Genomic DNA, 274230 nt, shown 5'->3' on the forward strand with positions numbered 1-274230 from the left:
CTGGAGCTATTGACCAGGACACTTTGGCTGTCCTCTGTATGATAGCTAGAGAGGACAGCCTGGGGTCCTTACATGGCCAAGGCAGTGTTCTAAGAAAGCAAGCCCCAGTATATAAGCCCCAATCCATGGCTCCATGGGTGCTGTTATGGTAATAATTTCTCCCAATATCCAGGACAGGATTCATAGCATCTACTACCCCCACCCCGATCTGCACCAATGGCGGTCTTTGCCATCTCGGTAAATAGCCATCCTATCCTTTCGGTTGCTCAGGCCAAAAACCTTAGAGGCGCTCCGGAACTCCTTTCTTGTCACACTCCGCCTTGAATCCATCATCACATTCTGTCCGCAATTCCTTAAAAAACATATCCTGAGCCCAGCCACTTCTCACCTCCCCCTTTTCTACCACAATCTCTCACCTGGATTATTGCAATGGCCCCTAACTGGTTTCCCTACTGCTGCTCTTGACCCCTACCGTCTGTTTTCAACACATCAGCCTGAGCTACTATGTTAAAACCTTAATCGGATTATATCACTCCTCTCCTTAAAAGTCTCCCAAGTTTTTACAATGGCCAACAAGTTCCCACATGATTGCTCTCCCTGCTACCACCCTCGCCTCCTGCACACATGCACCATTACCTCTCTGACCTCATTTCCAGCTACTCTCCCTCCCTCCCTCAGCTCCCGCCTCCCCTGCCTCCTCCATGATTCTCACTTGTCCCTGGTGCACTGCTGGCCCAGGGCCTTTGCACTCGCAGTTCCCTCTGCCCAGAATGTTCTTCCCCTGCACATCTGCGTGCTGGGCTCCTTCACCTCCTCTGGGTCTTCATTCAAACATTCTGACTGCTCTGTTTAAGACTGAAATCCCTCGGGGCACCTGGGTGGCGCAGTCAGTTAAGCGTCCGACTTCAGCCAGGTCACGATCTCGCGGTCCGGGAGTTCGAGCCCTGCATCGGGCTCTGGGCTGATGGCTCAGAGCCTGGAGCCTGTTTCCGATTCTGTGTCTCCCTCTCTCTCTGCCCCTCCCCCGTTCATGCTCTGTCTCTCTCTGTCCCAAGAATAAATAAACGTTGAAAAAAAAAATTAAAAAAAGACTGAAATCCCTCTTTCTGTGTCACAGCTTTCCCCCCACTTCCAGGATTTTTCTCTCAGCACTTTCCCTTACCTGACGTTCTCTTGTCCTTTAATTATTTCCTTGTTTGTTGCCTGTCTCCCCCTCCTGGAAGGTTAACTCCCTGTGAGCAGGATTTCCTTTTTATTTGTTTTGTTCATCCAGCACCTGGAACAGAGCCTGGCATTTAGTGGATGTTTAATTATATTTGTGAAGTGGCTGAATTCATGGAGCACTTACTACGTGCTGCAGATTTCATCCAGTTTATTGCCCCTGTATTCCCCCACACCAACCCAATGCAAAAAAGCACTACGATATCTCCTCATATGGAGCAGGTGCTATTATCTCCACTTTGCAGATGAGGAAACTGAGGCTGGTTGGTTAAATAAATTATTCAGAGTCACGTAGCCAGTGACAGGGGAAGTGTGGTTTGAAAGGAAGAGAAGGAGGAGAAACAGGAAGGCGAGGAAGAGAAGACAGTGAGGGGCGGGCAAGAGATGGAGGTGGTGGGTGTGGGGGGTGGGGTCTGGAACCATCCAGCGCCCCCCCTGGGGCCACAGTTGACTGCGGGACCACCCAGAAAGCACCCCTGGGATGAGATCTAAGGTGTCTTCCCCGCCGTGTCCCCCCAGCTTGTGATGATCTTTTCAAACCCTGCTAGTAGTCCTGTCTTCTTTTTCCCATGTGCCGACAACTGGATACCCACACGGAAAACAAGCCTTTGAATTAAGCAGCAGTGGCTGGACTGTTGAGACCAATCTAACTGCATCCGGTCTCCACTCCCAGGCAGCTTTGCTCATTCCCTTCCCCCCGGGGCCTCAGGCGAATCGGCCTCACTCATATCTGTGGCGGGGCTCAGAAATGGCCATGACCCCCACCACTACACAGGCTGAAATGACTGCGGTGGGTGAGGGTAAAAGGGAGCCACCGTCTGATGTCTGGTGACCGGCAGTGGGCTGGGAGAACCAGGCCGGAAACTCCACAGGTCGGTCATTGTTGCAACGGAGGCTACTTTGGTCTTGTGACTGGTAGATACATGCATGTATTTTTTTTTTAAAGAACAGTCTAGGACCAAGACAGACAACTGTGGTTGATAGTGTCTGGAGAAAAAGAACAACTATTGTGTTCGGGTTATCATATGATAGCTGGCAAAGAAAAAGGGCTTTGTTCTATGATTGGTTTCTCTAGTCAATTAAACCTTTAATATCTGCCATGAGGTCCCTGCTGCTTAAGTTAGAAAGACTTCATATCTGTTTCTGAGCCACATGCCTGCTTACTTAATTTAAGGTTCTGTCTCTTTTCCTTCCTTCCTTCCTTCCTTCCTTCCTTCCTTCCTTCCTTCCTTCCCCCTCTTTCTTCTTTTCTTTTTTCTTTTCTTTTCTTTCCTTCCCTTTCCTCTTTCTTTCTCTCTCCTCTCTCTTCCTTTTTCTTTCTTTCTTTCTTTCTTTTCCTTTCTCTCTCTTCCCTCCCTCTCCCTTCTTTCTTTTTTCTTTTCTTTTCCATCTGCTCCTTCCTTCATTCCTTTCCTTTCCCAAGTATCCTTCTTAGCTCATCCTCTCTTTCCCTGACTCTTTTCTTCCCTTTCTGCTCCTCTTCCATGGATAGGAAATTATAAGTGAGGAAAAGGAGGAGAAGATGAGGGGGTCACGGAAATGTTGTAGAAATAATAAGCGAAAGAAGCCTGTTGACATCCATGTATTATATTCTGTGCTGTGAACTTAAGGCATACGCGTGGCCTCTGACACACTGTCAGCTTCATCCAAAGCCTCAGGGGAGATGCTTTCCCTGATTAGGTCCCCAGGGCTCTAAGGTCAGTGCTGGGGTGGGACTCAGGGATCCCAGGGAGATGGGCGGTGGTGTTGAGGGCAGATGTCCCTTGCCAGGGCCTTTGTGGATGGAACTAGAGGGTGATCATTAACAAAGGCTCTCGGGTACAAGCGGAAATAAAAAACCTGCCCTCCTACTTGTTTGTATGAACCATCTATCCACATGCAGCTTGGTGTCTGCTACACCGGGGACTAAATCGCCCAGAGGAAACTCTTGAAATGCCCCCATCCCCTGGTTGCAGGAGCTTCCTGAAGTCTAGGGCCTCGGGGTCCACTCTGTGGGCTTGAAGCTATAAGACCGGGTATTCACTTAGCCTCGCCTTCATTCATTCCATAAAGTTTTAGTTCAATGCCTGCTGGCCACCAGGCATAGTGCGGGGAGCGGTGGATGCTGTTATGTGGGGCAGTCTCTGGCCTCAAGAAACTCCCTAGGTGAACATACACGTAAACAAATAACCTAAATCAGTGAAAAAGCACTACCTTGGAGGACTATCCTAAGCACAGAGCTTTCGTGGATGATTCACTCAATGCTGGGAGGAGGCAGGCAGGGGGAGGTGAGGAGGGGCACTTCGAAGAGAAGCTGGTGCTTCAGTTGCTCTCACAAGAAGGCTGGGAGTTTGCCAAGTTGATGGGTCGAGGAAAAAGACCAAGTGCACCTGGCTGAATAGCAGCGTATATATAAAGGCATGTCCAGAAAACCATGGGTAAAACCAGATTGTGGTGGGAAGGATCAAGAGCCTAGAAAAGCTGGAAGAAGGTCAAGGGCAGTTGGAGGCATGATTATAACCTATTCTAGGAGTTTGAATCTTTCATAAGCAATTGGCAGCCCCCGAAGGGTCACATCTATACCTTAGGGAGATATGCACTTTAGAATAATGGATGGGCAGTGGATGAGAGTATCACCTGGGACAGCAGGTGGGCAATGAGGACAATAGTCTAGAAGGAGGTGCTGAAGCCTGAGCTAGGGCAGAGGCCATGAACGCAGAAAGGAACAGACAACTTCAAAAGATGTTAAGGAGATAGATTTGGCAGCTCCTGTTACCAATTGGCCGTGGAAAGTGAGAAGTCTAAAATTAACCCAAAGGCTCTGGCTTCTGTGATTGAGTGAAAAGTGGTGTCATTAACCGACATAGGAAATCGAGGAGGAAAAAATAGATTCGAGGGAAACATAATGAACGGAGGTTGGGGCATGTTCAGGCTAAGGTTTGGTGACATCAGGTAGAACATTTCAAAAAAAGCCGTTGGTGCTCTAGGTGGAAAGCAAGGAAGAACTGGGCTGAAAGTACCAGTAAGAATTGTCTGCTGAGATGGGGCGCCTGGGTGGCGCAGTCGGTTAAGCGTCCGACTTCAGCCAGGTCACGATCTCGCGGTCTGTGAGTTCGAGCCCCGCGTCAGGCTCTGGGCTGATGGCTCGGAGCCTGGAGCCTGTTTCCGATTCTGTGTCTCCCTCTCTCTCTGCCCCTCCCCCGTTCATGCTCTGTCTCTCTCTGTCCCAAAAATAAATAAAAACGTTGAAAAAAAAAATTAAAAAAAAAAAAAAAGAATTGTCTGCTGAGAGAGAAAGAGAGACCACGTGGGTGTCTGGGGGAGAATGGGGTCAGGTGAAGAGTATATTGAGGTGAGGAGCTATTCTGGTTTGTCTTATACCCTACATCCAATCCAACAGGAAGAGCGGTCAGCGCTCCCTTCAACATACATCCTGAACCCACTTCTAACGACCTCCATCACCATCTACCCAGGCAAAGCCTCCATCATCTCTCACCTGAGCTATGCCATAATCTACTAATTGGTGTCCTTGCATCTATTTTTGCTTCCCTATCGACTATTTCCTATACACCAGCCAGACTGGCCTTTTAAAAATGTAAACAGAGTCGGGGCACCTGGGTGGCTCAGTCGGTTAAGCGTCTGATTTCGGCTCAGGTCATGATCTCGCCGTCTGTGAGTTCGAGCCCCGCATCAGGCTCTGGGTTGACACCTCAGAGCCTGGAGACTGCCTCAGATTCTGTGTCTCCCCGTCTCTGCCCCTCTCTCGCTCATGCTCTGTCTCTGTCTGTCTCTCAATAATAAATGGACATTAAAAAATTATTAAAAAAAATGTAAATAGTCATGCCACCTTAATCCTCTAGACTACCCCCAATGGTTTCCCTTGATGCGTGAAATAAAATCCAAATTCCCACAAGACTCCAGATCTGGCCTTTGCCGTCTTTTCTGAACTCACCTTTCACCCCGCTCTCCCTTGCTCAGTCTGTTCCTGCCACAGTGACTTTCTAGCTTTCAAACAGGCCAAGCTTGTTCCTGCCTCAGGGTCTTGGCACTTTCCTGGAATGCTCTTGTCCCGGATCTTTCTGCAGTTTTGATTTCTCTGACAAAATTTTCAAGTTTGCCTTTAAAAATTTTTTTTTAATGTTTATTTATTTATGAGAGAGAGAGAGAGAGAGACAGAGGAAGGGAGAGGGAGACAGAATGCAAGTGAGGGAGGGGCAGAGAGAGGGAGACACAGAATCCGAAGCAGGCTTCAGGCTCTGAGCGCTCAGCACAGAGCCCAACATAGACCTCGAACTCATGAACCACAAGCTCCTTACCCAAGCGGAAGCCGGCCACTTAGCTGACTGAGCCACCCAGGCGCCCCATCGAGTTTGCATTCAAGTTTGTATTTCTTTGAACAGAGCAAGCACAGGTGCTCCATTGTCTGTGTCAGGCAACTCTAATATCTCAAGATTTTGTGGGCCTGTTTCAGCGTTCTGTGGTTTTTGCTGGCTCGGGCTCCTATTGTCTTATTTCCTAGTTACCTCCCGCTGTATGCCGGAAATTTCATTTTGGAATAATCTGAGGCCTAGGGGGGTCGGAGTTTTCTCCTGAGAGGATTTCCATTTACTTCTGGAAGCCACCCAGTGCTACTCCCAGTCTGGATCCACTTTAAGCTAAGTTCTAGACAAGGGCTATAGATAGATAGATAGCGTCCAGGGGACCTGAAGCCAGGTTGCCTGTCTAAGACCTGATTCCAGTTCCCGGTTACCCTAAGAACACGGCTCTTAGAGGATCCCAGCTTCAGGTTCAGAAGCCCCACCTTCTTCCTGGGCTCTGATGTGTGTCTCCTCACCATGGGAGGCCACCAGAAGCTGGGCCCAGTTTTACAGATATTTATTACATATCCATAGATGTCCGCGGGGCAACAGTGGCTCTGAGGGATGGTGTTAGCTTCTGCGCAGTAACTCCTCACCGCTTTAGTAATGACTTTGGGCATTATTTACATTTTGTCCGGGTATGGTAGTCGCCAGCGGGAACATTGGTCCAAATCTCCTGGTCCGATGTTACCAAAATGAAGCATGTCCTGCTTGTGTCATTTCTTCCATGATTCGATTCCTCATGCAGATCTGTGTGCCAATATCATTTCTTCAGAGAAGCCTTTTTTGCCTGTTCCATCGAAAAGAGCCACCCCTATCCTTGCATTCTCTGCTTTATTTTTCTCCATGACATTTAATCACCATCTGCTATTTGGTCGTATGTTTATTTGCTTACTTGTTTACTGCCTGTCTCCCCAGCTAGAATTTATTTACTCATTCGTGCATCGAATATTTACCGCGCGCATCCCATGTGCTAGGCATTATTCTAGGCATTGGGCGAACCCTAGAGAACAGGGCCGATCTGATACCAGCCCACAAGGAGCTTACGTTCCCATGAGGAAGACAGACAATATAACAGGAAAATAAATATAGAATATAAACTCCATGAGGAAAGGAAGCGTGCCTGCTCTCTTCAACACCGCGGGGTGTAGATCATTGCTTTAGGTTGACTGAATATTTGTGATAAAAAAAAAAAGGAAAACAATCCTTGTTCCAGCGTTATTTTTCTGTATTATTTAATCCCTCGTGTATTGCTGGTTTACTGCTTGTTTTCTCTTCACTATGTATCATTTTAAGCATGTGAAGGGTTAAAAAGACTTGTGTGTCAGCCCGGAAATAGAATCATCATTTACTATATTACTGTTATGGGGAAATATGTTCTGAGTTCCAAATAATTAACTTCCAAGTGAACTTTGGGAAACTGTCAGCTGGGCTCATATATATTTGGGTGAGATTTGCCAATGTCTTTGCACTCTTTTATAGAAGGAGGCAATCCGCCAGCCAGATCAGGATAGACAGCCCTGGCGATGAGTAGGGTAACAGATGTCTCAGAAAGAGTGCCCTCACATCCAGAAGGCTCTCTTCTGCTCTCGGCTCATGGTTGTTTGGATTCTTAGAAATCTCAGATCTGCGGTGACACACCTTCCCCTGTGCAAGGACAGAAGCTCTGTGATCAAACTAACATTTTTTTTTTTTTTCCCCACCAGAGGGCCCAGGCTAAATTCTTAAGAGTCCTCCACTGGGGCAACAGCATGGCTGGTAGCCAATCCTGGCAGCCAGCCCCACCGCCCTGGGACACTGAGAGCGAGCGAGTGATGGGGGGGTCAGCCCATCTAGCTCAGAGAAGTCACTCCAACATGACAGCATCATGGCATTCAGCCTGGGCTCAAAATCTTTGCCTACACACATGCTCAGGGTTGTTCCGTTCTTTAGTCACGGGAGAGAGCCCGTGGAGGCAAAGCACAGGTGGTGAGCCAGGGCTGAGTAGAGGAAGAATCAACTCTAAGGCTGTCATCAAAAAACAAAACAAAACAAAACAAAACAGGATTTGTTGGGATTTTGGAAGAGAAAATGGAGAGCAACAAAATGCTCAAGGTTTGGTCTGGGAAGGATGGGGAGCCTCTGGAGCATGGTCAGGATTAAGTTCAGAAGGGCATATTGGTGGGAAAGGGGGGGCTCTTCTCATGCTTTTAAAGGGGGTGACAGACTGTGCCGTTGAGGGACCTATCAGGCAAGAGCAGAAATGGACTCAGACATAAGAGATGGGATCATGAATGTGTGAAAATCCATCCCACGATTTTGAACTGGAAGAGCCCTGAAAAGTCATCTAACAGGGGAGGTGAGGCAGCAGCCTGCACCCACGTTGTCGTGAGTCTCTGTGTCTCAACCCAGGGGTTCCAAGGAGGAGCAGGATTCCAAGGAAGAGCGGGAGGGAGAACCAGGAGGATGGGGAGAAATTTTTTTGATCAAGCCATCTAGTCCAGTCTCACACCAATGTTCAGAAACCAAATCTTCCAGATAGGGTGTGGGAATCTGTACTTTGAATACTTCTGGAGTAATTTGTGCTTAGCCACTTTGGGACCTTCTGATTAGTCTAACCAACCTCACTTTGTACAATAAGAAACTTGGGTCCAGAGGAGTCAGAAGACACCATGAGCAGCAGAGCCAAGAGTGAAACCTAGAATTTCTGGCTCCTAGTTCCTTGCTTCTTCTTCTTCTTTTTTTAATGTTTATTTATTTTTGAGAGAGAGAGAGAGAGAGACAGAGTGCAAGTGGGGGAGGGGCATAGAGAGGGAGACACAGAATCCGAAGCAGGCTCCAGGCTCTGAGCTGTCAGCACAGAGCCCGATGCGGGGCTCGAACCCACGGATCTTGAGATCATGACCTGAGCCGAAGTCGGCCGCTTAACTGATTGAGCCACCCAGGCGCCCCGGTTCCTTTCTTCTTATACTATGTGAAGTTCATATTCATCCAAAATAATAGCCAGTGAGCATGCAGAACTAGCACCAGGCATTTTGCTAAGTTCTTACAGGAAGAACTGATACAGGCAAAGTGCCTACATCAGCTCATTTAATCCTTGCAAGCTCCCTCCGAGGGCACATGCTATTGTTTTCCCCTTTCATAAACAAGGAACCGAGGCGAGCGGTGGAGTAACTTGACCAGAGTTAAGTGTCGTGTCAGTAGCTCAGATCTGGCATCCTTCTCCAGTGTCGCCATTCTGTCAGCCCCGAGAATCAGCGAGCACAACTCTGGGACTTTGTGGAGGAGGGAGAGCGTTAGCTCAGTAGACTCTTCCCTCCCCTCCAGGGATACGCCAGTGTTCAGAGTTCCATGGGGGCAAATCCAGACCCTTCACTGACACCATATGGCACACCTAGGTTCTGAGCACCACGTGTGGGGAAAGCCTTAGGGGTCTATTCTTCTCCCTTGCTACCTTGATCTCAAGATACAATAATCAACTCTCTCTCTCTTTATATATATATATATATATATATATATATATATATACGTATAGATATTTAAGACAGATGGTATCCTGTGTAAGCTCTTTTCCTAGTCTTCAGCTCTGGGGATCCTCGCCCGTGTAGGAGGGTAATCACCAAGAAGAAAGCTTGCTATCAAGAGAATTGTTTAGCGGCACTTTTAGCTCTGACTTTGCTGTTTTGTTGGGTAAGGCGGCTTTGCTCTTTCCATTTGGCATTTTGAGTGCATTAAGAGCAATTAACACCAGTACTTGTGAGCATGAAGTGTCAGGCTATCTTTAGGCAAAATGCCTTGCCCTCAACTTTTTTTCAGTTGACAAAAGAGAAGTCGGCTAATGCCTTTTTTTCCCACTAATTTAAAAAAAAAAAAACACATAACTTGATGCCACTTGTGGTTTTATATTAGCCTTTTGATGACAGCTATAGTGGGTCCAGAGCCCTCAAACTGATAGAAGCACTTGACCGTATCTTCTCTGCAAATTCTGTGTTGTTGTTTCCCCCTCCAGTGTTTATTTTTAAACACTAGCTTCCAGTGGATACAATTAGGAGAAATTCCATGAAAACCTGGGTCTCCTTCTGGATCTCCTGCTTTTCTTGAAGAGTCAGAAAATCAGGCAACGCTGGACCTTTGGTCCTGGCTTCTGCAGGCTTCTGCACTGAACTCCCTGGGGGAGAAGATTAAGGAGTCATGCAAAATGTCCGAAATATCCACTTGATTCCGGGCCAATTCAGGAGAGGTTTCAACATTCCAATGTAAGTTGTTTTGAAGCAAGCTGCTAATGTTCAGCCTGGGCACCAGCCCCATTTGCTGACTGGGGACTTCTCTCCCTCACTCTCCTTTGATGCTTTTCCTTCCCTTCGGGCTCTTTCTCTGTCTGCGGCATTTGGGTGGCTCAGCTAGTTGAGGGTCTCTTGATTTCAGCTCAGGGCGTGATCTCATGGTTCCTGAGATAGAGCCCCGAGTGAGGCTCTGTGCTGATAACGGAGATCCTGCTTGAGATTCTCTCTCTCTGCCCCTCCCCTGCGTGCACTCTTTCTCTCTCAAAATAAGTAAACCTAAGAAAAAAAAAAAAAAGAAAGAAAGAAAAAAAAGACTCTTTCTTTGTCTGTAGATGGTTTCCTGATCAGCACTTCTTTTAATGGTTTCTACGTCTGGAGGGCAGAGACATTTTTTCACTGCACAGGTGTGCCTCGGAGATATTACACGTTAGGTTCCAGACCACTGTGCCAAAAAGTGACTCAAACGGAATGTTTTGGTTTCCCCGTGCGTATAAAAGTTATATTTGCACTCTACTGTTGTCTATTAAGCATGCAATTGCATGATGTCTAAAAAATAATGGACTTGCCTTAATTAAAAATACTTTACTGCTGAAAAATGCTAACCGTCATCCGAGCTTTGAAAGCCAATCATCAGCACTAATCACAGCTCGCTATAACCAATAGAATAAAAATGAAAAAGTTTGAAATATCGTGAGAATTACCAGGATGTGACACAGAGACACCAAGTAAATAAATGCTGTTGGTGAAATGGCACCGATAGATTTGCTCCAAGCAGGGTTACCACAGACCTTCATTTTGTAAAAAAATGCAGTGTCTGTGGAACGCAATGAAGTAAAACGCAATAAAATGAGGTACGCCTCTACTCTACTCTCCCTGCCCTGTAGTTAGCACAGCCCTTTGAATATCTTAGATGGCCCATCGGTGTGGAAATTAGATACTATGCATGGAACCAGCCATAACATACCTGGTGTGGTGATGGAAGTCAAGGATTGACAGACCATCCAAAAAAGACGCAAGGGGTCTAGGTGGTAGGAGGTGGGGGTAGATGGAGGAGGAAAGAACAAGAAGGGATAATTGAGTACAGGGTTCAAGGACAGAGGAAGTGGCTCAGGGGACTGAATGCTCAGGAAGTGTGGTTTTGGAGAAGGGGTAGGGCACTTTGGTGGGGTCAGAGACCAGCACAGGCTGAGGTAGATCGTGCAGATTCCTTGACACTCCTCTTTCTTTCCCCCTTCGTATCCAAGTCTCCAGAACATCCCACTGAATGTATTTTCAAAATGCTTCCAGACTCCACCCCTATCTCACCACCCATATCATTACCACCCTAGTCCTGGCCACGGTCTTCTCTCACCTGCACAACTACAAGAGCCTCCTTTCCAGTGGAGGCTCTTGTAAACAGAGGGACCCAAACTGCCCGCTGGCCCGTAAGGTCCTACAGGATTTGGCTCAGAGCTCTCTTCTTCCAGAAATTTCCAAAGCTCACTCACTCCTTCTAATCAAGTATCTGGCCTTCCCTGGTCACCCACCTAGAACAGAATCCTCCTCCCCACACACACACACACACACACACACACACACACACACACACGTGATTACCTTCTCCAGCTTTTTTTTTTTTTTAATTTTTTTTTTCAACATTTATTTATTTTTGGGACAGAGAGAGACAGAGCATGAACGGGGGAGGGGCAGCCTTCTCCAGCTTTTCTTAAGAACACATGTCATGTTCTCTTATATATTTATTTGTTTCATTGTTTGTGTTTCCCACCAAAGTGTGAGTGCCACGAGAGCAGAGACTTTCTTGGCACATAGTATATGCTCAATTAATAAATGAAAGAGTCTAGCAGATAAGGAGAAGCGAGAGTTGCCAGAGTCAGGGTTGTCTTGAGGGAAAGAGGTAATATTGAACACACAAGAGGAGATCTTCCATATAACACTTGGCACATGTGATTAATATTCAATTCAATTCTATTCTATTCAATCCAAGTATTTATAGTGCAATTACTACATGCAGACCACAATGCCAAGAGTTGTTTGGGATAAAGGATAATTAAAGTGCAGTCCTGCCTGCAAGAAGTTTATAGTCTAGGAAGAGAGTTGAGGGCAAATAAGACCCCTTAGTTACTTTTTCACCCCCCAATAGCATGTTCTTCATTGCCTTACACAGTGGGGGGAGGGGGTAACTAACTTTTTTTTTTTAATCAGTGGGTTACAGTGTATTCCTTCACAAAACCCCTTCATTATCATACAGTCCAATAGGGTGAAAAACATCTTCCAAACCTCTTCTGAGTTCTGAACTCCACTCTCCACGCCCCCAGTTGGTTTTTGGACATCTTCACTTCTTGCATGACTCTTTGGCATTTCAAACTCAGTACATCCAGTCTTATGTATCTTGATCTCTGTTCTTGAGGCCGAGCTGGTTATTCTGCCCCATTCCTCCTGGCATTCAGCCTGGCATTCCATAGGGCCTACCTCCTGACATCAAGGGGACCTGCTCATTCCTCTGCCTCCCTGTTGCTACTTCTGGGGTCCTGGTCACCATCATCTCTTGTCTGGATTTTCATCAATACCCACTAACCTCATGTAGAAGTCCTCTCCCATCCACCCTTCATGTCTGGGCCAGAGTGGTTTTTCTAAATTTTTAAAAAATGTTCATTTTTGAGAGAGAGAGAGACAGAGAGACAGAGAGAGAGGGAGACACAGAATCCAAAGCAGGCTCTAGGCTCCAAGCTGTCAGCACAGAACCTGATGTGGGACTCGAACTCACCAGCCGTGAGATCATGACCTGAGCAGAAGTCGGATGCTTAATAGACTGAACCACCCGGGTGCCCCAGAGTGGTCTTTCTAAAATGTACATCTAACAACGGTACTGTCTTGCTCCGAACCTTCAGGGGCTCACCATGGCCCTGGGCTAAAGTTCAAATCTTTTAACGCATCATACACAGCCCTCCAGGTTCTGGCCCCAGATTTCATCTCTGCAGTTCCTTGCCACTTTCTAACAGCCTAGTTTGTGCCTAACAGAGATTTCTGGTCCTCTAACTGAACTACTCTGTCTTCCCTCTAGTCTTAGAGGATACTGATTCAGGGTCTGGACTCAGTGACTCCTCCCCTGCCCCCTTCCTTTGTGCCTCCTTTGCTCTTTTGGGTTCTACCTCCATTTTCACTTCCTCCGAGAAGCCTTCCTGACACCTGACCTGGTCTGACCAAATTCCCTCCTCTTGATGTCCCAACCCCCCAACACAGGGTCAGGTCCTGGCTCATGCTTCTTCAACACTCTGTTCTTCTCTTGCCATACCTGTTTTATTGTCTCCCCACCAGATCAAGCTCCAGGAGGACAGGACTGTCTTATTTGACCTCGGTTGCCTTTTGACCGTTTTTACCCAGCATGCGTGTGTGTTCATTAAGTATTGAATGGATGAAAATGCACTCGTTTGATAGGGCTGTGCCTCATAAAATAATTATATCTTGCATTTACTGAGTGCTTAAGACGGGGCAGGCTCCACTCTAAGTGTTCTTACAAGTGTACCGTGGACGTCTCACAGAACCCTATTCAGTAGGGAAGGGCTATTTCCCCATTGTAACAGCAGACGGAGAAACTAAGGCACGGAGAAGTTAAGTAACTCGACCAAAGTCAGCAGCGAGGATGTGGGAGAACCGGGGTTAGAACCCGGGCTGTGCCGAGTTCAGTTCGGCCACAACTTCCAGGAAGTTCTGCCATTGAATAAAGCACAATATGGGCCTCCACCGCAAGCACAGATTCAAGACTCCTGACAAGGGCTTTGTTTTTGTTTCCCGGAGAGAGGACGTGCTCGCTAGACGCCCGCTTCAAGGCTCGCGGGTCCTTTGCGGGGCTTTGGGAAGGGCCTGTGCTTCCCGCCGGCGGCCCGGCAGCCTGCGTGTGAACCGCCGATTAACTTTGGGAGCTGCCCGGCTCACACACGCCCCCTGTGCCCAGTCCTGGGGTGCCCCCAGTCCTGGGGTGCCCCCCGCCCCCCTCCCCGGGCAGGTGCGCCTGGGCGGGAGCACCAGCCCACGAGCGCCCCGCCAGGCCCCTGGCCAGCCCCTCCTCCGCGGGCGGGGGAAGGGGCGGGCCCGGGGGCGGCGCCTCTTGCCCAAGCCCCCGCCCCCGCCCCGCGCGCGGCTCGCCCGGGTGCTGCGGGCCGGGCCGGGGGGCGGGGATTCGGGAGGGGCCGGAGCGCGGCTGCCGGTGCGGCTGCGGGGGGAGAGTGAGGAGGCGGCGCGTCCCCAGAGGCGTGCGCCCGGACAGCCGGCCGCCGGACGGACGCGCGGAGGGAGAGGGCCGGGGGCGAGGTCAGTATCCGGTGGGGGCGCGGGCTGCGCGCGAAGGGGCGGCGGCGCGGGCAGCCGGGAGCCCGGGGCAGGGGGCGGGGAGGGCGGTGGCGGGCGCGGGGCCGGCTCCGCTCCGGGGTCGGGCCCCAGACCCTCCCCTGGCCTGGCCACGAGCGCGCCCCGGCAGCGGAAAGCGCAGCCCCCCGCTCGCTTCGCCCTCCGTCTCTTTTCTTTCCAACCAGCGAAAAATAAACAGCCGGGAAGGTAAAACAATAGCGGGGCCACCTGGGACGCGGCGCGCGCGGAGCTCCCACGTTTGGGGCGGGGGCCGGAGGTGGAAGCGGGAGTGGCGGCCCCACGTCGAGCCCCCTCCCGAGGTGCCCCGCGGAGGGTGGGGCTCCCGGCGGCGCCGGGCTCGGCGGGAGGCTAAGGGAGTGCCCTGGAGTGAGCCGTGTGGGCAAAGTATTGCAGGAACCAGCAGGCTTCCCGCAATTGCCCGGCTCCGGGCGGGGAAACTGAGGCGGGGGCCAGTGGAGCGACTTGCCCAAGGTCAGAATGCACGGGTGGACGGTCCTGGTCCAGGAACGGGACCCGGGCGTCCGGAGCAGCCCGGCGCTCGGCCCTTCTCGGTTTTGCTGCGCTTGTGTGCGCCTTGGCTACATCTGTCTTGTGTTTCTTTCAGAAATCGGCTGGCATTGTGGGACCGGCTTCGCTTCGGCGCCGCCGAACGCCAACTTGCTTCGTTTGTTCTGGGAAGGTCTGGGGCAGGTGGCGGCCCCGTGACCTACCGTCATGGATGGAGACGGACTTTTGGATGAAGAAACCCAAACAGTCCGTGCTGTTCCCGGGCGATTTAGCTGTCAAAGGTTTTGACAAGACCTACCGTCTTCCCTTTGGGGAATCCGAATGAGGGAGCTTACAGACACCTTCACTGGGAAGCCAAGGACATTCCTGTATAATCAGCGGATGAAAGGATTTTCTCAGACTCTTTTTTCCCTTTTCCTCGAGGATTAGTTCACTGCAATCTACAATTCCAGTGGAAACCGCTAAGGCACAGGATGTGACAGAAGCCTAGAGGGCCTTCAGAATTGTTCTGGACCCTTCCTTTAGCATAGGGTAGTTTAACACAAGCCACTGGCCGCCCTTCCCCCCTGCCCCCCATCTTGCCGATGATCTCTTCTCTTTAACCTCTTCTCATTTTTTGAGTTAAGTTCTGTTTCCAAAACTGCCCTCTGGAGCTATAAGTGGATTGCCAGAAATGAGAGATTAAGTGCAGAGAGAAGAGGAAGCGTCCTGTGTGGTGTCTCTTCTCCGCTGCCGACATGAAGTGCTTTTTTCCAGTGCTCAGTTGTCTGGCTGTGCTGGGTAAGTGTCTCCGCTTATCAGTGCGATCGATGTGAAAGTTTAACCTGCCGTTGGTTCCTGTAATTCCTTGTGGTTCTTTCCCATCAACACTTGGCTTTGGGGGACACCACGATGCAGCCGGTGTGTGTCACAGGTCGAAAGAGGAACCAGGAGGAACGATGGGATGTTGCCGGTTGTCTTTAAGAAGGAACATCTGCTGTCCTTGAAATGTCTGTCCCGGGCCCTGTGATGAGATTGCCCCCATCTGCCAGTTGGTGGTTTAGGGACTCCGTGTGGCTCATGGGTTGGCTTCTTGTAGTGTCATAAACTTCACTGTCTTCCCTTCTGTGTTGGTCCACATCAGTTCCTAATTTGGAGTGGGCACGTTATTCTTACGGTGGGGAAAGTTGGTTTGGTGGTAAAGATGGTGTTTTTGTTTGTGTGTTTGTTTGTTTTTTGGGGTTTTTTTTGGAGGAGGAAGTAGGCATGAGTGGAGTAGGGTGGTGAAGGGATGCGTTGCCCTGCCCAAGCGGTCTGGAGACTAAATGTGTGGGGGTACCTGTCTTATGTCCCCTCAGCAAGGAGCCTCAGACCATAGTTCTGGCAGGAAGAGAGACCCGAGGAGTGGAAAGCTGCTTGGGAGGGGGTGTGTTCGGATTGGTGGGGGGGCCCGCTGCAGAAGGCCACAACGCCTAGAGCAGGACGACGAACTGTGGCCCTGAGAGGCGAACCCTTGTCACCTCTCTTGGGGATTCCCTCCTCATTGCAGAGGTCCCCCCTCCTTTGCCCACGCTCTCCATGCCGATGAGCACCATCTTAAGTGTGGCATTAGAGGACACATCTCGGGTCTAGGATAAACTCCCACGCCGGGATCTCACGCACCCTCCGTCTGTCTCCTCAGACCTCGCACACGAGCACACCCTCTGATCTCTCTGTATGGTTCTGTCCCTTGTGTTTGGAAGAGGGCATCACACCTGCCTCTGGTGTTTGCATCTCCAAATCTAGATATTTTGCATTTACGGAGTTTATGTCTGAGCTGCCGGCAGTGGAGATAGCTCTCACGCATTGTCTCTACCCATGCAAGAGTTCACAGTTGGGTGGAAAGAACGGATTTTGGAGTTAGAGAACTTGATTAGAATCTCAGTCTCATCACGATTGCCATGCGAATCTCTAAAATGGGATGATACCTCCAAGGCCTGTCTTGCCAGTTCAAGGCTATAAGGTGTCCTAAATATCTCGACTGCTTTGAAACACGTCTGGAACACCTAACAAATGTTCAGTTGGTGGTTCTCAAACTTAGGCGCATGTTGGAATCACTGGGGGAGCTTTTTGAAAATTTCGATGTCCAGCTCTCTGCTCCCCTAGGCAATTCCAAGTGAAAGAAGCAGCGTGTGAGTTCATTAGAGCCAGCCCTCCCCGCCCTAGCACACACACAGACGCCGGTCTGGCGGCAATTTAGTCAGTGTTCTGCCCCGGTGGGGGTTAGGATCCAGTGTCCCGTGTCTCCTGTCTGTTCAGGCAGAGTTAAGGCAGGTAGCTCTGGGTTCGCCAGTCCTAAATAGCCTAGTGGTATTTGTTATACTGTATTTGTCATTCACTTAGTGTCTGGGTTTAAATCAGTAATTAGTGATTCATGTGGATTCACGAGGACAAACAAGGAAAGCCCTGCGGGGTTGGATGGCTAAGGTGGGAAAGAAGGTTGGGTGGAAGGGTGGGACCGGGGCTGGAGGAGGAACCGCCAAAGGCAAAACAGGGAACTGTGACTTTTGTGCCTTTTGTTTCTCCTGGCTGCTCTAGAAATGTATGGCCTCCTGTGGGTCCCCCCCCCCCCCCACCTGCTGTTTGCCCTCTGGGCGACTCTGGAGTGGAGCTTGGGCACACTGTTATCTTCCCTCCACTCCCAGCTTCGTGTATAAACAGGTGTCGTGGGCCAGGAAATGAATGTCAGGGTGGCCTTGAAGGGGAGCAATGGCAGATGACCAGACGTGGGTGAGGGTGGGAAGGTTTCGTGCCTGGTGTTTTTGCACACACCCCTCCGGGGGAGTCTCATCTTCTCCCCTTCCCCTGCGACTCTCAGCATGGCCAGGAGGGGGTCTTGCTACTCCGCTGCTGTTAACCTTGGAGAGCAGGAGGTGTTGGGAGGGAACAGAACCCAGGTTGGGGGTCGTACTTCCCGCTTGCGGTCTGGTGTGGGCTGATTCATGCGTCAGCATTCTTGCTGTGTAACGTAAATTAATGTGTAATTTCAAAGAGCACAGAATCCTGAGGTTTTATGCTCCTGTGGGTCACACACACCTGGAATAGAATTTTGTTTGTAAAAAGTAGGATAAGGCTTGAGTCCTCTGGCACTGACATGGGTGCCGCCAGCCTCCAGAAACGGCACTTCGAGGCAGAACACCCTATGACAGTACGTGAGGGTGCGGACAGGACCATCTCTCACCTGCCTGCAACTCCCTCCACATCGTTAGGCCTGTGCTTTCTGCGCCCTTCCTTTGCCAGTGTCTGGGATTTGGATCAGCTTCCTCCTCTTCTGCCTGTCTGGGTGCTGAGTCCTGCCCTTGTCTTTGTCCTGCTGAAGCCACATGCGTACTGCTTCCTGCCTCCTTGACCACTGTGTCTTATTTCTTTCTCTGGTAGCTCGGGGTGCCCCACCCAACTTGGGAGCCATTGACTGCCACGGCCACCCTCGTTCCAATTCCAAAGCCATCTTATGCCGGGGCCTGGTTGAGCCATGAGGATAGTAAAGTCACCAGTGCTGATGGGTGGAGACAGGGGCAGAAGATGAGGGGAGAGAGTAGGAGCATGCATGTGGAAAGGAGAGAATGAGGCTGTGGCTGTGCCTGGCAGCAGCCTGCATGAGTGACAGTGACATGGAAAGATGACAGCCACGTGGGAGAGACCGAAAAGGATTTGTGTTTGCAATAACAGGAAGGGGACAATCAGGAAAGATGAATATAAGCTTCAGGCACATGAAGCAGATTTCGGCTTTGCATAACCATGAGTAGTGATGCCCTCCTAGACCAATGCTGATGTTGCAGACAAGATGAAAGAGCTTTAAAAGTGTTAGCAAGGAGAAATGTAGGAGCTTGGAACATCTCTGGATCAACACAGGAGAGTCCGTGGCTGGCTAGTGGCCGTATGGGTTCTCCTTCAGTGGGAGAGAATTTCATTGTAGAGTTTGGGCAGCCTCTCCCTTGAATAGGATGGGACTGAGGCAGTGATCACCTACCTCCCAGTCAGTTAGGGAAGGCTTCTTTGGGTAGAGGCCAGAGGGTTCTTCCGAAAGAGATCGAAAGGTACTTTGATGTTCTGATGAGTGTGAGCTCTGGGGCAGGACTCGTGATCAAAGGCAGAAGGGAGAAGCGAGGCAGTGTGGGGCAGTAGGGGGAAGAGCTCTGACGATGGTGATTTATGGATGAACAAACAGCATCCCCACCAGCTGTCCCAGGGGTGGTGCACTTCCCTTTCCTGGGGACCATTTAACAAGGGTGCTGGGGAGGGGAATTCTTTTTTGGGGGGCGGGGAGGGGCAGAGAGAGAGGGGGACAGAGGATCTGAAGCGGGCTGTGAGCTGACAGATGACAGCAGCCAGCTGGATGCAGGGCTCGAACTCACGAACTGTGAGATCGTGACCTGAGCTGAGGTCAGACGCTCAACCGACTGAGTCACCCAGGCGCCCCACCGGAGAAGGGAATTGTTGTCAGGAGGACTAGACGGGCCAGGATGCCTTTCAGCTGTGTGAATTATCAAGCCACCTCTGTTCACCCAGGGCTGTGAAGACGCCCCGGTCTCCTGCATTTTGCATAGCAGCAGAACAGTACCGCCTCTCCTGGCTCTGGCCTTTGCTGTGAAGCAAGCCCTATCTTGTTAAGTCCTCAGAATAGCCTCGCTGGGTAGATGTCTCACATGGTCACCTTTTTGTAGGTGGAGATACTGAGGTCCAGGGAGCTTAAGGAACTTGCTTCAGTAGACTACTGTCCCCCAGTTCCATACGGTGCTCCGCAGTGGTGTGGAGGCCCCTTCTGTCTTGTTCCATGTGCATGCCTCCATTCCCAAGGTCATGGCATGGTCCAAGAAGGCTGTGCTGGCCCTAGCCATCGGGGAGGAGGAGAAGGAATGGTGAAGGGCAAGACCTCCCAATTTAAGAACACTTCCTGAAAGTTGCACACATCTCTTTTTCTGCTTCTATCCCCATCGGCTAGAACTCGAGTACGTGACCGTATGTGACTGCCAGGTAGGCTGGGAAATACCATCCTTCATTCCGAGCGTACAGCTAAAAACAGGGTTGTGTTACTGCCGGGGAAGGAGAGAGCCAATTTTGGAGGGACGGCTATGGGCTGCCGGCAGAGTGGCAGCGCTAGTAAGCGGCAGCACGGGGTTTTGAAGCCAAGACCATTTGGTTCAAACCCTGTGCCCTTCCACGTCACCCGCTGCCCCTCTGTGAGTACCCAGGCCCAGCCCCTGGCCTCTAAGAAGCCTTATCGGGAGGGCCTGAGCCAGATGAGCCAAGAGTTGTTACTCGGGAAGCAACATAAATCAGCATATGATTACGCAGGCAGTGTTGTGGTTTTAGCAATAGTCCTTTTCGGCAGCGTTTATAGAATGCTCATGTGCCAGTCACCGTTCAACCCTTCACAGAGCAAGCCCTTCTGTATTAAGGACCATCTCTGGAGTGTTCACTGCTGTAGCCCCAGAACTCGGCCTTCTGCGCGTACCAGCACAAAGTAGGCATTGAGTTGATTTTTTGGTTGAATAAATGGTTTCTGTGTCGGCTCCTTTGATCATGATGAGGAAACTCAAGGTTCAGGGAATTAAAATCATTTTGCTCAAAGGACAAGAGCTAGAGATTGGCTACAGGGCCTGTGCTTTTATACCACCCAACAGGGGTTCTTAACCTTTTTTGTGTCCCTGGGTCCTTTGAGCGGTCTGGAAAAGCCTGTGGACCCTTTCTTTGGGTAACACTTTGAAATTCATAAATAAAAATACATCAACTAACAGAGGAAATGAGTTCTATTGAAATACAGTCATCAAAACATTAAACAAATTTAGGATCATAGCAATACGCTTCTTAGGAGCACATTAAATAACTAGCTCAAACAGCAGTTCTAACAATTACCGTAATTATGGCACAGTGAAGAATGAAAACGGTGTGTTGAGGCATCTGTGTCAACTGTGAGGTGATCTGAAGGCATGTGTGACTTGCGTTGTGACAGAATCACAGGTCCTGGAGACATCGCCATGGTGGTTGCCTACATTCATAATCAAACAGTTCGCATTCACTTAGAGGTTAGCTGCAAATAAAGCTGTCATTTTTTTTTTTTTCTTCAAGTTCACATACCTCCTGACTTCCGTTCACGGACCCCTGTGAAGTTCAAAGTAAAGTTCAGGGTAGGCAGCGGTTGCTGGGAAGATGCCGTGTGAGAGGACTTTATTGGCTTTCAGAAACGGACAGGGTTTCCACGCGGGGAGCGTTCTATTCCCAGTAGAGTCCTGATGGTGCTGAGGAGTCTGTGGTCATAATGGTGGTAGAGTGGCCCTTTAGGGTTCAGAGAAATGACTGTCAGGGGTCTTCAGGGTCCAGTTCATCTGGGATGGTGAGGACACAGAGAACTGGCTTCGACTGTAATGCGTTTGGGATTTGGGCTTAGACTGAGCCCCTAGGGCCCAGGCAGACCATTTCGGTGGAGCCCCGACCTAGAAACTGAATGAAGTGGCTTCACTGCTGGCCTCCCGTGGTCCCCAGCTTTGTGCCTCCTCTGTTATGGCTCCTTGATTAATATTTTGAGGTTCCTTTGGGAGCTCCTCATTTGCTATGATTGGACACCTGTTTCTTTGCGGCTTGGAAGTGAGCACAGCTAACTCTTCGTGAAGGGTTGGTTTTTAATTTAAGGAAATTTAGGACACCTGTGTGTGAATGCCCCTTGATTTTCAAAGAAATGAGTGGTTGCGTCAAAATCAAGCTTACATTTGTAGAAAATCACATGTTGCCAAATTCCTTCATCAGGAATGCTCTATTAAGTGGCTAATTGTGGGCCACAGTGGTGGGGACTTAACAAAGACCGTGGCGATGGACCTCCCTTAACTGGAACCTCCAATTAAGTGGGATTTTGTTTCTATTATTTTGAACTCCACTTTCCCAAAGGCCGAGTTCACAAGATGCGGTAGCGAGGATTTATTCTCGAAATCGGCTTCCAGGGCACCGTCAGTCCAGTCTCTACATCTTCCGCATCTATAATTATAGTAGCAGAAGAGAATGATGAGCCTCAGGGCACTGTAAGATCCTAAATCACAGATTAAATTATATTAACTCTACTCAGGCTGGAAAGTGGTCAGATGTATTTCAAAAGCCTTTATAACAGGCTTTATAATAACGAGAGTTGAAGCAAAGTTTCTGTCTAATCCTCTGTTAACCCTTTAATTAAATTCATCCAAATACCCTATTCCCTGTCATCCCAGTGACCCAGGCTTTGCTGAACTCCACCCTGTCCCTGTGTTCTAGGGGATGATCATCTAAGGCCAGCCGTAAAACAAATGGTAAATCACTTTGCAAATGGAGAGGAAGACGTTGATAGTCTGTGCTCTCTGAGGATGGAAGACAGGTGTCCTTTGGGGAGGGAGGGGCCAGGCAAGTTTGTTCTTGTTTTCAGCTCAGCAGGAATAGTGAGGAAACTCTGTCCAGGAGGGAGATTGAGGCTGGAGTAGCTTATGAGTGGTCAGTCTGGAAAGGCTTTCTGGAAAAGCTGGAATGTTAGACATTTCTTAAGTAATGGGAGAGCGAGGTCCTGGCAGAATTGTGGGGTGAAGGACACCCTGGGCACATCGGGCTGCTTTGAGAAGGCTTCTCAAGGGGTGGAGGAGCCTGAATGTCAGTGCGCTGGCTGGTAAGAATTGGAGCGGTCGGCATGAAGTGTGGATATTTGGGCCTGAGACAGAAGGAAGATACCAGAGAGCTGTAAGTGGGTACCTGGAGGACCACTGGCGAGAGAAGGCCGGAGGTGGGGGTCCAGGGGACCTGTTCCTGCACCAAAGGACGAGCTGTCATGTACCCATCAAAAACCAGGGCAACGACATTCTGACAAAACTGTGAACTCAAAGAAACTGCTGTCCCGACTTCTAGTGGTGGCGTCTTCCCCTTGACTTTCAGGTCCCTAGGTCTTCCTTTCTTTAAAATGGGGCAAAAGATCCAATACCAGTTGTGTGTTCTTTCCCATTATGATGCCTTGATGTCTGGGAGCATGTTCAGCATTGCCTTAAGTTGGCGTCATTTTTGTGTATTTGCTACTGTTTTTGTTTGTAATACCCATTTTCCCATTCTCTGGAGCACAGTCCATACCTCCTTTCTCATGGAGTCTTCAGAGAACGCCGTCTCTGCCCGCAGGGCACCGGATCCTGCCTGTGGTGTGTTGGTGACAGAGATGTGTCATGAGGCAGGCTGCTGACCTCCTTCTCACGGACCCCTTTTATGAACTTCCCTTCCCTCGGGAGCCCCATACATTTGAAATCCTCCGTCTGTCAGCATTAAGTAGTAATTAATCTGTTTTTCCTATGTGGTAACCAGTATGGCTGCTCACCCTTGATAGAGTGATGTAGTTCAGCTCTGCAGCAGAATTAATCTGGCACTCTGCTTAGTCCATGACCAAAGGACCCACGTGGCCTGGCCTGTTCGGTCTTAGCCCTGTGTCTCCATGATAGGGGAAGTGTTGTCATTGTTAGGTGTTTTGAAATGTCCAAGGTGGCCGGCTTTCTGACAACCCCACGGGTTACTTTGAGAACCCCAGGGGACATGGATATCCTCGATGGTGTTTGCCATTAATTGGTTGCTTTGGTGACCTCGATTGACTTTGCTAGGGCGACTTTCCGTAGAAAGAGGAGCGGGAGACTGGAGTTGAGTATCCATTGCTACAGGTCAAACCACACCTGTCCTGTCCAGGGACATCCTACTCCTCTTTTTTTTTTTTTAAAGACTTGCAGAGAAACTTCACAACGTCTTAGATGTAACAATGCCATCAATCTTAAATGTCACTGAAGACTTAATTTGAATGAAGTCGTAATTTAAAACAGCAAATACGGTGCTTTAGGGTAACGTGTTGAATAAAAGTAAGGTCCTGAGAGATTGGTTTCAATTTCAGAAGGTAGATTATATTTGTTTGCTTTGTTTTTTTGGATTGTAACACGGGAATATAGTTCTGTTGTAAAAAGTCTAAACGGTACAGACAGAGAGTAAAATGTGAAAGTTCCCCTCTCCACCCCATGCCCCTTATTGAGGTCTGATATATGTTCTTGACAGTTTGATATATATTCTTCCAGGTCTTTTTCTATAATTTCTATGCATGCATACTCACGCAAATATAGATTTTTTTTTTCTGACATAAATGGAATCATGTAGAACGTATTGTTCAACCACTTGATTTTAAAGGGGTGATTTGCCTCACTGTTTTTTCAGGCTTAATTTTATGGCCATATCAGAACTGATTTGGTTATTTTATAGCTAGTTGGAACTGTAATTTGTGAAATCAGTGGGGGAGTAGTAAGCCTCATTCAATAGCTATATCATGGAATAATTTTGTCCTGGTGTATTAAGGCAAGAGTCATAATAAAAACACTACCCTTAAATTTTAATGTATTTAATGAAAATAATTGACTTGTTTATTCGGACTCTTTTTTCCCCAAGCACATAAATTTAACAAATTGAGTATACACATATTTTGTTGACTGTTTTCATTATAATTCTGAAATTATGTTGAATGAAAATGAAGCCTATTTAAAACTTGTTAAGAGGACAAGCATAAATATTGGGTTTGGGGTCTAATTCAGTCAAGTTCTTTATTTGTTCATAGACTAACTAGGGGGAAAACTGGACAAATTTTTCTGCATTTTCTTAAAAAAATTTTTTTTAACGTTTATTTATTTTTGAGAGAGAGAGAGAGAGAGACAGAGACAGAGTGTGAGCAGGGGAGGGGCAGAGAGAGAGGGAGACACAAAATGGGAAGCAGGCTCCGGGCTCCGAGCTGTCAGCACAGAGCCTGACATGGGGCTTGAACTTGCGAACCGTGAGATCATGACCTGAGCTGAAGTCGGATGCTTAACTGACTGAGCCCCCCAGGTGCCCCAGTTTTCCTACATTTTCATTTCCCAAGTGATTCTTCCGTGTAGAATGAATTGGACTAATGTTGCCACTGAGGTTGCTGGCTACCAGACATTTAAGACCTTAACCTAAAAGAGCACTTTTTCCTCTAGCCCTGCAGAAGCGGCTGTTTCTGTAAAAAGATTATCATTTCAAAGTATTGGGTTACTTCTCAGGTTCGCTGGTTATGACTGTCTTTAAATCCCTGGGAGCACATGCAGGTTTCTTGGATCGTTCACCTTTACACCAGATTTTTAAAATAGTTACCATTTTGGAGGGATGGTCATTGGGTTCACATGTCCTAGTCTGCTTTTCTTCAACAGCAGGGTTTGATGTTCCTACTGCCCATCCCAAGACCACTGTTCCATTAGAAACTACTTGCAACACTTTCCTAAAAAGACTATTTATCTGGGGTGCCTGGGTGGCTCAGTCGGTTGAGCGTCTGACTTCGGCTCAGGTCATGATCTCATGATTCGTGAGTTCGAGCCCCACGTTGGTCTCTGTGCTGACATCTCAGAGCCTGGAGCCTGTTTTGGATTCTGGGTCTCCCTCTCTCTCTGCCCCTCCCCTGCTCATGCGCCATCTCTTTCTCTCAAAAATAAATAAACATTAAAAAAAAAAAAAAGACTTTATCTGTTCATTCAGCAAATATTTGAGTGCTGGCTACATACAAGCAGCTCATTGTTCCGTTTTCTCACGTACCAGGAATTAAAAGGTATAATCATGACACATGTTCTAAGAAGTCACCTGATCTGTATTTTTTAATCTTAATAAATAGATTAATTAAAAACACTCTGACATTTGGGAACTCTTTTCTGTCCCTGAGGTGCAAAATCTTTTCCTGTTACTTAACGTCTTTTCCTCCTGGTTTGTTGTCACCTCTTTAGCAGTGGTGATTACACATACCCCATTGGCTGTGACAAAGGGCCCTTGATGACTAAAAGAGGAGTACCAGTGATTGGGGGAGATTGGGGTGGGTGGCCCAGCGAAGGCAGATTCTTTCTTTTGAAAATACACAAATATCCCAAGTCCTGGAGATGTAGAATGCCCTTATTAACTGCGGGGGATATTGTCTGTCTGTGGGAACTGGGAATCTCACTCTTAGCTCTGAATTTCTAGGAAGCCGGAACAGAAGAGAACTAGAGCAGTCACATACTTGCCGTCAGACAGGAGACACATCCACACTGGGCTTTCTCCTGAGCACCCTTATGTTGGGGGTGTGGTGGCGAGAAGGTTGCTACGTCCCTGACCTAGGACTCCGCCTCCCTGCTTCCCAGTAGAGCCTTGGGAGGAGAGGCTGTGGGGACAGCTCAGGGCCCTCTCCATGTCGGCCCCATTTTCCAGAAACTGTTGGGTTGTCTCAGTGGGATCCAGGCTCTTGCCAGGTGCCGTCATCTGACCTGGGGCTGACCCTCCCCACGCATCCATCCACTTCTCTCCAGCTTCACCAGCGCTTCTCCTGTCTCCACCAGTTCCCTGAGACTCGGGGTTGGAAACTGTGCCTGGTGGGAGTCCCCTCCACCCCAAAGCTGGTGGCCGCTGCTCCGCAGAGCGTCTGGGACAGGGCGCCATCCTTCTCGGAGGCCTTTCTGGCGTTCGTCATCGGTTTTGTTTCGCGGTGGTTTTGTGTTGGTTTGGGGATGGCTGGTCTTTTGGGAATTCTGCTTCCCAGATGGACACGTCTCCAATAAACTATAGGGAGTGACTGTGCAGGTAGAGTCATTCTGTCTAGGCTCGTTCCGAAACCAGGCAACCCTCTTTATGATGCTGTTTAGAAATGATGTGCTGAACAGTTTCTTAATGTCTTCTGATGTTTTAGTACAGAAGATGGCATGGTGGACCGTTTTGCCGTCTGCCTTCTATTATTTCGTTACAGAAACACAAGATCACATCTGAGCGCCTTGCCTGGTTCTTTCTCCGTCCCTCTGTTGGAACGGGGGCTGTGGCCCCTAGCCGGGTGTCCTGGCACCTTTCTGGCTGGAGGAACAGCATCTGTAACTCCTGTCTCACGCTTGTACGAATCCAACTCTTCTGAATAGCTGTCCCCTCACACACCCTCAGCGGACTTCTCGAAGGGAGGAAGGACACAGAGACCTCAAGTGCCTCTAGGCTTGAATGTATTTTGAAAGGATCCTCGTGGATCTCACATGTAATCCTTTTATCCTAAAGGGGAATTATTCTGGGGGTGAGGAAAAGACTGCCGTGGCCTGGGTTGGGGGAGAGTGGTAGAAGGACTGGAAAACGCCCCGAACAGAAGAGAGAGTCTCTGGCATACACAGTCTTTGTTTTAAAATTAAAACATTACGTAATACAAACATTTGCCTTCCCACTTTTACCCCTGCCACAGAAGAGCTGTCATTTCCCATATTTGGAATTTGGGGAGAGACAGGCCTCATTCGAGGACAAGGCCGGATCCAGTCTATGCTTTGGGGGAAAGTAAGTAAATATGAGAGCCTTGAGGGCTGCGGTATTTATGGTGAATCTATGATTACTGCATGTGCCTCCTTGTCATGATTTATTCAGCAGCCCCTGACGTCCTGGTGCTGATGCCGTGCCCATCAGTAATCTGACTCCTGTTTTCTTCTCCATATTTTGCCTTTTGCAAATGTATAGGCATTCGGCTTTAATCAAGTAGGCTTTTACTCTGTCATCTGTAACGGGGATGACTGAAGTCATGTGGAGGATTTTAAGTAACTAATCTCTTAAGACATTCAGAGCATAATCTCCCCCACGCCTTGCTCATCCTGCCTGCATCGGGGAGATTTGCAGGGTTCTGCAAAGGAGGCAGGATGGGGACTTTGGCATCCTTCGGAGAGACCGGGTGTCCTCCTTGCCGGCGACGGGCTTTTGTTTGCTTTTGCCGTGGGGACAGGGCCTGCTGATGATTTGCCATGTCGAGAGAGTTCAAGACGCCCCGTGAATGTGACTAGTGTGTTAGCAAATCTCGGAGCCGGTGCAGAGAACGAGAGGCCAGATGCGCACGGAGATACCGTCCAAGCTCATTGGTGTCTGTGCAGTGCGGCCGGGGCTGGCTCTCAAGGAGAGGCTGCGAGGTAGATAAGAGGCCTGCTGGTCCACGGTGTTCACTGACATTTGTCATTACATTACATTATATCAGATCCGTGACAGGTTCGGGGGTGCAGGACCTAAAACTTTCACGTGCTCTGCTTATCATTGGAATGTGACTTCATGTGCGTCGTTTATTAGACTAAACTGGATTACAGTTTCTTTTCACATCGTCCTTTCTTGATTTTCTGGTTTCAACCCCTTTCTGATGTTGGCTCAGTTTCTTGCTGTCAGAAGTGTCCTGCAGAGGAATTTGGCGAACTGCAGGTTCAGACTTCGGTACTTTGTCTTAATGTGACGGTAAAATCCCTAGCAACATAGACTAACAAGGAGGATTGGTTTAAATCAGTGAAATGTTAGAATTACCAAATATTTTTCAAGAACTTCGCTGTTATTACTTTTAAGTAAATACTGTAACTCAAACTAGGCTAATCGAGTGCCTAATAAAGATCCTTAGGGGATCCTGCTTTAGGAGAGAAATAAGAATGATTTGCAATTAGCGCACCAATTGTTTATGTAAATGGAGTTTCTGAAAAACTGGATTGTGCTTGAAAACAGTTTGTTCTCTTAAGTATTTTAAATAGTCCCTATGAAACCCCGTGTAATACACTGCTGGTCAATTATATGTGGTATAAATACCTGTTTCACGAAGACCTAATTTGACATTATTAGCAATATTGGAATTTCCAAGCTAGTGGAGTCCCTGATCCTTACCCCCCAATTCTTCCACAGCACCTGCACTTGTGTATTTTAACATGAATTAGTAAATTTAACAACTATCTAATGTGTTCTGCTGTGTGCTTGGCAGTGTGTTCTATAGAAAAGACAGCAGCCAGCACCCTTATGTAGCTTACAGGCTAGCAAAGAAATGAAGCAAGTCCACAAATAAGTACACGTATAATTAATTATAGTAGTGAAGCTGAACGGTGTATTACTTTTTAATTAGCGGTCTAACGCACCAGACTGTAAGTTCCATCGGGACAGGGATTGTATCTGTGTGTTGTTTGTTGATCATGGCATCCCAAGCCCCTCCTTCACCTCTTGCCTGGCGTGGAGTAGATATTAGGTTGAATTGTGTGACAGTGCCACGTTAGTAGGTCAGAAACCATTGAGTATCAACAGCGTCATATGGTTCAACGTACTAGTTGTTGAGTCAATATGTATCGAATGTTGACTGTGCGTTGTAATCAATGAACTCTGGGAGCATGCTGCGTTTCACACAGTTTTCTTCAGCCAAGGACATGCTTGCTACCCTACTGGAAAAGGAATTTTAAAATTTCAAAGAGCTGAAACTCAGGGACCTGTGATGTAGATAGGGTGCCTCGATGGGACTTCGGAGCCTTGTGTTTGGTATGGTTTCTGTGCAGTTCCTGGCACGTTTCCCAGGCTCAGGTGCTGTCAGCAGCCCAGAGAATCTGGGAGAGGTTGTGGGAAAAGCTGACATGAAGGAGGAGATCTGAGCGGGATGGCCCCGGAGAAAGGAGGGAGGAGAGACCTATCAGCAATGGAAAGACCTGTCCCTTTAGTCCAGAGTCAGAGGGAGCCCTCGCTTTTACGGCCCAGACCTCATGTGTTCTCATATTCAACGCATTTGTGTGTGCCCACGAAGTGCCCAGTTACTTGCTAGGCACCGACTGTCCTCATTGTGAGCCTCCTTTGTGCCTGATGGGTTGTGGGCTGGCTGTAGATCGCTGGCCCATTGGAGGCAAGGGTTGAACTGAGGAGAAGGCCCAGCTGGGCCCTGCTGGGAGAAGCCTGGTGCTCTGGCCTGTGGCCTACTCCGTATCTGTGGAACTGGGAGTCGGGTCCAGCCTAGGGCTTGGACCGAAGCTTCCCCAAACCTCCTCTGCTAAGTACTTTTTTTGCATCTGTTTGGATTTGTTGGCCTTCTCTCCAGTTTCTCTGCACAAATGTCCAATTGTGTCCACTCTATTATCATGCTATTTTCTCACACCCACAGGATAATTTCTAGTTCAGCTCAATTCCACAGCTCTTTGTTGAGCACCCTTATGTGCCAGCACAGGAGGGGGGTGGCAAGTTAGGAAAACACAAATATGTGACATCGGTCCCTGCCTCTGGCAGATGCCGTTGGTTGCCTACGTGGCAGCCGTTCTTTTCTTGATGGCGGAGCCCTGACTTGATTTGAAGGTCATGCCTCTCTCTCTGTGCTACTCAAGGAAAAGTGACCCTGCTTCCAGCTCCAGAATAAAAGTCGACTGATCTAAGCCAGTCATAAAGGCCCATAGTTTAGACATGGGCGTTTGGCAGAGTTTTGGCCAGTGAGATATGAGGAGAAGTCTGCTGTGGGGATTCTGGGAAAAATGTCTTCTCTTAAAAAGAAACACAGAAGGGGCGCCTGAGTGGCTCAGTCGGTTAAGCGTCAACTCTTGGTTTTGGCTCAGGTCATGATCTCGAGGTTCGTGAGTTCGAGCCCTGTGTCAGGCTCTGTACTGACAGCGTGGAACCTGCTTGGGATTCTGTCTCTCCCTCTTTCTGCCCCTCCCCCACTGGTGATGTCTCTGTCTCTCTCTCAAAACACACACACACACACACACACACACACACACACACACACACACAGGAGGAGGACAGCTCCTTCCACTAGATTCTTGGAAATGAGGCAGCCATCTTATCACCATGAGGAAAGGAAGTCTGTTGAGCCCTCAGAGGTGAGGAACCAGGGTCCTTGATCACAGAACCACTAAAGACTGACAGCCTGGCCTCCATACTTTCTGTCTTCACTGTTGCAGCCAGTCGAGTTGGTGTTTTTGGCTACTTATAGTTGACGGCAACCTGTATTAGACTCTCCCTCAAAGGAGCAGGAAATAAGGATTTATTCTCATAAAACAGTATGATTCAGCTTATCATCCACAGGCACACTATTCAGAGCCAGCGTTCAGCCCCATGGTGAGCCAGAAGGGAGAGAGGGAAGTCCCTTGGCCGGCAAAGCCGGAGCAAGGAGATTGTATTTGGAATGGATCCTGAGGTGGGATTAGGATTTGTGTGGGAAGAGCAGGAGGACATTCCGAGCAGCGGATGGCATGAGCAGACCTGCAGAGACAGGAGTGGCCAAGGCGCTGTCGGAGAACGGCGAGATTACGTCCTAATTCCACAGGCAGATTCTAGAGCACGGCGAGCTGCAGGCTTAGAAGGTGACCCTTGATGGATGCAGTGAGAGGCGTTGTGAGCAGGGGAGAAGCTAGGAATGGGGACCTTGAGGGGGAGGGGGAGGCCACCATGTGCCGGGTCGGTTAGAAGGGAAGACAGCAAAAGCTGAGTGGAATAATTCGGTTATAGGTGGTGAGGTTTGAGGTGACAGCAGTAGGAAATGGAGCAAGATATCGGAGGAAAATTGTAAAGGAGTGAAGGAACTGCTGAGAGACAGGTTGATTGAATGCGGAGAAAGGGGGACATCTAGAAGCTGCCTCTGAGTGTTTGAGCGTGATGACATAAAATGGACATTTGAAAGAGGGGATCGATTTTAGGACGATGCTGTCTGGTCTTTGCCACTGAGGCTTTGAGGTAATGATGGAAGACCTAAGTAATGGGACCTTGAATTCATCTGAAAATATGGGTCAGGCCTTGGGAACGAGAGGCCAGGGCTTATGATGATGTGTCAGGGACAGCACAGATACACGCATAGCCCTCCAGATCTGCACAGTTTTGTGGGGTCACGTGCCTGTTCTTAGACAGTAAAATGGGTGAGGAAGTGGCAGGTGTCATCTCCTGGCGGAGGCAGCTAAGAACCAGTATTCTTGCATTTCTTCCCCCCCTTCCCCTCCCCCCAGGCCCAAGCATCCTGGGGGCCAAGGGCCACGGGCCTCGGATTCGGTCACAGGGGGAGGAGGGCCTCCTTCCAGCATAAGACTTTGATTGTTCTGCCCTTGGCCGGGAAGTCGTGGTGGTGGAAGCCAGACCTGAAGCTGTAACAGAGTGGCGCCGCTCCCTGCTGCTTGTGCAGGGTCCAGGTGATACGTGGTCTTCAGGTTACGCTTCAGCACCTGCTTCTGACACGGTTTGCTCAGAGGTCTGCGTGGAAGGGGTTAGAGCTTGCCGGCTGCCTCTCGTTCTACCTCCAGGGCTTAGTGGTCTTGGAGGGTGAGTTTACTTCTTGCCTCTAATACCAAAGCCTTTTAGCTTTCCAGGGTAGGGGCTCCCTGCCCACGAGCTGTGGTAGGGAGACGGCCGCTCTCTCCAGGGGTACCAGCGTGTCCAGTGGCTTGTGTAGGGGAATGTTTCGGTGGCCAGTATCCACTGGTGACCAGCTTGAGCGTCTCAATCATCGGTGGATCTAGACAGGGAGCTTCAGGAAAAAGTTCCAGAGCTCCACGGTAAGCTAAGAACGAGGTGCAAAGCCCAGTTTTTTTAACCGTCCTCTTCTCAGAAGATTGGAAATGTGCCTTTTCTTAAAGGCTCTGGAGTGTGTGGAGCAAGGCAGGCCCTGGGCCCAGACCACTCTTTGCTACAGCCGGGTTCATTTTGCCGGGTTGACTCACACTATTTTCCTAAGGGCAGGGGCCCTGATGAAGCGCTGGGAGGCATTTGACATCTGGTTTTCGTCAGGCAGCGAGTAAAAGTGCAGATGCCGAATCTGATCTTGCCTTAAACAAAGCAGAGCTGGATGCAGGGGAAGGGCCTTTGTGAGGCGCCTCTCCTGCTCCGGGTGTGATCTCTGGTGCGCTCTGTTTCTCGTCCAACTGGAAACTTGGAGGCCCACAGAGACCCAGCAGAAAAGCCTTCAGACGGAGGGATAGCCAGGCATTGGCCCCTCGGGCTTGTCTTTATGAATTTGAAAACTGAACGACATGGAGGGACCGTTCCTCTGTCTAACGTTTTTTTAAATTTGTCTTCCACTTTCAACAAAACCGAGGTGTCCTGAGTATTTGTGGGTACTGGTCTGTTCATGGGTAGCCGCCCTTATTTTACCCACTGCTCTCCCTGTTTCCTCTGACAGGCCTAGAAGGTCCACATGTCGTCCCAGGAGGAGATGACACCAAAGCCATCTGTCAGCCTGGCCTTTTCCTTTGTCCATCTGTCCTTCCAGTCATCCTTCCATCTGTCTAGCCAGGCCACATTCAATAAGCATTTGTTAGGGAGCCGGCAGTAGGATTTGGGGCAAGCTACTTAACTCTTCTAAGCTCCCATTTATTTCCTCATCTGTAAAACAATAGGAGCCACTCATGTGGGTTAGTGGGAGAATTGAATGGGGCCACCCTAGGGAGAGAGCCCTTGGCACGTGCCTGGTGCCTGGTAAATGCTCAGCGGAAGTTGTCCTTTAGGACCAGGGGGCCTCCCTGGTCAGCTGACTGGTGGCAGGTTGCCTTGGCCATTTGGAGATTGGATTTAAGCCACAGTACATAGTTGCTGAGCCATTAATGCAAGACCTTTGGACCACATTGTCGTCACATTCCTTAGGATATCTTGCCGTTCTTGTTTCAGTCTGGGCGAGGCCACCGTAGCAGGGCTCCAAGAATCTCTGAGCCGTTGAACATATCCACTGGCCGCGGAGTGTCCACCAGCCTTGGCCTCATTTGACGTTGAGAGCCGCGACAGCTCTGAGGGGGTTTCCTCACCCCATTGATTGGGCCCTACCCCCTGGGGCTCGCCTGCCTGTCTGCCCCACCTCTTTTGCCACCCGCCAGCCCTCTGCCTCTACGCCTTGGCTTATGCGGTGTGTCAGCCGGCCTCGCTTCCAGCCTCCTCTATCTGCTCAAGCTCCTGTTTCTGTCGGAGCTCCTGTTCTCTTGCCTGTTCTTCAGGATTTCCCCCATTTTGCGTTCTTTTCCAGTGCTCTCAGGGAGCGGTGTTGATGTCATTTCACGCACCGTGCTGGGGTTTATGGAAAGAATGTGCGTTGGCATTTGAGCGTAAGGAATCCTAGAGTATCTGTTTAGAGTGTCCTGCGGAAGTGAGTTGTTTATTGCTGGCTGGCGTGCTGGGGTGTGGGGGGGCGGGGCTTGGGGAAATGGATACCCGTGTTACCTGGGATAGCATCCCCTGAAGCACAGGGACCCCACAGGCAAGAGTAGGCTGGCCAGTGCCGGACTTTCCTGCTGGTGGCAGTGGCTCCTGACCCGAGGGAACCCCAGTGTTTGCTCCCCTCCCTTCCCTTGCTGTCCAGACTTCGCCGTCTCCCTCCTCTAGATTTCTCCACTGACAACTCACTTGCTTTTGCCTCTGGTGACGTTGGTATCCTGTGAATACTCTTCAGTGGCCGCTTTCTGCCTCCTTCCTACTCTCCTCCAGTGACTTGAGGAAATTCTCGCCTGCGCTCTTTATGAGCCAGAAACTACCCGTGTCGCGGCTGGTCAGCGTATTGTGCTAAGAGGAACTTGTGAAGTAAAACGAGACACACTAACGAACTGGCACCTTTCGCTTCCGAGCCTTTGAAAGTTCCTAGGAGTCTTGCGGGTCCATGCTTTCTGACCTCAGCCCCTAGAAGTCTCCGGCTCCCCCTGAAGGCACTGATAATGGCATTTACCCAGGAGCCAGGCACGGGAATGTGCTGTCCTGGCGCCTGTGGGAAGTGACGGGGAGTGGCCGAAGCTGGTGTTCCGTGTCACAGAGCCCAAGGGTTCAAACGGCAGTGGGAACAAGCCACAGTGTTTTATAAAGGAGACTTTGTCCTGCTCTAGCTCCACTCTGTGTTTAAGCTGGCGACAGGAGGAGATGATGCAGTTGTGGGCAGGCACTTGCACGACCTCTCATTAAGGCAGGCGAAATGAGAGGCCTGGAGGCCCCAGCCAGGCTGGCCTTGAGCAAAACGGTCCACAGCTGTCCGGCCCTTGCCACCCCCTCTGTGCTGTTCTCGGTCTCCCCATTCCACCCCCCCCCCCCAACCCAGCCCCCGAGCAGCCATATCCACGGCTTCCCTCTACCCTGTGTCCCACTCAGGCTACAGCCTGCTCTCCTTGTCTTCACCGAGCCCTCTGGTGCATCCCTGACCCCTGACCCGGAAGGTTTATGGATCGGTAGGGTGGCTCCTTTGCACTGAAGAGGGAAGCAGAAGCTGACATTTATTTAACCCCCAAGTCAGTCCAGTCTGTGTGTTCACACACATTCTCTGACTTCATCCCTGCAGTTTCGGGTCAGAGGACTGTCATGCAACCCCTTGTCCAGATGGGGCAGTCGGGGCACAGCGAGGTTGTGTGATTTCTCCAGGTCACGGCCAGCACAAACCACTTCCTGCTAAGGAAAAGGAGCCCAGTATTGGTCTAATCTGCTTTATTGTGGGGTAATTAACATGCAACAGAAATTCACCAGTCTTAAGTGTATGGTTCTGTGAGCGCTGAGGGATGTTGGTGTGAACCGCCATCACAATCAATAGAGAGTGGTACTTTTGCCCCCGGAAGTTCCCTCCTCACACCCTCAGAGGCAGCAGGTACAGATCTGGTGTTTGTTACCACAGTGCTGTCCTGGCCAGAGTGTCGGCCACATGCAGTCCTGCAGTATGAAGCCTTTTGAATTGGACTTCTCTCACTCAGCATAATGCTTTTGCGATTCATCCATGTGCTTGCATGTACGGATAGATCGCATTCTGTGATGGACAGAATGTCCCGTTGATGGACATTTGGGTTGTTTCCAGTTTGGGGCTAGTATAAATCTGCTGTTTCGTGTACGAGACTTTGTGTGGATATAGGCTTTCGTTTCTCTTGGGTAAATAAATACCAGGAGTGGGTATTGCTGGGTCATACGGCGAGTTTACATGTAACTTTATAGGAAACTGCCAGACTGTCTTCCCCAGTGGCTCTGCCATCCTCCTTTCCCACCAGCAGAGTATGAAGGGGGACTAGCACAGTTGACTTCTAACCTGGGGCCTTTCCGGTCATCCCATAGGGTCACTAGCTGCTGTGGTGTTACTGGCTGATAATCACTTTAATGTGTACTGAGCTTGCACTTTTCCTTTCCTCTTCTTTTTCTTTTTAAAGAGTTGTTTGCCTTTATATTTATTCAGATTAGAGAATTCTAGAAACCCCAGAGCCATTTGGGAAAACACATATTTGAGATTCTGTTCCTCTAGAACCATCCTGGTACAAAAACCAGTATCAGATAGGGTTCTCCTGAGAAAGAGAACATAAACGTTTATAACATGAACATATATGCACGTATGCATGTGCGCATATATATGTATGTATACATATACGTACAGACATGCATATGTATACACACAGGCACACATACAGAGATTTAACTTTTGGAATAATTCTTGTGGTTCTGTGGTTGGCAAGTTTGAAGTCTCTAGGGAAGGCCAGCATACTGGAAACTCAACAGGATTTTACCCTGTAGTCTGAGCCTTGATTTCTTCTTCACTAGGGAAACTTCCATTTTTCCTCTTGAAGATTTCAGCAGAGTAGCTGAGACCCACCCATGTTTTCAAGGGTAATATCCCCTCAAGTCAACTGATTGTAGATATGTTTGGTTCCATAGCTGGCTCGTGTAGTGGCTAGGTTATAGTAACCAGTAACAGAGCCTGCCCTTTTAATGTGGGGTTTCTGGAAAAGTCTTAACATTTGGAGCCAGCTGATATTAGAGAGGTTTTCTCCAGGTGGCCCTTGGCAGCCCAGAGCAGCCTCCTTCGCTGGCTTTCTTCTCTGCCATCACCTCGGTTCGTAATTTGGAGTCACTGCTTGGGGCTCTCCTTAACAGGTGCCCAGTGACTGCGGTTTTCCTGCCTTACTTTCCAGTTAAGGTCCCTGATGTTTTGGCAGTCCCAAATGGACAGGGACGCTGTCAAATCATCATTGGCCTTGGTGTGGCTCCTGGGGAAATAGAGAAAAGGAGTTTGAGGAGCATGTGGCTGGGTTTACCTTTTTCTTTATTTGTGGTGGCATTTCCTGTGTGGGGACCGCTGACAGGTGTTCTTTGGTAGGGGTCCAGATGAAGGAAGCACGGGTCCTCTGGTCTGAAACATTGGTGTCACGGAGTAGAACGCTGAGCACGGGTTTGGGGAGGGCAGGATCAGCTGGGGAACCTGACTGCTAGGCTCTTCACTGTCCTGCCCTTGAAATGGAAAGTGTTGGTTTCCTGCCCTCCCCCTGACTCCTGCTAACTCCTGACCTTGGGTGAATCATCAGACCTTTCAGGACCTCAGCTTCCTCACTGAGGAGTAGGGACAATGGTCCGTATTGCACGGGGGGTTCAAGGGTCAGCTGCACTGTCCATGGGATAGTGTCTTGTGTACACACGTAATGTCATGAGACTTGGCCTTGGCCACTGCCCTGACACTCAAAAGCCACCTCCTCCAGCCCTCCTCTGGGATCGCTGTGACTGGGGTAGGCTGGCCCAGGGCGCTGTCAGCTGAGAACGCCCGCCTCCGAGAGCTTGGGGCATGGAAACTTCCTGCTTGCTCTCACAGACTGACAGTAATAAATGCACAAAAGAGGACTGAGCCGCTGCTGAGCGGCCAGGAGTCAAGGACACAAAGGATGGTCAGGGGAGTGAGTCAAGGACACAAAGGATGGTCAGGGGAGTGAGTCAAGGCCCCTGAAGGCCACACGATGAGTGTCCATTGCAAGTGGGATTTCTTGGTCACCCAGGGTTGTGAGTACCAAAGTCGCTGGATTGCCGAGGAAGATGGGCCTTGGGGAGCCTTGTGGGAGGAACAGGAGCTCTAATCTGGGAATCCGGAGACCTGAGTTCTCTAAGCCCCTTTGTCAGGAGCTAACCATGTGACAGGTGACATGGCCACGTGATACTGACAGGTGTTCTTTGATGAAGGAAGCACAGGTCCTCTGGTCTGAAACATTGGTGTCACGGAGTAGAACGCTGAGCGCGGGTTTGGGGAGGGCAGGATCAGCTGGGGAACCTGACTGCTAGGCTCTTCACTGTCCTGTCCTTGCACAGGTTGAGCTCAGTTTCCTTTTCTGTGAACAAGGGAGTGGGACAGGATGATCTGACTCTGGAGCTTTCGCGTAGCATTTGGCGAATGAGGCTCTACAACTCCAGTACCTCTCACTGTGCTTTTTGGACCAAAAAGAGAGTTTGCAGCCTCTGTTGTTACTGGGAGGTAAATCCCTGTGGCTAATGAATAACTGCTTTAGGGGCAGAGGTGGGGGGAGTGGAGGCTGCAGGGGAAGGTGGTGGTGGGGTGGGGAAGGTTCCAGATGGGGGATGATTTAAGGCAACACCATGCAAAGGAGCCTGAAAATGCCTTTGCTGAGCGGTGTTTGCCATGGGCTCCCTGGCAGGTGGCCTGGTGGCCCCCGCTGACGTCTGCCACCCTGAGCTCTCAGGGCCCAGCACACAGCAGTGAATGATGATGGTGCAGTGGGCCTGCTGCCCCGAGGGGTTCTGCCTGCTGCCACCACGCCCTGCAGCTCAGGACACTTCTTCCCCGACAGCCCTGGAGCTCCTGGCTCTAAACCATGGGCTCTAATTCTGGCGGAGGCTTTTCCTTTTCCACATTTTCTTATCCACTTGAGCAAAATGCTCTTCCTTCCTCCCCGTGCAACAGGAGTTTTTAGCTTTCTCCCTGGTCAAATTTTGCTCTGCCCTGAATCCCACTCTGTTGTTTCTTTAGGTTTATCTTTCATATCCTGGGCCTGGACCCCTGCCCCTTAAGCATAGGGACTCAGGTCCTCCTGGCTCTAGCTGCTTGGAGGCATCTAGAATTCTAATATTACTCATCAAGGGTAAAGCTGCCCTCAGAAATGTGCAATATGAACTCTTACCTTACGGAAGTCATTCCAGACGTCAGAACCAGAAGCCTGAGGACCAATTTCTTTTCATTCTGAAGTTTTCTTTAAAAAGATAATTCTTGCACCTGTTAAAAGACAAATTTGGAAGAATGAAAACACACGAAATGTTCTGTATTTCGAAGTAAAATTCTATGGAACAGCCTCTTGGGTGGTTTTTAATGGTGACCATCCTACCAATAGTACTTAAAAGTCTGGTAACATTTTAGGAACACTAATTGGATGAATACCGTTCCTAACTTTTTTGACTTAAATCATAATAACACAATTCAAAAGCCCTTCTCCAAGCTTCCTTTTGTCCTCTGCTGCCCTTTTAGCTCTGCCCTCTGCCCTCTCAGAAGGCTGCCCTCTGCCGTGATCACTGCTCTTGTTTCTTTGAGGTTCATCTTTGCTCTGGATGCTGCTACTGCTTTTTCATTTTCTTAATTTCCTACCGTGGAAAACTTCAAATGTATACTCAAGTGGAGAGAGTAGGATAATGACCCCCACGCACCCATCACCCAGTTCCAGCTGTTATCAGCTCACAGCCAGTCTTGTTTTATCTGTACCCTCATTCCCTTTCCTACCCTTCCTGTATTATTTTCCAGAAAACCCAAGGAACACTTATTATCTGCCCATGTGTCGTGGAAAATTCTTGTCCATTAGGCTGCATTTTTCAGTAATTTGTGTTTGCATTTAAAATCCCTCTTCAGAATAACAAGGAGGTAACATTTTGTCCCCATCAGATTGGTGAAAAATGTAGAAGCCAAACAATACCAGGGAGTTGACAAAGACTTGGAACAGAAGGAACACTTAAACCCTGACCTTGGGAATGTAAATTGGTGTGCCAGTGTTGCAGAGCGATTTGGGCAGCGCGTAGCGTGACTGAAGATACCCTTAGATGAACAATTACAAGAATATTCATTGCAGTGAAGGGTCGGAAACCATTTAAGCATTCATCAACAGGAAAATGAATAGATAAATTGTAATAGATACAGTGAATATTCATACAAGGGACTATGATATGCAACAATCAAAAGGAATGCACTTGGAGTGACAGATGTCAACAGAGATTACTCTCAAAAATGTTTTGTCAAGTAAAAAAAAAGATGCAAAGTGCATTCAGCGATGACATTTTAAACAATTTTGAAATGTGCAGAAACTCTATATTGTTTTACATCTATAGTAAAAGCATAAAAACGGACGGGAGTGATAAATGCCAAGTGCAGGATGTTGTTGTTTCTGCAGTGGGGGCGGGGGTGGAATGGCACTGAGGAGGGGGAAATACAGACACGGGCAGCATCTCTAGGGCTTACTTCCTTGGAAAAAAAAATTAAGCAAGTGTGGCAAAATATTAGGATTTGACAGTCCTGGAATAGACACAGGTGTTTATGCTTCTTCATTCAAAAATTAAAGAAACGTGCAATTATTTTCAGTCTTCTGAACTTGAGGTGGCTCCTGTTGTCGCATGATGTCATTAGCATCTAGACTGAAGCTAAGAAACGTGTCCGTTCCTGAGAAAATTCATATTTTGTCATTCGATGACAGTGGGTTGTGGATCTCCTTAAATTTAATAGGTTCCTAGAGGCCCACGATTCCACGTATTTTCCAGACACTTATATTGACAGTTAGAAAAAGCCAAGTAATGAAGCCTTAATGATTTGACTTAACAAGTTATAGAAGAAGCAATTACATTGTGCTTCCTTTCTTCTTTTGGAGAAGGTGGGAGCAGCGTGGGGGAGGGGGAAAGGGGGACCCTTCCTTCCCTGTATGTAGTCTGGTCCTAGATGCGGACTCCTTCCCCTCATCTGCAGTCATTGAACACCCATCTCCACGCCTGAGGCTTGCACCGGAGTAGGACAGATGGTCCCGGAGGAGGTTGGATTTGGAGAATGAGGCCTGGGTGACCAGATGTACGCAGGATGGAGTTCCCATCTTTACCAACACCTACATCTTGGAGGCCTGGTCCCTGCCTGTCCATCTGCAGCTGTGCTCCGTGTACCTGTGCTCATCCTGGCCTTTTAGCCAGAGCCCACACTAGTCCTCTTGGTGAACTCACCCTTTGTCCTCTGGTTTTGCGTGTGCCCTGCCCTCACGTGTGGATGAGTGCCTCCCTATACCTGTCCCTGGGCTGCGTGTCCTTAACTCCTGTTTACTTCCTGAGATTCAGAGGAAGGTGACTTCCGTGAGATGCCCTCCCTGCCTCTCCCCAGGCTGACCCCACCCTCCCATGGTCCCTGTGCAGTTAGCTCCTTATCTGGTTGGTGCCTCAGCCCATGCCCATCCCCCTACCTGTTACTTTTTCCTGGGCAGTGATGCAGGTAGAACGGTTCAGAGTACGGACCCTGGACAGATTACTTACCCTGTGGGCGCCACATTCATCTGCAGACAGGGTGAGAAAGGCACCGACCTCACGTTGTCATGAGGGCTAATTGTGCCCCACGTGAGGCCTTTAGAGCAGGGCCTGGCAGGACTCAGTGCTGAGACTAGCTGGTGCCGCTATTGTTATTTTCCTGCTTCCTCCCCCTTCCTCGTTCTCCTTTCTTCCATCCCTCCTTCCTCCTCCTTTGTCCTTATTGTTGTTCAGTCACCAACACAGGCGGATGGAAACCATTGTAAGCAAAGCCTATTGGCAAATTTTGGAAGGACCAGGGGGAGACCGGATGGATGGGGGTGCGGGCCTGGGATTTGGACACCTTGAAGACCAAGGTGGAGGTATTTAGACGAGAAGGGACTGGCAGAGTGGAGCCCCTGGGAATAACACATTTTCTTAAAATTCAGTTGTATTTTTAATATGTGCGGAATGGCTTAGGACTTGGCATCAAACTGCATTTCCTGAGAATGCCTACTGTGTGTGCCAGCAAGAGGCATGGTGATGCAGTGCACCTGTGGGCGGGACAGGCAAGCGGAGGTCTTGTGCCCAAGCATCCTGTTCATAGTTCTCTGGCTGGATTAGGGTATTGTAGGGTTCTGTCTTTGACCATTCTGCACTTTTTCTGGTGAGTTTTGATGAAGGTGAAGGTCATAACTCATTTAAAGTCATTTAAAGAACTTAAAAACAAGAAGAGACAGCAAATATGTTGGATGGTAAGGAAGACAAAAAACTAGGTAGGCTGACGTTCTGCATTCTGTTACGATAGAACTGGGCTAAAGGCGAGGTTTGGAATCTTAGCTGCACAAGTGTGAGAGGGGGAGGCTGTGGGAAGGACGGCAGGTTTTAGTTGGCAGGTACCAACCATGTGGTGTGGCCACCAAACAAAGCTGTCTTGTCTGCACAGAAAGAAATTTGGTGTCTAGAACCAGCGTGGTGGTCTGCTTGCTCTATGCTGGTCAGACCACAGGTGGGGGACGGCATGAGGTTCTGGGTAACACGTTTGGAGGGACAGAGGCAAACCGGAGCCTGTTTAGAAGAAACAGGGGAAGATCTTGGGCTGTCCAGCCTGGAGAGGAGAAGCTTCAGAGCTTCTAGATGGCAAACTCCTTGAGCACCAAGATGGTTCCTGTGCATCTCTCGTAGCCTTAGTACCTGTTTCAGTGTCTCGTGCCTAGAATGTGCTCAGTTATTACCCACTGAATGGGTAGACAAGTGGCTGGGCTCGTCCTGTGTCCAGGACCCCTGAGCTTAATTTCAGTTCAGAGTAAAGAAGAACTTTCTAACAGAGCTTCTCCATCTGGGCTGCCATCAGTGGAGATGAGCCACAGGTGTGGGGAGTCAGGCTTAGGGGGCAGTGAGACCAGGGGGCCCCAAGAATCATTCTTTACATCCCTGAGTCAGGGCTTTGTGTGGACGGAAGTAAAGGGAGTGGGTAGAAAAATCTGTGATTGCCAAGGGTGGCCAGGAACAAGTAGATTTGTAAATGAATCTGCTGGAAACTTATCAACGCACCCCTCCCCCCCGCCAAACAATGCTTTTTGTAATTTCTGGTTAAAATGCCCTAATTTGAAATAACATCGAGTAGGATTTAAGTTAATAGTGTGAATCGCAGTCCCATTTGCTCAGCCTCATGGCCCAGATCGGCAGAGCCATTTGTCACAGTTGGTTTTAAAGCCAGGAAGAAAAATACTCCTGGATGCTGGCCAGGACTTCTTGTGGAGATGCTGTCTTTGGAACATGGAAGGGGTGGGTGGTGAGAAAGCTGAGGTTGGGCAGAAGGAGGGCCATGTGCCGGGAGGCAGGAGATGGGGTGCCAGTTTCCGTCCCTGGCTTGCTGGTTGACCTTGGCCGAATCCTGCAACCTCTCAGGCCTCGGTGCCTGATGGAGAGGGGGCCCGGCAGAGCATGCCTTCTCCAGGCTAGGCCAGGGACCTTCTCGTTCTTTTATTCAGTCAACTAATATTTGGAGTTCCTCTTAGGTACCAGGCACCATTCTAGAAGCTGAGAATCCAGCGGTGCCAATACTTCTTCTAGTTTTAAGACCTGGGATGCTAAGAGTGGCCTCATCCATCCTGGAGATCAGCATTTCTTCCAGGCAGAAGTACATGCAGACTGTTGGGAGCTCAGGAAGAGTTGTCAGCAGCCTTCCTCCTGATGCTCTTGAGGCCTGAGAGGGAGGAACCAGGGCCAACTCAGAAGTGCATGAAAATCAAGCTGTGGAGATTTGGATCGCTGAACACATGTTCCCCAGAGCACCTCTGAGAATGGAAGGAACCGTAAAACTGGTGTAGGGAAGGTGGTCGTGGAGTGGGGCTGTCTGCAGGGCAGGGCCCCCCCTTTGCTGGAGGAGGCTGTGGGAGGCCTCAGGTGGGCTGGTGGGTGGGGGGAGGGTGGTGAGGCACCTGTGGGGAGGCTTGTTCTTTGGAGTGGAGGTGCACTAGGAAGGGGGTTCTGGGAGAATGAGCGATTGATTCCTCCTGCAAGCATGTACCGGGTACCTGCTGCTGAAGTGCAGAGGGGCCCATAGAGATGGGTTACAGGGGGGCTGTGACTTCAGCTGCCCGGAGGCTAGCAGGGCAGAAGAGTGTGGGGCGAGCTGCCCCAGGGGGCAAGGACAGCCTCGCAGCAGAGATGACAAATGGGCTGGGCCTTCAGGAGGGACTAGGAGTTGGCTGGGTGTGGGGCAGAGAAAGAGCCATTCCCGGGAAGGGCTTTGGAGTCTTCTGAGTTTGCATTTGTGTTGTGGGTGGAGGCAGAGGCCCCGTCAACAGGCTCTGGTCATTTGATTCTTGGAACGATGGGGGATATACTTCAGTGCCCAAAAAAGAGGTGGCCATCACAGTGTTCGAGGCTGAGAATTCTTTGTGCTTAAGCTGCCATAAGTCTTTTCTGGAACACTGTGGGTGTAAAACAAAAAATAGTCCTTCCTGCTCTGTGTGTGGGGAGTTGGAGGGATGAGGGCTGGGAGGTGGCTGGCGGGCCAGGTGCAGAGGGTAGCAGGTGGACGGAGGTATGGCTGCCCGAGGGGGCCACAGGAAGGGCTGAGAGTGACAGAGTCAACAGGATTTAGAGACGGTCCACATTGAGGTAGCAGAGAGGAACAGGGATCCCCCCCCTCTGCCAGGAAGAGAGCTGAGGAAGGCAGACATCAGTGGGGATTGTTTGGGAGGAAGTCAAGTATGGGCAGACACAATGAATTTATTTAAACACATTTCTGGAATTGGCGGCTCGACTCCAGGGCTTGGCCAGGCTCCGTGCCTCAAAACCAATGAGAAGTGGGGGCAGGGAGGAGGGGGCGCCTGGGTGGTTCAGTCGGTTGAGTGTCCAACTCTTGATCCCAGCTCGGGTCATGATCTCGTGGTTCATGGGTTCAAGCCCCGCATCAGGCTCCACGTTGGCAGTGTAGAGCCTGCTTGGGATTCTCTCTGTCCCTTTCTCTCTCTCTCTCTCTCTCTCTCCCCCCCCCTCCCCTTGCCCACTTGTGTGCACATGCACTCTCTCTCTCCCTCAAATAAATAAACTTAAAAAAAAAAACAAAACAGTAAGCAGTTGGAACCTGAGGTGAGTTTGAGATGGGGTCTAGACCTTGGGGATTCCATTGTTTAGAGGCAGGTTATCAGTTACATAGAGCTTTTCAACCAACCACCCCTAATCTTGGTGGCTTAAAATAAGAATCCTTTTATTCTCTCTCAGGAATCCTGTAGGCCAGGACTTCAGGAAGGGTTTGGCTGGTAGTGATTCTGGCTTAGTGTCTTTGGTGAGGCTGCAGGCAGCTGTCGGCTGGGACTCCAGGAGGTGGAGCTATGGGGACCAGCCTCTCTTTCTCTTTCTGTGGACATTCTTGAGGGCTGGCATGGCTTCCTCCCAGTATGGCGGGCGCAGGGCAGTCAGGCTGCTTCCATGGGCCCCAGGGTTCCAAATGGGTGTCCTGAGAGAGCCAGGTAGAAGCCTCTTGTGACCCAGCCTTGAGGTCACGAGTGTCTCTACTGCCGTAGTCATAAGCCTACCCAGATTCAAGGGGAGGAGACTCAGATCTCATCTCTCCGTGGGAGCCATGTCAGAGTCAGGTGAGCAGAGCACATGGAACGAAGGTACCATTGTGGTCAACTTTGGGAAACACTTGCTCAAGTGGGGAAATGGCAGGAACACTTGAACTCCCCAATACATTACAGGCAGAGAGTTGGGGGCGCCACCTGTGGTTGGTGGGCAGCCCAAGATACTGGGCACACAGGAGAGGATGCGGCAAATGATGATGAGCCTGACGAAAGAGATGTTCTGGGCCTGAGGACTCGGAGGGAGGGAGGTGCAGTTTGGCCAGAACCACGTGCTTTTGGTGATTAGTTGTTTTCTTCACGTGCTTGAGCCCATCCCCCCCCCCACCTTCCCCTTAGGGCTCTAAACGACACTTCATTAGGGGAAATTGTAAGTTATCTTAGTCTTTTTTATTGTCTCTGGATTTTACTTTGGCATAGCATGCATTTTTATTCATTTACTTTTGAATGAGTGAATGGATGCACGTGTTTAATTTAAAAAGATGCACAAGGATGTAGATGGTGAAGATTAAGTCTGCTCCTCACCCGGTCCCCGAGAGACTACTGCCGTTGCAGTGCACGAATGAAATATTCTCCCTGCTCGTCTGGTCTGGCCCTGAGGTTCTTCCCTCACCACTGCCTCCTCTCCAGACCCGACGACCCAGCCACCTTCGCAAGAAGGCAGGGCCTGCAGACTCCAGGTCAAGCCCAGCCTGGGGCTCTGTTCAGGTTTTTCTGAACCTGTCATTTTAGATGTTGCTTCTAATTCAAGTTGGATTCATTCCACGTTGGTTCTTTATTTCTGCTTTGTGTGGTTTCTAAGTGTTCTTTTACTCCCAAGATCCTGATTTCTGATATTTTTTGTTCTGCCAGTTCCACGTACGTTTCCCTGGTAAAGGGACGTCTGTATAGTTGGGGGAATCCACGGGCTTTGAATTTTGGTAGTACAGAATCACATAAACTTGGAGCTAAAATGGGACTGTAAGGAATGTCTTGTTGTTTTCCCTTTTTGTTTGTTTGTTTTGGTTTTATTTATTTATTGCACGTAGGGAATTCAGCCCTAGAGAGGAAACTGAGAGATTGTCTAATGTAAAAAACGAAACAAAATGAAACCAAAAAAACAAAACACCTCCCACAAAAACCCCAGACCAGCTCTGCTCTACTTCCTTGGGATGGATGTCAACCTGCAGAGACCCCCGAGTCCCTGGAGCAGGTGGTGGGAAGTTCCTGATCCAGCCCTGGACAGGAACGCCTGAACCCAGGATGTTCCAAATGGCTCGAGTGTGGGGACCCTGGCGCCGTGCCCGGGCCTGGGTCGACTTCTTAGCTGGCCTTCAAAAGGACAGATTGCAGCTGGGCTCTGCGCGGTACCTGAGCGCAGCTCATAGACACCAAAGTCTGTGTCTCTGCACTGCGCAGCATCGATCCGTAGCATTCGAAGCTATTTTTTTCTCTCTGAGTGTCCACGAAATTCATTACTTTACAATGAGCCTGTCAGGGATCAACGCAGCGAAGAAGCTTTCCACTCAGGTCCCAGTGCCTCATTCTTAGCGAATTTTGCCTTAGCAAGTAAATCAAATATGCTGTAAACGCACTAATGTCACTATCCCCACCAGTGGGGATCTACAACTTTGTCAGAGCCCCTTTCTGTCTATTGCCTAGCCTGTTCCTGGTTGCGGCCCTTTACTTTTCCGGATTTGGCTGGAGGTTCTGCAGAAAGGTTTTTAACCACAGCTCCTTTGCCCGTAAAAAGCACCCCATGCAGTGGGGCCTGTGCTTGGCTCTACGGGTATGGTGAGTTAATCCCACCAGACAAGGGGAACTCTAAGTTAATGAGTACAGTCTCTCTTTTCCCTCCTAGAGCATGGATTTCCTGTACAGTCCGTGCTGAGTTCCGGGAGACAGAAGCATATGGCTGAAAAAGGATCGCTGAGCAGGATTAAAAATTAATCCTTCAGCGTCCACGTCCTCATTTGTTGCCTTCCAGGTTCGGTTTTCTTTCTGCCTCTGAGGACCCCTCATTCGGAGTGTTGTGTGGTCAGTTACTCCACGGTTCTCTTGAAAGCGGTTTCGGAGACTCTGTTTAAATCCTGGTGGGTATGTCGCCTTTCAATGGCAGTCTTCTGTGCCGAGGGATGCTGGCAGCCCCTGCACCCCCAACCCCGCACCTGTCCCCCCGCACCCACCCCCCTGCCACACACCCACCCATAGCTCATCTGGCCCTACACAAAAGGCAACTGATAACTCCCCTTATCAGCACTAGATGCGTTGGAGACCTTCGGGGATGGTCAGCGTTTTCTGGTTTTGATTACCACGTAACTATTTTAAGTGTGCAGCCCTAGCAAAGTGATAACCTTCACAACCATATAATCAGAGCCCTCATTAATGGGATCATTTTCTGGGTGGAACATTGGTTGTCTTTCCTCCCTTTTCTCAACCCAGCGTTCGTTGATTGAGTCGTGTGAGTCGAATCCTTAACTGCCTTCTGGGAAGGGGCTCTGCCCTTGGTGACTTCTGCTGTGTCTGGACCTTTGTGGTTAACAATGCCCATTTGGGAGCTGTGGGGTCTACAGCTGATGGAGGTTTTGAGGAGGACCGAATGCCAGGTATTTGGGAACAGTCTTGAATTAACCGTCTTCTGGCAACTTTCTCAAATGGCTCAGTGGCTTATCATGGCCTATGAGGCACCTCCCGTCTGAGTGCCTGCCATCCATCAGCTGTGTGACCGTCCTCTGCTCCCTCTGTCCTGCAGAGGGTTGTTGGAGGAGGTGATTTCGAGCTGCAGGTGGTGGGGTGGTCTGGACAGTGGGGCTCTCAGTCCAATGATGACCTCATCAGCTTCCCCACAAACCCGCTTCCTCTGTCTTCTGCACACCTACCCAGTGGCCCAGATCTGGGAGTTGCTCTGGACAGCTCCCTGGACACCCTTTCAGGCTCTTGACCACATTTCTGTGCATCTTTTCTGCCAGACTGCCTCCCTCCACCTCCTGTGATCTGCTCTACTTGGGGCCTCAGTGGCACTCTTATGGATCACCGCGAGGATCCCCTGCTGGGACCCCTTTCCAGTCATTCCTGCCAGAAACGTCTTCCCAAGACATGATTCAGAATATATATTCTCTTTTTAACACCCCCTCAGTGACTCTTCATTGCTCTTGGACCAAAGCCTCTTTACCATGGCAATAAGCCCCTGCTTCATCTTGGTCTGAGCCCTCTGTGGGCCCTCCAGCTCCCTCACGCAGCTCTGTGTGGACTCAGCCTGCTCTGTGCCGAGGTCCGGGTCATGTTGTTCCAGCCTCACCGAGCAGGAATGCCCGCTCATCCTGCTTCAAACTGGCGCAGGGAAGCGCTGTTCTCTGAAGCTCTCCTGACTCCCCATGGTTGGCAGGGACGGCTTGCCCTGTGTCCTCCATACGCCCTTCACAGCGCTGCTGGCTCTTTGCAGCCTTCGTTTACACATCTGTCTCCACCTCCCGGACTGTGAGGGGATTTGGGTCTTGTAGTTCATCAGCCTAAAGAACACAGCGGCTGGCAAAGGAGAGGCACCATCCGTATTTGTGGAATGGATGAACAAGGAGCCCATGGTACTGGCTTGCCATCCACTGTGGCTCTTAATTTCTCCGAGCCTCCGTTTGCTCACCTCATCTCTAAAATGGGGACGGTACACTTCTCTTAGAAGACGGCTATGAAGTTAAAATGAGAACGCACTTGTGGAAAACACTAGTATGGTGCGGGTTTGGCTAATGCCAGGGATTTAGCAGGTACTCAGTCCTTATGGCCCTTTTCAGGTGACAGCCAGGGATAAAGCCTCAGTTTCAGGATAACGCATCCCATTACTGCCTTGAATCTTTTGTCTCCTTTCCGAGAGGTCTTCTGTCTTGCCCCTAATTAGGAGGGCGTGTCTGGGGAACACCTTTAGCGTCTGGGCTGGGTTTGCCACCATGGGGGCAGAGGCCTTTGAATCTTTCCTTCTTTGTGGGACCGTCGGCAAATGTTCAGAATCCCAATCCTGAAATCTCTGTTCCTCAAGGCTTCTCCAGGGCCTTTGATGGTGCGGCCGCCTTCGCTCTCAGGCTCGCAGTAGGGAACTACAAACAGCCTGTAACGCATGTCATGTCCTTGGCCCCCGGTATGTCAGAGGCAGCCTGCATGTTAATGCCGGAACTTCCGCTTTCTCGGGGACTCCTCCAGCTGGCTGTCACTCAGGTGCCTTCTTTGTACCCTGGAAGGACGCTTGTCATCAGGGCTCATGGTTTCCATTCATGCTGTGCAGGGGCATCCAGTTGGAAGAAGCAAGAGAAGAGATACGTAAGGGGGCTCGGAACAGATCAACATGGAATTGTAAGTTTAATAGCTTGGAAAATTAGGAGTTTTAGCAAAGTGACTAAATAGCTTAAAAAAAAAAAAAAAAGGAGATGAGGTCAGACCTGTTCTGCCAGACCCTTGAGCAAGTACGAAGCTCAAATAGAGGGCAACTGATTAACCATGCGACATGTTGCACCTGCCAGGTCACCTGGCCAGCCTGGCCCTGGCTGATTTTGCCATCATATTCGCTCTCAGCCCTTCCCTGTTTCACATCACCCCGCCACCCCTGCCCTGCACAGGCTGCCTGGCCACCCCCTCCCTCCCCCCCTCACACAACCTCAGACTCATCTGCACAAAAGCATTCACTCCTCTCCGACTCCTTTTTTGGGGGGTGAGGGGGAAAGCGGTCTGAGAATGCCTTTCCAAGTGTAATCCATGCAGAGTGTAGAATGCTTAGGGAGCACGACATGCAAAGAAAAACTGTCGCTTGTGACCCTACTGTCCTTTAGCGTTTTCCTGAAGATGAGCCCGGTTCTTTCCCCACACATACATAGAGGGATACGGGGCGTGGGGGGGTTCCTTACAAAAACATTTTCAAACCCTTTAGAGCCTTTTCCTCCTTTACTTTGTAATAGGCTTTCAACATTTTATTTTATTTATTTATTTATGTAATGTTTATTTTTAAGAGAGAGAGGGACAGAGTGTCAGTGGGGGAGGGGCAGAGAGAGAGAGGGAGACACAGAATCTGAAGCAGGCTCCAGGCTCGGAGCCGTCAGCACAGAGCTCGATGTGGGGCTCAAACTCATGAACCGTGAGATCATGACCTGAGCCAAAGTTGGACCCTCAGCCGACTGAGCCACCCAGGCGCCCTCAGCATTTTAGGTGTTCATAATATTTCCCTATGATTTTTGATGGCTTCGTAGTATTTCGCCACAGGGGAAGGGCCGTCATTTATGTAATAGAGCCTCGCTCAGTGGACCTCTCCCTGCTTCTGCAAGCGCCCCACTCCACCCCACCCCTGCTCCATGTTCTGTCCCCCTTTGGAATCCCCTCTGCTCTCTCCCAGCACAGCCCCACATACCTTCCAGGGCTATGTTCAGAAATCCCCGGGGCTGCTGCTGTCTTGTCCCTGGGCTGCTGCAGAATTAACCTTCACCTCCACGGTTCTCCTTTGTGTGTCTGTGCTCCCCAGTAAGAACAAGCAGGGGACCCGCTGCTGGCTACCTGGTGATAGTCATGCTCAAAGCATGTTCCTTGAATTAAACTGGAAAAATATGCAACCCAAGGGCTGCCCACAGAGAAGGGCAAAGTGCAAGACACGGAACCACCAACAATGAAAGTCAAAGCTGAGAGAGGAGGAATGGCCAGGAATTATTATGATAAGGTAACAGGTGCTTGGGAAAATCCCCAGAGGCAGTGTCCATGCACTTGACTATTAATTTTTAGTTGAGTGTGGATGTTGGTGCTTTATTGGTGTGCTAGACATATTTCAGGATCCCTGGCCATTCATGCTTGAAACAGAGGGTTGCCCCCTCCCCCATGGTTCCTGCTGCCTTGTATACAACAAGGACCAAGGGGGCAGTGGTATTATGCCAAGTAATGGAATACAGAAACCTATCTGGTCAAGTCTGGCTTGTCAATCTGGTTAAGTGTGTATCATAAATGGTCCCCAAATCCACAACTAAGCCTTTGAGGTTAGTGTCTGGGGATTTTGTACCAAGAGCCATAGTGGGATGTTGTGAGTATACAGTAATAATAGGCATATGTGAACTGAATTGTTGGAGCACAGAAACTTTGGCCAAGTAAAGGAAGCCCATCCTTGAATAGAGGAGGGCCTAGGTCACATGAGTCTCCAGTTCCGGGCTTTCTAAGATCCACGACCCATACTCTTGGGTTGTTTTGAACTTCCACAATATGGCTTGTCAACCCCCCTTCTTCACTCCCCCCCCCCAACCCCGCCACTGCCACTTGAGTTAGTTGAATGGGCCCCTGTGCTCAGCTTCTTGTGATTATCTGGCTAACATCCAAGAGGTGGCCCATGTGTGTGGGGATGGTCATGGTCAGGAGGATGGTCATCTCTGCTGCCAACCCATCTGCTTCTCTCACTGTCCCTCCCTCGCTGTCCTGCAAAGCCAGCCCTGGCTCCCAGAGAGAGCTGCCGGGAACCTCCAGAACTGAAGGTGGGTGTTCCGGGCTTTTCCTAACTTTAGAGAAGTGGAGCCTTGGAGCCTGCTGGACTCGTTGGCTCATAGGCTCATCCATCAGTAACATTTACTGAAGCGTCTACCAAGCCCCAAGCACTGAGCTCAGGGTGTGCACAGATAGCAGCTCAGATTCCTGCTAAGCGTCACAGCATGACCTCCAGAAGGCCAAGAGAATGTGGGGAGAAGACTGCGGCAGAGTTGGGAGAATAGCACTAGGAGAATAGCACTAGTGGTTCGTACAAGGAGCGCACACTGAGGGGGAGCTAGAGGGGCTGCACCCAGAGTAGGAAACTGGGGAAACAGTAGGAAGCCTGAGGGCCCTCTGAAGACCACCCACTGGAAACCTGTGTGTTCTTGGCAACTGGATATCCCCCATTTCTCACCTCTGTGTCTCCATGGCCTTGGCGTCGGGAGAGAACAGGGTGGGGGGACATTGTGTCGAGGGACACGGCACAGCCTCCTGAAGCCATAGCCATGGGTACCGGTTCACATCCAGGACTTGGTCTTATTCCTGATGCACTGGACAAGCCCCTCAAGGCTTCTGCATCAGAGAGGTAACATCCTAATGCTGCCTGAAGGAACCCTTGTGGTGTTTTTTCAGGAAATATGTGGGCTTAGCTTCCTCCTCCTCCTGGGGCCACGAGAGCATCAAGGGGGACATAGAAGCCTGCCAGCTCCTAGGAGGAAGAGCCAGGTGACAGGGCGTGATGGGAACCAAGGAGGCGTCTTTCTGTTCCTCGTGTGGGACGGTGGTAGTGGCCAGTAAAGAGACTGTTTGGAGATCAGCACATACCTCTCAATCAGCCTGAGAACTTGGAGAAACTGGGACATCTCAGGTCCAGAAAGGCCCCCTAAAATAGTGTCAGCAGCAACAGTTATGAAATGCATGCTTGTGAGAAGGAGCAGGCCTTTGCTGGCCCCAAGTGAGGGTTCTTTTGCTGGAACGCACGTGAAGGTTGTGGTTCCAAGGCCACCAGACTTGACCGGGGAGCTGTGCCGTGAGGTGGCCTCTTACTAAAAAGAAATCAGCCTGACGCTGATGACCACACTCTACCCGTTTCTGTTATCTTTGAAACCGGATGGAAGGAAACAGTGGTCAGTAGGTACTAGGGTAATTACAGGGAAAGCATTTACAGGCAAGTAATCTGATTCCATCTTTTAATTTTTTTTTTCCTCCTCCAGAAAACAGAAGGCAAATACTGGTATTTACGTTCAGTTATAAGCATTTTCCGTTGGATATGCCGCCTTGAGTCCTGGTGGAGGTGGGAAAAGGGTCTGTTACCTGCGCCGTGGGCATGATTGGGTCAGGGCAGGCTGCATAGCTCCCCTGTCTCCTTTCCAGACGCCGTTTCCATGCTGTGCCATCCTTAGGATGGGGGCGAGGGGGCCACAGGTGAGGAGTATGAGAGGGTGGGTGGACTCGGGGGCATCAGCCCTACCTTTTCTGGGAGTGGAGGGTCGTGGCGAGGGCTGAGTGACAGGAGAGGGGGGCTGAGGAAGAAGAGGGAGGTCTGGTCCTTGGGACTGGTCCTGGTGCCAAGCTTGTCATGGAGCGAAAGAGTCATGGACGTCTTGGTCCATGACTTGGACCACAAATTGCTCTGGTCTTCCCTGTGGGTTAAATGGTTAATGAGAGAGAAGCTGGAGGGGTGTACAAATTTGGGCAAGGAAAAGGCAAAGAGATAGTGTTCCTAGACAGAGAACAGGTTTTGAATTCAAGTTCAGCTGCTTCATGCTCGAAAATCAATACTTGAGAGGCAAGTGAGGGCGGGAGAGGAAAGCTTGCTTTATTCAGGAAGCTGGAAACCTGCGAGGGTGGTGGACTCACGTCTCAAAGACCATCTTCCACAGCCAGGCAAAGCTGGAGTGGTTTAAAGGGGAAGTCAGAGGAAAAGGGGGGGGGGGGGTGTTCCGTCCAGGAGAAACAGGTGCCCTGGCAGGTAGTCCTAGGTGGACATGACCCTGGACAGATGTGCTGGCATCAGCCACAGCTGTTTTCCATTGTAGTCAGACCTTATCTTCTGGAAAGTCGGGTCCTTCACTCGTCAAGGCCAGTGATCTGCAAAATCTCAAGAGAAGTAAGTTAGTTCAGCTCCAAACCAAGGGACTTAGGTCAGTGAGCAAGGAGCACATATCCCTTAGGACCGGTTGGAGTGCTATTATAGTAGGAGGCATGTGGAAAGAGAAGGGCATGTTGGTTATAGCAAGAAAGAAAGAGAGAGAGAGAGAGAGAGAGAGAGAGAGAGAGAAAGAAAGAAAGAAAGAAAGAAAGAAATTAAGCTAATATCCATCAATAAGGGAATAAATAAAATGTGGTGTAATTCCAGGAGGGGGTACTATACACCTATATAAACGGAAGGAGCTAGAATTATGTTTAATGTCAAAAACATTGAGGAGCAAAACCAAGGAATGTGTCTGTATGGAACCAAAGTGTTTATATGAAAAAGTGGTGACTGATACTGTATATTTTCAATGATTATATATACATAGATATATATCTGTATGTGAATGGATTTTATAAAAGAGTCTGGAGTGATATATCATCCCTAAATCATGCCAATCTCTGGGGAAATGGTGGGGGGAAGCAGGATGACAGCTGGTAGTTGGAAGAGATTGAAGGCTTACAGTATTTTCATTAAAATGGCTTAAATATTCTAACTTAAGTAAATATTCAGATGTTTCAAGCATTTTTGAAGTCACAGTTCAGTCTTCTAAGGTGGCATCTTCAAGTTCAGTAATGAGAAAGGAGGCAGCAGCTTGGGAGCAAGGACCCAGCCCCGGGGCTCGCTCACCCAAGCCCTAACGCAGACAGCAAAGCAGCCTTGTCATGACTCAGCAGTGCACGTATCATGGAGGTCAAGGTCGGTTTGGGGTGAAGGGAATCGTCGTGTTTGCCGTCTTTGCTGGTCCTGTAGCTGGTAGTCACACCTTCTTAGAAGTGGCATCAATAATTTAACATTAATTAATCATCATCTTTGGACGAGCTCTATTTTAGGTACCACTGGGGATTTAAACCAAAAAAAAAGGAGAAGAAGGAAAGAGGGAAAAAATACCCTGAGTGGTATTTTTGTCCTTGAACTTAAAACCAGGCCAGGCCCTCATCTTGTCTCACTTGACTGAATTTGGTCTCCCTGCTTCTAGTCCTGCCCTCTGCTCTGTCCTCTACCTGTCACCAGAGTAATGACTCAAAAACACAACTCTGATCCGTGACCTTCCCTTTCTTCCGCTAGCCTCTTTTTCCACTTCCCCTGTCCCAGAGGACAGGTTTGACTTTATTAACATGCCTTTCAGTGCCCTTTCCCACCTGGCACTCATGGACCCTTCAGCCATGTGACAAGAGCCCTTGGCAAACTTCTTGCTGGTCCTAGAATACACTAGAGTGTTTTTAGTGTGGCGTGAACTTTCCCTTCCATCCTTCAGGACCCAACTCAAATACCCCTACTTCCACGAAGTCTTTTTGGACCTACTCTCTCCTTCTGAGGGCTCTTAACCTTGCACTTTGCCCCTCACTGACGTCACATCCTGTTGTATAACAACGATCAGTTATGCGTATTTCCTCTGGGATTGTCAACTTAGCATAAAGCTGTATCTGATTAATCTCTCTCTGTTTCTGGCCCGGTACCCTTCATCTAATAGGTACTCAAAAAATGGTTGAAAGTGTAGTGTATGTCCCAGTTGTCTTTGCCATGTACCTGATTACTCCAAAGCTCAGTTGCTGAAAACAACTATTTATTCTCGCGGAGTCTGTGGGTCAGGAATTTGGGCGGGCATGGCAGGAATGGCTTCTCTGTGTTCCCCAGTGTCTGAGGTCTCAGCTGGGAAGATTCCAAGGCCAGGAGGCTGCTTGCAGCTGAGGAATCATAGGAGGGCTTGGCAGTGGTGCTGGCTGTGGATGGCAAGGTCTTTCGGGCTCTGGACAGGAGCACCCTCCCCATGTGCCTTGGGCTTCCTCACAGCATGGCAGCCGAAATTCTTACACAGTGGCACGGACACTAGGTAGCAGAGCAGAAGCTGCATCACTGTTTATGACCTTACTCTGACATTCACAGGGTCACAAGCCCGTCCAGGTTCAAAGGGCAGGGAATTAAGCTCCATCTCCGATGGCATGGTCACATTGAAGAAGAGCTCATGGGACAGGAGATTTTTTTTTTTTAATGTTTACTTCTTTATTTTTGAGAGAGAGAGAGAGAGAGAGAGCAAGTGCGAGCGCGAGTGAGCAGGGGAGGGGCAGGGAAAGAGGGAGACATAGAATCCGAAGCAGGCTCCAGGCTCTGAGCTGTCAACACAGAGCCCAATGTGGGGCTTGAACCCGTGAGATCATGACCTGAACTGAAGTCAGACGTTCAACCAACTGAGCCACCCAGGCGCACCCCCCTTTGTTTTTAATGTTTATTTATTTTTGAGAGAGTGACAGAGCATGAACAGGGGAGGGGCAGAGAGAGAGGGAGACACAGAATCTGAAGCAGGCTCCAGGCTCCGAGCTGTCAACACAGAGCCCAATGTGGGGCTTGAACTCATGAACTGTGAGATCATGACCTGAGCCAAAGTTGGATGCTTAACCGACTGAGCCACCCTGGTGCCCAAAGTTCTTACTTTTTTTTTTTTTTAAGTTTATTTATTTTGAGCGGCGGAGGGCCAAAGAGCAAGGGAGAGAGAGAGAAACCTAAGCAGGCTCCGTGCTGTCAACGCAGAGCCCAATGCAGGGCTCAGTCTCACAAACCATGAAATCATGACCTGAGCCAAAATCAAGAGCTCATGACCTGAGCTGAAGTCGGACGCTCAACCAACTGAGCCACCCAGGCGCCCGGGACAGGAGATATTGTTAAGTGGTGTTTGGAAAACACACCTTTCTGCCCTGGGAGAAATTAGTTCCATAGCTAGAGCTAATATCATTTATCACTGGGGCTACTCCTGCACTGTTGGCTTCATGCCTATTGAGCACTTATTATGGGCCATGTATTAAGAGTTTTAAAGGGGGAACTCACTTAATCCTTCAACAATGTGGTGAAGATTGTATCTTTTTACAAATGAGGATACTGAGGCACAGAGAGGTTAAGTAACCAGCTAATGCTGTGAGAGGTCAAGGAGGGAGAAAATTCTGAATTAGATACTTCAGGTCTGTTCTGGGTTGTGGCACCACACATAGCACATAGGAGTCCATGGCTGTCTCAGGGAACATTTTTGATGGTACTAAGGTGTTTGTGCCTATGGTCTTGGGAAGCTAAGCACACGGCCGTCCTGGTTCTGTGGCTTCCCTGTGGGTATGGGGGTCTGTGTGTGTGCGCCCACACCGTGGTTAGGGCGCCTGGAGTGGGTGGTGACATTGACCTAGTAGGACCTTCTTTGTGAAGGTGCTTTTTGTGATGCACCTTTCATGGGTGTCTCCAGCCTGACTTCATTGACCGGCTTCCCCCACCGCTTGCCTGGGGCTCTGTGTCTGTAAAGTGAAGTCACTAGTAAGAGTATAGACTTCATAGAGTTGCTGTGAACATTGACATTAGTTAATACACATAAGGCACTTGAACAGACTTTGTACCTCATCCAGCAAGTGCTGGCTCTTGTTGGCAAGGGCCAAGCTTTGTGTCTGTCCCCTCATCCAGAAGGAGATCACATGGAGGTTCTTTAAGCTCACGCCACTTGTTGTCCTCCCTAGGCTGAAGGCTAAAAAGTGGGGATGCCCAGACCTTGTCCATTCCTGGAGTGGCCTTCCTGACTGCTCTCTCCCAGGCACTTGTGTTCCGTGAAGCTTTTATGCAGCCCAGTCTCTGCTCCGCGGAGGGTCTGTTTGGCACTTTAAACTTGAGGGCCGTACAGATTCCCCATCATAGTCTTTAGGGCCAGGTTGGCAAGAAAACCCAGTGGTTTATCCTCACTTATCACTGATGTTTACCTGGCACATTCAGCATGAGCCACAGACTGAGAAAAGTATTAGTCATGTTCGTGGTCTTGGAGAAGGTGACTGAACCTTGAAGGGCATCTCCTCATCTGGTAAATGTGGCTCTAATGACTTTGACCTTTCGTAGCGTGAGGATTAAATGAGATGATGGATGCAGAACAGTTAGGGTAGTGTCTGGCACACTAAAGTGCTGATCACTATCATCATTTATCTTCATTTTAAAGCAAAACATACTTGCTTATTTAAAATAATGAGAGAGGCGCTTGGGTGGCTCAGGCGGCTAGGCGTCCAACTTCAGCTCAGGTCATGATCTCGCAATTCACAAGTTTGAGCCCCGTGTCGGGCTCTGTGCTGACAGCTCGGAGCCTGGAGCTTACTTTGAATTCTGTGTCTTCCTCTCTTTCTGCCCTCCCCCACTCATGCTCCATTTCCCTCTCAAAAATAAACATTTAAAAAAATTAAAAAATAATAAAATAATGGGAAAATAAAAGAAGAGAAAGGGAAAGTCACCCGTATTCTCACCACTCAAAGATTCAGCCTAGCATCATTATGCTTTCTTCGGTCGTTTTTCTAGGTAGATTTTTTTTTTTAAACATAATTTTACTACATATGCAACTTCGCATTTTTAACCAAAAGTTGAACATCATTACTCCTTTTATGTGCTCATACTTCCAAAGATTTTTCCTCTGTTTAGATGATCTCATGTGGGTAGAAAGAAAGGGGACTCTTGAAATATTTGTTTGGTGGCTTTCGCAATATTATTTGATCTCTGGGGTTGCCTGTGAGATCACTGGATGGTACATTACATGATTCCCATTTTATGGATACGGAAACATACTAGCATGGCGGAATTTGTCCCAGCTGGGTGCTGAGTGAGCTCTGATGACTGGAGAGGCCACACTGGAAGAGCAGGTGTGGAATGGTGAGCTAGATCCTTTGTCACCTTGACATGCTCAGTCATGCTTCTTAAACATAGCCGTTGGGTCCCGTGCCTAGCGATGTGGCTTCACTGAACCCCGGCATATTCTAAAAAATGCGTGAGAAGCTAGTTTTCGCGGGCACAGTGACCCCTCCTTGTCACTAACTCCTGAGTCATACTGCCCCTAGCTAGGTTCATCTAGGACTTAGTACAGAGGAAGAAGTGAGAGCATCCTTGGACATATAGTATCTTGAAAAGCTAGCTAAGCAATGCCATGCATTTGTTTATGTGACTGGAGACTGTCACAACTAAATCTAAAAGGACATGGCCTGTCCTAATGACCATGGACTGTCTAAAGCAATATTCTTAATCTTTTTTTCTGGGTGTTGAATCGCTTTCAGAATCTTAAAATTTATGGACCCTTTTTCCAGAAAACACATACACAGGCACAGGACACAATTTTTCATTAAATGTAGGACTCACAGGTGTCAATATTAGTCATATACTGGTACAAAACAAATTACCCCAGAACTTAAGGCTTAAAACAACAGTAAGTTCTTCTCAATTTTATTGTAAACCTAAAATTGTTCTTAAAAAAAATGTAGTCTTCCAAAAAAGGATTTTGATCGGAGAAGCTATGTGCGCTCTGTGAAAGCAGTAATTATGGCAGTTGTCGATAAAATTCTTAAAATGATACAAAAAGTCAACAAACAACACACACACACACACAAACAGTAAACGTTATCTCATACAGTTTCAGAGCATCTTAACTGGGTGGCTCTCACTCTGTGCCCCCCCCCCCGGGGGGGGTTGGGGTTGCAGTCATCTTGGCTGGCCTTGAAGACCCACTTCCCGGGTGGCTCAGTTAAATGCTGGTTGTTGGAAGGAGGCCTCAGGTAGATCTGCCCAGAAGGCTGCTTTGATGTCCTCATGACATGGTGTATGTGATCCCAGAGAGCAAGGCAGAAACCCTGTTGACTATGGCCTAGCCCTGGAAGTCAAACTCCATTATTTCTGCATTTCCTATTGGTCGCACAGGTCAGCTCTAATGAGTGCATAGGGTAAGGTATGGAGGGTGACCTCTGGTCCTCTCCATGTGCGTCACCGTCCCTGCACATTGACCTGGAGGTTTTCCTAACCCTGTCATTTAGGGTTTCTATATGGGGATTTCATTGCATGGGCATGGTTGATTAAATCATTGGTCATTGGTGTTTGAGCTCACTCTAGTACCTATCTCTTCCTGGAGTTTGGGGGGTGGGGTTGAAATTTTCAACCCTTTAAGGAAGGCCAGCTCCACTCTTGAAAGTGTCTACAGGCCCATCTTGAATCATTAGCATAACCCCTTAGGGGAAAAAGGGGCTCTTTATGAATGACAAAACACGTTTCTATCACTCAAGAAATTCCAAGTGTTTTCAAAGCTCTGAGCCACATACCAGGGACAAAGACCAAATACATATTTTCTATTATACCGTGTTAGTCAATAAAGAAGAAATTTTATACAGCAATCATACCTTATTTTTATTTTTGGTTAAAAATTTTTTTCCTACGTCTATAACTAGAACATACTCTTTGCAGAGGATGGAGGTTGGGAGGGAGTAAAATGTAAAGAAGAAAATAAAAATCACTTGCCATCCTATTACCCAGTATTTTCTCTTAAACTTTTTTAGGTTTACAACAAAATTGAAAGGAAGATGCAGAAGTTTCCCATATGCCCCTGCCTCCGCACACAATGGCATCATGCATTATCAACATCACTCGTCAGAGTGGTACATTTGTTACCAGGGATGTACCTGTACTAACACATCATCATCACCTGAAGCCCATAGTTTACCCTGTGGTTCATTCTTCTTGTGGTACATTCTGTGGGTTTGGATAAATGTATAATAAAATGTGCCCATCATTACAATATCATACAAAGTATTTTCACTGCCCTAAAATTCTCTGTGCTCTGCCTGTTCATCTCCCCACCCTCTGCAACCACTGGTCTTTTTATCACCTCCATGGTTTTGCCTTTTCTAGAATGCCATATAGTTGGATTCTTATAAAGCCTTCTTTTAATTGGTTTCTGTCATTTAATACTATGTATTGAAATTTCCTTCATGTCTTTTCATGGTTTGAAAGCTCATTTCTTTTTAATGCTGAATAGTATTCTGTTGTCTGGGTGTACCACAGTTTATCTGTTTGCCTACTGAAGGACATCTTGACTGCTTCCAACTTTTGACAATTAGGAATAAAGCCGATATAAACATTCATGAGCCGGTGTTTGTATAAACGAACGTTTTCAGCACCTTTGGGTAATGCCATGGAGCACAAGTGCTGGATCATAGGGTAAGGGTATACTTAGTTTTGTTAGAAACCCCCACTGTCTTCCAGTATGGCTATATTACTTTGCATTCCTACTAGCTATGAGAGTTCCTCCAGCCCTACATCCTTGCCAGCGTTTGGTGTTGTCATTGTTCCAGATTTTGGCCACTCTTACAGGTGTGTGATGGTATCTTTTTGTTGTTTTCATTTATATTTCCCTGCGGATATGAGATGTGGAGCATCTTTTTATATGCTTACTTGCCATCTGATATCTTCTTTGGTGAGGTGTCTGTTAAGGTCTCTAGCCCCTTTTTTAATCTGTTGTTTTGTTTGTTTGTTTTTTTCTTTTTGAGTTTTAAGAGTTCATTGTATATTTTGGGTAACAGTCTTTTATCAGATGTGTCTTTTGCAAATATTTTTTTCCCAGCCAGAAACTTGTCTTCTAATTCTCTTGATTTTGTCTTTCACAGAACAGAAGTTTAATTTTGATGGAGCTTAGCTTATCAATTATTTCTTTCATGGATCATACCCTTGGTATTGTATCTAAAAAGGCGTCACCGTACCCAAGTTAATCTAGGCTTCCTCCTATGTTATATTCTAGGAGTTTTATAGTTTTGCAGTTTACATTTTGATCTGTGATTTGTTTTTAGTTAGTTTCTGTGAAGGGATAAGGCCTGTGTCTAGATTATTATTTTTTTGCATGTGATGTTACAGTTGTGTGAGCACCATTTGCTCAAGACACTGCCTTTGCTCTATTGGATCGCCTTTGCCCCTTTGTAAGATCACTTCACTGTATTTATGGGAGTCTCTTTCTGTAGTCTCTGTTTTGATCCATTGATCTATTTGTCCATTCTTTCTCCATTACCGTGCTGTTTCATTACTGTGGCTTTACAGTAAGTCATTTTTTTTTAAGTTTTTTTAATGGTTACTTATTTTTGAGAGAGAGAGAGAGAGAGAGAGAGAGACAGAGCACAAGTGGGGGAGGAGCAGAGAGAGAGGGAGACACAGAATCTGAAGCAGGCTCCAGGCTCTGAGCTGTCAGCACAGAGCCCAACGTGGGGCTCGAACTCACAAACCGTGAGATCAAACCGTGAGATCATGACTCACAAACCCTGAGATCATGAGCCGAAGCCGGACACTCAACTGACTGAGCCACCCAGGCGCCCCTATAGTAAGTCTTAAGGTTGGGTAGTTTCAGTCCTTCAACTCTGTTCTTCTCTTTCAATACAGTGTTGGCTGTTCTGGATCTCTTGCTTCTCTGTATAAAATTTAGAATCAGGTTGTTGGTATATACAAAATGACTTGCTGCGATTTTGATTGGGATTGCATTGGACCTATAGATAAAAGTTGGGAAGAAATGATACCTTGACAATATTGAGTCTTTTTATCCAAGAACATTGAGTTTTTTTCCATTTATTTAGTTCTTTGATTTAGTTCTTTGATTTTATTTAGTTCTTTACCATTTTGTTAGATTTCTACCTATTTCATTTTGGGGCAGTACTAATGTATATGATATTATTTTCAATTTCAAATTCCTCTGTTCATTGTTGGTATATGGAAGGCAATTGACCTTTGTATATTAACCTTATATCCTGCAGTATTGTTGTCATCATTTATTTGTTCTAGGGTTTTGTTTTGTTTGTTTTTTTGTTAATTCCCTTAGATTTTTTTTTTATATAGACAATCGTGTCATCTGCAAACAAAGACAGTTTTTTTCTCTTCCTTCCTAATTTGTATATCTTGTATTTCCTTTACTTGCCGTATTGCATTAGCAAGGACTTGATAATATTGAAGAGAAGTATGATATTGAAAAGAAGTTGTAAGAAGGAAGATCCTTGCATTGTACTTGATCTTAGTGGGGAAGCTTTGAGTCTCTCACCATTAGGTCTGATGTTAGCTATAGGATTTTTGTAGATATTCTTTATCAAGTTGGAAAAACTCCCCCGTATTCCTAGTTTACTGAGTTTTTATAATGAATGGTGTTTGGATTTTGTCAAATGCTTTTCCTCCTTCTATTGATACGATCATGTGATTTTTCTTTTTAGCCCATTGATGTGCTAGATTACATTAATTGGTTTTCAAGTATTGAATCAGCCTTGCATATCTGGGATAAGTCCCACATGGTCTTGGTGTATATAATTCTTTCTGTAAATCATTGAGTTTGATTTGCTAATATTTTGGAGGATTTTTGCATCTGTGTTCATAAGAGGTATTGACCTGTAGTTTTCTTAAAATGCCTGTGTCTAGTGAGTATTAGGGTAGTGCTGGCCTCATAGAATGAGTTAGGAAGTATTCCATCTGTCTATTTTCTGGAAGAGATTATAGAGAGTTGTTATACTTTTTCCCTTAAATGTTCAATAGAATTTACCAGTGAATAAATTTACCATTTATTTTTATTTATCTAGGCCTGGTGCTTTCTGCTTTGGAAGGTTATTAATTATTGATTCAATTTCTTTAAGTATAGGTGTATTGAAATCATCTATTCCTTGTTTGAGTTTTCACAGATGGTGTCTTTCAAGGAATTGATCCATTTCATCTAGGTTATCAAATTTGTAGGCACAGAATTGTTCATAGGATGCCTTTATTATCCTTTGAATTTTCACAGACTCTGTAATGATGTCTTTTCTTTCACTTTTGATATTAGTAATTGGTGTCCTTTCTCTTTTTTCTTAGTTAGTCTGGCTAGGGGCTTATTGATTTTATTGATCTATTCAAAGAACCAGCTTTTGATTTTGTCGATTTTTCTCTATTGATTTCTTGTTTTCAATATCATTGATTTCTCCTCTGATTCTTGTGATTTCTTCTGCTTACTTTGGACTTCATTTGCTTTTCATTTTCTATTTTCCTAAGGAGGAAATTTACATTACTGATTTGAGATCTCTCTTCTTTTTGGGGCACCTGGGTGGCTCAGTTGGTTGAGCATCCGACTTCGGTTCAGGTCATGATCTCACGGTTCGTGGGTTTGAACCCCACGTCGGGCTCTGTGCTGACCGCTTGCTCAGAGCCTGGAGCCTGGAGCTTTGAATTCTGTGTCTCCTCTCTCTGCCCCTCCCCTGCTCCCACTCTGTCTCACTCTGTCTCTCAAAAATAAATAAATGTGTAAAAAAAAAAAATTAAACCTAAGATCTTTCTTCTTTTCTAATACATGCATTCAATACTATAAAATTTCCCTTGAAGCACTGTTTTCCCTGAATATCACACATTTTGATAAGCTGTGCTTTCATCTTCATTTGATTCAAAATACTGTACTTTTAAATATCTCTTGAGATTTCTCCTGTGACCCAGGTATTCTCTAGAAGTGTGTTGTTTGATATCCACAGTTCGGGATTTTCCAATTATTTTTCTGTTATTGATTTCTAGCTTAATACCATTGTGGTCTGCTAGCAGACAGTATATGATTTCTAATCTTTTCAATTTGTTAAGGTGTGTTTTATGGCCCAGAATGTGGTCTGTTTTGGTGAATGTTCCATGTGAGCTTGAGAAGAATGTGTATTCTGCTGTCGTTGGATGAAGCGGTCAATAGTCGTCCATTATATTCAGTTGATTGATGGTGTTGAGTTCAGCTATGTCTTTACTGATTCTCGGCTTGTTAGGTCTATTTCTGACGGAGGTGTACTGAAGTCACCAGTTATGATAGCAAATTCATCTGTTTCTCCTTACAGTTCTGTTCAGTTTTTGCCTCATCTAGTATGTTGTTGTTATGTGCATCCATGTTAAGAATTGGTATGTCTTCGTGGAGAACTATGTAATGTCCTTCATCAGCAGTGATAACTTTCTTTACTTTGAAATCTGCTCTGTCTGAAATTAATGTCGCGACTCCCGCTTTCCTTTGGTTAGTGTTCACATGGTGTGTCTTCCTCCATCCGTTTACTTTTAATCTACACGCATCTGTATATCTAGAGTGGGTTTCTTGTAGATAAGATGTAGCTGGGTTGTTTTTAGATCTACCCTAACAATCCCTGTCTTTTGGTTGGCACATTTAGACCAGCGATCGACATTCGAAGTGATTACTGATATGGTTGGATTAGTATATACCACATGCGTCACTGTTTTGCATTTGTTGTCCTTGCTCTTTGTTTTTGTTTTTGGCTTCTACGCTTTTTCTGCTTTTGGTACAGTTCTATATAGTACTGTTCAGTTCTACATAATACTGTGAATACTTGTTCTTTTGTTTTAAATTACATAAGTGATATTTGCTTGTTGCAGAGGAATTCAAAAAGTATAGGAATGTCTAAAGGAAAAAAAAATTAATTAAAAAAAAAAAAAAAAAGGTGATCCCTGCCCAGGAGGAGTCTTCTGTTGTAGGCTTAGAGGGAAGATAGGAGGGGCCATGAGGTTAGGGGATGCCTGAGCCCCAGGTAGGGGACCTGGTTCTCTTTGAGGTCTCAGAAAGTGAGGGGCAGTGCTGGAGAAGGAACTATGCACAAAGGGAATAAGACTGAGGAAAATAAGGTAATTTTTACTTCTATGTTAGGGTCCATTCCCTAAGAACGGCATTATTTTCAGGGGTCAAAAGCCCTTTGTGGGGCAGGAAGGAAATTAAGGAGATAACGAAAACATGGGTGCAGCTGAATATGTGTGACTCAAGTACAACCCAGCGTTTACTTATTTGTTTGTTTGGCAGTGTTGCTTATAACCTGCTTCTGGCTTGGACAAGTTGTTCTGACCCCGCTGCCCTGGCTCCTTAATGCCACTTAACACTGTTTGCTTTTCAGGGGGTGGTGTGTAAGGACCAAGCACTTTGGGAAGGTCTGTGGGTTGGATGCGGGCTGGGGGCTGAGTAAGCTCAGCACTGCCTCACAATAGCCAGTATCTGATGGGCCTCCCGTCCACCCAGTCACTAGGGAAGAGTGAAACTTTCTTGACCCAAATCGATGTGGAGTGTTTGCAGAAGGAAGGAGCTGAAAGCCAGAGAGCTTGAACATTAGGACATGTTTTCTCATTTGGACACCTGGTTGCCACTATGTGGAGACACCCGGGAGGAGCAGTTCCTGACCCTGCCATGCACTGGGCATTTTAGAAATGCGAATGCCCAGTTCCCTCAGGTGGGGTCCAGGCCCTGCTATTTTGTAAAGCTGCCTGGTGACAGTACCGTAGAGCAAGGTTGAGAAGTAGCGTCTTCAAGGAAGAAGCTGGCTCCCGACCTGCCTCCAGCCTTCTTTGCAGCGGGCGGCGACGAGTGGCGGTGGCTGTTGGTTAACAGAACGCTGAAGTGCAAAGAGACCTAAATGTTATGACTATAGTTACATTGTTTTCGGAGTTCTGCGTTTCTAGAGAACTGCAAACATTTGATTTAAATGTCACCATATAGATATTTTAAGTTGTCATAAAAAGAGTACACATAGTCACAATGTTATACACCACATTTTAACAGACTGAAAATAACTAATGAGCTGTCTTCTCAATGACTTTCGATATCGTAATCAATGCTGTCAAGCAGAATGGATCGGGTAAATTCACACACCACCATGATCTGTTGATTCGGTTCCCACCCTTCATTTTTTCAGTTCCCACTTTCTGGTGCTGAAGCCAAGATGAGGTTCTGGGCAAGATTTCGTTTTGGGGAAAAGGTTCTCCGTGAATTACGGTTCATAAGCCACGGGTCTTGCCTTGCAGGGTCTGTTTTAAAGTCTGTCATCTTGTCGATTAGATCAGCTTGCTTTGAGGCACAAGCCCTGCCCCCCCTCCCCCTGCAAGCTGCGCCCCCGGACTGGGCTTAGAGCTGCGTCCTGCTAGTACTTGAGCTGTACCGGCTGTTCACCAGCTGGACCCCCATCAGATAGGTTTACGCTGGGGGCAGCTGCGATTCCTTTCTAGAGGGGGAGAGGGAAGGTTTCACGGAGTGGAAGTGCACTGCAGCTGTGGGTGGCCCAGAGATGCTGTCATTGTCAAGGGGCCATTAGAATGTCCTTGGGTGATCCCTGGCCAAACCCTGCGGATCCAGAGCTACAGAACGTTCCAGCCAGAAAGGGTTAGCTAGCGGCTCTTTATGGAGGAGTATTTGTGGGCTGGACTGTGTATCAGGGGCTTTGCACATGTTCTCTTACTGAGTCCTTTCAATAGCTCTGGGAGGCACACATTATTATGCCCTTCTTCCAGATGAGGAAACTGAAGCTTGGGGAGGTTAAGTTACTTATCCAGAGTCACAGCTAGGAAGTGACAAAGTCAGCATTGGCACATGTGCTAGTCTACTCCCAAGCCTTCTTAGAAATCATTTTAGGGGCACCTGGGTGGCTCAGTCGGTTAAGTGTCCGACATCAGCTCAGGTCATGATCTCACGGTCTGGGGTGCCTAAGTGGCTCACATCAGGCTCTGTGCTGACAGCTCAGAGCCTGGAGCCTGCTTCATGGATTCTGTGTCTCTCTCTCTCTCTCTGCCCCTCCCTCATTCACACTCTGTCTGTTTGTCCGTCTCTCTCAAAAGTAAATAAACATTAAAAAAATAATATTGTGGTTGAAGAGATTCAGGTCTAGAAAGGAAAAGCAACTTGTCCAAGATGACACATCCCGCTCCAATTCCTGGCAGAGCTGTGGCTAGAACTCACCTGCCTCGCTGCTGTGCCCGGCTGCTGCTGCTTCAGGGAAGGAAGCCCAAAGGCATGTGCCCCCTCCCACCTGCTCAGTGGCTCAGGCAGGATCAGTGTTAGGCTGGCATGGAATGAGAAGTGAAACTCACCATATTTCCTCACCCCTGAGTCTAAAGGGGAGACCGTGTTAAGAAAAACATGGAGGAGGCAGAGGGGACCCCAGAGAAGTATATCCCAGGTGGAAGGCAGGGGGACTGGTGGGGAATCAGAGCCACCATACTAAGGGCAGGCTTGCTTCCTTGTTACGGGTCTGCACTGTCAGCCCCCCATCACCTGCCATTGGCAACGTGTGGGCATCTGGGCAGCAGGGATCCGCTTCAGCCCTGCACATTCGCACTCAGGGGCACTCACTCGACTTAAAGCTGCTGCAGCCTGCAGGAGCTCAGCTCTGCCCCCATTCAAGGAGGGTAGAGGAGGTAAGTCACACTCCTCCACGTGGTGTCCCGGGAGTAGCCACATTTGCAAACATAGGCTGCAGCTCCAAAGAAAGGGCACCGGGACTCCTCCCTGCCTGCAGGCCTAGATTGCAAGACGGTTGCTTTTATTTGTTTTCATCTGACTGTGTGCCAGGGATTCAACTTTTCCTGCTCGTTTTATTAAAAACTTTATAAACAGCGTTAATAAATAGATATAAAACCGCCACACAGATGACAAACAGAGGGACTAAATGAAACTCCCAGGGGTCAGCCGTTGAATAAGTAACAGAACCACGACTTTGCGCGATCCGATTTCCATATATGCAAATTAGGGACAGAGCTTTACCACCGAGTGTTTTAATTAATATTTATAAATCACAGAGCGCCTCCGAAAGGGCCAGTAAGCTATTTATATTATCATGTCATACAAACAACAAAGCCTTTGGAGATTGCTGCCTGCGCTGCATCTTGGTCTGAGGAGTAAGCGAGCCTGTGTGTGTGTGTCCCCCACAGGTATAGTGCTGGCACAGCGGCATGTTGCCGTCCAGGAAGGACCCCTGTACCGCACGGAGGGCTCCCACATCACCATCTGGTGCAACGTGAGTGGCTACCAGGGGCCTTCTGAGCAGAATTTCCAGTGGTCCATTTACCTGCCGTCCGCCCCAGAGCGCGAGGTCCAGATCGTCAGCACCGTGGACTCTTCCTTCCCTTATGCCATCTATACCCAGCGCGTCCGTGGGGGGAAGATCTACGTGGAGAGGGTCCAGGGAAACTCGGCCTTGTTGCACATCACCGATCTCCAGGCCCGGGATGCCGGGGAGTACGAGTGCCACACGCCCAACACGGATGAGCGGTACTTTGGGAGTTACAGTGCCAAGATGAACCTAGTAGGTAAGGAGGTGATGTTTCCCGTGGCCGGTGTCCCACCCGAGCAGGTCCACTCGGGCCGCTGTAACAAAATACCGCAGACTGGGTGGCTTCAGCAACAGGCATTTACTTCTCACGGTTCTGGAAGTTGCGAGTCCAAGATCCAAGTGCCGGCACAGTCGGTTCTGGGCGGGGGAGGCCCTCTTCTGGGTTGCCGACTTCTGACTTCTCATTGTCTGCTCCCGTGGCAGAAAGGGAATGAGAGAGCTCACTGAGGTCCCTTTCCAAGGGCACTAATCCCATTCATGAGGGTTCCACCTTCCTGACTTAATCACCCCCCTGCAGAGGCCTCACCTCCAGACACCACTGTGTGTGGGACCCACTGGGATTTACCATGTGGATTTGGGGGGGGGGGGAGGAAATAAACGTGGAGTCCATAACACCGAGTCGCTTCTTTAATAGTGCAACTTTATTTCACTTGAAAAAAACCCCAAAAGACCAAAGTTCCCCACACATTTGAGTGGTTAACACCTAGCACGAGTGAACAAAGGTTGTGGGTTCGCTTGTGAATACATAGCAGGTTGAGGCTAAAACTTATGAAAACTGTAGTGCAGGTGTTAAGAATTCAGAGAAGGAAGGGGCGCCTAAGTGGCTCAGTGGGTTAAGTGTCCCGACTTCAGCTCAGGTCACGGTCTCACAGTTCGTGAGTTTGAGCCCCGCATCAGGCTCTCTGCTGTCAGTGCAGAGCCTGCTTGGGATTTTCTGTCCCTCCCTTTCTGCCCCTCTCCCGCTCTCTCTCTGTCTCTCTCTCAAAAATAAACATTTAAAAAAAAAAAAAAGAATTCAGAGAAGGCTGACGGACGCTGTAGCTGGTGAAAGGGGATAGGGGATACAAGGCAAGGACATCTGTGGTTGCCTGAAGAAATGACGAGAAAGATGGAGCATAGGACATCAGCTGGAAGAGAAGTGAAAGGGCTTGCAGATGGCAGGCCCTTGGACAGGCTCAGTGACACCGGGGGCGCTGCTCAGTCAGGAAGCAGATACGGCTGTAGGTCCTTGCTTAGACGGGAGCTGGCGGTAGGGGAGGGGACACATTTAGGTGTGGACGGCACTGGGCCCCCATGCTTGCTGACATGAAGGGTCACCAGTATCGAGGCTGGTCTTCTTTTTCTGCCCGAGTCATGATCTCCATGCATAGTTGTGATAATAAAAACTGGGAAGTTAAGACTTGGGGCAGAAGGACAGAACAGCCTTGGTATTGTTGACCATCCTCACGGGTGAACATTGCAGCCCCACACTGTCCACCCAGAAATCCCCCCGCCCTCCACGCCAAGCTCGCCATTCCTGCCACGTCCTATCAGGAGGCCTGTGAGAGCCAGGCCCGAGGTGGGTGTGCTGAGGAAACACACACTGGTTGTCATTGGGGTGTCCCCATCAGGCCGAGAGGGGCCGTGTTTAGTCTCCAGAGTACGGTTCTGACCAAGTGGCCACGAGGCAGCGTCCTCGCTTGCCCAAACTATGGCTTCTTCCAGCCCAGACCACTTTGACACATGAGTCATATGAAAATCCAGCCTATCAGACAACCAAGGATGCTCTTGCTTTCCTCTACCAAAAAGATTTTCTGAAACCTAGCCTTCCTAGAGCAATGCATTGCTGACGTGAGTGAGTCAGGGGGGAGGTGGGGGTGGGATGGCGAGCAGGGAGGAGGTGAGCCGGGCACACAGAAATGTAAACTTCTAGGAACTGTTTCCTTTGGAAGATCGGTCAGAAGCCAAGTGAAAGTATCCTGAAGCGGTACCAAAGCAAACCATCTGAGCTTAAAAAGAGAATTCGTTTCACGCGGTATTTTCAGGGAGTTCGTTTAGTATGTGAAACGAAATACATCCCGCCTGTTATCTAAAAGTTATTAAAATACCGAACAGGTAAGTGTCAAAAAACTGCAGTCCAAACCCAAAGAGAAAATCCCTTCTGTTTCTGTGCCACCTGGGGTCACCTGCGGCCTCACGGTGATTGCCGAAGGCTGGGCGGGGTGGGCGGCTGGCCCCCGTGAGTGTGAGACTGATTCTGCGGCTTTGTGACCATGTGCTCGGGATGCTTCTGTGTTGCAGTGATCCCTGACACTCTGCAGACCACGGCCATACCGCAGACTCTGCACAAAGTGGAGCAGGACCCTCTGGAGCTGACCTGTGAGGTGGCCACAGAGACGTTCCAGCACAGCCACCTGTCTGTGGCCTGGCTCCGGCAGAGAGGGGGCGAGAAGCCCGTGGAGGTGATTTCCCTGAGCCGAGATTTCGTGCTTCACTCCAGCAGCGAATATGCGCAGAGGCAGAGTCTGGGGGAGGTACGGCTGGACAAGCTGGGGAGCACCACCTTCCGCCTCACCGTCTTCCACCTGCGGCCCTCCGACCAGGGCGAGTTCTACTGTGAGGCTGCCGAGTGGATCCAGGATCCGGATGGCTCGTGGTATGCCATGACCCGAAAGCGTTCCGAGGGAACCGTGGTCAACGTCCAGCCCACGGGTCAGTCTCTCTCGTGCCCATTCTCTGCCTGATGGTGCGGGTTGTCAGACGCTGGGAGGGTGTGCCAACTCCTTCTCTGGTGACCTCTGAAAGTCCTAGGAGTGTATAGATACCTACGTACCATCTGACCGTCTAGTGAGTCTTGGAGAGGGCAGCCCGGACCGAGTCCGGCTTACAGACCTGGTTTCTTGGACCTACCTGGAATTTTATATTTCCTTGAATTACAAATTCATTTTAAAAACTGGGAGATGTCACATAAACTGTTTGTGTCTGATGACTGGGTTCCCCCATTAGCCACACTGGTCTGCCCCCTTTGATGATGTTGCCTGTTTTGGGGACCAGTCCTGTTTCGTTTGTGAAAGACATTTGAGATTGTGAGCCTTCCACCAGGGGTATGAAATTATGATCTAGAGAAATTTTGGCTTAAGTTATTATTTCTTTATATTAATGATACGTCTTTGGTGGTGGTTTACCATTTCCGAAATGCTTAATCGCCTATTCCTTCAGAGTCCCTCAGAAGTTCTGTGAGGTCAGGCAGTGGTGGGACAGATGCCAGGGGCAGATTGCTGTGTGGGGGTTCCCGAGAGAGGTCATGGGAGGGGTTGGCAAGGCCAGCCTGGCAAGTGCCAGATTCTTCCATAAATCTGGTGAAAGAGGAGGTCAAGTGACATGTTTATAGCTGGGGCAAGAAGATGGCAACACCATGAGCTGATTCCTTTCCTGCCTGCTCGTATTATTCTCCCGCAGTCTCACACTGTGCTCCCCATGCCCCCGAGTCTAGCCGTGCTCCAGGTCAGAGCCGACCACTGTCACTGGCTGCCTCTGCGGGGCTGGGGGAGGTCTCTCCATGAGCCTTCAGTCCCCCGGCTTTGGTTGCAGGGTGGTGATTGTGCCATCATCAGGCACAGCAAGTGGCCCGCGGACCTTCCTTGTGTTGCCGCTCACCTCTGGTGAGGGGCTGGCGTTGGAGATGTGTAGGTGCGGCAGGTGAGCTGTGGTGCCGGTGGGGTCTCCTCTTCGGGACCTGTCCTTAACGTCACACTCCCATTTGCTACATACAGTCAGTGGCCTTGGTCTTCTGCCACTCATTCATAGGTCCCTGTAGAGCAGTGCTTCCGACTTGCCCAACAGTCTGCTTTCCTGAACCAGGCTCCTGGGCTGGGATCTGGGAAGCTGGATTTCCAGTACACTGTCCAGGCGATTCCACCACCACTCGTGTCGTCAAGCACAGCTCCACGGGTGATAGGGCAGGAGTGATTCTCTGGACATCTGATGGGCTTTGATGAGAAGCGTTGGCTCCCGGAAAGGGAGTGTTTTATCTGCTCTGCAGGACCCAGAGCGTTTAGCAGCTTCTGGATCTTCCAGGACTAAGACATCTGTGGAAGCCACTTGATTTCATATTTATCCTTTCCCTTCCTGGATGGTTTTAAGATCGGCTTCAAAAGTCTGGACCAAATTTTGAATCTTAATGCTTTTAAATTAGGTTGCATCAGTTAATCTTTATTTTAATCTTACCAATTTGGGATTAGGACTTTTTGCATTTGCCCAGCAAATGTATTCAGATGAAGCCAGCAAAGGGAAAACTAGATTGGAAAAAAAAAAAAAAGTTGATGGTGTTACTCTGTGCCTCTGGGCTCTTCGGGTTCAATGGTTGCAGCCCCAGCTTTGTCCTTCTCTTAGTTCATTTCAGTAAACATGTAAGGTCTCTGCTGCATTCAAGGTGTGGCACCGGGGTTTCAAAGATGAACGCCTCTTGGAGGCTGCACTGAGGGAAGGTGTGGATGTGAAGGCCGGTGGCTAAGTAGAGTGTATTGAATGCTGCGATGCTATTGTGCGTCCAGCGCTCAGGGACACGGTGACTGGGGAGTGGTCTCGCAACATTAAGTTTTCCCTGGATGGGAGCATTAAGGCAAATCCAAGAAAGCCAACAAGTTTGGTGAGTTGAGCCAAATCTGAAGCCTGCAGAGGCGTCAGAGGGACAAGCATAAAGGCTCAAAATTGTGTGCTGTGTTTGGCAAGCAGAGAGGAGTCCAGCGTGGGGCGAGCTTGTGTCCTGGGAATGAGTGAGAAGAGGAAGGAAAGGCGGCCAGAAGCCCCACATATTGTGATCTGGAGCTTGGCCTTGACTCCACCGACCAGGTGTTTGCAAGCTGTCCTTGGGATCTTAGGAAGCCCTTAGAGCTGGCTGAGAGGTTGCACGTGGAGGTGTGTATGTGTCCATGTGTCTGTGCGCGCCAGGAGGTGCTGGAGGAAGGCGTGTGAGGGCCACAGCGTTCCCTCGCCTGCTTCAACCAAATGCTGTCTATATTGGGCGACACAAGGTTTTGTAGGAACAAAGTCCCTTGCCTCTGCACCACCCCCGCCCCCCACCAAGGAATGCTTAAAAATCACTGCTGCAGACACTTAGAGGGGGGAAATAGAGATTTTAAAGGAAGGAATGACAGTTAGATCTGGGTTCTAGAAGCAAAAAGCCATGGAGGCCAGATGGAGGTTGATTAAGCAGGTTGGGTCTGATGTGGAGAGACCAGGTAAGAGAGAGCCGTAAGGCCAAGGTCAGGTCGGTAGCAGTGCCTGGAAGACACGAAGTGAGTGCTAGAGACAGAGTAGGGAGCATCACTGTGCAAGGCAATCCGTGGGATTGCCTGGGAACTCTGAGGCCAGGGCTCTGGGTGATTCCTTGAATGGGGATAGGGAGGGAGGGGGAAGGAGAGGTATCGAGAGTGTGCAATGTCCTGCTTAAAAGCCTCTGCTTCCCCATTGGTGGCAGCGCTGGTTGTCTTTTCTTCTGTTTCTGTCGATTTTAGTCAGGGAGTCTATCCTGCATGCAGACTCTTAGAGAGAGAGATGCTAGCAGGCGAAGCACCATCCATGCGTCATCTTAGAGGCTGAGAGCTTAGAGCTCTTAGAGCATCTTAGAGCTTAGAGGCTGAACCTGGGAGGCATGAGAGCCTCCCACTGTCTCACTGTGCGTGGGATGCTGTTAGTGGTGATGAGCCCTTCTTTGAGCACCGCCCCCCCCATTCCTGATCAGACACCCAGCTTTCTGAAGGGTGCTTGGATTCATTGTCCATTTCAGAGGTCATTAGCTTTCGGTGGAAGTGGGTAAAAATTTTCCCTCTCCATCTTTCTTGAGATTTTATCTGACAGGTGGTAACTCATGGAGAGACTTTGGTTTTCCCTTTGCCCTTGGAATTGTGTGAAGGGTTGTCTTACCTGTGTCTGATTTCCAGTACCCATGTGGCAGTGGAGAACATATTTCAGTGTATGTATTTTTTTTGAGCGTTTATGAGGATTGGGGTCAGCACTGTGTAATTTTGTCTCACGTGTCAGTGGGGGTGAGTCCTACAACATCTGCAGAAAATGTTTGCAATCCTGCTGCTTACATGGGGTTCTGGGAGTATATAGATCAAGGGTAGGCCTGGGTAAGCGATGTCAGGGATGATAGACCTTGTTGACCTCTGCGTCATAGGCTGCAGACGGAGCCCCACGCGTCTTAACTGAGGTAACAAGCCCCTTAGACTGTCTGGGTCTAGCTGCCTTTGAGTTCTGTCTGCGACCCTCAGGAATTTCTCTGAAGACTCTGGGTTTTTCTCTGAAGACAAGGGGAAGTGCTGTGGTTGGCAGTGTAAAGAGGGCATGGGGGGTGGGAATTTGCTGGTGCACTTGGGTTAGCCGGGGGCCCTCATTCACCCAGAAGGCATCCATCGTTTTGTTAATTCGTTTTCTTAGACAAAGAGTTCACCGTGCGGCTGGAAACGGAGAAGCGGCTGTACACGGTGGGTGAACCAGTGGAGTTCAGATGCATCCTGGAGGCTCAGAACGTTCCCGACCGTTACTTTGCCGTCTCCTGGGCCTTCAACAGCTCGCTCATTGCCAGCATGGGGCCCAATGCAGTGCCGGTCCTCAACAGTGAATTTGCCCATCGGGAAGCCAGGGGCCAGCTGAAAGTGGCCAAAGAGAGCGACAGTGTCTTTGTGCTGAAGATCTATCACCTCCGCCAGGATGACAGCGGGAAATACAACTGTCGTGTGACAGAGAGAGAGAAAACAGTCACCGGGGAATTCATCGACAAGGAGAGCAAGCGGCCCAAGAACATCCCCATCATCGTCCTCCCCATCAGTAAGTAGAGAAGATGTACTGTCTCCTTCTGCTCCCCGTGGTCTGGTCTGTAGCTGGCATCATTTAAGAGGAGTCAGGGGACCGATGAGCTGCGGGGGAGGGGGAGGGAGGGGAGGGCGGGGCTTTTGGAACTCAAGGGTTCAAGTCAGCTCTGGCAGGCAAAACCAGTTCACCTGTCTCCCTTCTCCACTCGCCTGCCCACACTTAGCAACCCCCAGTTAGGCAGAGCGCAGGGGTATGTCTGCAGGCTGGAGGGGGCATCCCAGATCTGAGCACTGGCTGCCCTCTGTCAACACCAGCACTGCCAGCTCAGCTTGGAGGAAAATCAGGAATCCAGGACGCCTGTTGGCTCCCATGTGGAATTAAGTCCCAGATGGAGTGGGTAGAGGCCTACCTTGAAATCTCACTTATGAGGGTTGGTCTTTTGTGGGAGGATTTTAAATCTGAGAGCACATTATTAAAAAGGATTTGCTGTCTGGGTTTTGGGGGTATAAGGGTTGGCATTTCCCTAAATGTCTCTTCCCTATTGAAATTGTGTCTTCAAAAGTCAGTGGGTGGGACCTCTTACGTCTTCCTGGAGCATAGCCTTCCTTTTAAAGTTTAGCCAGTTTCCAAGGATGCTTGGTGGGCCCCCACCTCCATGTAAGCTGGGCTCGTCTGGGTCTGGGTGGGTGACGGTTGTGGCTGGGGACTCGGGCACGACCTGTGTTTGTTCCTGTTGTGTTTAATCATCCATAGTATCAGGATGTTTTCATTAACATCTCAATTCTCTCCTAGTTCTGTTTTTAGTAAAAAGAGAATTAAACTTTTAATGCCATGATTTTAAACGAGACAGGGAAGTTTTAAAACTAACCTTTAACCTTTTCTCAACTACTCAAACTGTTCTCTCCCCTAGCCTTGTGATGATTCCCTTTACATATTTATTTACACCTGTACGTTTTTGATGTAGTTCTCTTCAAGCGAGAAGGAAAGAGTAGACACAGGGTCTTGCCTACTTCTTTCTTTTCTCACCAACAGGGTTCCTTTCTTTCGTACTTCTGTTTTTGTTTTTTTTTTAAATCTCTCTCACACACCTAATTATCTTGACATTGTTTTGTTTCTTAGACTTTTTTTTTTTTTTCTTCGCAATGCCTAGCATGGTGCTTTGCATAGGGTCGGTGCTTGCTGAATATTTGTAGAGTTGAAATTGTTGAACTGAATGCCCATTCTCCTGACTGTTTTCCTGTCGGTTTGTGCTTGCCTTAACCACGGACTCTCTATTTTTAAATCTGCAACTAATTCCTCATTGTTAAGGATCCAGTGAAGGGCAGCTACGCTGTTTACTTCCTATATCTTTTGTACTAAGAGATTTCCCCCGACCCCTTCCAAGAACTTGTTTGATGATCTGTGGCCTGCTATATTGCTTTTCCAGCAGATAACTGGGTAGTTAAAGTCCCTCAGCACCACCAGATCCTGCCCCAAGGCCACTTGGGTAAGTCTACCAAAGAACAACGGTCACGTCGGTAATGGTGATAATGCCTTGGATTTTAATGGCGCTTTTCCTCTCAAGAGCCCATAGTGCTTCTGCATATATCACTTCCTTCCCCACTCCCACTCCTCAAATCCCCGTAGAGGCCAGTGTTCTCTCCATCCCGTGAGCAAAGAAGCCAGAGCACCGTGCAGAGACGCGGCTGGGCCGGTTCCGTTCGTGGTTGAGTGTGCGTTGCATTAGAAATATTTGCTTCTAACTCCAGACCCACCGCTCTGCGCTTAAGCCTGTGCTACATCATCCGGCTCCTGATTTGAAATTTCATTTGGCGAACATGCAGTCAGAGTCTCATTAGTTCTGTCCTAGTTTTCGCTTCATCCAGAGAGTTTTAACTGGTCAGCTCGCCTTTTCTCAGGCCCGTCCCACGTCCTAAGGGGCAGCGCCCGCACCGCACCTGTGTTTGCCTCTGCCTGGGATGCCGCACGGTTTTTCTTCTCATAGGACCACCTGTAACCGTGCGATTCTTCTGGGCTTTTGCTGGAGCCACAGAGCACCAAACAGCAGCCCTCATCGTTCATAAGCCAGGGCTCACGGAAGAGTCCACCGGGGGGGGGGGCAGTAGGGAATGGCAGTGACACCCTGCAAGTCATATTTCTGCTGGAGGCCAGCAAAGGGGTTTCCCGCCCCTGACACCGGAGTTGTCCTTTTGATGCCCCACATGGAATGATAATGCTGGGGAGGAGTCCTTAACCTACAGAGGAAGTATGATTACTGATGATGACAAGTAAATTACCTCCTCTGGTATTGTCGGTGCTGTGGCCCCAAGAAGTAGGAACTCTTAGTGTCTCCGTTTTGCACGTGAGAAAAGGAAGTGGGGGTAGGTTAAGGAAGAACCCCAAGATTCCAGAGTTAGGAAGCAGTAAACCTGGCTTCAAGCCCTGGTCTGCCTGCCTCCAACTCCATGCTTTGAGCCACAGAAGCCTGGTCATCTCCATAAGTCATCCTGGTATGGCTCCTGGGGAGGTTGCCCTCCTGGGGAACCTGAACCCTGCCCAGACCTATTTTTCACACGAAATAAGCCAACCCGCAATGGGTAGCAGGCATCCTCACCATAACAGAAACTACCTGCTGGGGCTTGGGGCTCATCTCTGTCTGTTTCTGCCTGTGGGGGAAAATATGGGGGAGCAAAGATTGATTCAAATGCATGGTTATGGGTATGTATGTGTGATCCCTCTCGATAATCAGGTATGCCTCTGAATCGGGGAATTTAACTTAATTGATTAATTTTAAATTGTGTTTCATATCAGTGGTACCCGGAAAATTGAAGCCAAATTAGTTATGGTGCTTTGTATTCTTTAACACTTGTTTTTTTTCTTTTAACTCGACGTAGATAGTCATACAAAATAGCATATGTGTAGTGAAGGCAGATTAGAATGTCCGTGGTGTTTATGAAAACAAAAGTTGTTCGGAATAGGAAAGTTAACGTGATCACCAGTGACCAGTTTTTGAAAACCTGCTGTGTGTCAGGTGGTTGACATACATTGTCTTGTTAACTTTTCAATCTTTAAAACAAGTGCACGGTAGGAACCACACCATCCCTGTGCTGCAGAAGGAGGCGTATAAAGTGTAATTAGTTCGACTGAGTGACCTCAGAGCTAAGTGAAGAGCAAAGGAGCAAAGAGAGTGGGGTCCTTATCCCCAACTCTGATTGGCAGGATGTGTTAGGGTCAGAGCAGCGGAACCAGGGCTGAATGTGGACGGCAGGGTAGAGAGCCAGGGGCCTTGGTCGGTTCCTCTGCGTTCGTGGAAAAAGTATGAGGGCTCACTGCCACACGCACTATGAAAGCAGACATCTGTCCCAGTATCCCCCACACCCAAGCAAGCACACGTTATCTTCCTGGTACCTCCCGTCACTTTTGTTCTGCTTGCTGATATTGCCCGGAGGGGCTCAAATGGCCCATGATAGATGTTCCGCTCTTATTTGACTGCCGTAGCACCGAACAGCGGGAAGATGGAGGTGATGTAGAAATTTCCGAGTTGTTCCACTTCCTGAAATTCCGAGTTGAAAAACCCTTGAGCCCCAGCTGAACAGATTACCGATAGAACGTCGGAACGTCACCGTGCTGTATTTCTTAGGTTCCGGTTCAGTCTCAGGTCTTAGACCCTCAGTATCCCACACGGCATCTTGGTCCCCAGCAAAGGGCCTCCTAGGTGATGGATCTAAAGTCGTGGGGAGCAGTGCCCAGAAGCAGCCAGGGCTTGCCGCAGCAAGTGTCAGAGGGCGTTCCTCCTGCCAGGTGAAGTGCGTAGCGTGACACCCGCACCCAGCCTCCTGCCCTGTCTGTGGGGGAGCGGGTAGTAGAGGCCGGAAAGCCCCAGCGTGGCACTCTCTCCCTCTTCCCAGAGAGCAGTATCTCCGTGGAGGTGGCCAGCAACGCCAGCGTCATCCTTGAGGGTGAGCACCTGCACTTCTCCTGCAGCGTCCGCACGGCGGGCAGGCCGCAGGGCCGCTTCTCGGTCATCTGGCAGCTCGTGGACCGGCAGAACCGCCGCAGCAACATCATGTGGCTGGACCGGGACGGCACCGTGCAGCCAGGCGCGTCCTACTGGGAGCGTAGCAGCTTCGGGGGCGTCCAGATGGAGCAGGTGCAGCCCAACTCGTTCAGCCTGGGCATCTTCAACAGCAGGAAGGAGGACGAGGGCCAGTACGAGTGCCACGTGACCGAATGGGTGCGGGCAGTGGACGGCGAGTGGCAGATCGTGGGGGAGCGCCGGGCCAGCACCCCCATCTCCATCACGGCTCTCGGTAAGGAAGCACCCGGCGGTCCTTTCTGTGGGATCGCTGGGAGATTGCTCCCACATCAGGTCCCTTACCCTGACTTTTATCAGAGTCCTGGCAGGAAACGGATGGCCCCTTCCAGAGGGTTTAATTGAAGGGACCGTGTACGAAAGTGCAGGTAGGGTTGACGGGGCCAGTGGTGCACGGTGGGGTCCCTGGGGGCCTGGTGACGGCTGGGGGCAGTCACTGTTCCTGGGTCTGCATGGTAGGAGTGAAGTTCGAAGTTCTGGCCAGGGGAGCGAAGCCACCCAGTAAGAGTGGTGGCCCCAGGTGGGGGGACCATGGTCCCTGCCAAGACCAGCAGAACAGAGCAGAACCTCCCTCGCCTGTCCCCCAGGCTCTCCTGCCCTGCAGCCCAGGGGCCCAGCCCTCCTCAAAAGGCCAGAGCAAGGCAGAGAAGGGTAGGAGACCCCTTTCTGCCATTTACTTAGCATTTACTATGTTCCTGGTGGAGTCTAAGCACTTGTCCCTTTGAATTCTCACCTAACCAAGAGCTCAACCCTTTGATTTTACAAGGAGACTGAGGGAGACAGGTTAACTAATTTGCTCACGGCTACAGCTTTTAAGCGACAGACCCACAGTCTGAACCTGGGAAGCTGGGGATCTCTCTTCATTTTTCCCCCCCGCCAAAGTCTGTGCTTTTATCTCTTCCTCTATAAGGCACCATCCTTAGGAAAGCCACTTCCGCATCAGCATGAAATTCAAAGATACCTTGAGATTTGCTAAAACCAGAGAATTAGATTTGCTTCTCACGGGGTAGTTAAAGCGGCTTCTATCAACATTTATCCGCCTAATATAATCAGTAGATTAAATTTTAAGAGGCCAGTCTGCTACTTGTTATCATGTTCGGGCTTCCTGTTTATCAGGACAGCCGTGACATCACTTGTCCTCGGTGACCGTGTATCCCACTCCCTGGGACCATGTTGCCCATCGACTTCCTAGCTAGAGCTGACACCCCAGGAAAGATGGCAGCCCCCGCTGGTTTTGCCCTCAACAGAGTACTGTATTCTCACCCAAGATTAGAATTACACTTCTTGCTCTAAAAGCTTAATCCCAAAGATTGGCCTGCTTCGTGTAGTAATTGCATTGCTCAGCTTTCTCGCTTTAGAAACTTTGTCCAGTGGCTGAGTTTGCTGATGAGCTCAGTCCCCGGGCCAGTGCTCAGCACCAGTGTGGACCTGTGGAAATGTCCGGATGTCCAGTAACAGTCCTTTTCCCCACCCTGCGAGGTTAGGAATGTCCAAGGAGTGGTCAGGATAGCTTCTCTTAGGTTATCCCCCTGACGTCTGTCATACTCATCATATGTCTGTGGTTTCCATAGTCAGGGTCACCACGGGCTCTGACCTGGGATCCTGGGCTTGGTTCTGCTTACCTGTTCTCTACCTCTGGGGTGCCTCTGGCCAAAGGTGTAATCAGGGAGACCCAAGCAGTTGTGGCAGGGAAGAGTGGGGGGCACTGTGGGGTCAGATTGCCTTTCAGTCTAAATAGTGACACACACACGTGTTTTCATATTGACGGGGTCAGGTATGGTTCACTCTCAGGTACCCAGCTGAGTACACATCCTCCAGCCACACGTGGGCCATTATGAGCGTTCAGTTACAGTAAATTCGGTGCTCTGTGCACCACGATCATGGCGTGTGCTCTGTCAGCCCTGGACAGAGTCATTTGCTTGGAGAAGCTCTCTCTTCTTGGGATGACATCTTTGGATGCTGGGGCCAGGAACACTGGGAATGTCCTATCCCTAAGGTCCTGTGTCCTGCCACTCTCATGGCAACATATTCTGCACACAGGGGCACAAGTGACTATCACAACCACTTAATGTTTAAGGATGGGTTTCTGGGTCTTAAATTTTTTTTTTTAAGGAGACATAAAGAAGCTTATGAAATCCAAATTGAAGATCGGGAGTTTTCAGCAAATTATTTCCACTTATTTGCTGACTTAACCTCCTCACCTGAAGCCCAAAGATTCATTCTGTGCGTAGTCTTTTCCCTACAGAATTGAAAGTACTTTTCTTTGTGTCTACTTTGTCCCTTTACATATTTAGTGAAATATGGCGTGTGCCAGGTACTATGCCATTCCTCATATGTTGCAAATATTAATTCAGTCTTCCAAATACGTTGCAAATATTAACTCACTTAATCTTCACGAGGACCCGTTTTACAGATGGGGAAATCAAGGCAGAGAGAAGTGAAGTAACTTGCTGTCACACAGCTTAGAAAGATCAAAGTCGGGCCTCTGGCTCTAGGGTCTGTGCCTTTAACCACTTCCCATGGGTAAAACCGCCAGATAAGACCCCTGACTCTGCCATTTCCTGGCTGCTTGATCGCGGGCAGTTTATTTAACCTCTCTGTGCCTCTTCCTTGTCTGTAAGAAATGGATGAGATACCTTCTTGTCCTACAAGGTCATTTTGAGGACACAGTGACGTGTGGTGGAAACACAGCAGTTGGCCCCACGCCTGGCACACCGCACTCAGTAAACACTGGCTGTTCGCAGTCTTATGATCATAACCAGTGTGTTAATATTAAGTAGTGTTTCAAGGTGAAGGAACTCGCATAGCGCCCACTGAGGAGTCGGTATCCGGGATCAGCCTGCTGCCGTCAGTAGGGGGCAGCCTGCGTAACTGCAGAAGCTCACCTCACCCAGTTCCCCACCTGCTCAAGGTCAGCCCACCTGCTGTGGGTCCCTCACTGCCCATCTTCCCTGCATTTCACAAAGAAAGTGGAAAAGGAACTGGTGAGCAAGCCTGTACTGCTTGGCCCGGGGAACAGGGACACATCCTCTGCCTCCTCGTCTAGCTCCAGTGCCTTGCGGGCCAAGCAGAGGAGGCGTCGGGGGGGTGGGGTGGGGGGGGGGAAGTGTCCACCTTGCAGGCAGTGAATGACGTTGGCTTGAGGGCTTTTTTCTCCTGTTTCAGCATGGGATCCCCAAATCTGTAGGAATGGCTCTGCCTACGTATCCTCAATCCTGGCAAGGGCTGATGGGAGGCAGATCGACATGAAGGTTTCATCAGGAAGGGTTTGCTAAGTGCTGCTTGAGGAGCTTTGCCTCTGGCCTCTGTGTATGGGGTCTTTTGGGCTCGTGCTAAATGCGAGCTAAAGTGATCTGGCCTGGGCATCAGGAGAGAGCCGGAGCCTCGGTTCTGTGCCGCTAGCTTGGCCCACAGCCCCACCCCTGCCGCACACCGCCCTGAGAAATCCTCGTGTCTCCCCTAGCTGGAGTCTCTCTGCTCTCTCTCCAGAAATGGGCTTCGCGGTCACAGCCATCTCGCGCACGCCAGGCGTGACCTACAGCGACTCCTTTGACCTGCAGTGCATCATCAAACCCCATTACCCGGCCCGGGTCCCCGTGTCCGTGACCTGGCGGTTCCAGCCAGTTGGCACCATCGAGTTTCACGACCTGGTGACCTTCACCCGGGACGGGGGGGTCCAGTGGGGGGACAGGTCCTCCAGCTTCCGGACCCGAACGGCCATCGAGAAGGCCGAGTCCAGCAACAACGTGCGCCTGAGCATCAGCCGGGCCAGCGACACAGAGGCGGGCAAGTACCAGTGCGTGGCTGAGCTGTGGCGGAAGAACTACAACAACTCCTGGACGCGGCTGGCGGAGCGGACCTCCAACCTGCTGGAGATCAGGGTGCTGCAGCCAGGTCAGGGGGCCCGGCGGGGAGGGGGGGTGCCCGGCACGCGGCCGGGGGGAGGGCGGCGCACACGTGGGGCCCCCGGCGGGACCACTTCCATTTCCCAACTTTGTGGCTCGAGAAATTTCCAGCCCGTAGGTAGCCGCAAGAATCCCGTTCCCTTGTCTCAACGGCCAGCGGTTAAGGTCTTGCTGTGCTCCCTCTGGTTTTCATGCTGTTGTCTCTGAACCATTTGAGGGGGGGTTGCAGGGCTTGGGACTGTTCCTCCTCAGTACTTCTGTGTGTGTCTCATAAGAATGAGGACACACTCCTGTGCAACCATGACACCACTGTCATCCCCCAGAGTTCCACACGATGATGGCATGTTACCAGCATTTCCCCCGTTGTCCCAATAATGTCCTTGGTAGCTTTTTTTTTTCCCCTTCCAAACCAGGATCCAGTCAGGGATTACAGACCACTTTAACTTGTCATGTCTTTTTAGACTCTGGTCTCTTGACATCACGCCGTCTCCTAAAACCCTTTCCACAGCAGCCTGGAGGAGGTACACTGTTCCCTGTTGGCAGACAAGGAACGTGGAACGGGAGAGGGAACATGTGAGGCACTTAACGGAGTAACTGCCTCGTGGCAGGTGCTTAGGGTCGATGGTTTTATGAGAATTTCACAACAACCCCAGGAAAGAGGAAGTGGCTACCCTAGGGTCACGTAGCTGGTAAATGGCGGAGCCGGGGTTTGAACCCGTGTCTGTCTGTCTCCCATGCTGATTCCCTGAGCCAGGCTCTGGCCTCCTCCTTGAGCTCCCTTTCCCCACGGAGGTGAGTCTCTCACGGCCGTTGGTAAAGCCGCACTAATTTGGGAAGCCTGGGTCAGGGGGTGTCCTGCAACCACTCCGTCATTGGGCGCTTTTCCTAGTGCGGGGGAGGGGTCAGGTGTATGTGCTTTGATGGGCCCCCCGGTGTCCGTCCCCTCTCCTGCTTGGTTGGAAGCGGCTGTGGTGTGGAGCCCAGGCTGCTCAGCGTCTCTGCCATTGCCAGGCCCCTGCACAGTGGGGCACACGCACCTACGCGGCGAAGGGTGGGTTGGATGAGAGGTGACTTTGCAAAGACGTTTTTCTGACTCTGTTACCCACCCACTTTGCAAAGGTGGTTTGAACCCCTTGCAAAGAGGATTCTTCTGCCCACTCACAGCCATGGTTCGTACCTGACCTGGTCTGCTCCGCCATGTGAGATGGTCACGGTGTTGTTTTCAGCAACGTGAGGTTACGTGGGGGTATTGTCTGAGTTTACCCTTGGCCTCTTCTGACCCCGTGAAAAGCCCTCTTTCGGAGGTGCCGGGGTGGCTCAGTCGGTAGAGTATCTGACTCTTGATTTCGGCTCAGGTCATGATCGCAGAGTCCTGGGATAGAGCCCCACGTCGGGCTCCACACTGAGCGTGGAGTCTGCTTAAGATTCTCTCTCTCTTTCTCTCTCTGCCCCTCTCCCCCACTTGCAGACTCTCTTTCTCTAAAATAAAATTTAAAAAATTTGGGGTGCCTGGGTGGCTCAGTCAGTTAAGCAGACAACTTCGGCTCAGGTCATGATCTTGCACTCTGTGAGTTCAAGCCCCGTGTCGGGCTCTGTGCTGACAGCTCAGAGCCTGGAGCCTGTTTCAGATTCTGTGTCTCCCTCTCTCTCTGACCCTCCCCCGTTCATGCTCTCTCTCTGTCTCAAAAATAAATAAACGTTAAAAAAAAATTAAAAAAAATAAAATAAAATAAAATAAAAAAATTTTAAATTAAAAAAAAAAATCCTGTTCTGTACCAAAGTTTGGAACAAGCAACTTGTAAAAATGATGGGACCGTTCCTTGGCCAATCAGAGCCTGAGCCTGGGCAAGCGGAAGCTTAGGGAAGAGGCTGTGCTGCTTAAGTGGATATTTGGGTTAATGGAGGGTTAAGCAGAGACCCCATTTTGTGTGACCCCTTGTTGTGGAAATGCCTAGGGACACACGTGCCCGCCTTACTGACTAGGACATTCCGGTTGTAATTGCGCATTTGTGGTCTCCTCTGGCCCTCAGGGTCGGTGTTGTGAGCCATGGAGCCCGTCAACATGGTTCCACGGCTGTAGAAAGGTAGGGTTCGCGCTGACCCCAGGACCTTGCCTGACATTGCCTTTTTGAACCGATTCCTAACTCCTGCTTGTTTCCATTCCTATTTGGACTCTAAGGCTGGAGCACGTAAGGGAAGGCTGAGGACAGCTCATCAAAGGTTTGAGTTCTTTGGATTCTGGTTCTTTTATGGTGTTACTAAAGAGAATAAGGGAAAACTATGTGTGAAGTTAGCTCTCGGGTGCCCGACTGTGGGCTTAGCACTTACATTCTTCTTAACCATTCATCACCAACAGTGAAATGATGTGGATGTTTGTATCCCCATTTTGGTTTCTCCGTGGAGAAACCAAGGCCTCCCGGTGCGTCAGAGGCGTGGTAGCAGCCAACCGGCTTGGGAAAACTGAGGTGCAGCTGCTGGTGGTCTCGGTCTCCCCGACTTCCAGATGCCAGCCATTTCATTCCTCCCGGTGGGGGGAGGATGTCGCCAGAGAGCCAGGCGGTGGAGGGCTGTCTCCGGGTCTCTGTGCCTTGCTCTGAATTGGTTTGTGTTTTTCACTGTCAAGCGGGAAGGAGCAGCACTGGCGTGGGAGGCCTGGGAGCAGCTGTTTGTTGTGTGGCCTCTGCTCAGAGGTGAGCAGTGGTGCACTTTCGAGGCCCCCTGGAGGCTGCCTCGAGAGCCCTGTGGGTGCTGTAGCTGCTGCCACCGCCCAGGGAGTGGCTGAGGCTCAGAGGAGAGTTCATGCCTCTAAGTGTTACATTCTGTCCTTTATTAAATATTTATGCAGTTAGCACTTCCTGCTTTCCAAAGAGCCTCATGTTCGTGTTTACTCCCCCCCCCCCCCACACACACATACTCGGGTGGGTACTGCGCTTCCGTGTGGGGTAAGTGGAGGTGGAAGATACCAGAGGGCTGACGGTGTCCAACACGTGGCGTATGCGGCCGCCTTTGTCTGCACCACCACCCTGGGAGGAAGCTGTTGCTTCCTTATAAATGGAGTAACTGAGGGGGCGCCTGGATGGCTCAGTCGGTTGAGCGTCCGACTTCGGCTCAGGTCATGATCTCGCGGTTTGTGAATTCGAGTCCCGCATCGGGCTCTGTGCTGACAGCTCAGAGTCTGGAGCCTGCTTCAGATTCTGTCTCCCTCTCTCTGCTCACACCCTGTCTCTCTCTGTCTCAAAAATAAATATTTTAAAAAATTTTAATAAATGGAGTAACTGAGGCTCAGAGAGGTTCTGACTCACCAAGTCAAGTGCGTGGCGAGTGTGAAGTCGGGATTTGAACCCAGGTGTGCCTTGTTAAAAAGCCGTGGGGCTGGATGAAAGGGAGACTTTTTCGAAGGCCATGTAGTCAGAGATTATGTTTTTGCATTCAGCTAACAGCCTCCTTCATAGAAGGAGTTTCTCCGTAGATTGCTGGCATGGAGGTCTCAGCACAGGTGGCTGTAGCAGTAACAGTAACACCGATGTAGCAGTAACAGTAACACCGATGTAGCAGCTGATACTTATTGAGCATTTCTTGTGTGTCCGTCCCCATCCTGAGTGCTTTATATGTAATAGCTTGCTTGGTTCTTAGCCCATGCAACACCGAGAGGGGGTCCTGTTTCATCCACTTTATAGATGAGCACACTGACACAGCGGTTAAATAAATTACCCAGTGATCCCTAATAAGTGGCAGAAGCAAGATTCAAATCCAGACAGGCAGTCTGGTTCCAGAATCCAAGCTCTTAATTTTATTATATTACGTATTTTTCTGGACAGTTAACTATTTTGTGTTTCTTCTCAGGAATCCTCTGTGGTACCAAGTACTTTTATTTGCTGTCTCCTCTCTCTGGTTTACCATCCTCGAATTGCTGATGCCCTTTAGCAGATACTTAAATTTGTTTGTTTGACGTTGGGGTCATGAGAAACCCATACGGGTTCCAGTTTGCTGATGGTGTAGGGGTGTAATTTATGCTTCCCCTAACTCCCCTGTTTCTTCAGATTTCTGCCACAAGATGGCCCCTAAGACTTGGGGATACCAGAGCTCAAACCCAGTGCCGGCCTTTCTTCTTTCTCCCCTCCTGCATTCCTTGTCCCTCAAAACACGGCTTCTTATTCCTGCTCTTACTCCCCACCCCCCTTTAAGAATATTTTGTCAAACATTCTTATTCCAGCAGAATCAGAGAGAAACCTAGAGAGTGCTGGCTCTGTCACGCTGGTCCATTTATCAGCCTTTAACTGCTGATGTCATCTGCTCCCAGAGGGCTCTGTGTGGTCTGTGCCCCAGACCGGTCCTTGCCAGGGCCACCTGCTGACCTGACCACATCACAGGTATTTGATTCATTAAAATCTCTGGCTGGATGGCACGGTCGATTGTGGATCCATCACTGACCATTCTTTTTACCTGCTTCCTGTTCCGTCTGCACATCCCCAAGGAAATCTTCAAGGAATGCCATCACTCTGATTTTGTTGATTTCGCTTAGCCTGACTCTCATTGATCACAGAGTGTGACCCCCATGGGGCATTTAGGCAAGACTTTAAGCCAGCTCAACATATTCGATTCTTTGCTCTTAATCCATTCTTTTCTCTTTTAATTTCGAAGCATTGCTTTGCTTCCTTCTGATTTTCTTTAGCACCAAAAACACCCTCCAATTACACATCCCTAAATACGGAAGCAATAAGGGAAATGTCAGCACTCATTTTCCAAACGTTTACGACCCTCTCCTGGTCTGGCTATTAAATATTGCACATTCAGATTGACAAAGCAATAAACAAGCTTCCAGGAGGACAGCCTCCAGTGCAGAAAGCCGACTTGTCAGTGGGTGTATTCTGCTGGGATTTACTGATGGGTAGTCAGGATGAATATTTAATACCCTCCCTCTGGATGCTGCCAAATCCGTTTTCTCCAATTTCTTATTGCTGACCTGGCAGATTGGGCGAGCTGAGGGCTTTTTCTTTGACTTGCATGGGTCCGGGGCATGCGAACTGTGGCTGTCCTTGTCACAGTCTGATAAGTGACAGGCTGCCTCATCCCAAGTGGGATTGGCCCCTACTTTCTTTCAGGAGAACCTGGGGTTCCCCTCCCAGGCCACGAGCCTGTGGCTTCTGCCTGCTAAGTGCTCAGAGACAGTGAGCATGAGTGCAAGGACGCCTAGAGGAGTCCCCAGCACCCACCCTCAAGCCTCCAGGCCTCGTTGTCATGGTGACGCCAGGTGTACCAATTGGCAGGCCCTGCATAAAGGGTCACCGCTGTGTCTGCAGACAGGTGAGACAGGGCATGTCTGGGTTACCCCGAATTAGCTGTTTCTGCTTCTAAACCTTTGCTACTTTTCTCCTTGCTCCTTCCTCCCACTGCCGCCCACAAGCACATTTGAGCACCTACTGTGTGCCCATTTCCATGCTGCAGCTGCAGACTCCAGTCCCTGCCTGGAAGGCTGTCCTGAGGGCCTGGGAGGAAGGAAGCACAGGGAAGAGTCACAGGGGTGCAAGAGAGCCGGCCTGGGGTATGACCGATGGGCCCAGGGAGGGAATCGGCATGTGTGGGGGCGGGCAGTGCGACGTTTCCAGCTCAAAACAGAGTGTGTGCAGAGAACATCACGGACAGAGGAAGCATCATGCTTGTTTTGATACGAGTGAAGCATGGGGTCAGGGAGGGGTTTGTCCCCAGGTATGTTGGCGAGAGCCAGGGGAGCCCCTTTTATATATTTTTTTTAAATGTTCATTCATTTTTGACAGAGAGAGACAAAGCATGAGGGGGGAAGGGCAGAGAGAGAGAGGGAGACACAGAATCTGAAGCAGCTCCAGGCTCCGAGCTGTCAGCACAGAGCCTGACGCAGGGCTGGAACCCACGGAGCGCAAGATCATGACCTGAGCCGAAGTCGGACGCTTAACCGACTGAGCCACCCAGGCGCCCCTAGGGGAGCCCCTTTTATACACAGAAGTATGGAGGGTCACCATATGTGATGGTTAAAAGCACAGACACACCAGGCAGCCTGACTTTGAATCCTGGCTCTACCACTGGTCAGCAGTGTGCCCTTGGGCAAGTGTCTGTAACATTGGGACTAATAATACTTATTTCATAGGTCTGGTAGGGAGCAAGTAGTTAGCATTTCTGAAGTGCTTAGAGTAGTGCTCAGCATGTAGAGAGGATTATATACATTTGTTAAATAAGAACGTTCTAAACTGAGCAATTAGGAGTTCCCATCATGCTCCGATCATATACTTCTTTTTATAACCATCTAGAACAGTCCCTTTACTACATGAAATTCCTAGACCATCTCACATTCCTACTCAACATAATCTTTAAAAATTGTCACAGTGCCCCAAATTGTGGAAAAAAGGATGAATTTTTTAGAGGGTGGTTCATAATAAAATGATGCGCTGTAACATGCTATAACATGTAACGTGCTCAGGGTCAGCTACCCCGGGCAGAGGCACTGCGGCTCTGTCCCTGTGCACACCGGCCGGTGCGAGGGGCGTTGCTGTCCTGGACAGGGCGTCCGAAATCCTGAGCAACTCTTACAGCAGCACTGAACAGAGCAAAGGAAAACCCTTCCTTCATTTACCTGGTGTATAGTAAAACCATGCCAAGAAAAAAAAAAGTATTGTGGAGATAATAAAATGAAACGTATGTAGGTTCTAGGCTCAGGGACAGAGTTTTCACCCGTATGAACGTCCTTTGAAAGTCACACGGGACACGAGGTAGAGTTTTGTTGCATAGAACCATCCCAGACGTGGCTTTACATCTGTCACAGGCGCTCGTCCATTAAATGTGACTAGAGCCCTTACCCAATCAATGTGACCAGGAAAGACCTGCCCACAGGTTTCCACGGCGTCCCTGGGGGCCTTGCTGCCCTGTTGAAAACTGCTGTCGTGGGGCTATTGCTTGGCTGGGAGCAACACGCTCCCATTTGCAGCTTAGGAAGCTCTCCCTGGCGGGGGCTGAGGCTGCAGGCAAGAAGGCTGGAATGCAGGCCAAGTGTAAGGTTGGACACAGATTCTAGGGGCTCAAATGGGGCCTGGCCACAGGGAGAATAGGAGCAGGGGCTTAGGATGTAACTGCTTGACCGGCAGGTGCCTTTGCCGTCTCCTTCTCTGAAAAAGGGTGGCACACGCACCCCCATAGTTTTCTCTTCTTGGCTGACTTGGTTCTCGCAAGTTGACAAACGTCTGCTGTCCAGCCGCTGACCCCCTAATGCCTAACATTAATGATCATTGTCACATGTTCTTAATAAAGCACAGCCTCTTCTCTCTCTCTCTCTCTCTCTCCCTCCTCCCTCACGGCTTGTGTCTCCTTTCCTGCTACCACTGGCCTCTGCTCACCCCCTGCACAGAAGCTGCTGTCCCCTGGGTTTCCCGTGGCCACCTCACCACCACACCTGTGGCTTCTCTTGTGAGACTGCAGGTTGCTGGGCCTCCCCTGCGGCGTTTGTGATTCAGTGGTCTCAGCAGGTGCCCAGGTGATGCTCCTGTGGGAAGGCCACGGATGCCCACTGGGAGCCCCAGCGGGGGGTTGGGGGGGTGGCATCGTCTGACACGCACTCCAGGCCCCTCACTTCATCTGCCTGCCGTATTGACTGCTTGCCCTTCCCTGAAAGTGGTGCACAGAGAAGTTCTCACCTTCGCTCACCTGGGTGCCCTTTCTCCCCCCGTCCTGTGCCTGGGGAGCACCTACCTAGTCACTTGTTTTTCAGGGCTGAGCTCAGAGGTCACACGCTTTTTGAAATGTGCTGTCCCTCCCATCACAGTCAGGATTAAATACCTTTCCTTTATATTCCATACCTCCAAGACAAGATCCATCACATATTTATTTGGTCATTCTTTTATTAGTTTGTTTAGCAAATGCTTGGGCCACAGATCATTCAGTGCCCTTTAAATAATTCAGTAGGAAAGAAAAGGCCTTTAAAAAGTTAACCTCAGGGTGCCTGAGTGGCTTATTTGGTTGAGCATCTGACTCTTGATTTCGGCTCAGGTCATGATCTCATGATTGTGAGACTGAGTCCCGTGTCGGCCTCTGTGCTGAACATGGCACCTGCTTAAGATTCTCTCTCTCCCTCTTCCCCTCTCCCCTGCTCGTCTGCTCTCTCTGTCTCCCGCCGAAATAAAAACAAAAATTTTTTTGTAATTAACAGCTCTAGCTGGATGTAAGGGAATCCTTTACCAATGGAAGTTGTGTGTGCGGAGCACAGGTACAAAGCAGAATCCGCAGAATGGGTAGGTCGGCTGGTGGAGCGGGCCCCCTTCTGAGCTGGCTTCCTCCTTCCTCCTGATGCCTCCCACCTGTTACCACCCCGTCCTTGCTGTAACGCAGCGTCCTCTTCTCAAACCCACAGCACACGATTCCATTTGAGGAGAGGCCTAGGAAGGAAAGCCTCCAGATGCAGAAAGATAGAGCCCCTCCCTCAAACAGGGCACAGCTGTCCCAGCTCTGGGAGCCTGAGGTGTCCCCGGAGGCGGCGTGTGTGATAGGGTGGGACTGGAGCCTGTGCCGGCAGGTGGGGAGGCAGGTGGGGACCTTGCCCCGAATCCTCTCTTCCTGCCGCTTCCTCCTGCTGACTCCCTGTTGGGGATTAACCCGGCCTTGGCCCCCAGCATCTTTCCTTTTTCACCTCTCCGTTGTTGCCTCTCGAAATCCACTCACTCACAGGGCCACGTCCAGGATTTCTCAGGCTTTAAGGTGCACGCGAATCACCCAGGGATCTCGTTAAAGGCAGATTCTGAGCCAGTGGGCTGGGGGGCGCCGGGGGGTGTGCGGGGTGGGGGGGTCCCAGAGTCTGCATTTCTAACAAGTTCCCAGGTGACCCTGCTGCTTGCTGGTCCAGGGGAGCACTTCAGTAGCAAATGTGCCAGTCTGACCCGTTGTCCTGTTGAGCTTTGAACGTGGGACTGAACCCAGAGACCAAAAAGAAATGGGAAGAGTGAAAATGGATTGCGTGTTTGTGATCTAGCAGGCTCTGCGCTAAAGTCTGTCTATAGACCATTGCGTTTAACCTGTACAGCACTCCTGTGAGGTGCTGTCATCATGCAGATGAAAATTCCTGCGGGCCTTGAGGGCCCCCGGACCCCCCCTGCCTCTGTGGAGGAGGGTGGTGTAGACAGACACACTGCCCAGGGCAGTACTGGACAGGACTCGGCGGATCTTCCTAATTAGTCGTGGGGGCTGTGGTCTCTGGGCTTCAGGGAAGGTCCTCCCTGCCCTTGAGATGCGGGAGGGAATTCAGAGCATAGAATAGGAACTGACCCCTCGCCCACCTGTCAGGCATGCCTCACATTTCAAAAATGCCTCTCTTTCCAGCTTTTCAACACTTCACAATATTTTGACATGGGAAGGAAAGAAAAAAAAATGGCAATCCTTTGAAACATTTCTCTTCCTTGGATCCTTGCTCTGGGACCATGTGACCGAACTGAAGCTTAGTCATAGGATTCCAGTTTAACATATGCAGTTACTATAGCAATTGAGGTTTCCTTAGTAACACTTGCAAAAATAATCTGGCCCCAATTAATAATACATTTTAAAGCTCTTTCTACTCTGCACTGAACAGCCCAGTTTTCTTGGACAAGAACCAGATAATTCAGGTGGTATCATTTGTGCTGATGTAGATATCATTTGCATGCGGTGAATTGGGTTGGAAAGGAATGAAAAGGGAGCTGGGTGTTCTAAGTATTGCCGGAATCCGATCTGAAAAGTCGACTGGCAAGCTCGTGTGCATCCAGTTTGCTGAGCTTGGAAGCTAACTGGTAAACCCTGCCCAGGATTCCCGGCGTGCCCTGGAGGACTCTGTGTGTTTGAAGAAGGGAGAACGCGGGAGACTGGGCTCCAACAAAAGACGAAACCAGAAGGGTGGGCCGTGGGACCTGGGAGTCCTCTCATGTTGGTGTGTTCTTGATGGCTTGAGAAGGTCTGTGAGGACGTGAGTTCAGCCAGCAGTCCTTTGTGAAGAGTGTCACCCGATTCACCACTGAGTTTCTTGTCCCTAGAGTGGCTTTTGTCGTAATGGTGTTGGGTATCAGATCCCGCCATCCGCAACGTTTGTCTGTGCGGGACCAGGGCATCCAAGTGACTGTCTGCGGCTTTTAGAAATTTGAGTTGGGGTGTGAAAAGGTGCTTGCACTGATAGCTCCCCAGGAGGAATTCGGAGTTACATCTTCTTCCTTTTTTAAAACTTTTTCAGTACGGAGAGGATGGTCGGTAGCGGGAAAGCAGAGCCAAGTGTAATAAAGATGGAGTGGGTATGATCGCAGGTTACCTACGTAAGATATATGTCATTCGACCTTGGCTTCCTGCCACCTCAAAGGCGAGCATAGCCATTAATTAGCAGGTAGGGTGGCACTCCGGAGTCTGCCCTCCCTTCCGGTTTTGGAGCAGGGTGGAGAGGGGAAGGACACTGGAGGTGGCTCCGTTCTGTCCCATTGCTCGGCATTTCCTTCTCTGCCCTCTCCCTCTCTCTGCCCCCAGGAAGATCACCCCGGCAATCCCCGAACCACCTGCTACCATATTTCTCTCACATGCTCTCCCCCCACATATCCCAGCAGACACTGATTGAGTGCTTTTCCATAGCCCAGGCGCTGTGCCAGGCTCTGGGGGTGCAGTGATGAGAACATCCCCTAGGCAGGACAGTGTTCTTCAGGGCATTCCTAGCACTTATTAGATTCAGGAGGGGCACACTCAAAATACTTGCAGACTGCAAGGGAAAAGCTTGATCTCTACCCACAGGGCGCTCAGAGGCTAGGGTGGAAGAGAGACTAAGGAAAAACTTCCGGAAGATATGTAGAAGACGTCGTGCCAGGGCAGAGAGGGGCTGCTGGCCCAGTAGGATGGGAGGGAAAGAGGGGGCATGGAAGGACGAGGGCACAGAAGGATCGGGGGTGTGGAGGGAGATGGTGGAAGGACATAGGCAGAGAGGACAGCTGAGCAGAGACCAGAGCTCAAGGAGGAGGTGCAGGGGGCTGGGGAGGGGTGGGGGCGCTGGAGGGGTGAGTCACTGAGATGAGTGAGGACAGTTGGGTAAGAGCCAAATCCTGGAGGGACTTTGTACTGTGAAAAGGAATTTTTTTTTCCTTTATGAGCTCAAGCATTTGGGAGCCATTGAACTTCCTAGGCAGGCAAATGATTGAAGTTTCAGCTGGGTCCCCTGGAGGCTGCGTGCAGGTGAGGGGAGCAGGGAGGAGACAGGTGGAGGGATGTTGGGGTAAAACCGGCTCCGTGCAGCCTCCCTCATACCGAGCCATGCTTCTAAGGAAGCCCGCCCGCGGCCGGCCCTCCCGGAACCGTGCGGGGCAAAACCAGGCTGGAGGCCGCACGTGAGGCTGGGGACGTTCCTGGGCAGGTGTGTGCAGTGATTGTGCTGAATCGCCCCCTTTCCTTTGCAGTGACAAAGCTGCAGGTGAGCAAGTCGAAGAGGACCCTCACTCTGGTGGAAAACAGGCCCATCCAGCTGAACTGCTCGGTTAAGTCTCAGACCAGCTCGAACTCCCACTTTGCGGTGCTCTGGTACGTGCATAAGCCCTCGGATGCCGACGGGAAGCTCATCCTGAAAACCACCCACAGCTCCGCCTTCGAGTACGGCACCTATGCCGAGGAGGAGGGCCTGAGGCCCCGGCTGCAGTTCGAGAGGCACGTTTCCGGGGGCTTGTTCAGCCTCACCGTGCAGAGGGCCGAGGTCAGTGACAGTGGCAGCTACTACTGCCACGTGGAGGAGTGGCTGCTGAGCCCCAACTATGCCTGGTACAAGCTGGCCGAGGAGGTTTCGGGGCGCACAGAAGTCACTGTGAAGCGGCCAGGTAAGACAAGGGCGTGGCCGGCATGGGGTTAGTACAGAGAGGCTTCCTGGGGGTGACAGGGCTCTGTGGGGTCCACACGGGGTGTGGGTGCAGGTGCAGAGACCTGCCTGGGGGTGACGGGGTGCCGCAGGGTCCACACGGGGTGTGGGTGCAGGTGCAGAGACCTGCCTGGGGGTGACGGAGTGCCGCAGGGTCCATGCGGGGTGTGGGTGCAGGTGCAGAGACCTGCCTGGGGGTGACGGAGTGCCGCAGGGTCCACACGGGGTGTGGGTGCAGGTGCAGGGGCCGTCACTCTGGTGCACTGTGGGCTGCCCACTTTGTCTGCAGTGAGAGCGTCCTGGTGCTGAGGGCAACCCCAGGAAAGCGTCCGTGACTCTGCTCTTACGGACAGCGTCTTCCTTACCAGGGAGAGGCCCAAGGGGGGGCTGTGCTGAGCAAGAGGTGGCAAGGGAGGGTCCCTGGCAGCTCCTGGGTCTCCTTTTGGGTTTGCAGGTCACGCCCCGGAGCTCAGTCTGGCGCCAGCTCCATAGCCAGCATTCTGACCCAGAGGGCACTTTCTAGTCTCTGTCCTCTGCTTCCCCTTTCTTTCTTACTACCCATTTCAGGAACCCTCCCTGTCTGCAAAGCGATCTGCCCCTCTGCCTCCTCTCAGACTGTGGGTGCGGCCCTCATTCTGCTGCCTGACAAACTGGGCTGGCACCTGACGTCTGCTGGAATGCTTCCTGGGCTGGGGGGAGCTTTCTACATCTGCAGGCCTCATGGGTGGAAAACCCCCCTCCATGTAATTTCCCTCCAGGTTTAGGTCTGCCCCTGGAACAGCCCAGGATAACTTTGGGTCATATCTTTTCACATGTGAAGGGTGCCCCGTCAGTCTCCCTTTCCCCTTGTTAAAGAGCTCTAAGCCCCAACTGATGTAGCCTTAAGCTCCCTGTCCATCCCTCATATCTGCGTGGCCTGTGATTTGTTGTGGCTGCCTGTCCTTCCTGATGGGCGGGGGTGCTACCCTAAGTCCCATCTCCATGCATTCGTTTATATGCTGTCCTCTCTGCCTGGAACGCCCCTCTCCCACTGCCTCTCCCCTGTCTCTACCCCATCCCCAAGACTTCACTCGACATCACCTCCAGGAAGCCTTCCATGCTTTCTCCCATATCGCCAGAGGTTCCTTTTTCGTTATAAAATACCTAATGTAACAATTATTTGTTTGCAATTCTTTTCTACTCTAAGCACTTTGAGGACAGGGCTGTGTCTTTGTATTTTCAGCCACTGGCATGGTGCCGTTAATAAATATTGATTGAATAAGGAACAGATGGCTGCTTTCCTTGGACACCCCAGGGCCTTTGTAGTTACTGTTCTCTTAGCCTGGAACAGGTTGACCATAGATCTTCATTTATCTCATTCTTCCTCAGAGAGGTGTTTCTAGCTCATTTTAACTAAAATAGCATCCTAGTCACTTTGTACCCCTTTCTCTGTCCCCTGCCTAGCACACACCCCCACCTGGCATTCTGTTTCTTTACTTATTCATATGTAAGGAATTATAAACTGCTTATTCGTATTTATACATATGGAAATTCACTCATCATGAAATATGTGTTATATATAGAAGTGTGCGTGTGCGTGTGTGTGTGTGTGTATTTTTTACCTTTCTGTTCCCATGGTTTGTCTCCCAGGAAGCCTCAATAAACACTTGTTCAGACAGCACATAGGACCAGATGCAGAGGCCTGGACGTGGCCTGACCCCCTCTTTTCCCTCCAGATGTTGTATTGCTAAGACTGCCCCAGTGCAAATTGTCACCCCCCTCAGTGGCACTTTCAGGAACCCTTCTGCTGATGTATTGCAGAGGAAGCTCTGGTCTGCCTGGTCCCTCTTGGTATTTCCAGAGACCTCAGGCCAGTCCTTGGGACTTTTGAAAACTGGCATTTGTCATTTGGCCTACACGGGTTCTCTTAGGTTTCTGTTCTTCCTGTCTGTTTTCAGTTCTGGTCACTTTGTCTGGTGGGAGGACATGATCCCCCCGCCCACCAGATGTGTCATCCTTTCCCTTCACTTGTTTGTGCAGAAACTAAGAGAATCTTGGTGGATCCTAAATTTATTGAGGGACTCCCCCCATCTGAGACTACAGACCCACAGTGAGCTCACTGGGGCAGGAAGGATGTTTGTCAAAATCCATGTAGGGAGAGCCATCTCTGGGGAATATTAACACCATAAACAGAAAACGCACAAGACCCTGATTAAAACAACATGTTCCTCCTTTTCAGTTGAGAGTTTTCGTTTCTTTTTTTTTTTTTTCCTTCCTCTGCTTCTCCTTTCTCTACACACCAGCCCTCTTCTTTTTTTTTTTTTTTTTTTTTTCTGATGAGAAAGAGTATGCTTCTAGAGCTTTTGGAAAACACAAAGAAGAAAATAATCTTTCAACCCAGGACAACTAGAGTTAACATCTTCACACACACACACACACACACACACACACACACACACACGTATATGTATATTCTGGGGAGACCAGTTATTTAAAACAGTTTTTCTGTTATTTTTAATTTTTGACCTTTTAATACCAAAGGGTATTGCCTTCCATTGTGAAATACTCGGGAAGTTTTGAAATGTAAAAAGTAAAACGTGACGGTGCGCGGCCCTCTCCCTCTTCAAATGTCACTCCAAAGGTCTCCTTCCCCAGGTGTTCCTGCAGTTCTGTAGCTGTTTGATCTCTCTGGTCCAGATAGACTCATTAGGACCTTTTATGAAATTACACGCCTGTCATCTGGGTGTACCATCATTAACGACACTTTTCTCTCTAGAGGAGGATCTGATGGGCTGAGCTGTCAAGTCACTGGTTCCATCCATATCGGCCTTTTCTTCACTAATGTCAGATCAGTTCTGTTCCCACCTCGAGAGGGAACCCGAGAAAGCAAGGACTGCGGTTCCTAAGGCCAACTCGGGGACATATTTAAACTGCTTCCTCTGTAGTTCTTTGGTGGTGGACAGTCCGGTGTATTCTAGCCATCCTGTGGTCAGTTTTTAAAATTTGCTCTGGGCTTGAAAGGGGGTCTCAGCACGCCCTTTCCTGCCTGTCCCTTCGCAGCCACCCCTCTGGTCAGCTGTATGCTTATGGTCTGCTGTCACTGGGTGTGGAGGCATCCATAGCTCATGCTTGTCCTCCTCTGTGCATCTGAATCAACGAGATATAAATTGGGGGACAGCTGTTACCATGAACGCTGATAGTCCGGGCATTCAGACACGCGATCCAGGAACGCATTATGTGTAGGGCGCTCCACCCGGAAGTGTTTCTGCTGATGGAGTGTGCCGCTGCCCTTTAGCACGGGGAGGGCAGCCGTCGGCCTGCGTTTGCAAAACGTGCATGCGAGCACCTGTTGTGCCTCGCTGCTAGTGTGTCTTTCCTCCCCTTTCCAGACAGCCGCCTGAAGCTCAGCCAAGCACAGGGGAATCTGTCGGTCCTGGAGACGCAGCAGGTGCAGCTGGAGTGTGTGGTGCTGAACCGCACCAGCGCTGCGTCCCAGCTCGTGGTCGAGTGGTTTGTGTGGAAGCCCAACCACCCGGAGCGGGAGACTGTGGCCCGCCTGAGCCGTGAGGCCACCTTCCACTATGGAGAGCAGGCGGCCAAAAACAACCTGAAGGGGCGGCTGCATCTGGAGAGTCCTTCGTCCGGCGTGTATCGGCTGTTCATCCAGAACGTGGCGGTGCAGGACAGCGGGACCTACAGCTGCCGCGTGGAGGAGTGGCTCCCCAGCCCCAGCGGCGTGTGGTATAAGCGGGCAGAGGACACTGCCGGGCAGATGGCTGTTACTGTCATGCGGCCAGGTGAGGCTTCACATCCCCAGGCCCTCACTGCTTTGGGCGTTTCCCCTCGTAAGTGTCCTACTTTGTGCGCCGCGCAAAATACATTGTTTGCGGTTAAACATAGGAGCATTTACATTTTGCGTTTACAATTGTCTCAGATTTTTTTCCCCCTAAGCAAATGGGAAATTGCACATCTGGCTTTGGCCTAAGGTGACCCTGTCTCTTCGCTGGAGTAACATTTTTCACTTGTTGCAGAACACAGAATATTTTCTCTTTAAAGAATACATTCAGATTCAGGAGGTGGTAGATATGCAAAAACTTTTGAAACAGTAGTCGTGCGGTTCAAAAAATTGGGTTTGTAGGTTTTCAGTGGAAAACAATGGATTCATGTGCTTTAAATAGAAAATGATGAAATTTAGTCTTTCACTTCCTAATAATTTTATTGGTGCCGACGACTGTTCTGACTGCGCTGTGTGGCTTTTCTTGTCCTTACCATTGTTCCTAAAGTGGCTAAATGCACATAATTACTCGGTATAATGATCGTTACACATTTAAACCCATAATTAAAGCAGAGGTGAGCAGGATTCCTGTGTCCTCTGCAATAACACCTCCTCATTCAAGTCAGAGCGAAAAGTCAGTGCCTCCCCCTGCAGCGGACGTGGGGCAGGAATGAGCTTTGTGACTGGGCCAGTGCGAACGCTCCGTCTTGCCCATTTTCTGAGCATCCCAGGGCCTCTGTTGGTGGTCTGGTGGGAGCATTCGTTATGTTTCCACACCTGCGTGGAGCGGCTGTCTGCCTTGGTGGGACATGGGGGCCTCGCAGCTGTGCTCACCCCATGCGTCACGGAACACACACTTTGATAGTGAACGTGCCCTTTGTTACAGGAAAGGGCATTATCTCTCTGCTCTGTGTCTTGCTGAAGCTGGACAGGAAATCACCTCTGCCTGGGGTTACTCCTATTTGCCATGAGCTTATGTGTTTTCTCTTTTTGCCTTGCTTAGAAACTGCCGCGTGTCTTCTTCCAAAGGTAAATTGGCAGAGACGTGGCATCTGAGTGTGCTCTTCTCCCCGGAGGCTCACCGGCTTGCACGTTGCCAAACCAGGGCTCCAGGTGGCCCAGGGGCAGACAGACATTTCTGGACTGCCCACTGCATTGCAGCTTAACCTACAGGGGAGGGGGAGAAGCACCCTTCTTTCTTGTGGCTTACACCTGAAGCAGGAAAGAGTGCTAAACTGCACAGGGAGATGGTTTGGCCTCTGGCAGAAGGGGACGGACACGGGCCACCACATTAGTGAGAGACATGCTACAGGGAGTGGGGGGAGGACACGGGAAAGTGGGCCTGTTTCATTCAAAACACTTGTATTGAGTCATCACTAAGCACGCGAAAGAGCCAGGAAATTTACATGAACAGTTAAGCGCCGGGGCACCTGCGTGGCTCAGTCAGGTGCCTGACTCTTGGTTTCTGCTCAGGTCATGGTCTCATCGTTCTTGAGTTCAAACCCCTGTTTGTTGTGGAGACTGCTTGGGATTCTCTCCCTCCCTCTGTCTCTCTCTGCTCCTCCCCAACTCAGGCTTGCTCTCTCTCTTTCAAAATAAATATATAAACTTAAAAAAAAAAGTGAGTGCTTACATTGTAAGCATTCAGACGAGAAGAAAGCAAAGGGAGAGTAGGTGGGGAAGAGGCCCTTCCGGGGTCTCTGCCATCTTGCCATTGCGTGGCATCACATTGGCCAGCCGCTGGGAGCTTTGGGACACCAGCTTGGTAGGCTCTGCAGGGCGAAGGTGCCCTAGGATGTGCCTTAATCTGTAGGATTCCTCTCTGATGGCTCAGGACACAGTCAGCCATGATCTCTGGAAGGATAAACCGATGTGCAAGGGAGCAGGAGTCTCTATGATAGGGTATTCTCCACCCTGCCACGTTGCCTTCCAGCGTGTTCTCCCCCACCGGTGCTGGGCCGAGGCACACTTCCCACCACCTGTACCCAGGTCCTGAGCTTTCAGGTGCCCGTGACGCACACCAAGATTCTGGATGGGGGTGTACGGGGGCTTGGCAGAGCCCCACAAAGGTGGGGGTGCCCAGCCTTGTGTTCACCTGTGAGCGACATGAAGCCAATTCATTGAAAGCCCAGGACAGTACCTGGGAAGTGGTCCTGTTTGGTCTTTATCCAAGCAGAATCCGATTTGGTATCTCTGCTTTTGTGGCTGTTATGTTGGCATGTTTTGCGAGCATTTCATCAACAGGGCCAAACAGGCCATTTAGGAGGGAGGGAACGGATTATTTGTTGAGTACCTACCCCAGTGAGCCAAACAAAGGCAGGGGGGAGGCAGCAAAATGAAGATAGAGATTATAGCTGCCTGGTGGTGTCTGTGAGGTCTGACTCACCTGCTTGGGTAACCTCTCCACGGCTGTTTTGTGTCTCCAATCTCTGTCGGGAAGATGCTGTCCGGGACATCCTTCTGGGGTCTGTGCTCAAGGTGAGGGGCACTTTCGGGTCTGTTGTCTATGGCTGGGCTTCAGTCCTTGGAGAATACTTACCTCCTCGGTTCCCTGGGGCATAGGTAACCATCTACATGCACACAGTTTAAACTCCAGAACTGCTGAAGGGTGAATTCCTTGTCCAGGGTTGCCATAACAAATTAGTGCAAGCTTCGTAGCCTAAAACAACAAAAATTTATTGTCTGATGGTTCTGGAGGCTAGTGGTCTAGAAGCAAATTATCAGCAGGGCCAGGCTTCCCCCGCTGAAGTTTCTAGGGAAGAATCCTTCCTTGCCTCTTCCAGCTTCTCTGTGGTCTCAAGTATTCCCTGGCTTGTGGCTGCATTGCCCCAGTTCACACGGCCTTCTCTCTGTGTGGCCCCTTCTCTTCTCATCAGGACACCAGTCGTTGCATGTAGTGCCCACCCTAAATCCAGTAGGAGTTCATCACACCTGCAAAGACTTTATTTCCAAATAAGGTCACATTCTGAAGTTCCAGATAGGCATGAATCTTGGGGGTGGGGGGACCCTTCAGCCACTGCAAGAGGTTACAGTGAAAGTAAGTGTCCCTTCCTCCCCGGATTCCCATGAGCAGCCGTGTTACCCACCTCTTGTGAGTTCTTCCACAGATATTTTGTGCAAATGTAACCAAATCCACGTGTCCGAACAAAACACATTTTCTTCTGCATACAGTGGCACACAGGGTGCACAGCTCTCCTGTAGTCTAGCCATCTTCCTTGGGCCCTTCCTCATCTCTGCCATGTACTACTGCCTTACTCCTTCCAGTAGTAGTTGTGTATTGTATGTTACTGTGTTACTAGAGTGTATTTGGTGATGGACACACGGGTTGTTTTGAGCAGAGAAACTAAAACAGCCTCTTCCTCCTTTTTTTGCCCCTCACCTCCCCCAGATGCCGCCCTGCAGGTGGACACGGTGGTCCCCAATGCCACGGTGTCCGAGAAGGCAGCTTTCCAGCTGGACTGTAGCATCGTTTCTCGATCAAGTCAGGACTCCCGCTTTGCCGTGGCCTGGTACTCTCTGAGGACTAAAGCTGGAGGGGAAAAGGGAGGCCCTGGCCTGGGAGAACAGGAGGAGGAGGAGGGGGACGAGGAGGAAGAAGAGGACCTCACAGAGCGGACGGCCCTGCTGAGCGTGGGCCCAGATGCTGTCTTTGGCCCAGAAGGCAGCCCGTGGGAGGGCCGGCTTCGCTTCCAGAGGCTCTCCCCCTTGCTCTACCGGCTCACCGTGCTGCAGGCCAGCCCCCGGGACACGGGGAACTACTCGTGCCGCGTGGAGGAGTGGTTGCCCGGCCCCCAGAAGGAATGGTACCGGCTGACGGAGGAGGAGTCGGCCCCCATCGGCATCCGTGTTCTGGACACAAGTGAGTTTTCCCAGGTTACAGGGGAAGGAGGTCCCTGCTGGTTCCAACTGTTGATTCCAGCGGTCTGGAAGAATGAAATCAGAGCTCGATTATGGCTCAGTAAGTGGTTTTCCCACCTGTCCCAGGCATATCGGCTTTGAAACACCAGTTTGTGGAATTGACCCTTGACTGCCCCACGTGGGTAGGAATTAAAGTGATCACAAGCCTGATGTCCCACCAGATTCTATTTTAGTGAGAGCTCATCGTCCAAGTATATTGGTAGGTGTTACTGGTGGCTCCATAGCCAGCCTGGCCCCTCCTTAGCCAGTTACCGTGTTTCAGACTCATAAGAAGGGAGAAAAAAAACCCAAAACAATGAAGCCTGAGTACGGTCTGTGTTCTTGGCTAATGTGTATTTTGGAGGGTGATTTCGAGGTTTAGGGGGATGTCGCATGGTTGGGAGAACCAGCTAGTAGAAGGGCAGTGGGTGATGCCACAGGGCATCTGGGAAGGGCTTAGCGGCGGCCCTGCTCCCTTGGTCCAGGACTCGGACTTCTCACCCAATCAAGGAACTCCATGGACAGAGACCAGAGGAAATAATGGCTGTGCTGAATAATTTGTTCTAACAGGGCACTCTTACAGTTGCCTTTTGTCAGAGCGTGGGACATGGCAGACTGAAGGCGGTGTTTGTTACAGTAGAATTAGCCTGGAACGCAGAAAGACAGAATCTGCTAGAAACTGTAACTTCGTTTCCGTTTCAGCCAATGCATTTTACTAGGTAATTCTGACTTGAATGTTTGAGCTTTGTCAGCTTTTTCTTTTCTTTGACTACCTCCTGTTGATTAGATGGAACCATATGAAATTGAGGTTTTGTAAGTGAAAAGTGGGTGGAGCGGGGAACTATCAGCGATTTCATGTACTGTGGAAATCTAATAAACATGTGCTGAGTTTTCTTCATAATACTGATGACAACAGCTGTGCAGTAGAAAAGAACGCAGAGAAAAGCCTAAATGAGACTCAGACCCCTGACAAACTAGTGCATGACCCAAAAGGACAAGGGAAGGTGTTTAGACCCGTCTGCCCACTGCGGATGCCCCTGTTTATTACGTTTCGTAGAACGTGGTGATCAGCCAGCAGCCTTATTTTCCAGCGAAAAGGGCAGGTTACCAGGGGCTGGGCCCCTGCTGAGGCCTTGTGGGTCTGGGAAGTGGGGGGCCGGTTTCATCCTCTTCCATATCCAGAATGAATTCTGTGCAGCCACAGACACACTTTTGGACACTTGTAAATGGTCCGTAATGGCATTTCAGTTGATAATGTTAACCGCTGCTAAAGTTACTCAAGTAAGCATCGTCTCTGGTAAAACTGCTCTGAGAAGCTGGCGGGGAGAGAATGTGTCACTTCCCAGAGAAACCCACTTGGAGCAGAGCTCGGCGCCAAGGGACATGGGAAACACCACCGGGCAGGAGGTGCGGACTCGGTGCAGTCAGCATCTTCTTGTAGGGGCAGCTGGGTTCACGGTCAATAAACTACACTTTCTTATATGACTTTCCAAGCCGCAGTCCTGGCTCCCGGTGGGAAATGGGGGGGGGGGGGGCGGGAAATGGCTCCCGCTTTGAATGACCTTCCAGCTGTGAGTGGAAGGAGGCGCCGCTGTGAGAACCCGGCCAGGAGGGTGGTCCCCCCACCCCTGGCAGCGGCAAGGGAAGGACAGGGTGGGCGCGGGGGTTGCGGGTGGGCTGGGCCAGGTCTTGAGGCGCAGAGGCGGGCGGTCCAGGCTCTCAGCCCTCACTGTCCTGCCTCTGTTTCAGGTTCCACCCTGCAGTCCATCATCTGCTCCAACGACGCACTCTTCTACTTTGTCTTCTTCTACCCCTTCCCCATCTTCGGCATCCTCATCATCACCATCCTGCTGGTGCGCTTCAAGAGCCGTAACTCCAGCAAGAGCTCCGATGGGAAGAATGGGGTGCCCCTGTTGTGGATCAAAGAACCACACCTCAACTACTCCCCCACATGCCTGGAGCCCCCTGTGCTCAGTATCCACCCAGGAGCCATAGACTAAGGGGACCGCAGCGGCCCTCAGCCGCGGAGGAGCTGACAGTCTCCCTTCCTGCCTCTTGCTCTGTGATCGGACGGCGGGCAGACGGCGCTGCAACTCTTGGAGTGCTCTTCTGGCAGCCAACAGTCAGACTTGAGCAAAGTTCCAAGTCCCGGATCCGGCACAGAGACAGACCGCCTCTAGGTGGCAGTCGTGGTCGGTTAGCTGTTGGAGCAGATGTCCTTATCCTGCAGAATTAGGCTTCTTGTTTTTGTTTTTGGTAATGTAGTGAGTAGCTCCAGATGCCACATCTACTCACTGATTTATATCGTATTCTCAGATAGATGTTACAGGGGTTCTTATTCTTTGTAAGGGACTCTTTTTAAATCCCTCCGGTTTACCCTTCTTGGGTTCCGTAATGTTGCGGACGAATTTCTCGTAACATACCACCGATGGCCAAAGGGAGGACGGACTTTTTGGTGCAAAGGAATCTCTTCCGGGACTCTTTGTTTCTGCATACTTGAAAATACTACTCACGGATCAGAAACATGCCCAAACGTTTTTTACTTTCTTAACGAGACTTGAAAATTATGTGTCACGCGGGCCCAATTTGTATCTTATCTTTTCCCTCAGCTGGAGTTGTTGGAACCACTTTGTAGTCAAGATGAAAGCATTGAATTTTGCTTCAAAGAACTGTGTACGTACGGGAGGAATCCTGCATAACCCCATTAGAGTAGACGATGCCCGACCGGACTGTCAGGGAAACAAAAGTAGGCTTCATTCCAACCTTGCCAAAAAATTATATATTAAAAAAAAAAAAATCACAACTTTGTTGGAGAACAAGTCGAAAGCCCCAAACAGCACACGCTCTGCTGGCTAACCTGGACAGAAGGCTGCATTTAGCAGCCACTGACTTTCAGATTGATCAAAGCCAGTGATTAGTGAAGGAAGGAAACAAGGCTAGTTGTTGGCTTGATCTGTTTCGCAGGAGCGGCCTCGAACTGGTAACTGTGTGCGGGTGGGCTTCTATTTTAAGGTGCTTTGCCACACTCTTAAAGGAAAGTGGCCAGTGAGCCTGAAAAGGGGGCCGTGCTGAACTGAACACACAGGGCCCAAGCAGCCACCGTATGCACCCTACACCGGAGGGCACGGGGCCCAGCAGACCGCTGAGTTTCTCCAGGAGTCGGTGGTGGGAGGGCGGTGGTTTCCAGAGCCTGGAAGTTGGAGACCAGGGGAGAGATCACCACCACCCTGGAGATACGAAGACTAGGTTTTTCTTCTTCCTTCCAACTAGATTTCTCTCCAAGGTAACGGTGTCTTTCTCATTCACCATTTCTCTCTCCATGTGTCTCACTGCCGTAAGAGTATCTGCCTAGGAGAGGTCCAGACACAGCCCGTCTGTAACCCTTGCAGACCATCTATTCTCGGCTTAGAGTCACCTCATGCCGGTGCAGGGTTTTGCCCTTCCCCTTCTTAGATCTTGTTTGTGGTCTTAGGTGATTTGGTTGTTCACGGTTATGGTGGCTTTTTATTCGAATGCCCATTAGAGCCCAACAAGGCCCCAGTCGCCCTGTTCGTTCACACTATGGAGCAGGATGCTTAGCACCCGCCCCCCCCCCCCCCCCCGCTCCTGTGCCCTTTTGCTCACCCCAGGGGAGAAGCGTGCCCTGACTTTCCTATATTTTGCTGGCCAAGAACGCCATCCCCTTTCCTCCGGGAACTTGCACCTTGAACCCCAAGGGTACACCCTGCTTAGAAAAAGCCACCAGGGATTCCAGAGCGAAGTCTGAGCAGAGGGATTGTTGTCTGTCCTGAGACTCAACAGACTTCACGAGAGGCCGTGTGGGTGCCCATCTGCATCAGGGTCTTTGGGTGCGCAGGTGGTGGCCTGGGTTTTCAGCAGACGCCTTGCTGTGCCGCAGCCCAGGGGAAGCAAGGTGACGGACTGGCTTATGTAGTAGACCGGTCTCCTCTTCCTCCCCGCACACCAGTGCTGTCCTCTGAGACCCTGTGTAGGCACCACACCTTAATCCCTAACACGCTCATTTCCATGTATTATGTATGCTGCAGCAACGCTTTGGGGCTACAGTCAGGCTCAGGGGTGAGGGAAGGAGGCAGTCCTTTGCCCCATTTCTTCATTACAGGCGCGTGGGCTTTCTGTGGGAAATCGGCCCCTGCCTTGTAGCCTGAGTGCTTGAGGGAAGATGCCCGGCTTTCCTCTGTGTGAAGGGAAAGATGCCAGAGGGCTGGGACTGGCTGTGTAACTACTAAGAGCCCAGCTTGCCCACAGGTATAGAAAAGTAGGTGATGCACGCAATTAAAGATGTGGAGCGGTTACAGGAAATTTGAAAGGAAGAAAAGAAACCGAAGCCAGTATTTTAGTAATTTTTTTTTTTTCCCGTGTGTATCTTCTGTTGGGCTGGGGGATACCATCAAAGGGTGAGCTTTTCAGCTTTCTGTGAAGATCCCCAGGACCTTGTTTGGCCATTTCTATGGAAATGTGTGTGGTGTCAGATGAGCGGTAATGGTGCCCTCCAGTGGCTGGGAGACCTCATTGCACATGGCCTGCCGGAGCTCGGGGCATTGGACCAGGAGAGGAAAAATTGCCAACTGGTTCTCTGGACGTATTTACCTACGGCTACAATGTTGCATTAATGAAAAACTACACTGTGCTAGGCCCATTCCGGACACGGATACCACCCGCACCCTCTTTCATCAGGGTGTTTCTGTAGCAGGTTTTCATATTCTTTTCAAACAATGGTTTCTCTGCGTTTATTGTTGAAAAAAACAGGTGGGGTAAGAAAACTACCCATGCATGATGTAGAGAGCTGTTGATTTGTTTTTGTTTGTTTGTTTTTTTAAAGGAAAACTATTTGTAAAATGTTGCACTAAAATGTTTTATATACACTTCAGAGACCTGTAGTAAATTATGTTGAAAATATGGCTGTTTACAGTTACTGGAGTACACGGTCCTTCTTTCTACCCCCCCCCCCCCACCCCCACCCCTCCCACCCCTTAACAGCCTGTCTTGCTCTGTGACACTGTGCCCTGGGGGTCTGGAGTTCCGCTGCTGACTTTGGCCTGCTGGGCTCCAGGGTCAAGAATTGCAGCCTTCACCGCCACATCCTGCCCCACAGCCTAAAGCGTGCCTTTGTACAAACGATGACTTAAAAAAAAAAAAAAACAACAACAACGCTTTCTCGACACTTGACTGTCATCTGCTGAGAACGTATCGTAAAAGGCTACGCGGCCTCTAGATCCGTGCAACACACAATACACCCGGAGTCCCCAGAGGCGGTTTTGGAATGGAACTTGTGAGCCTAGCTTTCCTTTTTAGCGGGGTGGGACAGGATGGGGTGGGAGGAAACTGGCGGAGAAGGGGAGAAGGAACAGCAGGAACAGAGGCGGAGGGCCTCTGCAGCAAGACCACACCATCTCTCCCAAACGATGTGCTGCTGTCCTGACCCGGGAAATCGTCAGCAAGCATTTTCCAGGATGGAGGACAGAGCGGCACCAGCACACCAGCCTCTGTGCCCTGCACACCTGGAATGCTGGGATGTTTGTGGGGCCCGGGGGGGGGGGGGGAGTTCAGCCCTTCTGCAAAGTGAGAATGACAGAATGATTAAAGCCACAGCAGCCATACAGCATTAGGCAGAACCCATCTGTAATTCTTTAAATGGCACAGAATATGCAAAAGCAACTAGAGGGACGGTAAAAAGCAGAGGGAGGCGCTTCCTTTTCTTTTTCTTCTTTTTAAAAATCAAACCTTTCAGAGGCTTTAATGTGTGTTTCCCCCAGCTCCGCAGCCCTATCTGCAGCATCCTTATCAACTTCTTGCAGCTGCTGGCCTGGCTGGGACTTGAAATGTGATTGTTTATCCCTTGGGTATCCAGAATGGCTCCATGTTAAGCCTTGCATATTACTTTTGCCTAATTTTTTTCCCAAATGCTCTCTTTCTGCCAGGGAACATTTTAAAAAGGGAAGAAGACTGCCCCTCTACGCCTTGGGTGCAAATCTGCCCAGTGTTTATGTAAGTGAAGTGAACGGACACTTCCGAAGCAAGAGGCAGAGACAATTTCCATGTATGTGGGATTTAGGGGTAGTGTTGTGCTCAGTGCATTCTGGAATGTCTAAGCTTCCTTGGGGGTGGGGGGTGGGGGTAGTTACAAGGTTGGCCAGAACTAGAGCCAGGGTACCAGAGAGGGACATGCTTGGAAGAGCAGCCACCCCATGCCACATGAACAGGCTGAAATGAGGCCCCCTTTCTTACCCCTAGTTCATGATTATCTACACTGACAAGCTGATAAAACTGGACCTCTCAATACTGGCCATGGGACGAAAAATATATCTACTCTCCTTTTGATGGCGAGTCCTCAGTATATGAATAGAGCCTTTTTGGCTCGTTGCGTAATCCAGGTCCACCTTTCTGAGCCACTTTTGATTCATGAAGTCGGCTAGGCCATGCATATAAGCTCTTCTAAAAATGCTTGACAGAAGCACAGCATTTCTCTTATTTTTTTTTCAACGTTTTTTATTTATTTTTGGGACAGAGAGAGACAGAGCATGAACGGGGGAGGGGCAGAGAGAGAGGGAGACACAGAATCGGAAACAGGCTCCAGGCTCTGAGCCATCAGCCCAGAGCCCGACGCGGGGCTCGAACCCACGGACCGCGAGATCGTGACCTGGCTGAAGTCGGACGCTTAACCGACTGCGCCACCCAGGCGCCCCTTTTTTTATTTTTTTTTCAACGTTTTTTATTTATTTTGGGGACAGAGAGAGACAGAGCATGAACAGGGGAGGGGCAGAGAGAGAAGCACAGTATTTCTCTTAATAAAAGACCTGACACTGATTGTCAGTCTTGGTCAGAGGAGCGTCCAGCCAAAGAAGACCCAAAGAATCCTATCTCACCCAAAGGCTGGAGACCATGACCTGAAGCATACTTCCCAGCCCCAGGTGACTGGGCAGTAGAGGGTTGGCGGCTCCTGCTGGCCAGTCCCAGCAACGGCACAGCTGCCTATCCCAAAGTTGCACCCGCTCTCCTGCCAAAGGGAGAGAGTGGCAATTTGGATTTCACGTTAGTTGGACTCCCAGTCCTGCCCCTTACTGTGTGTCCTTGGACAAGTCGTTTACCTTCTCTGAGCCTCCGTTTCCTCCTCTGTGAAACTAGGGACAGCAAGAAGATAAAATTATTTCAGGTAATGCACTTAACTAACACAGGGCCTGGCTTAGTGCTCAGCAGATGTTTGCTAGGATCACTTCTTGGTTCAAAAACTCTCAGGGGCTCTCCAGTGTCTAAAAGTTTGACCCTATCCTAACTTTCCCGGTTGGTCTGAGTTCCTACCAGCCAGGGGCAGAGCAGAAACTTGATTTCCTCACGTTTTGTGCTGTTCGCTGCCCCTGCCTCACGTTCCCAGTATCTACACATAGTAGGGGGTGTCTTAAGCTAGCATGCTTCATGGTACGTGACATTGGTCCCAGAAACTTCACCGATAGAGATAGCTTTTAAGATGTTATGGCTGATTTAAGAACTAAGGAATTCTTACGGTTCAAGTGTTTTGAGTGGTTTTGGGATCCTCACTTGATGTTAGAGATGACATCAGCAAGAAAGCACACTTCCGCTTAGTTTCACAAGTGACATGTTAGTGTTTACTAGGACAGGAGGGAGTCCTGTTCATGGGGAGAGCTTCCAGGTCCCGTGGAACTTAGAGTTCCCCTGACTCCCATCACTGGACAGAGGCAATTCCTGTGCAGACAGGGAGACCATCGTGACGAGCTGGTTCTGGGAGCAGAGTAGTTTGGTCTGGGGTCAGACAGGCAGCAGAGAGGGCAAGCCAATCAAGAAGACTAATCACTAGGGTGGAGTGTTCCAGATGACTGCTGCAGCCTGGGCGGGAGGTTTTGGGGGAGGTCACACAGTGAGGGGATCCACCACACCGGACTCCTCAGCCTAAGGGAAAGTCCACAGTTGAGATGGAGGTAGAGAGGAAAACACAGAGGAAACTGAGAAGGGAGAAACCCAAGGCTGGAAGTCCCAGCTCCGGAGGAAGGGAGTGCTGGGCGTCGGGGGCAGCCTTCAGGAAAAGGTGGCTCGACCTCGAACGAGATCGGCGGGACCAGGTAATCCCGCACATCCTAGCAGGGGTCCAAAATGTTTCCTTTTAATGTGCGCGGACAGTGACCCGCAGGAAAGGCGAGCCCCGCGATCTGCTGTTGGAAAGCGCTGAAGGAATGAAGGGCCTGGGAGCCTCCCAGTCCTCTGGGAGAGTCCTCCAGTCACCGCAGAGGCCGGCCGAGCGGGGCGCAGCTCCCCCTCCCCCCACTTGTGGACACAGGCCTCCGTCTCGTCCCAAACGTCCAGCAAAAGTGCTGCAGGAGGAGGAGGAACCAACACAAGCTTGGTTTTAAAGACGCAAGCCACCGTGAAGGGACAGCTCCACAGAGCAGATGGGGAGGCGGCAGAACGACTTTGGGGACCGGGGGGAGGCAGGATGGCGTCTGGAGCAGATGCAGGGTGCGGGGGCGGCGCGCGGCTGCGCCGGACCCGACCGGGAAGGAAGCTCCAGAGTTGGAAGGGGGAGCCAGCCGAGCGCGGGGCGGAGCATGTGGGTGGGGCAGGGCTAGCGAGGGGGCGGGACGGGGCGGGACTAGCAAGGGAGAAGGCGGGGTAGGGCGGGGCCAGCTAGGGTGGGGCGGGGCCAGCGAAGCGGCAGGGAGGGGCCAGCGAGGGTGGGGCGGAGCCAGCGAGGGTAGCGAGGGTGGCGCGGGACCGACGGAGGACGGGACCGGGCCTGCGCGCGGCGCCAGGCGGAGCTGCCCTGGAACTTGCAGCCCACGCTGGCCCAGTCCGGGCATAGAGGCTGGCCGGACGAGCCATGCACGCGGGGAGAGACGGGCTCTTGGCCGCGGGGATTCTCGGTGTGGCCTGTCTGGTGCTCCATTTGGGTGAGTGGAGGCCGCCCCCGGGACCCGGCGGGGACTGGGCGGTGCCGGAGATGTCCGGGGACCCCGGGGTTCCGGCGCCGAGTGGACGGGCGGCGCCCGAGGAGGCTGCAACTTGGGTCGGGGAGCGGGGGGGGGGTGGCGGGGGAAACGCTGCCCGCGGAGAGACTTGTCCCGTCGTCAGCGAGTCTCTCGTGGGTAGTCAGGAAGTAACTTTGACCTTAGGCACCGGAATCCCGGTTGGGAAGAGGGACCGGACTCCAGCTCGCTCACCTCTCCGGCGTAGTTTCCTCTAAGACCCCTCGGAACTCCCTCCCCACCCCCCCACCCCACCCCCCGCCCCAAGTCGTGTCACCTCACGACTCACTGTTTCTCCGGAAGGGTGTGCCTTTTCTAAGTTCCAGGGACTGCTAGCGGCTTCCCCTCCCCCGGGTACTTCGCCGCCGCCAACTTGGTCTGCCCTTTCACTGCTTCCGCTGCCTGGGAGCCCTTTGAGGACGGGGCTGGGCAGCGGGCTCCACCTGCCCGAGGAGTCGGCTGGTCCGCCGCGCGGGGAGGGGGCGCGCGAGCTCGCTCGGCCGCCTGGCGCCCCCGCCCTCGCCGCCCCTTGCCCCCTTGCCCTCTCTCCTCCGACACCGCGCGTTTGACTGGCACTGCTGCCGGCGGGGGACCTGGGACGGGGACTGGCCGAGGGGAGCGTCTGAGTGGGCGATGGCCTCACTCCGGGATTCCTAAGTAGGGCGGCCGGTGCTCTTTCCTGCCCTTTGAAACTCTAAGGGAACTGCCTTCATCCCTTTCCCACTTCTTCAGCCGGATTAACAGCCCCATGAAATAAATGGCTCTGCTGTTACCTCCCCACTTTCTTTCTTTTTTTTTTTTTTTAATTTTTTTTAACGTTTATTTATTTTTGAGACAGAGAGAGACAGAGCATGAACGGGGGAGGGTCAGAGAGAGGGAGACACAGAATCCGAAACAGGCTCCAGGCTCTGAGCTGTCAGCAGAGAGCCCGACGCGGGGCTGGAACTCACGGACCGCGAGATCATGACCTGAGCCGAAGTCGGCCACTTAACCGACTGAGCCACCCAGGCGCCCCCAACCTCCCACTTTCAGTAAACCCCTAACACACACGGTCCTGGCCAAACCCCCGGAACATGTTTATAAACCCTTAACTACTTTTCCTTAACGGGAGGGTTTCCCGTTGGAGGCCCCTTGGCCCAAACTACACATCAATCTTCCAGCCACTGAGTGCCTGTGGGGTACCCATATCTGTGGAGTACAGCTTGCGGGGAGGGGTTGAGAGACCTCAAAAGCGCCTGCATTGCAAGGTACAGAAGTAAATGTAAGACAGGCCTGTGAGCATAAGGTGCTGTGGGCATACAGAGGGAGAGAAGACTGTCGTGAAGTCAGGTATCTCTTGTGAAGCAAAGACTTCAGGGTAGGGAGGGTATGTGAACCTAGCCAACTGGGATATGTGGTGTGTGGACACGCGGTGATGTGGCAGAGGATTCCAAGAGGTGACAAAGACAACTTGGCAGGCGAAGGAGAACTCTTTCTGGGCCTGGCAGAATCGGAACCCTGTGCTTAGGAGGGATAATCTGGCCTCCGTGCAGAGGAAGGGGTGTAACCGGGAGGAATCGGAGGCAGGGAGGCCAGGGCAGGTGCTATCACAGGACCCCAGGAGCTTTGAGGCTTTCCTATGCTGGTGGCCGTGGAAACCAGGAGACACGCAAACAGGCAGAATCTGACTCATTGGGAAGCAGCCCACCAGTGATTAAGAGCATCAGCTCTGGGACGCCTGGATGGCTCAGTCGGTCAAGCATCAGACTGCAGCTCAGGTCATGATTTTATAGTTCGTGAGTTCGAGCCCACATTGGGCTCTCTGCTGTCAGCTCAGAGCCTGCTTCAGATCCTCTGTCCCCCTCTCTCTCCCTTCTTCACTTGCTCTCTCTCTCTCTTTGTCTCTCTCTCTCTCAAAAATAATAAACATTAAATTAATAAAAGAGCATCAGCTCTCCAGTCAGATGCTTGGCTTCCCACCCTGGCCCTGCCCCTCACCCGAGTTGTAACTTCTGTACATTACCTAACTTTTCCATGCCTCGCTGGGCATGGAAGACAGAGACCACTTGCCTTGGAAGAGAGAGACCACTCACTGGTGAGGAAGGATAATAATAGTGTGTGCTTCATAGAATGATTGTGAACGTCAGTCACTGAACAAATTCTTACTGAGTGTCAACTATGTGTTGGGCACCGTACAAGAGAGTGGGGTTGCAACAAAGAACAGACTTCCCTGCCTTTGTGAAGCTTACGTTATAATGGGGGAATAAATGAGTAAATATGTAGACATTGAGTGGTGGTAAAGTAAACACTGAGGAATCAGAGATTAGTAATGCAGAGAAAAGGAGAGTGAGTGTGGTAATATTTCTTTTTAATTCTTTAAAACTTTGGAACATTGCAAATCTGTAGAATAGTTGCAGAAAATAGCATAATGAACCCTTATACAGTTTTCTTCTGGAATCACCAGTTATTAACATCTTGACACCTTTGGTTTACTTCTCTCTGTTCATATACATGTACACTTAATTTTTTTGTGTAAACCTTTGAGAGTTGCAGATCTTTTTTTAAAAATATAATTTATTGTCAAATTGGTTTCCATACAACACCCAGTGCTCATCCCAACAAGTGCCCTCCTCCCTGGCCATCACTCACTTTCCCTCCTCCCCCCACCCCATCTAGCCATAGTTTGTTCTCAGTATTTAAGAGTCTCATATGGTTTGCCCCCTCCCTCTCTGTAACTTTTTTCCCCCTTCGCCTCCCCCGTGGTCTTCTGTTAAGTTTCTCAAGATCCACATATGAGTGAAAACATACAATATCTGTCTTTCTCTGCCTGACTTATCCCACTTACACAATATCCTCCAGTTCCATCCGTGTTGCTGCAAATGGCGAGATTTCATTCTTCCTCATTGCCAAGTAGTATTCCATTGAATATATAAACCACATCTTCTTTATCCATTTGTCAGTTGATGGACACTTAGGCTCTTTCCATAATTTGGCTATTGTTGAAAGCACTCCTATAAACATTGGGGTATATGTGCCCCTATGAATCAGCACTCCTGTATCCCTTGGGTAAATTCCTAGCAGTGCTATTGCTGGGTCATAGGGTAGATCTATTTTTAATTTTTTGGTGAACCTCCAAACTGTTTTCCAGAGCAGCTGCACCAGTTTGCATTCCCACCAGCAGTGCAAGAGGAGAGTTGCATATCTCATGACACCTTACCCCTAATATGTGAACATATGTTTTCAAAGAACAATATGTCTCCAGTAAGCCATGGAACCATGATCACAGTCAGGAAATACACCATCGATATGATACTGTTTTCTGGTAGAGTCCAGAAGCCAATCCTGGAGCACATTCTGCATTTGGTAGTCATGCCTGTTTAATCCCCTTTATTTATTTTTTATTTTTTAATGTTTATTTTTTTGTTTTGAAAGAGAGAGAGAGAGAGTAGGAGGGGTGAGGGGCAGAGAGAGGGGGAGAGAGAATCCCTAGCAGGCTCCTAGCAGTCAGTGCAGAGCCCCACATGGGGCTCGATCACGCGAACCATGACATCATGGCTTGAGCTGAAATCAAGAGTCAGAAGCTTAACTGACTGAGCCACCTGGGTGCCCCTAATCCCTTTTCATCTAAAACTTGCCAACTCTTTTTTTTGGGGGGGTGTACTTTATGACATCACCACTTTTGAAAGGTCTGGGCCAGTTTTCTAGAATGTCCCTCGATTTGGCTCATCTGTTTTCTCATGATTAGATTCTGGAGTGTTAGATTCTGGAATCAGAGTCAGGAATGTTTCACAGGTGTGTTGTGTCCTCCGTGCATCTCATTAGGGAGCAGATGCAGTCCATTTGTCCCATTATTGGAGACCTTTGGTTGTTTTGTGAAGGTGATCCAACCAGATTTCTCCTTCGCAGAGGCACCTGTTGCCCTTTGTAAATAAATAATACATGATTTATCAAGTGACACCTTGAGATTGTGTGACTGTCCTGCAACAATCTCTCACCCGATGTTTCAGCATCCAGTGGTGATTCTTCCCCAGGTCCCTTAAAATATTTGTAGATGGCAATTGTCTCTCCCTAATTTTCTTGATACACCATTGACATTCTTCAGTAATGAAGAGCTTTTTCATTGTATTTTTTTAGTATAAGTATAGACTCCTGGATATTTTTTAAGATAGCATTCTTGTTATTATCTATTTTGATGCCCAGTGACCCAGAATTTGGCAGATGGGAACCTCTGTGTACCTCAGTGTTCTTTGCCATGTTTCCATCATTTTTTGAGCATCTCCTACTTTCTGGCACGGAAAGATGTTCTGGACTCATTTTGTACCTTTTCGGCCTGTGCTTGTAATCAGTAGATTCTCCTGTTCCTCTGAGTGGGAGACGGAATTTAGAAATCAGTATTTTTGGGGTGCTAGGTGTGCTGAAGGCTAATGGAGTCATGGTTTCTAGGCTCTATCCGTTCTCAGAACTAGGGAAATAGAGTTTTCACGAAGTTATGAGTTTATCCTTTTACCACGAAGCCTAATGTAACCATTTGGTTCATCGTTTCCTCCTTTCCCTATTTGTACCTCCTTTTGCCACAGTGAGAACTCTGTTCTTTATAGAATCAGTATATTTTCCTAATATACATTAAACACAAAATAGTTTCCTAATTGCTATACCAGTACCACTACCAAGCACGAACTTTATTAAATACAGTTCAAGGTTTATTTATAGTTCTGTTTATTCTTCCATATAGCCCACTGAATATGTACAGAAAACTGTATTTTAAAGTTATTTTTTCCTTCTGTGTGGTTATGCTATCAACTCAGTATATAGTTGAATTTTTTTAAACTTTAAAAAAAAATTATTTATTTCGAGAGAGAGTGATTGAGCATGAGCGAGGGAGGGGCAGAGAGAGAGGGAGAGAGAATCCCAAGCAGGCTCCCTACTGTCAGCGCAGAGCCCGACGTGGGCTAGTCAGATCATGACCTGAGCCAAAATCAAGAGCCAAACACTCCACTGACTGAGTCACCCAGCTGCCCCAATTTGTTTTGTTTCTATTCAATTTTAGGGTTCCCCTCCCTTGATTTAATTTTTAAATACGTAAAATATTAACATGGTTCCAATCAAACCATGTAAAAAGATAAGCTCAGAGAAAATCCTATTCCCACCTTCTCCAGCTGTTATAGCAGATACTGTTTGTTTCTGTTTTACCTTTCTTGTTTCTTTTTATAGATACAGATATGCAACCATAGTACTACTTTATGTACTCTTCCGCTCCTTATTTTTGTCTCTTAACCACATGTCTGGATAATCTTTCCATATCAGTTCACAGAGATCATTCTTATTGTCTTTTTATAGTTGTATAGTACTCCATGGGCTGAATGTGTGATATTTCATTCAGCCACTCTACTTTCTAGTGGTTACTGTTTTATACGGTGTAGTCAGGGGAGGGTCTCCTTAATTGTTCGGGGGAGTGGTATTCCAGGCAGGGGGGCTGGCAGCAAAAACCCTGAGATAAGCTTCAGGCATTTAAGGAACTTCAAGGAGACCACTGTACGAGAAAGTAGTAGGAAATGAACTTGTAAACATAATCAGGGCCAAGTCCTGGAGATGGTTTTATGGGCCCCGTTAAAGGCTGTGACTTTTTTTTACTCCCAGCAAAATAGGAAGTTTTAGAGGATTTTGGACAGGAGCGAAATTACAATGGTGGAGTGTTTCAATGAATTACTCTGGCTGCTTCATGGAGAACAATCTATAGAGGGGCAAAGGAGAAGCCGGGAAATCAGTTGGGGAGGCTGTAGGAACAGTGCTGGTAAGAAATGATTGCAAGAGAAGGGGACTGAATGGGAGATAGGGGGATGTGTTTGGAAGGTAGAGCCAGCAGGATTGGGTGCTGGGTTGCATCATCAGGGTAACATGTGGACAGGGCCTTGGTAGTGCTGGGCAGGTAGCAAAGCTCAGTAAGAACCTGCTGTCTTAGTTGTTTTTTGTGAGGTTTGTTTTGTTTTGTTTTGTTTTGTTTTTTTCTTTTAGCAGAACCTGCCTTATTCTGCTGCTGTGGACATTTTATGGTTCCTTTATCTTGCCAGCCATCTCCCCAGCTCGAGTTTCTTTCCTTGTATAGGAACCAAGTTGTAAACTGCTTCTTTAAAAGTTCCTTTCATTGATGTATTTTCATGTTGTTTTTAACAACAGTGGCAAATCTGGACATTAGATGCTACCGGTTTGTCAAGCATGTCTCCATTTTAAGTTATAAAGTTATCTTGCATTATTATGTGAGACTTCTTCATGTTTTTTGCTGCAATCAAGGTTCAAAGAGTCTGTGTGTTCTTACTTAGGAAGAAGACAATTTGAGTGAAAGTAACGCTGTGTATTCCTGCGGGAAAACGGGGCCCATTGTGGTAATAGTAGCTGTCACGGATTGAGTAGGTGCTCTGCGCCAGGTTCTGTGCTTAGCAGTTTTAGACTTTTGTTTTCATTGAACTGTCACACCAGGTTTTTTTTTTTTTTTTTTTTTTTTTTTTAGGTAGAGACTGTTAAAGAGGAGAACAAAGGTTAGGTAGGTTAAGTACTTTGACCAAGTTCACACAGGCAAGGAGTGAGCGCGTGCCAGAATCCAGGTCCATTTGACTCAAAATCCATGCCTTCCCAACACAAGACTAGATAAGCCACACTTATGAAAACATGAAGAGCATACATAATCTCTGTCTCCCTCTCTTTCTCTGTTTATTGTTTTAGTAATCTCTACAGCCAGCACGGGGCTCAAACTCAGTGATCCTGAGATCAAGAGTCGCACACTCTCGCACTGAGCCAGCCAGGCAGCCCCATAGATGATCTCTTATATGTGACGTGTACACATTGTCCGCTGTAATTTTGCCAAGGCCTGTGAAATTATATAGGACGGCACAGTTACCAATCACGGAAGATTGCTTTCAACGTCACCATCTACAAAGGGGGCTTGGGGAAACCTCCTCTGGGATTGTAGAATTCAGAATGGGGATTTATTTACGTGTTTATTAACATTTTGTTGTAGTTATACTCTGTCTATACACCCACACTTCACTCCCAAGTACTTTTGCATAGTATTAATAATATAGTATTTGTGAAAATTAACAATAATCTTATAATATCACCTAACTTCTGCCCTTATTCAGATTTCCCTAATTGTCACAAGAATGTCTTTTTTTAAAAAAAACAGGATCTCAACTTGCACTTGTGACTAAGTTTTTGGTTTAATTTTGATGGGCCTCTGAGAAATTTTAAAAGACCGTTGGAACCACCTTTTAAGAACGAGATCTAAGAATGTGTCTCATCGCCTCTTGAGCACTCTGACTTTTCTGGAATAAAAACGGGCTTTCGGGGTAGGTTTTGGTTTCTCTGCTTGAAAGCAGAAAGTTTGCCTGCGTCCACGAGTGCTCATTTGCATGACTTTTCCATCTTCTGATTTCCTCTCACGTTTCTTAAGTGCAGAAAGCTTTTTCAAGCTTTTACAGGAGGCTATAGCCTCTTAGATTCTGCAGTTGCAAATCAAACCATCCGTCTCAGGACTAAAGTGAAACCAGGATACTACTTTCCATTTGCTCGGACAAGTTGAGGTCTGAATACGAAGCATAAGATAGCGAGACCAACCCCAGGAAAGTGCTGGAAAATATTTTAGTAGTTCTTTGGAGATAGCTTTGAGTGCCTGCCACCAGCCTCAAAGGAAAATGTCTTCCAATTACTTTACGGGCACAGGATCTTCTCCTTTGACTTCTTTCTTTCTTCTTCTTCTTCTTCTTCTTCTTTTTTTTTTTTTTTGTCCTTTTTCTTTTTTTTAAATCTCTTGCCCTTGTGCCCTGTGGTCTTTTCCTTCTCAGCTGCTGCTCGTGCCTGTGGGGCTCCAATGAAAACCAGTAGAAGTAAGAGACCTCTTGCCCAGAGTCCCTGAAATAAGTTCATGTCTGCTCTCTGCCCCCAGCTGGGAACACCTAATTCTAAGGTCTACCCTTTGTGACCTTGAGATATCTCTTCTGTCAACCAGGTATCCATCTGAGGAAGCTAAATTATTTTGATAGACTTGTTCTCAGGCCCATTTTGGGTCCTAATGGCCTTCACTTCCTTTTCGTAGTGTTCCCCAAAATGTCTGTTGTGACTAGTGTCTGAATTTCCACCCGGCTCACTGCTGTGTAGCTTCATGAACATTTTCCCCCTGTAACAGTTAAGAACTAGGGAAAAAAATGATGTGTTACATACACATTCAGAAAATAATGAGAAAATCAGATTCATAAGAAACTAATCATAAGTGAGTTTTTCAACTATGAACTGAATAACTGGAAAATAGGGATGATAAAGAAATTCCTAACGAAATAATCAATAGGGTGTAGAACTACCTTGAATCAGACTTTGGAGAATAAGTTTTAAGAGACTCTTAAAGAGAGTCTTAAATAGCTCTAGTGAAAACCTTATTCCCCAGAGCATGCTGTAGTTTTGAGATACCTCCTCTAACAAGAACGTGTGGCTTTTGAGAATGGTGAGCTCACAGATGTGGCTTTTGAGCAAGACGGTACATGGGTATCTTGGAAGGACAGGCTGGGGGCAGTGCTGTCAGTTAGAAACACGATACAAAGCAGATGAAATTGATTTTGATGATATGTTTTCTGTCACCTAATACAGCCACGATGTTTTCATTTCCACATGTAGTCAATATCAAGAATATTACCGAGGGATTTTACGTTCCCTTTTTCGTATTAAGCCTTCAGTGTCTGGTGAGCATTTTGCGCTCACAACACATCTCATTCTGGACAAACCACATTTCGTGGGCTCTTGAGCCGTGTGTGGGTGGTGGTTACGGAGGCACATTGTATAGACTGAGAGGGAAATGAGACGGTGTTGTAGTGTAAGAACGGAATATAATGGGCCATATTCTAGCATGACAGAAGAGAGAAAAACTCAAAAGGAAACTGATTTAATTGGTTCCAACATCTAAATTCCAGGTGAGCTCACCCAGGAGGCAAAGAGTAGCTTGACCACTGAAAGCACCTGTGAGGCGAGTTCTGGGGGGGGGTATGGGGGGGTGTTCTGAGCCTGGGGGGGGATTATTGCCTGCTGAGATTCAGGTGGCTGCTGTTTCAGGCTGAAATACAGGAGACAGGGAAGCAGGGTGGTGCAGCCGAGAGCAGTGGGTTCCCGTCTTTAGCAGTCATGGCCCCACAATCCCCTGACCGGGTCTGGAGGAGGGTGGAATTGTGGCCAATAGTGCAGGCTTTGGAGCTGGCTGCCCTTGTCCGGACACCAACCCTGTCCTGGGCCAGCTGAGAGACCTGGGCCAGCTCCTAAACCTCTCTGAGTCCTAGTTTCCTAGTTTCCTCATCTGTCGCCTGGTGGCTCCCATTTTTGGCATGTTCTTCCCCATACTCTCAAGCTCATACCCTCACTTTTTCCTGGGCTGAGCTGGCCTAGGGTTCATTTGGATCGGATTTCTGAAGAGCTGGGTTAAAGAAACAAGCTGCATTGCACTTCCTTCAGTAAAAAAAAGACTCCATTTCTTCTTTATTATCTCCATACCCGGTGAGCAGATTTCCTACCCCAAAACAGGGACTAATATGAGGACTGATTAATATGAGAATACCTGGGGACCTAATAGGACAGATTATTTGATATTAGACATGTTAGGAGAGTGACCTCTCCTCTGTATCATCAGTGGGTATGTGTGGAGAGACTCTTTCTCTCCCAAAATGCCACCACCTTTATACTCCAGGTGGATGTCAGCTGAGAGTGTGCTGTGACGGAGTGGAGAAACGCTGTGGTCACAAGCCCCCGTCTGGACAAGAGACTCATCTGCTCACTAGGGATCAGAATACTCCAACCCCTGCTGTCTTCATGCTTAAATGAGTCTTTAACTGAAACACCGTTATAATGTCGAACATACGGGGGGAAATACTAAGGCTTAAATAATAGGGTACTGAAACTTTTAGGGGATTTTTTTTCCGTCCAGTGAACTTTTAACTGCTAAAATCTGCAGGCCATCCTTAAAAATATTTCAGAGAGAAATATTTTATTTTTAAAAAGAAATTTTTTTTAATGTTTATTTATTTTTGAGAGAGGCAGAGACAGAATGTGAGTGGGTTAGGGGCAGAGAGAGAGGGGGACACAGAAGCGGAAGCAGGCTCCAGGCTCTGAGCTGTCAGCACAGAGCCCGACGTGGGGCTCGAACTCACGATCATGACCTGAGCTGAAGTCAGACGCTCAACCGACTAAGCCACCCAGGCACCCCTAATTTTAAAATCGCATTGTTCAATTCTAAGGAAAAAAAAAAAAAAAACTCAAGAAAAACCTTCCTTCCAGATCCCGGGAGGGTGGGCAGCTCCTTTCTAAGAAATGGCATCAGTGAACACCTTGCTTCTCCTGAAACCTCAGACGGGCTATTACTTTTGATTAGGAGCTGACATCCTGCATGGGTACAAGCGGATCTGGTACAGTAGGAGGTGTAGCCTAGTTAAGCTGGAAGGGGAAACAGGGGACAAAGGGGACCATCCCCAAAAGAACAGCAGTGGGGGAGAGATGGGAGTGGGAATCCAGCACTCCCCCCACCCCTCCCCCCCACCCCCGGTCTGGCTGTGGGGCTGGTGGTAGGTGTCAGGGGAAGGGGACTGTTTTGCCTGCACACGAGGGGTCCCAGGCCACTTACTCTTCAGCTCCAGTTAAATGTCTCCACTTCTCTTTGCTGAGTTCACGATTCATCAACCAGATTCCACAGCAGCTTGGGGATTTGCAAAGCTCAGGGTTTGAGGTAACTGCCAACTTCTATGGTTTTTGTCAGGAAGCCCCGCCTTTTGGACTACAGTTAAGCTGTATTCAGATAAGTGAAGGCACTCAACCAACATTTATGGAGTGTCCTTCCTGTGCCAGATCACGCGGATACGACAAAGACCAAGGATGACACCGTCTTTGTCCTCAGAGGGTTAGCCTGGCTGGGGATACCCTTGAACTCAGCTTGGAATTAGTTGCCAGCTTTTACGAATGAGAAGTTTTCCATGAAATCTGAATGTGCAGCATTTTTTGGAAAAGCAGAAGTTCTACAAATTCTATGTGCCCACGTGGGTGGGAGCTGAGGAGTCAGTCCCCAGAGGAGCATGTGCTCACCAGCGCCCCCTCTGTCTGTGGGCTGCATTGTTGGTCTTGGCCAGCGTTTCGTCTGCCAGTTCTCCCAGGCTCCTTGGTGGCTCCTGTGGTTTGGCTCGTTCCCCTCGTAACGTCTTTATTTGCCCCTCGTTGTTTCCTTCCCTGCTCTTTCCTTGCTCTGCTCGCCCTACGTTCGAGCCACTCCTGTCCCCACCCCGTGTATGACTTACCAGTGCATACAAAGGCCTTCGTTTCTCATGGTCTTTCATTGTGAAGCCCTGTCCCGTGTCCCTTTGTCACATCTGAAGTTGTTTACAAACGATACCGCCACCATCACAAAACCCAGGTTTTGAATTTGGGTCCCCCTTTCGCATTTTGGAGGTTTGGGTTTATCACTTTCTTGTTCAATCAGACCTTCTCAGTTTCCTCATGTATGTGAGGTTGGGGGCGGTGGGGGCCACAGACTCCTGTTCTGTCAGGACCCCTGGGGCCCTGACATTCAGTGATTCGGGGGCCAGCGAGCTTGGTGCCTCACCCGCACGTCTCAGAGACGCACTTGTGGCTCAGCCAGAGCAGCTCGAGCCTCTCGTTCCCAACCTCTGCCGTCCAACTGCATCGTAGAAACTGCAGCCACAGAAATCCTGTATCATGTCACGGCTTTGGTAGCCACATGCCACATAGCCCCGGTAAGAAACAGTGCTTACAAGCATTCTGGAGCCAGTTTCCCCACCACACTAGCTACTCACTCAATCTTCGTGTGCCTCAGTTTCCTCCTCTGCACAATAGGGTCAGAGATAACACCTGCCTAACGTGGCTCTTCAGAGGACTCACCGAGTACGTACTCGTAGAGCTCTTGCAACAGTGCCTCGCAGACAGCAAGCACTATCTACGTGAGTGGTTAAATAAGCCAAAAAGAGCAGTCAGTCTCAATCCCAGAACCCAAGTAACAACACGCAGAGGAATTTGTGGCCAGGAGTGGGGATCCTTCTGCCTTCGCTCAATAGTCATGGTGGCCACGTTTTCTAAGTCAAAAATCAGGGCACTTCATTTTTGCAAAATATTCGGGTGCCACTCCTGACTTCAAGCCATATAAGAATTACCAAAATTGGGTGCGGTGATGATGTTTTGTGAGGATGCTGCAACAAAATATTTGGAGTCCGAGCTGTTTTTAAATATATGATCCCTCTATCTATAGGCATTGAAGTACTCTCATATCTTTAAAAGATCTTTCAGTACTCTTCAATACAAATTAAAAAAATTCTGGCTAGCATGGAATATCTGTTCAGGCAATCGCTGATACATGTTTTCTCTCCCCCCGCCTCTCTCTCATTTTAAATGATGAAAGCTCACACTAGGTGAAATGATGAAAGGTCTCACACAGCCAGAATCACGTACAACAAAGGCCTTGATGTGGCTTGGCTCGCTGAAAGAGAAAGAGGGAAGCCCTGTTGAAAGCCTACTTCATTCATTTCAGCTATTGTTTAAAAACCTCCCTCTTTTTTTTTTTTAAGTTTATTTATTTTGAGAGAGAGAGAGAGAGAGACAGTGTGGGGGAGGGGCAGAGAGAGAATCCCAAGTGGGCTCCGTGCTGTCAGCACAGAGCCTGACGCGGGGCTCGAGCTCACAAAACTCAGATCATGATCTGAGCCCAAACCAAGAGAATGCCGCTTAACCGACTGAGCCACCCAGGCATCCCTGAAGACTCTCGATCTTATTCAAACCTCACAACAATCCTTTGTGGTAGGCATTCTGATTTACATTTTACAGCCGAGGAAGCCTATTTGGGAGGCTTTTGAGAGTTCAGCTGGGCCCATCTGGCTGAGAGTCTGGTACTTACCGTTCTGCCCTCTGGCATGGTAAGTTGGTGTCCCTGTGGTCCCTCTTTTGACCACTCAGTTATCCGCAAAGCAACCCGCTCACTGCTGACTCGTTTCCTTTGCTGCTGTTTGAGTGCAAATTCATTCATTCATTCATTCATTCATTCATTCATTCATTCAGGGCGTGTGACCTCTGAGAAACAACTCCTGTTCTTTTTTCATTGGCAATTGTCCTATCGGCAACTTATCTCTCCGGTTTAGTCTCGGAAGTGCAATGGAAAAGACTTTGCTGTGGGACTAGAATGCTAGACAGTAACCACTACAAATGTGATGAGTCCCAAGTCTGTATCGCCTCCTGTGAGCCCCAGACCTGTGTGCCCAGCAGCCTACTGGACATCGCTACGCAGTGTCTGAGACCGAAAGCACAATCTTCCCGCCCAAAGCTGGCCCTCCTCCATGTCCCCTGTGTTAGGGAATGACACCACCACCCACCTTGGGGAAAGATTATAATACAGGTAACAAAAAGTTTATAACCTACAAGGAACTTGTAAACTTTGATGAAAAAAAAACAACCCAACGGGAGAAAATGGCAAAGGATGTGAAAAGACGGTTTTCAGAAAAGGAGATCCAAATAATGCAAAAGCGGAAAAGATGCCTAAATTTCTAGAGGGCAGGAAAATGCAAATTCAGATAACAGTGAAATATCGTTTTATGTCTGATAATTAAACGTGCAAAAAAAAAATCACGGGATGCTTGCTGAGCACAAGGAAAAGGTAACTCAGGTGTTACTGATGGAAATGTGACAAGCAGAAGCCAGCAGCCTGGGAGCTCCTATTAACATAAAAAATTTGTTTGCCCTTTGATTCATTCCCACTCCTGGCACACTCTGCCATAGATATGAGACCACAAATACACAAGAACTTGTACAGAGGAATCATTATTACAATTACTGCAATAGAAGAGGCTAGGGAGAGAAGGTGTGTTCAGCAGTGATGGATAGCTGGTTTATTGTGGTTCATTCGTACCCTGTCGTAATAGGAAGCCACTAAAAGGAGGAAAGTCTTGCCACACCAGTGGATTGGGTGGGACTTTTATGAAGTATTCTTGATTGGAAGGGCAAAATGCAGAGACGTGTGCATAAGACCATTTTTTGTTAAACCATGGCAAATTCTTTGTGTGTATGTGTGTGTGTATGTATATATCACATAGAACGCATATATACATATATACGTGTATATATACACACATACGCATACACACACATATATATACATATATATGTATATATACACATATATATACACATATATACACATATACACACATATATGTATATATGCGTTCTATGTGATATATCTTTATCTCTATTTGATGATATGAGCAGGTAGAAGAATAGCAAAGGATATATTCAGAGTTGTTAACATAGTTTACAGGACTGAGGGTGGTTATAGGGATTGGGGGATAGGGTAAGGCCTCCAAGCCACACACCCAGGCCAGAGAAGAAGACTGTGCTAAGTAGATATATCATTGCTCTGCATCTGTATAAAATTGTATCTATGTGTCTATTATATACTTTGTTATTGAATACATTAAAACAATTTTTTTAATGTTTATTTTGGAGAGAGAGAGAGAGAAAAATAGGGCAGGGGAGGGGCAGAGAGAGAGGGAGACACAGAATCCGAAACAGGCTCCAGGCCCCGAGCTGTCAACACAGAGCCCGACGCGGGGCTCGAACACTGACGTGCCTCTCGGAGCCTGGTTGTTCACCTGCGCGACGTGGTCGCTGCAAAGTGTGTGACGAGCGGTAAAAAGGGACACGAGGGTACGTGAACACACCACATGCAGCGAGTAGGCATTTGGTGACATTTTCCTTCGTTTTGCTTGGTGCCCTGTCACTTCACCTGTGAAATGGGGGTAATTCAACTAAATAATTTTGCAAGTTTCTTCCAGCCCCAAACTGAATTTGTTGGAACTGGTCTCCCCCCTCCCCCCACCTCCCCCGTGCTTCTCGCCAGTCTCACTCCATCCCTGACTTCTTTCTTCCTCCTGTTCTCAAGCCCAGGACACATCGCCTGCCCCTGGGAAGACAGCAGCCATCCGTCTTTCTGCAGCCAAGCTTCCTCTCATACCCCTTCTCTTCACCCACCACCCTACCCACTCCCATTCACTCACTCACTCACTCACTCACTCACTCACAAGACACTTGGAGCCTCCACTGGTGGCTGTGGATAGATCCTCACTCCTCGAATCCTTCTCCCTCTCATCCACCTTCCCATGTGCTCTAGTCAAGTGCAAGAGAGAGGGCGTGATCAGCAAAGCATCGAGGGCTGCTGGTGTATTTCTGTGGGCAGCCTCCCTTAATTAAGGGAGGCAGGTTCCAAAAATCCTCACAATCGGCAAATGGGAGAGATTTCCTTCGTATTTGAAATCACTGAACACGTTGCCTACAACTGGTCTGTCTTGATTTTTCCCATGCTCTTTCAATTACCATGCTTGCTACTAGGCAAAAACTTCAGTCAAGTTTTAATTTATCTTTAATGCCTTTCCCTTAACAGCTATTCTTCTCTCTTAACAAGAAAGTCAGGTCTGGAACCAGATGCATTTAAACCCATTTTGGGGTATCAAAAATATTCCAGTCCAGTGGTGGTAGTAAATATCAAACAATTGGATTGGCGTGGAGTAGGCAGGAGTGTCTGTTTGAAGCGTTAGTTTCTGTGCTGTAAATGCTCCCACCATGTGGATTTCAAGCTGTCAGCCAGGCTTGGCTGAATGGGGTCCGGCAGAGATGCTAACAGTTGGAGCCAGCTCCCCCACACCACCGAACCTAGTCCCCGTGCTCTTACTCTGCGTCTTGCCCCCGACTTGCTTCTCAGTCATTGTTTCTGACCTCAGCTAATAGCCCCAAGTCAGTCAGCCAAGAAGGATGCCTGACCAACACCGTTAACTCCCCCCTCTCCCTCACCCCCCACCACTTCACTAATCCCTGTTGCGATCTCTCCCACGGGGCTCTGGAATCTGCCCTTTTGTCCATTCCCCCCCACCCACACCCCGGTCTGGTCCGTCCAGTCCTCCACCTTCTCGGTGCTCCAGCACTGACCTTGATTCTGGTTTCCCTGCCTCCGTGCCTGTCCCCAGTAACCACTCTCCACTCTGCTGGCAGGGCTAGTCTGCCGAAACTTAAATTATATCGTGCCAGTCTTATGTTTAAAGGCTTCCTACGGCTTTCCCTTGCCATTAGGATAAATCCCAAACCCTTAGCATGTCTTATCTGACACCCCCACTAGCCCATGAATGGGCACTGTCACCTGGGCCTGCCTGCCTCTCCAGCCTCATTCCCCACCCATGACTCACTTGCTCTCTTTGTCTAGCCGTTGGGAGCTGCTTTTATTTCCTCAAACACACCAAGCTCCTTCTTGACTCAAGGCCTGTCTTTTTGGAGGCACTGCTTCCTCTATCAGAATGATTACCTCTCCTCCCCCAGCCCTCAGCCGGCACCTCTTGTCCCTCAGGGATGCCCCCAGTGCGGTGTTACTGTGACTTCCTGGGGAAGGCCCTTGATGAGGTGGCTCCCATGCCTGCTTTGTCTTCTCCACACTGTGGGACTTCTTGAGGGCCTAGAGTGACACCTGTGTGGTCAGCTGTCATGTTCACAGCCTTGCCCACAGTACCTGGCATGGGTTTGGTGCCCCACCAGAATTGAATACAGTTCTTGCATTTATGCGAGCCCCAGTCCTCCCCTTAAAAGAGTAAGCTTCGCATGGTCAAGCATGTTCTACTCGCTCTATTTTCTGTCAGTGGTTTATCAAGTTAGCACAGCAAGTAGCTGATGAATAATTTTTACTGCTAAATTTAACTTTTTTTTCTCCCCAGAGAGCATCTTGGAAGATGGCTTTCTATTTTCAATAAAGTCGTGTTGTTTTTCCTAACCAATTTCTTTTTCCCTCCTAGACTTCATCAGCTGTGTTTCCCAGCCGATATACGGAACTGTAAACATGAGCGTAACTTTGTACACATCAGGCTCTATACCCATTAAAGAGATAATGTGGAGAAAAAAAAAAGATAAAGTCGTAGAATGGGATGAAGAACTCTTAAAGCCCAGAGCTTACCCACCGTTTGTAGATAGGGTTCATCTGGACGTCACATCAGGAAACCTTACCATCTTCAATCTAACATCATCGGATGAAGAGGACTATGAGGTCGAACTTTCAAGCATTACCGATACCAAGTTCACCCTTTACGTGATTGGTGAGCATTCAATAAGTTGGTTTGTTTTACACGGCAAATTGCCAACTATTTTAAGAGACTAACACAAATGAATGGTTTATGAGGAATAAAAGGATTAGGTCTCTTGGGCTGTCAGGGTTTTCCTCTCCATCTGGCACACAGGGGCCAGTTTCAGTCCCCTTGTCATCCTCTGAGCGAGGAGGGGATGTGACCGAGGTGGAGAGGGCAGCCCCAGCTGGGTGGGGCTGCTGGCCTCAGCATCACTTGTCTTACTAGGAATATTCTGGAAAGGGATGGAGTGGCAGTCATGAGCTCAGAACTCTTTGAGCCCCTTTGATAGATGACGCTCTGTTTCCACCTGCACCCCACCCCAGGAGGTGGATTTTTTTTTTTTTTTCCTCTCCTATATCACTTTACACTGGAACTGGAGAGAGGGTATAGGTTCCTCCGTGCTGCTTGCTGATGCTTCTGGGTTCTTCTCCTTCCTTGTTGTCATCAACTGTAAGGCCCATGGGTACATCCCAACGTTTTTGGGTCATTCGAATGCCTGGCTGCCTTTTGCTGTTTCTGATGTTCCTGCTGTCATTAATTCTTAGCGATTGTAATATTAAATATGTAATTCTAGTATCCTGGCTTCTGAGTCCCTGATCTCTCCCGTGATGATCTTGTCCTCCCTCCCACCACCCCACCCATGGATAGAGCCTAGACGTTGTCACCACCACTCATTCTAAGCCCTCCGCTGTGACACGCCAGGTGTCCCACTGCCATGTGAAGCTCCTTTCTCTGCTCAACTCTGCCTTTCCTTCACTTCGTGTGGCCCCCGTCCTCCTGAGGCCGCGCAGGCATGCTCGCTCACTGGAAGGCCTGCCTAGCTTCCTTGCTCCTTTTTAAGCAGGTCGGACTCATGTGGCCTGTCCAGCCAGTCTCAAACCAGTCTCATCTCATCCATCTCACACACTGTGGCCGCAGAGAAACCCATCGCCCCGCAGAGCCCCACACTGTACATTTCTGGTCACTCGCCTCAGTCAAGTCCAACGTCCCCTCTCCTCAAGCCTCGAACACCCCCCTTCTCCAGACCCAGTCCTCAGCTGACGGCTTTGCTTCTTGTTTCACTGTGGAAGAGAAGCCCTCAGAGGAGAATTTCCCCAGGACGTCACCCTCAGCCCTTCTGCCTACCTGCCCTTGAGCCTGCTGTGTCTCCCTGGTCACAGGACCAAGCCCTCCACTGTGCCCCGAGGCCCGCCTCCTGTCACTGCGCTCAGGGACATCTGCCCTGCTCCTGCGACAGTCTCCTCCGAGAGCTGCCAGCCCATCCCCACCAACAGGCAGTATGCCATCAGATATTCGTGCCATCACTGGGAGCCCTCTCGTGCCCCCTCCACCCCTCCAGCTGCCAACCACTTGCTGTCTTGAGTTTATAGAAAGTCCCCTTGAAGAGTTGTCTGTATTTGCTTTATAACCCCTTTCCTCCTGTTCACTTTAACCCACTCCAAACAGGCTTTCACTCCCACACTGCACCAAAGCTCTTGACGTCCTCATTAACGAGTCCAGAGATCCATTCATGCTCTACCCACGTAGCTCTTGCCGCCCAGCAGCATCCCACATAGCCGATCACTCCCTCCTCTTTGAGACCCTGCCTTCTCTTGGCATCCAGGACACCACCCTCTTCTGGTTGTAACTCACTAACAGTTCCTTCTCAGCTTCCTTGGCTGGTTCCCTCATCTTGCCAACCTCTTAGCCCTGGAGACTTTAAGGCATAAGCCACTCTTCTCTGCGCATTCACAACCCAGGTGGGTGAGCTCATCCAGGGGTCCGGCTTTAAATATCACTTTGTTGCCGATAATGCACAGATTGAGAGCTCTAGTCCAGCCCCCCACTGAGCTCCTTATGTGTGTTTCCAGCTGCTTACTGTGCATTTCCACTCGGACACCTGATTGGCCTCTGAAATACCACAAGTCCAAGAGTGAGCTCCTCAACTTTCCTCTGAAACCTGTTCCTCCCCAAATCTCCCCCAGCTTGGTTGGCGGGATCTCCACCCTTTCATTTGCTCAGGCGAAAGCCTTGGGGTCATCTTTGGCACTGTGCTTCTCTTTCTATTCCTCTTCCTCTTGAACACCATGTTTATTCCACCAGGAAATTTTTTGTTTTCACAGAATCTGACCACCTCTCAGCACTTCCTCTGGTGCTGGTCCAAGGCTGCTGCTTCCGCTTCTGGAAGGTTGCTGTGGTCACCTGATTGGTCGCCCAGCTTCCACCCTTGCCCAGTTTCCCCCCAGTTTCATTGAGACCTCATTGACATCTGTCACCATATAAGTTAAGGTATACAGCATAGCTGTTCGACTTACATATATTATGACCACACTTTGTTTTTAAATACAGGCAGCCAGAGTGATCTTAAAACAGAGGCTGGGGGATGCCATTCATCTGCTGAGAGCCTTCTAGTGGCCCCCTCTCACTCTGACCTGTAGTGGCCTGCAAGGCTGTATGGGATCTGGCATCCATGGCCTTCTCTTTTTGTTCTCAGGCATCCGAGTGTTGCCCTTGCCTTTTGGCTGACTTTTCTGTGCTACCCACTGCCCCCATCCCAGCATTCACAGCTGAGTCTGTAGTCATCTCTCCCCTCTGTGGGATCCCAGGTTCACTTGTTTTCTCCCAGAAGAGGGTGTTGTTCTAGTCCTGCTGCCTCCATGCCAAAGGTGTTTTAAGAAGATCCAACTGGTGGCAAAGTGTGCAAGATGGTTCCCAGGGGATGGAGAAGAGGCAGAAAGTCCAATGTAGAAGTTCAAGTCTGGGCTCTCCAAGTCCTGTTTGAGGCAGTCTCAGTGGAACAGGGGAGGGGCGGTGACAAGCTGGATAAACCACTGTTATTCACCAATTCACCTACCTGCTCTGCTGGAGACATTAGGAGGAAGAGAGACTTTCTCTCTTTTTTTTTTTTTTTAAATTTTTTTTTTCAACGTTTATTTATTTTTGGGACAGAGAGAGACAGAGCATGAACAGGGGAGGGGCAGAGAGAGAGGGAGACACAGAATCGGAAACAGGCTTCAGGCTCTGAGCCATCAGCCCAGAGCCTGACGCGGGGCTCGAACTCACAGACCACGAGATCGTGACCTGGCTGAAGTCGGACGCTTAACCGACTGCGCCACCCAGGCGCCCCGAGACTTTCTCTCTTGTTCATCGTTACAGCCCCAGAGCTCAGTAAGGGACTTCAGTGGCTAGTAGGCATTCCACAAATATTTGTTCTAGCAATGAAAGCAATCAGACTAGGTGTCTGGGACGTGGGAGGTGCAGTTGACAGAAATGGGGGCTCTCAGACTGGGTGGCTGGTTTGTCCAGAAGAAGATCAACTCCATTTAGAAAAGTGAGGCTTGTTAGGGTATGCAGGCATTCTGTTAGAACCATGGATGCCTTTGATGAGGCAGAATTTTTAAAACATGCAGGTTTGGGATCTGGCAGTTTATAGAACTAGCAACTAAAAAGATTGATTTTGAATCTAGATGACAATGGAATCCTTTTTTTTTTTTTTAATTTAAATTCAAATTAGTTAACATACAGTGTAGTATTGGTTTCAGGAGTAGAACCCGGTGATTCGTCATTTCCATATGACACCCAGTGCTCATCCCCACAAGTGCCCTCCTGAATGCCCATCCCCCATTTGATCCATCCCCCCAGCCAACACCCTGCCAGCAACCCTCAGTTTGTTCTCTGTATTTAAGAGTCTCTAATGGTTTGTCTCCCTCTCTGTTTTATTTTTCCTTCCCTTCCCCTATGGTCATCTGTTGAGTTTCTCAAATTCCACATATGAGTGAAATCATGTGATAACTGTCATTCTCTGACTTATTTCGCTTGGCCTAATACACTCTAGTTCCATCCACGTTGTTGCAAATGGCAAGATTTCATTCTTTTTCATTGCTGAGTAGTATTCGTGTGTGTGTGTGTGTGTGTGTGTACGTACGTGTGTGTGTGTGTACACACACATATATATATCACATCTTCTTTATCCATTCATCAGTCGATGGACATTTGGGCTCTTTCCGTAATTTGGCTATTGTTGATAGTGCTGCTATAAATATTGGAGTAATGTGTCCCTTCAAATCAGTGTTTTTGTATCCTTTGGATAAATACCTAGTAGTGCAATTGTTGGATCACAGGGTATTTCTATTTTTAATTTTTTGAGGAACCTCCATACTGTTTTCCAGAGTGACTGCACCAGTTTGCATTCCCACCAACAATACAAGAGGGTTCCCTTTTCTCTGCATCCTCGCCAACATCTGTCATTTCTTGTGTCATTAATTTTAGCCATTTTGACAGTTCTGAGGTGGGATCTCATTGTGGTTTTGATTTGTATTTCTCTGATGATGCGTGATACTGAGCATCTTTTCATGGGTCTATTGGCCATCTGGATGTCTTCTCTGGAGAAGTGTCTATTCATGTCTTCTGCCCATTTCTTCACTGGATTATTTGTTTTTTTCGGTGTTGAGTTTGGTAAATTCTTTATAGATTTTGGATACGAATCCTTTATCCGATTTGTCATTTGCAGGTAAGTATCTTCTCCCATTCTGCTGGTTGCCTTTTATGGATTGTTTCCTTCTCTGTGTGGAAGCTTTTTATCTTGATGAGGTCCCAATAGTTCATTTTTGCTTTTGTTTCCCTTGCTTTTGGAGACAGGTCAAATAAGAAGTTGCTGCAGCCGAGGTCAAGAGGTTGCTGCCTGTTTTCTCCTCCAGGATTTTGATGGCTTCCTATCTTACATTTAGATCTTTCATCCATTTTGAGTTTATTTTTGTGAATGGTGTAAGAAAGTGGTCTGATTTCATTCTTCTGCATGTCGCTGTCCAGTTCTCCCAGCACCATTTGCTGAAGAGATCATCTTTTTTTCCATTGGGTACTCTTTCCTGCTTTGTCGAAGATTAATTGGCCATGTATTTGTAGGTCCATTTCTGGGTTCTCTATTTAACAATGGAATGCATGTTAGGAGCTCTTTCATAGAGTTTGTAAAACAGTTCAAACACTTGAATTAATTTCACTTTTTAAGCTTGATGAAATGCTTAAAAATAATTTATTTTTTAAAATTCCACAGTAATTCAACAAAGGTGCTTGATTTCAGTAGTTAGATCAACTGGTGGATAGCCCTTAGGAAGCTTAATTTGCAAAACCCTGCAGAGGACCACAGTACGGGGGCGGGGGTGGGGGATGGTTTTTCATCAGGAGGCAGTGATACTGGCAACATTAAATGTGGGACCCCAATTCCTGGCTTAAGAGTCTGGATTTTAGCCTGTGGCAATGGGGAGCCCCTGTAGCCCATACTGGAACAGATAAGTGACTTGATAAAATCTGTTTTCGGATCGTTAATAAGATGGTAGGTGTTTATGGTAAATTAGAGGAGACACCGGTTTGGAAGCTACTGTGATCATCCAGGGAGACAGAAGTGTTGCTAGTAGATATTTGGAAAGGAAAGAAAGGGAAAATATTTCTAAGAAAGAGCCAACAAAATTAGATTTTGGTTATAAAAAGACATAAGATGACTCGAGATTTCACGCTTCACACCTGAATGAGAAAACGATTGGTCATACTTTTTCGGGGGGTGGGGAGGGGAACGAGGAAGGCATACTTCCTTCAGGGTTTGTTAATGTTTAAGTGACTTGGTGATCTTCCGGAGACACGGGGCCTAACGGGAGATTTTCAGAAAGGATATTTTAGGCAGGGGGATTTCCTGGCACCCCCTAAATTCAGGCATCTACTTCCTTCTGTGTGTAAGTTGATATTTGGTTTCCTTCTTCCCTCAAAATCCCCTTCAAATTTCCACCACCAATGCTTATTACGTCTTGCTTTTTTTGGTTGCAGTAAAGATGGTGATGTCCACGTAAGTAGAATTAACTGCTCTATCCTTAAATAATCTAAAGCGATATGTCTTTTTATTAGAGTTAATAGAAATGTACAAATGCGATCAGATGTGTATAAGCAATTCTCAGCCTTACAGAGCAGCGAGCTGAATCCATTCATTATAAATTGGCTGAGTTATCTTAGGGATGAAATAAGTGCCTTTCCTGCCAGTTTAATGCTGCTTCAGGTACAGGTGGAACTAACATTTGTTAGCAATAGCTGTGGGAATTCTCATGGGCAGTGTAGGACTGTGAAGCTTACAGACAGAGATCTGAGTTGTAGGAGCTCTGAGCCTGATGCTGCAGGAAGGTTTGCATGCTTTTTGGTGAGCGGGATGGGCTCTTTGAGGTTTGCTTTCTGGCCACAGAGGTGTAATGAGACCGCCAGAAAGAGCTTCTATTCAGTTAAGTGAGCTCTAACAACATGGAAAATAATACAAAGTCTTCCTTTCAAATGTCCTTTCAGATTACTTTTATATTCCACTAGACTTCACAGTCTTTAAAGTATTCTATTTTACAGATGAAAATGAGACGGATTTAGCAACGGGTTTTCCCATCTGTAGAACAAGAGGCCTGGGCTATATGATGCCTTCAACGTGTTCCAGCTACCTCAAGGGTCGCAGTCACACCACTCTCCAGGGCCAAAGCTCACACCTCCCAACTCCTGGTGGTGTTACACACCCTCCTGGGGAGCCTCTCCTTCTTGTCCTGTGCTCTGTTACAGCTGGCATCTCTGTGCCGGCACTGCATGGTGATCCATATGACAGAAATTATCTGTATTATCTCATTTCATCCTTATCAGAATCCTAAAGGGGACATACTATTTGTTTCTTTATTGCACAGGAGAGGAAACCTAGGTGGGGAACGGGGCCGGGGGGGGGTTGTGATAAGGTAACTTCCCAAAGGCAAATGGTGTGAACCCAGGCAGTCAGGCTCTTAAGTCCATGCTTTTAGGCACCACACTGTTCCTTTTTCGGAGGGGAGCTGATTGAAGGATTTACATTTTATAGAGTGGAGAGGATAATTTGAAACTGCCTCCCTGAACGTATCCATCCATCCATCCATCCATCCACCCACCATCTATCCTTCCATGTGTCCAATATCTGTTCTTCTAGAGGAGCCACCTGCGCTCCATGTGTTATGTCAGATGCTGTGGTTGAGAGGCGAGTGATATCTAGCCTTTACCCTCCAAAGATGCACAGTCTGGGGGCTCATGAGGCACGTCTTTTCAGTCTAGAAAGTGTTTGATGACATACTAGACGTTGACCGTACTGGATCAGTGAGCAAGAATCTGTAACAGAACACACGGAGCACCCGCATCCGGGTCACCTGGGGTGACGGGGCCCAGCAATCTGCATTTTTAACACATACCCCCGGTGGTCCTCATGCACGTTAATATTTGAGAAGCTCTTCTATGGAACATTTCTAAGGAACTAGAAAACTCGGTTTCATGCCGCTGGGAAATGCCCAGCCCAGTTGCAGAGGCAGGCACAGGAACACGCAGAATCTGGAACCATCAGGTGTGTTTCTCAGCTGTATGGAGACACACAGGGCTGCTTGGAGGTGCTTCAGGAGCCGATCTCCGAGTGTGGGAGGCAGGACGGACCTGAGGAGGCCGAGGAGGAGGGCTCTGGGCTTCCCAATTTTGAGTCAAGAGAACAACTGCTTATCCTCCTGAAGGATATTGGTCTGTTGCTTACAATTTAATTTCGGGAAAGGTTTCCATTGCCTTCTTTGAGGCCACATCTAACAAGTTATGTGAGCTGGATTAAACCTAACAACTGAAGAAGCCCCAAGCAGAAAGGGAAGTCATGTGTGACTCAGGTCTCACTTAACTGAGTGAGAAAGGAGTGTTGACAAAATTGGCGGGGCGGGGCGGGGGAGGAGAGGAATTGAACACTTCCAGTTTTTAGAGTATATTAGGTTACTAATTAGAACATAAGCATTCCTTTGCCTTAGAAAATATCATTTTTAAATGGCAGCATAGATGAACATTAATTTGCTTTAATTTGCTTTTTAGTAGATATTCATAATGTATGGAAATTTTATTATCCAAATGCTACCATGACCATTTTCTGGATAGTCTATATATTTGTACGTGTTTTCTCAAATTTCTTTGGGTTAGTTGTCAGGGCAAAGTAGAGATGCAGGAAGGTATATGAATTAACAAAGGAAAGAATATCTAATAGGATAAACTAGCATTGCAGTTCTTAACCCATCCTTTTTAAAAACTTTTTTTTAATATTTGTTTATATTTGAGAGAGAGAGACAGCGACAGAGAGACAGAGCACAAATGGGGAAGGGGCTGAGAGAGATGGAGACAGAATCCGAAGCAGGCTCCAGACTCCCAGCTGTCAGCACAGAGCCCGACGCAGGGCTTGAACCCACGAGCGGCAAGATCATGATTTGAGCCGAAGTCAGACGCTTAACTGACTGAGCCACCCAGGCACCTTGCCTCTATAGCCGGCAGGGAGCACTTGCTACAGGAAGGCTGGGAGTAAGGCCTCTAGACTGGCAGGTCCGTGACAGGTGCCGTCCCCTACTCTACTTATTATCAGGGCCTCCCCACAGTATAGCTGCACCAGATGTTTTGCAGACACTGTTAAGTCAGACGTCTTTTACAATTAAGCATTTTTAGGTTTTAGAAAGGTGGTATTAACTCTTTCCTCTCTGTATGTTACAAAGCACCCACTTAGTTTGGGGGACCGCCCCATATTCAAGCACATGAACATTTTTGATACAACATGATAATGAATATTTGAAGTGAGAAGAATAAAAACAAATCCTCATGTCAATTCAGATCAGGATTTGCAGCTATGCGACGTTGCTACTATCTTGGGTAATATCTTTTGGCTTTCTGAATTGAGGATAAGGGATGTGGTGCCTGTATGTAGTCTGAATGTGAGCAGGTAGGTCTGACCCAGGAGAAGAGAGAGTTCTCTCCCCTTGGAGCTCAAGGAAGGTGGTCGGCTTGCTTTTTCAAGCTCATAAGGAAGTTGGGAGCTCTTCATCTATTTGGAGAAGATGAGTCTAAATATTACTCTTTTCTGGACTAAATATTACATTTCTTTTTTTTTTTTTTCCAGAGCCTCTTCCATTTCCAACACTAAATTGCACATTCACTGCCGAAAACATTACAGTCCGCTGCAGGATCCCAGAAAACTACAGCAGCCATATAAACCTTATAAAGTACTCCTGGAATTGCTTCTCGGAACAGTGTCAAAATAGCACCAATTCATCTGAAGTTTCTATTAAGAGGGAAAGTGATCTCTCACAGGAAATACAGTGTATCATCAGTAATCCGTTGTCCAAACAGGCATCATCACTGGTTTTAGCAACCTGTGTCCCAGGTGAGTACATATCCAAATGTGTCACAGCAGAGATACCGTAGACAAGTGTGGTCCAGGGACCGCTGGTGGTTTGTGAGTTTCAAACCACAGATGTAGTGGCTGACCTACATTTCACAAATCTGATGCGTAAAAGAAGTCACAGTTTTCACAGACACTCCATTATAACGTACAGCTAACATTTCATAGCCCTTTCTGTGTCCGGCATCATTCTAATACATTTGTTAATTAATTCAGTCCTCACACAACTGCGTGAGTTGGCTACGAGTGATGGTCTTGATTTTCTGGGGAGAAGCCAAGACAAAGGGAGTTTAGTTTGATTGCCTAAGGTCAACAGCTAGTAAGGGACAGAGGCTGGTTTTGCAATCAGGCCATCTGGCTCCAGAGCCCATGCTCTTAACTATTCACAACACCACTCCATAATTTCTTAATAACCATCGGGTTCTTGAGGGTTGCATGTGTGCCGCAAAGAATGTGCATTTGGTACGTTTGTCTAGGCTCACGCTCCGTGAGTAGCATGACAGTGTGCCTTCCTTGGCTGTGCTCCTTTTATTTTGTTTAACATGTACATTTGTAATTTGCAATTTTTATTTTCAGTTTTTGACAGTATACCCCCAGTTCACAGACAAAAGGATCAGCAATTTGAAAGTGGTTCGTTAAAACATAAAAGAAGAGATGAAAATAGTAACCACTCTAATTCAGAATAATATCATAATTATAGATAGTGAACAGGATTCTAGCTCTAGAATATGAGCTTCCTTGGGTTAGGAGAGGGTGATTCTGTGAATCGATTTTTTTTTTTTTAAACTATAATTTTTTTTTTTTTTCAGCGTTTATTTATTTTTGGGACAGAGAGAGACAGAGAATGAACGGGGGAGGGGCAGAGAGAGAGGGAGACACAGAATCGGAAACAGGCTCCAGGCTCTGAGCCATCAGCCCAGAGCCCGACGCGGGGCTCGAACTCACAGACCGCAAGATCGTGACCTGGCTGAAGTCGGACGCTTAACCGACTGCGCCACCCAGGCGCCCCTCGATTTTTTTTGAATAAACAATTGAAACAGAAAAAGGCAGTTCGTACACCTAATGAATATAAAAAACTTGAATTAGATTTGATTATTGAGCCATTCTCCCTGAGTCTGCCATGTATTATCCTTCTTGAAATCTTTCAAATAACGACATGGAGGTGTTAAGGTAACTATATCATTTTCAGACAAAGCAGCATGACTTCCTGGGTAAAACCAACAAATACTTCCAGACAAAGTGTAAAATGAGGTCCAGTTCATCACTGATGGTTTTGGTCCCTGAGGACAGAGAAAAGACCAAACCCACAGAAGTGCCACTCAAAGCGGCACCGTTCGTACAAGTCGCACGATTGTCCAGAAGATTTGAAAGCCAGCTGCAAAATCAATGACTTTGTTATGCTTGGAGCAAACGTTTCTCTATTACTCCCACCTAGTGGGTGTCGCGTGATATCCCAGCCGTACAGTGTGGAAATGCAATCTGCATGCTAGCACATAGTTGCCTTGTTGTGGGAACAGAAAACAAAACCAGTGTGCTTTTCTGGCTTTGGCGTGTGTGTAAGGCACATAACCAACAAGAGAAGGAAAGGATTTTATGCAGAATGAACAAGCAATTTGAAATCTGGAAAAGCTTCGCATGTCCCAAGAGGCAAATACTTCGAAGGAAATAATTTCTGAATAAGATCCTCTATAGGATGATATGGGGTACTTTAATTAAGAGAATTTCCAGCATTTTGCCCTTGCATAGGTTTTCATTTAACCTTTCTCATTAGAATTGAATGCCCAAATAAGATGCCCTTCCCTGTAGATACCACCAGAAAAGATTGTCACCAATCAGTCCCTCTCATTGATATGGTATAATGTTGTTGATTTGCAAACAAACCCTTTTTGTTATTAGATAATGGTGATTCACTCATCTTTCTTTTACATTTCCTGCCAAACTGATAGTTCACACCGCATTATAGATATTGAAAGTTTGAGAAACATTGCCAGATAGTTCTTAGGTCATTTAAATCCTGGAGTAGTGCTGACATCGGAGACCTATATCTGGAGTCCCTCAAAGCAAATGTTGAAGAACCCTTTTCTTTCCCCCCCATTTCTAACCTAATGATCTTAATGGTTCTTTTCAACAATAAATGTCTCTCTCTCTCTCTCTCTCTCTCTTTTTTATACCATGGATGAGTTTTGAATACTTTTCTGTAGAGTTGCATGTATCGTAACAGATAGAAATTCATGTGCGTCTAATGGTTAAATAGTCTTTCTTTTTTAAGTGCTGATTTTTTACATCTAGACTTTTAACACTTGGTGGATGAAACGTAACTCACACTGACCAGCCTGTCACCCTTCGCAGACCCCCCCCACCCCCCAGTTGACCGTCTTATTTGTTGCTCACAGCCACTGTTCTAGACTGGCTGGACAGGAGCTGTTGTTTACCTTTTGAGAGTGAGGAGACAGGTTCAACCGGTGGGGTGACTTCCCCAAGTTCACTTATGTAATGGAGGTAGAATTAAAATTTAGGTCTTTGAATTCTGGAAGTTGTTTGTTTCGTTTTCTTCCCATGACATCATCCTGATTCTGTGTCTTAAAATAAGTCAAATTAAGAAAAAATATTTGACTCCTTCACAGGGATTGGCTGGCAAAAACCATACCATGTGGAATGATAGTACAGACTATGGGGGGGTCTATAGGACCAGGGATGAGGTTTCTTCAATAAGTAAATTATAGGGGCACCTGGGTGGCTCAGTCATTTAAGTGTCTGACTTCGGCTCAGGCCATGATCTCAAGGTTTGTGGGTTCAAGCCCCGCGTCGGGCTGTGTGCTGACAGCTCAGAGCCTAGAGCCTGCTTTGGATTCTGTGTTTCCCTCTCTGTCTCTGCCTCCCTCCCCTGCTCATGCTCATGCTCTGTCTCTCAAAAACAAACATTAAAAAGAATTTAAAAAAAAATAAGTAAATTATAAGGGGAAGAAAAACAGAGGTGATGGGGAGCTTAGAGAGTAAAGACATTTAAAAAGCCTATAATTGGGGCGCCTGGGTGGCGCAGTCGGTTAAGCGTCCGACTTCAGCCAGGTCACGATCTCGCGGTCTGTGAGTTCGAGCCCCGCGTCGGGCTCTGGGCTGATGGCTCAGAGCCTGGAGCCTGTTTCCGATTCTGTGTCTCCCTCTCTCTCTGCCCCTCCCCCGTTCATGCTCTGTCTCTCTCTGTCCCAAAAATAAATAAATGTTGAAAAAAAAAAATTAAAAAAAAAAAAAAATAAAAAGCCTATAATTAATTACAATATATGCACCTTGTTTGATCCTGATTCAAACAGAGGAAAGTGAAAAAAATTGGAGATTTAAGTGGTGACTGCATATTTGATTATATTAAGTGCTTAATTATTTTTTTAGGTACGATAAAGACATGGTTATGTTTTACAAATAATCCTTATCTTTTGGAAATATATACTAAAATGTTTATGACTTAAAAATTGTGCTCTCTGGAGTCAAACAGGGTCTCTACCTGCGTCGCAGTGAGTGGGAAGGGAGAAGGATAGAACCCAGTCCTTCCCTTTATTTATTTATTTGTAAAAATACTTATTTGTTTTGGGGAAAGCACACGTGGGGGAGGGGTAGAGAGAGGGGGACAGAGGATCTGAAGCGGGCTTTGTGCTGACAGGCTGACAGCAGCGAGCCCGATGCAGGGCTCGAACTCAAGAACCTCGAGATCATGACCTGAGCCAAAGTCAGGCGCTCAGCCGACTGAGCCACCCACGTGCCCCTCAGTCCTTCCTTTTCAAGACCCACCCAGTGTGGCGTGCATCACTTCCAGTGCCACCCGCTTGGCCAGACAGAGTTCACGGCCACGGCTGCTGGGGGAGGCTAGGAAATGTCCTCCTTAGCTGGTGGCCATGTACCCATTTAAAACACAAGGGCTCTATTACCAAAAGAAAATGGGGAGATTGGGTGTTGGGAACCGATCGATGCTTCTACCACAATGACTATAACCTATATCATTTTAAAACAGAGACAAAATCAGAAAAATGTAAAGATGGCTATAAGTAGTAAATATTAGTAGATGTTCTTGCTTTCTTGCACCTCACTGGGCATCTCATGTCCTCCTTGGGGAATATGCAGCTAATTTAGAAATCCTGGGTCTCAGCCAGAGGACACGGTGTCTCAGAAGACCATGATAGTGGCAGACATTGGGAGAAGTGGTTCAGGTTAGGGTACATTTTGAAAATATAGCCACAAGGAATTCCTAATGGTTTGAGTGGGGGAGAAGGTTCTCTAATAAGAAATGTGCAGATGACTCCTAGCTTTCTAGCTCAAGCCCCTGGACAAGCAGTGGTGCCATTTACTGAGACTGGAGAGTGGAACAGCAGGTGTAGGGAGGAAATAAGTTTGGTTTGGGACATGTTTCAGGTGCCTGTTAGGTTTCAAATGGAGGCGTCAGATAAGGCGCTTGGACTTGTGAGTCTAGGTTTCTGGTGAATAGTTAGCATTGGAGAAATAAGTTCGGGCATAATCAGTGCATAGTTGGCATTTAAAGCCATGGGACCAGATGAGATCACCTACTGAGCAGATAGGACAGAGCACTGGACTAGGACTGAGTCTCAGGGACTCTGGCATTTAGAGGCTGTTGAGAGGAAGAGGGTCCAGCAAAGGAGACTAAAAAGGACCACCAGGGAGCCAGGAAGAAGACTCCAGCATTGTGGCATCCCAGGAGCCAGGTGAAGAGGGCTTTAGCACCTGTCTGTGCCACGGACAGGTCACGAAGGATGAGCAGAATTAAGAACTTGTATTACTGTCATTGTCGTCTGCCCTGAGTATCTGCTGTCCCTGAGTGGTGGCAGGATCTGGCATCATCCATGGGAGAAAGGTTTTTGGAAGGGACTGGGTCAAGTAGCCTTAGATTCAGCTGTTGAAAAAAAATTTTTTTTAAGTATCAAGTGGCTTAAAAATATAGATGACTTCTTTTACATTAAAAAACAAAAAATCCAAGATAGGCAGCCCTGGGCATATTGCTGCTTGATGAAGTTGTCAGAGACCCAGGAACAGCCCAGCTCCTTCCGCCTTCCCCACTATTTCAGGCAGGAAGATCCAGAAAGGAGTCGAGGCTTGGGAAAAATACCGCACAGCGCTTCCTATATCTCATTGGCCAACACTTAGTCACGGGGTCAAACCTAGCTGCTTTCTTGCAGCTAGAAATTAATCTTTTAGCTGAGTGATAGTATGGCCAGCTGAAAATCTGAATTCTGTTACTAAAGAGGGGAGAATGAATCTGTGGGGTAACTGGGGGGTAACAGCAGTTTCTGGCCGGGGGGCCTCTCAAGTCAAACCAATAAGTGACTTCCTGTTTGTGGTAACCCATCTGTGTTCCTACTACGAGGAAAGGGTGTGGGCTCTCATTCTCCGTCTCTTTATTCACTCGCTTTCTCCCTCCACTCCCTGCTCCCTTACCATTTGTGGGTGCTGTCAGCAACCCCAACCTTCCCTTCGCAGTGCTTTGTCATCATTTTGTCGTATCCTTAAACATTCTGCCTTTTGATTTTTAGTAGCTGGATAGGGTCCGCCTTGTAAACACCATACTTTTCAGTTGAGGACACTTGGGTTGTTTTTGCTTTTTGATACTATAAGGAAAGCTGCGGTAAATATCTTTGTGCCTTTTTTGGAGGGAGAGGAGGGGCACATCACTGATGGTTTCTGTAGGTTAGCATCTTAGAAATGGAATGGCGGGGTCAAAGGATGTTAGTAGAGATACCGGTAGCATCTACTCAATAGGTTGACGATAAAAGCTAATAGCTAATAGTGCTCACAACTGCCCTATGAGATAGGCATACTCCTCATCCCTTTACAGTCACCCCTCGAGGAAACTGAGGCACCAAAAGGTTAATATTGAGTACTCTCTCAATATTGTAATGGTTCAGGGAGACCGTGGGCGTGTCACTGAGTAAAGTGTCTGGCTGCTTTATGATGAACATTTTTCCTTAAGGCCCGTTAGGCACTACAGCCAAATTGCCTTGCCAAACACATAATGCTGAGTTCAGCTTCCATAGGCAATGTGGGGTGGCCGAAAACACAACTTCTAGTGCATCGTTTGCATCTTTTAGTAAATAACACTGGGCCTGCAGTGTGTCAGCTTTGTGCGTGTAAGTTTATTTAGAAACGCAGTCGAGTCTCTTTATTTCCGGTAGTTCTGTTTTATAAAGTCACTGTGAATATGGAATTAGTGAATGCTGAATGTTGCTTCTGGGAAATGCAGGGTTAGGTTTCCTGCAAGCTTCTGGTGACACATTTTTGCAAGAAATCAACAAATAGTCTTGTTTTGTGTGTGTTTCTATTTAAAGACCCCTGGTTTAATATATATTGTTGACTCATTAACTTTGGACTCACGGCCAGCAGCACTATGACTTAGGCCTAAATGAAGCTTATCTAACACACGCATTTTCTCTGGAAGGCACATCCCAGCCTTCTGATAGCACCTCAGCATTATGTTCAGGGCCATTTTAGACAGTGAGATAGCCAAAAAAAAACAAAACAAAACAAAACAAAACAAAAAACAAAAAAAAAAACCCTACAAAAATGTGAAAAGAATGGCACTGAACAGACCAGGAGTAGGACACTTGTTTACAGTAGGAGAGAGGAAACAAGAAGGCAGAGCACGGCCTTGTTCGGCCTCAGCCGGGGAGGTGCGCTCCTGGAAACCCGATTTTTCACCATTCTGCTGCGCGTGTCCTCCAGGGACCATGAACGTGCCGTGAGTATTGATTTGGGGACTGCAGATACATTTTAGCAAGTAGGTAGGTTGCTGCTATGGAATCTCCAAATAAGGAGAATCAACTGTATCTCTGTTTTCATCAGTCCAACTAATTATATTTCTTTCTTTTTTTACAGATAATTCAAGGCACAGTTTTGTGATTATAGCAGCAGTGTTATTTGTGGTGATACTGGCAATGTTTATATGGCTGTATAAAAGAGGTATGTATACCTTCTCTTAAAAAAAAAAAAAAAAGTTTTGGGCACCTGGGTGTCTCAGTCGGTTAAACATCTTGATTTCGGCTCAGGTCGTGGTCTCCCTGTTTGTGAAATCGAGCCCAAGTCAGGCTTCCTGAGCCTTCCTGAGCCTTCCTGAGTCTCCCTAGAGATTGTGGGCCAGCCTAGAAGGCAGACTGTATGCTCTGGAGAACTGGTGACCTGTTCACATCCTGTTCTTTCCCGGTGACCAGAAACCCTTCCTTCCTCAAGTCCCAGAGGGCACGGACCAGGTTGTAAATGTGAAGAGTAGGTGTTCTTGAAGCCCCGACACCTTCCATATCAGCCTTTGCCAGAAAGGCTATTTGCAAGACTGATTTGCGACTCCCTCGGGGAATGCTGAGGAGTAAGCTTTCAGCCAGGGGATGGCATGTGGGATCCATGCCATTTCACATTCATGTCACGGACCAGGTTTGCCAACTTAGGTGTCGGGTTCCCTAGACTTGCACTGTTCAGTACAGCAGGCGTTAGCCGCACGTCGTGGTTTAAATATCGAATTTCATTAATTACATTTAACTTAAATTCCTTTCTTCATTTACACTATCCACACATTAAGGGCTTGGTATCTACATAGAGCGAGTGGCTACCATAATCAGGCCAGGTAGAGAATTCCATCATTACAGTAAGTTCCATCAGTCAGTGCTGACCTATACTATTATTGGTGTATTGCCATTAGAATATGATTTCCCAGGGATACTGTTTCCATGTGTAGGTCGCAAATACCACGAAGATCCCTAGGTAACAGTCAGTAGATTCTCCTCTAAATAAGAGATAAAAAGCAGCTCAAGAAAGTTTTGAGGATGGGGCGCCTGGGTGGCGCAGTCGGTTAAGCGTCCGGCGCAGTCGGTTAAGCATCCGACTTCAGCCAGGTCACGATCTCGCGGTCCGTGAGTTCGAGCCCCGCGTCGGGCTCTGGGCTGACGGCTCAGAGCCTGGAGCCTGTTTCCGATTCTGTGTCTCCCTCTCTCTCTGCCCCTCCCCCGTTCATGCTCTGTCTCTCTCTGTCCCAAAAATAAATAAATGTTGAAAAAAAAAAATTTTTAAAAAAGAAAGTTTTGAGGCTTTGTCACCAATGAGTAAAATACCTGGGGAGCTCCAAAGTGCTCTTAAGAAGGTTATTTTTAATCCCCAATAGCAGCACTGTCGCTAACGTCCCTTTAACAGATTGGTCCCCCAGAAACTAAAATCAGTTTCCACTGAGAGTTGTGGTGGGTCTGTCACCGGAACACCTGAAGCAGAGAAAGATGGTACTAAGTGCCCATATAATTCCGAAGCAGTTGGTTGATTTAACTTTAAAAAAAAAAAAATCATTCAGTGGAGAGAGAATGACTCCTGCGGTCAGTGCCGATAGCACTGAATAACCTGGAAAAAAAACCGTCTGGAAAAAATACTTCAGCTGGCTTCACCACCCTGAAGCCATACATTGGAAAGGGTGGGGCATTTGGCGTGGAGCCTTCTCAGGGGGCCAGGTGAACGTAAGCAGCTCCGGGGTGGGTTGCGGGTGACAAACCCCATTACAAGTTCAGTCAAGCCAGCGGCCCATGATGGCTCCAGATGAGGGCTCATTCCTTTTAGGGAAGGAGGATGCCTTTTACGGATACGTGCGTGTGTGGAAGCCGCATCTTAGTGTCCGAAACTGTGCTGTCCAAAATGGTAGGCATGAGCCACATGTGGCTGTTGAACCCTTAGAACGTGGCAGTCCAGAGCGAGATGCGCTGTGAATATAAAATACACAATGGATTTACAAGACTTCATATTGAAAAAGGAATGTAAAATAGCTCATTAGTAATGTTTGTGTTGGTTACACGCGAAAACGATAATATTTTTAATGTGTTGGGCTACTCAGTAAGATACACTTTGAAAACTAACTTTACCCAGTTCTTTTTACTTTGTAATGCGGCTACTGAAGTGTTTAGATGACTTGTGTGGCTCACATATCCCTGGGCGGTGCTGGCCCACACCATTCTGGCCTCCCTTTCATCTGTAGCCTTGTGCGTGAGCCGCTGTAGAGATACTCGTTTTGTTGACAGTTTGGGGGTTTGTTTTTCTATCGTCTGATGACCAATTTCGGAACAACTCTCTGGATGACCTCTGTAGTTAGTTTGACGTAAGCATTTAGGAGAGCAGCTCAACAGGGCTGTGGTTTAGTTTTCCAGATTCCGGTCGTAACTGCAGATTTCAGCTTGTCTTTTCAGTTCTGTAACTGAGATGGAAATTTCTTCATTTGTAGATTTTCTGAAACGTGGTGGAGAAAGAGACAGAACCGAGTAAGTACCCTGTAGACTGTGCGGGGGTGGAATTGTGTATTGTGTGCCTGAACTGGAACAGCCCTGATGTAGAGTGCCTTTTGCTTGGGAACCACGTGCTGTGTGCTGTCACTCGTCTTGAACGCTAGCATCAGCGGGGACATTAACCACAGTTCCTTAAGCACCACCGGACTAGGCGCTTTCCACCTGCCTCCCCCTCACGCCCTCTCAGTGGGCCTCGCACGGGGCTATCGTTACCACCTGCTTAGAGACAGCGACAGTGGGAGGAAGGCAGGTCCTATCACCAAGCGGTCGAGCTGGGATTCAAATCTGGGTCTTCAGACTTCAAGGGGTATACTGTTAGCCTCCTCCTCCCATCCCAGAAGACTTAGACTGAGGATGGGGTTCACTTTGGGAGCCAGGGTCAGGGCCGGGCCTGCATCATGAACAAAGGATGGGACCCAGACATAGGTAACAGCAGCAATGTTGCCTGAATCGCCACAAGGAAGCTCCAGAAGGGCCTCTGTCCCCTGCCAGGCCCCTGGCGCTCAGGGAGAGGGGCCCAGGAGCTGGGCTTTAGGGGGCAATGGGAAGAGTCAACGCTCAGGGCCATAAAGGGTGGGATAGGGGCAGCACATGTCCTTGGATAGAGGAAGATGGGGCTAGACCGGCAGGTGGGGCCAAGCCAAGATACTGAGAGAGAGTGGCCGAGACTTTGTCACATTTGTTTCCGGGAAACCACTGAGGATTTCTGAGCAGAGCTACGCTTTAGGCACAGCCCTCTGCTGGCACGGCCGAGGGTGCGTTTACAGACACGAGGCTGGAGATGGGGACACTGGTCAGTGGGTAAACGAAACAATCCAGCTGAGCGGAGAGGGCCTGAACCAAGGTGGTCGTGGTGGAGATACGTGTGGAGGGCTGGGTGTGGGAGGAAGTGTGGAGGTCGTATCCATGGACTTTCCATGGAGAGTGTAGGCCCCCCCGGGGGTTCCCTTCCCTTCCAGCTCACCTGTCATGGGCCTCAGACAGGTCACTTAAACTCTCTGTGCCTCAGTTGTCTCGTGTGGAAAATGGGCATAACAAAGAGAAGTCAGAGTAAGAGTGTAGGTGATAACAGTGTAGAAATAACAACATATACACACAAGTCAATACAAATAAAATGCTTAGAACAAGTGACTGGCTCCAAATGGTAGTTAGTAAATGTCACCATGCCATCATGGTTATGAATTTTATTGTCGTTCAGGAAAGAAGCCATAAATGACAGGAATTCTGACCCCACGAGCCAGTTGCACCCCGCCCCGTAGCAGAGGAACCAAACAGGGCTCTTGTTTGGGTGAGTCTGCGCTGTGGCTGGCTGAATTTGGGGTGTGGGCACCTTGGGTAGCGAGGCCTGGCACGTAACTGCGGAAGTAGCTGCAGGGGCCGGGGCTGGAGGCACAGATTGGGGCACGTCTTCATCAGGACGGTGACTGATGCCCTGACGTCTGAGGTCAGCAAGAAAGACAAACTCAAGGCCCATGGGTGGCGGGTAGAGGCAGAGGAGCGGGGGTGGGGGAGACAAGTCAGGGGGTGGGGAGGGAGAGCCAGGGTGGGCCCTGCCAGAGATCCTCGGGGAGCAAGCTGCATATGAAAGGTGAGGAGAGGCCAAGTGGGAGGACAGGTGGCCGAGACCTTTGGCTTTGTTAAGTGAGTTGCTGACTTTGAAGAAAGCCACTGGGTCAGCGGTTGGGGTGGGATTTGGGGGAGGACCACTGTGCGGCTGTGGGCACCTGCCTGCATTAGGGCCCTCGGGCTCTGGAGTTTCCTTCCCTCCCAGCTGTCGGGCGGGGCATGCCCAGCTTACCAGGGAAGCCAGCTGTGGCAGGAGGCCTGGGGCAGCTCTGTAGCTGCGGGCTCAGGCTGGGCAGGGGCAGTGAGGCTGTGAGGGGTTGGTGGGCCAGGAGGCCGTGCGGAGAGGCCTGGAGAGGGGTTGAGCGACAGTAGATGAGGCGAGGAGCAGGCGTGCCGGCAGGGACACGGGGGTGGGGAGGAGGGCAAGGGGTTATGGTGCGAGATGGGTATCTCAGATTGGCAGCAGTAAGCAGAAGTGCCAGGGGAGGGCGAGAGTCTGGGTGGGCCTCTGCTGAGACCCAGCTAGTTATGGCGGAGGTGTGGCCACGAGAACAGTGACTGGGAATGTGGTTCAGGGAGGGCTGTCGGCCAGGGCCCCTGGGAGAGGTGATGGAGTGACCCAGAACTCATGCCTTTACCTGCTCCTTTGTTCATTCAGCGAACTTGCACGGAGATCACTCGAGCAAGGTCAGGCACTATGTTAGCTGGTGGCTGGAGATCATGTATCCAGTGAGGCTAGACCTTGCGTGGGATTCAGAGAAGGTGTATGTTAGGGCTCCCACCTCCCAGAAGCTTGCGGCCACATGGGAGAGCATGAACGAGCATATACGCAGAAGGGCTCGGGCACGGGGTACTGGGCCAGAATGTGTGATGTGGATGGTCAGGGCTGGGCAATCAGCCAAGGGGAGGTGAAGAAGCCAGAATAATCGTGAAGACTGAGGGGAGCAGGACGTGAGTTAGATCTTCAAGCCAGAGTGTGGTGGAAAAGGCATTCCAGCCCGGAGAAGCAGCAGAGGCAAAGACATGGAGGGGAGCTCGACCCTCGTGGTTTATTTGATGGAGAGATTGCCCTGCTTAGCATCAAGCTGAAGAAATGCAAAAGAGGGAAGTCTGGGGCATTATGATAGAGTGGTATGGGAAGAGGGAGCCATTGTAGGTTCTTGAGCAGGAGAGTTTTGAAAAGCACAAAGAGCCGTGCTTTGGAATACTAAGCCTAGGATGGTAAAACTGGCATCTGCAGAGAAACCTGCGGGTCGCGTAGGGGCTCGGGGTGGGAGCTCAGACTTGTCGGTGTACTTCTGCTCACTATCCAAATTTTGTACTTTGTGTGTTTCCTACCTACTTAATAATAATTTTTAAGTTTAAAGAGCCCACTGTGGCTGCAAGGGGTGGGGGGGGGTTCCCTAAACTCACTGAAGAGTTATCTATGTGGTGGAGGGGCAGGGATCGGAAGAGGAGTGGGGGAGGGGACAAGCATAACCAGGAACAAATGCCAAATTCTCACATGTCCATGAGGACAGCATCGGAAAGGGCTAGACCCAATCAGAAAACATCAGCCAAGTAGGTTTCAGATATCTGAGGGGCATAATATTACACTTCTCCCCCAGGCAGTTCAATTTAACAATTTCTGGGAGTGCCTCTAGACTCCATTTTTGGGTAAATGCCTGGAAAACAGATCACAGAGTCAAGCTAGAAAGGGAACAGAGAGTCCCGTTTCTCGGGGAAGAAAGAGTTGCAGGCGATGTCTCAGCCTGAAGGTGAGCTGGAGAGGCAGGCCTGATTCTTCGGCAGTAGATACAACAGGCGTGGGCGCGGGTGAGAAGGGCCCCTGGGGGAGAGGCCAGGGAGCAACGGGCCCCTGGCCCTGCGTGGTGCTGCCCTAAGGAGCCTGTGCCTGCTGGGACAAGCTTGAGAAGCACCTCACTCTCTATCCCCCTCAGAAACTCACAACACCTGTATTTCATAGTCCGTTAGATTCTTAGTAAGGAAAACTCGTATTTTGCTCCCCTTTCCCTACTCCCTGTGACCTGATTTTTTTTTTTTTTATGATCGCTTGTTACCAGTGGAGTACAGATATTTGGGGAACTCTGGTCTGGTCTGGGCTGAGCCTGTCGGACCTGGTCTGGTCTAGTGAGGTACGGGCTGAGGCGGGCAAAAGGCAAGAACTGGAATGTCAGTGTGAAGGGGCATGCCCAAGGGGGGCCGCAGCTCTCCGTTTGGGCTCATTTCCTCTGAGCTAACCCAAGACGGTTTGTCATCACTACAGAGATGACTAAACAGGAAGAGAAGCCGAGGAGGGAAGAAAACCCATCCCCAGCGGACTCATACAAATACCTGCTAGAGGGAGTGACAGTTTAATAAGGGCTCTTCAGTCTCAGCTTTCTTATTGGGAAATTTCAATTCCATTTCAATTCAAATTCACAGGCTGAGTTGGTTTGAGGAGAGGGAACTGGTAAGGAGTGCTTTGCACTGAAGGTAGTACCTCAGGTGGACCTCCAGCTCCCATCCCAGGAGGGTTCGAGACCAGCCTCCCTCCATCTCTGTTCCTAGAGCCCTTGGTTTTGATGGGCTTATTATAAAAGGGCTACTCACATTAGAATAGGAGGGTAACTAAGACTCCCGCTCTGCATTTTACAAGTTACTAACATGAGACCTTTTTTTTTTTTTTTTTTTTTTTTATAGCTCCAGCTGACTGGTGCTTCAAGATCAAACCAAGTGTACAGTAACTAAGTTATTTAAGTAACAAAAAGCCATCTGGCTTACCATTGAAGTTTGACATCATTTTTGAGGAAATTGTGGAATCCTAACCTGAAGCGGTCCTTTGGCAGAGGGTCTTTTTGGGAACACTTGGTGGGGTGGGGGCGGGGGGGCTCAGTCGACTGAACTTCTGACTCTTGGTTTCGGCTCAGGCATGATGCCAGGGTCGTGGGGTTGAGCCCTGTGTTGGGTCCATCCTGAGTGTGGAACCTGCTTGGGAGTCTCTCTCTCTCCTTCTGCCCCTTCCCCACTCACGCTCACTCTTTGCCCTCTCTCTCTCTCTCTCTCTTTCTCTCTCCAAAATAAAAAAAAGGGTTTTTTGGTTTGTTTTTTTTTTGAAGAAACATCAACTAACAACCAGCATCCGTAGCTGTCCTGTCGTTGCTACTGTTTTTGGCTCCACTACTGTGTATGACCACGGTCTCTCAATGTTTTATAAAGTTTATGTCAGGGATGTATATATTGTAAATAAATACGTAAGCGGTCGGTGGTCTGCAGGGACACTTGTCTCCTTAAGATCTCAGTACCTGGTGTTGGCTGTCGCTCGGGCAGGGAAACGGCAGAGAACTCCTAGAAACCGCAGGGTCCTGTGCAAGTACAGGAGAGCAGCCTCTTCTGAATACAGCGGAGGATGGCCCCAGCTGCCTGTGTCCCTGTCCTCAGCCCCTTGCTCCGGAGCCTGCACTGCCCCTGGAACCCCGGTCACATGAGAGTTCAGCCCGAAAGAGGAAATAACGCTTCTTTACACCAAGGCAAAGTGTGTGAAAGGCACCCCATGGGGCAGCTCTGTCCGGGCCCCCCCACAACTGTCAGCAAGAAGGAGGCACCTCCGGGCGGCAAAGCTTCTTCTCCAGGTGCATGTCTGGTTAATCTTGTCAAACCCTTTATTCCGGGCCCGGCGGGGAGCCTGGGACTCCCAGAACATTCTTCACCCAGAAACTTCGTCCCTGTGTGCTCTGTTCAGCCCCTTCTGACCCCATCCCATCAGCACAATTCCTAGTGTTCCCTGCTGTGGATGTTCCCTGCACCTTTCTGTTCTCACGGAAACCTGACTCTCCCCGACGCTGCTCCTCTTGAGGCCCCTCAGGGGGCAAGAGTGAGGGGCCGAGTCCTCCTAGCTCCTGTCTGCTTCCAGCCCACGCCTCCTGCCCCAGTTCCGACGCACCTTCCGGCACATCCCCACCACCAGACATCCCCTTTTCTAGTTCTCTTTGTTACCCCTCAACCTGTGAAAATTGTAGTGCTGGGTCCGGACCACTTGTTCCTAAGGCTCCTCCCTGCGGAATCTGACTGCGTTCAAAACCCCCCAGATCCGCTGCCCTGGCGTGGTCGACCCCAAGCGCCTTGTCCTCTTCCTTTCCCAGCAGCCCCTGCCCTGGTCCTGCTCCTGAACTTCCTGCACCAATGCCCCCAGCCCCGCACAGTCCCTGTTATAAGCGCACCTGCTCCGCTCTGTGCCTTGCACGTCTCTCCCTGAGCGCCCCACTACACGGACCCCACAGCCCCGCAGGTGCTGCAAGCCGGTGACCCCACTGCCTGCCACCAGCACACGGCCGCTGCGGCTTCTCGTTCCCCTCACTGTACTGGGTCTCCATCTCCACTGTTCGTCATGAGAGCGACTCTGCTACCGTCACTCTTTTACCGCCCCCACCCCCCCAGCCTGTCTGACTCTGGCCAGATCCCCAACCGTGCGCAGTCACCTCTGCTGGCTCCCTCCCCGCCCCCACAGCTGCTGAGCATTCCTGCAGGCAAATACGGCATTGGGCTGAGTAGTCATTGCAGGCACCGCAGACCCCCAGTGGGTCCCCAGTGTCTCTCACGTGGCCTCACTGTGTGGCCCTGGTCGGCTCACTCACAATCTCCTCATCTCTCTTCCTAGACCTGCAGCCCTGTATCCCCACACTGAGCGGCTCACTTTGCTTCCTCTGTCACCGAAACGAGAAGTGTCCAGAAGCAGCTCCCACCACGCGTCCACACACCCGGCCACGCTGGCGGCCATGTCCCGTGCCTCCCCTCCTGGGACTGTGCGTGAACTCCCCTCGGCTCTCCCCCTCGTCTCAGTCTGCTGGGGCTGCCATAACAACCAAATACCCAAGACTGGGTGGCTTCAACAACAGAAATTTATTTTCTCACTGTTCCGGAGGCTGGAAAGTCCAAGATCAAGGTGCGGGCCGGTTTGGCGGCTGGTGAGGGCTCTCTTCCTGGCTTGCCAGTGGCTGCCTCCTCGCCGTGTCCTCTCGTGGCTGGGAGAAGAACCCTGGGGTGTCTACTCCTCAATCCGAGCAGGAACTCAGCCTCGTGACCTCATTTAACTTCTGTCAGCTTCTCACAGGTCCTGTCTCCAGATAGAGTCAGCTGGGGTTAGGGTCTCAGCATACGGGTTTGAGGACAAAACATTCCATCCGTAACACCGCTTGTGGCCGGGACCCCACCTGGGCTACTTAAGGACGTCGCCCGCCTCGTCCACCTGTCTCCCCCGTCATCAGCGTTTACCTTTCTGCTACATCCCACAAACACACTGTCGTTTCTCGCATCTTCCAAAACCCGAGAGCCTCTTTATTCAGTTCCCTGGCTAGCTCTTGTCTCGTTTTCCCCACTCTCTTCCACGGAAGGGTTTCTCCAAAGAAATGTCCTGTGCTTCCTTTTCTGGACTTCTCTCTTCCTACTCTTTGTTGTACGCACTTCAGTCAGTCTGTCACCCCCACTGCCTGTCAAGGTTACCAGCAACCCCTTCACCGTAGTGTCTAGTGGGCATTTTTCCAGCCTCATCTTGCCCTGCTTGTAAGCAGCATGTGACGCAGTGGTGCACCTCCCACACGCCTAGTGCCTCGTAGGTGCTGGGCTCCACGGGGGGTGCGAGATGAAGAGAGTTCACACGGTGACAGACCTATGAGCCCTTATGGTGAGTATGCTAAGTCCTCAAATGGAAGTATATACAAAGAACTAAAGAATTACAACCAAATGACCCAGCCGTTGCACTCCTTGGTATATTGCCGGGAGAAAATGAAAACATGTCCACGCAAAAACTTGTTCGTAGACCGTTATTCACAATAGCTGAGTAGCGGAAACAATTCAAATGTCTGTCAACCAACGACAAGATGGATGTGGGACATCCGTACAATGGGACAGTAGTTGGTATAAAATATAATGAGGGGGGCGCCTGGCTGGCTCAGTCAGTTAAGGGTCTCACTCTTGGTTTCAGCCCACGTCATGCGTGACCTCACGGTTCATGAGATCGAGCCCCGCGTTGGGCTCTGCGCAGAGCCTGCTTGGGGTTGTCTCTCTCCATCTCTTTCTCTGCCCCTTCCCTGCTTGTTCTCTCTCTCTCACAAAACAAAATAAAACTTAAAAAAAAAAAAAGGAATGAGGGTCTGATGCATGCTACAACATGAGTGAGCCTTGAAAACATGCTCAGTGAAAGAAACCACATACTCCATCATTTCACGCATACAAAATGTCCAGAAAAGGCAAACGTATAAAACTAAAAAGTAGATTACGAGCTGCCTAGGGCTGGGAGGAGGATGTTGGGTCAGGGGAAGGGAGTGATTGCTAATGAGCGTGAGGTTTCTTTTTGGAGTGATGAAAAGGTTCTAAAATTATAGGAATTGTACGACTGTGAATAGACTAAAACCATCAAATGGTCCACTTTCAATGAGTGGCTTGTGGTGTGTGTGAATTATGTCCTAATAAAACTTTATAACTGAACGAACAAAGCAGTTACGGGAGGGGCCACCCCTGGGAAAGAGAGGGTGGGGGTCACCTTCCCTGAAGCCGGCCTTCCCCGCCAGCTGCCTCAGCCCTGGAGACTCCACAGGCAATGTCCCTTCCCTCAGGACCCCGACTCCATTTCCCCCCACTCTACTCAGGGCTGGGAGTCACCAGAGGACCAAGCGACTTTCTATTTGGAAATCAGAGCAAAGAGCAATAACCCGGCCTCAGACACTAGCCAGCGAGTCTATAAAAGCGTCATGAACCAGCGTTCACCTTGGGATCCTGAGACAGGTCGTCCCCACCCACTGTGGTTCTCCTCCCTGCCACCCCCAGCCATGCTCCCTCCGCCCAGCACACACATCCCCAGGTCCTCTGTGTGCTGCCCGCATTCCTCTTCCCTCCCCCGCTCCTCCTTCCGGGGTGCCCTCCTGCACAGCCAGGGGACCCGCCGCCCTCCACCCTCTGTGAAGGCCCTTGGCCTCATCTCTGCCCACCTCTGCATCCCCAGTGCTTCCCCCCAAGCCTCTGACTCCACCTGCAGCCCACCCCAAGGGACAGGCGGGTGCTGTTGCTTCCCTTGATTCATGAAGGACGAAAGTGACAGGGGCATGTCCAAGGTCAGTGGGTCACAAGTGGAAGAATGAGGATTCCAGCTCCGGGAGTGCAGCCCCAGAGGGCTCTTCACTGCCACGCTCTACTGGGAGAGCTAGATGCACACAGTCACTCTCCCATGTATGGCTGGAAGACCTCTGAAACCCTCCGTTTTATGCGCCCCCCCCCCCCACAACTGTCAGAGTGGTGTTCCGCCTGAGCAGAGAGAGCACCCCACCAGGGCCCGCAGGGCCAGAGGGGGAGGGGCCAGGGATGGGAGAAGTGAGAGCAGAGTGAGCAAATGTGTGGGTTCCCTGGGCAGCCTGGGTTAGTGTCTGACGTCTGGGGAAGAAGTGTCCTTCCTCTCTCCCCAGGCTTTTCCTCTTCTCGATCTCCTTTTCTTCTTCGAGATTTCTCAGGAGTCTTTCACCCACGGAGTAAAATACTGATTAAAGCAGGAGGGCCTCTGCGTCTTGATTTTGGAATCAAGGAAAAGCACCCCAGTTAATAGTGCCCTTCTCACGAGCCTCCTGAAACCCCCTCACCGCTCACTCCTTCCGACAAAAGCAGTAGGAGCCACGGCATTTACAGGCCTGTTTAGGGGTGACTCATGAAACCGCTTGATCAGCATGCCTCGCCTGGCCAACCGATACTGGAGATGAGCAAAAGGAAAAGAAATGCATGCCCCTGTATACACGTCTGTATGTGTTTTCCTAACGAGGGAGATTTTTCTAGAGCATTACAGTAACTAAAAAAAAAAAAAAAAAAGGTATATTCAAACTCAATAGTACTTTTAAGTTTAAATAGCTTGTTTATACCCTAAAATAGGGTTTTACTAGAATGATCCTTCCCTGGCTTTAATGAAAAACTCAACAGGAATTTAAAAATCTGCTTCTTTGCTTATTTTCAACGGGGAACATTGCCACATTTAAGCATTTCTCTTGACCAGGTGACGATAATTTCCAATGGACTTTAGATCACGTGTTTATTTAAAGTGTTGAGACTTTGTTCATCTCAGATTGTTTTTGCATTAGGTTTGATTCTTACAAATTTTGCATTAAAGATTATTTATCTTGCTTACTGGGTTCTTGTGGTGTCCCCTTAAATTTCGTAGCTTAGCTGAAGGTCTCGTTGGCCTCACCCTCAGTCCCGGACCAGCTGAGAATCTTCTGAAAGCAGAAGTATCAGGAAGAGAAGAAAGAAAACCAATTCAAATCTTCTTCTTTTTTGAATTTGGATGTCTTTAGATGCGCAGTCACTCTGTTTCACCACGGGCCTCTGCTTTGCAATTGTCTTGCACCCGTTTCCTGGCTCTGGGCCCCAAGCCACGGAGAAAACTGTGTGCTCTAAATATGTCCCAGAAGCAATAGAGAGCCGCAGGACAGATGGACAGGGCAAAGGACAGCCAGCCCCAACCTGTGCGGTCAGGGGTCAGTACCCTTCACCACCACCAACCCCACCCCCACCAGGTCCTTCACATTGTGAAGTCATGGTCCACAATGCCACGGGGGAGGCATTCTCTGAGAAGGGCTGGGGTTTAAATTTTCCACCAACGAAGAGAAATGACAACTCAGAGTCAGAACTGAGTTACGGACACTAGAGGGCATTACCTTTCTGTCCTATCTTAGAGTGTGAACTAAGAATCTTGTCCACAAGAATCACCTCTACTGAGCCTCTCCTGTGTCCCAGATGCCTTTGGCCTCGCAACCTCTGTTTAATCCTCACTATAACTGCTAAGCAATTTCCCCACCACCATTCTCCATTTCCCAGGTGACAGAACCGATGCTCAGAGAGATGAAGTGACTTGCCCAGGGACACTTGAGGTGAGCCGGTGAAGGTGGGCCCGGATCCTCTCGATCTGCTCCGAGTGTAAGTAAGCTCCACAAGTAAGCTTGTGGAGGGACAGAACCCCTCCCTCCTGTTGCTAAAAATACTATAGAGGGTGTGCACACGTGAAAAGAAACTGGGTGGTCCTCTCGTTGTGGTAAATACTTTTATGAACAGTCATCTGAGTCTCAGAAAAACTGTGAGTTAGGCAGGGTCACCCCATTTTGCAGACGAGGAAACAAGTATAGTGACATAAAATGATGTGTCCCAAGTTACCTAGCAAATTAGGATATTTAAAGCTGGGCCAGAGTTCTGTCCTGATGCTGGGTCCCCTGTCCCAGGACAGTTTTGTAAGCACCCAGGCTGGCCACCCCAGCCAAGCCTCTTACCCCAGACTCGTTGCCGGTTCAGCAGAATGCTACCTAACATACGGTAAAAAGGACGCAATCCTCCGGGTAATCCTGACCCCCACACTCACAACCCTAGCTATTTCAATCACAGAATAATTGATAGAGTCACATAATCAGAGAGCTAGATGTCACCCACCAAGGCATCTTCGCCCTCGCCAGTTCACAGCGCGTAAGAATTTTCAGTGAAGTTCTGCCTCTCGTAACTGACTCGCCAGGCTGCGTGGCCCTGCGTGTTCTCTCAGTGAAATGCTGGTTGCCATTCCCTCCCAGGGGGCACACTGAAGCAGGCCAGAGGATGCTCGTGGCTTCCGGGGTGCCACATACACTGTGTCTACCTGTTGACATGAATGTCACCTGCAGGGAGATGAGTTTGTCCCCAAGCCTGTTCTGTGCCAGCCGTACTCCAATGGACGTCACATAAATGGGGGAAACGCGGGTGTGAAACAAAGAGTTATTGATTCTGTAAGAACCAAGGTGACAGTTTGGAGAGACCTAATAGAGGAGAGATCCTAAAATGAGGTTATTGTTGAACCGGATGTAGCAAGACAGCGGAAAAGCCTGGAGGCCGAGCATAGTATCTAAAAAGTTCCTCTACTCGACTTGTTTTCAAGTGTCTGAGGTTCTCGCTCTCCTCTACGGAAACGGACGTTAGAAATTGTAGACAATGAATTCAGGGTGTGATTTCTGTACAAGGGCAGGGTAGGGCGGAACTCCAAGAAATAGACATATCCGCAGTGCAGAGACCTTGACTCTATGTCAAACTCTCGGTGAAGGAACGGACGTCTGTATGTTTTGGGTTAACAGAAATGTTTAAGATATGTATATGAGATTTAAAATTTCTTCTTACATGTACTCACGCACATACCTTTACATTAGCGGACAAATGTGATTGCACTACATGTTTTTTTTTTTTTTTTTTTTTTTTAAATTTTTTTTTTTTTTCAACGTTTATTTATTTTTGGGACAGAGAGAGACAGAGCATGAACGGGCGAGGGGCAGAGAGAGAGGGAGACACAGAATCGGAAACAGGCTCCAGGCTCTGAGCCATCAGCCCAGAGCCCGACGCGGGGCTCGAACTCACAGACCGCAAGATCGTGACCTGGCTGAAGTCGGACGCTTAACCGACTGCGCCACCCAGGCGCCCCTGCACTACATGTTTTAATTTTTGATGGAATCCTTTTTTTCCCTGTATCTTCGGATTGGGACCTCCCTCACTTTCTCCCACCCCCCTCTTACCACGTGACTGTCCATCCTCCAAACCAGGATGCCACTGGGGCTGGTCTCTGCCATGTCTCCTCCACGTTCATGGTGTTGGCTCACATACACGATGGGGCAGAGGGTGGGGAAGGGTGGCGTATTTCTTCTTAAAAGTGGGATGATGTTATGCACAATTCCCTTACCAATTATTCATGGTAATCCCTATGAGTCACCTGTGATAGGTCCAGTTTGTTCTTTATAATGGCTGCAGAATGTTTCCTCACATGTCCTAATAGATCACCCTCTCCCCCTCTGAAGGACATTCGCCTTGTTTCTAGGTTTTGCTTTCCACTCTAAACAGCAACCTAGTATACCTCCTTGTGCGTATGGTCATACATTCCGGTCCAGTTCAGCCTTGAACAACACAGGTTCGGGCACCGACCCCCACGCAGTCAAAATTCCATGTCTAACCTTTGACTCCAAAAACTTTACTAGTAGCCTACTGTTGACCAGATGCCTTACCGGTAACATAAACAGTCAATGAACATACATTTTGTATGTTACATGCATGATATGCTGTATACTTGTAATAAAGTAAGCTAGAGAAAATCAAGAAAATCGTAAGGAAGAGAAAATACATTCATGGTGCTGTACTGTATTTGTAGAAGAAAATCTGCTTATAAGCGGACACACACTTTTCAAACATGTGTTGTTCAGGGTCAGCTGTGTTTTTATGTCTATGGGGTAGATTCCCAGAAGTGGAACGGATATGTCAAAAGGTATATGTATTTTTAAAAATTTTTTTAGGCTTATTTATTTTTTGAGAGAGTGCAAGCAGTGGAGGGGCAGAGAGAGAGGGAGACACAGACTCTGAAGCAGGCTTCAGGCTCTGAGCTGTCAGCACAGAGCCCGACATGGGGCTTGAACTCATGAACCATGAGATCATGACCTGAGCTGAAGTTGGACACTCAACCGGCTGAGTCATCCAGGCCCCCTGTATATGTATTTTTAATTTTAATTTCAGCAGATGTTGCCAGATTGCTTTCCAAAGGCTATGCCACCCGAAGGCAGTGATTAAAGGAAAGTTTTCTTGCATTCCCACCGGAAAGAGGTATCATCAATCTTAAAATGTTGGTGATCCTGATAGACGCAAAGAACTATCTCATTGCCACTTAAATTGGCATTCCCTGATTGTTAGAGTCTGAAACCTTTTTTTGTGTTTTTTGATCATCTGGAGTTGCTCTTTTGTGCATTGTCTACTTGCATCTTTGCAAATTTTCCTATTTTTTTAAAAAAATAATTCATCGCTTCAATTAATTCTTCAGCTCGTTCATCAGTTTCCACCCCCTGTGCTGTTAGGACTGAAAATGTTGTAAATGTTGATACACTGCTATTGTAAGCCATTTGAAATGAACAGAGGATATGAGGGCTGCAAAGGGCTAGGCAAAACGTATGGGGAAAGAGGTTAGAAAACCAAAAGCAAGAGGAAGGATGAAATAAGAAAGCCGGATTCTTGAGAACATAGAAATGATGTGTAGCCCCGTGGGGCTCAAATTGGTATATGGGGGAAAAAATACAGTGAAGGGGTCAAGACTCAGGCACACATTCACGGGCGCGTGCCTGCACACACACACACACACACACACACACACACGGAGACACACGAGCCATTCACTGAACCTTTACCGCGTGCCAGTCACTGTGTTAAGTGCATTGTTTGCTGAATCTCACCCTTCACTAGCAGGTAGATAGTACTATTCCCATTAAGCAGATGGAAAAACAGAGGCTCTATAGTAACATGGTTAAGACTGCATTGCTCATCGAGTGGTAGAAGCGGGATTGGGACCCAGGTCTGCCTGCCCCAAGCCCTAAGCTGGGAGATGACCAGCCTGAGAAGTGTGGGTGGACAAGGCTAGCATCAAGGGGCTTGGGTCTAGACCAGGTTTCTAAGGTGGGCCTGGGGAGGGGTTACCCAGCAGGTGGAAAGGAGACAGAGATGCTGAAGCCTGGGTTGGGTGATTTCTTGAGGAACCAGTGTGGTCAGCGGGGGCAGGTTTCAGCCTTGTAGACCGTCGGGGCCCTGCCCCAGGGCAGGGGTGGCTGCCGGGCTCATGTAAGCACCCAGCGGCTGAAGTGACTCACCCAGGCTGATGTCACCCCATATCCTCTGCTGCAATCACAGTGAAGCGTCACGACCCGTTGGAGGAAGTGCATATTTAAGGGGCTATTATTGCCTCGGCCCCTGGAGAGAATGAACAGCCTTGTTACCCCCCGAGTTTACAAGGGCTTTGCTGCCCAGCCCTCCCCACGTCTCAGCCTCTGGGTGACAAAACGACTGAGGACAAATGACTGGGGAGTCACGTTGGTGAGGCCCCGCGAGGGGTGTGAGGGCAGCAGGTGCAGTGAGCACGGGGCCCCCCGAGCTGCAACATAAGGGCAGAATCAGTCACCCCGCACCTCCCAGGGGGAGAGCGAACTCATCCTGAAGCACTGAGGCACCGTATAAATAGCAGCGCTTGCCCTGGGCCGGGTGGCACTGCTAGAAAAGCCTGGACTAACCCGGGGAATCGGTTGAGAGATCCCCCTTTGCCCCCAGGTGGCTGGTGACGCTTGTTCCCTTCCGCCCAGAGTGGAGGGTGTTCTGAGAACAAGAGGAGGTTAAATGTGACTTATTAATAACAGCGGGGCTTTCCAGAGCACCCCCCGAGCTAGATGCCCTCCCAAAGGGTGGCTCTGCTGGGGCACCCCTCCCTGCGGTGTCTCTGGGAACCTGGGAAGAGGCTATTTGGGACTGGATCCGGCAGACGGAGGTTCGAATCTCGGTTCTTCCATTTATGAGGGGGAAGCCACCCTCTGGCCTCCAGTTGTGTGTCTGCACAGCGGAAAAGCCCCACCGATTGGTGGCACCTGGAAGGCCCCCAGTGGGGGGAGAGGAGAGCTGGGTGGGGACACATGTTTGTAGGGATCCTGCTGGGTTCTGCATTCTCTCTGTGGAAACCCATCGTACCCCATGAGGTGGGCATGGTGACCCTTCTTTTACAAATGAGGCATCGGTGCTCAGAGGGCATGAGCCATCTACTTGCGGTCTTGCCCTTTGAACCTGACCCCCACATCTGTGCCCTTTACACGATACAACACCCACAGTCTTCTCAAACCTACAATTATTTTTCCTGCGGACGGACAATAGGAGAATCTCAAGGTACAAAATTGGGATGAGGTGAGTTTCAAACACAGTCTCATATTCGTTTAATTACCCCGCTGTTCAGTCACCTCGTGGGTGACTCCTGGTCACCACTGTCCTTTCTCTTATCTCGCTCTGCCCGCACCCCCAGGCCAAGGTTGGAGAACCATCAACCCGTAAGTACAAGAAGCCTTCGAGGCCATTCCTTCCCGCTCCTCCCTCTGGAGGCGGGGAATGAACTCTGGAACATTAGGGGTCCAATGTTACCCAGAGGAGGCCAGCTATGAGTGCCGGCCGAGCCCCTTCTGGAGCCCCCTCCCCCCCTCAGGACGCACAGTGCCTCCCGCCCCCTCCCCGTGCCGCTCTCTCGAAGCTGGCATCAGAGACACAGCATTAAGGGCAGGGACGGATCCCTGCATGTTCCTTTAAACTGGACAGCTGGTCCACCAGACTTCCATTTTCTTCTTCTGGATCCGGGACATCTGGTTGCTTAACAAATGAATGTTTCCATGGAAGGTGGAAATAAAAACTTTTGCTAAAAAGACTGGGGAGGAAGGAAGGGTGCGTGCGGCCGGGGGAAACGGGAGGTGCGTTGAGCTCTCTGCCCGGGATGGGGGCCTCCTCCGCCCAGGCCTCCCGCTCCTTCTCCACTCCACTGCCAAGGCCTGCTGCATTCTGGACTTCTAGGTGCCAGCCCCCTCTTCCCACTGTTCCCAGGGCCAGCACCCTCCTACTGAACCTTCTTCCTCCTGTGAGTGTTCACTCCAGCCCCCTCTGGCTCTCTCCTCCTCCTTCTAATGTTTATTTATTTTTGAGAGAGAGAGAGAGAGAGAGAGAGAACGAGCAGGGGAGGGACAGAGAGACAGGATCCGAAGCAGGCTCTGTACTGACAGCACAGAGCCCAACACGGGGCTCGAACTCACGAACCATGAGATCATGACCTGAGCCAAAGTCGGCCGCTTAACCGACTGAGCCACCCGGGCGCCCCTCCTTATCCTCCTTATACCGAGTTCCTGCATCGTGTACTTTCATGAGGTCTTGAACTTCCTTTTCTTTATTTGAGGCTGTGCTGCAAGAATTTGCTCGGCCACCTGACACATCGGGTTTAAAAGCCAGTCCTTCCACTGGCTAGCTGTGTGATGCTCGGCAGCTTGGTCTCTGGACCTGTCTCGTCATCTGTAAATGGGGAGAATATGTTTGGGGCAGGTCTCGTGTGTGAGAATCAACCAAACAGTGTCCCTAAAGTGTTTTGCACATTGCAAGGGCACCACAGATGGTCCCTCTTCTTCTAGCACGTTGATTATCCTGCGTTAAGACTCAGCTCCAGGGCGCCTGGGTGGCGCAGTCGGTTAAGCGTCCGACTTCAGCCAGGTCACGATCTCGCGGTCCGTGAGTTCGAGCCCCGCGTCGGGCTCTGGGCTGATGGCTCAGAGCCTGGAGCCTGTTTCCGATTCTGTGTCTCCCTCTCTCTCTGCCCCTCCCCCGTTCATGCTCTGTCTCTCTCTGTCCCAAAAATAAAAACATTGAAAAAAAGAGTCTGTTTTAAAAAAAAAAAAAAAAGACTCAGCTCCTGCTGAGACCAGCCCCAGTGCCCCGGGGCTCTTCCCCGGGTGGTGCCACGTCAAAGATGTCTTTCTGTGACCCAGAGGTCTGCCCTGGCGCTTGCAGCCCCTCTCTGCCCCTTGCACATGGCAAAGGGATCCTGCTGCAGCCTGAGTCTACTGCACCACCTGCGTCTGGAGCCAGACTGGGCATGCCTCCAAAGCCATCATAATTTCCAGGGTCCGATTATTCAGTACAGTCTGCAGAGGCCCGCAGAGGCCCCAGAGGAAAGAATGACAGAGTGGAAAGGAAATGTGCCTTGGGAACCTGGGTCCAACTTTCTGCTGTGTCGCTAACCAGCCTTGTGTCCTTGGGCAAGTCATTTAGGTTCTTTCTGATTCACCTAGAATTTCAATTAGAAATCCCCCAGCCACGCTTTTCTTCCACAAATATAAATTGGACCTATAGGACCTAGGGATACGAAAGGGAACAGAAGCAGGTGAAACCCTGCCATGATAGCATCATGGCACCCATCATCTGATGAGGGTCCAGATGTGTTCATCTGATGAATAAATGCAGACTTCTGCCCCTGAAGAAGGGTTCTTGGTGCTGGAGTCTGACAGTGACCTCGTCAGGGAGGGCAGGGCGTGCTTTTTGATGAGGCTGTGACTGAGCCAAGATTGAAGGACAAAGAGGCAGACACTGGCCACGAGGGATGGAAGGGATCTCCAGGCAGAGGACAGGGCCAGCTGGAGAGACCCAGTAGCAGGAGGGGACAAAGGTGTGGGAGGAATCAGAGGATGGCCACCGGGAAGGGTGACTGCAGAGTTGAGTTTTGCCTTCAGTCTCCTCCGAGCCTCCGAGATGGTTTTTTTTTTTTTAATTTTTTTTTTCAACGTTTATTTATTTTTGGGACAGAGAGAGACAGAGCATGAACAGGGGAGGGGCAGACAGAGAGGGAGACACAGAATCGGAAACAGGCTCCAGGCTCCGAGCCATCAGCCCAGAGCCTGACACGGGGCTCGAACTCACGGACCGCGAGATCGTGACCTGGCTGAAGTCGGACGCTTAACCGACTGCGCCACCCAGGCGCCCCTCCGAGATGGTTTTAAAAAGAGAGGATGGCCAATCCACAGGCGGCTGGGAGAGCGATGAGTGAACCTGTCAGCCCCTCATCTCCCCATTCATTTATCAGATGAATGTAACAGTCACCTGGCAAGAGCTTGAAGATTGGGGACATGGCAGAGGATGTTTTGATGAAGGACATTTTGATACACAAAAGGGACGGGGAAAATCTGGAAAGTGAGGTGACATCTCAGAGTTTGGGCCCAGGGGGGATGTTACAGCGGGGCCCCCGGGTCCCTTCTGGGGAGCTCAGGGCACTGGGCACCCGGCATCAGAAGGGGGTCAAGACAGGGGTCCCGAGAAAGAAAGGGAGAGCATTCTGGTATCTTTAACACCAAAGGGATCTTGGTGATTTCATAATCAGGGTCGTGGCTAGCCGTTCCTGAATATATCATGGGTAGAAAAAGGAAAACCTAGTGATTGTTTGGGGCTTTTACTGAGCCAGTGGTGGGTGCCCTCTAAGCCAATGGGAGGAGCCTGTTATTGACAAGGAAAAACGCGTATGTCCATAACTGAAATTCAATTCAATATGTAGCTCATAAAGACATTTTCTGTCTATGCAACCTGACTTTCTACTATCTTAGGGAATTAGATCCAGATCTGCCTGCCTGTCTGAGCACAGCAGTTAATTGCATGGGGTAGACGCTTGCTGTCAGACCACAGGCAAATCGCTTAGGGATGGTGAATCCCAGTTTCTGCATTATGAGTTGGGAATAATGATATCTACTTCACTGGGTCAGATGGGAGAATGTATGTAGCATGTTCAGCACAGTGTCTGGTCCTGTGGCAGCAGGTGTTGTTACGGCAATTATTCCGTATGTGTGATGTAGCTGTAAAGCTTCTATAGGGCCAGGAAGGCAATGTAATCAATAGCAAGGCGGGTGGTAAGAGACAATAGGGGGTGGTGGGGAGTGTAGCAAACTGGAGAACCCTTGCCTGTCTAAAGGGGGCAGCAGGTCCTCGGCCTCAGCCATTGGCTGCGGAACGAGAACTCAGAACAAATGCAGTCTGACCTTCCCAGAAACGCTGGGAATCCTAGTTTATGACTTTGGTGTTCAATTCAAATAAAAAAACCTCACAAACAATAACCACCGACATAGCTAACAACATTATGGGACGCACAGAACAGGTCCTGGAGCAGTGCTGGACTGCAGGAAGTTAAAACAAAGTTCCAGAAAGGCCAGCGGTCCTCAGGAGTCCGATTTGCCCCACAGAGAAGACTCAAAAAGCACCGGAAGGGCCACGAAGGCAGCCCGAAGTCACTGCTCCTCACCCGTTAGGGGACACGGCAGCATCGTTAAACATGCGTGCACCAGCCTCCCTCGGGGAGGATTTTGAGGAGGACAGCTCTCATTGACCTGCACGTACTGGGGCAGTTGCTCAATGACGGTCCCAGCGGTTTACACTCCCAGCCCAAGAAGCGAGCTCCTGGGGAACCAGAGGGTGTTTCTGGAGTTGCTCTAGGAGGCTGCAATACCGCCGGTGTCCACTGGGGGTCTCTCTCGCACCACTGATGGCATCACCACCCCCAGGTCTAGCTGGGGCGGGGTTACTGCTGGGGAAGCAAGGTCAGGCCCAGCGTCTGTGGAAGGATTGCCGTGCCCTTCACGGTGATGTGACTGCCTGGTAAGTGTTCACAGAAGCCAAACTTGGATTTTAAGGGACAGCTCTCCTGCCAGCCAGGCAGCCTGTCTCAGTAGTCTTTCCTGTGCGAGGAAAAGTCCTTGGAGACGTTCTCTGCACACTAGGATCTCGTGATGATCCTAAGAGTTTCTGTGTAGGTCGGCTCTGTTGCCCTCATGCCCAGCCTCTCTCAGACGCTGGCACTGAGGAACCTGCCGCCCCCTTCCCTGATAGAGCTGAATAAGAAGTATATTCCTGGGGCACCAGGGTGGCTTAGTCAGGGGTCCGACTCTTCATTTCAGCTAAGGTATTGATCTCGTGGTTCATGGGTTTGAGCCCCGTGTCAGGCTCTGTGCTAACAGCAGGGAACCTGCTGGAGATCCTCTCTCCCTCTCTGCCCCTCCCCTACTCACGCACGCGCTCTCTCTCAAGATAAATAAATAAACTTTAAAAAAAGAAGAAGAAGAAGAAGTATATTCCGGGCTTCAGGGATTGTGCTGTTGGGGGTAGTTTTATCTGGTCAAAACTCCCTAGCTGAGAGGTCAGAGATCTGGGTTTAGCTTCCGGTTCTGCCGTTTATTAGCCATAGGGCCTGTTTCCTTATCTGTAAAACGGGCCTAACATTGATCTGGAAAAACCGTTTCAGGTATTAAATAGCAGTGCATGTGAAACATTTTAAAAACTGAAACACGTGTGACTCATTTACATGGTTGCTGTAGGGTGAGGTGCCAGCTAACGTTTGCTGTAAAGTGCCACGTTGTAAATATTTCAGGCTTTGTTGGTTTTATCGTCTCCGTTAAAGCAACTCAATTCTGCTGTCGCAGCCCCAGACGATACGGAGAGAAACTAGTAGGGCCGAGTTTCAACAAAACTTCATTTGACAAAAACGGGCAGCGGGCTGGATCTGGCCCGCGGGCTGTACTTTGCCCACCCGTACCGCCTGGCTTTGTATGGCCTGTGAGCTAAGAATGGTTTTCATATTTCTAAAGGGTCTTAATGCACCAACAAAGAAAGATAGGTGACAAAGGCCAGACTGTTGGTGGCTCCCAAAGACCACAGCATTTGCCATCTGGCTCTTTACAGAAGTTGGATGCATCCTGCTCTCGAACATCTCGGGCACGGCTTAGCCCAGGAGACAGCAGCTCGTCCCTGAGTGTGGGGTGGCCTGGCTGGTAAGTCATAACACAACAGGCAGGAAACCGGGTGGCCCCTGGGACCATCAGTCTCACAAGGTGCGGGACAGAGGGGACGCATGGCTTTTCAGGTGCCTATTTTGGATGGCCCGTTTGAAAGAGGATCAGAAAGGATTTCATCTGAAAAGGAATCAAGTGCAAATCAAGTGCTTTCACTTCCTGAATTATTTCCAGCGCACAAGGTTGTTCTGAACGTGGGCCCTGAGTCATGGGGGAGCCCAGGATGTCTGCTCACCTGGGGAGCCAGGGGATCTGACACAGAGGCCAGAGAAGGGGTGCTGTCAGGCCAGAGACTGGCTTAGAACCAACATGCTTCTTCCTTGTTCTGGGTTCAGTCACACAAATGAGCAGAGGCAGCAGCCTCCGGGCCCAGAGAAACAGTCCACAAAGACAAGAGAGAGAACGCTGGGCTGGGGGACGCGTGTTGCGCCCATGAAAGCGATGCCTTCTACGGAGAAGGCCGGGAAGCCTGGACCCTTGGGAGCAGCCGTGTTGGGGCACTGGGCGGGGGAAAGCGGGGGATGTGTCACAGTGCTTATTGGTCTGTTTCTGCTCCTCTCCCCTGCCCCCCATTCCTCCCACTGCCCCCGAGACAAGATGCTGTTAGGAAAATAGGGGCTGCTTGGCCCCACGAACCCTCTCGTCTACCATCAGGAAAATGGTGGCTCTCCAGTGTCGTTATGGTCCCGCTCAGCCCCCGGGGCTCGGGACAGGGTCTCCCTTCATCTTCTCGGGTCCTTTTATGGCAGCTCTGGGTCTCCCAAGGAATGGTGCTGGAAAGAAGACTTTTGTATTTTTTGTACTGCTTTTCCTGACTAAATAGCATAGTCATTGCAGAAAATTTGGCAAACAGAGACACGAGTAAAAAGGAAATGTACAAGGGGCGCCTGGGTGGTTCAGTCGGTTGAGCATCCGACTTCAGCTCAGGTCACGCTCTCACAGATCGTGAGTTTGAGCCCCGCATCGGGCTCTGGGCTGACAGCTCGGAGCCTGGAGCCTGCTTCGGATTCTGTGCCTCCCTCTCTTTCTGCCCCTCTCCTGCTCATGCTTAGTCTCTCTCTCTCTCTCTCTGCCCCTCCCCCACTTGTGCTGCCTCTCTCTCTGTTTAGAAAATTAAAATAAAAATGTACAGAATGATTTTAGACTGAAAACCAGATTAATTCAGGAGACAATTACTTTATTGAGCACCTAGTATGTGCCGGGCGCTGTTCTTGGTGCTGGGGATGCTGCATGAACAAAGAAAAGTCCTTGGCCTCTCGGACTGTCTATTCTAGTAGAAGAGACGGTGAGTAGAGCAGGGGAAGGGCCACCTTTATTGATATGGGGCCAGAAAACGAGGAAGCAACATGGTGGGTATCAGAGGAAGAGCGTGTCAGGCAGAAGGAATGGAAGTGTGGCAGGAACCTGCCTGGTGTGTTCAGGGGTGTGAGGGAGGCCAGCATGGCTGCAGCAGGTGAGCAAAGAGGGTATGGAAGGAGAGGAGGCAGGGACAGCTGGCCGAAGACACGTGGGGACTTGTCGATCGTGGTGAGGGCTTCAGATTACTACTGAATGAGACAGAAATCCAACGTAGGCTCTTGATCAGCAGAGCAACCGACCGGCCTTATGCTTTGAGATAATCACTCTGGACGCTGGATGGAAAGCAGGCGGGGCCTGGGGGTTGGCATGGGTGGGAGCTGGGATACCAGTTAGGTTACTGCGGTAATGCAGGGGAGAGAGTCTTCCTTGACCCCCCTGGAGCCCCTGGCTGGGGCTGGAAATCCCACTCACGAAGGCCAATCAACAGGAGAAAAGCCTGCACAAGAGAACGCGGACCCAAAGCGGTGACCGGATTAGGAGGATTTAGGCAAAGAAACGATACAGTTTGAAGAACTGGCAAGACACAGGGTCAGGGCCACGGGCAGCGGGTTTATTTCTACGGCCTTCTCAGCTCCCAGTTCCCTGTCACCAGTGACGTCTTCCTGCCTTTGGGTGCCTTTCACATGGGAGATTTTATCTCCTGGTTTCAGGACAAAAAGAGTCAGGGAGGCCTTGTGGCCTCAGCTGTTTCTTAGGTGCCTCGAATTAGAACAATATGCCACGGTGTTGAGTCTTGGGGCAACATGTTCCGCTCCCCTTGGATAGTAATACAAGGCTGTAACAGTGGAGGGAGCTGCCCTGGGGGAGGTCTGGAGCCTCTCCCCTGGGGTTCCTGCTGCTTCTTCTCAGTGGCCTCTCGGAGAGTCCACTCTGGAACCCCAAGATGCCTGGCTGCACAGTTTGAAAACCGCTGGAAGGGAAGGTCTCTAAGGGCACCTCTGGCTCCGTGCTCCCGTGGCCCTGCGGGCCAGGCTGTTTGAGGCCCAGACCTAATTGATTCCATGAGAGGCAGCCTGGCTTCCATTTTCCAGGCCTCTGAAAATGCCGACGTGGAAACTGGATGGGTTTTTCAGGGTCCAGAAAGGGGAGGGATTTTGAAAACTCAACTCCCAGGTGCAGAATGTGGCCAGCCCTGCGTAGGAATTATAAGGATGAGTAAAACAAAGCAGTTGCCCCAAGGAACCCACCGGCTGGCCCAGGAGCTAGGAGGTCATACCAATGACAAAAGGGGTCTGTGACCCCCTGGCCCTGACTTGCTTCCATATGCCCTGGGCCCGTGGTTCCCAAACCGGGTCGGCCATGAGGGCACCTGGGAAGCTTTAGACCACACAGGCTTCCAGAGGGTTTTCTCATAGATCCCTCAGTCTCCTCCTTAGTCTCTCAGAACCTCTCTGGGCTGAGCTAGTGGTCTGTGAAACCACTTAGCACCCTGAAATGTCCTAAGGACACCACCAACATGGAGGGAGATATTCTCACAGAGCCCCACAGATCTCACAGAGGGGGAGCCCTCACCAGAGAGAAACAACTAGGAGGCGAGGCTGGCTGAACAGGTGGGACCTGAAAGTCCATGCCAGAACCTGAAGAAAATTGGACATTTCCAAACAGAAAGAGAGAGAGAGAGAGAGAGAGAGAAGAAAGGGGGAGGGGAGGAGAGAGTGTATCCTCTGTGAGTGAATGGTAATTTTCTCACAGTTGCCGGGAAGAAAGAAAAACAACAACAACAGCAAAAAACATATCAACAAAACCAGACTGAGAGCCGCCAACTAAAAAGATTTCTCTGAGTCAGACTTCTTTCCTGGAAGCTGTGAACTTTATCCTCCGGCAGCCATTAATCTAATATTAAGGCCCTTAACCTTCTTAATTGTTCTCTTTCAGCATCGGCTGGTTTCATATTAACCTTTCAGTCTTTCCCATAATGCAGTTACCTCCAACTCCAGCCAGCCCTGATCCAGGGGCGGCCGCTGGCCCAGTGCCTCCCTCTCCCGGGCTCCATGGCCTTGTCCTTATCCCTCTGCGGCCTGCCCGCTTTGCTGCCTGATGTGCCCTGAAGGCCCCCAATGACCCTAGTGTGTGGCCGCCCAGCCTGAGTTCGAGTTCCGGCCTCTCCTCTGAGCAGCGTGTCTGTTTTGAGGGGGGCCTCGACTCCTTGGGTAATTGCTGAGTAAGTGGGAGCATTGGGGACGGTGGGGAGGGTCTTTTGTCCCACAGGAGAGGCCACTGGGTCCCTTTCTCGTCTACAGTCAGGGCAGAGCTACAAAGAACCTTGACATTCACTTTCCAAACCCTTATTTTGGGGGGCACAGAGGCCCCTCCTTGAGGTGGGGCTACAGAGTTCAATCAGAAGCAGAAGAGGTGAGACCCCGGGAGGGGACTTCCCTCTGCCTCGCCAAACCCGCTCTGGGCAGGACGAGGATTAGTCGAGGCTGTCTTCCCAACGTGTCCCCGGAGGGGCGAGGCTGGGGCAAAGCAGATTCTTCAAAGTCTGTCCCCGCCAGAGGCCCTTCTCCTAGCTACAGTGGACCAGAGCTGACTCTTCCCTGGCCCTCCTGCCTGGGGGGCTGGGCTCCAGGCTTGGTGTTCATCTTGGACTTTGGCCTGGTGAGGACACCCTCGGGCATCAGGATGGGAAAAGGCAAGCCCCTCCCTCATGCAGGTCTTTTCCTGTCACTGGGCATGTGAGCCCACTGCTGTCCCCACACCAGAACCGCTCTCTATTTTGTCGTGCTCTCCAGGCACTGCGCCCCTTTCACGAGTGAACGGAGCCCTGGGCTCAGTGTGGGGGGAGTTGAGCTCTCTGCCCCTGGGCCCCTGGTATCCTCTGGGCAGCTCTGCCTGGGGAGGGCGTTCTTCCAGACCTTCTCCAATGTCGATTCCACCCTGGAGACACCTTGACTTCAGCCCCTTTCTTCCCTGAGTGGGATGCCTCTCTCAGTGTAGTCTCACCTCAGGGGACTGGAGGACAGATCCCAGGGAACGGTGGCTGGGCCACCAAAACCCAACATTGCTTCCTTCTCCATGGGGACCCACTCAGCTCTGTTTCCCTACAACCACATACAGTGAGGGGGTGTCCCCCAGTGCTGCACCCCCAGGTTCCGGATACAGGGAAGGCCCCCAACCCACACCTTGTGTTGGTAGGCTTAACCTTGGCCTCAAAAGCACTCTGGAAGAGATCTAGTTTCTCCCAGCCACAAGTAGCTGCCATTAGGTTGGGCAGTCATGCACAGCCCTTCACGTGAAAATACGGAGGCCATGTTAGCCTACGGGGGTCATGGGCCCTCCCTGGAGGTACATATTTCCCTAGATTTGTCCCAGCTGACAGGCAAGGGGGGCTAAGAAAACACAAAAACAAAACAAAACAAAAATAAAAACCACTTTGAAACATACACACGGTTTAATAACTACAACAATTAAACACTTCTAAATAACAAAGCACTCTCTTCTCATTTTTCTCTTATCATCGGAGGGTTATTTTATACAACTGGAGCTTTAGAGTTTTTTTCCTTTTAGTACATTGGCACAGGTTCAAAATGATATCCAGAGCTGTCCAATTTGCCTATCGCCCCAGACTTACTGATCTCAAGAAGTGAGACTAAGTTTAGCTGGACAGGCTGGGGGCTGAGTCGGGCATCTCAGCGCCGGGGAGCAGCGTCCACCAGGGACCTGTGGTCAGGGGAGCCCAGCCCGGGATCTGCATGAGGGACAACGAGCTGGCCCAGCTGTGCTCTTGTGGGGCCTGGGATACTGTCAGGAAGATACAGTAAACGAGCCTGATTAAGGGGGAAACAAACATCACAAGGAGAGAAAGAAAGCAAGTGATTCCACTCAAATGAATTAAGAGCAAACTCATGAAGCATGGGGTGGGTGTGGGTTTGACTGGAGAAAGGATTGGGGGTGGGTGTGGTTAACCCAGGAGGCAAGCTCTACACCAGAGGTGGAGGCAGCTGAGAGAAAGTACGGGAAGGTCTCCATATTTGGGTGGGGCCATTAGTGGTGGCGGGCAGGGGTGTTGATAAGTGAGGTCTCTCTTTCCCTCCCTCTCTCTCTCTCTCTCTTACACACACACACACACACACACACACACACACACAGTTTTGAGGAAGAGGAGCAGAGGGACCAAGCTGGCCCAGAGAAACCAGTCAGTACTCTAAAAAGTCAGACTCAGGATATTGCAACACCTCCTCTCGCCCCCATCACCCCTGCCCGTCTCGAGTTCAGGCCTGCTGCCTGGGGTGGTACAGTCATTTCCATAGCAACCAACTGTTCTGTCTCAGAGACATGACTCTGACTCCAGGTGGGTTTCGAATAGAAGGCACACACGAAACTGCTACACGACAGAGATCTCGTTGCCCAGCAAGCACCCCTGCTAATAAAGAAAAGGTACAGACTGGAAGATAAATGGAACAGGGACGAGCAAGGACTACATTTGGCATGAGGCACCGGCTGTTTGCTGAACACAACAGTAGCCATCTAGTACGTTCGACAAGAATGATGCTGGCAAGCACAGCCAGGACAGCCTCCGTCAGCCAGCAGGCTGAGGGCCATCGCAGGGACGAGCATGCACAATGCTGGGTTCGTAGCTGGAAAGGGGATGCCTTCGACGTGTCCTCCCTATCTTGCACATAGTCCAGATGCTTGCTGCACGGCGGCACCTCACAGGATCCCAGCTCTCCTGCGTGTGCAGGCGTGTGTGCGTGAATTCTCTCAAGGAGGACTCATCCACGCTCCTTAGGAGTTAGTAACCCAAGCCCAAGCCTTACTAATTAGAAACAACTGGAGGAAGAGTAAGTCTGAGTTACCAGGTATCTCAGGAGAGAAGCATCATATTGTTCTGAAGGCGTGACCGACACAGTGCCTTTGTCAGGCAGTCAGGCCAGCCTGAGTCTGCTCTTTATAGCCCTGCATGGCCGAGGGCAAGCCCCTTGCTTGTCCTGGTCCTCATCTCGTAGAGGAGGCGGACGGACTTCATGACCTCCAGATGCAATGCTTCCTCTAGTCGTTGTTCTCAAGTTCTGTCTAGTGCAGAGGCTGGCTCTCAGTGACTCACCTGCAAACATCAGGTTGATTGGATGTGCTGAGTGTTTTCATAGAGCGGAATCGAGACCATGTGCTCATCTGCCATTCGTCTCTGCCTTCAGTTAATATCGATTACTATGTGGCAGTCACAGGGCCAGGCATCTGGAATCAAGGTAAGAAATGATGGTGGCTTGGGGCCCTCCCAGCTGCCTGGGGAGACAAGCAGGCCATGCTCAGACCCATGGGGTGCAGGCTGGCATCCACCTGCGGACAAGCACACCCAGGTCTGGGGGAAGGTGGCTCTGGAGGCACCTGCAGAGCTTTCTCCACACCCTGGGCGTGGCGGGAGGCAGCCTTGGGGAGGAAGGCAAGCTGCCTAGAGGGGCGTGCTGGGGAGACCCCCAAATGACCCAGAGACCGCAGGGCAGCAAGATGGATGAAGTCGAGAGCAAACAGGCCATGCCAACGTGGGTGCCCTGACATCTTCGTTCTTCTCAAAGAAGTGGAAACAGACCACTCAGAGAGGAAAGGCAGTAAGTTAAGGGAAAAGAGTGAGATCTGGGCAGATGTGTCCCTCTAGGAGATTCGAGGTGTTGGCGGGTGGCCAACAGGGTTAGGCCATCATCACTAAGGCCCTGGGGAGGTGCTGGGAGTGAGGACCCAGACTTGGGAAAAGATTAAGGGAACAGGTAAGCCTGCTAGAAGGCCTCCTGGGCACAGCAGGCAGGGTGTTCTCTCCCCCGCCAGCACTGGCAGAGGGGTGGCTGAAGGCATGAATTTAGTGCAGGGCAATGGTTGTCTCCCTTGAAACCCACAGAAAGATGGGGGGAGCATTACAGAGTGAGGTGCAATGGCGAGCCTTGACCAGGGAGAGAGAGCAACCACCCGTCTGAGTTTTCCACGCTTCTCTACTAAAAAGAATCAGAGACTCACAGAGCCGTTCCCTGAAAATCCATCAGGTAATCATTCAGTACGTGTTCACCAGCTAGTGCTTGGTATTATTTGTTATGTGAAGTATTCTTGGGGCTCGAGACGTCGTCGTCCGTGCCCTCGAGTTACTGTACCGCTGGAAGTTTACATGTGCACCTGCGAGTCTGTGTGGGCTGAGCTATATTCTGTGAGGGCTAAGCAAGGGCACAGACAGAGTCACGCGAGAGAAAAAGGGATCTCCTGGGATTGCCTGCTTAGGAAGTCTTCACAGGAAAATGGCTATTGCGAAGGCGTTGAAAGGTGTCTAGATGGAGAGGACGAAGTGAGAACACAGGATGTGTTAGGGAGGCTGGGGAGAGACCAAGCTTGCAGAAGCATCCTGCCACCAGCTGCCACCAGGTGGCGCTGGTCTCAGAGGGAGGGGCGCCAGCGTGGGAAGGGGGACATTTGCTGACGTTGGACATACACTTCAGGTTTGAGACCTGGGTGATAGCTGGCTGGGCCTGGCCAAACTCCTTAAATTCCACGTGACTAAGTTTCCTCTTCTGTAAATTGGGAAAGGGAATAATGTTTATCTCCAAGTCGGGAGACCGGAACTGACACCGACAGTGGGCAAAGCACCCAGTACTTAGTGGGTCTCAGGAATGCTGGTCCCTTCCCCTCCTGGCCTGTAGAGAAGGCTGAATTTGAGACTGAAGGGGAGTAAATATTCCAGAAGTCCTCCGACTGCCCTTGCAGGGGTAAATACACAGATTGATCAGTGGGGAAAAAATGTTCTCTTGCAGCCTGTGGGGTGAGTTGACCATGCATGCTTGTCTCCGGATGTTTGACTTCCTGAATCTTCCCCGAACAATGCCATCTCTGTCATGGCACCGCTGGCAAGCAGTCCCATGAGAGCCAGGTTCTTGTCACATGTCCTTTTCCTGGAGTGAGTCACTAGAGAATTGGACTGTCGTTGTAACCTTCACCAGCTCAGGGAGGTGAAATGGGTGGGAATGAACACAAACACAGTACAACTTGGTGCTTAATGTTCCTTTCCATCAACATTTTGCCCCGGGGCCTTAACCTTGCCACTCAAAAAAAAAAAAAAAAAAAAAAAAAGGCAGGGTCACATAATGAAGGAGATAAACTGAGTGACCCCCTTGTAATCCACAAACAAAGGGCCTTTCAGTAGCCCGAGGTCCGAAGTCTTATCTATTGCAATAAAACCTGGCCAGTTCCACACTGGAGGGAGAGTGGGTGATCCCAGTGAGACATCTCAGCCCCAACACAAGATCAGAAGAGGCATGTTGATACTTCCCCAAGGGAAAAAGGTGACAACGAACAGAAACGGGGACAATCGAAATAACTGCTGGGATGACGTCTAGAATTTAAACTTTGAAAATCGAATGCAGGTCTTTCCCTGTTTGGCTGTATAAACATAAAGTCATTTCAAGATGGCAAGCTTAAAGCAAACACACAAATCTACGTGTAACCTCCATGACCCTCGTGTTTCCCCAAACTCGATGTGAGCTTGGGAGCGATGGTGTGTTTAACCCGTGCCGCTCGCGGGGCGGGGCAGGAAAACAGCAGGCTGGGAGTCAGGACAGTCTCCGTGCCACCCTCCACCCTGGCCATGTGACCTTGGGCAGACCCTCCCCCCCTCCCCTTGCTTGTCTGGGACTGAGGTTCCTCAGCCGAACGATGGATGGTTTGTCTAGATAATTTAAAGTTTCCTTTAAACACCCTCCACCCACCCACCCAAAGGCTTTGGTTTTCATACTCATGTCGTTTTCATACTTTGGTTTGGCTACTCATACTTTGAGCTTTAACAAAAAAAGGAAAGGGGCCTGGCCTCTATCCTTACCAGTCCCGTGTATCACCCCACAAACACAAGCCCAGTAGGGCAGAAGGGGCTCCTCCTTCATGGAAGCTCTGGACCTACATTTGTATACTGCAGCGGAGCCCAAATGTTTGCTCCCAGGGTGGGTGTCAACGGTCACCCGGCTTTCTGACTTGCTGAGGGCTCACAGATCATTCCGTGAGCTGTTCAAATTCACACCCGGCTCCCATGGGACACTAGCTCAACTCTGCAACTCAGTCTACAAACATCAGTGTCGCTGCCATAGCAGGTGCTAATGCTAGTCGCTGTCGGGGGAACCAAGATGAGCAAAGCAAGCACGGCCCCAACCCCGCGGAAGGTGACATCCTAGCAGGTGCTTGTGTCCAAGCCCAACGGAAGCACACAGCACTGTGACAACACTTGAGGAGTGGTGGGGGTGGGGGGTGATAAGAGCAGTCCCAGCTGGGGTCAGGCTTCCTGGAGGAGGAAGACTCTGACCTGAGATCTACAAGAGGGGCAGGACGGGGACCGCCTGAGGCCGGAAGAGCATGCCAACTGATGCAAGTGCGTGAGTAAACACAGTGGCCGAGGAGCACAAGTCCTACTCAGGAGTAGCAAACAGCCCTGTCTTGCTGGAGCTTCAAGCATACGAGGGAGATGAGCTTAGACGCCCAGGCAAAGGCCGATTCATAGAAAGTCTGCAGAACGCCAAGGAATTTGAACTTTGGGACGGGACATGGGACATCATGGGCATTCTTGAGCAGGGATGTGTCTTGGTGAGACTTGTACCCGGGAGAGGAATCTGCCAGCGGAATGGACTGAAAGGGGAGCCAGATGGGGGCAGAAGGAACAACGAGGGGATTATTTTGATAACCCGGATCGGTGGGTGTAGCCGTCTGAGCTGCAGTGAGGAGACCAGGGTTGGAAAGGAGGGAGACTGTGGAAAGGTGCCGTAGAGGCAAGGAGTGGGACTCTGTGCCTGATGGGATGTGGGGGTCAAAGTCACACTGAGGCAGAGAGAATGCTGCAGGGGAAATCCAGCCACCTGCCCAGCCTGGACTCACGTGACAGATCATCCCGGGGGCGTGGAGGGGCAGCCCGAAGTGCCCGGAGGTCAAGAAGTGAACAGCTTCAGGAAGGCGACTACGGTGGCAGTGACTGTGGGCTCTCCCTCCACTGTTTTACCAACAGCGCCCCTCATTTTCAGCCAGACGCATGCCTCCTACCCCCACTCTGAACAAAGACGCTCTCTAACTCTCTTAGACCTAATAATCCGTCAGTCATGCATCACATGACTTCATCTGGTTAGTCAATTTGTAATCAGAAGTGTCAGACTCTTGGGAAATAGTTTTCCTGCTGGTTAGAAGGCAATACGACTTTAAGAGGATTTAGGTCTTGTAGTTACAATCAGATTTGAGTCCTGCCTTTTCTGTACTTACATAGTGGATATCTTTTGTGCGTGCGTCCGACTTATTTATTTTGTAACTGGAAGTTTGTACCTCCTAATCCCCATATTCGGGTATGGGGATCATCCACCTACTGGACACCTTAGCCAGCCAGGAACTCCTCTCCGGAACACCTTTGGCTTCTGCGGGTGTCTACCGCTGACATCCTTAACGCTTGTGCATTCAGGGAGCCACCGTATGACTCTCTGTGTTCTAGGGGATACTTTGTTCGTTGTACTGATCGCAGGGGACAGGCACACGTGAGGAGCCCAGAGGAAGCTCAGGTCAAAGCGTAGCTGCTGGGGAGGACAGAGGAGCCAATCCCCGCCTCCCAGCCCTGGGAAGGGCACCTAAAGGTGAAACTGGTCTTAGGAGGAAGAGAGGAAGATCAGCTCCCTCCCTGCTGAGGTTGTGGGGTTCTAATCAATAACTGGTCGCGGTTAACATAGATGGAGCGCTTCCTCTGTGCTGGGCAACGCTCTAAGATTTAAATGCATCGCCTGACGATTCCATTGGAGACAGATGTTACTATTAACCGCACCTGCAGACAGGGAAACTGGGCATTGAGATGTGAGGCTCGTGGTCACACAGTTTAGCGAGCCCAAGAGCTGTCGCCCGAACCCAGCTGTTTCTGATGCAGGGCCCTTGACCTGGGGTATCGGCTGTTCTAGGGGGGTTAAAAAAAACTTCTTCCCCACAAACTCCCTTTTCCAGGAATGTATCTCTTCTCGGTGACATCGATTCCATCCTTGGTGGTTTGAGAAAATCCCTGCTCGCAGGCTACCTTCCCCGTCCTGGGTTACCGTATTTGGAGTTAGAGAGGGGCTTTCCGTGGGGAGCGGTGGGATGGAGAGACCTCTAATTTGTAACATTTGCCAAATGTCCGTGGTGAAAATGCTCCCACCGTGACCGATCTGAAGCTGTCACTGCGGCTTGTAAGAGCCCTGAATATGTAATAATCGGCTCTCATCAGTCGGTTCCAGCCCAGCACTGGGGCCCGGAGGATTGCATTAGAGCTAAAAGGGTCCTCCTGCTAGCTGGGCATTTGAGGAACACACGTGGCATCAAGGGCAGGCCCTGGAAACTTCTGGTGCTCTTCCAGGTGGGCCTTTGAGGGGGTCCCCACCTGCTCCCCACTAGAAGTCTGGCCCAGGGCGCTCTGGGAGGCAGGGCTGGGGCCTGTGCTCGGGTGGTCCGGGGGCTCACCCGTCACTATGGGTCCCGAGGCCCCGCCCACCCCTCACCACCTGAAAACAGCTCCTGCGGCCAGCAGGTGGCAGCACGCTCGCGTTCAACACCCGCGGCTGAGCAAAGTGAGGGGCCTTTGTTCTGGGCCAGAGGCGGTGTCACGAAGAGAAAGGCCCAGAGGGGCAAGCTAATCGGCCTGTCCTTAGCTGACCCGCGCCTACAGAGCCAGTGGACGAGCTCCCGCAGCTTGATCTAATGAAAGCAACCTTAGCAAACAAGAGACAGCCGTCCCAGCTCCTGCCCGCCCGCCCATCCTCAGGGCTTAGGCCCGGCCTGGGGCGGCACCGCGCAAACAGGCACCCGGGCCTTTCAAGAACCGAGCCAAGTGCCAAGGATGTGTTTCCAGTTCGGAGGAGGGAAGCTCTTTACTCCTCCCTGCTACCCCCACCCACAAGCCTGTGCTGCTCCTTATTTTGTTGACTGGATTCTACTGGAGGGTCAGCCCCTCCTGGGATAGTGGGAGTTCTAAGTGGCTTACCTGGGATCATCCTGGCTATAGTAATAAGAGACCCAGGTCCTGGGAACCCCCAGTCCTGGGAGCCATCCACTATCCTCGTAGTCGGAGTGGCTTCCTGGCACACAGTAGGCGCTTTCTGCGTGGATGCTGCTGATGGCGGTGCTGAAGGAGGGGGGTTGGGGGGGGGCAAGTACAAGTCACGTGGGATCACGGGCCTGACCAAATCCAACAGGCAGGATTGGATTTCATTCATTTGCCAAACGTGCTCCTTTTGCTTTTTGTCGCAGGTAAGGGCCAGAATATGTAAGGGGGAAACTCTGGAGCAGTCCACCTTCTCCCCCTCACTTTCCATCTTCGACCTCCCTCCCACTCTCCTGCCGTCACAGCCGCCACCCGTCTGCACAACCTTGCAGTCCGGGGCCCTCCCGGAGTCCCACAGCAGAGAACTCCATGTTCCCGGGCAGGGTGGGGCTGCTTATGGGGAAAGGTGGCAGGGGTGGTGAAGAGGCAGGCCAGAGGAGGGGTGAGGCGGATGGGAGCCTCTTCAGAGCCACCAGCAGGGCAGAAGCTGTCCAGAGGATCCCTCAGCCTGTGTTCCCTTCTCCTCCTGTAGCGCAAGCCCCATTGCAACATGGCTTGCCTGCTTATGTCATGTCCCATCCTTGGAAGTTTCCCTTCTTGGCCGAGGGCTTAGCTCAGAAGAGTCAGGCTCAGCAAACACTCACCTGCAATGTGGCTTGAATCAGGGAGAGATCTTTGCTTAAACCAATATAAGCAATTTGCAAACTCTCTTCCCTGCTCTGGACTTTGGGAAAAAGAGCAGACCTCTCCCTGTGGCTCCTAAGTTCTGCACAGGTGGGTTGTCACTGACTCCACAACCTTATCCTGTGCTGTCGTGCCCAGCACTTACTGCGGTGCTCACCCTGGCCTTCCTCCAGCCTGTAGAGACGCCATGCTCTTTCTTGCCTCCGAGTCTCCACTTGGCCCTCCCCTCTGTGTGGGTGAGAATAGTAGTGGGATCTGGCTCAGGGGGGCTGGCCCCAGAAGCCATGTGAGAGGGTCAGGTTGAATCTTTGCCCCTCTGAAGGATGAGAAGGAATCATATCATCCACTGGAGAGCAGGTGTGGACATAAGAACACTTTCAATGTGGCAGGAATCAACTCTTCTCTGGTCATCCTGTTAGGAAGGAGTTGTTGGTGCTTAGAAATATAGACCTCTCGGGGCGCCTGGGTGGCTCAGTCGGTTGAGCCTCAGCTCAGGTCATGATCTCACCGCTTGTGCATTCGAGCCCCGCGTCGGGCTCTGTGCTGACAGCTCGGAGCCTGGAGCCTGTTTCGGATTCTGTGTCTCCCTCTCTCTGCCCCTCCCCCGCTCACACTCTGTCTCTCAAACATAAATAGACATTAAACAAATTTTTTTAAAATTAAAAAAAAAGAAATATAGACCTCTCATGAGCTTTGTGTCTCAGATTCTTGAATAACTCACCACTCCTCATGTTACAATCCATCACTTAGTGAGTTCATATTTACATTCCATTAGTCACAAATTAATGCAGGCATAGCCCTCTTCTAGGTAAAAATTGACCATGCAGGTGAAATCCTGCTGACTCCCGCCTTCCAGCCAACATTTGGATGTACTGGAGCCTACATTAACCCTATGATCTCAATAGAGGGTCTTAGCACTTGGTGATTTATATGCGTGGGCGCTATCTTCCACCTTAAGGAACAAAGACCAGGAGTCTGGGCTATTTGTAGCCACCAGATAATGGTCCATGAATATGGAGTTTATTGAAGAAATGCTGAGTTTGTGACATGGAGTTTCCCAGGTAAACCAAATCCTAGATAGAAGGCACGGCAACTCTGCTTATGAAGACACGGGTATCTCCAAATCTCCAAAGCTTTGAGGGATAGGGAGTCTTTCCTGGCATCAGAGAAGGGCCTCGACCCCATCGCCAGGGCTAGAGGAATCTTAACGGTTCCATAGAGACGCGGCTGTCAGCTCTTCACCGACCCTTTGTTGAGCTGTGAAACGACTCTCGCGGAAGCTGGCGTGCCTTGCCCCTCTATGAGCGGTCACCTTCGGGATCTTGAAGGTGGGCCAACCCCTTGGGTTTAAACCACCTTTGTTCTTTTCAAAGAGCCCATGTCGGCGATTGTGTCCTCCCTAGGTTAGTTCCAGCCACCTTCCCCTTATTCCTCTGTGTGGCGGAAGCCAAGCAGCTGGGAACTGTCCCGGGATCTGGGGCCTCAAGGCAGTTTTAGGTATGTTGGGGCATGACTATCTTTGCCCCCATCAGTTATCTAGAGGTGTGAACTCTTAGGTTGCCCATGGAAGGAATCGAAGGCTGGGAAGTGAAGGTATGGATGTGGGTATGGGAAAAATGGAGGGCAAGGCTGCAAGTTACCTGTGTCCTGTTTGTTTTTCTAGGCAACTTTAGTTCTGCTCCTTCATGCCTGTGCCTGAAGAGCCCCCCTGAACTGCCTCTCCCCCACTCAGCGTGCCTTTTTTACCTCCTTGGCCATGGCCACTTGCTCCGAGGTAAGACACCCCACCCTCCCCAGAACACAGAGTTCTGTCCCAGAGTCTGGGAGGCAGACGGTGGGTGTGGAGGGAGGAGGGGCCAGGACAGTGAGAGCCACAAGTGAGGAGGAAAAAGAAAGGGACTGTTTTAGTGTTTCTCCCCAACTCCCACCTGTTGTCAAAGAGCCAAGGTGGCAGGTTTTTGAAATCAAAAGAAATGACATGTTGCTCACCGGATTTGGTGATCTTCTGCAATCCCTCCTTGACTTGGCCCCCTGCTTCAATACCACCACCACCTGCCATAACGTTCATGGGGTGCCAGTGGATGCCGGTCTCTGGGCCAGGCACAAGGGTTGGGAGTTTATGTCATATTGGGATGGACAGTCAAGGAAACAGCCAAAGGCTACGGAGGGTGGCAGAAATATAAAAGCTCCCTTCCGAGAATTGGAAACATCATATACATATATATTTTTTGAACACTGGATTACCTTCCTTTTTAAAGGAGCCCCAGCTGCCCATTCCACAATGGACCCAGGCATTCTCAGCACTTAAAGTGGGAAAGGAGGGGTCTGGAGACTGTGCTGATTCTGTTGACAAGTGGTGGTCCCATTGTATCATCTTGCCTGTCCACTTGGGTCCCCACGGGTGAAGGACAGCAGGCCAAAGAGCTTGCCCCCTAAGACCTCTTTCCTTAAGGAAACACAGTCTGTGGTCTCAAGACCACAAGTGTGGGTGGACACTTCGGACACCCTAGTGAGCCCCTGATATGGCAATTCCTATAGAGGCCATGTTGGAGTCAAGGCTACTTACCAGTGGTCTTAATGTGGACAAAGAATTGAAGAATTATCAGTTACTATTACATACAAGAATACAATCATAACTTTGCATCCATATCATGGAATACCAGTCAATAATAAAAGGAACTAACTATAGATACGGGCACCCAGTTGGATGAGTCTCAAGGCAATTATGCTGAGCAGAAAAAAAAAAAGAATCTCAAAAGGTCACATACCATATGATTTCACTTATGTAACATTATTGAAATGAAAAAATTATGGAGATGAAGAGTAGTCTCGTGGTCGCCAGGAGTTAGAGGTTGGTGGGAAGGGAGCAGCTGTGGCTCTAAAGGGGTAGCACAAAGGAGCCCTGTGGACAGTGAAGGACTCTGAACACAGCGGTGGCTACGCAGGAGAGAAAATTGCGCAGAACTGCACACACACACACACACACACACACACACACGGACGAGTGCTTGTAAAACTGGTAAAGTCTAAGTCTGAATTCACTCTGGATTGCACCAGGGTCCATTTCCTGCTTTTGATCTTGTGCTATAGCCATACGGGCGTTACCATTGCAAAGGCTGGGTTAAGGGTCCACGGGACTTCCTTGTACATTTGGCGAGAGCGGGGGTAAAACACAGATAACAAAATTTATACTTCAAACTACTTTTGTGTAGTTACATGGTGCCGTGGCACTAAATGCATTCACGTCGTTGTCCGACCACCCCCCAGATCCATTTCCAGATCTTTCCATACTGAAATTCCATGTCCATCAAACGGTAACTCCCCACACGCCCAGTGCCAGAGCCAGTGACAACCATCCTTCTACAGTATGTCTCTATGAGTTGCCCAGTCTAGGTCCCTCGTGTAAATAGTGTCGTACGACATTTCTTCTTTTGTGTTTGGCTTCTTCACTTAGCCTAATGTCTTCAAGGCTCATCCATGTTGTAGTATTTATCAGAATTTCCCTCCTTTTGAAGGCTGGGCCATATTCTTATTGTACGCGTGTATTACATTTCGTTTCTCCAATCATTCATCAATAGAGAATTGGGTTGTGTCCACCTTTTGGCTACTGTGATCCTAGCATATGTGTATGTTTTGCGACTTTCTTTGAATTTATGGTTATCTCAACATAAAACGTTAAAAAGTGTAATTGGAAATAAAATCTGTGAATTCGCTAATTCCTTGATCTGCTGAGTATGTAAAGTAGCGTTTACTGTTCAACTTTGAACTATTTTCCCATTACAGAGGTAGTTTAACTTTTGTAGGGCGTATAGACCCTGATTTCCCCCCTCTGCTTTTAGGGAAAGAACAACAATACATGACGGTCCACAGGACCGTGCATGGGAGCCTATAACCCTGAATCACTCTGGCCCATAGCACTGTTGACAGATGTAGATCAAGAAACAGGAAACAAAATGTCTAGCCTTGTTGAAACTGACAGATGATTCCAGTAAAGGCAATGACGTTTACATAAAGCCAGATTTCGATTCTACAGAATATGAAATCATTATGCTACGACCTGATACAAATACTCACCAGGAGAGGGGGAAACTTGGCTCTGGAGGACTCATTTGTGTTGCAAATGTTTTCCCCATTGGTGGTTTGGCCACCATCCCTCGGTCCATCTGTGTGCTGGTCTAGAGGACTCAGAGGATGTCCGCGCCTAGAGTGAGCAGCACTTCCTACAGAGGTGACCGGATGCCCTGGAGTGGGCGAGGGGACCCCACAAGTCTAGGCCCCTGGGAAGCTGCACTGGGCCTAAGGGTGGGCTGAGAGGATTGCATTCTTTTAGGGCAAGACAGGCTCAGCAGAGGGGTGCACATGGCTGCTGCCATTAATGGTCATCTCCCCGAAGCTGTTTCTGGAAGGCCTCCCATTGCAGAGGGGGGCTGATAGAAGTGACACAGTCCCAGCTGCTGACACGCTGTCATCTGAACACAGGGTCATTTTTTTTTTTTTTTTTATGAAGGTCTAGGGGCTTAGTGAACTCCCTGACACTGTTGGCCAAATTTCTCTTTGTGCACGTTTTTTCTCCAGAGAAAGCTCATCTCTTTCCTCCAATCTGCAAGGGTCCGTAACCCCCATAACATAAGCAGAACCTTCTGCTAATAGCTGCTTCCGGGAGACCTCACCTTAGGGACTAACTTATCCAGCTTCTCCCTAATGTGGCCCAGGGGGCAGGAGAAGACCCCTCAGTGTGCTTTGACCTGTTGGGTTGATCCAACACAGCCCCCATTTTCTGTCCTTTTCTTCTGTTTCTTCTCACTTCCTTTCCTGCTTTGTGTCCCCTCTTCCCGTCCCACTTTTCCTCTTCCCCCCTCCTCTGCTGGCTCTCGTGTCATTTTCTTGTTTGCCTCTCCCGTGGTATTGATTTGACATATTAATCATTACAATGACAGATTAAAATTCCACTGTGCTTCATTAACCCAGAGGAAAATACCATGTCAGTGGGTGAGTGCTGTGGGGCGCGCTCACACGTTCCTCCGGGGGTCCAGGATAGTGGAAATTTCTCAGTTTCCATTTGTACCAAAACAGGAGGCCATTGTGGGAGGCCACGGTGAACCCGGTGGGGGCTGGGCTGGGGGAGGGTGAGAATGTGGGTGGGCTGGCTCTGATCGTGATCACATTAGTCACCCATCATGGACCCTGACAGACCTTGGGCTATTCAAGGACTCCAGCTGTAGAGGCTGAATTGTAAAACCCTATGAGGGTTGCCAAGACCAGAGCAGTGTGACTTTAATAAGGTTAAAGTTGGGCATTTTTACAGCTTTTATTCTGATAAGGTTCTTACTCACACGAGGGGGAACTAGAGAGGGTCTGTCCACACCTAGCCGGTCAGGGCTGGGGATGTGGTCAGGCACGGCCTCTTGTCCAGGCCCCTGAGGGTGTCTTTGGTTGTGCTGGGTCCAGGGTTCCAGGCACGAGTTCTACCCTGCTCCCCAGAAACCCGTTCACCCACGTCTAGACTCTGGGACTGATAGGCGAAGTGAATCCAGGCATCGATTTCCAGGAAGAGTCCTTGAAACCAGCTGAGTTTATTAGAGAGAAGTGAATGCCCTGACATGGTAGTTACATTCCTAGCGTACTGCTGAATTCCAATGCCTTTGTTAATATCCTCTGGCCTAGGATACTCTACTGTCCATCTGGATCTGTCCATCCCTCAAATGGCCTTTCCTACCTTCGTCCTCCCGTCCTGACCCGGGGAGGGATTTATCACTCCCAGGGCCCTTAGACCATCCTTCTACAGCAGCGCCGACCCCCGGGTAATGAGTTCTTTGTGAATGTGATCTCCCCCCATCAGACCGGGAGCCCTCCATGTAGGGTCCTCCTGGGTCTGTGCTCCTTGAGTGGTCGGTAGGTACACTGTCATCACCCACAAATGTTAAAGGAAAGAGGGATGATTTAGCAGGAGGCCCATCCCCTCTCCTGGGAAGACGGCTGAAATCCCACGTCTTCCATTCGGCGATCATCTGCGCTCACGAAGAATGGTAAAAAGTATAATTTCTAAACAGGTCACTAGTTTCTTGGAGGAGGTCCACGCATCCACAGCGTCTGCCTGGGTCGTATGCCCATTCGTGTTAAGTTTCGAATGCATCAGATGGCCTTGTCTGTGTCCGTTATGTTGTGACGTGGAATCATTTACAAAGATCTTCCCTCAAATGGGACAAGTCAAGTGAACGACACTGATTACGTCCCCATCCTGTGTCAGAGCTGGCACTAGGCCCCGCAGAAATGCAGAGTCGAGAAGTCCCTGTTGCACGGAGCAAGGTCGAGTTGTCAAAGAAATGTGGTGAGTGCACACGAAGTCCTTGTTTGTGTGCCAGCCGTGAACCGCCGTGTGGGGATGCAAAGATACAGGCACAGCCTGGTCCCATGAGCAGCTAAGCCATCCGTGGCTGGATGGGCTCTCAAAATGCACCTGAATATTTTCTGGGTGACCGACCCCCAGACTGCAAGTCTGTGGGAGCGGAAGAGAGGAACACAGCGCAGGGAAGGGAAGACACCAAAGGGAAGGAGGACCAACGACTTCCTGACGCTTGTAGTCCGATGGGCCCCAAATGCCACCTTGTTTTGAGAGTAGAGCTGGAGTTTTCCCTCTGGGTCCGAGATGGATGGGAACTCTTGGGGCCTCTGTGGAGCTGATCCTCCAGCTAGGCCCTGGGAACCCCCTTTCAGGGCTGCTTGGATGAGGGGTGCCCAAGCCTGGGGCTCCCGGGGCTACTCTGGCCCAGAGCGGGCCCTGCTTCTGGCATAGTCTTGCATCAGGATCAGGCCGGAGCTAGGCTTAGCTGCACAGCAGGAAGGAGGACTGGAGGGTGGCGGCTCCCAGGGAGGCCATGTCAGGCGTGGGATGAATCACCCACAGGCTCGGTCCTTTAGGCCACAGCACGTGAGCTGGTGATACGGTGGCCAAGGAGCAGTGGAGCTGGGGGCGCAAGGTGGCATCTGGGAGCTGCCCTCCCATGGTGCTCTCAGGATGTCGTCGGGCAGCCGAAGCCACCAGTGGGACTGACTCCTGGGTCTGCCCAGGAGCCTGGACGAAGGGGCAATTACGGAGGGTCTGAGGAGGTACGGCCCCCCACACGGAGAAGAATCGGGCTGGTGGACAAATGTGTTTCCTTGATCCTCAGCCGTTGCCACCGGGGGAAAGACGTGTCCTTGGAAATGCCAGTCCTGGCCCCCCGCGTCTCCCTCAGCTGGCCCAAAGGAGCAATTCCCCTTTGCCCCTGGCCACCCCTTGCTTGTGAATGAGGAGTGTGACTCACACCAGCCGGGAAGGCAGCGCAGTTAGGTGAGGCTAATTCAAATGCCCGGCAGACACAAATAACACGCTTTCCTATGAATAGGCTCCCCAGCTGTTCTGCGGGAGGCCGGCCGGTTCTTATCCAAAGTACATTTGTTCTTATTTATGAGCCGCATCAGGCACCACTGGCCACCTACCTTTGGCCCCTCAAGGCCAGCTTCGTGTTCTTTGTTCCCTAAAGTCTCACCCAAGTGAAATATTAACTGCTGGTGGGACAGGAGGGCCCGGGAGCCACCGAAGGCAGGGCTGGTGAAGGATACCTAGAGGGGTGTTGTTCACTGACCTGGAATTTTCCATTCCTCTGAGGCTCGCATGACCAGGGCAGTGTTTTCTTTAAGCCACACAACGATGGGTGTCAGGGTGCCATGTGCTAAAATAACTGGACGGTGGGTGACCACAGCTGTTTACAGCACCATGGGCCCTGGTGATACTAATCTTAGCGATTACAGGGGTGGCAGAATTATTAGGCCTGAAAGCCAGGAGAGCCGGGGCTTGGCCACGGCTCAGCTTCTAGAACGTCCTGGGGACCCATGGGAAGCCACTAGCTGTCTCGGGGCTTCTGTTTCCTCAGCTGTACAGGAGAGGCTGGGTGAGAACACAAAGGTTCTTCCCGGCTGGGACATTTTCCCCTCTAGTTGCGGATACCCATAAACTCCATTTATAGGGAGTTGTACTAACTGTCCCTCTTTATCACCCAAGAGGAGTCATTAGGGCCCGCCCTCTGCTACCTTTGCTTTTCTTGCTTCCCTTCTCTCCACCTGCCTCACTGTGTATTAGCCACATTCCCTTTATCTCACCTCCTTTATCTTGATCTTAGAGCTGAGGACATCCCTCTCAAAGCCGGAAGGCAAGTTAATCACATGACTGTTGAGTCAAGTGGACCCTCATTTACCATCTCCTACCGCTGCGGCTTCCTAACTATGTGATCTCGGCCAAATTATTTGCTTTCTCTGCTTATCAACTTCCTCATCTATCAAAAAGGAATCATACCAGGGTTTTCATAAGAATTACACAATGTGCCTAATACACGAAGGCTTCATAAAGATGAGCCATTATACAATTATAATCTGAAAGTTACACACACAGAAAACTCATTCCTCTTCCCGAAGAACTTTTCCTTTAGTCTCTGTTTCTGTTCGCAGGGATAATGGACTTTGGGTTTGATGTCACCTTGACTTTTCTCCTCACTTGTTCTGTGCGGTATCTCTGAAAGCCTTCCTTTCAGCTGCCCTGGGGTATGACATTTTTGGAGAGAAGGCCTGAAGGTCCAGGGCAAAGCAAAGGCTCAGCCCTTGGCTGAGATGGGGGCTACTATCTTTGGGAATTGCAAGAAGGTTTACTCATTCCCATACTTTTCTTGGCAGGGGGCAGGAGGGGGGAGGGGATTAGTTTGAATCATGGTTGACTGGCCAAGATTCCCTGAAAGTGGATGTGGACCTCATTGGTTGAGCTCAAATGGACCAAACTACACTTTCTTGATTTTGCTCTTGACCTCTTACTGTCCAGAATCTGCCCTGGTACAGGTTCACGTTCCCTGGACACTGCAGGTTGTCATGGGGATCTTTCAGGGTGACATTAGCCTGAAAAGCGCAGGGGAGGTGGGGACTTCCCCATAGCCCACGTTATGCTTTGGGAAAAATTCTATAATTGCTTCTTCTGGAGGATACAGAAGATGTGGGCACAGAGCCTAGTGGAATGCGAGCTGAGTTTTAGTTTTTACTTGGGCCAAGAGCCTTTGTGCAGGACCCAAACTACCCAACTTAAGTGGCAACCCTGGTGGTCACCAGCAGATTCCAAGTTCCGTGAAGGCATGGTTCACAGCTCTCTCATCAGGGATGCCTCGGTGCCCAGCAAAAGGCCTGGCACAGTGTAGATACTCACTAGGTGTTGTGGAGCGTTGAATGAATTAATGAGTGACAGGTGACGTCTACCTAGGGATGCCTGGTGTAATTGGTGCCCAAGAGCTTTGATGGCAACAGAGAGGGATAGTTAAGAGGATGTGCTTTGGAGTCAGATGAAACTGTGTGGATTTTGCCCCCCCCCCCCCCACCGCCTTAACTGATGCATGATCTTGACTTCCCTGGATCTCGCCTTCTCCATCTTTAAAGCAGGGGCATATGAGCACCTGCCCGTTCGTGTTGTGGTGTGAATTATCTGGCATGACTTCTGTAAAGCGCCTGTATCAGCATTTGACGACAGGTTGTGTTGTAACGGATGACCCCTGGAGAGCACTGAGGGTGGGCATTCCCCGCTTCCCTAATCCGAGTTGCTTTAGCGTTGCCATACAGTGGAATCTTTCCAGTCATTCTCACTGGCGATCTCAGATATGGATTGAGGTGGCTTGTGGTCACAATGATTGGTTCGGTCCTGGCACCCACCCCCACACACTTACCGAGGCCTCAGAACCCATCAGGCACTCAAGCATTTCGTACTTCAGTTTCCCAGAAAAGGCACGACTTCTATTGGTTAGATTACAAATATCTTCAACAATTTACTGCTTCCCATTACTGTACCCCCAGTGGCTCTTTTCTTGGTCTTGGAGATCTGCCATCATCACTGAGCTGATCTCATGCTATCAGCAAAGGCAAGGAAAACAATGGCCTCTCTGCAGGACTTTGCCCTCCCACAAGCTCCCAGGACCACAAAGCCTGCATGCTGGGGTGGAAAACTAATGTCCCTGGCTTCTGAGGATGTTCCGCTGAGAAATATAATACACACACATACTCACTGGTGTTGTGTCTGTGTTTTGAAAGCGCACAGCAGTCTGTCGCAGAGACCGTATTGGTACATTTCATCCTTTAGCAGCCTCGCAAGCGGGAATTTGTAAATGGCTCTGCAGAGGGGCTGGAAAAAAGTTGCCAGATAAATTCATGCTAGAGGGAAAAAGTGGGAGAGTTTTCGATCGGCGGCTGCATATGTGTCTTCAGGGACCTAAAGAATCTCTTGACCTTTTTAAATCTAAAAGTTTGCTATTTGACAACATCAGTTGGCCCATGCTGATTGATCAAACCATCCAGTGATTTCCTGGAGGAGGGTGTGGGGGGTTGGAGGTTGTCGAGGGGAGAATTCATGGAAGAACATGGGATTGAGGGTCAAACACTTAGGTTTAAATCTCTGTTCTGTCCCTGATTGGTTATGGGACTGATGGATGTCACTTCATCTGTGAGTGCCTCTGTTTGTCATATGAGAGCAGCACAGGGATGTGTAGAAATCATCAGAGGTTTTGGGTTGGAGCGTGTGCCCAGCACGTGGTGGGTGGGAAGCCACGAGAGATGGAACAATACAGCCCATATTCTTATTCTACAACCAACCACTTAATGGGGTCCGGGGGACACTGTGAGGGAAGGAAACAGACGAGAGATCTGTAGACGATTTGGAGCCTTTTTCCATGGGGCGGGGGGGCGGGGGGGAGCTGTCTTGATGATTCAACAAATGAGCCTGTGTTTTCCTGCCCAGACGACAGATGCATAGCAGACAGGTACTTAAAAACGTCTTCTATTAAAAGTAAGCCAGTTGTGAGAGGAAGGGAGGGGAGAGGTAGACAGAGCAGAGTGCCGAGAACACACAACTTGAGTGTGGATGTAGAGGTGAGACAGTGTGAAGGGGAGAGAGCGAGCTGGCAGAGAAGAACAGTAATGCCCAGACCTGCTGGAGGGGAGAGAGGAGGACCTGTAGAGGCAGGAGCACAGGGGGAGCAGGGGAGGGGAGGGGAGCAGGGGGGGGCCTCGAGGATTGGCAGTTTAAGCTCCGGCAGAGGGAGTCTGCGTATCGCCTGCCACAGGGATACTAGAGGACGGACCCCAGGACGCCTCTGGCAAGGAGGGTAGACACAACATTTAAGGAAAAGGGGCAAAAAAAAAAAAAAAAAAGCCTCAGTAATTAAAATGAATGCTATCCTAATGCCCCGACGCGTCACGATCACTCTCGGTCTATAGCTTACATCAGGGATTGTTCGTGAGGTCTTAACATCCTGCGGCTTTGCACAAATGTATAATGACACGTATCCACCCTTGCAGTATCACACAGACTAGCTTCACTGTCCTAAAAACCCCTCTGTGTTCCACCACTGATCTTTTTATCGTCTCTATGGCATCGCCTTTTCCAGAATGTCGTATAATTGGCATCACATAGTATGCAGCCTCTTCAGATCGGCTTCTTTCACGCAGTAATGTGCATCTCAGTTTCCTCCGTGGCCTCTCATGGCTTGACAGCCCCTTCCCTTTTTAGTGCTGCGTGTGGATGAGCCACGGTTCCTGCTAGGTTTTACCCCTGCGGCCGAGCAGCTTTGAATGGAAACTTTCAGACTCATTCCACGTTTCGGATAGACTCTACCCCTAGTAGCTCCAAAATAAATTGGTCTTTTTTCTTTTTTAATCTTTATTTATTTTTGAGAGACGGAACATGAGCGGAAGAGGGCAGAGAGAGAGGGAGACACAGAATCCGAAGCAGGCTCCAGGCTCCGAGCTGTCAGCACAGAGCCCGACGCGGGGCTCGAACTCACGGACCACGAGATCATGACCTGAGCCGAAGTCGGCCGCTTAACTGACTGAGCCACCCAGGCGCCCCAAAATAAATTGGTCTTTAGCGGGGTGGGGTGATGCCGTTCGTGATTCCAGGTGATTCCCTGATAGTTCCCTTATTAGAGAGTAAACATACACAGCATGCAAGGACAGTTTGCACCCCTCAGGAATAGGCATGCTTGGGTAAGAGGTGCGTCATAAATGCCTGGGCAGGCACGATTTTATACGTTAGAATGTGGACTTGTGCCTAATTGCCTGCAAATGGTTTCCTCTGTGTATGTTCAGCTCCCTACCCCTTCCTCAACTAGATCCTGAAGGTTAGAAGTCTTCATTCATTTGTGCATTCAGCAAACATCTATTGAGTTCCTCCTATGTGGCAGGCATTTGCTTGTTCAGGGACACAGGGGTAACTGACCCAGCGCTCGCAGCCTGAAGTGGAGACCTGTGAAGGACGATGGGCACAAGCGGAGAGGATGTGCATAGGATGCTGCCATGCACAGAGGTGCGCTCTCTAACATGGCCCGGTTTGGTGAGGGTTGGAGACCTGTGGACGCTAGAACGTAGCTAACGGGGGAGGGGAGGAAAATGTTTCAGGCGGAGTGGAGTATTCGTATAAAACAGTGACTCCCTGGTGCCCTCCGTGAGGGCCAGGCCCTCAGCACGCTCCCTGCGGGCCACCCCGAATCGATCTACAATCCACCTAAGAGCAATGGGCCCGCTACGCGCATACAGCTTCCTGGCAAGGGCCATTTGGTCTTGGCTGACTGGATGACCCTTGTGCGTACACGTGGGACCCCCTGCCCATCCCCCTTATTGCATTCATGCTCCCTGAAGTGTGTGTTTCCCCTGCCACACCATTGACTTCATGAAGCAGGGCTGGGTCTGTCTTGTCCACTGTGGTAGCTCCCGTAACCAGTCATGTATGTGGTTCACTGTAAGTGCTCAACAAAATATTTATACTATGAATGAATGAATGAGTCATGGCGGTAAAGAATGGGATGTTCAAAGACTCGCAAGTCCCTCAGCACCTGGATTCTCTTATATTGCTTTTATACTCTTTTAGTATTATCTAATGTGTAGACTTTGAATATGGCTAGTGTCCAATAAAGACTTTAATTAATTTATTTATTTAAATGACTTTTTTTAATGTGTATTTATTTTTGAGAGAGAACGTGAGCAGGGGAAGGGCAGAGAGAGAGAGAGAGAGAGAGAGAGAATCTGAAGCAGGCTCCAGGCTCTGAGCTGTCAGCACAGAGCCCGATGTGGGGCTCGAACCCACAAATTGTGAGATCGTGATCTGAACTGAAGCTGGACGCTTAGCCAACTGAGCCACTTAGTCGCCCCTGATAAATACTTTGAATTAATTACGATCCATTGACTGATAGTAGCCTGGGAAAATTACACCCATGGCCTAGGCCTTATCCTGGCCCCCTTGCCTCCTTCTCCAATAATGGCGTCTATATAGCAAATCGTTCACTGTGGGCTGAGCCCTTGAGGCGAATAATGTATTCTTTACAACATGAGAAACTGCCACTGCCTTTTATTTTAACTTTCAAAATAAAACTTAGAGGAATGATGAACTATTCTACAATTGTGGACAATATCAACACAGTGAGTAAACAGTAAGTTAAAAATACCCTCCTTGAATATGTCCTGTTCCTTCCAAACAGCAGTGTTGAATGGTGGATAACTTAATGAAGGAAACATATTATTTATTAATCAGCAACATTCAAAGACTATAGATTTGATAATATAACAGTATGGAAAAGTGTGATCTTAAGGTAGAGGGAGTGAAAGAATCCTTCATGTTAAGCTCTGGGTCTTTTCTTTCCTTTTTATAAATCCCTAGACAAGTGACTTATTCTCTCTGAGCATTTCCTCATCTGGAAAATGAAAACAGTAATGCCTGGCCTACTTACCACACCAAGCTGTGGTGAAGATGAGATGAAATCATGGGAGTTTGGATGTTTTGTGAAACACAATGTGCCGTACAAATACAAAGAAATATTATTATTAACGGGAGCAACATACTTATGAAAGCAGAGATAGGAAACAGTAACCCTACAGGATACAAAAGTGCTAGATTTCTAGGAATGTGCAGGTGGCAGTGAAATCTACCCTCCACAACCCTCACCCCTTGACCTAGAACCCGAAGAGCAGTGAAAAGGAAGAGCCTTCTGGAAGTTAAACTGGCCACATCTCTCTGATGGATACGCTTGGCCATCTGCACTCATAAACCAAAACAATGTGAGTATTTGACTGATGGGTTTGGGAACACTCAAACTCTCATCAAGATGGTCTTGAGGGGCGCCTGGGTGGCTCAGTTGGTTAAGCGTCTGACTTCGGCTCGGGTCGCCATCTCACGGTTTGTGAGTTCGAGCCTCGCATCGGGCTCTGTGCTGACGGCTTGGACCCTGGAGCCTGTTTCAGATTCTGTGTCTCCCTCTCTCTCTCTGCCCCTCCCCGGCTCATGAGATGTCTCTCTCTGTCTCAAAAATAAACACACATTAAAAAAATAAAAAATAAAAGATGGTCTTGACGTAACCTCAGGAAGATAGGCCCGAATGTGATTGCAAATTGGGAAGGAAGAACTTACTGGTTTCTTATTCACTTTGTCATACCAACGGTGGTCTATAGGGGATTCCCAACACAATCACCTGGGGATCGTGCCTGTGTGGGTGTGGTTGTTAGAATGTGCATTCTGGGGTCCATACCCCAGGAACTGTGAAACAGAATCACTGGCAATGAGGTCAGAGAACCTGTACTTTTAATACATACCCCCTGGTTCCAGAACAACTACTTTTTAAAGGCTGTTTGATAACAATCCACTCAGGGGCATCTCTTCGTCTTAAGCAAAAGCAACTCTGGAAAGATTTCACAAGAGAAAAATAAATGACTTGAGAAAACGACTTGTTTATAAAGGAAAATTAAATATGTATAGGATTGACTGTATGAAGTCATGACTACGGCTTATAAATATTTGAAAAGTACAAATCCAAGTGGTGGAATCTAGATGTTTTCTTTCAGTACCAGACGGCATAAGCAGGAATAATGGAATGATATACGTAAAGAGAACCTGGGCCAGACATCAAGGAAAACATCCTGACAGTATAAAAAAAAAAAAAAAAGTTATAGAATCATTTCACATGGTTAAGTCAATCAGAACATCAGCCCATTCAGTGGAAAAAAACAGTTGGGCGGCATTTGAAAAAAACAACCCATTGAGTGGTTAAACCTTCTCCCTCTCTCTTTAAAAGCTGTTGTTTTGCCGTCCGAGGCTTTGTTATCCTAAGTCACAGGAATCAAGATGATTCTTAATAAATGAACATGTGGCTCCTGAAAAATGTTTAGGACAGGAACTGCCCACTGGTTCTGGCTGGGGTCTAGGATAAAGGGAAGCAGAAAGTTGACAGAAAACCGAGCATTGGGATTTTGCCTTGGATCCCATCCTGGAAATGGGGTGAGCATCAAAGATACTGACATGTATTGAGAACTGACTATGTGCCAGGCCCTGTGGGTGTCCGTTTATGGAAGAGGAATTCAAGCTTAAAAGTATAAATTACCACCTGGGTGGCTCGGTCAGTTGAGCATCTGACTCTTGATTTGGGCTCAGGTCATGTTCCCAGGGTTGTGGGATCAAGCCCCACATCGGACCCCATGCTGAGTGTGGAGCCCGCTTACGATTCTTTCTCTCTCCCTCCTGCCCCTCTCCCCTGCTCGCATGTTCTCTCTCTCCCTCTCTCTCTACCCCTCCCCTGCTCACTTTCTCTGCTCTCCCTCAAAATAAAGAAATAAACTTAAATAAATACGTACGTACATGCATAATAAAATAGGTAATAAAAAAAAGTATAAATTGCTAGGAAATGAAAAGCCTGGGGTTTGAACTCTCATCTGTCTGACCCAAAATAGATGCTTTTCCCCAAACAGGTCTTGGGTTCAAAGCATTGTATTCCTCACTGGTATTTCTTTCCGCACCTAAAGATTGCCGAGGTGAGCTAACAAGTAACGACACATACAGATGATCAGACTGTCTCCAGGAGACCTTGATACTGGGAAGTTCTGTGAGAAATGACTCCATTCGGTTCATTTCAGGTCCCGCCGGTGTCCACGAAAACTCAGTGTTTCGGAGTGCTGATAAACTCAGAGTGAATGGAACACCAAGTCGAAGGGGATGCCATTTGGGCGATGTTGTAGGCCAAGAGGAGGTTTCGGAGCCAGGAACAATAATGCTGGAAATGAGTCCTCCTGTTTACCGCCCCTCCTCCCTTTCTTCCTCCTCCTCCTCTTCTTCCTCCGGCCTCATCCCCATCACCCCCACCCCTACTGCCCTCAGCAGCAGCACCGCCATCATGAATTTATGAAGAAAACTGGGATATGTGCAATATGTCTTCATCAACATTACTGGCCACCACTTCCAACGTAAAGACCCGAAGCAGTGTTCTTCACTGGAATGTTCTCCCTCTCATCCCACACGAAGTAGACCGATTATGCTGACAGAAAACCAGAACGAGAGCCATCATTCCTTCCTCCAGGCTCCGCAAAAGGACAGCCGTCTACTCAACCACCTACCAAACTGCTGCTAAGGCTTCAGAATGTCTTGAAAACGAAACCAGATAAAAGAGCAGATCGGAAGGGAGCTCGGCTGTCTTCACACACCCTTGTGTGAAGACACAGAACCACTGGGGTAAAAGAAAGGAGCGCCTGGTCAGCCCAGACAGCACAGGGCCGATTTGTGTCTCCCTCCGCATCTGGGCCCGGGGACACAGTCCGAGGGGCGCCTGAGGATCTGCCTCACACATAAACACATGACGAATACAGAGCTGCCATGAAGGCTTTAGCTCCGCCGGGAGATCTCAGACTTGAGAACCTGCTGATACAAACAAGCGGAGAGGCTTGGTCTCAAGTCAGAGGCTTGTTTTTGGAAGCGGAGAGCTGACGGACAGCCATGGCTCTCCACAGTGCCCTAATTGCGCCCTTGCCGGGAGGCCTAGCGAGCCCTCTTGGGGCCCCTGGGGCTTGGAGCCAGCCCTGCTTAGGTAAGAGCTCTGCAAATGAGCCCCCTTGGGCCTGCAGACGCGTAAACAGCTTTCCACAGACATTCAGACACAAAGTCTGCGTTCACATGAGCAGTTCAGACCCGTGAGTGCAGGAGAGGGGCTGGGCCTGAGGAGTGAGCCCAGGGCAGGGGTCCCAGGCCACCTCCTGATTTCTCAGCCAGCCTGCAGACAGGCTAGGAAGGACAGGAGACCAGAACCAGCTCCCATAGGACTTGGGGAAGGGATGTATAATCGACATATGGGCTGGGATTGCCCCAGTAAAGACAAGTTTCGCTGACACAGTAGAAGGAGAGGAAAGGGAAAGAGACTGGAGAGAAAGAAAAGAGGGAAGCGTGAAGCTCCGTAAAGAGCTGAGTGAATCATCGGGTCATTTTTTTTTTTTTTTTAATGTTTACTATTTTTGAGAGAGAGAGAGAAAGAGAGAGCGAATGAGCAAGTGGGGGAGGGGCAGAGAGAGAGAGTGATGGAGAATCCAAAGCAGGATCTGTGCTGTCAGCAGAGAGTCCAATGTGGGGCTCGAACTCACGAACCAGGAGATCATGACCAGAGCCCAAGTCGGACGCTCAACCGACTGAACCACCCAGGCGCCCCACTCAAGTAGTTTTCAAGGTACTTACTGTTGTGAGGGGCACGGGAAGAAGGTTCTTCTTTGTCTACCCGATCCAGAATTAGACTACAAATTTAAGTGGAATTAGCAAGCAATCCCCAAATACTGGGGCATCTTGATTAATAACAAAATAAAAGAAGTTGAAGGGAAAGTCTGACTGGGAAAGCATGCACTGAAAACACTTGACTGTCACTGGGGCCATGTCTCTACAATTTACACAACTAACCACATTAGTGGAGGGAGAACTATCTTAAGTATGGCTGATGAGAATGTCCCCCTCCTGTGGACTGGGTTGACTTTGTGCCTTGACTTCCCATTCTGGGCATGGCTGCCATGACACTTGCTCCTATGTCTTGCCCCAAGTCTCCCTGATGCCTTCACTTCTGCAGCATCATGGTTGCCCTCAAAAGGAGGGATTCTTCCTTCCTGGTGGGACCCCTAGCAGGATCCCTGTGTTGCTAAAAGCAATACTGACTTCTAAGCATGCTCTCCAAAAGATCTCTTTTTCCAGCATGGCCGCCTTCCAGCCCATCCTTGTGTCTTCTGGTCTTACCAGTCAAGCCTGTAAGGGGAAAGGAGCGTCAGACCTTCCTGGTTCCATTAAAGAACAGAGAGGGGGTGGGGGTAAGGATGGAATGGAACATGAGAGAAACACGTAACGAATCCATAGTTATCATCCAGCATCCTGCCAGCTGCCCCAAGGAATTTTGCATTTTCTCATTCTAAAATTTTACCATCATCTGTCACTTAATACAAAACAGGCATAGCAGTTAAAGTGAGTTCAAAAATTCAAAACCCATTCTTCTACGGAGTTCACGAGAACACAGCCATGTTCCCGCAGGCAAAGGAACACCTCCCCCCCCCCCCCCCGCCCCACAATAATCGGAGACAAAAACTCTTCAGGCAAGGAGGTTACTTTGGTGGCAAACAGGGTAATCTGTTACTCTAGCAAGATCATACCTTCCCGGGATCCAGCGAGGCAGATAGGACGATGCAGTGAAAAGAGCACAGCATTTGGGGTTAAGCAAGTTTGGACCCCAGGTCTTCTTCCTACAGGACATGTAACATTCAGTAAACTAGTTAAATTCCCCGAACTTCAGTTTCCGTAGCCAGAGAAAGATGGGGATGATACCTATTGCGGGGTTATCCTAAGGCTTATATAAAATAATGTATGGCACTTGGATATAGCAGGTACTCATAAATGGTGCCGCTTCTGACCTGACAGCTGTCTTCCCTTTACAGATAAGGACTGGCCCATATTGAGAGCCTACTTTGTGCTGCTCACTGGCCGCAGGCTCTGGCCACATCAGTGACAGCTACTGTGTACCGAGAACATAAAATGTGGCGGTTAGGTGCCTTACGACTTCACTGGTGATCCTTCCCATAATGGCTTTGCACGGGAATGTATCATTACCCTCATTCTACAGATGAAGTAAACAGAGGCCCAAGTGTTCATAGAACATCCTTCTAACATTTGAGCCGCTCTTTGGCTGGTCCCCCAGCCACTTTCCAGATCATGAGGATTACTTGAGGATTACTTGCTTATCTTGGATTTAGGGTTGCCAGATTTAGCAAATGAAAATAGCGGATGCCTCATTAAATGGGAATTTCAGATAAACAACAAATAAAATTTTAGCGTAGGTATGTCCCGGGCGACCTTTGGGATATACTTACACTAAAAAGAGATTCAGGCATTCCCATGAGTTGCACGTACAGCGTTCTCCTTGCTCTAGTAAGAATGACCACATTTAGACACACTGGGCTGTGTTTTTCCACATCCTGACAAATAGTGTCTACCCTACGATCTGTGCTCCTGGCACATTCTCTAACTCAGAGGCGTCAAGCACCCGCCAGGGTGGCTCTGTAATGACCGTCAATCAGAAAATGCCAAATATCATACGGCCTCACTCATGTGTGGAATTCAAGAAACAAAACAGATGAACATAGGAGAAGGGAAGAAAAAATAAAAATAAGATAAAAACAGAGACGGAGGCAAACCACAAGAGACTCTTAAATACAGGGAACAAACTGAGGGTTGCTGGAAGGGACTTGGGTGGGGGGGTGGGGTATATGGGCGGTGGGCATTAAGGAGGACACTTGTTGGGATCAGCCCTTGGTGTTATACGTAAGTGATGAATCACTAAATTCTACTCCTGGAAAAAAAAAATGACCATATGTGCATTTTCACTAAAAAAATGAGCCCCTCTGCATTTATTTCTGCTGAGACCTGTAAATATTTTATTTGCTGCCGCTGCTCCGTTAAAACCCCCAATTTCACCATGCTTGCACTGGCAAATGTTTGAAGTGTTCAATTTTAAAACACCTCCAGCTCACTTTTAATTAGATATTTAACTTACTTGGCCGCTAGCCAATGATTCCAGGATATTTGTTTCTGGCTTGATGAGAACAGCAAAGGGACCGTTTGTGCACAAAATAGCTCACTGGTTGTCTTTGTTTTCAGTGATGACTTTGCTCTCCAATGCCAAGGGCGTTTGCTGCCCAGCAGGTTCCATCTCAGCCTCCAGTGGAAGCTGTTGTGATGCTCCCCTTCTATTTCGATGATGCCCCTAGAAACACCAAAGATGGGACAGCAGAGGACACAGCAGGCCAGGGAGTTGAGGAAATTGAGACCAAGTGTTGAAGGACTATACTTGAAAACTTGAAGATGTTGGAGCCGGTCCCTGGGTTGCCTTGGGGAAGCGGCAGGCCAGGGAGAAAGGTCACGCTGCCCTTTGCCTATGCCCGGGGAGAAGGTGTGGAGAATTTTAGCCCAGGTTGCCCCATTATGGGGCCCTCACGGTCCCAGATGCTCCCATTTACTTTCTTTTCTGCAGGAAAACAAGAGAAAGGGATTCCTGCATCCATACTCCCACCAAACTCAGTTACGTGGGGCGGACCCTTTCCACCCATGAAGCTTACATCCCCCGATCTTGGTAAATTCTCAAACCTGCAAAGACATTCCTAGACTATTACTGTGCTCTTTACACTTTCTCCCACTTCAGGGCTACCTTTCAGCTTTTCTAGACAGGTCTTTGTAGAGATCGACTAACCACTTATTTGTAGGTCTTGTTTGGAGCCTGGACTTGTTCGAACAAGGCCTGGATCTGAGTCGCTGCCACCTTGGTGTCCTCCATAATTTGATTATGGCTCTGATTTGGAGGAATGAATGGTTTTTTTTTAATGTTTATTTATTTTGAGAAAGGGAGAGAGAGTGCACACACACAAGCAGGGGAGGGGCAGAGAGAGAGGGAGAGAGAGAATCCCAAGCAGGTTCCCCAAAGTCAGTGCAGGGCCCTACACGGGGCTTGAACCCAGGAACCACGAGCTCGTGACCTGAGCTGAAATCAAGAGTCGGCCTCCAAACCCACTGAGCCACCCAGGCACTCTAGAACGAATGATTTTTTTTTTTTTTTTTTTAAATCTCTTTGCTTCCATCATTGGCACCAGCTGTCGGCACTCGTGTGGCGTTCCTTTTTCATAGAGACACGTGAGTTTTTGTCATTTCTGAGAGGTTCTATGGGAACAGCAGCAAATAGAGGGTAAGAGACCTGTGATGTGATGCAGGTCCCTAGCAGCTGGCTTGGCTCACTCACTAACCAAGGGGACCGGTGCTCGTCGACGAACTTCTGAGTAGTTCCCGTGACTCAGCTTTGTGCCTCAACACAATTAGAAATTACGACCCGGTAGAGATGTCCAGACAAACAGCTCGTATGAAGTCCAGGAAAGCCAATTCCAAGTGCCCGGAATTGCCTTGTGTAGTTCTGTATCCCTGACTTGGTTAGAACTGGCCATTTACCAAATGACCACTTTATCACAGTCCCGTGCTGTATGGTGAAAAGGCAGGTGAGGCTATGGTTGGTAATAATTCTAACCCCAGCACCGTTGCCAAGCACCTATCCTATGCCAAGGGCTGTCCATTAGACTCTGCCTAGCGGTTAGGGTGAAACTCCTGGGATTTGAACCCTGCCTCTGCAGCCCGCCAGCTGGATGACCTTGAGAAAGTTACTCAATGTCTCTGTGACTCCACGTCCTCGGTGCTTAAAACAGAGCCTGGCACGCAGTGGGTGCCGCGTGTCCGGGACTAAGCATTCACAACTAGTTCAGGTATCCATCCGGGTGGGGGCTTTGGGTGGGTTGCCTCTAGAGAAAAAGCAGAGGCACCTGACAAGACGTCTCCCTTCTAGACCGTCTTAGCAGCTCTGCGTTACTTTCTGCCCTTTCTTCAAGCAGACAGCCGCTACAGGCTTAATTAGGGACCAAGATGCCAGGTTGGATCTTGAGGGGAGTAACTGATCTTCAGTAACGATAGAGAGCTGGCTGAAGTTTATTTACTCTTGTGGACAGCCAGCGGAAGCTGGGCCAGGCCAGTCGCTCAGAGGCTAACCGGTCAGGTTCCCTGGGTCCGGTTGGCCCTCGATGTTTCTGAGTCCCCGAAATACAACCACTGAGGAATGGGGGGAGACACAGGCGGAGCTGGAGGGTGGCTTCTCCCTGAGGGGGGGGCCTGGAAGGAAGGTGTGAGGTGCACAGAGGTAGGAAGCAGCACAGAGGGGTCATGAGTTTTCCGCTGTGGACCTCGGCGTCCAGATTAGCCCTGATCTTAGAGTCTCTTGGGGTCTGAAGGTCTAGGATGGCTGGAGACTGTGTCAGGAGGCCCATCTCTCCAGACGTGGCCTCCACAGGGTCCAGTGCTCACCCTCTGCGTGTGGGGTGGGGACCCAGGGTTCCAACATCTCAGTACACAGGTGCCTTCGGCAACGGACCCGAAAGCTGACTGCTGACTTTTTGAAACGGGCATCAGAGGGAGCTGAGCTGTAGGGGTGGCGATGCTGTCCTTGACTGCTAGGGGCTGGAGCGGGGACTCTGTCAGCTGAGCTGACATCCCTTAAGAAGACCAGCCGGCTGGGCTTCGGCAATTTGCCAAATCACGGGAGCCAGAAGCAGATAAAGATCCTGGGTACAAAATCAGGAATTTGAGAACTAGAGATGAGGGCAAACGCCAAGTGGGCTGGGTGTCAGGAGAGGGTTTGCTCGTCAAGGGAGGACAGTGTGGCTCGCAGACGGGTCAGGGGAGCTCCGGCCAAGAGCCTCAGGCCGGCGGTCTCCTGGGCTCAGCCACTCCACTGTCCTGCTGCGTTCCTCCGTTCGTGTGGCCTGGCCTGAGAGGAAGAGAGGTGGCCCCCTGGGCTTTTGAGCCCAACCGTAACTATTCGAATCCTCGAGCAGGTCTGTTTCTCCAAAGTCTCCTGCGCCTGAAGGAATAGGGGTTTTAGATGCCCCCCTCCCTCCCTGTGCTGTAGCCGCGATCACATTTGGCAGAGGAGCGACGATTGTCGGCCATGCTCCGGGTGCGGGGACGGTGTCTTCAGACCCTCTCTGGTCAGTGACCTGCCGAAAGCCTCCCTGCCGAGTTGGTTCCTCTTGGGTGATGGGCAGAGCACCCCAAGCAGCCTTGTGATGGGCTGGAGTCAGCAGGAAGAATAGAACCTGCTGGAAGGTGGGGTCCATTGACACCCCTTTCTTCACAGCTCCCAGACTGATGGCAAGTGCCTGGGTGGAAGGAGAGGCCGCTGGCTGCCTGTTCAGATGGGCGCATCAGAGCACAGGGCCTGACCGCTCAGAACAGTTCGTCTTTTTACAATGGAGCATGACCCTAACGATTTAAAAACGATAGCACTGGCCTGGAAATAGTAGAACAGTGACACAACATGGGCATCAAATTGGTCTTCTGAGTTTTTCGCACGGGAGGCAGATTTTGAAGTGAACTTACTCTGTTCCTGTCGGAGCTCACCTATATGCTTCTGTGCCAGAGGGAGAGTTTGCTGTTCCCGGCTGAACCCCTGTGCTCTGCAGGCCTTCAAGGGAGCCTTGCCTTGTTAGACTCTGGCAGGGTCAGGGGTACCCGCTGGGCAGGCCCCAAGGCCATCGGCACCCCGAAACACTGCGGACTCTGGACACGGAACTGTTCTCTATTCTCTCGGGAACACGTAGGGTGACCTCCAGGGCCTGTCCTGGCATCAGGCTGTTCCTGGAAGGGATGAGGTCACAGAGGGTTGGGATTCCAAGGGCCCTGCCCCAGCTGCACCCTGCCTGCCATGGGCTCAAGTGCCCGCGCGGTGCTGATGGGAACACGCAGCTGGGAGGCATTTGTTGTGGAAACAGAGTCACAGATGGCCACACGTTCCATCCCGCTGGGCTGTTCTCTTCGCTCAATTTTCACAGGGGCGAGGGTAGAGTAGTTGGCGCTATAAATAAGCTGTCCTGAGTAGCCGCTGTCCAATTTACTGGCTTTGTGAGTGTGACACATTGGCTCAGAGGAATGGCAGGGTCTCCCTGAAGAGAACGGCTGAAGGCCTTTCCCCTCGCCCCTTGGTCGTGCAGAGGCACATCTGGTAACAGCCACCAGCCTTACCCATTCTCGTTGGCCACACTTGTTCAAAGTACTAATATCGTTTTGAAACAGCTCCCAACTCAGAGATAGATCATGAAGTCCTACCGGCTCCAGGCAGCCTTGGCTGGGGTGGGGGTGGGGGGTTGGTTCATAAGTGCTCCTGTATTCTAGATGTACCCAGGCCCCTTCCTGTCCTGCCATCATGTGACCCTGTGATGCTCCCTTTTCTTCAACTTGTCCCTACATACCGGCAATTCTGGGGCGAGCCGTTGGGCCAAACTTCCAGGCAGTGGGAGGAGAGGAGGCTGGTATTGAAAGTCCCGAGCAGCTACCCCTGCGGAAGAGAACTTGGAAGTATCTCACAAGATTACGTATGCACTGACCCTTCGACACAGTGATCTCACCTCTAAGATTCTATCCCAGGGGCGCCTGGGTGGCTCAGTTGGTTAAGCACCTGACCTTGGCTCAGGTCATGATCTCACGGTTCGTGAGTTTGAGCCCCACATCGGGCTCTGTGCGGACAGTGTGGAGCCGACTTGGGATTCTCTCTCTCCCTTGCTCTCTGCCCCTCCCCCACTTGTGCACGCACACACACACGCACACACACTCTCTCTCTCTCTCTCAAAATAAACTTTTGAAAACTAAAACTCTATCCCAAAGACATATTGGCAAGGATATAACAAGATGATACTCAAGGCTGTATGTTGAATCAGTGTTTAGAGAGCAAAGGACTGAAAAGTAACCAAATGTCTATCAATAGGGAAATGATTGAATAAACCATGGTATATCCATACAGTGGAGTATTATACAGCTGTAAAAAAGGCACGAAGGACAATTCCATATACTGCTATGCTGTTATCTCCAAGATCCAGTGTTAGATTAAGTTGGAAAAAGATGTAATGCATTTTTTTAATCTAAGAAAGGGGGGGGATACAAATATTTATACATATGTGCTTCTTTTTAATTTTTAATTTTTTCTAAGAGAGAGCATGAGTGGGGGGGAGGGGCAGAGGGAGAGAGAGAATCTAAAGTAGGCTCCAGGCTCAGTGTAGAGCCTAATGTGGGGCTCAGTCCCACAACCCTGGGATCGTGACCTGAGCCAAAATCAAGAGCTGAAATCAAGGACGCTCAACCGACTGGGCCATCCAGGCACCCCGCATATTCTTCTTTAAATGGTCTCTATTGCGCCTCGTTCATAGGAGATGCCCAAATAAGTGCTTGTTGAGTGTATGCACGAATAGAATACGCTGATGAGAAATCAGCCCCACCATGGTTTCGCCATTGATCCTAGTTCTAATGGCCTGCAGAAACACAGAGCAAGCCTTCTTCCTCTTCTGTGTACCCTCTACTCAGCCTTCAAATATTTGAATGGAGAATATTCTCTTTTCTGGCAGTCCCCATACCTATTCCTCATGATAAGTCACTAAGACTGACTCTCAATCCTGGTGTTTTCCTCTGAACAAGCTCCAGCTTTTCTAGAGCTGGTAAGGAAGACACAAACTAAATAGGGACCGTTGCTTCAGCGCTGTCTCCAGAATACAAATATGTAAGGATGTTATCTGAGAAGACTAACCCTTTAATTTATGGTCACCAAAGGTCATTTCAACTTACCTATTTCTCTTATCCATCCATCCATCCATCCATCACTCTTTATTCATTTATTTGACACCTATTCCTTGCCAGCCACTAGGCCAGCTCTTGGGCATACAAAAGTAAATAAGTCCAGCTCCATTTAACATAGTATGATTGTTGGAAAACCTTCAAACATTGGAGAAGCCAAGGAGGAAAAAAAAAGCTTTGATTTACTGGCACTGGTACTTTTTTCTGTGAAATCTTGGGCATGTTATTTAACCTCTCTGAACTTCAGGTTTTTACTTACAAAATGGTGGTAGCAACAACTGCCCCATAGGATTGTTGTAAGGATTAATGATATAATGTCTGTAAAGTGCTTATTATAACGGCTGGAATGTAGTAGTTGCTCAGTTAACATTCTTTCCCTTATGCCACAGTTTGTCTGCAAGAATGTGTGTTGAGGGGGGGAGCATGGGTTAATTTTGGTGGGGGTGGGTAGGGATTTGGAAAAATCTGGAACGTGGGGGTGCCGTGTGGGGTGGAGCATTTTGGCAGCTGGAGCAGCGCGTGGGTTTTGGGCACTGACCAGGGTGAAGGCAGAGAGTGAAAGCTGCCAAGGGTGAGTTTGTGTGTTGAGGTTGTGCGGGAGGGAAGGCGGCTGAAGAGTACCTTCGCCATGTTGCTTGAGACCTGGCTGTGTTCTGTGAGCAGTAAACAAGGATTGTTTGTTTTGATGAAAATAACCAGCCATGGGTGCTCTGGGTCTCTGTGTTTGTTTGTTTGTTTTCACATCACTTCAGAACTTATTTGATCTCTGTTTGATTGAGCATGGGTGGGAGATGAAACATGAGATCTAAAATACTGTACTGTGACTAGTGAGTGGCCACGTAAGCAGGGCCCTAGATGTCCTTTCGGGGCAGGTCACAGTTTCGGGTGGCCTCACAAGCAGGCTCTGAGGATCTGGGAGGCCACAGTGGGCCTGAGCCCGGAAAAGGAGCCTCTCTGTGACATTCCTGCAGAATGGATGAAGAGGAAGGGAGTGTGCTCCTCCTTCGGTGCCAGGAGGAAGGAACTGAGACTCTTTGGTCATGGCCTCAAGTGGACCTCCGCTAAGGAGGGAGGCGCAGGGCAGGAGAAGGCTGTGAGAGAACCTGCTGGCTTCCCCTCAGCGCACAACACTCCCCAGCCCCTCCTTCCACAGGAAGACGTTCTCGGGGGGGGGGGGAAGGTCTCTGCCTTGGCCTTGCTTCCTAACCCCGCCTCCTCACACAAAGGCTCTCAGCATCTGGACCCTCCCAGCTTTGAATCTGGTCTTGAGCTTCTCATCGCGCTCTGTCTGGGCCTGGGGTTTGGTCCAGGCCTGCCGATTCCATTTCTGACTACATTAAAGACTCCTCCCTCTGGAATTGCTTCGTGTAGCGATAACAGCAGTTGGGGGGGAGGGTGGTGTGGGTGGCGGAGGAGAATGGAAGAGAAGGAAATGTAAGTGGTTTTCTCCCCCTAGGAGTTGGTGGGCGGGGGCAGGGATCGATCATGTCCAGCCTGGGCTTTGAAGATACATGGCAGGGGCCCAGACTCCGGCCCTGTCTGGGCACACAGACCAGACATCTACATGTGGCCTGTGGTTTTGCTTCCTTGGCCTCCCTTTCCTTTCTGTCCCCCTCCCCGATTTCAGCGGCTCCTGCCCTGTTTGCCTACACTGAGGGCCGAGCCCAAGCAAGCAACCAAATAAAGTTGGTGCAGTGGCCTGGATGGAGGGCTCTCCAGGGAGAAGAGAGGGCTGTCCTCCGGCAGCCTGGCTGGAGAAGTCCGGAGGATCGTGCCCACAACAAACCCCACATGGAATCTCCGGAACCTGCTGCCTAGTGAATCGACGTGATGGAAGGATGCTTCTTTGGCCTGAAAGCAGGTTGTGGGAGCCTTTGTGTCTACACAGCCACGATGGATTCCTGCCCCCTCCAAGGGGGGAGAAAACCGCTTCTCTTTCCTTCTCTTCCGTTCCTCTCCCCACGCTGCTATCCCCACATGAGGCGGAGGGACCTGAATTCAGCTCATCTCAAAGCAATTTGAAATGACACATGCAAGTTCAAAGTACTCTGCAGGCTGCCCTCGACGACTTCCCAGAAACCAGCACCCCTCCGAGGTCATTAACACGGGCACTGGGTGGGCCTCCCAGGCGACGTTTACATAATTCATGGACTCAAGTCTCGAGTGAAGGGAGAAACAAGAAGGGTCACATGGCTTCACAGTGTTGAACTTGGAAAGTGGAGTTTTCACCTCCATTGACCGGTTTCCCCATCTGCCAGGTGGGGCAGGTTTTATAGCAGGACAAAAGGGTTAAATACGATGAGGGTTAAGTATGGAGCATAGGGAGCATCTGCTTCATAAACGTGGCTGCTGAAGGGGCGCCTGGGTGGCTCAGCCGGTTAAGCATCCGACTTCAGCTCAGGTCATGATCTCGTACTTTGTGAGTTCAAGCCCCACATCGGGCTCTGTGCTGACAGCTCAGAGCCTGGAGCCTCCTTCTGCTTCTGTGTCTCCCTCTCTTTCTGCTCCTAACCCACTCGCATTCTGTCTCTGTCTCTCTCAAAAATAAATACACATTTAAAAAAACTAAAAAAATTTTTTTAACATATTCGTATGAGTAAGTTTAAAAAAATAAAAAATAAAAAGTACAAAATGTTGGTGGCGCCTGGGGTGGCTCAGTCGGTTAAGCATCTGACTTTGGCTCAGATCATGATCTCACGGTCTGTGAGTTCGAGCCCCGCGTCAAGGCTCTGTGCTGACAGCTCGGAGCCTGGAGCCTGCTTAGGATTCTATGTCTCCCTATCCCTCTCTCTCTGCCCCTTCCCTGCTCACGCTCTGCCTCCCTCTTTCAAAAATAGATAGACATCAAAATAAATAAATAAACCCAAAAATGTGGCTGCTGGAGTCATAATTACTATTATGGCCCACGGCCAGTGGAGCGTGGCACCATGACATCATCAGTAAAGGGACTGGACCCCGTTAGTTTGAAGCTTTGGGTTTTCTCCACTCCTCCTCTGGCAAGGCCCCTTTAAGGTGCTCTCCTTTATGGCCTAGGACAGTCACACTGGTTCAGAGTCAGCCGTCCTCCCGGTTGGTTGTTTTCAGAACCAGTGTCAGCCCTGAGGAAGACTTAGCTCTGGGTTCAAATCCTGCCTCTGCCTCTGTGTGACCAATGGGGGCAAATTACTCCCCTCCCTGACTCTTCTCTACCTGTAAAACTCCTATCTCATAGGACTGTTGTAAGCGTTACATGAGAGAAGAGTCTGTAAAGAGGTTAACACAGAGCTAGTTTGGCACAGAGCGAGTGCTCATTGAGTAGCCATTAGAATTAATTATCATCTTAGAGAGCTGGAAGTCTTAAGAGAGGGGGAGGATTCGGGGCGCCTGGGTGGCTCAGTCAGTTGAGCGTCCGACTTCAGCTCGGGTCATGATCTCACGGTCGGTGAGTTCGAGCCCCGCGTCGGGCTCTGTGCTGACAGCTCGGAGCCCGGGGCCTGTTTCAGATTCTGTGTCTCTCTCTCTCTCTGACCCTCCCCCGTTCATGCTCTGTCTCTCTCTGTCTCAAAAATAAATAAATGTTAAAAAAAAAAAAAAGAGAGAGGGAGCATTCAACTCTCAAAAAGAGAAGAAAGTAAGCAAAGCAGGTATGCCCTAACCCTATTCTCCATCCGTGGTCTTTGGCCTGCAAATTCACTCCATCTAAACCCTCCTTGCCCTGGTTTCTGTTTTCTGGAGAATTTCCTTGGTGTTTAAGTCCCTGGCACATCTCGTCGGAGTAGGTATGAATACTCCCGTTTTGCAGACAAGAAAACTGAGATTCACACACGTAGAGCGATTCAAGCCTCGTTTCCGGTGATATGAGAGCCAGGACCTCAGTCCTCCCCCTGCCACAGGCAGTGCCACACAGGTGCTCCACTCGCGCTGTCTCCTGGGCCACTCCCCTGCGCCCCTGACCCAGAGCGGCCCTCAGGCGGATGAGGTCCCACCTTCCAAAGGCTCCACCTTGCCACCAGACTAACACTTTGGGAACCTCACAACTGACAAGTCCGAGACGTTATGATTATGAAAAATTGCAGGGTCCCGCTGGGATTTTCACGTATTAAGTCCTCGAGCTGTTCTGTTTGTACAACAGGGAACTTGTCAACCGCTGAGCACTTCTGTGTCTCTTGACAGAATTCTTGACGCCGCTCTATATCTCATTCTTTCATCTTTTGCCCTCTGGTCTCTCTTTCTCTCTCTCTTCTATTTTCTAGGCAGAGCAAACGGAGCTTCCGAACTGACAAGATCCTCATCTAATAAATGGTGGAGAAGATTAGTCGCGACAGGGCTCAGATGTGAACCGATTTTCCTGCAGGCTGAGACTCCTGCTTAAGATCCACTGGGGGTTATTAGCGGAGCCTGTAAGATGTTGGCTGTGCAGCGTGATGTGATATGTCGGCGGTGCGGGAATATCAATGCTCGGCCCGAATTCAGTGGAGAGAGGCAGAGCCGAGGATGCTTGGGGGGCGGGGAGGGACACCTGATTCTCGGCCCCCACTTGACCAACGGCAGAGTTCACTGCACAGCGTCGGGTGTGGGTGTCTGGCCGGCAGAGGGAGGCACAGATGTGGCGTGGGCCAGGAGGGGCTGCTTTGAAGACTGTGCCTGGGTGGTGAGGGGGTGAGCATTTCATCTTCGTTCACTGTTCACCGGAACCATCCGACTTCACGTACCAACACTGAGTGCTTCCTCTGTGCTGGGCAACCCCTCTCTCCGAACATCAGAGCACCTGCCGCTTATCTTAAGCACCCATTTCATTCATCCTGGCGTGATAGCCAGCTTTTTATAATCTTCCGCTGGGTTTTAAGTTTCTTGAGATCAGAGACTCTGTCTGACTCATCCCTGGCCTTTGAGCCTTGCAAGAATAAGTACCTAGCATGCATTTGCTGAATAAATGAATTAATGAATCAAGGAACCAGTCAATTGCTTAGTAAGTATTTATGAACTATGTACTCTAATAGAGTTTTGGCAGGATAATCCGTTTTCTGTGCTGGAAGCTCCTAGGCAGGGTCCTCCTGATAAAGAGACCGTCCTTCTTTATTACTTGACTGTCTCTTAACGTGGTTGAAACTTGTAGGCGTGATACGTGAGGGGCTAAGGCAAAGTGATTATAATTTGGTGGGTGGGATTGAGTCCCTATGCTGTGGTTGAGATGTAAAAGCTTCATTTTCTTCTAGCTAAATGTTTTTGAGAGTTTGGGGAGTTGTTTGTGCCTGGGCAGTCCGGTCCCTGAACAACTGGCCATTCTCCTTAAGAATCAAGAAGAAACCCAATGAGAGATGACGAATGTGACTGTTTTCTGGCACAGGAGGAAGCTTCAGACACCTCTTTACTGGTGCGGACTGCTTAGGTTGGGTCAGTCTTAGGAAGTTCTGCTCTTTCCCCTCCTCGGAAGGATCTGGTTTTCCTGGGTGAGACTCGGAAAGGTAAGTGATCTCTTTCTTGGCCTGGTTCGGTAAAAGCAGATTGATAGAGAAGCACTGTGTATTCTCAATAGGAAGAAAAGTAAAAGGAGTAAACACACCCCCCCTTTTCTCTCCGTCTGTTTCTTCATCTAGCCCATATCCCTTCGCTGGGCCCCGGCTGAGAGCATGGGGAAGGTGCTGGGGACACTCGGATCTTGTCCTCAAGTAGCTCACAGTCTAGCTGGGGAGATAGATATGTCAATAAAGGATCGGTAGTTCGGACGTCAAACATCAAAAAAAGCAGGTTGAACCAGGCCGAGTGACCACGGGAAGGGTGCAGGACAAGCTCGAAGGGAGGGTATCCACAAAGGCTTCCTGGAGGAAGTGTCATGTGAGCTGAGGTGGTACAGTTTGATGGGTTTTCACAAATTGGAATAAACTGTGGAACCAGCACTCAGATCAAGAAACACAACCAGCACCCCGGCAGGCCCGCTCACGTCCACTCCTCTCTCTCTCCCTGGCCCCAAGGGGTAGCCAGTCTCCTGGCTCCTAAAGCATAGATTAGTTTGGCCCACTTGAGCTTTTTATAAATGGAACATGCTGCCTAACCCCCCTGGTAGCTGAGACAGAGCTGGGAGAATAAACAGGAATTCATCAGGGGGCCAGGCAGGGAAGGGCATTGTGGGAGGGTGGGTAGTATATTCAGAGCTGGACCTGACACTGGGTGTGAAAACCATCAGCCTTCAGCACTGCTGGAGCATAAAATTCAAGGGGCAGGGGCGCCTGGGTGGCTCCGTTGGTTAAGCATCTGACTTCTTTTTAAAAAAATTTTTTTTAATGTTTATTTATTTTTGAGACAGAGACAGAGCACGAATGGGGGAGGGTCAGAGAGAGAGGGAGACACAGAATCTGAAGCAGGGTCCAGTCTCTGAGCTGTCAGCACAGAGCCCGATGCGGGGCTCGAACTCACGGACCGTGAGATCATGACCTGAGCTGAAGTCGGACGCTCAACCAATGGAGCCACCCAGGCGCCCCAAGCATTTGACTTCCTGGTTTCATCTTAGGTCATGATCTCATGGTTCGTGAGTTCGAGACCCGTTTTGGGCTCTGGGCTTACGATGCAGAGCCTGCTTGGGATTCTCTCTCCCTCTCTCTCTGTCTCTCCCCTGCTCATGCGCACACGCACACACACACACACACACACACACACACACACACTCTGTCTCTCAAAATAAGTAAATGAACTTTAATAAACATTCAATGGGCAAAGAGGCATGGAGTGATACTGGAGAGGAAGGGGGAGATAGACCATGGAGGGTTTTCCATACCATGCAGAGGAGTTGGGTTTTTAGCCTGAGAACCTGTGATCCCCAAATCTGGCTGACCATCAAAGTCTCCCAGGCAACATGTAAGGCACACAGATCCCAGGACCCACCATCAGAGATTTGAGATCCTTAAAGTTCCTCTCTAATGATTCTCATAATTAGCTAAGTTTGGAGGCCACTTTATAGAGAGAATGGGGAGCCACTGAATGGTTCTAAGCAAGGTAGTGGGAGGTGAGTTTTGAAGGGTGACGTACACGGTCTAATGGGGAGACCATGGCAGATGGCAAGAGATGCCTTGGCCTGATCTGGGATGCGGCCAAGGGTTTGGAGTGGAAAGGACAACTGTAAGAGGTAATTAGGAAGCAGAATGAACCAGATGTGTTGATCAATTGACCACAGAAGATGAGTGGGGAGACACAGGAAGGTACCAGGTTTCTGGTCCGTGGCTACTCCATGGACATGAAGAAATTTGGGGGCAGAGAAAACAACATCATGTTTTTGTTTGATTCATTCATCTATAATAACTTCACCCCAATTTCTCTACCTATCTTTGTTAAACCATTTATCCATTCAGCAAATGCATTTTAAATGCCAAATATATATACATATAGGACATTGTTCCAAGCACCGAGTCATGTATAAAAGTCAGCATCAAAAGGATACAAAATATTGAGAATTCACTGTTAGTGTTTTCGAAAAATTATCGGAACTCCATTTTCTTTCAGTTCACTAAATATGTGCCAGGAAACAGTCCTATGTCGAGTTAGATCCCAGAGGTGGGGCCAGGGGGGGCAGAAGGACCATCCAGTGATAGGTAATAAGGATTAATTTAACCTTGTGTTTAGAGCCTACAATACTATTCTACTCCTCAGAGTGACTCTGTATTTATTATCTGTATTTGTACCCATAAGGAAAGGTATCCTCCCAGAAAATGAATAATTCACCCTCAGGCACGCAGCTAACACGTTATAATGCTAAGATCCCAGCTGGACCATGTGACTCACTGCACCCCCAAATTTAGAGAGAGATGGTCCTCATTTTCACATGGCGAGACTGAGGCCCTGGGTGGTTTGTTGTGGCTCAGCCATTAAAGGAAGCATTGCCTGTCCTAAGCACGACCCATGGTTCTGTTAGCTGCCTGGATATTCTATTGTTGGAACTGGGCTGGAGGTCAGGTTTAGGATCTGGCTGAGTTTGGGTGTTGCTTTGCTGAAGAGTCTTCTAGAGGCCAAGGACAGGCCCCAGTGACAAGAAAGCACTGCGTAGCCTTTCTAGAACTTTTGTCCAGATATGCCCCGGGCTGTTAGGAAAAGAGGTGTTGAGGTCATATGTTGAGCTCTCTTTCATGAGTTAGACTAATGGCAAATCTAGAAGGGGAGTGAAGAATTGGCACAGATTTCTTTTTTTTTTTTTTAATTTTTTTTTTCAACGTTTATTTATTTTTGGGACAGAGAGAGACAGAGCATGAATGGGGGAGGGGCAGAGAGAGAGGCAGACACAGAATCGGAAACAGGCTCCAGGCTCCGAGCCATCAGCCCAGAGCCCGACGCGGGGCTCGAACTCCCGGACCGCGAGATCGTGACCTGGCTGAAGTCGGATGCTTAACCGACTGCGCCACCCAGGCGCCCCCAGATTTCTTTAGCCATATACATCCAGCAAAGTAAGAGAGAGAGAGATCTCGTTGAGGGGAGAAGAAGGGAAAATCAAAGAAAATCTCAACATCCACATCACAGGCAGGCACCCAGAGCAATTTTTAATAATCAGTGCTGACATCCTGCTTTCAAAAAGGCCAGGACTCTTCATTCAAACTTACAGCTGGGGGCCACCTTGCAGAGGAGCATAAAGGCATGATGGGCCCACACGCCCCCCCCCCCAGGGGACGCTTTCTTGCCTCTGCCCACTTGTGGGCAAGATGGTCTGCGGGTCACCATCACAGCAGGCCACTGAGGACACACTGACCCCCATCCGGTCCCCACTCCCACTGACTCCTGGAAAAAATTATTTCTCTCAGCACACTGTGAACAGTTAGGATGCTTAAAGGGAACATATCCTAAAGAAAAGCCTAATGAAATGATCGGGAGACGAAAGGACGGCAGACAGATGTTTCCATCATCTGAACTGGACAATCTGACATCAAGCCATGGGGCGGGGGCAGCTGTAACTTCCACTTTGAAATAGTTGTTGTGCACAGTGACTCAGGAAAGCAATGGGGGCTGGAGGGAGAAAGAGGTAAGCCCACCAGGATCTGGTCTGTTGGCATGTTGCCTCCTTTCTCTGCACAAATCCGACACCAAGGTAACATCAATGGGGCTGAGGTGGGCCTAGGACTGGGGCTGACTGCATTATCTCAGTTCTATCTGACCTGAAGCAGGAGCACCCCGGTGGGTTGGAGCACAATCTGAATCTCATCTTGGACTCCCACATCCTCTGGGCCTCCCAGGAGACCCAAAGTAGAACTATGCCCCCACCTTCACCTTTCCTTACATGGAGCTCTCACCTGGGGATAGGCCCTCACGCCTAGAAAGTAGCTGGCACCCAGGAGGGACTCAACAGATATATGTTGAATGAGTAGACAAACAGCAGATTTTAACATGGGCTTTCCCCCCCAAAGTCAATCAACATGACTAGAGAATTTGGGGGGAAGGGGTGTCTTCAGAGCAGTGAATTTCAATGATATGGTGCCAAAGGGAGTTAATTTATTCATTTAACGAATAGAGATTTAACACCCCCTATGTCCCTGTACCAGGCACTATGTTAGGAGTTAAGAATATACTAGTAGGTAAGAAGTGTGTTCCCTATCTGATTAATTATGTGTGCTTGCACCCTACGGGACTATGAGAATTAAGGGCAATAATATAGACACTTAGCACAAGAAGTACTCAGTTGTTGTTATCACTATTGGAAGAAATTAACAAATGATTACCAGAAGTTGTGGTAACAGCTATGAAGGAAAAGAGTAGCATGCTAGGGGGACCTAATGCAGTTTGGGAAGTCAGGGAAGGGGAACTTCCCAGTTGCGGTGACATTCAAGAGTCCCATGGGATGAGTGAAAGCAGAGAGCCAGAGGACCTGTGAGGTTCCCCTTCTTCAGAACCATCGTAGAAGGTTTCCAAGCATACAAGGGTGTCAAGCAGCTACTCGAGAAAGTTGGGAATGAGGTCAGGGAATAGGAAAGTAAGACAGTCCAGGACCATTGCCCTGGATGAAGTTCAGAGTGGGCTGCAGAACATTTGGGGAAGATTTGCCCAGTTGCTGAGTAAGTTTGCCTGCCAGGAAGGAATGGCTGGAGAGGACAGACAAGAGAGTGGAGGTGGCCTGTAGAGCACAGAGGATGGCTCTGAGGCAGAGGGCAGACACAGTGGGCCTGACCCTAATTGTATGTGGTAGAATGCATGCTTGACCAGGAGGCGTGCGTGGGTCCTAGCGTCTACTGCTATGTGATCTTGAGAAAGTCACTTCTCTTCTCTGGGCCCCAACTTTCTCAGCAATCAAACGGAGATAATAGTGATTTCCTCGCCTGTTCTGCAGGGTTGTTAAGATCATGAAATGAGATAATGTCTATAAAATATCCGTGTAAACTCCAGAGTGCTAGACGGTGATTCTCATCTTCCTTACAATTCTCTTGCAAGAAAATTGAGTGGAAGTGTGTGGCACTTCTTGACAATTCTTTCCCCAAATGTTCTGCAGCCCACTCTGAACTTCATCCGGGGTCAAGTGTGTAGTACTCTATAGATACCTGGGATGAGTCAGTTAATTCACTTATTTAACACACATTTGTTTGGCGCAGTGGGGGATATGGAGATGAGTAGGCAACTGCCAGACCCTCTAGCTAATAGCCTAGTTGGAAAAACAAACTTATAAAATGATAAGATAAAATGTATAATGAATACATATATATATATATATATATAATCAGTAAATTAGGATGGGAGATTTCTGGGAGTCTTTCAGAGGCAGTGGTACTTGGTGATATTTGAGGTGAGTCTTGAAGGATGAATGATTTGGCCAGACAGACCAGGATGGAAGTCATTTCAGCCTGAGAAGAAGTTACAGAGACATGAAAAGGAGCTAATAAACCCAAAGGTTAATAAACCCAAAGTAGTTCTGTTTAACTGAAATACCAGGTGTGTCTGGATCCGAGAATGGAAGAGGTATCTGTGTTTGGATGGCCCTGAAAGCAGAACCAGAGATAAAGACTTGGGTGTGGGTAGTTTACTGGGATGTGATCCCAGGAAACAAAAGTGAGGGAAATGAGAAAGTGGGGTCGAGAAGGGAGAAGAGCCATTAAAGTGTGGTTAATGCGCTACTTACTCCTGTGGGCTCAATCTTGCTGGGGACCATCTGAGGAACTGTGTAGAATGTTCCACCAGAGGACAGGGAGGCTGTGGCACTTACCCACAGATGCCTGTCCTCCAGTGGTGGAGGGTTACCGAGAGGGAATTGATTGCCTGAACTTTCTAGTTGCTCCTGTGTGCAACGAGTGAGCTTCTACAGCTTTGGAGAAAGCAGAGAGCACTATGTGTGAGATTCTGGCAACACACAAGAAGCCATCCAGAATTCAGGAAGAGAAGAAAGAAAAGGGGAGAGTACATACATCAGTGAAACAATGGCAGAGCATCATTCAGTACTAATGGAAAAAAAAATAAGTGAAATGATTGAGATAGAGAATTGTTGGACTGGAGACACAGAATGTGGGGGATTATCATGAGTATTAAATGGCTCAGGACCTGCTTACTTGGAAGGGTGAGAATGGGACGGTATGCCAGCCATGATGACTTTGAATTGTGGTTGGGGACAAGGCATCCAGTTCCGGGAGTCTCATTAACAGAACTTTATTTAGAACAGGAATGCAGAAGAGAAGCTCTTTGGGGACAGGAAAATATGAATATCATTGAACACAATTGAGCCCATGAGCATGCATGACATGGCCTGTGCCCTTGGGAGTCCAGTGGCAGTGTGAGGAGCCCCAGGCACTGAGCTTGCTGCAGAATTAGCAGAAGATATTTAACTGGGAAGGAAGATGGAAATCCTGTAAAGCTCCCGGAAGCCAGGAGCCAAGAGGACTGGTGCAAAAGGAATACTGCCAAGCATGTGAATTGTCTTGGGGCACTTTCTCATTCCTTAGTTGTTTTCTCTCTTGGCCCTGTTTCCTAGCTCCTCCACATATTTAACCTGGACTGAATTAATGTTGAACTTCACTCCTCTCCGTTACCTGTCAAGGTTGTAAATCGATCTGATAAACAAACATCCCCGGGAGTTAGCTGGCCATGGTCTTTGAGTATATTGCAGTAGAGAATCTGTTAGACAAAACCGGTTCTAAATCCAGCTCTACTACCTACTGTCTATCTAGTCTTTGGGAAGGTGTTAACTTTTTTGATGTTTGGATTCTCAACCAACGTGCATTGACTCTCAGAGCTTAGAACTAGTTACATCTCTCCCATCTATTTATGAGCTAAAGAAATGAAGCTCTACTGTGTACTTTCTAAGAATGAGGACTTCTTGTCACATAATGTTTTAATGTTGTATGTAGTAGTGATGTATTGTAAAATCTATAGCCCACACATTAAATTTTCATAATTATTGAAGTAATGTCTTTTAGAGCCATTCCCCCCCCCCCCCGTCTATGTGCCAATCCAGGATCATACATTGTATTCGTGTCTCTTTCATCTCTATGATTTGGGAACAGTTACCCAGCCTCTCTTTGCCTTAGTGCCTCACTTGGTAATATGAATGGAAAGTCAGAGATAACCAGACATTTGAGTAAACCCTAAAACATGAAGAAAAAGACTAAAACAAACAAGTAAGCAAAAGAGACTTGGAAGAAATGGCTACAATACAGGAACCGGAATAAAACATTTAACATAGTTAAGTAGACTTCTCGGGGGAATTAGAGGTTTACAACAATGAAACAAGCGAAGGATGATAGAATGAAGGACCCTTACAAATTAAAAATATGACATAAAAAAATTTCCTTGAAAGACTAGAAGATAAAGTCAAGGACATCTCACAGAAACTCAAATGAACAAAAATACAAAGAAATAGAAAACAGTAAGGAAAAAATAACAGATTTAGAGAATCAGCCCCAAAGGTCCAACATCAGGCTAATAGAAGTTTCTAAAAGAGAAAAGAATTTAACCAGAGGAGACACTATAAAAAATATCACAAGAATATTTCCCCAAACTCAAGCACGCATCTTCAGAATGAAACAGGACATGGACTGTGTTACAGAGAATGAACAAAATCCCACACCAAGTCACTTTATGTTGTTAAATTTCGGAACACTGTGGCTAAAGGAAAGATCCTATATTTTTACGGAGAGAACGAGAGGCCTGTACAAAAGATCAGGAATATGAAAGTTACCAGGCTTCTCAACAATAACACTGGAGGCTAGACTATGATGAAAATATGCATTAAAAACTTGGACAGAAACTTATTTTTAATCTAGAACTCTATATCTAGCTAAACTATTAATCAAACGTGAGGATAGAATAATTCATTTTGGGACATGCATGGATTTAAAAATAACCTCATACATATTCTTTTTGAAGAAGGTACTGGAGAATGCACTCCAAAAAAAAATGAGTAAATTAAAAATAAAAAAAAAAACTTGATCTCTAAGAACTTGGGCTATAACATAGGGAGCATTGAAAGGAAATCATAGGGAAATAACCATGTCACAGTCTTAGAGAAAAACTAGTCCAGTTTGGAAAAGTACAGAGGACTTTCAGAAGGACTAGGAAATATCCAAGGGCAAAAAAATAGAATAGATGTGTGTGAGCATATGAAAACTATTCGTAGGAATGTGGCATAGTTATTAGAGGATTTAATTAAAAGAAGCAATATGGAAATAGATAGGCTAAATTTTTAAAGGTAATCAACTCCAGGGGGAAGGAAATGAAAAAATAAGCATGGCTTGGGTATCTACTGTATTCCAGGCTTTATTCTTTAAGCTCCACGAGTCTACAAACAACTTCTGTTTTATTTATCATCGTATTCTCAGCACAGATTGCAGTGCCTGGCACATACTAGGAACTAAATAAATATTCCTTGAATGAATGCATAACAGGGCTAGGTCCTAGGTGGGGAAAAAAGAGAGCCAAAATGAAGTAGACAGAGTCCCTGCTATTTAGGAGATCACAACTGAAAACAAATACTCTTCAAATACCCAAGCCAGTATTCTGCTTTATTGGATTGTTCAAGACGTAGAGGGAATAAGGAGTGGGAAGAGACTGCTGTTTGGAGCCCAAGCTTTAAGTTGTCTGTGACTTATGTTGGCAGGAGATTTAGTTCCAATGTGGCCAACGTAGTATGTTTGAATCTCAAGAGAAGTACTCAGCAAGCAGATTGCTATAGAGTAACAACTGATTGTATTAGATTGTTTACTCCATTCTTCTTTCTCTCTCTTTACTTGAGTTTAATAATATGACAAAGTTGTTTATGTATCCAGAGTATACAAAGAAGTTCAACAGGAAGAAAAACCAGCCAATTTAAAAAATGGACAAAAAGTTGAACGGACAGTTCCCTGAAGAGAATAGATAGATGGCAGTTAAGCACATGAAAAGGTGTTAAACATCACTAGGTATTAGGGAAATGCAAATTAAATTACAAAGAGATATCACTAGACACCTGTTAGAATGGCTAAAGTAAAAATATTAGAAGTACCAAGTGTGAATAAGGATGTGGGTAACAGGAACTGTCGTCACTACTGATGAGAATACAAGACGGCACAACTATTCTGGAAAACAGCTAAGCAGTTTCTTACAAAGTTTAAACATACACTTATCACACAATCCAACAATTCTACTTATGGGCGTTTGCTGTAGAGAATTTAAAACTTATGTTCCTGCAAAAATTGTACATGAATGTTTATAAGCAGCTCAGCTTCTAATCCCCCAAACTAGAAAACTAATACATAAAATGGAATGTTCAGCATCAAAAAAGGAACAAGCTACTGATACACACAGTAACATAGATGAATCTTGAAAGCATTACTCTGAGTGGAAGAAGCCAGTCTCAAAGGCTACATAGTGACTTCTACTTCTAGGAAATAGAGTAGATGTATTTTTCCCTATTCCTCCAGAGAATTAGCTTGGAAATTATAAAACAAACACAAAAAGACTCTGAGAGTTGAGAGAAGAAGACAGACCAGCTATGGACCTTGAGACTTGAAGAACAAGGAGTTGAACATTCTAGGATTTTTTTTTTGCCTCGTATATCCAAGAATAAACGCTGAAGAAGCTGGCAACCTGGAAATTCCAATGGGTGCAGGCCCAAAAAATCCTAACAAAAGCCTGCCCTCTCTAGCCAAGTGGTCAGGTGGAGGGCAACATCACAAGATAGAAAACTTTTAGAAATTAACTGCTCTGCTTTAGATAAGCACCATAGGCAAAACTATAGTTCCTATGTGAGCAAAGGTCAGATAGGGAGCCTAAACTCTCATGTCTAACAGGCTATAACAAGGTTCCCCTCTTGCTTTCCATTGAGGTAATATCAGAAATAGTGTAGAGGCAGGATTTTCATCACTACCCAATGGTGTAGAGGTCATCCAACCCTATGGTGTCTCTGGTGGCCATGTGGGGAGTAGTAATGAAGCAGCCTTATCCCTCCCAGCCAAGAAGATATCACAGAGTGGAGGCACAGTGGGGAGCTGGAACCCCTACCTTTGCCCTACAGTAATGATGAGCATAACACCTCAGGTGTCAGCCAGGGCCAAGTGAGGGACCTGGTTTTCTACCTCTACGTAATCATAATGAAGTGGCTCCCCTTCTCCCTTCCCCACCTCTTTCCATCTTGGAGTAGTGTCAGAGAAAGCCAGCTAAAACCGAAGGCTTAAATAAGATCATGAATTTCATAACTTAATACTCTAAATGTCCAGGTTTTAATAGAAAATCGCTCATCATACCCAAGAACCATGGGGGTCTCAAACTGAATGACAAAAGACAAGCAGTAGATGCCAACACTAGGATGACAGAAATTTTGAGTTATTTAGAAACGGTTTTATTTTTTTAATTATCTAAAAATTATTTTAAACTAGCCATCATAAAAAAACCAATTATGAACACACATAAAAACAAACGAAAATATAAAGAGTCTCAGAGAAAAATAGAAAGTCTCAATGAGGAAACAGAAGGTATAGAGATGAACCAAATGGATATTTTAGAACTGAAAAATACAATAACTAAAACTAAATGCTCAATGAATGAACTCAATGAGAAGATAGAAGGGAAAGAGGAAAAAACCAGTGAGCTCGAAAATAAAATAGAAATTACCCAAATTAGCATCAGTCTAAACAACAGAGGGACAACACAAAGAAAATGACAGAACCTCAGGACCATAACAAAGGATGTAACTTGTGTCATTGGAGTCCCAGAAGAAGAGGAGGAAAAGGGCAAGGCTGAAAAAGTACTAAAGGAAATAATGGCTGAAAAATTTGCAAATCTGGAAAAATACTGAAACCTACAGATTTGAGAAGCTGAGTGAGCTCCAAACAGGATAAAAATTTAAAAGCCCGTGACAATACATATCTTAGTAAAATTTTAGAACACTAAGACAAAGAAAAAAATCTAAAAACAGACCTAGAAACAATGGCTAGAGGGGGGAAAGAATTCGATTGACAGTGGGTTTCTCATCAGAAACCATGAAGGTCAGAAAGAAGTGCCACGTTTTTTTTACATGCTGAACAATGTCAACCCAGAATCCTATATCTAAGAAAATAGTCTTCAGTAATGAAGGGAAAATAAAGACATTCTTTTTTTTTTTTTTAATTTTTTTTTTTTCATCGTTTATTTACCTTTGGGACAGAGAGAGACAGAGCATGAACGGGGGAGGGGCAGAGAGAGAGGGAGATACAGAATCAGAAACAGGCTCCAGGCTCCGAGCCATCAGCCCAGAGCCTGACGCGGGGCTCGAACTCCCGGACCGCGAGATCGTGACCTGGCTGAAGTCGGACGCTTAACCGACCGCGCCACCCAGGCGCCCCAATAAAGACATTCTTATATGAAGGAAAACAAAAGAAAATTTCGTTAGAAATTTCATTAGAAATTTCATCCCTAGAAGGATGGCTAAAGGAAGTTCTTTAACAGAAGAAAATGATTTAAAAAAAAACAAAGGAATCTTGGAACATCAGGAAGAATAAAGAACATGGTAAGCAAAATTAGGGGCAAACAACCCTCTTAAGTCTTCTAAATTGAGTTTGATAATTGAAGCAAAAATTATAATACTTCTATTGTGGTTCTAAGTATGTAGAGGGAATATTTAAGAAAAGTATACTATAAAGGGAAAAAGATATAAAGGGAGGGAAGATTACTATGCTTTCCTTGAACTGGTGAAATGATGGCACGAGTAATACCAAAAGCAACCACTAAAAAAAAAAAAAACCTACATAAGGAGAGACATTCAAAAACAGTATAGGTAAATAAAGGTGGAATTCAAAAAAGTGCTTAAGTAAGGCACAGGAATACAGAAAAAAGAAAACAGAGAAATGAAAAGCTGACAAACAGAAGACAAAAAATAAAATGGAAGGCTTAGTTCCCTACATTTCAATAATTACAGGGGTGCCTGGGTGGCTCAGTCATTTAAGCAGCCAACTCTTCATTTTGGCTCAGGTCATGATCTCACCATGGTCATGAGATCAAGCCCAGCATAGAGCCTGCTTGAGATTCTCTCTCACCCCCTCCCTCTGCCCCTCCCCCCACTTGCTTGTGTGCTCTCTTGCACTCTGTCTCTCAAAAACAAATTACATTAAATAGCTATATGCAAAACAATGAAACTGGACTCCTTTCTTATGCCAAAAAAACACTCAAAATAGATTAAAGCCCTGAATGTGAGAGCTGAAACCATAAAATGCTTAAAAGAGAACATAGGCAGTAATTGCTTGAAAATGGCACTTAGCAACATATTTCTGGATATGTTTCCTCAGGCAAGGGAGACAAAAACAAAAATAAACTATTGGGATTACACCAAAATAAAAAGCTTTTGCTCAGCAAAGGAAATCATCAACCAAACAAAAAGCAACCCAGTAAATGCTATTTCCATTTTTGCAAATGGTATATCTAATAAGGGGTCAATATCCAAAATATATAAAGAACTTATACAACTCTTCACCACCACCCCCCCGCCTCCAAATAATCCAGCTAAACATGGGCAGAGGATCTGAATAGACATTTTTCCAAAGAAGACATACAGATGGCCAACAGACACATGAAAAGATGTTCAACATCACTAATCATCAGAGGCCAATGCAGGGCTCAAACTCATGAACCATGAGATCATGACCTGAGCCGAAACCAAGAGTCAGACGCTCAACCGACTAAGCCACCCACGTGCCCCACCACAATCAATTTTAGCCCACTCTTATTAATTTCCAAAAAACCCCTATATCCTTTATCAGTCACACTCATTTTGCCCCAACTGCCCTCCCTGCCCCACCAGTCCTATGCCTAACACTTATCTACTTTCTGTCTCAATAAATTTGCCTATTCTGGACAATTCATGCCCACGTGATTATTGACAAGGTACAAGAACAATTTAATGGGTCACTTTTTTAAAAATATGTTTATTTATTTGAGAGAGGGGGTGAGGGAGAGAGTGCGTGCTCATGAGCAGGAAAGGGGCAGAGAGAGAGAGACAGAAAATCTGAAGCAGGCTGTGCACTGTTAGCCCAGAACCTGACGCGGGGCTTGAACTCACAAAAGATGAGATCATGACCTCAGCAGAAGTCAGTCTCTCAACCAACTGAGCCACCCAGGCGCCCCCAATGGTTCACCTTTTTTTTTTTTTTTTTAACAAATAATGCTGGAAAAAATGGACATCAGTAGGCAAAAAAAATTTTTTTAATGAGTCTCAATGTAACTCTCACACCTTTGGAGAAAATTAACTCAAAATGGTTCAATGCCTTAAATGTCAAACATAAAATTATAAAACTTTGACACACAAAAAATAGAAAATCTTTGAGACCTAAGACTAGGCAAAGAGTTCTTAGACTTGACACCAAATTCATAACTCATGGAAGGAAAACTTGATAAATAGAACTTAATAGCAATTTAAAATGTTTGCTTTGCTCCTGTTAAGAAGATAAAAAGACAAGCTATAGAATGGAGGGAGGTAATATTTGCTAACTAGATATCCAACCAAGAGCTAGTGTTTAGAATGTATAAAGAACTCTAAAAAATCAACAGTAAAAAGAGAAAGCGATCTAATTAGACCATAGGCAGAAGACATGTATAGACATCGTCCTGAAGAAGATAATCAGATGGCAAACAAGCACTTGAAGGATTGTTCGACATCAATAACCATTAGGGAAATGCAAATTAAAGCTGTGAGGTATCACCACATAGCTATCAGAATGGCTTCTAGAAAAGAAAATCGTGGCAACACCAAATGCTGGCAAGGATGTGGAGGAATTGGATCACTCATATATTATACTCCAGGGCATTTATCCTAGAGAAATAAAAGCAAGTTTTCACAGAATACCTGTATACCGGGGGCCTGGGTGGCTCAGTCAGTTAAGCATCCAACTCTTGGTTTCCGCATTGGTCATAGTCTCACAGTTCGTGAGTTCGAGCTCCTCATTGGGCACAATGCAGAGCCTGCTTGGGATTCTCTCTCTCTCTCTCTCTCTCTGCCCCTTCACAGCTCGCTCTTTCTCTCTCAAAATAAATAAATAAGCTTTTTCTCTTGCTCTTTCTCTCTCAAAATAAATAAATAAGCTTTTTTAAAAAAATCCGTGCACTCACGTTTATACAAATACTCATGTATTTGTAATAGACAAAACCCGGAAACAATCCAGCGGCCCTTCGAAGGGTGAATGTTAGACACACAGTGGTGCCTCCAAATCATAGAATATCACTCAACAGTGAAAAGGAACCACCTATCAATACACAGAAACAGCTTACGCAGCTCTGGAGAATTCCGCTGAGAAAAAGACAGTCCCGAGAGGTTACATACTGTATGAGTTCTTTCATGTAACCGTCTTGAAATGGCAAATTTTAGAAATGGAGAACGGATTCGTGGGTGTCACAGGTGGGGTAGGGTGGGAGAGAAGTGGGTGTGGCTATGAAGGGCAATAGGAGAGATTGTTGTGGGTTTGGAAATGTCTGTAACTTGACTCTGTCCCGTCAATGTTCTGGCTGTGGTATTACACTGTCGTTTTGCAAGCCAGTACCGTTAATGGATTAGTCGAAAAAGGGTACATAGAATCTCTATATTATTCTTTACCGCTGCATGAACCCATGCTTACCTCAAAATTAAAAATTTAATGTAAAATAAGCTTACATACTGTCTCATTCCATTTATAGGACGTTCTTGAGAAGACCAAGCTATGGAGATGGAGAACGGCTCAGTGTTGTCAGAGGTTAGGAGAAGGTGAGGGTGTGACCAAGAAGGCAGAGCCCCAGGGAGAATTTTCCACTGATGGGACTTGTTCGGTACCCTGCTTGTGGTGGTGGTTATGTCAATCTATATATGCGTTGAAGTTCGTAGACCTACACGCCAAAAAGAAAGGCCATTTTAAACGTATAATCCAAACATATACTATTCGTAACATATGCAACCCATTTGTTTTTTTTACGGTGTTTGGGTGAGTTTGGTTGGATAATAACAGCAGTTTAGATTTGCTTCCCTCTTTACTGGTTTGGCCGATGTTCAATGTAGGACAGCGGGAAGGGCATAAAACGTAGAGTCAGACAGTCTGATATTGTATCTTGGCTCCGCCGTTTATTGGGTGCGTGATCTCGATCCTCATGGTTTCATGTGTAAAGTGAGGCTCCTACCCACATCGCGGGGTTATTTTGCGGCTTCAGTGGAACGAGAGGGCCTCGACTTATTATTGTAGGAGGCCCAGAAATCTGTAAGGATGCCACGCCTTTTTTGTAGAAAATAAATTGTAGGCTTCGAACATAGCTGTATGGCTCCTTAACCATGTGTGTGAACACTATGGCGGCCGATACAATAAAACCATCTAATTGAAAGTTAGCTTTATGCTTTTTAGGTTATTTTCAAGCACAAGGGTCTTTTACACTTGAAAGTGAGTATACTTGGATATACTTGAGGTCCTTTACACGCGAAAGTATCGGAAATACGTGAGACGATGTCTGCTTAGTACTTGACGAGAGTTCAGAAGCAGGAGGAGGAGTAGCTGTGGAAGCAGAAGTAGGAGTTTAGTAGTAGGAGTAGAGTTAGTTGAAGCAGCAGAAAAAGAAGGGGCTGAAGAAGTAGGAGTCGTAATAACAGCGGTGATCATGATAATAATATTAATAGCAGCCATCATGGCAATAGTCGTGGTGGTAGTGATTGGAAAAATCGTGGCCACTGTCGTTGGAGTCCTATTTTCACATGCACTGTTTTAAAGTTTTAAAAAAATGTTTAATGTTTATTTTTGAGGGAGAGAGAGAGAGAGAGACAGAGACAGAGAATGAGCAGGGGAGGGGCAGAGAGAGAGGGCGACACAGACTCCGGAGCAGGCTCCAGGCTCCGAGCTGTCAGCGCGGAGCCCGACACGGGGCTCGAACTCAGGAACCGTGAGATCGTGACCGGGGCCGAAGCGGACGCTTAACCGACTGAGCCCCCCCAGGCGCCCCTCACGTGCACTGTTTTATGTGGTCCTCCCAGCGTCCGTGAGCCCCTTGTATGCCCCATTCTACAGTGAGAACTCGAAGGGGGCGGGAGGGTGCCTCCTTTTCCAAGATCTTGTGGTTTGAAGTTGCCACAGCTGAGAGGAGAGCCCAGGTCTTCCCCCTCGGAAAGCATGGCCTAGAGAAGCCAGGGAAGGTGGCCTTCGTAGCCCTCTTGGGCTGTTACAACAAACCACCACGGATTGGGATAGCTTAAACAACAGATCTCTCTCTCTCTCTCTCTCTCTCTCTCTCTCTCTCGGTTCTGGAGGCTGAAGTCTGGGATCCAGCTGTCCGCTGATTCAGGGTCTGGAGAGGTGTCTTCCCAGCTTGCAGATGGCCACCTTCTTGCTGTGTCCTTGTCTGATACAGAACCCTCTGGTCTCCTCTTCTTATAAGGGCACTGACCCCATCATGGGAACCCCACCTCATGACCTATTCTGCACCTAATCACCTCCCATAGGCCCCACCTCCAAAACCACGACGTTGGGAATTAGGGCTTCGGCATAAGAATTTCGTGGCAGTGGCAAGGGTCGGGGGTGGGGGACACAAACGTTCAGTCCGTAGCAGCAGCCCTATTTAGTATCTGAGGGATGTATTCTACATCCAGGGAGACTGGTACTTGACCTTGCACTCAGCGGTCCCACCGTGTGGTTAAGCAGAACAAGTGGCCTCCCAGCGTGCTCCCTGTCGCCTGCCTCGGCCGGGGCAAGTAAGCCCATTTGCCTTGGAAGCCAGCCAGGCAGGAGAGAGAGAGTCAAGCTAGTGGGAGCTAACTGTGTCTTCAGGAAGAAGCCTTCCCCCTCAGGCTCCTCTGGGAGGTGGTCCAGGCCCTGTGATGGCCAGATCGCTGGGGCAGCCCAGCCCACCTACCAGAAAGGCCATGGCTCCGGGCGCAGGAGGCCTGCGCCCGGGTGACGGCCTCAGCACTGACGCCAACGCCTCTCCAGGAAAACAGGTGGGCTGGGCTTGCCCTCGCCCGTCCAGCCCCCGTGTCCTGAGATTCACCTCCCCAAGATTACAGTACCTACAGCGGTGCAGGGGCCGCTGGAAGCAGCCGGTCGGCGGGGCTGGGGTCGGCCACCCGCTCTGTGCTCGGAGACGACAAAGAGAAGGCGCAGCCTGGGCAGAGAGGGGGTAGCAGAGGGAATGCCGTGTCATCTGATCCATAGCTGATTAATCCTTTGAAAATGTGCTCTGGGGACATGTCCGTGAAGGACGTCACTGAGGTGGGGGAAGAATGTGGCCTGTTGTCTGGGCCCGGGACACAAAGGCCTATCTGTGCGCACGTGGGCACTGGGATCCAGGCCGGATCAGCTGCTCTGGTTTCCTCCTTCGTCTTCACAATACGACTACAGAGTTACAGTCTGCCCTTCTACCCCCGCCCCAGGAGAGCTGGGCAGTGGGATTTCTGCCCACTGGGTTCCTGCTGAGCACAGCCAGCAAGGCCAGCCTCCCGGCCCACTTGGCTCCTGGCGAGTCTAGAATTTCAATAGCCTGCGTCTCCCTGCCCTCATTTACTGCCCTCTCTCGTCTTCCCTTTCTCTTGCCCTCCCCGGCACATGTGTGAGTGGCAGATCCAGGGTGATCTGGACCCAGCCGGTCACCAGGGAGCCAAGCCTGGAAGCCCGAGAGATACCCAGCTGGGTGGCGGCCAGCCATGGCTCAGGGTCACTCTAAAAACAACTTTGCTCGGGCCGTGGGGCAGTGGCTGCCCTGGCTCCACCACCCTGATCCCTAGGAAACTGGGCAAGGGACGTTCTCCCCTGGCCGGAGCCCCTGCCGACACCCAGCAGGGAACCAGGGTGGCATCAGCATCAGAAAGCCTGGATTACACAGTGGTGCAGGCAAGGTTCTTAACCTCTGGGAGTGTCGCTTTCCTCGTTTATGGAAAATGAGGATCGTAGTTCATGCGCCGTGCGATGCGGGGAGCATTCCACGGGTGGGAAGCATGGCTGAGCGCGGGGTGGACACGGCCGTGAAAGACACGCACACATGCGCACCGTGCATCTGCCACTCGAGGCCATTTTCTCTGTGTACTTATAACCATTGATGACTGCCGCGCGCCCAGCACCGTGCTAGACGCGTAGGTGAACAAAAGAAACAAAATCCCTGGGCTACTAGCATACAACTTCTCATGGGGGGAGACAGACCGGAAGCAATAGAGGTAGTCAATAAGGAGGGCCCATAGCATGCTAGAAGGTGCTAAGAGCTACGGGGACAGATGGAGCAGAGTGAGAAGAAGCAGAAGGTGCACGCGAGGGGGAAGGTTTCAATCTTTGGTGAGGAAAGGCCACATCGGGAAGGTGATACTTCTGGAGAGATCTGAGGGAGGGGAGAAAGGGAGCCAGGCAGACCCCACCCACCCCCCACCCCCCCACCCACGAGGGCGAGGAGAGCATCCCCGGCAGAGGGAACAGCTCAGCGAAGTCCCTGAGGTGGAGGGGTGCCTGGTGAATCTATGGAGGGGGAAGGGGTGGCTCTGCAGGGGAGGGTGGGAGCGATGGACAAGGTGAGGGGATCAGGTCTGCAGGGTCTTTGTCTTGCTTTGCTGGGGCTGCCTATAAACAAAGTGCCGGGAGCGGAGCGGCTTAAACAATGGAATGTTCTAGAGGCTAGAAGTTCACGATCAGGGTGACAGCACTGCCATGTTCCCTCTGGAGGCTCTAGGGAAGGACGTTCCAGGCCCCTCTCCTGGCTCCGCAGTTCCTTGTCTTCCTGTCTGTGCATGGGTCTGGGTCCAAATCCCCCCTTCTTCTTAGGGCCTACCCAATGACCTCATTTTAACGAATTACCTCTATAAAGACCCTGACTCCAAACAAAGCCATGTTCTGAGGTACCGTGTGGGCGTTAGGACTTCAGCGTGTCTTTTTTGAGGGACACAATTTAACCCTTAACAGCCCGTAGGCCACCGAAAAGACCTCAGCTTTTGTGTTGGGATGTGGGAGCCGTCTGAGGGACTGGGGCCGAGAAGGCAGGACACTCTGTGACTCCTATTTTGAAAGGATGACCAGTCTCTCCAGAGGTGATTTGTCCTCCCATATCTGTGCCCCTTGCGCCTCCCGAGTTGTATTCCTGGACGCAGTGCTGGGGAGGGAAGGGCTACTCTCTGTGGGGCCCAGGGGTGGGGGCAGCCAGTGCCGGTAGCTTGCCCCCCGCCCCCTGCCCCGGCTGCCTTGCCATGTTTTATGACACTGTCACTCTCAGAGCTGGAAACCCAAAGTGGGTTGCAGTGTGGTGGGGGAAATTTCTGGACCATCCACCGGATGTGATTTCTCCCTCTGAGCCGAGCACAATCCCCAAGACAAGACCCCACCGTAGAGTCCCACGTGTCTACCCAGCTCCTTGCCTCGCTCCTCTGGGGCCCACGCCTCCTTCTCACCTCACCCACAGTCCCCTCTCCTCCAGGAAGCCCAGTCTCTGGGAGACGGTCATGTCCCCCTCCATCCCCCTGCCTTTCCCCCAAGCCTGTGAACCTATGGGTGTTAGCACCCCCTCCGAGGTCTTCCCGCTCCCGGCGGAGGCCGGCATTGACGCGGTAAGCCTGTCACGCACAAAAGGAACGTTTTCCTGATGTTGCTTTCACGGATGCTGAGAAAGGATCTGTTCTCTGTATTGTCATGTGGAGCGATTGAGGGAGCCCCTGGAGACCTTGGGGGCGGGGGGGGGGAACAAAGTCTCTATTGCCACTGCTTTTACCTGTGTGGGTTGTCTGACTCTCCTTTCTCCCCACTGCTCCTTTCGACGTGTGCCACGTTGGCCTGCAAATGGGCTCTTGCTTGTTCTTCCGAGGCAGCTTCTGGAGGCAACCCTGTCTCCCTCGGATGTTGACAGGGTCAGACCAAAACCATGAGGATGAAGCTAACATACAGAGGGGGTGGCGGCAAGCCCAGGGCAGGGGAGTGGGGCCCGTGCCAGGGTGAGGAGGCCTCCTATGCCCACCTGTCCCCGGGGCTCCTGTTCCCGGCAGGTGGGAGTCAGGGGAGGAAGGAGGGTGCGGGATGGGCCAAGGATCAAGCTCTATCTTCCCAGCTCTCCTTCTGTGGGTTGGGAAAGGTGTGTCTTTTTCTCAGGGCCCGACGTTATCCATCCAGGTGATGTGAGCCCTCTCATCATTCTGGGGGCATCCCAGGAACACAGGACACCCCTCCTGCAGGCCTCCCAGGGCTCTGTCACCACAGCTCTCCTACACCTGGTCGACCCTCCCAGCTCAGGGGCGCAGGACCATAGGATAAACTACCACAGCCCAGTGTGCCTCGGGCCTCCTTTGTACAGGTCAAGCCGCACGAGCCGCCCGCAGACGTGGCCTGTTTTCTGACCTGGTGGTCCCCATGGGGCGGGTATTTCAGGTGGGACGTTTTGGGTCATTGCATGAGTGCGGGCCCTCCGACAAGCTGACGGCAAGACAGGATTACATTGCAAGCATTGTACTAGGGGAAATACCTATGTGAACCGAAATGGGCAGTGAGTCAGATGAGGCTGGAGAGCTCTCAGATTCTTCTCGTGCCGACCCGCGTGAAGGAGAGGGAGAAGGGGACATCCTAGACAGTCGTATAGTCTAAGGAAGGTTCAGCAAGGCCATTGGGGGGTCCTCTGTCCCATCAGCTGTCGGAGAAGTCTGAGTTTCCCAGGACTGGGTCTGCCTTAGTATTCCAGCTGTGCTCAGCCACTGGGAGCAGCCGTGACAAGGGTGGCTTGGCACAAACACAGCCGTGACTTTCAAACGCAGCAGCTGGGCACCTGGTTAGTTATGCTCCCGTAGTTGGAAGTCTGCAAGCTACAGTCTTAGGGCCAGCCACAGACGTGGCCACTTTGAATCACCTGTGGCCCTCACCCTTTGGAAATGGCTGGGTCCCCACCCCAGGAGCTCCATGCCAGGTCTGTGTGAGTGTTAAACTCAGGTAGTAGGGTCACCAGCCTATTTAGAGTTCTCATACAGACCAAACACACAACCGCGGAACACAGAAGACTCTCAAAGTACGGCCCATTGGCCACCCGCAGGAATGTTCGTTTAAAGTACACCTCTCTCTCACGATCTCGCGGTCCGTGAGTTCGAGCCCCGCGTCGGGCTCTGGGCTGATGGCTCAGAGCCTGGAGCCTGTTTCTGATTCTGTGTCTCCCTCTCTCTCTGCCCCTCCCCCATTCATGCTCTGTCTCTCTCTGTCCCAAAAATAAATAAACGTTGAAAAAAAAAAAATTTTAAAGTACACCTCTCTGGATTCCATCTCCGACCCACCCAGACGCCATCTCTGAGGGATGGCCTCGGAATTGGCATTTAGCCCACCAACACACCCAACACACACACACACACACACACACACACACACCCGATTCTTGGGCCCTCTAAATTTTGAATTTCAAATCAACTCGCCCTATTCTGCTGAGAATGAACGTGTGTATCAGAGTTCGTGTCTCAGTGTCTGGATTAGAAATGGTGGGTGAGGACCACAGACTTCCAAACTGAGCTCTGGGGGACCTGTGCTTTGTGGTCTGGCCAAGCACAGGTGCTTCCATATCCCCTTTCCCCCAAAGAGTACAGTGGGCGTAGCATTTCTTGGGACCCACATGCTTAGGAACTTCAGCTCCGTGCTTTCTGTCTCTGCACAGTGTACAACAGCATGTCTCTCTAGTCCTGGAATAGTGCTTTCTTATAAGGATGTAGGGACTCTGAATCTCCCGACGTTTCTTTTCCGAATGACCCCCCTAGGAAGGTGTGCCTGGGGACCCTTCCTTTTAACACTCTTACGCACACACCCATTGCCAGTTTCCATGGCCTGGGCTTCCAGGAACCTTCCCCACCTGTCATCTGTCCTTCCTTTATTCTATTAGCACCAGGTACTCAGGCCTCAGGGATTTCTCGTCTTATCTGTGCTTATCTGCAGCATTCTTGGAGGGTCAACGTACATCCTGCAGCCCCATTCCTTCCAGTCCTGAGCGACCGGGAACACTCCTGCCTTTGTTGGTTTTCTTATCTCTGCCTTCCTCCACCTTGGAGGCCCGTTTCTGCCCCTGGATTCATTCCAGCCCACTTGGTTGGCCCTGCCCTGTTCTCGGCCAAACCCGGATCACTCATCCTCTGGGTGGACATTTGTAGAAGCGTCAACTCTAAAAATCAATTTCAACCAATACTCCCCGTACTAGTAATGGTACTGAAAATCTGGTCTCCTTGTGGCTGGTCACGGGGGTATTATTAAAACTCTTTAGGAACATCATTTGGCAATACATACGAAGTAGGAAGAGATCTAAGTGTAGGAGATTCAAGAGAACTTTGATGTGGGAATTTCACTTTTGCAGATCTAGCTAAAGAAAATAAACCCGAAGAGGAAAACATTTCATATAAATGAAAATGTGTGTTAGGGCACCTGAGTGGCTCAGTCAGTTAAGCATCAGCTCTTGATTTCGGCTCAGGTCATGGTCTCATGGTTCAGGAGATTGAGCCCCACATAGGATTCCATGCTGACAGCGTGGAGCCTGCTTCCTGCTTGGGATTCTCTCTCTCTCTCTCTCTCTCTCTCTCTCTGCCCCTCCCCTGCTCATGCTCTCTCTCTCTCTCTTCCAAGAGAAATAAACAAACATGAAAAGAAATTTTAATGAAAATGTACGCTGTAGAAATTTCTAATATGGAAAAATTGGAAATAATAACAAATGGCTAATATTTATTATGTGCTTATTATGTACTAGGCATAATTAAATTCTTTATTATTTAATCTAATCCTCACCATGTCTCTGTAAGATAGGAACAGCTATTATCTGCAGTAAGAATGGCAATTCGTTATCCCCATATAACTTCTAGAATTTCCACTAGGCACCTAGTAAGTGAAAGAGGTATGTGGTAGTTTGGACTGCTGGCCAGGGCCCTGCCCTACCTCAAGACTCATTCCTTTCACTTTGAACACAACCATTTCCTGCCTCTCCCCCTCTTTAGCAATTAGAATACAATAGGGTAAGTGCCATAGCACAGCCAATTAATTACTTGAATCCCTACTGAGGACATCCCGCCCCCCTCTTTATAAAGTTGGGTTTATGGATCTGACAAGTCTTTAAATGAATTGGCTTAATATTTTTATGTATTATTTTATTTAAAAATCTTTTTTTTAATGTTTATTTACTTTTGAGAGAGACACAGAGACAGAATGCAAGTGGGTTGGGGCAGAGAGAGAGGGAGACACAGAATCCGAAGCAGGCTCCAGGCTCCGAGCCATCAGCACAGAGCCCAACGCGTGGGGCTCGAACCCACGAGCTGTGAGATCATGAACCGAGCCGAAGTCGGCCGCTCAACCGACTGAGCCACCCAGGTGCCCCGGCTTAATATTTTTAATTGAATAAATTCGGAAGAGTGCCTCATTTTAGATCTAGCTCCTCATTTAAACCTTCAAGATCACCTGGATCCCGACCCTTTCATTTAGTATAGGAACTACCTCTCTCAAGTTTTCTTACTACAGAGATCCCACGGCACCTGCTCCAGGTTTTCAGTGCAGATGTTGGTTTGCTTAGGGCCGAGCAGGGCAGCGTTGAGACCTTCTCTAGATCAGGATGATCATGTTAAAACTCATCCACTGACCCCTTTAAAAAAAATAAATGACTTAGGAACTCTTCATATGTAAGGTTTTTGTCAGTCATCTGTTAGCTCCAAAACATAATTTGAGTACCGGGTTGGCTCTTTGGAAAGCCGCTTCAGTGTCCTCACCTGGAATAAGAGTGATCATTCCACCTCCACAATGATGGGGGAGACACAGGTGACAGTGCCTCCCCCTGTACTTGCCACATGGATGGCCCTCGGTACACATGCATTGATTCATTTAAGCCCACTTCTCCTCCTCCACATTCATTCGACATGCGTCTCGAGGGATGGGAATGCAGTCCTGCGCCCTACCCACACCGTGGAGAACTCCAGATGACTGTGGGAGACCCAGTGGGGTAGCAGAGTCCAGGTTTGATTTGGTACTTGCAGACTTTTCTATCAGGAGAAACTGGCTCCCTTCCCTTCCCTTCCCTTCCCTTCCCTTCCCTTCCCTTCCCTTCCCTTCCCTTCCCTTCCTTTCCCTTCAGTAGGGGTGAGAAAATAATCGTTATTGAGTACATGTACATAGGAGGTAAGGAGCTGGGGCACCTGGGTGTCTCAGTTAAGTGTCCAACTCTTGATTTCAGCTCAGGTCATTACCCCACGGTTGTGAGATTGGGCTCTCCACTGACATCACGGAGCCTGCTTGGTATTCTCTCTCTCCCTTTCTCTCTGCCCTCCCCCACCACCCAAAATATGTAAATGTTAAAAAAAAAAGAAGGTAAGGAGCATTTTCTAATCAAACTAATGGTCCGCTTGAGAAGCACTTACTGCCCAAAGGGACTTGGAACATGCTAAAACCATAATCGCTTCAGCAGTTACATTTTTCAAAAATATATGTGTGGATAAATGTAGACATTCTTGTATTCATGTAGGTACATTCTTTTTCCACTGATGCCCCCTCCTTCCCCCTCCTCTTGCCACCGATTTGGCACACTTGTTCCAGGCATTGAACTGCCCTCGAAGTGGTTGGAGGGACAGAGCAGATTGCCCGGACTTGGTGTCCCAAGGGAATGTCAGACTCACCCATTCATTTGTCAAAGACCTTTGGAGGTAGTCGCTCTTCTTTTCCCTGGGGAGCTTCCAGCGAGCAAGACCGAATGTAGTTCTGCACCCACAGAGCTTACGTTCTGGTAGAGAGAAGCCAGCAACGAACCCAAGATACAGAGGACAATCTCAGAGAGTCAACGGTGCCGTGAGGAGGAGAAAATGAGGCCGCGATAGACTACGTGATGTGCCCAAGGTCACACATAAGTAGGGGACAAAGCCAGGACCCAAATACCATACTTCTGTGCACCAAAGCCCACCTTCCTGACTCTGGGCTACATAGACTGTCTCACAGCTCGTGTTTCATCACAGCCAAATGAGGGTTAGACCTTACCTCTGCATTGTGCTTTATACTCTTCCAAGCTATTTCCAGCATGTCAGCTCGTTTCACCTTGGGGCATTATTGTTTCCAGCTTCTCCTCTGAGGCCTGCCATGAATGCAGGAACAGATCCTCTCAAGCAACGGAGCCAATTAGGCTTCCTACGGAGGTAGAACACTTACATTCCCATGACGTGAAGGACCAAGAAAAGCCTTGAGTCGGCCGTGTCTAGAGCAAAATCTCCTGGGCCAGAATTTAAACGGGAAAAGACCTTTCCTTTCTCCTGCAACTCTCATGCAGTCTCCTCAGTGTTGCAAGAATGTACCAGTGGGCAGCTCCTGTGTTCTTAGGTACTGTGGGAATGGAAGGGAATGACCACAGTGCTCTATTCTTCTGGGAAAGACACTTTCCACTCAGCGGAGCAGCACTTATTCCTTCAGGTGCTCAGTCTTAGCAGTAAGGTTAGCACTTGACTATTTACAAAGTACAATGACATCCTTGATCTTGTTTGATGCTCATGTGAACCTTGTTGGGTAGGTCCTAATGTTCCTCTTAATTACAAATGGGGAAACTGACGTCCAGAGGAGGCAACTGACTCAGTGTGTTTCTGTGGAGTTTGCAGGTGAGCTGGGCATTGAGATTTCTGACACCAAGTGTCCCCCTCGCCCCATCATGAAAGGACACTTGCTTTTGTGATGGCTTTGGAAGGAACTCTTCCAAAAACGTATTTGCTTCTCCGCCCTTTGAAGCAGAGGACCCCATGAGGGAGTGGTGGTGTGTGGTACAACATTTTCTTGATGAGTAAAGGTACCTTTGTGGACACACATGTTCTGTTCTGCCCAGAAATGTGTCTTTCTGTTTGTTAGTTTGTCTGTTTTGTTTTTAGAGGGGGAGCAGGGGCAGAAGGAAAGGAAGAGAGAGAATCCTAAGCAGGCTCCACAATCAGCACGGAGCCCAATGGGCTCTATCTCACGACCACGAGATCACGCTCTGAGCCAAAATATGGAGTTGGACGCTTAACCAACTGAACCACCCAGGTGCCCTGAATGTACCTGCTTTATTCGGGTATTTTTGCTTTGCTTTTTGATATCACTGGGCCTACATACTGAAGTCCTGGTGTTCGCTTCATATTTTGAAGCTTCCAGCCAGAAGGCAAGCTTATTATAAATTGTTGTTGGAAATTCCAGTAGGATGTAAGTTGCTACAAACCTTTGGAGGGGCAATTAGGCAATAAGTTTAGGAAGCTTTAAAATGGGTGATGGGTATTGAGGAGGGCACCTTTTGGGATGAGCACTGGGTGTTGTATGGAAACCAGTTTGATGATAAACTTCATATATTGAAAAAAAATAAATAAAAATGTTCATCATTTTTGATCCTACAATCTCATTTCTAAGAATGTGTCCTACGAAAACATTCAGAAGGCTCCAAAGATATTGCTGTATAAGATTATTTATCATGACATTGTTGATAAGTTTGAAAATTGAAAGCAGTCAACAGAAGGAACAATTGGGCTTATGATCAAGTAAAAGAGATATTAAGTCCACGTGATAGAATATGAGACAACCATTAAAATTGGAAAAACATTATTGATGGCATTATGATACATTCATTTGTTAAGGAGGTTGTAAAATGGCGTGTGCATTGTGATGGCAATTTTGAAAAAAGAAACAGAAGTAGGAACATAACAGAATCTGCACCACCATTTTCTAGGAGTTACTTCTGGGTGTAGGTTATGAATGGTTTTTATCTCCTTCTGTATGATTTTGTTTTGTTTTGTTTTCTACATTGAACATGTGCCGCTCTTAAAAGAAAATGCTCAGATACTGCTTAGGCATGACATATTGGCCACCTGTGCAACAACCCACAGAGGCTCTGAGTAAGGCGAGGCTTGCGAGTGTGGGTATCAGATGACCGTGACCTCATGGAGCAGGGAAAATGTCTCTGCTGATTTCTAAATTGGGAGCTGTGTTGCAAAGGTTTCAGGAAAGCTGTTATGGAACATATTCCTGATAATACCCTTGGGCTGTGTTGCAAAGGTTTCAGGAAAGCTGTTATGGAACATATTCCTGATAATACCCTTCCTGATAAATACCCTACCCATGGGCAGCACGCTCTCTGGAGTACCGAAGGTACAGGAGGATTCATGCACCCCCAGCCACCACCCTCCTACACACACATCTGTACCTTGTATTCCCAAGCATCCTTAGATTGATGGGCCAGTGTAATACAATCCCCAGGAAGCCCCAACTTGGCTAGTGGGGCTTCTAGACTGAGTCTGCCAGACTGGGGAGCCTTCACGGCTCCAAGAATCTGCTGAGTTAGGACAAGCCTCTGGCTTCTAGGTGACTGGGGGAGGTGCACTCGCACTGCAACCCACCCCAGTCTCCTCAGCTTCTCATGGAGGGTTGGGGCAGCAGGCAAGATGATGGACCCCAGGCTCACTTCAACCTCAATGAGCCAAGAAGGGAACTGTGACAGTTGTCTAACAGCCAATGGTAGTTGTTAATGTTGGTGTATTTTTTAGTAGTCCACAGAAATCTTCTAAGAAAGTGAGAAGCTTTTATTCATTCATCCAGCAAATATTCATTCATTCAACAGATATTTATTCATGTTAGTTTCTAGGAGAAAGGAGGATGAATAAGAAACAACAGTCCCACTCCTTGTGCTATCTACACAAGAACACTGCAAACATATTTCCACACAAAAGCCTGTACGTGAATGTTCATAGCAGCATTATGCACAGTCCAAAAGGCGCTAACCCGAATGTCCATCAACCGATGAATGGTTGAATAAAATGTGGTACATCTATGATGAAATATTATTTGGCCATAAAAAAGAAATAGAGGGGCGCCTAGCTGGCTCAGTCAGTAGAGCATGTGACTCTTGATGTTGGGGTTGTGAGTTCAAGCCCCACGTTGGGTGTAGAGATTACCTAAAAAAAGGGGGAGCAGGAATAGAGTAGTGATAATGTTACAGCCTGGATGAACTTTGAAAACGTTGTACTGAATGAAAGAAACCAGACCCCAAAGTTCTCATGTCATGAGTCCACTTACATGAGATGCCCAGAATAGGCAAATGGCTATAGATTTCTAGACAGAAAGCAGATTAGTGGTTGCCTAGGGTTGTTGTGGTGGTAGGAAGGGCGGAGGGATGATGGCTGAGGGAAGCAGGATTTCCTTTAGTGGTGGTAAAAGCGTTCTCAACCGCATCATGGTGCAGGGATGAATGGGGTTCTACCCCTGAGACTCCAGCTCCAGGTTGGGGTGGGCAGGAACATCACTCGGTTGGCTGGGCTCTGCCCTCGTCGCTTGGTGGCCCAGGGTGTGTGGCCTGACTCCAAATAGTCTCATTGTAGTGACTGATACGCTACAACAAAGCCTTAATTTTTTGCAGACGAAGGCTGAAACATGAGGTTAGACCATGCGCAAGGCAATGATTCCTCTCATTGCTAGAAAGCCAAGCTACAATAGGCATCCGCTTCTCCCTCTGCAGGGCCCTGGAAGTATGGAACTACTGACAAAAACAGATGCTAGGACCTGATAAGATAACCCTTTGTTCCACTGTTACCCAGTGTCCTCAGTCCTACGGGACAACACTAGGCTGCGCATTGCAATTCAGCCCCAGTCTCCCTTTTTCCAGCACTATGATCCCAAGCAAACCCTTCGTCCAAATATCCCCATATTTTCTGGTCTCCGTCCATCAGTTCACACTGTTTCCCCTGCCCCGATGCCCTTTCTCCTTCGTTCCTTGTTAAAATCCCACCTCATCTTTGGCATCTTCAAGATCTGGACCAAATGCACTTCCCTCCACTTACCATGTGCTTCTATGCTCTCTGCTTTCCTCTCACTGTCCAGCGTCAGAAGGCATTGCCCTCTCCTCTGCGATCCCCACCCCACCTTGTTATCCTTTGCGCCCGGGTGACGGTACCACCCCATCTGCCCATTGTGGACATTTCTGGATCTCCTTGAGGACTGGGCTTTCATACGATCCCGATTTTTATGCTCCCTGGCGCCCAGTGCAATGCCTTGCACATAGCATGCCCTCAGGAAACGTCGTCTGAATTACTGTATGGCATTTTCCTAGCTGGGTGGGCTAGCTGTTTTCTGCAGAAACTCAGCAGACAGGAATTCACCACTAACCAGCCTGAAACTCAGGCAACTGATTTCACAGATGGAAACTGTTTACAGAATTTTCAGCTCCCTCCGCCCATGTGTTCACTGAGGGCTACATTCACTGGTCACTTCTGGGACTCTGTATCTCTCTGTACCTTCCTGCCGATCAGCCAGTACACCGCTAAATGCCAGCAGCTTCCGCAGAGCACCCTGGGAACACCACCGAGGGTGCTCTAAGGACCGGAGAGGGAGTTGCTAAAGCTGAGAGATTTTCAGTTCATTATGTTCTGTTCAGTTAAGCCATCAGTGATATTTCTTCTTTAGACCTTCAGGCTTTTCTGCCAAACACACAAATATCCCAGCCTCTTGCCTCCATATTGGTGAAGTGCGGAGAGTAACACGATGGGTCTTGTAGTAGAAAACCAGTGTTCTCTTCCGTGGGATCTTTAAAGGTCTATTGTCCTTTTGCGCAGAATTTTATCGTGTGTCGGTGTCAGTTGGTTTTCTGGAGGAGTACATGTCCAAATTTATAATGAAAGACAAGCAAAGTGGGACTTCACGGCCTTGGCCGGACACCAAGTGATAGCTAATTTTTGCAGCAGGGAAGATGAAATAAAAAGTCCCTGAACTGTAATTTTGGTTTCTCCTTCTGTTCCAAAACAAAATCGTTTCAATAACACCCTCCGGTCTTAATCAGAATTATTAGTTAATGAAAGTATGTCTGTATTTCCAAAGTATATATATATATATATATATATATATATATATTTTCATCTAAAATGTCATCCTGGCATTGACAACTGTGTTTGGGGACTTTTATTTTTGATGAAGACAGAGGAGTCTGGTTAAATGCATTAACAGTTCATTTAACCTAATGAACTGGAAGACAAAACAGAAACCCAGTTGACTAGAAATCCAGTTGACTAATTGTTACTCTTTATGGTTGACATTAGCTGTCACCTCGTCTTCAGTCAATATACAGAAATAAGTACGGCCATTTGTATAATGAAGGGGTAACATTTCTGCTTGAAACTATCTATTTTGTACCCACTTGATTAATTTCAGATTCTGAAATCGGGAATGTCACGGTAACGTAAACTCTATGAGCCATTTTGGAATCTCATTTGCTTCCAAGAACAAATGAGGATGTTAATTTACCTAATTCCTTATGACAGGATATAAACTGTATATAGCCCTAGATAGCCCCTCGCGTGTCCATTGTTCTTGGTCTCTCAGACCCCTCAGACTCTACTTTGCACACGCATTGCATACATAATCCTATCTACACACACAGCCATCCTTGCTTTTCTCTCTCTCAATTGTGGTTCTCTGTGAGATTGTCCATTCTTCGTGGACTCTGACCTCTGCTCCAGCCGTCAAGGGTGCTAATGGGCTCATGTAGTATCTTCTCTTCCCAAATCACCCATACTATTTCTTCAGATCTAAGATGACATTGATCGCAAGACGTTTCATTAGTTGGTGTACCATTAAAAAAAACCATGATCATTGCAAGAATACAGAGATTTCAAGTTACATCCTGATTTGAAAGAGGGTTAAGTATGAGACTGTGTGACCCCTGGAATTAATGAAATGTGGCACGCGAATTTTGAAGGGAGCCTTCCGGAGGCGATGCCTTAGTGATCCCAATGACGGAGCATCAGGCATCCTGGCAGGTTGGTAGGGCAAGAGGTTGGAGTCAGGGGGCGCTTTCATTGCCACACAAATCCCACCATTGTAGTAAGCTGCCTGTTCCATCCACAGAGTGACTATGGGTGGGAAGATACAGTATAAAACAGCAAAATAAGACATAAACATAAAAGCATGTAAATAAAGGATCAGATCTGCCTACTGTAGGAAATCCACAGATGTTCTGTAATGCTGTATGAACCTCATCGATCAGAGAGGGCAGAGAAAGCCTGTCCCACAGAGTGTGCCGAGAAGAGCCTACAGTCTATCTCTCTGCTTAGACTTCTGGGTGAAGCCTGGACACCTGAGTTCTGGTTTCTGTTCCACTGCTCTCCAGCCCAGGGGCCCAGTGATCTAGGCTCCCGATTTTCAAACACTGTCCTCAGTGCTGGAGGCCCTCAGATGAGGGAAAGACACAGGCCTTGGGCTTCAGTCTGAACAGCTTCTACATTAACCTGCCTTGGATATTGGATGTCTGTGATTTCCTATTAAAAAAAGAAAAAGTTTCCCTGCTAAAAGAAAGCTTGTGGGACGCCTGGGTGGCTCAGTCGGTTGAGCGTCCGACTTTGGCTCAGGTCATGACCTCGCGGTGTGTGGGTTCGGGCCCGCATCAGACTCTGTGCTGACAGCTCGGAGCCTGGAGCCTGCTTTGGATTCTGTGTCTCCCTCTCTCTCTAACCCTCCCCCACTCATGCTCTGTCTCTCTCTCTCTCTCTCTCTCTCTCTGTCAAAAATAAACACTAAAAAAAAAGTAAAAAATAAAAGAAAGCTTGAAAACCATTGCTAGAGATAAACTCTGCACCCTCTCCTACTACTAAAATCCTCAGATTTCTTATTTCACTCCAGAATGTAGGTCATAAAGAAATACTAGAATATTTGTCCTTAGAGAGCATCATGAAGACAAGAGAGCTGTGTCAGTCCATTCAGGCGGCCGTAACCAAGGACCACAGACTGGGTGGCAGTCTGTGAGTAAACTGAAATGTATTTCTACAGTTCTGGAGGCTGAAGTTATAGACTGAGGTGCCAGCAGAGGTTCCGGGGAGGGTCCCCTTCCAGATGGCATACCACCAACTTTTATCCTCACGTGGCAGAAAGAGGGTCAGAGAGCTCTCTCGAGTCCCCTTTCTAAGGACATGAATCTTATTCATGAGGCCTCCACCCTGATGACCTAATTGTCTCCCAAAGGCCCCACCTCCTAATGCCATCACATTGGGAGTTAGCTCACCTTCTAGCATAAGAATATTGGGGGGATGCAGTCTATGATGAGGACCAAGAGAAGACTTGTACAGTTGGGATCAAGTTGGGATCTCCCTCCCTTGTGAGTGACCCTTTGAGACCACTAAGAAAGTGGAGTTGCCTTCTGTATGAGTTTCCTATGGCTGCTGTTGGCAAACTGCTACAAACTCAATGGTTTAAAATCATTTAAATGTATTGCTTTATGGTTTTATAGGCTAGAAATCTGACATGGGTCTTTCTGGGTCAAAACGAAGGTGTTGGTAGGGATGCATCTCTTTCTGGAGGTTGTAGGGAAAATCTGTTTCCTTACCTCTTCCAGTTTCTGGAGGCCACCTGTATTTCTTGGCTTATAGCTGCCCCCTTCATCCTCAAAGCCAACGGTGGGTGAAACGAATACCTTTCGCATTACATTTCTCCGGTCCCCTTCCTTAGTCATATCACTCTGACTCTCTTCCTCTGCCTCCGCCTTCCGCTTTTCAGGATCCTTGTGATGATCTTGACCCCGCGAAGTTAATCCAGTATAGTGTCCCTCTTTTTAGATCATCTAAATATCAGCCTTAATTCCTCTTTGCCCCGTAATTATATAGTCATAGTTTGCAGCTATTAGGACGTTGGCTCCTCTTTGGGAGTCATTATTCTGCCTACCACACCTAGGCATAGGTGTCATAATGTGGCAGGTCTTGCAAGGATCAGAAAAGAGAAGTGATACAAAAGTAACCACGGGGCCGTAAATTAGCCTATTTTGAGTTAGGACTTATCCCCATAGTGTTGCTAGATGATGTTTATTACACAAGGGTCCTAGACAGGAGCACACAGCTATTTCATGTGGGATTGAGGTCACAGGTTGGATTCCCCCAAATGACAGAGATTTCCACACAGGTCATTTATTATGGAGTGCTTTGGGGATCAACACCTTTGGAAGGGACTGGAGGTGAGAAAGACAGTTGGGGGAGAGAGAGAAGTTGGCTTGCAAAGCAGTCTCAACAAAGGTCTCAGCTAATCTTCTAGGGAGCTTTGAAGCTGGAGTGATCAGCTTTTATATTCACATTGCCTGGTCACTGGATGCCCCGGAAAGGGGGTGTGACCTTGATGAGGCCTCTCACTACCCAGAGGGACTTCCTAGAGAGGTCTGAGAGTCTAGGGCTACCGGCCAGGCATCCGCATCAGCTAGCGAGTAAGTCCATTTAGTTCTAGAGGGGAATTTGGGAGGGTGTATCACAATGCCCACTACAACTGGACCGAGGACTCTAGTGCGGGGTGGTTATCAGTGAACGAGAGGAGACTTTCCAAGGTTTGGGTGTAGAGGAGCGTCCCAGAGCAGGGAGAGTGTCTGTAGGAAGAGGTGGAGGGATTTGCCCAGCCAGGCACAGAGTCAATTTGGAAGGGATGTTTCTCGTTGCCTTTCTGCACCCCTATCCCTGCAGGACCCTTAGGCTCCCTGCCCACCAAGGGACAGCTGTCTGTTAGTCACCTCCAACTCCACTGGAAATGACAGATAGAACAAGTGGTGGTGACATTGGTCTGAAGATTCTGGACAGTGAGTAGATTTATGCAGAGTAAACAAGAAGCTGGCCCAGGGTTTGGCTGGATCTCTTACTCCAGAAACCCACACACTGACAGCACAGTCAATTCAGTGATATTTATGTGCCTTGGTGGCTGGTGTGCATGGTGGCTTTTGGGGGCATTATCTCATGATCACTGTTACCTTGCCATCTGCAAGAGGAAGGCTATGATTATTGACAGTTTGTGGATTTGTGAATGATCTCACTTCTCCCAAAGTGAACTGTCTTCCACATGCCTTGTGACACTTGGCCTCCATCAGAACTCTCTGCAGGGGCTGGGAGTCAAGATTAGCCTTAGGCTTAGGCAGGGTAGGTGGCCACCCACTCAAGGTCACCAGAAAAACTCTCCCATCCCCAAAGAGTTTCCCTAACTTGCCTTCTGATGCCTGAAGGCCCCCGATTAGGCTTTTCAGTTTCAAACTGGTCCTGGTTTAAGTGTAGATGCACTCAGAAAGGGCAACTGCATCTCAATGGAAGTACATTTTAGAAGTTTTCCTGAAAAAGAAAATCCTGGTATATGAGTGGTAGTGTTCCAAGTATCCAAACCCAAATGATAGCATTCCAAGTGCCCAAAGACTCCCAGGTAAAGCCATGTGGCAATACTTCTGAAAGCCCTTACAAACGGTCACACCCGTTGACCTAGTAATTCTACTTCTTGGCATATAGGGAGAGGACTTTGTACGCAAGAATGTTTATCACAGAATAATTTGTAACGGTGTAACGTTGAGAATGTTAACCTTAAAAATAAAACAGTTATTTTACCAGTTTAAAAAATGGGCTTATTCAGGAACAACAGAGAATTGCAATTCAGGACTTGCAAGCTATGGCCAAACCATAGGCAAGTCCAACAAAGGGAAGGAACAGTTTTTTTTTCTGGAGAAGAAGGAGGAAGTTGGGAGGGGTTATTTGGAAGGCAAGTCCACTGGAGAAAAGCCCAAGTCCAGGGTGATGACAGTTTCTCATTGGCTGAGTTTCAGGGTAGTCCGGTTCTTGCCTGAGATGCAACCTACACCTTTCCCTGTTGGGACCTGTAATTGATGACTCTTGCCTGCTGATGATTCTTCTGTGGGAGTCTGTAATTGACAATTCTTCCTGTAATTGACCTGAGCGGTACTGACTCCCCCATCTAGCCTCCCCTTCTACCCTCCCCACCCCACTTTGGTGAGATTTCCTTTCATTAAATTTCATAGAAACCACTTGAATGTTAAATATTTGGAAAGTGCTCTGGTAAACACTGGCATATCTACCCAATGAAAAAATATCCTGTCATTAAAAATTATAGGGAGTCTGTAATAACACATGAAAATATTTATGTTATAAAAGTGAAAACCCTGGATTCACATTTGTGTGTGCATTTTATCACAGCTATGTAAAAATAAGTTCCTATGCATACAAAAGGAATGAAACCAAGTATGTGCAAACAGCAGCAATGATTTGCTGGGTGGTAAAAGCTAGAGGAGTTCTTAAAATCATTTTATCGTTCTCAGGATTTTCAAACTCTTCGATGGCTCTGTAATACTTCTCTAAGGCAGTGTGGTTTTAAGCACGGTGCAAGCAGGTGGCTGGAACTCTCAGGACGCAAGTTCCCAGCACGATTCTTTAAGACCATGATCAGGTGGCGGACCGAGTACCCGCAGCGGGGACAGCCCTCTTAGCCCCATAAGATCCTTGGTTCTCCCTGAGGGTGGAAGTTTGAATGGATTTGAAGGCCTAGATGGACGTTCTGCAGCCAGATGACCCCTCCGCGAAGCGCCCAGCTCTGCCACAGAACCCTCGGCGGCCGCCGTAGCGTGGGGGCGAAGCCGTGGGTTCCCTTGCGCTGTGCTAGCTGCGAGATCGGATCCACCGGGGCCACTCGGGAGCATCCTCAGATCCTGGGGAGCTTGGCTTCCTCACCTGTAAAATGGGTTCCTACCCCCTGGGGCGTATGAGGACTGAATGAGGTATGCATGTTCAGTGATAAAGTGCTTATCACAGTACCCAGTCCCACTGTGGGCAGCCAGCCCAAGGAGGAGTTCTTAGCTGTGTCCTGAGAATCAAGGGAGAAAGTAGCCGTAAAGAACCAGCATTTAATTAGGACTTGGGAAGTGGTAGCAATTCCTTCTTCACTAGGATGGTCTACAAGCTGCACTTCTGGAAATACACACCCTTCGCACCTGCTACTTCCCAGCGCAGTTGGGCAGAGAGAAGGCATCTGCGAGAGTAGAGAGAGCCAGGGGGAAAGGGCCAGAGGGAAGGCAGCCACGCCTGGAGAAAGCAGCCTAACGGAGGCAGGACTGCACCGGGCCCTCAGCAGCATATCTGCTCTCTGCCCTGCCTGCTGTTTACATGTGTGGCGCCCGTCAGTTGCCCATCCGGGTCTCTGAGGCTGGGAGCCTAGCAGTATCTCTAAAAGCCAGCAGGTGAAGGGCCTGCAACCTCCGGGTGAGTAAGAGGCACTCCAGGGTAGCTTCTTGGAAATAGCCAATTCAGGGGCAGGCCTGCGTCCGTCTGTCCTCTCTCCAGTAAATCAGACCTTGTGCAGGACTACAGAAGAGCAGATTGACACGCCTTCGTCCCATTGTTCAGATGAAAGGTGTTTTCACTTGCGGTTAAAGTGAATTGTACCCGCTACCGTTTATAGAGAGCCCTTTCTATTTACACTCAGTGTACTAAATGCACTGTAATCTCACTTAATCCGCGCAGCCAACCTCACAGTGTTCTGTCCTTTTTACATTTTGGAAAGCTAAGACTCAGAGTTGGAGAGGCTGGTGGAAGGCTACAGCGAGAAAGCAGTGGGGCCAGAATGTGAATCTGGGCTGCTCCTGGGACTCCAAACAGCATGCCCTTACCAACTTGACTGCTCTAGATAGCTACCCATATTTTCTACTTGAAGTAAAATGCTTTCTGTATCTGAATCTTCAGGACCTGTAACAAAGCATTTTTCAGAGCACGTTTTCTAGGTTCTCCTCTGCCCCCCCCCCCACCAGACTTCACTAACGTTTTGTTCATTGCAAGCACATAATACATGAGCCCAACACTGTGCTTAGCCGACTTTGCTTGGTGAATTCAGCTACAAGCCACTTGCTGCCCAGCCGGACCCTCAGAGTGAAATCCGGGGGTGCAAAGGGCCTTGGCTCTGTACTGGCAGCGGCATTATGATCTGGCCCCCTTGGATGCCTTTCCATCCACCTGTTCTAATGAATGCACTCTCCCTTCCCCACAAGTTATTGGGACAAAATGCCCTATGCTTTCACCTTTATGTGGCTTCAGATGTTGGATTTAATGAGGCAAAATCCTGCAGCAGAAATGTGGTTATGAGTCAGGGATGTGTACATGTGTGCTCGCCTGTGTGTGAAGCCAGTCTCTCAGCACCAGCTAAAAATGTGAAGCAGCCAGTCGGTGCTGGGAATCGGGGACACCATATGCTTGCATTTCTAGGTCTTCCTAAGAGTTATATAACTGCCCCCAAAGCCAGGGGGCAGGAGCAGGGCCAGCCGTGGGAGAGGTTTCCAAACAGGAATGCCGAGGAAGGACTGACCTTGAGAAGACAGGGAGTTCGCCAGGCCATGGAATGTTCCCAGCCTCGGGGCTCAAACAAAAACTGCATTCAGAGAGTGAGGGCTCTGTTGAGAACAAGCCCTGTCTGTCTCCCTGCTTTGTCTTGGGGGTTTATCAAGGTGAGCCCTTACCCTGTGGGCCACTGGATATTGAATTTAGAGCTGGGCATAGCTGCCAGACCAGGGCCCTGGTAATTAGCAGGCTTCGGGGCCCACAGCATCGGGAGGGCCAGGCGGAGGTGAGATAAGAGCTCTTAGCCTCCTCTACTCACTGAATATGGCCCCAGAAAGGCATTGCTGGGGGAGGAGAGCTGTGGGAGGGTCCAGCCAATCGGCGAGGGCTTATGAAGGGCTCACTCTGTGGTCATTTGGGGGGAGGGAGGTATCTGATTGGCCCCGTGCCCCGTAGAGGAAGGCCTCCCTGCCCCTTGTTTTGCTTGACTAAAGCTATTTTTTCTTGCAGGCTTTAGTTTAGAGGTCTGAGACCTAGAGCAAGGCTTTTCAGACTGTGGGTCACGACCATTAGTAGCTTGTGTAATCAATTCAGTGGAACACACCCAGCATTTAAAAAACAGAAGAAAGTAGGCTATTCAAGCACATCAGACACGATAAAGGTACGTGTTGCTTCCGTTCATGTGTATTAAATTAATTTTTAATGGTGATCGTAGTAAAAAAAAAAATTAAAAAGGAAAGCCTCTAGCTCAGAGGTGGTATCTGTCCATTTCCCTCTTACTGTGGCATCAGAAACCCTTGCTCAATCTAGTTTAGACAAGAAGGGTCTTTATTATGTCACATAAAAGGAAGTTTGGAGATGGAGCAGGCCCCAGGGCCGTTGATACAGGCTCCATCATGCTCCCAAGGATGCCAAGCCTTAGTGGTGGGTTTAGCCTCAGGGTGATCGCACAGTGGCCCCGGAAGCTCCGTGTCGCATCCAGAGAACATCCACGGACAGGGGAGATGGGCTGTGCTTGTGTCTCTGAAGAGGGAGGAAATCCTTCCTAGAAGCCTCTGGCTGCCTTCTCTACATCGATGGAGAATCAGTCACAACTCTCGTCTTAGACCCGTCCCTGGCGAGGGGGTAGGACTTCCTCAAATAGATGAGACTGAGCAGGATGTCCCCCTGGAGCTGAAGCCAGGAGGGAGGGGGCCTCTCTGATCAGAAATAGGATTCTGACCGTGGACCAGAAGGCAGAATGGGAGAAGATGCTTTCGGCATCTGACAGGAACACGTGACTGACGGCAAGAATACACAGGAAATTCCTGCGAGTCAGGAAAAAGAGGGCAACCCCAACAGAAGAATAGGCAAAAAAGATAACACAATTTTCATAGAACAGTTAACCCTAAAAGCTAACAAACATGTGACAAAACACCCAGTCATTAATCACCAAAGAAATATGTATTTAAATGAGGTTATACAACCATTAGATTAAAAGTTGGAAAGCTGGATATCGAGCTGTTGGCAACCCAAAGACACAGCCCATGGGAGTATGGATGGGTACAGCCATTCTGGAAGGCAGTCTGGTCTTCCTGTCAAATGATGTACATGCATCAAATATGGGACCAGCACGTCTCCTCCCGGGGAAGTTCTCACAAAGGCCACTGGGGACACGTGTGACCACGTTACCTGAAGCTTTGTTTGTTGTGGAGGGGAGTTGTCCACAACTCTGCTGCCCATCCCTGAGAGAAAGAAGAGGTCAAATGTGGGTATACCAACAAGGCATTTTGTAGCACTTCTGGGCGATGGCTTAGGAGTACCCAGGACAACATGGATGGATCTTAAAAACAAAGTGTTTAAAAAAAAAGAATCTAGGGGCACCTGGGTGGCTCAGTCGGTTAAGCGTCCAACTTTGGCTCAGGTCATGATCTCGCAGTTTGTGAGTTCGAGCCCCGTGTCGGGCTCTGTGCCGACAGCTCAGAGCCTGGAGCCTGCTTCGGGTTCTGTGTCTCCTTCTGTCTTTGTTCCGCCCCTGCTTGCACTCTGTCTCTCTCTCTCTCTCTCTCAAAAATAAATAAAGATTAAAAAAATTAAAAAAAAGAATCTACTTGGTTATGAATTTTTTAAAGGTCATTTTTAAAAAAAATTTTTTTTTTCAACGTTTATTTATTTTTGGGACAGAGAGAGACAGAGCATGAACGGGGGAGGGGCAGAGAGAGAGGGAGACACAGAATCGGAAACAGGCTCCAGGCTCTGAGCCATCAGCCCAGAGCCTGACGCGGGGCTCGAACTCACAGACCGCGAGATCGTGACCTGGCTGAAGTCGGACGCTTAACCGACTGCGCCACCCAGGCGTCCCAAGGTCATTTTTTGTTGTCGTTGTTGTTAGAGACACATACTGTAGTATTTCTGGGTGAAATGATATGACGTCTGGAATTTGTGTTAAAATACTCCTGAAAGAAAAAAAGTGAGCATGGGGAAGAGAGAACAGAGGAAACAAAATTGGCAAATGTTGGTAATTGTTCAAGCCTGGTCATGGCTGCACGGAGCCTTGTTAATATCATCTCTCCTTTGGTGTACCTTAGAGATTTTTCCTAACAAAAGCTTAAAACAACTCACTAAGCAATGCCTGGGTTACAGGAACACACTGAAATAAAAAGACGCACATTAAAACGGTACCTGCAAGGCAGAAGAATGGAATGGAAGTTGGTTATGGCGAATAAAAGGGAAAAGAACGTAGAGAAAACCCTTACTGTTCCATCAGAAAGGGCCAGAAGACTCAGGATGCCTGCCTCCCTCCCGGGGAGCCTGGGGTGGGTAAGGACACAGCATTTGTAGGGCCAATGGGATCTGCTCAGTGCCCACCTTTATTTTCTCAAGGAGCCTCCTCCTAACCCCCCCCCCCCCGGGCTTTGTTAGGCTCTTTCTGTGGGTTTCTGCGCCACGGGGGGCTCTCCTGTTCTGGCATTTACTTCACCACATCTCACTACGCCATCCTCCCCACCAGATGTGAGCTACAGGGCCTGGGACTGTGTGTGGTGTTTTGCTCCAAGGCACATCCCCAGCCCGAGGCATAGAGCCCACCACACTGGGTGCACGCTGTAAAATCTGTTTAATGGAAAACAATGGCCAGGGCTTGTGGGGCATTGTCTCGCTTTATTCTCACAGCAACTCTGCGAGGTAGGAAACAGTACTTTCCCCATTTGGTCCGCAGGGAAATGGGGGCTCGGAGAGGTTAAGGAACGTGCTCAAAGTCACACAGCTAGAGCATGGCAGAGCCAGGATCCAGTCGGACCTTCTGCCGTTAGAACCAATATTCTCAACCACTGTACCTGTACGTACTGTCCTGAAGGAGGGATTGCATCCGCTGTGGCTGAGAGGAGATGCTAACACCCCGGAAGCTTTGAGAGCACCCAGCAGGGACTCCCAAACCAAGAGCCGAAGGTGGTGGTACAGGTTCTGATGTCAAAGGCACGGTTGAGAAGGAAATGGCATGATCAGGGAGAAGGGAAGCAAAGGAAAAGACCCTGCTAAAGAAAGCTGCAGGAGGCCGGCATGTGACTGAATCCAGGAACATCTTTTCTAAATTGTGCAGGGCTGAAATTAGAGGCTGAGCCAGCCTCCCCAACGGTGTGTGTCTTCCCTTCTAGTACTCCTTTTATTTTAACGTTTATCTGTTATTTTTTTAAATGTTTTCAATGTTTACTTATTTTTGAGAGAGAGAGACAGGCAGAGCATGAGAGAGGAAGGGGCAGAGAGACGGAGAACTAGAACTTGAAGCAGGCTCTAGGCTCCGGGCTGTCAGCACAGAGCCCGACGCGGGGCTCGAACTCACAGACTGCGAGATCGTGACCTGAGCCGAAGTCGGAAGCCCCACTGACTGAGCCACCCAGGCGCCCCAATGTTTATCTTTTACTTTTGAGAGAGAAAGAGTGCAAGCGGGGCAGGTGCAGAGAGAGAGGGGGAGACAGAGGATCCTAGGGGGCTCCGTGCTGACAGCACAGAGCCCGAGGCAGGGCTCAAACTCAAGAACTGTGAGATCATGACCTGAGCTAAAGTCAGACGCTTAACCAACTGAGCTGCCCAGGTGCCCCCCCTTCTAGTGGTTCTTAATCAGTAGTTCTCACCTGGGGGTGGTTTTGCCCTCTAGGAGTCATTTGGGAATGTCCAGAGCGAGAGGGTAACCAATGGCCTCTAATGGGTAGAGACCAAGGGTGCTGCTAACCATGGTACAATGCACAGGACAGCCCTGCCCTCGCCTGTGAGATAGTTCCATTCACCCCCTTGGCTTACTCTGGTCCTCTTTCAGCTTCCAGAAGCTCTAAATATAAGGACTTGACAAAGACAGGGTGTTGTCAGGAGAAGCCTGAATGTTGGCTGGGCCTAGGGGGTCTCCCATGTCATGGTATCATTTCCTCTGATGGTTCGTTACGGTCCAGGACCGTTGCACCACACCGCCTTCGCACTCTCGGGTACTTGGTCCCAACGACGTGCTAGTTAGTGTTTAACAACCGGCTCTGGGAAAACAGGCTTTGGTTTCAACGTTTGATAATTTCCTTGGTGTAAACATTCCAACCTTGGCCAATTTCAGGCTACCCTGGTGAAGTCAGCTGGCATGCAGAATACCTGAAAATTAATCAAATGAGCTGGTAGAGGGCCGCTCTCACACACGACTGCTTAGACTCCCCTTCTAATCTTCCAGATTCTCTTCAGCCACATACACTTACCTACTGAGCCAATGGCTTAACCAAATAAAAGTTTACTCCTCCTTCCTCCTCCAACCTGGGTATTCCTCATACAGCTCTCCTGTGTGATTTTCCTCCAGACAGCTCGGGACCCACACCCCTTCTATCTTGCAACTTCCGTTCCTCTTGAGCAGTGGCTCTCAAGCTTCGTGTGCCTCAGAATCCGCTAGAGAGCTGGAAACCCAATTCCCCAGAGCCCTGATTCAGCTGCCCGGGAGCCCGGGAATGGCCATTTCCTTACAAGCCCCCCAAATGATGCTGCTAGACGGGGCACACGTGTTGAGAACCACATTGGAATCATCTGGAGAGCTTTAGTAAATCCCGATGGCTGGGTACCACCTCCAGAGATCCTGATCCGATTGGCCTAGGAGGCAGCCTGGTCGTGAAGACAGATAGCAAGGGTCCCCAGGTGATTTCAGTGTGCAGCCAAGGATGAGAACCACTGTTTTAAGGGCCCATCGCTTTTTTCATTCAGCAGGTGGATGTAGGAAGAGAATGAGAACTTTATGCGGAAGGGATTATGGGCCAGGCCCGAAGGTGATCTGTATATGAGCTCACGTCTCATCGCGTGCCTGCCTCTCACAGGGGAGACCGGGAAATGCTGGACACTCGGGAGGAAGGGGGGCACAGCTTGTTGAACAACTGGCAAGCTGCTGCCATGCCTTCCCCTAACTGCTACTCTGGAACAATTGTAAGGAGATGGACACCCGTGCGTGTGGACCCACAGTGTCAGCCATGTGAGTGTGTGGGAGTTGCTGGCTTTAGGATGATTATGTTGATGTAAAAAACTACCGGAGGCTACGTAGGGTGCACTTGAGTCCCTGGAGGGAGGCAGCCTGTTGTGGTGGGAAAACCAAGCTTGCAGATCCGTGCGCAAACCTTTCCTCAACCACCCTTTGCAAGTTCCTAATCTCTCCGAGTCTCGGTTTCCCCTCTGTGAAGTGGGAATCATTTCTACTTCTGGCTACTTCATAGGATTAGGTGAGATAAGCAGTGGGCTGCGAAGACAGTGCTGTAGGCACAAAGTCCATGTGCCCGCAAATGTCAGTTTCCTGAGGGCACCAGAGATCCGGGGACCAGAGCAGATGCCTGGGACGACTCTGGGCTTCTCTCCTGGGGTGTGCACGAAGAGCTGCGGGTGCTGGCTGAGAGCTAGCTGGCCTTCAGGGTTCTGCTGTCTGTTCTTTGGGAGAGAACGAACCCCCACCCCTCGGCTCGTCGTGAAGGATGAAACTATGTTTCTGGGACAATGTTTATCGGCATTCATGTCCTCGGATGTCTGTCATTTTCGGGAAGGATTTGAAACCTTGCAACCAGTTTTAAATGGGGGCAGTTATTTCTACTCGAGAAAGATCCTTTACATGACCGAACTGCTTCTTTAAACAGTTCCGCTTTCCTACGCACCTGTTACACCAAGGCCGTCCTGACGGCGGGAAGGGAAGGGATCCTTGCTGCCTGGAGAAGGCAGGGCCAGGAAGGACGGTGGTAGAACCACTGCCCGCTGGAGAGCAGTCCTTCACTTAGGGGCCGCGGGAGGTAAGGGACTCGCCACCCTCCAGCTCTCAGCCCTGCCACCGCAGAGACGGCCTGGGATTAGAGCCGCCTGGCCTCACGCTTCCCAGTTACCCAAGCTGCAGCTCAGTCACCTGGCAGTCCCTGGGGGCAAATCCATTCGAGTAACTGGTCAACAGCATGTGCTTGATTTCTAAGAAACTTTCCATGATCTTATGTCTAAACACCGGCTCTGACCTTCCCCGTGCTTTTTAATAAAACCGCTGCCCTTCTTAGGGGTCTTGGCCCCAGTCCTCGCCTTCCACCACAATGCCAACGCTTCCCTGGCACTTGCTTCTGAGTACCAGGTACAGAGTTTTAGGAGCCTGGCCTCTGAGCTCAGCTGTTCGGGTTTGAGGCCGACCCCCCCACTTCTGTCCCTTACTAGCCGTGTGACTTCAGGCAAGCTCCTCCACTCGGCAGGGGCCTCACTCTTCTCATTCATAAATGGTTGTGGTTTAGGACATTCCCTGGCACAAGTAGCTATTTCTGTGCTGTGGGAGCCGCAAGTACGCTCTCCTGGGTTTATCTTCAGGGGCCCCTTGGAGCACAGCTCTGGTGGAGATGTGCGTATAGGCGGGGGTGGCTCTTCATGGCGCCCCCACAAGGAAGGTATGACAGTCTTCTCTGTTCTGTAGACAGAGGGGCTTGGAGAAAGCAAAGGCCTTGCCCAGCTCGCCTACATATTACACTGAGGAAGCAGGCTTCCCAAACCACTGCTGACGCCACTTCTCTCTAGCCCCGCCCCAGGTGCGGGGAAGGAGGAGGGAAAATGAAACCCACCGCATGAAACTCTGCAGGCCCATGCAGCCCCAAGGCCAAGCCTGAGCCCGCCTGGAAGGCACTCTACCAAAGCCTCTTCTGAAGCTCTGCACTTGGCAGGTCTGCCTCCAGGAGGACAGGAGACGAAAGACCGCCGGCCAGAGCCACATGAGGTTCTGGAGAAGTCCTTCTGCGCCTTGGCCCTTCTCTTTATTTTTTTTTTCCATGCATCAAACGACTTCACTGCCGCTTTTCTTAATTGAGGTATAATTGGAATACGTATCACTTTCAGGTGTACAACGTTTGCATGTATTTCCAAATGACCACCACAGGAAAGTCTGTCACCAGACATAGTTACACTTTTTTTTTTTTTTTTTTTTTTTTTTGCTTACGAGAACTTTTAAAATGTACTCTCTTAGCCACTTTCAAACCTACAATACAGTATTATGAGCCATAGTCTCCATGCTGGACACTCCATCCCCAGGACTTACTTATTTTTTAACCGGAAATTTGTACCTTTTGAACCCCTTCACCCGTTTCACCCACCCCTCAACCCCTGCCTCAGGCACCCACCAGTCTGTTCTCTGTTATCTATTTGCTTGGGTTTTATTTTTTGCTTATTTGTTTTATTAGAGTCCACATATAAGTGAGATCATACAGTATATGCCTTTCTCTGGCCGACTTATTTCATATAATAATGCCCTCAAGTTCCATTCTTGGGGTCACAAATGGCAAGATCGCATTCCTTTCGTGGCTGAACATTCCGTCATACACACAGCACGTCATCTTTATTCATTCAACCATTGATGGCCACTGAGGTTGTCTCTGTCTTTTTGGCTATTATAAACGATGCTGCAATGACACGGGGGCACAGATAGCTTTTTGAGTTCGTGTTTTCACTTTCGCTGGATAAATACCCGGAAGTGGAACTGCCGGGTCATGTGGTAGTCCTAGTTTTTGTTTTCTGAGCAAACTCCATACTGTTTTCCGCAGTGGCTGCATCAATTTGCGGTCCAACCAACAGTACCTGTGTTTCCTTTACTCTCCATCCCAGCCAACACTTGTTATTTCTTGTCTTTTGGGTAAGAGGCATTCTGACAGGTGTCAGGTGCTATCTTGTGGTTTCGATAGGCATTTCTCTGATGATGAGTGATGTGGACCACCTTTTCCTGTACCCATTGGCCGTTGTACGTCTTCTTTGGAAAACTGTTCAGATCCTTTGCTCATTTTTAAATCAGATTGTTTTTGCTGTTAAATTGTGAGTTCCTTATATAGTTTGGATCTTAACCCCTTATCTGATCTATAATTTGCAAATTTTTTTTTTTCCGTTTTGCAGGTTAACTTTTTATTTTGCCGATGGCTTTCTTTCTGTGCAGAAGCGTATAGTTTAATATAGTCCCAGTGTCAAACCCAGAGTCATCTCCAAGACCCATGTCCAGGAGCTTACTGCCTACGTTTTCTTCTAGGAGTTCTATGGTTTCCGGTCTTACATTCACATCTTTAATCCATGTTGAATTATTTTTTGTGTATAGTTTAAAATAGTGGTTCAGTTTCATTCTTATGTTTGTGTCAGTCCAGTTTTCCTAACACCATTCATTGAGGAGACTGTCTCCATTGTATATTCTTGGCTCCTTTGTCATAAATTAACTGACCATATATGCGTGAATTTATTTCTGGGGTTTTTATTCTGTTCCGTTGATCTATATGTCTGTTTTGTTTTTTTATTAAAGTATAACTGTCCTATGTTAGTTTCAGGTGTGTGATAGATCATTTTGACAGTTCCATACATGAGTCAGTACTTACCATGAAAAGTGTAGTCCCCATCTGTCACTCTACAATGCTTTTAGAATATCATTGACTATATTCTCTATGCCATACTGTTCATCACTGAGACTAACTTATTTCATGGAAGTTTGTACCTCTTACTCCCCTCATTTTTCCCATCACCATCACCCGCCTCCTGCTGGCAACCACCTGTTTGTTCTCTGTATTTAAAAGTCTGTTTATCTTGCTTTTTAGACTCCCCATATGAGTGGAAGCATATGGTATTTGTCTTTCTCTGGCTGACTTATTCCACTTAGCATAATGCCCTCTAGGTCCATCCGTGTTGTCACAAATGGCAAGATTTCATTCCTTTTAACATTCCATCGTGCGTGTGCGTGTACATGTATATGCACCCCCATCTTCTTTATCCATTCATCTATCAATGGAGAATCAGGTTGCTTCCATACCTTGGTTATTGTAAATAATTCTGCAACAAACATAGGGGTGCATATGTATTTTCAAATTAGTGTTTTCATTTTCTTTGGGTAAATACCCGGTAGTGGAATTGCTGGATCATATGATAATTCTATTTCTGATTTTTTGTGGAACCTCCATAGTGTTTTCCATGGTAGCTTCACCAAATTGCATTGCTGTCAACAGGGCACAAGGGTTCCTTTTTCTCCACTTCCTGGTCAGGACTTGTTATTTCTTGTGTTTTTGATGTTAGCCATTCTGACAGGTGTGAGGTGATATCTCATTGTGGTTTTGATTTACATTGCCCTGATGGTGAGTGATGTTGAGCATCTTTTGATGTGTCTGTTGGCCATGTGTATGTCTTCTTTGGAAAAATGTCTATTCATGTCTTCTCCCATTTTTTAATTGGATCATTTGTGTCTTGGGTGTTGAGTTTTATAAGTGTGTATACACACACACACACACACACACACACACACACTGGAATATTACTCAGCCAAAAAAAAAAAAAAAGGAATGAAATATTGCCATTTGCAACAACACGGATGGAGCTAGAGAGTATTATGCCAAGCGACGTAAGTCAGAGAAAGACCGATACCATATGATTTCACTAATATGTGGAATTTAAGAAACAAACAAGCAAAGGGGAAAGAAAGAGAAAGGCCAAGAAACCAAGCAACAGAGTATTAACTGTAGAGAACAAACTGGTTACCACAGGGGAGGTGGGTGGAGGGAGGGGTGAAATACACAATGGGGATTAAGGAGTGTGATTGCAATGGGCATGGGTGGTATAGGGAAGTGTTGAACCACTGTATTATATACCTGCAACTCCTATTACACTGTATGTTAGCTAACTGGAATTTAAATAAAAACTGAAAAATGAAGAAGTGTCAGTTGAGGTCCTTTGCCCGTTTTTTAATAGGGCTCTTTGTCCTCTGGTGTTGAGTTGTATAAATTCTCTATATGTTTTGGTTATTAACACCTTACTGGCTATGTCCTTTCGAATATCTTCTCCCATTCAGCAGATTGCCTTTTGTTTTGTTGATCATTTCTTTTGCTGTGTTGTAAGAGCTTTTTATTTTGGCGTAATCCCAATAGTTTGTTTTTGTTCTCCTTACCTGAGGAGACAGATCCATAAATATGTTCCTAAGGGCAATGTCCAAGAGATTACTGCCTAGATTTATGTTAGAATTTTTATGGTTTCAGGTCTCACATGTAGGTCTTTAACCCATTTTGAGTTTATTTTTGTGTATGGCGTCTGAAAGTGGTCCAGTTTCACGCTTTTGCATGTGGCTGTCCAGTTTTCCCAATACTGTTTATTGCAAAGAATGTCTTTTCCTCAGTGTATATTTTTGCTCCCTTTGTCATAGATTAATTGACCATATACACATGGTTTTTACTTCTGGGCTCTCTATCCTGTTCCATTGATCCATACGTCTACTTTTGTGCCAGCACCATCCTGTTTTGATTACTACATCTTTGTAGTATCCCTTGAAATCTGGGATAGGTTTTCTCCCGCTTTGTTCTCAAGATTTCTTTGGCTATTTAGGGTCTTTTGTGGTTCCATAGAAATTTTAGGATTATTTGTTCTAGTGCTGTGAAAAATGTTATTGGTATTTTGATAGAGATTGCATTGAATCTGTAGGTTGCTTTGGGTAGTATGGACATTTTAATGATATTCTTCTAATCCACGAGCATGGAATATGTTCCACTTGTTTGCGTCCTCTTCAGTTTCTTTCACCAGTGTTTTATAGTTTTCAGAGCACAGGTCTTTCACTTTCTTGGTTAAGTTTACCCCTGGGTATTTTATTCTTTTTGGTACAATCGTGAATGGTATTGTTTTCTTAATTTCTCTTTCTGCTACTTCATCATTAGTATGTAGAAAAAATGCAATTGATTTCTGTATATTAATTTTGTATCCTGCAACTTTACTGAATTCAGTATTTTAATAGTTTATTGGTGAAGTCTTCAGGGTTTTCTATGTATAGTATGTCATTTTCAAACAGTGACAGTTTTACTTCTTATCAATTTGAATGACTTTTATTTCTTTTTCTTATCTGATTGCCATGGCCAAGACTGCAAGCACTATGTTGAATAAAAGTGGTAAGAATGGACATTCTTATTACTGATCTTAAAGGAATAGCTTTCAGGTTTTCACCATTGAGGATGATATTAGCTGGGGGTTTATCCTATTTGGGCTTTATTTTTTTTTCATTTTTATTAAATTTATTTGTTTATTTTTAAATTTACATCCAAGTTAGTTAGCATATAGTGCAACAATGATTTCAGTAGGTTCCTTAATGCCCCTTACCCATTTAGCCCATCACCCCTCCCACCACCCCTCCAATAACCCTCTGTTTGTTCTCCACATTTAAGAGTCTCTTATGTTTTGTCCCCTCCCTGTTTTTGTATTATTTTTGCTTCCTTTCCCTTATGTTCATCTGTGTTGTATCTTAAGTTCCTCACATGAGTGAAGTCATATGATGTTTGTCTTTCTCTGACTAATTTCACTTAGCATAATACCCTCTAGTTCCATCCACGTAGTTGGAAATGGCAAGATTTCATTCTTTTTCATTGCCTAGATGGCCTTTATTATGTTGGGGTGTATGTTCCCTCTGAATCTGCTTTGTTGAGATTTTTTATCATGAACAGGTGTTGAATTTTGTTGAATGCTCTTTTTTTGCATCTATGAAATGATCGTCATTTTTGTCCTTCATATTATTTGTTATATATTACATTGATTTATGAAATTGAACTATCATTGTATCCCCAGAATAAATCCCACTTGTTCATGGTGAATGGATCCTTTTAATGTATTGTTGAATGCAGTTTGCTAATATTTTGTTCAACAGTTTTGAATCGATGTTATTATAGTTCTTCCTGATTCAGTTTTGGGAGGCTATCTGGTTTCTAGTAATTTATCCATTTTTTTCTACATTGTCCAATTTGTTGGCATATAATCTTCCATAGTAGTCTCTTCTAATCCTTGTGTTTCTGTGGTGTGGGTTGCTATTTCTCTTTCATTTCTGATTTTATTTATTTGGGTTCTCTCTTTTTTATTGATAAGTCTGGCTAAACGTTTATCCATTTTTGCTTATCTTTAAAAAGAATTTTTTTTAAATGTTTATTTTTGAGACCATGCGAGAGACAGAGTGCAAGCAGCAGAGGGGCAGACAGAGGGAGACACAGAATCTGAAACAGGCTCCAGGCTCTGAGCTGTCAGCCCAGAGCCCAGTACGGGGCTCAAACTCACGAACTGTGAGATAGATTATGAGTTGAGCCAAAGTCAGACACTCAATGGACTGAGCACTCAGGTGCCCCTATTTTTGCTTATCTTATTAACGAAACAACTCTTGATTTCGCTGATCTGTTCTATGGTGTCTTAAGTCTCTATTTCATTTATTTTAACTCTGATCTTCATTATTTCCTTTTTTCTACTATCCTTGGGCTTTATTCTTCTTTTTCTAATTCCTTTAGTTATAAGATCAGATCGTTTGGGATTTTTCTTGGTTTTTGAGGTAGGCTTGTATCACTATAAATTTCCCTCTCAGAGCTGCCTTTGCTTTGTCCTAGGGATTTTGGACCATTGTGTTTTCATTTTCATTTGTCTTCATGTATTTTTTATTTCCTCCTTGATTTCTTCACTGACCCATTGGTTGTTTAGTAGTATGTTGTTTAGCCTCCACGTGTTTGTGTTTTTTTCCAGTTTTCTTTCTTGTAACTGATTTCCAGTTTTATATTGTGATCAGAAAGGATGCTTGATGTGATTCCAATTTTCTTTAATTTATTGAGACATGTTTTGTGGCCTAACATGTGATCTATCCCAAAGAATGTCCCATGTACACTTGAAAATAATATGTATTCTCTTGTTTTGGGATGATGGAATATTCTGTATATATCTGTGAAGTCCATCTGGTCTCATGTATTATTCAAAGACACTGTTTCCTTATTGATTTGCTGCCTGGATGACTGATCTATTGATGTAATTGGGATAATAAAGTCCCCTAATATTATTCTACCACTGTCAATTTCTCCCTATGGCTGTTAATATTTGCTTTATGTATTTAGGTGCTCCAATGGTGCATGCATACATATTTACAATTGCTGTATCCTTTTGTTGGATTGATCTTTTATCATTTTTATGGCAGCATATAGATGGCTCTTGGGTTTTTTTAAATCCATTCTATCACCCTATGTATTTTGATTGGAGCATTTAGACTACTTACTTACAAGGTAATTAATAGGGTTGTACTTATTGCCATTTTGTTAATTGTTTTCTGGTTTTTTTGGACAGTTCTTTTCTGTTCCTTTCTTCTCTTGCCCGCTTTCCTTTTGAGTGATGACTTTGGTGTTATGCTTGCCTTTGCTTGGCTTTCTTTTTCTTTATTTTTTGTGTATCTATTATAGATATTTGGTTGCTTATTGCCATGAGGCTCATATAGAACATAGTTGTCACTTAAGTTAGAACACATTCTAGAATGACTTTAGGGGCACCTTGGGTGGCTCAGTCAGTTGAGTGTCTGACTCTTGATTTCAGCTCAGATCATGACTTCATGGTTTGTGAGATTGAGCCTTGCATTGGGCCTTGCACCGACAGCTTGGAGCCTGCTCGGGGTTCTCTGTCTCTCTCCCTTGCTCTCTGCCTCTCCCCTGCTCGGGGTTCTCTCTCTCTCTCTCCCTTGCTCTCTGCTTCTCCCCTGCTTGTGTTCTCTGTCAATCTGTCTATCTCTCTCTCGCAAAATAAATAAACGTAAAAAAAAAAAAAAAGAACTTGGGGGCACCTAGGTGGCTCCGCGGTTCATGAGTTTGAGCCCGGCATTGGGGCATGTGCTGACAGCTCAGAGCCTGGAGCTTGCTTCAGGTTCTGTGTCTCCCTCTTGCTCTCTCTTTCTGCCTCTCCCCTGCACACACACACACACACACACACACACACACACACACTCTTGCTCTCTCTCAAAAATAAAAAAATATTTAAAAAGAATTTTATTTTTACTCTCCCCGCCACATTTTATGTGTATATTGTCATATTTTCTATCTTTTTATTTTGTGAGTTTAACTGAGTTTTTAGATATAATTGATTTTTACTACCTTCTAAAATTTTTATACTGGCTTTGTAAGTGATTGCTCTACTACCTTTATGTTTACTTTTACCCATGAAATTTTTTTCCTTTCTAATTTTCTTCTAAGTTCTAATCATGGCCTTTTCCATTTGAACAAGTCCCTTTTAACATTTCTTGTAGGGCCAGTTTAATGGTGATGAGTTTATTTAATGTTTATTTGGGGAATTCTTTATTCCTCCTTCAATTCTGGGTGACAACTTTGGCAGGTAGAATGTTCTTGGTTATGGGTTTCCCCCCCTTTCAGTACTTCAAGTATTCCATGCCACTCCCTTTTGGCTTGCAAAGTTTCTGATGAAAAATCAGCTGATAGACTTATGGCATTTCCCTTGTACATAACTCCTTGCCTTTCTCTCGCTGCTTTTAAAATTCTCTCTTCATTTTTTGGCATTTTAATTATTATGTGCGAAGGTATGGACCTCCTGGAGTTCGTCTTGTTTGGAACTCTCTATACTTGCTGAACTGGGATGTCTGTTTCCTTCTCCAGGTTAGGGAAGTTTTCAGCTGTTTATTTCTCCAAATAAGTCTTCTGTCCCATTCTTTCTCTCTTCTCCTTCCAGGACCACTATAATGTGAATGTTTGCTTGCTTGATGTTATCCAAAGGATCCCTTAACCTATCCTCATTTAAAAAAAAAAAAAATTCTTTTTCCTTTTTGCTGTTCAACTTAGGTGCTTTCCGTTCTCTTTTCCAAATTGCTGGTCTGTCCTCTGCGTCCTATAATCTACTGTTGATTCCTTCTGGTTTATTTTTCATTTCAGTTATTGTACTCTTCAGCTCTGGTTCTTTTTTATGTATTTTTTAAAAATCTCTTTCTTAAAGTTCTCACTGAGTTCATCTACTCTTCTCTCCAGTCTGATGAGCATCTTTATGACTATTTGAACTCTATTAGATTGGTTATCTACATTTCATTAGTTCTTTTTCTGAGGTTTTGTCTTGTTCTTTCATTTGTGGAGCATATTCCTCTGTCTCCTCGTTTTGCTTGACTTGCTGTGTTTGTTTCTATGAATTGGGTGGAACGACTGCTTCTTCTAAGTCTGATGGAACGCGCCCGTGTGTGGCCATCCCCTGTATGGACTGTGTGTGCCTGATGACTTTGCTGGCTGGCCGGTTGGAGCTGTGGGTGGCATGGGCCAAGGGTCCTGGGGCACTCCATACTGGAGTTGCCCCGGTGGGATGGCTGGAGCTGAAGTGGACACGGGCCACGGCAGTTCCAGGGCACCCTGGCAGGATAGCTGAAGCTTCAGGGAGTGCAAGACAGGGGGTCCTGGTATGCTCCACACAGGACTGCCCCGATGGGGCAATTGGATCTGAGGCAGGTGTGAGCCAGCATTTCCTGAAGCCCTCTGTGTTGGGGGGTGCTCTGGCAAATCCTCTAAAGCCGAAGTGGCGCAGGCTGAGTGTTCCACGGTGCTTTGTGTCTGTGTCACCTCGGTGAGTCAGATGGAGCTGTGAGCACTGACCAGGGGTGTCCTAGTGTGTGTCGCACTAGACCGCCTTGTGGGACATCTGGGGCTTGTGTGGGCGAGGGACTGGGTCTCACTGAGATGGCAGGCCAGCTAAGGCACCTGGACCCTCCCTCTGTCCATGTCATCAAGGTGGAGAGGGAACATATTCTGTGGTGGTTGCCAGTCCCTCTGGCCCAGAGTTCCAGCAGCTCTCCTGCCATTTTTCTGGTTTCTTTATATTCTAGTTGCATGTTTAAACCATGGCTTTTTCCCATGCCCCACAGTAGATGGATCTGCTCATGGTCCCTCAGTGTTATCCCTCCCTACTGCCAAATCGCAGCGCTGGGGTGTGTGTGTGGGGGGGGTAGGTGGCTTTTGTTACCATGTCTCCATCTCTCTTGCCTTTCTCTATGTGGTCTCTCTGTTGTGCAGACGCTGTTCAGACAGCCCTCAGTTCTTTTTCAGGAAGAATTAATTGCTCTAGAAGTATGTATAGATTTGGTGTGTCTGTGGAGGAGATGACTTCTGGGTCTTCTGGGTCACCATCTTGGACTGGAACGAATCTTATTTCTTTTTCTTACTTAATTGCTGTGTCCAGGACTTCCAATACTACGTTGAATGAAAGTGGTGAGGGGCGCCTGGGTGGCTGTCGGTCGAGCATCCAACTCTTAATTTCAGCTCAAGGCATGATCCCAGAGTTGTGGGATCTAGCTCTGCATCAGGCTCCATGCTGGGCGTGGGGCCCGCTCTTGGGATTCTCCCTCTCCCTCTCTCTGCCCCGCCCCACTCACTTGCACACTCTTTCTCACTCTCAAAATAAATAAACAAACTTAAAAAAAAATGGTGAGAGTGGGGATCCTTGTTTTGCTCCTGACCTGAGAGGAAAAACTTCCAGCTTTTCACCACTGAGTGTGATGTTTGAGTTTGTCATATATGGCCTTTATTATGCTGAGGTATCTTCTCTCTGTACCCACTTTGTTGAGAGTTATTTTTTTTTTAAATCATAAATGGGTAAAACCATAAAAAATGGTTTTATCCATTTATTTGAGTTTTGTCAAATGCTTTTCTGCATCTAAATCCTATTTGATCATGATGTATGATCTTTTAATGGATTTAATGTAATGTATTGTATTTAATGTATGTAATGTATTTTAATTTATTGTTTGCTAGTATTTTGTTGAGGATTTTTGCATCTATGTTTATCAGGAATATTGACCTGTAAATTTCCTTTTTTGTGGACTCCCTGTCTAGGTTAGGTATCAGGATATTGCTGGCCTCATAGATACATTTGGAAGTATTCCCTCCTTTTCTATTTTTTTGGAAAATTTTGAGAAGGATTAGCATTAATTCTTCTTTAAATGTTTGGTAGAGTTCACAGTGAAACCATCTGGTCCTGGACTTTGTTTTTTGAGAGATTTTTTATTACTGATTCAATCTCCTTACTAGTAATTGGTCTGTGCACATTTTCTATTTTTTCATGATTCAATCTTGTTTGTATGTTTCTAGGAATTTATCCATTTCTTCTACATTGTCAAATTTATTGCCATAAAATTGTTCATGGTATTCTCTTACGATCTCATCTATTTCTGTGGCATCAGTTGTAATATCCCTTCTTTCGTTTCTGATTTTGAGACCTCCCTTTTTCTCTCTCTTCTTGGTGAGTATAGGTAAAGTTTTGTCAATTTTGTTCATCTTTTCAAGGAACCAGCCCTTGGTTTCATTGATCTTTTCTATTATCTTTTTGGTCTCTATTGCATTTATTTCTGGTCTGATCTTTGTCATTTCCTTCCTTCTACTATCTTTGCATTTTGTCCCTTGAGGTATAAAGTTAGGTTGTTGGAGATGTTTTGTTTCTTGAGGAAGGCATTTACTACTATGCTACATCCCATAAGTTTTGGTACATTGTATTTCCATTTTCATTTGTCTCGAGGTACTTTTTTTCATTTGTATTAAGTTTTTAATTTTAATTCCAATATAGTTGACATACAGTGTTATATTAGTTTCAGATATACAATATAGTGATGGAACAATTATTTAAAAAAAATTCTTTTTAATGTTTATTTCTGAGAGACAGAGTGTAAGCGGGGGACGAGCAGAGAGAGAGGGAGACAACAGAATCTGAAGCAGGCTCCAGGCTCTGAGCTGTCAGCACAGAGCCCAATATGGGGCTCGAACTCATGAATCTTGAGATCAATGCCTGAGCTGAAGTCTCAGTGGCTTAACGGACTGAGCCACCCAGGCGCCCCTTGTGATTCAACAATTCTGTACATTACTCAGTGCTCATCATGATAAATGCAAGGTACATTTTGATTTCTTCTGATTTCTTTTTTCTTTTCTTTTTTTTTTTTGACTCGTTGTTTTAAGTAGCATGCTGTTTTATCTCCACGTATTTGTGAATTTTCCAGCTTTCTTCTTATAGTTGATTTCTAGTTTTGTACCATTTTGGTCAGAAAAGATGCTTGATTATATTTCAGTCTTTATTAGGACTTGTTTTGGGGCCTAACATATGATCTGTCCTGGAGAATGTTTCATATGTACTTGAAGAATATTAGTTCTGCTGCTTTTGGATGGGATATTCTCTAGACCAGATGAATTTAATAGGCATCTAATGTATCATGTAAGGCTGATGTTTCCTTATTGATATTCTATCTGGACAATCTATCCATTGATGAAAGTGCAGTATTGAATTCCCCTACTATTGTTATATTGCTGTCTGTGTCTCCCTTTAGGTCTGTTACTGTTTGCTTTATATATTTAGGTGCTTCTACATTGAGTGCATAAATACCTACAACTCTTCTATCATCTTGTCGGATTGACCCCTTATCATTATATACTGCCTTTCTTTGTCTCTTCCTACAGCATTTGTTTTAAAGTCTATTTGTCTGGTATGAGTATAGCCACACCAGCTTTCTTTTGGTTTCCATTTGTATGGAGTATTGAATGTCTCTCCCCATCCTTTCATTTTCAGTCTGTGTGCATCCTTATATTTGAAGAGAGTCTATTGTAGGAAGCAATAGATGGGTCTTTTTTTTTTTTTTTTTAATTGTTTCAGCCACTGTCTTTCAGTTGGAGAAGCTAATCCATTTACATTCAAAGTAATGATTGATAGGTATATAGTTATTGCCATTTTGTTTTGTTATTTGTTTTCTGGCAGGTTTCGTTTTCACTGTTTTCTTTTGTGATTGGATGACTTTCTTCAGTGGTAGGCTTAGATTTCTTTATTTTTGGTGTATCTACTATAAGGTTTTGCCTTGTGGTTATCATGAGGCTGACACATAACAACTGATAATTTAGAACAGTATAAATTTACAACTTAAGTTTGAATGCATTCTAAGGCTCTACATTTTTACTCTGCTCCCCACCCCCACGTTTTATGTTTTTAATGTCATATTCTACATCTGTTTATCTTGTGCATCTGTTAACTGTTGTAGTCAACAGTTAACCTTCACGCTAGCTTTAGTGGGCGATCCACCATCTTTACAAATTTCATCGAAATTGTATGATGTATTTACCTTTTACCAGTGAGATTTATATATATTTTTTTAATTTTTGTTTTTTAACGTTTATTTACTTTTGAGACAGAGAGAGACAAAGCATGAACGGGGGAGGGTCAGAGAGAGGGAGACACAGAATCTGAAACAGGCTCCAGGCTCTGAGCCGTCAGCACAGAGCCCGACGCGGGGCTCGAACTCACGGACCGCGAGATCATGACCTGAGCCGAAGTCGGCCGCCTAACCGACTGAGCCACCCAGGCGCCCCGAGATTTATATTTTTATATTTGCTACTTTCTTATATTTTCTGTCTCTTTTTTGAAGTTCTCACTGTGTTCATCCATGCTTTTCCTGAGTTTGGTGAGCATCTTTGTGACGATTCTTTTGAACTCTATCAAATAAATCACATATCTCTGGTTCATTAATGGTGAGGGAGCATGGGGCAAGCTGAGGGTGAAATACAGGCTGGTACCCACTCCCACCCCCAACTCCAGGTGGGATATGTGTGATATCCTCGGACATTCCTGGCTACCCAAGAACAAAGGGAAGGGGTTTAAGTGCCTGCCACGTGGGAAACTAAGGCAAAAATGAAAAATTAAATTCCCTTCCTGCCTACAGCCCATTGACAAGTCCTTGAGACCTGCAGAGTGACCTTTCCTCTAGGAGCTCAGCTACCTCAAGATGACACTTTGCTGGGGACAAAAGAGAATCTTAGCTTAACATTGTCCCAACCTCAAGGATCCTGTAAGTCTTCTTCCTTTATCTCAACTTCCCTAAGATCTAGGCTGTCAATCATACTCCAAGCTTATGGCCCCCTGATATACATCTACAGGGTCTCATGACTGAGGCTTTATTAAGTGGTAATAAACGGCATTTCCCTAGCAACAGCTAGCCCCTCAAGATCCTGGAAACCTTGCCTCCAAAATTCCATAGAGACTTACTTCCATAGACACCCTGATCCCCTCCCAACCTGAGGGTATATAATGAGTTACCTGTCACGACCCTAGTGCAGCTCTTCCTGCCCATGGGTCCTGTCCCCATGTTTAATAAAATCACCTCTTTGCACCAAAGAGGTCCTCAAGAATTCTTTCTTGGCTGTTGGCTCCGGACCCCATGAACCCCCCCATCACCCCAAAACTTCATCAGTTAAGCACTTCTTCAAGGTTTTATCTTGTTCTTTCATTTGGAACATATTCCATTTTCTTCATTTTCCTTGACTCCCTGTGTTGGTTTCTATGCATTAGATAAAACAACTCCCTCTCCCCATCTTTAAGGAGCAGCCTCATGTAGGAAATGAACCTTATAGTTCAACCCTGCCTTAGCTTTTGGTTGTCGCAAACCTTTGTGATTGTCCAAGCATTGTTTTCAGTGGCCCTCAGTAGTTGAGGGTGTACCAACATCTGTCAGTGTCCCAAAGGGGAGGAGTTCAATCAGCACCTAAACTCAGGCTGATTGGAAACCAGACCCTTAGGCAGTATCTTTTAGAGAATGACTATATAGTCATGACCATTATGCCATGACCATTTTATATATATGTGTATATATATATATGTATGTGTGTGTGTGTGTGTATATATAGTTATAGTTATATATAGTTATATATAGTTAGTTATATATAGTTATATATAGTTATAGTTATATATAGTTATATATATAGTTCTCTCTCTATATATAGTTCTGTGGGGCTGCCAGCTCAAGTCCCACCAGACGCCAAACCCAGGCAATCTGGAGGTGCCCTCTGGGTAGTAGTTGCAGAAATTAGGGTGTCAGACGAGAGTCAGAGTTCCTTTCTGGGAGATGCTGGCGATCTGGAGCCAGGCAGAAGGACAGTGCAAAGATGGCGCCCAGTGGCCTCCATCCCCAGAGTGCATCTCGGCTGTGTACCAAACCCGAAGCCTGCTCTTGGGGCTGAGGCTCTTGGACAAGCAGATAGGTCTCTCACAAAGAGACTTAGTGCGTCTCTCAGTCTGCTGTCTGTGCAGTGCCCTGGAGGTGATAAACAGCCAAGAGCAAGCCCCTGAATTGTTCTAGTCCCCTAGGATCCCGGAATGCAAGCCCTGCTGCTCACCTAGGACTGGGCAATCCAGGAGCATCTCCTGGGGGGCAACCATGAAAGCTGGGTACCAGATGCATGTACAAGCTCCTCTCCAGGAGATACTGGCACCGTGGAGTGTGGCAGAGAGAAAGCGAGAAGATAGCGCCCACCTTCTGTGGGCTCCGGAAAGGAGGACCACAGGGCCTTGACTGTATGCTTCATTAGAAGCTTGCCCCTCAGTTGATTCCTTAAGATCAGCAAACAAACCTCTTTCACATAAAGTCTGGGTTCCTCTCAAGCTGCTTCTGTGCTGCTCCCCGGGCCAAGTAAGACTGTGCACAAGCTTTGTAAATGCACTTGTTCAGGGGCGCCTGGGTGGCTCAGCCGGTTGAGCGTCTGACTCTTGATTCTGGCTCGGGTCATGATCTCACGGTTTGTGGGTTCGAGCCCCACATCTGGCTCTTGTACCGACAGCGTGGAACCTGCTTAGGATTCTCTCTCTCTGCTCTTATAAACTTTTTTTTTTTTTTTTACAGCTGTTTTCAGTTTGCTGTACCATTATGGGCATGACGGACGTAAACCCCATTGGTTTCCAAAGCTAAATGTTTTAGGGGCTTGTCTCTCAGGTGAAGGTGGAGTGCCCACTGTGGAGGACGAAACCTTTGTTCCCCAGGGGTAGTAAAAAGCTCCGGGTTTTGAGTTCCGTCCAGTTGTGGCAGTCATGCCAGGGTTGGGGTTTCCGGAAGGGTTGTGTTTCCGCCTCTCCTACATGCGTCAGTGTTGGGGTTTTCTTGTTCGCCTGATGTGTAGGCATCACTCTGCTTCTTTGTAGGTTTTTTTCCCAGAGGAAGCTGTTCCATATGCAGCCGTAGATTTGGTGTGTCCATGGAAGGAGGTGAGTTCAGGATCTTCCTATGATGCCATCTTGAAGTGGAGCCCGCCTTTCTCCTTAAATAGGGAGTATTGGCCACCGTGCTAAAGTGCCAGCTTCTCTTCTGAAGGCGCTGGGCCGAACATGACGGGGAAAACAGAAGAGACAGGCTCCTGGACCTCGCAGAACTTACAGGTTAACAGGGGAAAATGGATATTAGTGATTGCATAATTGAATGACAGAATTGTGACTTCTGTGAAGGGGTACTAAGTAACCAGCTATCTAATAGGAAGTGACAACCTAGTAGGGGGTTGCAGTGGGGTGGGGGGTTTCAATGAGTTCGTTTGAGGCCCAAGACAGGGATTCAAAAGCTCTGGGACGCAGGCACGTCCAAGGACCTGTGTCCACCTTGGTGCCTCTGTTTGTACATCTCTTTGCCTTCTATCACTTGCCATGGTCTCCCACCAAACTTCTTCACATCCTGATTCCATGAATGGCTCCTGAATACTCTCTGAATTTCAGCCTCAAAGTTTTAGGAGACAGGCAAATTCATAGGCTCCTGCAGACCTGGGCATACATTTCCCTTGAGTGAAGCGTCAGCCCTGATTCAAGAAACTGAAATGCAGGGTGAGGGTGAAGTGTTAAAAGATATGGAAAAGGTCTGGTAATGAGCATTCATTCATTCAACGAGTACTCAATGTGCCAGATGTTGGGGTGGGTATGGCCTGGGCTGCGTGCTCAGGAACTCGTAGTTTATCAGGGAACACACTAATAAATAGGCGTAGGTGCTAGAAGGTGTGAAAACACGAGGGCCCACTGAGCCTTTCCCAAGGAGGAGAGGCCTGAATGGTAGCCGGAGAGTTGAGTCAGTCAGCCGGGGGAATGCAGGTTGGGCCCACGCGGGTGGCTTGCCAGGGGGACTTGTAGGACGGCGGGGGGAGGCAGTATGTAGCACAGAAGGGACTTCCTGGGAGCCTGAACGGCTGAGCAGAGATAGGTTTCTGTGCTGGAGTCAAGGGTGGAGACGTGGATGGTGAGAGAGGCAGCCACGCAGAGCTTGGAAGGTGGGATTGAGCAATGCTTCTCAGATTTTGACATGCATCAGAATCACCTGGAAGGCTCCTTGAAGCAGATTGCTGTGTCCCGCCTCCAGTTTCAGATTCAGTCGGTGCGCATCAGAAGGTGCATTGCCATCAAGTTCCCCGGGAGATACTGGTCCAGAGACCACATTTAGAGAAGCACTGGACTGAAGGCTGAGAGTCAGGGGACCGGCCAGGAGCTCTTGTGGGTGTCCAGAAGCGAAGGGCAGTGCCAGAAGAGAAAGGGTTTTATCGAGGACCAGCCACCGTGCCAATCTCTTTACATATAACCTCCGTGCTTTCAACAATTCTCAAATGTCATTGGGATTCTAAAGGAAGCGCCGAGAGGCAAAATTCTGTACCCATGGTCAGTAAGTGACTGTGCCTAGGCTAAGACCCAAAGCCTGTTGTCAGCCACACTGGAACTGAGTGGCGATTGCATGGTGGCAGGGGTCGCAGCAAGGTAAGGGAGACAGAAACCTCATGTGACTTCCGGCTTTCTGATTTGGGCAACGGGGCGATAGATGTCATTGCCTATACTATGTTCATTTTGAGACTAGCGTGTTGTGCTTTGTCGGCAAATACCGATGTCCAGTAGACAACTGGATTCACGGGTCTGGGGGCTCAGAAGAGAGGAAAACATTGTGGGTGTCGTGTTGTGAAACGCACAAGAATAGGAAGCGGGCAGAGGGAAAGGCGTGGGGACCCCCCTGAGGAAACGAACAGCCAAGGAGCAGGTGAGGAGGAGGCAGAAGGCTAAGGAGTGGGCAGCCATGATGATGGTAGAGATGATGGGTCCGGTTTGGGCAAGGGGGTGATGGAGACACAGGTGCTGTAGAAGCCAAGGACCAGGAATCAGGTCGGAGACAACAGTTATCAGTGGATTGGTGTTATTGACAGGAGCCGGGAGGCGGCGGAGGGATGATTAGGTGAGCAAGTAGAGGGAGGAGGCTGGTCAGGATGGCTGTGTTGCAGATTTGTGGGGGTGCACCGTCTCTGGGGTCAGCATCCCTCAGCTGTTTCTGTCCTTGTTCTGGAGCCATACTTAGCCACTACCGAGAGGGCTAAAGTGAGAATTGGAGCGCAAAGTAGAAATGAGCCCAGGTGTTGAGTCTTTTAGAAAGCTTGGAAACATCTGACCCATCAGGAGGCCTGGTTCTGGTACCAGTTTTACCCGTCACTTAGCTGCTTCCTCTGGAGCAAACTTTTGGCTGTAAAACTGGTTATTCAGTGATTGTCGGAAGGTAGAAATGTTCTGGTGGGAAGGGGGTGGGAGGTTCGGAGACTCCCCTTGTCCTGCCCCACACTTCCTCCAGGTGTTTCGAAGTCGAGGGCCGCTTAGAGCGGTGAGAAGCCTGGCCTGGAATCTACCTGGGGTCACCCCCGGACCCTGACTCTACCGTGTCAGGTTGCTTCGAGCTCTTTGGGAATACCCATGACCTTCGTTGTAGTGATGTTGGGTTCACTGGTCAACCCTCCAGGGGTGCCAGAGAGCAGACACGGGCACTAGGGGTGGGGACAGCAAATCTGACAGGGCTGTGCCGGTTGAAGCATGGGGAGGGGGTTGGGTGCTCATGAGGGCCATCGTAGCAGTGAAGGGCAAGGTGTCCTCGAGTGGCCAGTTACCACCCATCTCCTGGACTCATAATCCTGAGGACTTTCTATGTTAGCTTCATCCTAGGTTCCATGTTGGGCGAGCAGACGGCTATTTTGAAAGATGATTTGCTGGGGCATCTGATAGGCTCAGATCTGATCGACTTGATTTCGGCTCAGGTCACGATTCCGGGGTGGCGGGACTGAGGTCTGCGTTGGGCTCCGCGCTGAACTTGGAGCGTCTCTCTCTCTCTCTCCTTCCACCCCCCTCCCCCCACCACCCCACTCACTCTCTCTAAAAGCAAAAACTTACAAACTGACTTGCTTACAAGTGCAGAGATCATCCCAGGGGAAAGTGTCCCGAGAGAGGAGGTTAGAACTGGGTAGACTAAGGTCAGCCCTCCCAGTTCTTCCAGCTGGAGAGGGGACAGCCGATGACAGCCAGTATGCGGGAATTCGCTGGTTCCCTTTCTCTCCCATCGGTACAGCTTGGAAGTGAGCTGCAGTCAAGAGGCATGAGCAATGCATTAAGCTTCCAGAGAGAAAAAAAATACTTGAACTCCTTCTCTGCCTGCCTGTCGACATACTCGGGTGCCAGAACTAAGGACTCTATTGTGTCTGCTTGAAGCAGGGACAGCCTCGGAGCATGGCTAGGTGACAGCAGGCACACTGGAGTGCTGAGCCTT

The 274230-nt window shown here is 48.7% G+C and overlaps 2 protein-coding genes and 2 long non-coding RNA genes across 7 annotated transcripts; 2 read left to right on the forward strand and 2 right to left on the reverse strand.

The window, feature by feature from the left end:
- The first annotated feature begins 14038 nt into the window (after window positions 1-14038).
- On the forward strand, window positions 14039-107237 carry IGSF3 (immunoglobulin superfamily member 3). Of its 2 annotated transcripts, none has more exons than XM_047083183.1 (11): window positions 14039-14128; window positions 14790-15472; window positions 67859-68236; window positions 70321-70731; window positions 74461-74850; window positions 78723-79124; window positions 82397-82801; window positions 94221-94631; window positions 98038-98445; window positions 101812-102282; window positions 104070-107237. In XM_047083183.1, exons 2-11 carry the CDS (start codon window positions 15430-15432, stop codon window positions 104318-104320), a joined length of 3570 nt encoding a protein of 1189 aa, XP_046939139.1. In that variant the 5' UTR covers window positions 14039-14128; window positions 14790-15429; the 3' UTR covers window positions 104321-107237. The 2 variants fall into 2 exon arrangements, with proteins under 2 accessions (XP_046939139.1, XP_046939140.1); XM_047083184.1 differs by lacking the exon at window positions 14039-14128 and adding an exon at window positions 14312-14371.
- LOC124514862 (uncharacterized) lies at window positions 34526-38395 on the reverse strand. The gene is made up of 3 exons (XR_006962683.1): window positions 38311-38395; window positions 36448-37503; window positions 34526-34828 (listed from the first exon to the last, which is right to left on the reverse strand). It is a non-coding gene; the product is annotated as an uncharacterized LOC124514862 (long non-coding RNA).
- Window positions 107238-109068: 1831 nt separating the features above from the next.
- On the reverse strand, window positions 109069-110364 carry LOC124514647 (uncharacterized). Its single transcript, XR_006962645.1, has 3 exons — window positions 109840-110364; window positions 109427-109459; window positions 109069-109335 (listed from the first exon to the last, which is right to left on the reverse strand). It is a non-coding gene; the product is annotated as an uncharacterized LOC124514647 (long non-coding RNA).
- A 686-nt stretch (window positions 110365-111050) lies between these two features.
- CD58 (CD58 molecule) lies at window positions 111051-151328 on the forward strand. 3 transcript variants are annotated; one of them, XM_047082766.1, is made up of 7 exons: window positions 111053-111238; window positions 128137-128433; window positions 137381-137644; window positions 144533-144616; window positions 146901-146937; window positions 148160-148249; window positions 151210-151328. In XM_047082766.1, the coding sequence occupies exons 1-6, from the start codon at window positions 111169-111171 to the stop codon at window positions 148218-148220; spliced, it is 813 nt and encodes a 270-aa protein (XP_046938722.1). In that variant the 5' UTR covers window positions 111053-111168; the 3' UTR covers window positions 148221-148249; window positions 151210-151328. The 3 variants fall into 3 exon arrangements, with proteins under 3 accessions (XP_046938724.1, XP_046938722.1, XP_046938723.1); XM_047082767.1 differs by lacking the exon at window positions 111053-111238 and adding an exon at window positions 124467-124703; XM_047082768.1 differs by lacking the exon at window positions 148160-148249 and having other exon boundaries at window positions 111051-111238.
- The last annotated feature ends 122902 nt before the right edge of the window (window positions 151329-274230 follow it).

The sequence above is a fragment of the Lynx rufus genome, unplaced genomic scaffold (genome assembly GCF_022079265.1).
Source record: "Lynx rufus isolate CCGP_SWC_20201006 ecotype Redwood Valley unplaced genomic scaffold, mLynRuf1.p SCAF_2, whole genome shotgun sequence".
NCBI lineage: Eukaryota > Metazoa > Chordata > Mammalia > Carnivora > Felidae > Lynx > Lynx rufus.

Coding starts and splice junctions, on each gene's coding strand:
- IGSF3 (XM_047083183.1), top strand. CDS start 15,430: ATGAAGTGCTTTTTTCCAGTGCTCAGTTGTCTGGCTGTGCTGG. Junction 98,446..101,811: donor TGTTACTGTCATGCGGCCAG/GTGAGGCTTCAC, acceptor CACCTCCCCCAG/ATGCCGCCCTGCAGGTGGAC. Junction 102,283..104,069: donor CATCCGTGTTCTGGACACAA/GTGAGTTTTCCC, acceptor CCTCTGTTTCAG/GTTCCACCCTGCAGTCCATC.
- CD58 (XM_047082766.1), top strand. CDS start 111,169: ATGCACGCGGGGAGAGACGGGCTCTTGGCCGCGGGGATTCTCGGTGTG. Junction 137,645..144,532: donor TTTAGCAACCTGTGTCCCAG/GTGAGTACATAT, acceptor CTTTTTTTACAG/ATAATTCAAGGCACAGTTTT. Junction 146,938..148,159: donor GGAGAAAGAGACAGAACCGA/GTAAGTACCCTG, acceptor ATTGTCGTTCAG/GAAAGAAGCCATAAATGACA.